We start from the raw sequence: 210,663 nt of genomic DNA, 5'->3' as shown, positions 1-210,663 counted from the left end.
TAAAAATTGCAACTGTGAGCTGTGAACACACTTCAGTTTTCTTCTAGCAATACATACAGCATTGTCTGGCTTTAATTATTCATACAGCGGCCCCTTTGTTCAAACTCTTAGGCCGTACTGTGTCTGTGCTGGTCCTCTGCTGGCTCCACCAGCTTTTTAAACTCCACGTTGACATGAACTTCGACCCCCAGGAGCAGGGCGACCTTCAGCAGGACAAGCTGCAGTTGGCGAATACCTGCAGACAGGAAACGGGAAGTGCTGACTGGATGGTTTGGCTGCTCTGATCAGACAGAAGCAGAATGCTGACTCACTGATGTGGTCGATGGAGCCGGCACAAAACCTTCCATAGAACTTTTTGGCTCCGAGGCCCCGCAGGTCGTGGATGGTGAAGGGCCATAAGTGGAGCACATTGTTCCTGGAGAAGGAGTCCCTCTTCTCCAGCAGCACCACTCGAGCTCCCATGAAGCTCAGCTCCACTGCTGTCCGCAGACCGCAAGGCCCTGCACCAATGATAACACACTGGCCAGCGAGAGAGGAGACAACAGACGATCAGACACATTCTTCCCTTCTTTTTTTTAACCTTAAAGTAAAGCCTATATCAACAGTTCAAGGTCATATTACTTTAAGACCAAAAACCAAAAACCAAAATCTGTGAATGCTGTTTTAATTTCTCTGCCATGAACAGTCAATCTATGAAGTGGTAAGGTGTTCCTAATAAAATGACTGAGTAACATGTCTTAGTATGTTTGAACCGAAGCTCCTGCTGTATTTTTTTAAACACGTACAGTCACATCGCTGCAGGCTCGCGCCCTCTGGTACTCCTCCTGCGCCCCCCTCCGGTCCAGCTTGGCCCACAGACCATTCGCCCTCCAGTAGTTAAGGCGGCGTTTAATCGGTCGGTACAGTGGCCTTTCGGCAGTGCTCGGGTCCAGCTGCAGATGTTCACAAAGCTGGCTGAAGGAGCGCAGCGCCGCCCTGCAGGTTGATGCTGATACAAACTCATCAAACAGCTCCTGAGCTTGGCATTCTGGGAAAGACTGGTCTTCCATGGTGACCTCTGAGGCTGCAGGGCACCATGGGAAGGATGTCACCTGCTGATGATGTCACCTGTGATCTCCAGCTCGCTCTCTGTCTGGTGAAAGGACAGGAAGTGGAATTACAGACTATGATGCCTAATTGAGGATAAAAGCTAAAAATTTGAGGCGCTGTTTGTGAGGTTTGTGTCTTCCTGTGGCTCACCCCCAATTACAAATACGTATACAGCCCGAGACAGTACAGAAAAGTACTTACTGATTCATGGTGATACTTAAAGTGCAGGTACCGGAAAACAAAGGAAAAACACTTGGATGCTTTAAAGGAAAGCAGAACTCTCACAATTTTTAAGTCCTGAGTACCTTTTCGTTATTTTAGAGGTACTTTGGAGTACTTCAGAGGTAGGTGGGAAAAGTTTCTCCCTCTCAGATTGTAGTTAATGCTACCATTAGTGTTTATATGGTGTTTTCCACAGATACGATTCACAAGAGTCAATGCTTCATAGAAAACAAATTTAAGATAACAGAACATTTAAAAAGTAGATAAAAAGACATCAGTAGTGGGTGCTTTTGGACTCTGTTTTATCAAGTAAGGAGTGAATGACAGCATTTCGAATTACCTGCAGATTTACTGAGTAAAGAAAACAGGAGCACATGAAAGCACCCTAAGCTCCTCTTTAGAAGCTACAAAGCTCAACTTAATGTCTCTCAGGTGGAAAAACAGGATTTAGTGAGGTGTGGGTATCGAAGTAGTGATAAGTATTGGGGTGACATTAGGAAAAACAAATATTGTTTATCATTTTGAAAATAAAGTCTAAATGTTGAGAAAAGTTGTTTCAAGAAAAACTGCTACAGCTGCTTCCCCTCTTAAACACGCCACGTGTAGATGAGTCACTGAAACCAACTGATCGGCCGTCCTGTGATACAACATCTATCCTGTATACTGCACGAGGCTGTGACCATCGATGATCTCACATCTGTTGGATTTTGTATAAAGCTGACCAACTCTTCAGCGTCGTCATGCTGATCGTGTCCCAGAGCTGAAAGACAAATCATTTTCTTCCTTTAACTAAAACTGATCCTGAAGTACGACCTCACTACCTCAGAGGCTACAGCAGCCGTGGCGCTTTGTCCTGAAACAGCTGTAATCTATACATTTTTCTGCTTTTTTTTCTTCCTAAGAATAGAATTATGTCTTTAATCTCAAAACTGTCACCAATATTTTTTTTCTTAATGTGGTCTTAATACTCCTTTATACTTCTTTGTGTGAGACGCGATTTAAACCATTGTACCTGAAACGCTCACAGAGTCGGCTCAATCTGATGGTCAGCTGTGTCGCGTGCAGAGCTGAGGTCCAGTCGTGCATCCAACACGTTCTGAGCAAAGCGGTTTGGTGGAGTGCTTCCTGACAGTTAACAGTTAATTAAAGTTACTGTAAACGGGACATCAGCAACAGTGCTCTGGAATAAAGGAATCTGCTTCCGCTGCCGGGTGCACTCTGTAGTTGTGACAACCTGGACTTAAGGTGACAGAGCAGCTGAAGGGAAGGTGTGACGACCTGGATGGAGTCCAGACCCCCTGCTGATAAACTCCTGCTACACCAAGGCTGCGTTCACAGACACTCAGGCGACTGCTGAAAATAACACAGCAGCTCTACAGACATGGCACTGGAAATTAAAACTAGAAAACCCTTTTCGTTCAGCTCTGTTTGAATTTCAGAATAAAACATCAATAAATAATCCATAAACCATTTCAGCACATTAATCAATAAATATCTTTTAAAAGTGTTCACTGCAAAGACATCAAACCATTCAAACAGCAAAATCTCAGATCACTGGAACTGATCAGATTATTGATCATCATCTCAGAGCGAGTAAAATGATAATGATGTCTCTGTGTTGTAGTCACATGACCAGCCGTCAGCCTGAGTATGTGTTTGAAACAAAGAGGCTCACAGAGCACAGCTGTCAGTACCAAGCACCAACACGCACGTTTGTCTGCCTCTGTAAGGACCCTCAGTGACACGATGCTTTCATAACCTATACCGTCATGACCTCTGACCCCTGAGGTGAGAATAAACAACCTCACAAAGACAGACAAACAGCAGCAGATCTGAGTGTGTTTCACTTTACTGGATTTAACACAGAGGAGAGTAATTGATTTATTAGTCTATTGATTATCTGTGCTTCAGACGGACAGCTGAGGGTGAGACCACAGTTTGATGTAGATATTTCAAACTGACCAAACAGACATCGAGCTGCTCGGTTTTCTTTCTCAAGATTCAGCATCACCTTGTTCTTTATTCAGCTGAGTGTAAAACACGGTTACAGCAAACTCTGAATCTTTCTGCAGCCTTTTTATTTGCAGCTCAACTCTACAGCACTCAGAAAAACTCAATCCCACCACACACACACCTGTGACTCAAAAAATAAAAGTCTGCTTTTACTTCCTGTCTGCAGACTGAATGGAAACAGACAGAAATGTACTCACATGTCAGAGCTGCCAGCCACCTGCTGCTCGCCTCCAACTGCTACTGCTCCCCAGCACACACTAATCCACTTTAATCACACAGACACACTCCTGTCAGTGTGGTCAAATGTCCTCACAGTGTCTGAAACGTATAAAGCTGGTCAAACAGGCGCACTGACACACACAGTGTGTAGCTGAGGTCAGGGGGCGTTGTTAGATTGGGGCAAGCCCCGCCCCCTGACTGTCAGCCAGAGAGCGGATCCTGATGGTAATCTGTGAGTTAACAAGCTTAATGGGAGCTGGGCAGCAGCCTCAGATCATCTTTGTTAGTGATGAAGTAGAGTTCATCACTGTGACATTCATCACATCGCAAGGATCAAGCATGATTGGTCATGTGACCTGACTTCATAGGTGTAAATAACACCATCACTAATAATTAGCTCCACAGGTACAGAGACAGGAGCTCATGTGGGAACCTATCAGCAATCACGTGATCACTCAGACAAGGACTGCAGTGCAGAAACTGTCTTGACATCATCAGGTCTGTGTGAAGAATCTTAAATAACCCTGTTTGTCACCAAGCAGCTCTCTGTGTGACATCCTACGTTAAAGGCCACGTGAACGTCACATATCAAACCATCTTTTACTCTTAGACTGCTTATCTGAGATTTGCAGCCAAACCTCCACCATCATCAGCTAAAAGGCTGTGTGGCTGTTGTGGTCCTGAGAGTGTCAGGTGGATGTGACTTCATAAGCCTATGCAAAGAGGACACTGGACTTGCTCTTACTCTGGGTTTTCTATTTATTCAGGTACAAAGACAACATCACACATCATTATCAACAGTGTGTTATGCAACTGCAACATTCAGGCCTCAGGGTTGGGGTGACTTACTTGTTTTTCTTAGTTAACAAAAGACTAATCTACATTCCTATAACACAATGCTGTCAAAGTCTTTCTTCAAAAGTTCAAACAGGTATGTGATCATACAGTGGCAGTATTATTTTTTTTTCTTATGGTAACTAAGAAATGAGAGCTTTTATTTCCAACTTTAAAAAAACAAAAATAATTAAAAAAACATTAATTTTTCTCATATAATGTTGTTATACAAAAACCACAGGTTTCATGTTATACTATCAATCATGGGGTTGAAAAATGTTCCTAGGCTGTAAACAGCATGCAGCTAGTAAGAACCAACATGAGCAACATGAGTGAGGATGAGAACAGTTGAAGGACCTGCCTCAATATGCGTACTTTTGCATACTTGCAGTCTCAATTACGCAAGTACTGTTCCAGTTCAAAGTACAGTGGTCCCTTGCTATAACGCGGTTCACCTTTCGCAGCTTTTTAAAAAATAAAAATAAAAAAATAATATAGCACAAGTGTTTGGCATCCTGATTGGATACAGAACACAATCCCCAAAGCAAATGTAAAAGTGTGCCACTATCCTGCTGGCACTTCCAGCATGCATCGTCAGTCGCTAGACCCACCCTGTGCAACCGTGAGGGTGCCCAGAAAACTCTATTTTAAATTGAACCAATCTTGAACGCAGTTCACATGACATTTTTTTCAGATTCCTAAGAATGCCATTCCATTCCTCCACTGTAAAGCTGAGATTTAAGTCCATTTCCCACGTTCTTTTGAGGGACAGTGTGTTAGGATCGGAAGCTAATAAAAGCATTTTGTAATAAGTTGATGCCTCTTGTCCACGCCCGAAGATTTTTTTGATTTCCTCCAGAAAGTCACAGCTTAAAGGGAACTTTGCGGATGAGCCAAATGTATTAACCATCAAATGTCTTAGTTGCAGGGATTTCCAAAATTCCTGCCAAGGTAAATCAAATTGTAACACACCCAAAGAAAGATTCTAGGTCTGACCAACTGTCTCAGTCGTGGGCAAAAAGATGACAGTCAATAAAATTCTAAAAGATAATTTATTGACAAAAAAATCAAGAGAAAAGATAAAACAGTCCAGTGTCCCATTTATGAATCAAATAAAAACACACAGTCCCAAGGCCAGAGCCAGCTATGCCACACGGCCAGTTGCACTCCACGTGTTGCCTTTAACAGGGTTAGAAGTTGTCCTTGGAGACCCACCACCCTGCAAGCATATAGCCAGTGGTCACTCCAGCCTCTGCAACTCTGCTGCCTTTAGGCTGTGGCATATAATAGGCCCTGGCCTGCACAGAGAGACAAAACGACACTTTCACTATAGAATTCATAGCACAAAACCCATCCATCCCAAACATATCTGATTTCATCACATTACATACCTGCACAGAGAGACAAAACGACACAGCAGTGTTTGTAGTGTGGGCTATAAGTAGACCAGTGTATCAGTGCAATCAAGTACACCTGCCTCTAATTAGTCCAACCCCATTCCAGCCATTGGCTCACCAAAAATGTGACACACAAACACACACACAACCACTCCCAACCCAGTGCAACTTCACACAATAATATGGAGCTGAATTAACACAGAGCACATTAGTCTACCATGTTACAAAATTCTTCTGCAAGTTTTTCAAATGATTTAAATATACTGTTTTTGTAAAGATCCCCCAGCACTGTGTCAGGTTTATATTATTGGATTGTCATTTATGCTTAGAAATATTTACTCATATATGCTTAGAGTTTTATAATCAATTGCATATTGATAGAGGTTTGATCCTTAGCAGTCTGTAAAGACTCTGTGTGCCTTCCAGAGTGTTCTGGCATACACACTCACATCCTGGGGTCACGAGAAGAGGTCGTATCTTTTCTTGCTGATATATGGTATAGCAAACAAATTTATATCTGTTTTAGTCTAAGTGCCTTTTGTTTAGATGAACTGCTGGACTTCCAGACAATTATTACTACTAATAGATAGTTTTTAACGTACATATAAAGCAAGATGTTCAGAAACCTGTAATAATGATTAGCAACTGAATGTTTAGCTTTACAGGTGATTCTTTCCCTTCCAAATGTGTTTTAATATTGTTGTCCTATATAACCCACCATCACATAGTGTCTCATTTTATGATCAGTTACAAGACGCAGTAAAAGAATTGAATTGTTGTAGAGAAACAATATTTTATGGCGACTTTAACATCAACTGGCTGGATAAAACTAACAACCAAAAATTAAAAATTATTATGTCAAAATTTCAATTTAAGCAAATAATTAAAGGACCCACAAGAGTCACCAAAAATAGTAGAACTCTAATTGATATGGTATTCACTAATAAAATAGATCGGATAACAAAAACATAACTTATTAACTGGTCTGTCTGATCATAATATGATTTTAACTGTTAGGAAATTGACTAAAAAACGATTGCAGTATTATAGTACAAACAGCCCTGACCATGTAAAGACATTTATTCCCAAGTCCGAAATTGTAAAGTTTGAACAGGAGCTTGCGAATCGCAACTGGGATCATCTTATAAAATCAGATGATTTGGAGTTGTGTTGCAATTCCATGACTAGCTCCTTGACTGAAGTAATATCTAAATATACCAAAAGTATCAAATTTAAACAAAGGAAGCAAAATCTACCATGGTTAAACAGTGAAATACATAAACTTATGAAAAGACGAGATTTGGCGTTAAAAACAGCCTTAACTACTAAAGGTAATACGGATTATATGATCTATAAAGGCCTAAGAAATAAAGTAGTCATGGAATTGCATAAAGCTAAGGCTTTATATTACACTCATATTATAGAAAAAGCTAAAGGTCATAATGTCTCCCCTTGGAAGCGTTTAAACGATTTAATTAACAGATCATCTAGCAGGAAGGAAATTGAGCAAGTCAATATAAATGGCACAATTATTATAGACAAGGGTTCCATGGCATATGAATTTAACAAATATTTTATACAATCTGTAGAAGAATTAATGCAAAATTTCAGCTCCCCAGTTGTAACTATTAAAAATAGCCCTATCGATTCATCAGACTCATTTTTTATTGAAGAGGTTAATGAAGCAGAGGTCACAGAGGTTATTAAGAAATTATCAGATTCTAGGGCAAAGGATATTTATGGCTTGGATACTTGTTTTATTAAAAAATATAGAGATTTCTTGACAAAACCATTAACACATCTTATAAATTTATCAATAAGAAATAGGACATTCCCAACTGACTGGAAAAGGGCTGTAGTTACTCCAGTCTTTAAAAGAGGCGAGCATGATTTGATATGTAATTATCGTCCAATTTCCATACTCCCTGTTCTTTCGAAGGTGCTTGAGAAGGTTGTGGCAGCACAGTTAATTGATTATTTAGAGACTAATAAACTGCTTCATCCAATGCAGTTTGGTTTTAGACCAAAATTTTCCACAGAAATGTCAAATTGCTATTTTGTTGAAAATATTAAGTGTAATCTGGATAATGGTAGTGTTGTGGGTGCAGTGTCTCTTGACCTAAAAAAGGCTTTTGACACTGTCAACCATGACATACTTTCTAAGTTGATAAAATTCGACTTTTCAAAGCAAGCAGTTGACTGGTTTGAGTCCTATCTCCACAAAAGAGAACAGTGTGTGAGGGTTGATAAAGAAAAGTCATCCATGTTGGAAAACAGAATTGGTATTCCCCAAGGATCTGTTCTTGGCCCATTGCTATTTAGTTTGTTTATAAATGATTTGCCTACCAGCTGCCCAAAAGCCAACTGCCAACTTTATGCAGATGATGCAGTTATACACGTACCAGCTAAGTCACCTGGTGAAGCAGCAGACACCTTAACGGTACATCTAAATGGTGTCCAAAAATGGCTGGAACAAAATCATCTTGTACTGAATTTTTAAAAAAACAGTTTCTATGTGTTTTTCGATTAGGAAACAAAATTCATCTGATGATTTTAAAATCAACCTAGGGAACGAAGAAATAAAGATTCACATCTTAAATTTGACAAGCATGTAAAGAAGATTTCTAAGACGGTCAAGGCTAATCTGAATTGTTTTAAGTTAATTTGGCACTATATACCTATTTCAGCAGCTCAGTTATTTATGCATTCTATGATATTTTCGCATTTTTCATATTGTATGACAGTTTGGACCCAAGCAGCACCATCTACAATTCAGCCTGTGGTATCCTTATATAATCAAACCTTAAAAATAATGGATAAAAAATCGGTTCGGTGGCATCATTGTCACATTTTACAGAAATATAACTTACTTAGTTTTAAGAGTTTTAATCATTGGTGTTATCTTAAATTAGTTTTTAAATGTATAAATAGGATGGCCCCAGAGTGTCTCAATAGATACATTCAGAGACAAGACAGTAATCGTGTTACTAGGAGTAAGGTGAACGGCAACTGCAAGATATTATATCACAGATCTACATTCGGTCAGTCAGCTTTTTCTATAAAGGCTTGCCATCTGTGGAACACACTTCCAACCGATATCAAACTGAGTACAGACATTAGAGCCTTTACATTGAAGGTTAAAGTGTGGTTAAAGGGAAACCAAAGTTGTAGTCATTTTATCTGATGATTTTAATTTTATTTTAAATTATTGTCTATCAATTGTAATTGTATTTATGATGTAATTTGGTTTTATGAAAATGTATGTTTTATTGTAATATGTATTTATTTAGATTGTAAGCCCAACAAGGGACAATTGTTGAAAATTAGCAGTAGCTATAAACCTATGTGCGGTACATCAGTCTCATGTCTTGCACTTGAACTATGTTTAACTGCACTGTCCCTTTTAAATAAATAAATAAATTCAAATTCAAACTTTGCCATCAAGAATTAATAATAAAAAAAATCCACATAAAACAAAACAATTGTACCCCGCCTCTCGCCCTATGACAGCTGGGATTGGCTCCAGCACCCCCCGCGACCCTGAAAAGGATAAGCGGTAGCGAATGGATGGGATGGAAAACAAAACAATACCTTAACCATGCCGGGGATCCCCAAGCAATAATTCCCCCCTTACCAAAGTCCGTGATCATACACTTAACTGCCACTGCCTTGAACCCCGCTCCCCCATACCCCGATAGTCCAGGCTAAACCCATAATTTAGTCTAGAGAGGAAAAAAACAAACAAAAAAAAAAAACAAACCCGCAATTGAATATACTGGATCTACAGTCTTATCTATAAAACATACATTCCAAACCAAACTTTGTTCTAGTTTAATGCTCATAATACAGTTTAACAAACAGAACATTGAGAATGGACACAGTACAATAGATCCACTAAGGGTATGAACTCACCGCTCCACCTTGTGTCCAATTCAGTTTAGAGAAGAGGTCCGAGTTAACCTCCAGAATTGTCCTTAATACGAAAATGAAGCGAGCACGTAATAATCATCATTTGTATCTCTCTCTAAACATAATCAAAACTCCATTAATAAGGTTTTATTAATGGAGTTTTGGAGCCACGAACTTTTCCAGTACTTCGGGGTCCAAGAAAAAACAAACAAACAAAGACAAACAAACAAGAAACAAAACAGGAGAATATTACTACCCAGAAAAATAAACAAAAGCGACAGATGAAGGGAAAAAAAACCCCAACAAAAAACGACAAAAACAAACAGGCAAACAAACCGGTTTTACACCATGGGGCGAATGAAAGTCATTGCTTTTTTATGGTCCTCGAAGCGACGGGATCCCAGACACCAGCGAGGGAGGATAAGAAGGACAGACGCAACAACATTGTCATCCCCTATGTAGCCGGTGTATCAGAAAAACTTAGGAGAGTTTTCTCCAAGCATGACATCCCGGTGCATTTCAGACCCAGCAACACGCTCAGACAAAAACTGGTTCACCCGAAAGACAAAACGTCAAAACACAGACTTAACAATGTGGTGTATGCTGTACAGTGCAGCGAGGAATGCCCAGACCTCTACATCGGAGAGACCAAACAGCCACTTCACAAGCGCATGGCACAACACAGAAGAGCCACCTCCACAGGACAAGACTCAGCAGTCCATCTGCATCTTAAGGATAAAGGACACTCTTTCGAGGATGCCAATGTTCACATTTTGGACAGAGAGGATAGGTGGTTTGAAAGAGGAGTGAAAGAAGCCATCTATGTCCACTGTGAGTGACCATCTTTGAACAGAGGCGGGGGTTTACGACACCAACTCTCTGCCATCTATAATCCAGTTTTGAGATCTCTTCCCAGACGCCTTAACGCCCACTCACATCCTGGGCCATCTGACCTCAGGAATTCGCATGATAAGGTGGGGCCAGGTTTCACAATGAATACACCCGAAACTCTGGCTGATTGGGACCCACACCCAGTTTCACACCTTGGCTCAGGCGATTAGAGGATTATCAGGGGGTCCTTTTGTCCCTCTGTGGGGGGATACTCCCACTAGGTTTATATCTGGGACTCTCCACCATTTGACCTTAGAACTGAAGAAGCTTCTCGGATGAGAGGTGAAACGTCTTCAAGTAACTTAAAGAAGTCCAGACGCTTTTCTTTGCAAGCTCCTTTGACTACGATGACCTGGATGACTGAGAACCTTCACAGACAGATCCCTGAGGAGCTTTCACAACAAGCACTGCTGGGTAAATCAAGGAGAAACCAATACGTTTGTTGTGCAGTAGCTTCTTGCACTCATTAAACTTATTCCGCTTCTCACTCAGCAACTTTGAGTAGTCCGGGAAGATCATTATACGGTGACCTTCGCATACGACGTCCCCCAGGCGACGGGCAGCCTCGGCTATTAGTTATTTTTAAAAAAGTACTGAGTCAAGAAGGCACGCCATCAAGGCACGTCTCCTCCCCCTCATCTTCATTCTGGCTCTTCTCTCCCGGATCAGTCTTCTCAGTTGCGCTGCTTCTTCTTCAGCCTTAAGGTACATAATGCCAGCAGCAACTGCGACAAGCACCCGATCCATTTTCCTTTTCTTATCTTTTTACTCAGCAGATGAACCACCGATACCACAAACTATTCCCGCAATTATTTCCTGCTGGTGGCTCTTTATATAGGCGCACATATTGCTATAGTACAGGTAAAGTAATTTATAAAATATTTTCATGTATTTTTTTCAATGAAAACACACACACAGTAACGTTTATATATAATTTTATTGTATCCAGCCCGGCCATGTTAGCCTGACCTGTGATGCACTCCCCTACAAAACATGAGAGCCAGGAGCCAGCCAGTAAGCACCCAACTGGCTAACGAGTATTAGCTTAGCATGCTAACCATAAGTACTAATTGTAAATAAAGTTACTATTAAGAGCTCCAAAAGAGCTCCACTATTAGAGCTGTAACTTTCAGGATACATGCTAGCAGTGCTTATAACAAAAACACATACGAACTATTACTACTGTGAGAACGTTTTCACTATTAAACATACAGAAACAACAATGCTGCTCACCTGCACCCGTCTCCATTTTGGGATCATTTTCCTTTGCTGTGGCGTGTACTGTGCAGCCACGAGGAACCTTAACAATGCAGTTGCGTTATTTGTCGACCAGGTGGCTCCAAGTTTAATATAGTTAGTTTAATATGGTAATCTTCATATGAATAATAATTGTGAATTTTCGAGAGTTATAGTAGTATTTGTCTTCATTCCCATTTACCTCAACCCAGCAAATTTACCATTAATATGGCTGTAGTCGCTTGAAGGGTCATGCTCACTTTGCGATCATCATCTTTTTTAAAATTTTTAATCTGAACAGCATTTATTTGGGCAACAAGCATGAACTGCCTACAGTTTACCACAAAAGATTTTTATTTATTTATTTTTATATCAATTAATTAATTTTCTCCAATCACAAATTTCCATAATGAGACATCGAAATCTGGCACATGCTCCAACTATTAACATGTTATAAAGCTTCTTTTTTGTTGACTCCGTTACAGCTGCACTTCAGAGGCTGCTCATATCACACCTGAGGTGAGCCTGTATCATTTGTCCTGAAGGTGGCGCCACAGGAAGATCATTTACACTGCACTCACAGGATGTTCTCATTAAATTCAGTTTTATATGATCAAAGTAAAACATGACATCTGTAGCATGAAGGAAAAACATCCACAGGTAGACTATCTCACACAAACACTTTGTTAAATAGTTGGAGTTTATTAATGAGCATACAGAATTACTGTTAGAGCCTACTGTTCTACTAAGATACTCCTGGATATGTTTATAAAATATACGGTAATTATTATTCTTTGCATACAAAGAGCCAGAAATAATGTTACATTGTTATACTGTTGAATCTTTTAAGCATAAAGTAACAGCTGATTCATGTGAAGTGCAGGAGGAGGTGAAAGATAATCCTACAAAAACCAGAGAAACAGGGCTCAGAACTGGCCTGACAACCTGAACAATGTAAGGTTTCCTTCACTGATGCTAACAAACATTCATTCCCTTTGAGCTGTTAATGAAGGCACAGCAACACCTGAGGTCAGTATCATATTTAAAGTCTTTACACATGTAACCAAAATGAAATAAAGACCAGCAGTTTGTTCGGAGACACCATCAGGAGTTTTGCTGAAAAAATCCAAACAAACAAACATGTCAGACCACGGCATTTAGACATAAGAAAAAAGAACAAAGCTCATACAAAATCACATTCTCACCAGCAGAGCTCGTCCTTTGGTTTCTATTGGCATCAGGAAGTTTCCTAGAGCGCAGAGCACACAGGCCACAGCGAACGGACAGAGAGCCAGAATCACCGACTGAGACATCAGCACCTGAAGTACACGCAGAGCAATGATAGACTGGACCAAAAACCTGAAAACTCTGATCATTAAGCAGGACAGCCAACGCACCTGAGCAATGAACGGAGCGATCATTCCTCCGATGCGACTGAACGACGTACAGAAACCCATCCCCAGAGAGCGCGCCACCGTGGGGTACACCTGAGAAACCAAAACACCTGTCACCTCAGACCCGGTCCTTAAAAAATGCACCGTTGAAGCCAGCAGACTGTGAACGTACCTCTGCTGTGTAGATGTAAACCACATTAAAGTTCATGGAGACCAGAGACCGCAGCAGAAACAGCAGCACCGTGAAGCCAAACCTGCACGACCAAAACAGACCAGATGACATCACAAACCTTGACCTGCTCTAATGAGATGACATCATACACCTGGACCCGGTCAGGGGGGTCCAGTCTGTGGGGCTCTTACATAGTGGAGCAAATGTTGAGTATCATAAAGAAAAAGGCTGCTAACAGCTGCAGCACGGTCAGAGTCATCTTGCGTCCAAACACGTTGAGCAGAGCGATGTTTGCTGGGACCACTGGGAGGATAGAAGAGAGGAGTCAGAGTAGACCTGATCCGGGAACAGCACAGCAGCAAACCTTCGCAGTACGTTTTAGGAATTATTCTGCAAGTGTGGCTGAAAAACTGATGAACTGAAAATTCTCTCAACGCATTTCGCTGACAATGACTCACATGCAACCTCTCCGAGGCAGCTGATAAGCAGAGTCTGGTAGTCACTGTAACCAAAGGGGATGCAGTAACACAGTCCGTCCTCATGGCGATGTTTGACCTGATGCTCTTTGTCAGCATCGATCACACACAACAGGTTCTTCTCCAACAGCTCCGAACTGCTCAGCACTGAGCCGTAGTATATAAACGATGCCACAAACCTGACAGTGAAACAAATGAAAGTTGGTCCTTAACAGGTCCAAGAAGGATTATACATACTGGGTATAACAACCACATTCAATGACTTCTACAAACCTCGGATGTCTCTATAGTTGGGGAAAAAAACTGCTGGGAGCATTTTAAGTTGTCTACGAAATGTTTCCAGAAATGCTTGAAACACTTCATAGACAACTTTTGTCTGTATAAACTTAGTACTTTAAATCTCCCTATTTGGCATCCAATCAGAAGACATAATACAGTATTCTCCTCTATGCCTATGATACCTTACTATGTTTTAATATAAAGCACGCATACTTTCTGATTTGGTTTCCTTAAAGAAGAAAACTGCTGGACAGTTTGAGTTTTTCATGACTATTCCTGTCTGTAAATGTAACCTGTGCAAACCTCCAGTTTGCTTTCACTGGATCTTTTGCTTTTATCTGATAATTTGCTCCTTTGATGCCCTTTTACTGTGACGGCTATGTAGCCTGCTTTTATTAAAACGCTAAAAAATAAAATACCATTACCATGAGTACCAGAGCAGTACAGATGTCCTCCTGAATGATGGGCTGAGCAGAATTCTCCAGCTGCCTCTTTCGCTCTGAAACATACAGGAACATTCACACCGAATATCCTATGACTGAATCCAGTGATACCCTCAGATTCAACTCAATTCAACAGTTTTATTTATACGGCGCCAAATCACAATGGCAATCCCCTCAAGTTGCTTTATATTATGAGCCACCATCAGGACATCCCTGTGAATTACACATACTGCCCTGTGTAGTATTTTTCCAGTAGACTGTTTTCACAAACTTTAAGATAAAACAATTTTGAAATACTTTTAATCATTTTGACAGCAAAATATTTTCAGGAGCTGAAAGATTCACTCAGCAAACGACTTTCAGGAAGATCAGTACACTTATTTCAAGTCTTACTCACTACACTTAACGCACCGTGACGGGCTCCACGAGTCGTCCTGGCGGAAGAGAAGCTCGGTTCATTTTAGCAATCCAGTGCAGCGTTTTCATGGCAGCCTCAGTCTTTCCTGCTGATACGTTGTAACGAGCCGACTCAGGAATAAACTGATTTGAATCAATACATACAGAAACAGCAGTCAGCCTGGGTTCACGAGCCTGAATACATCTACCAATCAGAAGCTCACATTAGCCTTGATGAGATTATTGTGGCAACTTAGTCTTCCCCAGCTTATGCTTTAAGTGGCACTTCATGTGATTTCTACTAGTTTAGTGACTCCGCTTCTCTTTTTTGTTCACCCCTCTCCTTTTGGCACTTTTAGTTTAACAACCAACAACCTAAAACCTGACAAACTACTTCAGAACCTCCAAATCATCCCTCACTTCTTTTAGTAACTGTGAATTATTACAGCAAGACTTAAACATCTTTGAAAACCTCTTTAGGAATCTTTCACTCTTCGTTTAATTTGCCACACTGAATGTTCATATGTGCATTCACTTCTAATCTAATGATCACAGCACTGCTGCACAGGTTAGGGTGGATAGGTGAGGGGCATATCTCACCTTAAAGAGGAAGATGAGGATGATACTCGGCGTGACAGAGATCCGTATCATCCACCTCCAGCCCAAAGTTGGAACCACCAGCATACCCAGAATGATGATAAGCATGGAGCCCAGCATCCAGAATATCTGACACACAAACAGGGAGCATGCTGGGAGATCTGAACTGATGACATCACACCATACAGGTAACTAAGCTGAGTTTGAGGATGCCTTTAAAAACCCCATGGGAGAAAAACAAACAAACAACGTGACGTGAGCTGAAGCTGTTACCCATGGAGCTGTGCTCTCTCCATGACGGGTATTAAGCATTAAAATGAGGCTGGCAACAGACCATTATCTGTGATTTATGATACATGTATGTGTTTTAGAGATGGACTCTGAGCTTTGCTGCTGTCGCCTTGTGATGTTTTGTATTTGCTGGACATCTAAGACTTTATCTTTCTCACATCTCTTTAAAAACAGAATATTATCTCCACAAGACTGTGATTAATAACTGTGTGTATACACTGACACGTGTTTCTTTGATTGTATTGCCTTAAAAAGATAATAGACCTACTCATGTTTTATGTTTTTATCTTTTATGCTGAGCATGTTGAGTTTTCCATGTAATAAAATCTGCGTCAAGCTGCTATTGCCCATGATTATTATGAAACACTGGATTTAACCCTGTGAGGTCCTCAGTAATGGGCACTAGAACCCTCTCAACTTCTGTGCTATCACAATATCTGATTTCCAAAACATGACCTTAGAGATGAGGATTAGAGCAGAGTAAGGAAGGAACTGCGAGCGAAATAACAGCTGGTGACAGGAAGTGGGTGAGCCCTCAGTAAAACTTTTATCAACTTCCAGGTAAGCAATAAAGGCAACGACCAACGGAGTCACAAATACTGTTGACTGATATACAGCGGTGGGTTACCCAGGCAACCTCAGCCTGTAATGTCTGATAGCGACCAACTGTCAGTGATAAAGTGATGCTGATGATCGCTTCCTGTGTGGACACTCATTAGGACCTCTGTGATGTTTCGCTCTGTGAGGTCTCCCAGATGGAGCAGTACTTTGTGGTCAACATGATTCTGACTTCCTCGTCTTTATTTTTGTGGAAACCAGTGAAACTCAAAGAAAGGATGAACTCACGGTGGCCAGAGGCAGCAGGGTGGCTCGATGCTTTGCTGGGATGAACTCGGTCTTCAGCACAAACCTGAACAGAGACGCTTTCAATTAGAGCAGCCACTGAAGCTTACCACCATCCAGCCAATCAGACTGCAGGATGTTCAGCGTAATGTTTGTGTGTGTGAGCTGACCCCTGCGACACTCCTGCGACGCCGCAGCCCACCATGGCACGCAGGAAGATGAACCAACCGTACGACGGTGCGAATGACGTGAGCAGCGAGAAGTACGCACTCCACACGAAGCCACCGAACACGACCTGGATCACACACACACACCAGCAGTCAACCAATCAGTGCACAGACTCCAGCGTGTCAGTTGTTGTCAGCGTGTCAGTTGTTTCTGACCTTCCAGCGTCCGTATCGGTCGGCGATGTATCCTCCCAACACTCCACAAACCATGAAGCCCAGAAAAACCATCTGAGGACACAGAGAGAAGTGTTGCAGCACTTTCATATAGTCATCACGTTAATGAGCTCACACGCCTCTGATCTCTGATGTAATGAAACAAGAAGCTGCTCTGCTGACTGTGAACGTGATCGATCAGTGAGACCTGTTCAGAGCTGCTGACCATATAAAGTCAAGCCATGCTAAAAAAAGCCCCACTGAGGTCAGGGTTACCCTCTGAGAGTTCAGAGGTTTCAGCCTAACTGGTTGACGCAAATTAATTGATTAATCAATAAATTATCAGCAGATCAGTCTGTGTGCTGTGACTCACAGTGGAGACGAGTGCCACCTGCCAGTCATCCAGACGCCACTCACATCGAATCTCCGGAGAAACCACAGCTAACAACATGATCTCCATCGCCTCCACGATCTGCGCACAAACACGAGCACAACACAGAGTGAGCACCCTGATTATTTTAAATACTCTGAGTATTTTGCTGCTGAGCATAAACATTACTCACGTTGGAGCTGCCCATGATGACAAACAGCAGAATGTGAAAACGCCCGAAGCCGATTTTCTCCACGGCATCCTCCACTGTAAACGTTTTATCTGCTGCAAGAATCAATCAATACATCAACTAACATCACCACCTTCCTCTTGCTCAGAATGGCTGTGACAGACACCTTTAATTTCATAATGAGGGAAATGAGGTGGTGAGAACTAGTTCTTCTGTGGTGGACTGATATGACCCTACAACAGTTGAGCTTTAACCTCCTTGCAGAGGACTTGAGTCCCAGCATGCTCCTGATCAGGACCGCCTGATCCTGGTTCTGTTGGAGGTTTCTTCCTGTTCAAAGGAAATTCTTTGAACAGGAATTCGAGTCTTTACCTTTCAGAATAAAGCATCGCACTTCTGCTGTTAAGTGCTTTAGGAATAAAACTGGACTGAAATAAAGTACAAAGAAGGTCTCTGTAGTGAAACTGACTGTTAAAACCTGCCCATGGCAGAAACCTACTGTGCTTCTCCTGATGTTTTTGCAGTTTTTGCAGACAGGTTCATTCACAATAACATCACAACCTTTTTAGGAAACGTTTCAAAGGGCCTCACAGGACCCTCCAATGTTTCCAAGGGCATCACATCATCTCCAGATGTTTGATTATCGATTATCAGACTCACCATTGTTGCTACTGTTGCTGTCCTGCTTGTCGTCGGCAGGTTTCTCCTGCAGTTCCACCTCCTGCAGATGGATGGAGCTCACCAGCTGAGTCTTCATAGAGTCACTCATCCTGAAATGAGACGTCTTCCTTTCAGCCGTCTGAGGTTCAACCGTCTGCAGATACATAAGCCAGAACATTTGTGAGCAGAGTTTCAGCTTCATGCAGCGCCGCTGATTTTAATCCGGTTATTAGTAAACTGAGTCTTCATTTCATCGTTTATATTAAAATCATATCTGTGGCAATGTTGCAGGCTTCTTCAAACACTCACTCACGCTTAATTCAGTTCAGTTCATTCAATTCAGTTTTATTTATACAGTGCAAAATCAAATACAGTGAAAGACAGGACAAAAAACATGCTGTGGAAGAGAGTCAGAGAGCTCTATTAACACATAGTGAGCGAGAAAGGTGACTGAAGAAGAAAAACTCAATGCATCATGGGAATCCACCAGCAGCCTACACCTATTGCAGTATAACTAAGGGAGGATTCAGGGTCACCTGATCCATCCCTAACTGTATGCTTTAGCAGAAAGGAAAGTTTGAAGCCTAATTTTGAAAGTAGAGATAGTGTCTGTCTCCTGAATCCAAACAGGAAGGTGGTTCCATAGAAGAGGGGCCTGAAAACTGAAGGCTCTGCCTCCCATTCTAGTTTTAAATACTCTAGGAACAACAAGTAAGCTTAATCCACAACTGTTTGGTTTTACCTTTCAGCGGGTCTACAGTCTACAGAGTAGAAAAACCGATGTTCATCCAATGACTTCAGGGTGGTGTTACAAACACCGCTGAGTCCTTCAAAAGTAAAAGTCCCAAAGTACTACTGATCACCTTTTCCATCAAACTGATCTATTGACTGATTAATCGCCTCCAGAAAAAGATGAGATTGAGCAGACTGATCAGTGAGCTGCTGCCAATCAGAGTTTCAAACGAGCAGTTGATTTATGGATTTGAATCCAGTTATTAGTAAACAAAAAGAATATATTATTGTCAGGCTTACTTTATTACATTCTCTGAAGCTTTTTTTTTAAAATCATTTTGCTCTCACAAACACAGATTGTGCTTTGTTCACAGGGGAGGTGTGTTAGTTTCTCTGTGAAGCTGAGGTGGAGGAAACTGAAGTAGGTGTTGTAACGAAGTGATTTCCAATGTTTCAATGTTTGTTTGTTTTTTTATGTGTAATGTCTTTACTTATATTGGTAAACAGACTGTAGAGAACATGATTTAGAGATGAATTATATATTAAGTTATGTTGTAAGTATGAACCTGTGTTATTGTACCTGCTTTATAACCAATCCAGTCCTTTTTGGCCACTTAAAATATCTTTATTGAACTACTTCGTTATATCTGCTGCCATCTTAACCAACTGTCTCTTGAAAAAACACACTTTTAATGTCAAAGAGACTTATTAGCTGGATAAAACAAGAGTGTTGTTGGTGGCTCAAGACAACCTGAGATCATTTGAGGGACATATTTGACATGTTTCATATATCATAGGCCAAAAAATCATTTACACCAATACAAGCAGTCTTTTTTTGGAAAATAACATGAAATTGCTGCAGATTTCAGGCAGACGATGAGTTTTTTGAACTACACGTAAGAAATCCTCAAACCTTAAAGAAACAAGCATACAAACTCTGGATGAGGAGATATTTTAACAGACATGTTAATCCTTCTTTAATGAACTGGACGGAATCGTTTTGAGCCCAGTCAAAGGTAAATGGTCCTGACGTGTTTACTTCACATGTGAAACAGGGAAGAGAAAATAAACGTTAAACCAGTAGAAATTTAAACGTAGTTTGGCTGAAAGATATTTCCGGTGATTCTCGGGAAGAACCGGCGCGATTAAAACTGAGTGCGGGATTTATTATGACTGCAGCCACTTCAGCTTCACCTCTCACACAGGAACCAACAGCGGAATCGAACCCTTAACGTTTTCTCTCAAATAAAACCAGCACTCACACAGATGTTGAGTTTCAACGCTGAGGCCGCCGGTGAGGTCTATTTTCATCCTGTAGCAGGTCACAGCCCGACAGGTAGGTCAACACCGTAGCTGTTCACCTGTCCAGGTGATTCAGGAAGTGCTGTCGTCACCAGAGAGCCAGCCCGGGGGGAGGGGTAGGGAGCTTTGTGTGCAGGGAGTGGTTCAGTTCCGCCCATCATCAGCTGAGTGAAGAAAAACAAAACAAGAGCCTCTCCACAACATTTAACGTCACAATGAGAGACAGGAAGTCAGCAAATGAAACAATACGGTCAAAAACAAGATCAATAATTTAATCTCTGAGCAGTTTGACCTAATAGATCTCAACCCATCACACATTCCTCTGGAATATTTTCACTTTATGAAAGTTAGAGCACAAATATTTAAACTTTAGTCCTGAAGCTCCCCCTGCTGGCACTGAGAGTAATTACAGACAGATCCCCGCAGTTCCTCTGAGGTCCAGCAGTGGCAGCAGTGAGTCAGTGCCCGTAAACTCCCATGTTAAAACTTTGCAGCAGAAATAAACATGCTTAAAACCTGATACACAATCTCATCGTGTCTTTATAGATAATTTCCTCCTTTATAACAACTCCAAGGGGGGAGGATGGTTCCTAAACTCACCTGTATAAATCAGGGGGCGTGGCCTCTTTGACTGGCAAGTGGATGATCACACAGGCTGGTGTAGTTGTTAGCTGTCTGCTAACTGGACCGCTGGGCTGTGTTTGTGCTGTTGGAGCCTTTTGGAGCATTTTTAATGGCGTCATGTGACTACTGTGAGGTTACTGTATTAACAGACCATCCAGGAAGGATGTGTGTGTGTGTGTGTGTGTGTGTGTGTGTGTGTGTGTGTGTGTGTGTGAGTGAGTGAGAGAAAGAGACGCTCCCGTACAGTCTGTGGATGCAGGCGATAGCTCGCTATCCCTGCTGACACCAGATTTAAAATGTAAATAATGTTAATGAGGATTTGTGTGCTTATGACTTTATTCTTAACAAATTGTTCCTAAACTTCAGATCTTTCTAGAAATGAGCTGTTTGTTTAGATTACAGTATTGCTATTAAACTTGGTGACTGTCCCATGAGTCAGTGTCATTGTGCCAGAAATGGGCCTCCATATGCAGAGCTGTGTGGTTTTGGAATGAGGCGTTGGCTGATTGGAGGGATCAGACAGATTAGATGCTGTGCAGCGCATCAGAGGAAAACTGAATCATCGAAGGATGAAGAAAAAGCCGTCAGCCTCTCTGAATCTGAACATGTCTCTTTAATGTTTTGAACACAGTCTGTCAGACTTGAAACACCACAGGGTGCAGCTCACACAGAGGCAGGGTAGAACAGATCCTATCAATGTGACCCGCACAGGTTAGCGGCACACTCATCTGGCCACTGTGGAACAGGTGAGGCTGCTGGCAGTGTTCCCAGCTCACTGACTCGACATTAAAAGAACTCCCCCAGGCTCTGTTTCCATGAAGCAGCATCACCAAGTTACCTGAACCACACCTGGGGCCTGCTCTCAACTGGTGTAAGTGTGTAAATCGGCAAGGCGGTGCGTGGAAACGGAGCCTGAAGAGGAACAACAGGAATGTGGTTCGACTCGGAGCAGCCGTACAGAAGTTCATTCATGACAAAACTACTGACAGAGGGGAGATCTGAAACCCTGGCGAAAGCAAAGCTCTCTGCAGGTCAAAGGTCAACACCTGAAAACAGTTTCAATTGCTGGTGCAGATACAGCTACTGATTTTGGCAGGGGAAAGCTTGTCCAAGCTCTTGTTTTAGCGGGCAGTTTGAGATAACAGGAAAAGCTGGAATAGCAGCTAAAACATAGAATCGGTTTAAAATTTTGAAACAAATAATTATCAGATCCTTTAAACTCTGTTCAAAAACAACAGAACAAAGTTGAAACTGAGAAGTTTTAAAAATGTGCCAATGCAGCAGCAGGTTTGTTTTAAAAGCTTCTGGAGGAGATCCACCGACAGCTGCAGTCTGCGCCAGATCTGTTTGTCAAATGATCTGTCTCAAAGATCTGTTTTCAAAGTTCTCCCCACTAAACCTAATGATCAGCTGACCACATGCTTCCTGTGCCGTGACTCCATCACCTCCACCTGCAGCTGCTGATCTGCTCTGCAGCAGTTTTTGCAGTTTTGTGGTGGCCCACCAGAGGGCTCCACTCACACCAAGGTCGGGAGGAGAGGTTCTGCTGGTTTTTGGCACAATGTGTTCAGTTGTTGTGTGGAGATGGTTAAAGTCGGAATGGAAAGTTACAGCTCCTGTGTCGTCTGTACAATACCTCCACAGTTTCATATTTTTTGTCCAGGACAGCAACTGGACCGGCTCGGCCTGCAGGGAGGGGAGCAACCGTGATCCCCGCAAACTTCAGCAGGTCTCAGAGTGCTGATCAGTAGTTTTGTCATGAAAAATCATCCTCTGAGCGTCTGCTCATCTGCTGGACTCTTACTGAGGATCACAGGTCTAGAAAACAGAGTCTCTGGAAAACAGAAACATTCAGGAGAAGTTTATGAAGAGTTTGCTGAGAAGTCAGACTTTTCTTTGCTATTCGGACACCTGCAGGATTATTTTCCATTTTTGGGGTGATCTGATCGTTTCAGACACCTTGAGTCGTTGAATTAGCACCATTTGATCCTGTAGGCATTGCTGAGTCCTACAGCGTGACTGACAGGTGCTAGGTCCAATCAGATCGTCTGTAGCAGGTAAAGAGTTCTGCGGTTGGTTTCTGGTTCATGACGAATGTGTTGTGTCTTTGAGTCTGTTCAGCAGAACAATCACAGATAAAATCTTTTCCGTATATAATAGGTTTCTATTCAACATCATATCCACTCCATCCATAAGCATCTTCATTCAGACTCAAAAATCTCCTAAAAAACAAAAACATGATGGTTCTCATGGTGTGTGACATGAATCACTCTTTGCTCACTCTTAACTGGATGTGGAACGATTCTTCACTTTTTTTTACATCTTTTGGCAGCATGCTAAACATTAACTGCAACACCACAAATAGCTAAAGCCTCAAACTTAGTTGAACATGCTGAAGAAGAGCAGAGAGCAGATGCAAACAAACCTTCACCATGAGTGACCGACCACCAACACACCACAGAGAGGACAGCCAATCAGCAAAGAGAGGAACCAGCCGCTCAGCTATGCAGCCAGGACATGAAACTAAAGGTTGAAACAATAGATGCAGAGACAATATCAGGAGGTCCACATGGGGAGACATTTCTCTGGATCTACAATCATGTCTGCAAAGCGGTCTTCTACAAACTTCCAGAAGGTTCTGCAGACTTCACTCACTTGACAAGGTGAATAATAAAAATATAAATATTCAATAGTATAAAAGGTCAGTAATGACAAACCTTATTTTTCTCCCCTGATGAAACGGTGTGAACCTTTCAGGGGAGTGTGAGGATTCAGCCACAGGCTGGAACAAAGAAAAGTTATTTATGCTCTTAATCGCCCGACAGAGCTGCAGGTTAAACATTAACACCTTTACCTGCAATGTCCTGGCATGAAGTCTGTAGTTCATGTCAGAACAATGAAGCTAACATAATGGGAAATTTCCTGGGCAGATCCCTCACCTAAACCACACAGTGAACTCAGAGTATCACTGAAGAGTACAGCTGAAATGAGCACTTCCTGACGTGTTCTACATGTGAGACAAAAGATCAGCCTGGAGTCCTGGAAATATAAACCTTATCACTATTTGCTTTTCCCTTCATCAGGATCATCAGGCAGCTCTGATGAGACATCTCTCAGTGAGTTTATGAAGCAGCTCTCCTCTGAGGAAGAACCACCTTGCGGCGGTGATGAACGACTAGTTCCCCTCTCTGACAAACACTTTTTACCCACTTGTCTACAGCGCTCTGCTCACAGACTGATGGATGCAACAAATCAGCGACAAAAAGCTTGATACCAAAGCAATGCATTAGCTGAATTTTTTTTCATTGCCACCGATACATGAACACGCGAGCGAGCGAGCGAGCGGCTACGCTAAGCAACGTTTCCACAGAGAAACAAATGTTAGCTCAAAATCTACAGCGAGCTTAAACACAAGAGGATTACAACCATAGAACAGTAGTTTGGTCTTTTTTTTGATCAAAATAAAGCATTTAAAGTATACTTTCATATATAAGCAATAAAAAATAAGTAACATCTCAATACTCCAGTAATAACTCTTACATTAATATTGTGCTCATTGGGATTCTATCTCTTTACATATATTTATTCATTCTTATAGATAGCTATAAATATTATTTTTCTTGTTTTGCATCCCCGTGCAGCAGGAACTGTGCGGCACCTCCAGCTGTCGACAGTGCAAAGACCTCATTGATATGGTTTATGAACAGACACCTGACCACCGTGGCTGATGGGAGTGTGGAAGGCAATTAGTGGTTAATGACAAGATGGTATGAGGCTGACAGTTAGCACCACAGAAGGTCCAGAGAATCAATCCACTTCAGAACTTTAGGAGGAATTGGTCCAGAGGGAAATATCCACTCAAAAGGTCAAGAATAACCATCTACTCCAATAGGATGAACCACCAGAAGGCCATTAAGGACAGCACTTCGCAGAGGTTCCAACGGATAGATTCCCTGGAGATCCATTCACTCTAGAACTCCAGGAACGATCACGAAGTTCTGAAAGACTAGACGGGAAGTTCTTCTCCAAAGGTTGGTTGCACTAACTTAAGAAGGTATTCATAATCTGATGTTCTAAGTCAGGCCTGAGAAGTATTGGTAGTTGCACCATTCAGCCTTAAGTCTTCTTGCAAATCTTGGCATGTTCTTCAAACCAGAAAATGAAATTGTTGAGAACTATACACTCTTTTAGCAGACTGATTTGAAACAAGATAAGCTACCTGACCTAGTACATTCATCAACACTGAGAAAACCCGAGCTCCCGGAGAAAACTTCACCAGCACAACAAAAACATACAACCACTGCATAGCAGGTCTGACCCAAGCTCAAAACCAGGACCCTCTGAGGCACGGAGCCACTGTGCATTTGTTTCTATGAGCAATAAATAAATTTTACAACAAGCAAGCTAGACAGACTGTTACAGATACAACGACGAGGAGTTGACTCTCTTGATCTGTTTGAACTGACTGGAGAGCCTTAAAGTTTGAGTTGGTTCATGACCGAGCATTTAGTGGTGCTGCACTTTATCACACTTGTGCTTCATGAGCATCAACAATTACATGACCATATCCTTGTTTTACCCAGGAGGTCTTCTGTCTATGCCCGGTCAATAAAATGACTTATTTAGGTCCTAATGCCATGCTTCTCATGTTCTATCACGTTAGACTGCTTGGCGATCAGTGTGTCCTTGAGATAACTAATGATGTTTCAATTTTCTTATTTGTAGTAATTTTTTTTAAAATTTACTTTCATCTAAATTAAAAAAGCTGTTTTTAGCTGCTCTCTTACCACAGGGGGTCACAACAGCTGTACGAGTTTGATGTGGTAGAGGTTTACAATGAAGGCCCTTCCTCAAGCAACTAGAATTAAACCAGTGACCTTTTATTTCCCAAGTAAATGTGTTAACCACTAAAACACCAAAAGTAAACAGTTAGCAAGAATGCTTGCTGTTACGCAACACCCATCTTTATGTGCATGTTCGAGTAAACGAGCTTGCTACCACCGGGCATAGTTAAGGCTGGCTGGTGCAGTCAACATAAAGTTCACTCTAGACTGGTCTCAAATACTGATCTTACAGTTAGAACTGGGTTTAATAAAAGCAGCTGCTCCAACTGTCCCCCAATATTAGGCTGGCCCAAACCCCTCAAAACCCTCAAGAACTCCAGGAGGCCAGAATGAACTCTCCAATGACTAAACTCCAGAAGACCAAGAGGCCAATCGGGTTGAAGACCATCAAGGACCATCTACTCCACAAGTTCAGGAATGAATTGCTGCTCCAGATGTCTAAAAAGTAACGACTGAATCAAGAGGTTCAGGAAGGATGATCATTAATGATGCTCTTTAGGAAGCACTTCAGTGGAAAATACAAGTCAAACTCATGTCTAATGAAACAGAGCTGAGAGTGACGGACAGACAGTTCAGGACCCTGTAAAGTACCGGAGGTCTCCAGGAGAGACGTCCAAGTTTTCATACATGGATTGTGGTCCAGACTTGTTTTGGGTTTACCGGCACAGACGTACACTAGCTCAACAGAGCCCAGAGTGTAAATTGGTTAGTTTCATGGTTTCCCTTAGACCTTTCAGGTTCTATGTGGTTTAAAACTTTCAAAACCAGCTGAGTCCTGATCCAAAGAGGTCCAAACCAGTTTACGGGTAGCTGGTCACTGCCGCCTGTTTCTGTGCGAGACGTCGCAGCTCCTCCCTGATGGCCTTTATAAGAGAGGCGGAGGTGTGGGCGGATGGTGATGCATCCTCAGGCGGATATTCTGGAGTAGGTGAGGTCAGGAGGAGAGGTGGAGCTGACGGGTCCCGCAATGAGGAGCTGGGCATCTGGAAAACAGAGGAAGAGGAGAACTCAGGAAAGGACATCACCTGTGAAAAGAAAGGAGAAAGGGTGAGACATTTCAGCTCCACCTGTGCACCACCAAGGTATTTTCTTTACTGATTTCACCACTCACGCTCTCTCTGCTGGCTCCTGGCCTGGAAAGGTCCTGGTCTGAATGCTGCTGATTCCAGCTAGAGCCAGTGGGGCCCGACATGCTGCGACCCACCCCAGGGTATGCACCAATCTGACTGGACAGACCCACCTGGGTCAGGTGATGGAGCTGTGCACCTGGAGGTCAGTGAAACCAGTCAGCAGATACAACATTAGTAAATCATCAGCCTGTGTGGAAACAAACTGAATACAGACAAAGTCATGTGAGGTTTGTTACCTTTGGCTTTATTGTCAGAGTCATGAGAAAAAAATGCCTCGTCCCACATTAACTAACCTAATCTACAGTCTCTGGGTATTCACACACAATATGATTCTTTTCAGAAATCTTGAGAGAATGATAATTCTTTCTTTCCTAAACTGTTAGAAATGCTGTATATTTGTTGTAGTGTATGGCATCACCAGAGGGCAGCCTCTACCGCACGACCAGTCAGCTGTATTATGCATTACCTCTGCACAGTTTGACTGTTTGAGACAAGTTCAGGATCTAAAACATGTCAGAAAGTGAAAATAAGAGGAGAATATTTTAGACTCAGATTTGATTCATTCATTTTACTTTAATCTGTATATTTCATGGCATAAAGTTACAGAACTGAATGTATTTATTGACTCACTGAGGCCATCCTCAGTGCTGTCACTGCCCAGCAGGGGGCCGGTCATGTTTATAGCTGCAGTGACTTCTATGAGCCCCCCATCAAGAAAAGTAGATACCTGCTGTCAGGTCATATAAACTGAAAGCACGGTGAGCTGTTATTTGTTGATGGCTGTGACTGTACCTGTGCTCCCTCCTACAGGTCGAGGTCTAGAGGAGGAGGGTGGGTCCTCATACTGCCCCCTGTTGGAGTAAATGGACTCCTGCAGCTGATCTCCAGTAGACACATACCCTCCTGAGCTCAGCCCCTGCCTGTAGAAACACACAGAGAATGAGCTCTGGTTCTGACCTAGTACTCAGACTGGACCAAGTCTTCTGTATTCTGAGACTAACCTCTGCAGGAGGCCCTGGACTGAGGTGGGGGACATCCCCAGCTCTGCATATCTCTGCAGGAAGAAGAGAAAGAAGAGAATTAAACCAGAGCACGAGTTCCTGACAGAAGTATCTGCTTCATCTGCAGGTCCACACACTCACTGCAGAGAAGGGGCTGTGAGGGGGAGCTGCTGGGTAAGAGCCCCACGGCTGGTTTGGGGGCCAGCTCTGAGGGGAGGGGCTGGGCAGGGCAGAGCTTACCCCGGCGCTGCCCTGCGAGGACGGCGACACCAGGGCGAAGGCGTCATCCAGAAGAGAGTGCATCTGCTGCCGGGCCTCTTCAATGGACGGCTGGGGGGGCATGTAGGGTGGCGGGGCCGGGGCAGGGTCAAAGACCTCGTCAGTGGGGGAGGGGCTGCCGTGGTCCGGGGGCAGGTCGGGGTCCGACTGTAGGAAATGAAGTAGAACATCAAGTCAGCGCTCTGCTGTCTTACAAAAAATGTCCACAGGGCTCAAAAAGACTTCCTGTGTCACTCAGAGTTCAGTAACAGTGTACAGCTCTGTCCATGTCATGCTGACGACACCATCAGTAACAGATCAGATCAGCCGTGTACCTCCAAACACTCAAACATTATGTGTGTCTGTGAATGCTTAGAACAGGCAACATATCCAGCTCACACCTACCTTGCTTATTTGATGGTTAAATTTTGTTTGCCTCACCATGTAGGCCACGTTGTTGAGTCCGGGGTATTTCCTGTAGGTGGCGCTCTGATCGGTGAGCAGCCGGTCTCTGTCTGTGTCAGGAAGACTTCCAGGTCCTGGCTGAGCCCGCCGACTCCTAGGAGAGCGCCTCCCTCTGGCAAAAAAACACAAGAGTTTACAGTCAGGCTGGAAACAGATGGGACAATAATGAGCTTAGCTTTGGTGCTAACAGGGATGCGGTTGGTATGTCTTAAATATGATTTCTCTAGAGTTTGAGGTCTCCTGCAGGGCCTCCTCCCAACTGGGCATGTCTGGAGGTCCTCAGGAGGCACTGATCAGACTGAGAAGGAGCACGGCTCGATTATGAGCTCCTCCTGTGTCAGGTTGAAACGGACATCTTCGAGCTAAGCTCTCTTTCTTAACCTAACAGCAGCAGTACGGTACAACTCCTGCATGGAGCACCAATCCACCAGTCCATCTCAAGCTCCACCTTCCCCTTTGTCCGTGAGCCCAAAGAGAAAAATCAGCTATTGTCCACACAGCCTCCAAGACCTACATCATTTGCAAAGAGCAGGGATAAAATGCTAAGATTCCCAAAATGCACACCTTCTTCACCCTGGCTACCCTTTGAGGTCATGTTCATGAATATTACCTACAGGATCAAAGACATGCACCAACCCTGAAGGACTGACAAGAGTATTGACTATGTGTCCTTCAGACCCTCTGAGGACATCAGTCCCATTCATCTGGATGTAGTGTTTTCAGTGAGAGAAACATTTCATCATCATCCACTTCTTCTGTCTTTGCTGCCTGCAGGTTCCCCCAACCTTATAAACTGTACAATCAATTAAATCAGTGCTGCAAGTTTTGGTCATTATGCAAATGTAATGCTACGTCCAGATGAACAGAATCAACTTTCTGGGATTTCCTTACCTGTGTGAGTGAGCATGCGTCAAGGAAGTCTGAGAACACGTTTGTCTTTGAGGGAACTGAGTCAGCTTTCGCTTTAGTCACACAGAAGCAGCTGTTCATGGAGAATGAAATATTCTTTTTTCACCTCAGGTAGGGTCTGACCTTTTCCTGGAGTCGGTGGGAGTTGGGGATGAGGCAGCATCGGCCTGCAGGATGCAGTCCATGTGGTCGTGGGCAGAGCTGTAGAGTCGCTGTGCCGCCTCACTCTGAACTGGACCATCTCCAAATGCGTCCATGATGTCATCCATGGAGGGAAACTCGCACTGGCCCCGCCTCTTAGCACGCTGTCGCAGTTTGTTCCGGTGATGCTCGATCTCTGACTTGTGCCGCAGCGCCACCTGCAGGAACAGAGACGGTTGACTACAGTTAATGATTATGACCTCATGGCAAGCTGTGACTGGATGTATTTTTGTTGTCAACTCACCTCTGTGTTGACCTTTTCAGTGAGGGAGGAGCTTGGCTGTGATGGGGCGTGTGGCTGGGGTGGGCTCGGACGTGGCTGCATGGCGATGAGCTGCACCTTGTTGGCCTGACGACGGGTGCCGTCAGACGACCCGCGGGACAGGCGGTCCACATGGTCAAAGATGGAGGACGAGGACAGCAGTTCGTCCGGGCCGCTGCCTGATGGAGCACCTGTGGAAGGAGAGGTCAGAGGACAGAAAAAAGTGAAAGGAGACTTAAAGACCAACAGAGAAGTGAAAGCTCAGACTCCCAGGATGCATTTCACCAGTGACCATCTACTGAAAGCTTGCAGAGCGAGTAGGTCAGTCCCATAGACTTCCATGTTAAAGCTTTACAGCAGAAATAAATGTGTTTATGTGTGCAGAGCTGCAGTAACTGCAGAAGGATAAAAAGTGACAAGCAACCAACAAGGAGATGAAGATGGCGATGATAAGGATAATGATGAAAAAGTGGGAGAAAAAAACTTTTTCCCAGAACAAGCAGCAGAAGAAACAAAGAGAGAATGAGGCAAATCCCTCAGACAGACCAAGACCCCCAGCACAGAGGTCAGAGGTCACATGCAGAGGACATCCAGGAGGCTGACAGAGTGGCAGCGATGCTTCAGCCACAACTGCGGTCAGATCTTCAGCATTACTCAGGGTTGTGTTTGTTACTGTCAGAGAAATTATTTTACCAGAAATAACCTTCAAACTATAGAGAAGTCTGAATATAAACATTTAGACAACAAGCATGTATATTCCAAGTGTACAAGAATAAGAAAAAAGAGAAGTTAATAAAGTAAGAGTGGAAAGTAAAATTCGCTCCATCATTTAGTGATGATCAGTATTCAGATTTAGCTTACTGCTGATGACTCGCCTCATAAACCAGGACCTGTTCTTCCCTTTATGAGTTAAGGTATTGTTGTCGCTGGTACTGTGATTACTGGAGACGGATCGATTTGACACAGTCACAGATTAATTATTATTATTGTTTATTCTGTGAATTTAAAGGTTGAGCTCTTGGAGACATAATTAGCTCTGTCTCTGCAGCATCGCAATGCTTCACGTGTTGATAGGAAATGTGGATTGGAGATCAGTGTGTGAGAAGGTGGTAATGTGTTGGCATGTTAACGTACCCATTTTGCTCCTCCCTTCAAGTAGGCAGTGCATTAAACAGAAAAGACAAAGTTTGAACAGAGCAGAGCCTCCATCCTTTGTTTACAGCCTATTCATTACAAATACTAAAGCTGATTATGGCACTGTGGCTCTCACCATTTTTGGGTGTCTTCCTGTGCTGTTTCCCCTCACTGGGTGTGGCCACAGGTCGGGTGCTTTCTTCTGCTGACTCCCTGCCGCTCGATTGGTCGCTTCCTAACGAGTCGCCGTCTGATGGGCTGAGCCTGACAATGGACACAACAGGTGAGTCATAAAAGTTTCACTGTCTAGTCCCTGCTGGATTAAGTAAAATTTTGAGATACTTCAGTAAAAATGTTCGATGTCGACGATTTCTCTGAATGAAAAATAATCGTGTCAGCGAGCCAGTGAAGTTTATATTCTATATTTTTTAACAAGTTTGTTTAATAAGTCACAACATATTTCTAACCTCCCCCTGCGGCGGCTCGGCCGCGACACCTTGGTGGATGATCCTTTGGATTTGGGGGTGTTGAGGTCTCCGCCATCGGAGGGCGTGGCTTCCTTTACTGGTGCAGGAAGTGGACCGGACTCCTGGATCACCATGATGTCATCCTTACTGTGCTGACCCAGGTGAAGCTTTGCAAAGTCGAAGCCTTTAACGCTGGGAGCCTGAAGCTGACAGAGGATATGGATCAGGGGTCAGTAAGGTAACAAAAACATCATGTTGGTGGCTAAAATCCTAAGATTGCAAACACAGAGGACAGAAAAACACCAGGTGTCATCGCCTGTTAATTTTAAAGTGCAAGTCCTTTTTGTTGACCTCTGACCTTTTGCCTCTGCTGGATGGTGTTAATGGCGTCCGGCTGGAACTCAAGCTTCTCGGAACCGCAGAGCTTCCAGTACAGGATGATGATGATGAAGACGGCCAGTACGACCGGGACAACAACACCGACAATCAGCCAGATGCTGCTGCTCTGAGTCTCAGCTGGAGGGACAGAGATCGTCTCCACAGCTGAAACAGAATGAAAAAGAAAAACTTTATCAATATGACACTTTCTGAACCAATCAGAAGCAGTTTGGACACACTCAGCATTGGACTCACGTTGGGCCAGCGGTCTCTGCACACGGTGTCCAAGGACAATGGCGGCCCTTTGAAGGTCCACACGGTTCAGAGTGGCGGCGGTCACCTCAGCAGGGACCCTCTCTCCACCGGGACCCTCCACAAAGTAAAAGACCTCCAGAGGGCGCTCTGCCCCTGACAGCCTGGAGACCCGCACCACCTGAGACACAACCGGTTCAGTGCACATTCACATTGTACAGGTACACACACCTCTCTCTGGTGGCATTACATCAGCCATCATTGCCTTGTGTGTGTACCTGTAGACTGTTGTTGCCCACTGCTGTGGCTCTCTTCCAGCGCCTCCTACTGGTTTCCTGCAGTCCCTCCTCCAACAGCAGAGCCAGACGTCTCTCCAGACGAGCCTTAAAGCTTCTCTCGGCCACCAGCTGCTCCTGAACTCCCAGCAGGACTGATACCACACAAAGGGGAGTTTGTCAGAGCGAAGCTAACACATACCATCATCCACACAGTACAAAAACATCATACCAAAATGTAAAAAAAGAGAGTGGGTTTCTTACCTGTACGGACCCAGGTGGAGCGCAGGTGGTGTGAAGTGTTGAGCTCAGGGTAGTGAAAGGCTGTTAACAGAAGTTTGATAAAAACGCTTTACATATTGTCGGTTTAATGTTTACTGTGACGCGTGATGGGTTTGTGTATCGTTTCGTACGTTCAGCGATCTGCAGCGCAGGAAATCCCACGTAGAAGCTGAACTCCACCAGGCTGAGCTTCCTCAGGTGTTCACTGACCTCTGACCCCGGCAGGTAGCCCCGGCCATCCCGCACCGCAAACGTGATGTCGACGGGAACCTTCTGCTCCACCGCTGGCCGGGCCACGCTTATGGTGATGTTCAGCAACTGTGTGAAGAAGTAAAAGAAATTAGAAAAGCGAACGGCTTTAAATAGTGACCACACACGAGGCAGACTCACCTGTACGGTGGCGTTCCCGCCCTCATGTAATCTCTTCCGTGTCTCTGCGTACGCCATGGTGAGCCCTCTCTCCACCCGTTCACTGAAGTTGCAGACTCGGATGTCAACATGAGTGGGAACAAACTGCAGCACAGAGTTGATCTGATACCTGAGGTCAGGTATGGTGTACAGTGGTGAAACTGTGGGAATGGGGCCGAAGCGTGGCGGCGGTCGGCGGAGGGCATTGATGACGGACATGGCAGTGAAGATCAGCGGTCCCGACACAACGCGAAAGGCAAAACTGGATGGAGTTCTTAGGAACTGAAAAGGAAACAACCAGGGGAGAGTGGAAAGTTATTAACAATTTTTAAGTTTAGCTTAATATCTAATAAGGATTCAGTAAATGAATAAATGAAAGAGAAGGCATTAAAAAAATAAAGAAAAGTATGCATCAGATGGCATATTTTCATGGATTAAATGGTTTTTATTGATTTTTGTGTAATTTAAAAGCTTGGACCTTCTCCTGCTGCCTCTAACAGTTTGTGGACTGATTTCTATGTGAAAGACTAAGATCTAAAGGATGTCAGGTTTATACTCCGAGTGTCTCGATGCCTCTGCTCCCAGTAAACAACAAGCTAACATTAGCTTAGAAACAGAGTTCACTATTACAAAGTTAATAAATGACTGGCTCCCAGCACAACGCAAACTCCACATAAGCATGAACCAGAACATCAGTGACACAGTAACACACAGAGATCAGTCTCTGGTCATTGGTTGGTTGCTTTGGACAAACTAATGAGGAAGAAAATCCAGTGAGAAAGACAAATATTAGCCGATCATTGTCTGTGTGTTTGACTAAATTCTGACCAGTACTGCAGATAGAGTAGTGATTCTTGTGACTGCAGCCGAATGAGCTAAAAACAAACACTTCAGAGCGAGAACGTTAGAGGGCGGGCTGGGATTAGCCTGTTTCATGTGAAGTCTGTGAAGCAGGAGCTTGACTGTGAGGGGAAACCACAGTCAGCATCAGCAGGACGGAATCATGCAGATCTGAGAAGCAGCGATTCTGTTTGTACCTGCAGCTCCACTGAGCGGTTGAAGTCTTTTTTCAGAAGATCTCGGACCTGACTGAAACCAGCAGACGAGCCTTTGGAGCTGACTGCAGGGCACACAAACATGGAAGACATCAGTGATTAGACAGAAAATGTGCAGCACCTGGAGGTATGGTCACATGACCTTCTAAGGCTCTTACCTACTCTGACCAGGTACATTTCTGGCTTGGTGACATTGCACAGGTATTGTCTGGTGGGTGGTGTCTGGGCCACTCTGGGTGTGGTGACTGGAGGGGCTCTGGTCAGGCTGATGGCTGTGATTTGGGTGGTGGTGATGATGGCGGTGGTTGTTGTCGTGGTAGCCTTAGTAGTGGTTGCGGCCTTGGTGGGAGGAGCCTTTGCTGGCATCTCAGTGACCACTGTGGGCCTCTCTGGCCTCTCAGGGCGGGTGGGGGGTCCCAGCGGCGGAGGGGGAGGCACCCAGCTGGTGGTGTTGGACGGGGGTCGGAAAGGGTGCCTGCTTGGGACCGAGACATAGTCTTTGTGTTTTGGAGCAAGAGCAGTAGGGGTGGAAGGGATCTTGGGGGTGGCTGATGGAGCAGGTGTCTTCTCCTCACCTGTGAGGATAGGTGTAAGGGTGAGGGGAGGTGTGGGCTGTCTTGGGGGATGCTTAGGCTCCAATCCTAGAGGAGCAATGGGGCTCGAGGATGGGGTAGAAGGAGGATGGTGGGTGTGTGTTGCTGTAGGTGTAAGGACAGGTTTGGAGTCGTTCTCATTTACCTTTTCCCTCTCCTTCTCCTTCTCCTTCTCCCTCTCCCTCTCCTTCTCCCTCTCCCGAGCCAACAGGTTTGTGTAGTACTCCAGACTGTTCATGTCGGGCAGCAGCAACTCCGTCGGCTCCAGTGGGATCATGTCCTCCAAGTCATAGTCCTCATCCCAGGTGGGGAAGACATCCGGATGGGCAGGCTGAGTGTGAAGGGGAATGTTGGGGGTTGAGGAGGAGGGGGAGAGGGGAAGTTTGGATGACAGTGAGAGGGTGGGGCGAGCAGGAAAGGAGGTGTCATAAGAGACCCAGTCCCCCCCATTGTCCCCATCATAGGGGTGGCTGGGCACTGGCGTGGCGAGGGCCATCTCGTCACCTTCAGGTACCATGAAGGACAGAGTCTCCAGGTAGTCCCCAGACCCCCAGGCCTCCTCCAGCGAGGGCCCCTGTTCCCAGGGGGGAGGAGGAGTGAGGGTGGGCTGGCTATGTGGGGGGAGTGGTGGAGGTAGACTGGGGGACAGGAGGTCTGGAGGTCTCAGGAGGAGGTGGATCCCCTGAGCACCAGAGTCTGGGTCCTCTGCTGAGCCTGCACCACCACCGTTACTGTGGTATCCAGAGTCTGAGGGGTGGCTGGGAGGTGAGGGTCTAGAAGAGGTGGAGGATGATGATGGTGATGACGGATGTGACGAAGAATCAGTCGTTCTGTTGAATTCCAGCACAACTGTGGGCCAGAAGGACAGAAGTCGTGAATTTAAAAGCTCAACATTATACCTAAAGAGTGAGCGTGTGCCATAACCAGATTGTTACCAAACACGAGGGAATAAACCTGAAGGACCCTGAAAGAAACTGATAAACATGAACAAATCTGAAGACCCTGAAGACCCGAATAAACCTGAGGACTGGTAAGAACCTAGGGACCCTGAATAAAGCTGAGGGACCTGAATAAACCTAAGTAAGAAAGTAAAAGCAGATCTATGGAGGACGTTTCTATTTTTGTGCAAATCTAACTGAACTTTGTGCTATATTAACATAAAGGTAAAATAGTATCTGTAGATGGGAACACAAACTTTAGTCTGTTTTTTATTCTAATTGCAGTCAGCTTTAATCTGAACAAAAAGAAGGAAAATAAAAAATATATCTCTGTTTTCTGGTGCCTGCATTGTAGTGGGTGACTTTGCTCTAAACAGGAAATGACTACAGTCACGGGTTAAAGTGGATTCAGCAGGTGGGGGAACACTAAAAAATCAGTTTTAGTGGCTCAGTGTGAGGAAAAAAAATCAAACTCACAATACTTTCTACTGAGAGCTCCAGTAGATTTTCTTAATGTACAAGCTGTGATCAGCTGACCTGCTGCTCTTTGCGGATTTACACACCTGAATTCAACCAGATGTGAGCAGATGTTTCATGAGTTGTTCTGGCTGATTTCCATACACTGACAGTACACTGTTTATGCTGTCTTTATATCGTTTATATCATTGTTTTCTACTTTAAATCCATCACAGTTCAGCAAACTAACCTGCTTATCCTGCACTAACTTGCAGAGGATTTTCATGCAGCCTTTAAATAACTCAGTTAAGTCTACCTCAGTTTGTTTAGCAGCATGATTCGCAATATGAAGAAACATAATTTCACATGTACAAACCCAATATCTGATGCAAAAACATGTAAGCTTTCTTTTCTCTCCCTGTGAAATACAGCAGCTCAAAGAAAGGGTTGTAAACCAAAACTAATGAGCCTGTTTTGAAAATGTAAGGAATAGAAAGTTCAGATACTTATTTAAAATGTAGGGAGTAAAAGTAAAAAGTCGTCAGAAAAAAAAAAGTGCAGATACCTAAAATCTGTAAGTAAGTACAGTAATGAAGTATTTGCACTTCATTTCTTTTGACCTCTGCCAGTGGCACACTCGTTGTAATGAACCGCTGATCTGTACCAGAAGTCATCCTTGCGGGGGTTGTCGGAACTGTATGCGCAGTCGCACTAAGGACAGATGTGCTCAGAGGCATGCCCCGTAACGTGTATGGAGCAGTCTGTCGCAGCAGGAATAAGTTGTACAAAGTCCATGTAAGTTACGATAATACTTTGATAAGTATGATAAGTGTGTTTCTAATGTAAGGTATGTTGCTGCGTTTGTATTGTGAGCTATCTGAAAACCTTTTTGTTCTGTACTTACGTTACTTACATCCATGTAATATTTTTTAGCTAGACATGTGTGTCATGCAAGCTAGCAGCACCCCATGAGAAACGGGCCGAAGTGTTTAAGTGTTTACCGGAGTTTTTCACCCTTGGCAAGCGGACTGAGGTATGTGATGAGAGGTGATCTGTTGTTATATTTTATTTAACCGAACTGTGTAACCCCTTGATGCTGTTTGAAGTAACCCCTTTTGTTTTATTTAATATGTGACTGCATATCTCAGAATTACTTGTTTGAACTTGCCTGAATTAACTTAAGCTCATTGTTGTTATTGCTCATTGTTATAGTTCAAAAGTACTGTACGGGTATCAATTTTTTCTTATTTTATAGTTTTCACGGTGCTCAATGTCCAGAGAATGAGCCGTGTGTGGTGAGGAAATAAATGGCTGCACCCGTTAGAGACTCTTCTGTCGTTCTTGATGCCAAGGGCTGCTACAGTGAAAACTCATCGCTGCCTTGCAGCCATCTACACTCATCTTATTCTTTCGTCGAACTGTGAGTAAAGGAGTGTATCGCATCATCCAGAGACTGCTGGATCAGTAAAGGACTCAAAATAAGGACATTATAAATACAATGTCATGCACATCTGCATCTTGTAAGCTGTGTGAGCAAATGATCTTCAACATGGCAGTCTAAAGTAATGCAAGAAAGAAAGACCTCTTCTGTATTTAACACAGTAGCATGTAAAGTTGTGATGCTGAATATCCCACATTTCTTGCATCAGAATGTCTAAGACTGAATCTGGGCTTTATGCTATTAGTTGTACTTCTGTAAAACCTTAAGTGGCAAATTGTCTGATTTGAGGGCATCATCAGTATTATTTGGGTTTTGTTGCCAGTCTGTGAGGTTAAAGGTGTAAATATCTAAGTTGAGTGTTAATAAGTTTGAAACCACCACTCAACCCATTTGAGTTCAGATATATACACTTAAAAGGGCAGGTGCAACAAGCCAAAACTAAAATTAATAATAATGTTGTCCCCTGTTGAAGAAATAGACAAATCTACAGAGGCACAACAGGCCAGGTCCAGCTCCAGAGAGCGAAGACTAACAGAAAAGGGGCAGGAGATGCATGAACAGGAAGCCAAGAAAAATGAAAGGTCATTTAGCAAGGCATATGAGTCCTGGAAGGAGTTAGCAAGAGGAGTTAGAACAAAACTGAAAGGTTTCTGCTCAAACGAAGACCTTGTTAGAACACAAACGGACATTAAGGCTAAAGAAGCATTAGTGCATGAACTGTATGAGCCTATCCGACGTAATCATACTTCTACTCCAGATGTTGTCAAGAGAATGGATGCGTGTGTTGCCCTAACAACAGAAATTTGTGATCTCATTAGTAAACGACTAGAAGATATAGATAAGACTTTTAATGACAGGCTCGAGAAGGAGAGTGTAAGGATGATATTAAGTAAGGAGGAGTATGGATCTGTTTTTGGGAAAACTGAAACAGAAACAGTTATTTCAGAGCATTCAAAGGGCTCAGATTCATACTCCAGAGCCACCTCTACGACTTCTAGCAAACGTGTGGATGCCGAAGCTGACCTTGCAGCTAAACTAGAACAGGCGAAGGCAATGCAACGAATACATGAACAGCAAGCCAAGTTGAGTAGCTTAGAGCATGAGTGGAAAATCAAGGAAGCACAAATGATTGCAGAAATGACAGCAAAGCTAGAGGAAGAGAGAACTAAACTGCAACAGCTACAGGCAGAAAATGAGGTAAAAGTAGCAGCAGCCAGAGTGAGAGCCTACAACAACTACGATGGATTGGAAAGCCTTAAGTATGAAGCAGATGACAAATCGCAACTTGACAGCCAAATCATTGAATCTCAGAATCCATTGAATCCACAGGCTGAATCATTTCGACCTCAGTGTGCACCACCTGAGATTTTGCAAAAGCAACAGGAGGTCAGCTTAACACAGGAGCTTGCAAGCTTGTTCGTCTCCAACCGTCTGCCTGCACCTGAACCCACAGTGTTCACGGGTAACCCTTTAAAGTTTATAGACTGGAAGATATCCTTCATGGCATTGATTGGCCACAAACCCCTCCCCGCAGGTGAAAAAATGTTGTACTTGAAAAGTTATCTTGCAGGTGAGGCACGGAAGGCGGTCGAAGGATTCTTCTATCGAAACTCAGAAGATGCATATCAGGGTGCCTGGGAGATTCTTCAGGAGAGGTATGGAAGTTCATTTGTCGTCCAAAAGGCTTTCAGGGATAAACTGATGAAATGGCCAAAAATAGCTCCCAATGACCCAGTAGCCCTCAGAGAGTTTTCAGATTTCCTTCAAAGTTGTGCCGAGGCCATCCCTCATGTTAAAGGGCTGGCAATTCTAAATGATTGTGAAGAAAATCATAAACTTCTCAAAAAACTGCCCGAATGGCTGGTACGCAGATGGGGTCGCGTTGTTGTGGATGAACTAGACAGATGTCAAGAGTATCCACCATTTGCTCATTTCACCAGATTTCTACAAAGGGAAGCTAGAATAGCCTGCAACCCCATTGCTTCTCCCTTCTTATTAACCACTAAAGTAACAGATGAAAGGCTTCCTAAGAGAACCAAGGCACTCAGCACCAATGCTCAAGCTAAGCACTCTGCAGGTAAACCAGGGACCTTAATTTCAAAGCCAAGGCCACCATGCTTCGTCTGCAACGATGAAACACACGGTGTCGCCAAGTGCCCAACCTTTGCCACAAGGCTTCCTGATGAAAAGAGAGCTTTCATTCGTGAAAACCGTCTTTGCTTTGGCTGTTTAAGAAAGGGTCACACTAATAAAGAATGCAAAAGAAGGCACACATGCACTATATGTTGTCGAAATCATCCAACTTGCTTGCACATAGAGAGAATTGAGGGAGCCAGTGAAATGTTAAACAGTGATTCACCATCTGCAGGAAATGAGACAAAGGAAGTCCGCAATGTCATGTCACACACATTGACAAGATACTCCTCAGCTACGTCTAGCATTGTTCCAGTTTTTGTGTCACTGGCGGAAGACCCCCACAGTGAGATTCTCACATATGCTCTGCTCGACACACAGAGCGATTCAACTTTCATCTTGGGAGATCTGGTCTCTGCACTAAATGTGAAGACTCAGCCAGTGCAATTAAAGCTCAGTACAATGACAGCAGTAGACACAGTCATAGCTAGTAAAGTGGCTTGTGGATTGCAAGTTCGTGGGCTCCATAGTGAGTCGCATGTTCAGCTACGCCAGGCATACACAAAGGATTTCATCCCAGTCGATAAGTCTCACATTCCTACAAAGGACACCGCACTTCAGTGGCCACATCTGAGGCAACTGGCAAACAAGCTGCAGCCACTTCAAGACTGTGAAGTGGGATTGCTGATTGGCTATGATTGCCCATCAGCACTGGCCCCTCTAGAAGTCATTGTAGGGTCAGAAAACCATCCATTTGCTCAAAGAACCGTGCTTGGCTGGAGCATCATAGGATCAGCAAATCCATATCTTGATAGAAAGGAACATCAAAGCTTTGCGCACAGAGTGGCAGTAAAGGAAATGCCATTGCCTCCGGTCAATGATGTGTTAAAGGTCCTAGAAATGGATTTCAGCGAAAGAAACTATCAAGATAAATATGTTTCTCAAGATGATGTTCATTTTGTAAAACTCCTCGGCAGCACAATCAGAAAAAGGAAGGATGGACACTATGAGATGCCACTTCCTTTCAAGGGCAGCTCTCCACCCATGCTGCCAAACAACAAGCGACTGGCTGAAGCTCGTTTGCAACACCTCAAGAGGAAGTTAAGGTCCAACAGGCAGTACCATGACCATTACACAGCATTCATGGAGGAAACCATCAGCAAAGGTGTTGCAGAACCAGCCCCCCCAGCACATGAGGGAGAGACAATTTGGTACATCCCACATCATGGGGTGTACCATCCTAGGAAACCAGATAAACTTAGGGTGGTCTTCGACTGTTCAGCCAAGTTTCTGGGCATCTCTCTGAATGACACCTTATTGACTGGCCCTGATCTGATAAACTCTCTAGTAGGAGTTCTCTGCCGCTTTAGGAGGGAAGCAGTAGCCATCACCTGCGACATTGAAAAAATGTTCCATCAGTTCTATGTTCCACCCAACATGCGGAACTACCTGAGGTTCCTATGGTGGAAGGGCGGTCAGCTGGAAACAGAACCCCAAGAGTATAGAATGGCAGTGCACCTTTTCGGTGCTGGTTCCTCTCCAGGGTGCGCCAATTTCGGCCTTAAATATCTTGCACAGCAATGCGAAGCCGATTATCCTTCGGCTGCTGCTTTCATTGAAAAGAACTTTTATGTTGATGATGGACTAACTAGCGTCCCATCAGTCACAGAAGCTACAGACCTGATTATCAATGCACAGCAGCTGTGTAAGACTGGAGGTTTACACTTGCACAAATTTAACTCGAACAAGGTGGAGGCGCTATGTGGTGTTGCGCCTTCAGAAAGGGCAGTAACCACTGGACCTCTCAACCTTAGCCTGGATTCAACAGCGGAGGGTCACGTACTTGGCATTCAGTGGTCAATAGAAAGTGACACCTTCAGCTTCAACATTGACAAAAGGGACCAACCCTCAACTCGTCGTGGTATCCTGTCTGCTGTCTCCTCCCTCTACGACCCTCTTGGTCTTGTAGCTCCCTTTATCCTGAGTGGTAAATGTATTCTCCAGGAGCTGTGTCGCATGGGCATAGGTTGGGATGATCAGCTTCCCGATAGCCTACATGCACGGTGGGAGCAATGGAAAAGGGATCTACACAGGCTAAAGGAAATAGCGATACCCAGATGCTACCATCCTCCAGACTTTGGCAACATAGTGAGGGTGGAACTGCATCACTTTTCAGACGCCAGTAACATAGGTTATGGTGCATGTTCCTACCTCAGATACAAGAATGGAAAGGATGAAGTACACTGTAGCCTTGTGTTAGCCAAAGCAAGAGTTGCACCAACAAAGCTCATGAGCATCCCAAGGCTGGAGCTTTCGGCTGCAGTAATCTCCGCAAGGCTAAGCGTCATGTTAAAAACAGAGCTCGGCATGCGGATTGACGAGGAATTCTTTTGGACTGATTCCCAAGTTGTATTGGCCTACATCAGCAATGAGGCACGGCGATTCCATGTGTTTGTCGCAAATCGTGTTCAGCTAATCCGAGAAACCACAGACCCTGCTCAGTGGCACTATGTGGATACGGCAGAAAACCCAGCTGACCACGCTTCGAGAGGTCTTTGTGCAGGGGACATTCTGTCAACGAACTGGTTATCGGGTCCTAAATTTCTATGGAAACCTGAGATACACCCAACACTACATTTTTCACCAGATTTGCTAGTCTGTGACCCTGAAGTTAAATCGGTGAAAACCTTTGCCACCCATGCCAATGAGCAAAATGACATTCTGAACCGTCTAAGCCGCTTTTCCAGCTGGACAACGCTCATTAGAGTAGTTGCAAGAATTAAGAGACTAGGCATGAAGGCAGATCGTGTCAGCAGCATTGTGACGGTAGAGGAAAGGAGAAAAGCTTGCGAGCTAGTAATCACTCTGGTTCAGCGACAAGCCTTTTTGCAAGACATAAAGACACTTGAGAAGGGCAACTCTCTTCCATGCTCTAGCCCCCTAAGCTGTCTTGATCCCATCTTAGATGAAGGACTACTTCGTGTCGGTGGAAGACTGACAAAGGCAACGCTCAGTCGAGAACTAAAACACCCGGTTATCCTTCCAAAGGAAAGTCACATTACAAGACTAATACTGTCTCATTACCATGCCACCATCTGTCATCAGGGTCGCAGTCAAACCCTAGCAGAACTCAGAGCAAATGGGTTTTGGGTGCTTGGGGGAAGCAAAGCAGTTGCCAAGTTAATACATAAATGTGTGCAATGTCGAAAACTTCGGCGCCCCACCGAGGAGCAACGCATGGCAGAGCTCCCGAAAGAAAGGACTGAAGCCTCCGCTCCTTTCTCGTACTCTGGTATGGATTGCTTTGGTCCATTTTCCATCAAGCGGGGCCGTAAGGAGTACAAAAGGTATGGGCTTATCTTTACATGCCTGTCTTCACGTGCTGTCCATATCGAGATGCTAGAAGACCTATCAACAGATGCATTCATCAATGCCCTTAGATGCTTCATCAGCCTCAGAGGAGCTGTTTGCCAACTCCGCTGTGACCAAGGCACAAACTTTGTAGGAGCCAGAAATGAGTTCAGAGAGGCTCTCAAGCAATGTGACATGCAGGCACTGGAGGCTTTCCTGGCAGACAAACAGTGTGAGTTTGTTTTCAATGCTCCCTCTGCAAGTCATGCTGGTGGCATCTGGGAACGCCAAATTAGGACCATTCGTAATGTGCTAAATGCCGCTACTGCTCAGTGTGCAGGAAGACTAGACGATGCCTCTCTTAGAACTTTGTTTTATGAGGCCATGGCTATTGTAAATAGCCGCCCCTTGACTGTGGGCAGTATCTGTGACCCAAAGGCACCTGAACCTCTTACTCCGAACCATCTTATACTGATGAAGTCCAAAGTTGCTCTACCACCACCTGGGAAATTTGTGAGAGAAGACTTGTATGCAGCGAAGAGGTGGCGTAGAGTACAATACTTAACTGAGCAGTTCTGGGGTAGGTGGAAAAGAGAATACCTTATGAATGTCTCCACAAGACAGAAGTGGCAAAAAACCCGCCGTAATCTAAAAGTGAATGATATTGTTATCATCAAGGAAGATATGTTACCAAGGTGTCAGTGGCAACTGGGGCGTATCGTTGAAACTATCGAAGGCGATGATGGTTTAGTCCGTCGGGTCAAGGTTCAAGTAGGAGTCCAAAGTCGGACCAAGAAACAGGACCGTGCTTTCAAGCCCCCCATTATCGAGCGGCCTATTCAAAAACTGGTGGTTCTTGTTGAAAGAGAATAATAACAACCATGTTATTATCTGAGAGGAACTGACATACTGACATAAACAATGTAACAGTCCAGGTGGCACCTGCTCTATGATGTTTGTACACCTGTATATTGGTTGAAGTGGTTTCATTTTGTTGTTGTTCAAATCATGTCTGATTAGCTAGTTTGTAAATCATAGCATGATTGGTGGGAGTGTAATGAACCGCTGATCTGTACCAGAAGTCATCCTTGCGGGGGTTGTCGGAACTGTATGCGCAGTCGCACTAAGGACAGATGTGCTCAGAGGCATGCCCCGTAACGTGTATGGAGCAGTCTGTCGCAGCAGGAATAAGTTGTACAAAGTCCATGTAAGTTACGATAATACTTTGATAAGTATGATAAGTGTGTTTCTAATGTAAGGTATGTTGCTGCGTTTGTATTGTGAGCTATCTGAAAACCTTTTTGTTCTGTACTTACGTTACTTACATCCATGTAATATTTTTTAGCTAGACATGTGTGTCATGCAAGCTAGCAGCACCCCATGAGAAACGGGCCGAAGTGTTTAAGTGTTTACCGGAGTTTTGCACCCTTGGCAAGCGGACTGAGGTATGTGATGAGAGGTGATCTGTTGTTATATTTTATTTAACCGAACTGTGTAACCCCTTGATGCTGTTTGAAGTAACCCCTTTTGTTTTATTTAATATGTGACTGCATATCTCAGAATTACTTGTTTGAACTTGCCTGAATTAACTTAAGCTCATTGTTGTTATTGCTCATTGTTATAGTTCAAAAGTACTGTACGGGTATCGATTTTTTCTTATTTTATAGTTTTCACGGTGCTCAATGTCCAGAGAATGAGCCGTGTGTGGTGAGGAAATAAATGGCTGCACCCGTTAGAGACTCTTCTGTCGTTCTTGATGCCAAGGGCTGCTACACTCGTTTTTACAAACATATTAGTATTTTTGATTTGAAACTGATCACAGCACAAAATAAAGAATAAACTCTGAAATGACAAAGCGTCACAAACACAGATCACCTTAATGAGACCGAGCTGGTTCAGCTTCTTTACAGCATTCATTCACACAGCAGAAACACACTCCTCTTTTTCCTCCCTTGCAGTCTCTTTAAAACCATTTGTCTTTATGACGTACGCACACACACACACACACACACACAGCCTTGACTGGGTCTCTTTCATCTGGTCTTGGCCTTGTTGCCGTGGTGACGCCGTGCTTTGCGGCAGCATCACATGCAGAACAGAGACGAGTCATTGGTATTCAGGAGACAACGCCCTCTCACACACAGACAGACAGACTGATAGATCGATAGATGCAGAAAATATTTATCATTTTTTAATTATAAAGAATCTCTTCAAATTGATGCACTAGGCTAACTGCTAACCTGCATTTATCTGAGCTCCTGTATTTACTGCTCTCAGCTCTGAGAAACATCTCCTGTTATTCCTGACTCTGAGGTGCCCTCAAAGAACAGCTGTGGCTGAGGTGTTTTATGGCAGCACATCTGCTTCTGTACTCCATCACATTTATTTTAAAGCATTGGGTCCTTCTGATTTGCAGTCTAAAATATAAATCTACTCAAATATGACACGATAGTATTATAGATAATCTCCTCAGCAGTAAACCTTATTCTTCTTTCACCTGCTTCCATTAGGGGGTGCCAAAGTGGATCATCTGCCTCCATCTGACAGCATCCTCCTCTCACACTGACAACTCAGCATGTCCTCCTTCACTACATCCATGAACCTCCTCTGAGGTGTTCCTTTTCTCCTCCTGCCTTGCAGCTCCATCTTCATCCTCTGCCCATGCTTAGACCATCTCAGGCTTCCCACTTCACTTTGTTTATTTACAGTTTTTTATTCACTAAGCGTTCATTATGTGCTTGCTGAGCTCTCACATCTGTTTTATTTCACATCTGCGTAGCTCTGACGTCTCATGGCACAGGTGCTCTATAGAAGAGCAGGTGGAGAATAAAAAAATTAGCCCAGGGAATTGAGCTACATTTCATTGTGGATGTATGACCATATGATGTTTGTGGTTTTTCTTTCAGTGCACTGAAACAAGTTTCTACGTCTTCATCAGGTTGGACAAACTCATCTTCAGTCTGAATTAAAACACAGCCATGGGTTGAAATCTGACATCCATAATGCAACATGTGATCCACAGAGGGCGCTATAATAAACACACACTCCCCGAATCTGTCATCTCTAACACAAGTCCTGAAATGTCGAGTGACGTTTCAGGACTAAAAGTGACATCACACCAACACAGTCACAACCAGCTGACCTCTGAGAGCTGTTTGTGATGAAGCAGCTTCCTGCTGCCTACATCTGATCAGCTGATGTCAGTGTAAACCTCCACAGTCTGACATCAGCAGGTCATGTGACTCTGTGTGTGCGTGAGTCAGTAATGTGGGAGGATGACAATATGGAGCTAAAATGAGACTCAGAAGAAGATTCCTGCACTGCAGTCCTTTTGAGGAAGTCCATGTTCATTTCCTGCTGTGTACAGATGGCTCAGAGGTCAGAGGTCAACATTAACAGCTAACAGCACCTAGCAAGTTTACCTGCAGCAGGTGAGCTTGAGGTCACCATGGAAACCAATGTGCCAGCCACCAGCAGGACCACACCTAGTGTTTGTCTGCAGGCCGAGGTTCTGCGTTCCATCCTGGTCCTGGTGCTGGAGCTGGGGCCTGGCGAGGTCACAGCGTCCATCGTCCTCAAAGGACCGGCGGTGCGGTCCCGCTACAAAGAGCCGAAGGCCCCTCAGGAGGACCTGAGTAGCATAGAACAGCAGTCAGAAAAAGTGTGTCCTGCAGGGTTCTCACCGAGCACAGGAGAACATTCTTCTGCTGGATGATGACATCATCAAACAGATCAGGAAAGATTCAGCTAAAACTCTTTTTTTACCTTCATCGTTAGTTACTTTAAAAATAAAGGCTGTAAAGTTGTGTGGAGTAGTGTGTGACCCTCTGATGGGAAGGTTCATAGTTGAAACAATTCATCAAAGTTTGAAATAACAAATCTAACTATCAGCCTGACGCATTAGCTTTTGTCTCCGAACTAAAGTCCCAGCAAGTTCTGATACCCTTCCATCCACCCTGACCTCCTCCCTGCTCCAACTCAGACTACAGCTGGCCTGCTGTGGATGTTTAGGTCTGATGCTGAAACCAGTGTTTATGGACTGACGCTGTCAGATAGGAGAGAGACCAATATTCTCGATGCACACCGTCTGTGAGAGCTTTGCTGCAAAGGTAACAGTGATGAAAGAAAAACACTAAAGTGCCTCATTACAGTCCAGCAAGAAGCTGAGAAGACTCTGAAGCAGTGAAAATGTAGGAACCCAGGGACAGGCGGTGCTGCAGAAGCATTCATTGTGAAGCAGATGTGCTGCTTTGAAAACAGACAAAGACTTGCAGCAAAGACTCAAAAGACTCCAAGTAGATGCACGTATGGCATAAACAAACTCCTACATCACCTCATTCTTGAGTTATTGCATTTACAAACTTGGGTGTCCTCGCTGCCCGCCTGCCCAGTGCCATGACGACATACCCCATCGGACGGTTCAGGGGTAAAATCCCCCAAAATCCTCTGCTTAAAGGATCTGAAGGTTTTTACGTGCTGTAGACCCTGCAGCAAACATTTTACTGTGACTGTGCCCTCTAGTGGTGGCAGTGCTTGGTGCAGGTGATGTCCTGATGTCTTATTTTGGAGAACAGCATGAAAACGTCTAAAGCCACCCCATAACAAACCCACGACCTAAAGACTGGGGAACATGCTCATTCATTTGGTTTTAGGGTGTTCTTGGTGCTGAAGGCTGCAGGGAGGAGGTCGGGTGGATGGACGGGACAACAAAGACACAGAATGATGTTAGTCTAATATTTCAAACTGTACTCGTAAAGAATTAGGTACCTTAAACTGGGGCTGTTCAGCCGGGATAAAACCCCTCTGAAACTGAAACACAGAGCGCTAAAAATGCTCTGATGTTGCTTCGAGAGCAGCTCAGGTCTGAATGAAGATCACAGCTGACATTTCTGACAGCATGCAGAGCGGGGTCAGGATCAGGGCTGCCACACCATCAGAAGGTCAGTTAGACATGTACCTGCTGCTGGACCCTCACACCTGAATCACCTGATTTCAGCAGCTTCACATCCTTCATTCTGGAAGGGTGGAGGACATAAACCCAGAACATCTAGGCTTAGGCTACAGTCTAACTCTGAACCTGAAACACTTTCTCTGTGAAGATGATGAAGACCTGCTTCAACCTGCGGGTGGAGCATCTGGACCACTGACTCATTACTTCAGTGTCCAGGTTTGTGATGAAGGCTAGCGGGGCTTTAATCTGCACATCTTTCTGATCGCGTCTCAACTTTAACATCAGCACTTCCCTGTGAGTCAGCTCATCGTAACCAGGCTGAGCTGAGGACAGCTCTCAGGTAATATTAATAAAGAGATTACACGCAGTGTCACGTGATCCCTGCTGCTCCTCACAGCCCCTCAGTACCGAGCAAAAAGGGAGCTCTGCTTTCTCTGCAGAGCACGATTACAAATGGGTCACTGTCCCAGACCCCGGAGCCTACGAGGGTGTGCGGCTGAAGCAGGAGGCTTCAGGCTCGCCTCCACCTGCGCCTCCACCTGCGGGGATTTTTCTGTTTGCGCAAAACATGAAAATGTCGGTTTGAAGGATTTCACGTGTTTGCATAAAGAACCATCAAAAATGATCAATCAGTCAATAAATCAACCATCGATCAATAAGTGAAACCACAAATACGTGACGGTGAATATTTAAAAGGCTTCCAGCTGTTTGTCTGACCGGCTTTCACAACTGTGCCTAATAAAGTGACAGGTTGGTATATTCTCTGTCAGTCCGGGTTTTTGTGCTCTGCTCGGCTCCGTTTCCAGAACACTCACTCCTCTGCCGGTCTGGCTCGGCTCGGCCTCCTCTCAGACTGACCCCATTATCGGACAGATGCTAACAGCCTCCACCCGCCCGCCGAGTCCGCGAGGTGGAGGCTGCATCCGCCCCGCATGTTCGTGTCCGGGGCTGATATGCCACCCCCCCCCCCCCCCTTCCCCCGGCACGCTCCGGTCCGGTCCGGCACGGCCCAGTTTACCGTGAGGACGACGCTGCCTCCGGTGCACGGCTGAAGGAGCCTCGCTTCTTATAGCGGCCGCGGACACACAGAGCCGCAGACCCGGGATCACATTCAGACTGCAAGCCGGGACGGGCCGGGCCGGGCCGAGCCGAGCCGAGCCGGGCTATTCTCACTGAGTCTCTGCCACGGCGGAGACCTACCTGCCATCCTGGAGATGCGGTTCGGGCGCGTCACGCCTCTCCAAGCCGCGCAGCGCGCTCCCTGCGTGGGGAAGAAGGAGGCGGAGAGTCCCCGCAGAATCACACCTCCTCCTCTTCTCCTCCTCGGAAACAGCAGCAATCAGCCTCCACCGCCCGGTGGTGTCGGTGCTGTCCGAACCCGTCACATTCACAGCGCGTCCGGTCCCGGTACCAGTCCAGCCGGCCCCTCCCAGCATCATCTGACCCGACCTGCAAGTCAAAGCGCTTCTTCTCACACACGGACCGTTATTTGAACCCGCACCGGCACAGGGCCAGGACAGCCGGATCTGACCATGAAAATAAAACAGCAGAGAACTGCTCAGCTTTTATTTTATGAAGCCAACAAAAACACACACACACACACACACACACACACACACACACACACACACTCTCTCTCTCGCACGCGCACACACACACACACACACACACACACACACACACTCTCTCTCTCTCTCTCTCTCGCACACACACAGACACACAAAAACGCACAGACTCTGCTCATGTTTTTATGCTTCATGCAGACCTGGGCCACGGGTACAGCGGTGCACTGGTTAGCAGGAAGGTTGTGGGTTTGAATCCCATGGTCAGTTGGGCTCTGCGTGTGTGTTTGGTAACAGCTGACTTAATTCAGGTGTGTGAATGTGAGTAATAAAGTGCTCTGATTGGTCAGTTAGACTGGAAAAGATTAAGATACCAACCAGTTTATATGAATGCTGCTGTTTCTGTTGAAACACCCTCAGTATCTTCACCTTAAAGACGAACTGAGCACTCCTACAGAGAACAGCTGATACTCGGAGTCGACAACAGTGCAGCCATAATAGAGGAAGCCGGCTCTGAACGGACCGACGTCACGGGCGTTCCTGTCTGTGCTGAAGTTTGAGTCTGCAGTAACTGCAGTAACGTTTCATATTTAGTTCAGTTAACGGTCGCGGCCGTTTCTTTGGGTCTGTGAGGGGTCGACCAGGATTCTGTGATCACATGACTCAATTTTCAAACTGTTGGTTTAAGGAAATTATGGATGAGGACACCAAATAAAAAGAAAGGTAGACTCAGAGTCTGTGACACCAGATCTTCCTGCAGCTGAGAGAGCCACAGAGCTCAAACTAAAGACATTAATAAAAGGCTCCAGTAAGAATCACTCCATTTTATTTACAGCACCAAATTAACAACAGTGACCTCAAGGCGCTTTATATTGCCTAAAGCCCATACAAAAATACAAATACAGGTAGAATAAATTTCCCCCACACAGGCACATACACACAGAGAAGCAGAAAATAATAGAAGTGGTTAACATGCTCAGTGAATGCATCAGTAATCATTTACAGACGTCCAGGAAGTGATGAAATCTTGAGCAGCAGCACCTGCTACTGTGATAAGGCACCCAGCCTGGTCCAGTCAACATAATCGGGTCACATTTGACTTCCTAACACCGGCACCTGCCTCTCCACCTCCTCCCGGGAGACGAAGCGAGGGCGACGGCGGACTTTCCTCTTGGTGTTGTGCTTGTGGTTCCTCTGGTACATGTCTGCAGAGAGAGAGAACATGCTTAGACACCATCAGGAAGCGGTAACAGAGGAACACACTGGGATCTGAAGCCTAAAGGCTGGGATGTGTCTATGTGCTGAATCAGGGCATGCCATTGTGTCTGGGACATTCCCAAAACTTCATTCTGGGATTCTGGAAGTTTCTGTTGGAATTGTCAACCCTGACTTTCCTGCCCTGACTGTGGCCCTCACTGTGGAACTGTGAGTCCCCACATGGAGGGATGCTGGACTTGTTCTGGGCCTAACTTGACCACTTCATTAACTCACAGTTACACCTGGGATGCAGGTGAGAGGAAGTAGTACCTTTGAAGCTGATGATGTACTCTCTGTAGCCTTTCACCACTCTGACTTCAGCTCTTCTGTCAGACAGGTACTTCTCCTCCAGAGTGCAGGATGTCTCCGATGTGGAGCGCAGCTTCTCATCCTGAAGGATGTATGAGACAGACATCAGACCTGGAGCTAAATAAACATTTTCTGTATTCCTCTACAGCTCGCTCCCACACAGTGATCCTAAAGGTGCTCCAACTCACCAACTCTCCATACTCCACCCAGTTCCCACGGTCCCCCTTGTAGTACCACAGCCATTTGGTGGTCAGTGTGTAGTAAAACGGCTTCTTCACGGAGGAAACTGTGGAGAGACGGCGAACAGGCTGTATCCCTCGAGTCATCGTGATGAAGTCGATGGTCTGAACACCAGCGCTGAAAAACATGGCAGCTGTGAGTGGCTGATGCATGAAAAACATCAACAACTTGCACTCATTGTGACCTCTGACCTCTCAGTCCTGGACGGGTCGCAGAAGTCTCGCTCGATGTCCTCCATGTTCTGCAGCTCCGTCCAGGTGCTGCCATCTAGAACCTCCCACTTATACGGCAGGTGGAAGTGCACCTGCAGGCACGAGTCTGCAGAGAGACCGAAAGACTGAGGCGAGGCCAATGAGCACGAACACGCCCACAGAAAACTCAGCGCAACCAGCAGGAAATCATAAAAATCACACAATCATACAATCAGAAAATAACAAAAATGATATTAATAATAAAATATTAATAATTAAAAATAAATCACACAATCAAACAGGACTGAACACATGAAAAATATAGGAAATCAAAACAATGAGCACAAAATAATACATTTTTTCCCCCACTGGCAGATTTGACAGAAAACGTTATCTAGGAAGACAAATTTGAATAAAATATAATTTATAAACTTCAACTCTTTTGAACATGATGTCATGTATATACATTAAATATTTGCACTGAAGAAGATTTAATATGAGAAAACTTGATATTTTAAACTGTATGTTTCCAGAGAAACCAATCAGATGCCAGCAAGGCACGAAAAATATTTTAGGTTTTAGTGAGAAAACAAATAAATCTTTATTTATAAAGAGCGAATCAGCTTCATGTTGGAGTCTGTACTTCTACCCTGTGCTGCCACCTACTGGATGCACACGACTAAGTGCACAGCAGGAGGCTGAAAGAGACTTCCTGTGTGCCGTTTCCTCTCAGCCAATCAGATCCTCGCATGAAGAAAGTAGGAGAACTCACCCTGAAACTTGCAGCTGTTCCTGAAGAAGTGCAGGCAGATCTCCAGAGGGTGAGACGGCTCAGGAACAATGTCTGAAACATAAAGAGCCGAAGTCAGGGTACAGAGCGCCTCCTTGTGTTCACGTCAGTAACATGTAATCAGGTAATAACACACACATAGACACTGAACGCCACGTATGAAATCTGAATCTTGTGTCATGTTTATGGATAACCTCCTCATATTTGTGTAGCATTATCAGATTATCACACTGAAACACCAGCTTCGTAACATTATTTATATTTTTGGTAATTATGACTTCAGTGAGGAGACATTGTTGTGTCTGTGAGGCAGTATTCGCTTGTATAAAAGGCTTTTTTTCTTCCATATTTATGGAATTATTTTCTCCTCTTTATGGAGCAGATTTCTAATACTGATCTGACTTTTCCTGATCAGCAGGTTTCCTCCTCTATCCTCACAGTGATTAGACTGTCAAGGTTCTCAGGATCAGCAGGTTCTGTTTCAGGCTTCAGTCTCACCCACGGAGGTGGTGGAGGTGGAGGCCGCTCTGAGCTGGTGGATGTTGCTGTAGATGGAAGGCAGGTTGTGGATGATGTCACAGCTCAGTCCTCTCTCCTCCAGCATGCGGCGGCCGTGCTCGTCAACGGCATGCAACCGTTTGCACTTTTTTCCAAAGATGCAGTCGCCCTGCACGAAGTGCTGGCACAGGTGCACTTTGGTGCAGTCGCCCCGGAAACTACAGCAGCCGTGAGGCCCCGAGCCTTTGTTATAGTGCACACACACCTGAGCGAGCGAGCGAGAGAGAGAGAGCAAGAGAGAGAGAGCGAGAGAGAGAGAAAACATACAGAGCCTTCATGATTGGGTTAGAGAGAGTGTGTGTGATTTTTTTTTAAGGATCCAGCTGTCAATCACATTTTTACTGAAAGTCCCTTAAAAGCAGTGTTTGTCACAAGCGTTTGTTTTGTGAACGTCACAAATATTGAAGTGATGAAGTAAATGCAGACTCGGCTAAACAGGATACATAAATGATTAGAGTAAGGGTTGTCAAAATTACAGCCCGTGAGATACATTCATATGCCAGTCACAGCTGGACTGGCCATCGGGCATTCCATTTGCCCGATGGGTGGATGGTGATTTCTTTGGCTTGTTTGTTTGTTTTATAACGGTATAAACAATGGAAGGTGGTGGATTGGCCAATTGGTCATGATCTACTCTGGGCTGGACCAATTACAATACATCCGTATTGCGGTGAAAAGGAACGTGATTTGTCCCGGACTTCAGCTAGAATGAAAAAAGAGACACAACGCTGGAGTTATACTGTGTCTTTACGCTGTCAGCTACCTCTTCTTCTCTCATTCTCTCCCCTTCCCTCTCATGTTGCTACTTCAACCATGAAACTGATCAATGATCAGCTGATTGGCTTTTTTGTCTCAAGTCTCATCTCTCTTTGGCCCACCTGTTTGGCCCACTTTGCGCCAGAAAGCGGAAACCACCGCATGTTGCGCTAAACAACAGCAGCACGTTTAAGCTTGATCAGCTGTTGTTAGAATTTATTTAATATTAATTTCTAGTATCAGCTGATGTTTGTTGGAGCCACAGCTGTAAAAACTGCTGGTCATGATATCGGTTTGGATACGTGGTGAAGATGAAACCAGGAGATGTCCTTACTGAATCATCAGAGCTGAACAGGTGATGGAGAAACAGGTTTACCTTTTAGGTGACAGGAATGATTTGAAGGGAAGTTATGAACTGTTTCTGAGAGACAAATAACACCAGGATCTTGTTCTACATAGCTGACAGCTGGTAACTGTGCAGGGGCGGGTCTAGCAAAGTTTTGCCAGGGGGCCAGGTAGGGCATTAACAGGGAAAGGGGGGCACAAAGAAATACTTTTTTTTCTTATTCTCATAAGAAATGATATCTAGAATCATGTATAGAAATCATACATAAGACAGCGTACATCACTGTCACAAGAGTGTTTGTTTTTTCATTCAAAGGCTTTATTGCTTTTCCTATAATAACTGGTGGGCAGGTCTCTAGTCAAAATGCCCAGGCCAATTTTTTGTTCCAGTCCAGCTCTGATGCCAGTTATTAATGGCCCGTCAGTACGCGGGAGTCGGGTCTTCAGCCCTGCTGAGAACCCATGCAGGCAGGGGCAGTGCAGTGGTACAGGCTGGTACACAAGCGTGTCGGGAAAAAGTGAAGAAAGAAGCGAAAATGTGAAACAAGCAGCTTCTGGCTGCCGTGAAACTGGAGACAGAAAAGCTGAGCGCAAAGTTTATAAACTCTTTCCCATCTTTTTATTGTCAGCTATTTTCGAAAAAACATTTCAAACTTGTCCTCGAACCTCATGTGTGCCCTCCCTATAGTAAATCCATAAACATTCAACCTTTATGAAAACACTGAATAAAAACAACTTCCGTGAAAGAGACTAAAGTTACAGTTCAGTGTTGAATATTACATAAAATAAATTTATATAACGTGTGTTTGAATGGCAGAGATGTGTGCATGTAGCGCAGAGCCATGGCTCAGTGTCTGAGTGGGTCTGAATGTGCGGGTGAGGTATTCTCATGTTTTTACAGGCACGAGCTACCAGAACTTTGATTTCTTTGAGTTTAAAGAGTCTTGCTGACAGATTTATTTTTTAATCACAGCAGCTATTTCTCCATTACATAGAAAAACAGTTAAATATGTGACTCCACTTTACACTGACAAAAGTTTCACTGGTCCAACCCACTTAAAAGGTCAAAGTTCGCTTTATGTGGCCCGCTGTGTAAAATGACCCCCCTGCATTAGTTTCTGGTTACCTGAGGATCCTCGGTCATGTCCAACTTTCGATTTTGATTTTTGATTTTTGTTTTTTTTTGTTTTTCTTTCAGTTTCAGTTTCTTCTTCTGTGGATGTTACGTGACTAAAGAAGCTCTGTGTCCTCATGTGAGGCAAACAAATGGTGAGCCTGTTGCCATGGTGATCTCATACATGCTGCGTCTCATCACTTTCTTATTCACATTTTTTTTTCTTTAGGAGCGTCCCACGAATCTGTGCACAGTTGCGTTTCTTGTGTAAAGGGCAGAGTCGTCTCATCTGCTAACACTGAGCACGTCTCCTGAGGAACAGCCTGTGACGTCAGCTGAGTGAGGTGTGGGCGTTACCTCGGGCAGCAGCGCCGGGTCGTTGAGCAGCAGCAGCAGGAAGAGCTCGTCCTCGTTCAGCTGCTGCAGCGAGCACTCTTTCAGTAGCCTGGAGTTATGATCAGACCGCAGGTCGTGGGACGATCGACATGGTTTCCTGTGAGGAGGTACATTTACCATCAGCTCCTCTCACCCCGCTGTCAATACCAGTCAATCAACCAATCAGTCCATCAGTCAATCAATCAGTCAGACAGATAGATAATGGATCAGTGGTGCATGCTGTAGCAGGTGAGTGTTTTCAGGACTGAAGCTGGTTTGTGATGATCGTCTGCAGAATCAGTTAGCATGGTGATGCAAACAGGTAGGAAGTGAAACTCCTTGAGTTCCACCTGAGATCTGTCACAGGTCAGAGTTCCTGTGCAGGGGCGGATCTAGAAGGGTGGCATGGGGTGGCAAGTGCCACCCTAAAATGATCCCTTGCCACCCCAAGTGCCACCCCAGTTTTGCATATGACAGTGTTGTTTATTAAAATAAGATAGCATTAACAGTTTGAGCGTAGTTACAGTCAACAGTGAATATAAATGCTAAAACTGAATATATTGCATAGTGTTCCCCCCTCCACCATTAACAAATGGTTCAGCCCATAGCAGGACCGGCTTTTTTCTTGTTTTCAGTAGCAAGCGATGGTTATGATTGTGCCAGAGCACATTTTGAACAACACCATGGGAATTTCGGATTTTACACAGGTGGTTGGATGTTACACTGTGGAAATGGAAGGAAGGTGAGTGTTATTAACCCTCCGTGGTTCACGGACACGCTGCACCTCCAAATCACATGACTGATGTAAGCTGACATAGCAACAAGCTGCAGCCACGCTGACTCTCTATTTCAGCCCACATTGAAAGTTTGGACTTCAAAGTTTTTACATTTTAATTACAGGCCAGTAAATCCAGACAGTGTTGGGACTAACGCGTTATTAAGTAACGCGTTATTAAGTAACGCGTTACAGTAACGACGTTATTATTGTGGTAACGAGCACGGTAACTAGTTATTATGCCAAAATCAGGAACGCGTTAGTCGTTACTGGGATTTAGATAGGGTCATTACTCGTTACTTCGTGTGGTGGCTATCGCGGAGCTTCCACAGATTCAGTAATATTAGCAAGTGGTGGAGGCCAGCCGGTCCAAGTGTGAACTGAACTTCAGGTAAGAAGTTATGACCTGCAGTCTATCTGGGTCAGATATAAACCAAGTTTAGGTGGAGTTTATTTTCGTTATTCTGACTTTTTCCGTACTGCGTACTAGCTAGCATGACAGAGTTTCTATACAGCTGGATGGGTGCTATGAAGTTAATGATGTTGAAATTTATTTTGTTCATAAGCTATTAGAGTTGCCAACCGTCCCGTCTGGTATTCAGAGAAAATATTACGCGTTTCTTATTGAGGTGAAAAGGAACAGTTTGTCCCGTAATTCAGCTACAATGAAAAAGACACAAAGCTGGAGTTATTCTGTGTCTTTGCTGCACAGCTGCCTCTTCTTCTCTCATTCTCTCCCCCTCCCTCTCCCGTTTTTACTTCAATCATGAAAACTGATCAATGATCAGCTGATCGGCTCTCTTGTTTATTTATCGCCCACTTTGCGCCAGAAAGAGGAAACCGGCCGATGTCGCATTAAACAACAGCAGCACGTTTAAGCTTGATCAGCTGTTGTTAGAATGTATTTAATATTAATTTCTAGTATCAGCTGATGTTTGCTGGAGCCACAGCTGTAAAAGCTGCTGGTCATGATGTCGGTTTGGATATGTGGTGAGATGGAAACATGAAGATGAAACCAGGAGATGTCCTTACTGAATCATCAGAGCTGAACAGGTGATGGAGAAACAGGTTTACCTTTTAGGTGACATGAATGAGTTGAAGGGAAGTTATGAACTGTTTCTGAGAGACAAATAACACCAGGATCCTTTTTTAGGTAGCTGACAGCTGGTAACTGTGCAGGGGCGGGTCTAGCAAAGTTTTGCCAGGGGGCCAGGTAGGGCATTAACAGGGAAAGGGGGGCACAAAGAAATACTTTTCTCATTTAAAATATCTAGCTTTTAAAAAAATATTATCTGAATTTTACAACAAACGATTGATAGATTGATACATATATACCATCAAGACAGTGAACATCACTGTCACAACAGCGTTTGTTTTCATTCAAAGGCTTTATGATTTTTCCTATAATGGCGGGCCGGTCTCTAGTCAAAATGACCGGGCCAATTTTTTGTCCTAGTCCAGCCCTGTATGCAGCTCATCTGCAGTCTGGTGTTACCTACATCTTCCTATTCAGAAGGCAGGATTTCAGAGTTCTGAGTACAATCGAAAGCACCACGACTGCAGTTTTTGTGTTGGATGTAAAAGGCGCACATGACGCTGTGACGTAGGCTAGAATCATGGCAGCAGTCAATGACGGTCCAGGCGTGGGATTTCTCTCGTGGAAATATGCACATTATCTTTTCCTTTCTATTGGTAGGTGGCACAGTGCAGTTGTGGCAAGTAAGCAAGCTAGAAGACTGGCAAAGTTATGGAAGCAACACATTAACAAGAGAATTCTGAGTAAAACCAAAGTTACTTTCCCTAGTAACTAGTTACTTTGAAAGTAACGAGTAACTTGAAGTAACTGAGTTACTTTTGATAGAAGAAACTAGTAATGTAACTAAGTTACTAATTTAAAGTAACTTACCCAACACTGAATCCAGAGTTATGATAATATATATAAGCCATGCTTTTTTCTAAATACTGTCATCACGTTTTTGTGTGTGTTTTAAGCGCGAAAACAGTAAAGAAAGAAATAAAGCCACATGTTTCCTATCGGTGGAAAAATAATAATAATAATAAGATGTGGGAGATTTGTGACGTTTAGTGTGGAGTGTATACTTAGTGTGTTGTGTTGTCTTGTGTAGTTCTGTTGTGTAGTCGTTGTTTTGTTTTGTGTGTCAGTGAGGGCACTAATGAATGTGACAAAGGTACATTTGCAACGTAAACACTGTCACTAAGTAGAAAACCAGCGGAGTGATACACCTCCTGTTGTCAGGCCTGCAGGTTTATCCCTGTGCTGTTCTCCTCTGTATTTTGGTGGACAAACTTTTTTTTTACTGGCACACATCATTTGTGGGGCATCTTATTGCGACACCTGATTGTTCTCTCATTTTAGTTTTAGTAATATTTTTAAATGGTTGTACAAAATGAAAAAAAAAAACGTCAGGTGTATTGGCTGCATTTTTATAATATAGTTTAATATAATTTTATAGATAAATCGTTGTTTATGTTTACAAAATGTACATTTTATGTTTGCATTTCAAGTTATAGAAATTTACTCAACATGTCTGTGTGTGTTTTTTTTACAGTAAAGAAATACTACTAGGATTTTAAGTTCTTTGTGTGATTTCAGATCAGTAATACTAATGCAGTATGTCAGTGAAAAAAAAAACAACTAAATTCAGTTGAGCTGAAAAGAATGATACCAAACAAGGCAAGGGGAAAAAAATAAAATGAAACAATTTGAGGGTGAAATACAAACGTAAACTCAAAAGGTCTGTGAAGGTTCTCAGTCATCCAGGTCATTGTAGTCAAAGGAGCTTGCAAAGCAAAGCGTCTGGACTTCTTTAAGTTACTTGAAGACGTTTCACCTCTCATCCGAGAAGCTTCTTCAGTTCTAAGGTCAAATGGTGGTAAACTCAAAAGGAGTCAAAAATGGCTGGTTGTATTTCAGACCTCAGTGGGTTGATCCAACAAAATAATTTCCAATTAATTTCCAATTTAATTTCCAATTAAATAATTTCCCCCAGGGATCAATAAAGTATTCTGATTCTGATTCTGATTCAAATCATGAAAAATTAGGTTTAAATGTTCATGACAGTGCAGATTTCTGACATTTTGCGTAATTTAAGCATGTAACAATGTGATTGTTTTCTAACAAAAAACAGTGTGAAATTTAAGTTAGACTTGTGTTTGTAAATGAACCGCCCCATGTTGTGTAGCTTTCTGGATTTTATACTTATTGGGCTACATATTTATTTATTATACAGGCTATACAGTACATAAGATCAAAACTCACATGTTTTATGTAACTAAAGTGTGTAATTATGTGGGCTACAGACAATAATTAAGTTATAGACTATATTTATATGAAAAACGTGTATACTTACTGCATTTGAATTATTTTAACCATATGTAACCACCTGCATATGTGTTTGAAAATAAAAAGGCTTTGATTTTGCCACCCCATTTGATTTCTTTGCCACCCTAAGAAAATTTCTCTAGATCCGCCCCTGTTCCTGTGGTCTAATTTCTCAGGAAAACAAAACTCATCTGAGTCTGGCAGCAGGTGTCAGCTTGTTTCCTGTCAGCTTTAGAGACAACACCCACCACCGACAATAACAACAATAACAACAACAACAACAACAAGAATAATGATGAAGATGGTAATAAGGATGATGTGTGGATGATAAAGATGATGAAGATAAGGATGTCTCTGTTGCAGCGGAAACTTTGTTTCTGTTTCATTTCCTTAACTTTCGTTCAGCCTCTGTGTGTGTGTGTGTGTGTGTGTGTGTGTGTGTGTGTGTGTGTGTGTGTGTGAGTGAGTGAGTGAGTGAGTGAGAGAGAGAGAGAGAGAGAGAGAGAGAGAGTGAGTGAGTGAGTGAGTGAGTGAGTGAGAGAGAGAGAGAGACACACACACACACACACACACCTGCCCTTGCCGAACTTGCAGGTTCCGTAGATGTAGAATCTGCAAAGGTGCAGTTGGTCACAGTCTGCGCACGGCTCCCCGAGCCGGTGGCTCACGCACACGCGCAGTAACGTCTGCGCCAGCACCGTGCAGTCCTCGGGGCGTAGCCAGCCATCCGTCTCCGGCCCGCGGACCAGCAGGAAGCGTGGATGCCCATAGACCAGCTCGCAGAGGAGCTCCTCGGAGACACGACAGAGTCGCCGCAGCTCCTCGTACAGCTGCGGGAGCCGCAGAGCTCCTCCGGCGGCGCACAGCAGCCTGGTGGCCTCAAAGATCACTCGGTCGCACCCGGACATGCTCTCTGCTCGGCGTCCAGACTCCGACTGAGGACGGGGGAGGCGGACCGACAAGCATGTGACAGCCGGGCTTCCGCTCTCAGTGACGTTTAATCGCGGAGCCTCATCAGTTTGTCACTGCCACAATAATAAATACAGGCGAGCACCATATAACACAACCGGAAATAAAGTAAAATACATGGCAGTCACATTAATAAACAAACTGCAAACCCAAGTGTCTGTCTCTCTCTCCGGAGCAGGTGAGTCCTGGTTCGAGCACAGCTCTGGTCCTTCATCACTGGACCATCACTTACATTTATGAGCGGCAGTAAACGCGTCACTCACAGTGTTTCACTGAAAGAGTTCATAAAGCTTTCATGCAGGATTTATTTCACCATGTCATCATCCAGTTGTCTGTGCAGCAGTGTACGGCGTGTTTGTGCAGACGTGTTTACACTGCTCGCTCCGTCAAAGGACCACCACGAGAGACGTCGTTACTTCAGTCTGAGCTCGTGGTTGTCGTGAACGTTTAGCTTTGTCTAGTTTGTGTGCAAGCGCCATGAACCATAAATTGAAACTCATCATAAAATGACTGTCACGGTCCATTTTACTGTGTTACCGGTGACAACACCTGATGCTCCACTCAGACCTCGGACTTGATGTCATGCTATCGTTTCTGAATGGTGGGATATTCAGAGGCTTTTTCAAACGGCCCCACGCCGTGATGTGGCTGCTGCAGCAACACACAAAAACAGCTGCGCGCTCTACTCACCTCCAGCGCCATCAGCGGGACTGCGCTCTCTTTGATTTTATGCCTGTGCCATCCAGTGACGCGTGCACACGCAAAGCCAGCTCCAGCTACAATTTCTGGTAGAAGCTCCTCCCACTGACGCTGACATCAGCAGTACCAGTCTTCTAATGAAAGTGGGTCCGAACTGAAATCCTCAATGGAAAAGGGACACCACAGACACTGGAGGACTCACCTGTCTCCCACCTGTTGTCACACTGAATGCTGCAGACTGACAGTGGGGGGAGGGGTCTCGTACAGGTGTGTGCAATCACACAGGTCAGGCTGATGAAGGTGAAGCTCAGCAGCGTGAAGCCTGTAAATCTTCTGAGGGTGAACGTGAGACAGACATGCTGCTGCTGGTCGTCTGTGTTCTGTCGGTCCACACAGGTGAGACAAGTCTCCCCCCCACCACACACACACACACACTGCTGGTTTGTGTTTGTGAAGCCTGATCAGTCACCTGCTAGTAGGACTGTTTTTGGATTCAGAGTTTACAACTATTACACCTGAGGGTGTCCTCGAGTGTCCTGAAGACACAGCGACTCCAAAACCGTTTTAAATGTTTTTTATGTTTGCTGTGCGTTACAGCTGTTAATGTTTTGTTTGCAGCTGGAGGTTCGACACAGATCCAGAATCAGCGGAACCCCACTGTAAATGGAACTGCGCAGGAAAGCTCGCTGTTCTCCGCACGCTTCGGCTTCACAGGTGATCCACGCGTTAACGAGTCCGAGGTTTTTAGGTTACACGTGGGAACCCGGTGATATGAAAGATGCTCAGTAAAATGAAAAATAAAAATAAAAAGGCCTCATGAAAAGAAAAAAAAAATATATATATAACAAGTTTCTTTTACAAATATTTTTATTTTGTTATCAAATATAGTTATGGGCTTATAATAGTATTAAAATGGAAATATTTTAGTTTTTGAAGAGGAAGAATCATACGCATATGATTTAAATATTTTTTAAAATGCTTTTTTAAAGATAATTTAGAAATGTTACTTTAAAGTATGTAAGTTTGTATTAAAACAGCAACAGTAAAATCCTGTGAAACCCTGCCAGATCTTCACTGTGACAAATAAAAATGTTTCATGTTTTTAAATTGGTGCTGAAAATATTTTAACTCTTTATATGTTGTACCATGCTGCCTGTGCTTTTATTTTGAAGTTTCTCCTTAAACCCATTGGCTTATTTATGTATTTATGGTCATTTTTTTGTAGCATTGGCGGCGGTTGAACAGTTTTTATCTGAAATAATTAGCTGAGCTCTCTTCTGACCTCTGCCCTTAGACCTCGCCGGGGTGCGCTCCTTCATGCTGGAGCAGGAGCTGGAAACCCGAATCATCGGGGGTCAGGAGGCCTGGGCTCACTCGTGGCCCTGGCAGGTTTCCCTGCAGCTCGCCTCCATGCCGGCCTGCGGGGGTGCTATTGTCAGCCCGCTGTGGGTCATCTCTGCTGCCCACTGCTTCATAAGGTCAGAGGTCACGTTTGTTTTGTCGCAGCCTCTGCAGTTGGCTTTTTTTTTTTTTGTAAATAGTTTAGAATAGTTTGAGATGTTCAGAGAGGGTTCCAGTGTTAGACCTGGTCAGATGGTAGCAGTAGTACATGTAATACATTTAGAGCGTTTTTGGCTCAGAACAACCTTCTCTGACACCAGGACAGATCCAGGATCAGGTTTATCACCTCTGTGTTCGACGTAGTAATCTGCAGCACAGGGGTGCCACAGGGCACGGTTCTCTCACCCTTCCTGTTCAGCCTGTATACTTCGGACTTCTGTTATAATTCAGACCATTGCCACCAACAGAAGTTCTCAGATGATACAGCCATCAACGGATGCATATCATACAGGAAGGATCAGGAATAGAGGAGGGTCATCACTGACTTTGTTGGCTGGTGTGAGACAAAGGAGATGGTCATAGACTTCAGGAGGAAGTAAACCCCTACAACACTGGTTAACATCCAAGGAGAAGACACTGAGATTGTGGACTTTTACAAGTACCTGGTTGTTCACCTCAGCAATAAACTGGCCTGGACTACAAATACAGATGTCCTGTATAAGCAGGGCTAGAGTCAACGCCACCTGCTGAGGAGACTGAGGTCCTTCGGAGTCTGCAGGACTCTGTTAAGGACATTCTATGACACTGTGGTAGCATCTGCCTTTTTCTATGCAGTGGCCTGCTGGGGGAGCGGATGCACGGACAGGAGCAGGACTGACAAACTGGTGTGGAGGTCTTATTCTGTGCTGGGATGTCCTCTGGAGCCAGTGGGCGAGAGGAGGATCTTAGTAAAGCTGACATTCATCATGAACAACCAACATCTCCCTCTACATGAGTCTGTGAGTGTGCTGAGCAGCTCCTTTAGTCAGAGACTGAAACACCATCGCTGCAGGAAGGAGCACTTTCGCAGATCATTCATCCCAACAGCAGTTTGACTCTATAACTCCTCAATCACAATGTCATGAGTCACTGGACATTGTGGACATCTACGGTCACACTTCATGCATAATGTACTTTTATATGTATGGACATGTGCAGGTGTATGTGTATGTATACATATGTATATTTAGTGTGTACATGTCTATACTCATAGATATCTATTACTTAGTAATAGATATGGTAGAGTAGTTAAATTTATGTCTTGCATATTTCCACAACCCTCTATCCATAATCACATACTGTGTGTGCTACCGTTATAGTGTATTATTTTACTTATTTTGTATTTATTGTATTTTATTTGTATTTTTTGTATTTTTCTTCTGATATCTGTACCTGAGCTGAGGAAATGCACAAATTTTCCTGCTGTGGGATCAATACAGTCTTATCTTATATCTTATCTTACTGAGTACACGTCAAACTAAGTCAGCTCAGTTTAACTTTATTTATATAGTACAATAGTAACAGTCACTCCGAGGTGTTTTATGTTGTAATGTAAAGACTGTACAATAATACATCAGTACTAAGTATTATGTCATGACTTGTGTTACAGGCATAATAAAGTATCCTTGTGGACAGTTCTTGCTGGAAAACATGACCTGGATAAAGCTGAGGAGCCTCAGGAGCAGGTCAGGCACTGAACTGTAAACTCTGTTTGTCATCAAAAACGTCAGCTGAAGGCTGATCAGTCGAGCAGCATTGCAGACAGCAGTGACTCTGTGTCCAGGGTTTCACTGATGACCCTCTGAAATGTCCGACGGACAGCTTAGAACAAAACTTAAAATGTGGGTCGTACCATCATGTGCTAACACACTGCACAAGGATTTTTGTCACTTTGCAAAAACAGCAGTAATGACCTAAGACATTGACTGCATAGCTTACGATGTTTTAAGGAGAAATAATAATATAATTGCTTTTCACTGTCATTTATTGTTGGGGTGCTGAGGAGCCTCGGTCTGTGGATATCTGGGTGGGATCGGAGTTAGGCTCCAGGCTGTGTTCTCTTGGTTCTTTGGTTCCTCAGAGGTAGCACAGACAATCGTCCTGATGTGAGATGAGAAAATGTTCCCATCTCTCTGCTTAGCTGGTGGGAGTCTCCATGATCTTCATCCATCACAGCTACAACACTGAGTCTAAAGAGAGCGACATTGCTCTGGTGAAGCTGGAGAAACCACTGGAGTTCAACCACTTCGTCAGACCCATCGACATCTGGATGACGCCGCTGCCTCTGCTTATGAAATGCACCATCACTGGCTGGGGCTCCACCCGAGAGAGTGAGGAAATGTTTGATGTACACAGGAAGCTGGGGTTTTTCAGGTGTGATCTGAGCCTTTGTGTTCTTTCTCAATCACCAGATGGCCCTCGAGTCAACAGACTGCAGGAAGTGAATGTGACCATCCTGCCCTCGGATACCTGCAACCAGTACTACCTAGGCAGGATCAGGCCCTCCATGTTTTGTGCTGGGAAGGATGAAGGGGGACTGGATGCCTGTCAGGTACAAGCTGAACATCTGTGCAGCCTGAAAACAAGGAATGTTCAACATGTGGACCAGGAAACCTCAGTCAGCATGCATCTGGAGAGTATTGAGGAACTCGTGTGGTGTCTGTGTTCCTGTTTGTGTGTCAGGGGGACTCTGGAGGTCCTCTGTCCTGCTTCACAGGCACCAGGTATGAGCTGGCAGGTTTGGTGAGTTGGGGGGTGGGTTGTGGTCGAGCCAAAAGACCTGGAGTGTACACCAGAGTGCAGCAGCATGTTCAGTGGATGTCTGACACCATGGGTGAGTTTCAGAGTCTACAACCTTTCTACACCTGCAGCAGGTGGAGTCTGTTCTGAAGGACTTCTTCCATTTCCAGGTGATCAGGCTCAAGTGTCTGAAGATGACCTCATATATGAAGGTAAGCTTTTTTTTTTTTTTTTTTTTTTTTAATCACACCATCTTTAAACTGCAACAGAAGATCCACCAGTCAGTGTATCAACATGTAGTTCATTTTGTCCCTTCCTGCATGTGGGGGTAACAGAGGAGTGCGGTAAGCAGCAGAGCTTCGGCTGTGATCAGACTCCCGGCCTCGCCGAAATCTCGCTGTCCGTGGACGGCGTGTTGTCCGTGGTGAATGTGACTGAGTCCTGCCCCTTCCTCTGGCCCTGGCAGGTCAGCCTACAGTTTAATGGTCGCCACTACTGCAGCGGCGCTCTGATCCACCCCCACTGGGTCATCACCGCCAAACACTGCGGCGTCAGGTAGTCCTGCTACCATTAATACTGGCTCCAGTACTGCAGTGTAATCTGTCACGTGTCAGCTCTGCTAATGTTCCTACTGACCACCTCCTGCAGGGCTAAAGAGGATGTGGCAGTTTTGGGGCTTCATGACATCAAGTTCCTGCCAGTTCAAACCATCCTGGTGGACAAAGTCTTTAACCCGCCGCAGAAAACGGGCTTCCCCCCAAAGTCTAACCTGGCACTGCTTCACCTGAGCGTTGCTGCCAGACTTGGTGAGCCTGAACCTTCAGGAGATTTGACTCTGAGAAGTCTTCACTGTGTCTGAGAAGTCTTCACTGTGCCCTGACTCTGTCTACAGGTTCTGAAGTGTCTCCAGTTTGTGTCCCTGATGAGGATGACGACCTGGATGACACCTGGTCTTGTATCACAGCTGGCTGGGGAGCAACTAAAGCGAAAGGTAACATCCTCATTCCTCCTGCATAGTGTACAGAGTCATGTGACAGGACTTCAGACCTCTGTATCCTGATCGTACTTTACACTGACCCTTCTTAATTTGGTAGAGGGTGTTGATCCAGACCGGCTGCATCACGCTGGGCTCACACTCGTCAACGCAACCTCCTGCAGGCAGAAATGGGGAGGCTTCGTCACTGACTCTCACATCTGTTCACATCCTGCAGGCTCCACATCCTGTATGGTAACTAAACCCGACATCGGTTTGGTGTTCCTTTCAAAGCACAGCTGTCAGGCACAACTTCATCTACTGCACACAGCAGTGGATACCATTAATGTTCAGTGTTGGTGGGAGCTGTTTTGACCACCTGTAAAGCTATTAATACAGGATGGATGGATGGATATCCATCCATGTAATTTATCAGTGAAACATCCTCTTCCCTTAAAGATGCATCACTGAACACAAGCTTTGTGAAGAAAGAGAAATGGCATCACTGAGGTGCTTTAGGTGATTTCAGGTTGTGGATTTTCCATTTTAAACATTTATCAGGGACGATAAACAATTTTTTAAAATCCTATAGCTATTTTGATGATCTGGACACTCCTCATTGTTAGGGACGGTGATCGACTCTAAACCACACGATCTCATGTCCAGTCTGTGGTGCCTCTCTGTAATCATAAGCTGTTCTTTAACTCTTTACAAAAGTTGCTTGGGTTTTACCTTAATCAGTGTTTCTTCCAGAAGGAAATGTTCCGAGTCTGAGGTTCATGAGCCTGTAGCTCCAGCTGGGTCCATAAGTACTTGAACAATAGCATAAATATAAGAACAATTTCTCAAATTTATAAAAATCCCCGTTGACTACTTGCTGCGTTTCCTCCTCGTGATGCTGTGCAGGTCTTTACTTCAGCACTTTCAGATGCTTTCTGGCTCTCTGCCTTCAGTTTGGTATTTAATGCCCAACTGAGGGTCTAGTTTGCTGCTTCATTATCAATAAATGTTCATCATTCATATTTTGTGTCTTGGCCGTGAAGGTTAGGCCTGCTGAGTATAAAAATGTCTGTACTTCATAAACAGTTACTGTAATATTTTGTTAAACCTCTTGATTTAGAGCTAAAAGTCTTCACTTCAATGTTGATTAACAAAAACATTGTCCAAATATTTATGGATCCAACTAGGCTGACGTGGAAGACCTTCAGCCCTCATCTGGTTATTGGTTGATGTGTGTGTGTTTGTGATGATAACCATCAGGAGAAACTGACTCTTTGTCTCTGCAGGGAGACGCTGGAGCACCACTCTTCTGTCAGAAATATGGCACCTACTTCCTATTTGGTGTTGTCACATGGGGCAGCTGGCACTGCGACTCAGAGAAGCCAGCCATCTTCACCAGAGTGTCAGATTATCAGTCGTGGATCAGAAAGATGATTTTCAAATTCTGACTGAAAATAAACTCTTTAATCAAGCTGACTTTTACTCTTCATCACACATTCAGTCCAGATGTTCCAGTTTTACATCTGGTTGGTTGGTCAGCCATGGTTCCAAGTTTTAAATTAGATTTTTGTTTTTATTATAAATCTCTTCAATCTGTCAGTATCGGTCTGTGGAAGCAGATCATTGATCCTTGCTATAAAAAGGATCAGAAACGTTTTCTTTGACACGTCTTTGTTTTTCTTAAAAACAGTCGCGTCTTTGAGTCTGAATCTGGATTTGATTTTTTTTTTTTAATGCTGATGCGTTGGACTCTGGAGCAGCTTCATAAACCGGTTACAGATGCTGCATCTGCATCATCCTCTTTTCATGCCAACCACAGGCACAGCAGGAAATGCCTTAAATAACACCCAAAGCAAAAGCTGCAACTTTGTAGAAAAGACTTGGCTCAAACTCACCAATAAGTCCATATTAAGTGTTTTAGGGTAATTATAGTAAATGCATGTCTATAAATCCATTATTTCCTGCTGCTTCTCCGGGTCCTTCCATAGTCCAAGCAGACTCCCAGACCTCTTTGTGCCAGCCGCCTCCTCCAGCTCTTCTGATGTGAGACTTATTGTAAAATCACCCCATTGACAGGCAAGATAACTACTGAGGTAAAGTAGAGATGAAAAGGGGAAGAAACAGAGGTAGAACAAACTCTGACTTTGAGACGGGCAACTTTGAGTCTTCACTTCATCTGAAGCTATAACTTTATATCATATTTGCTTGTTTTTTTGTTTTTTTTTTTTTAACTGTGTAATTCAAGCTTTTTTCAGAGCTTCTTTTATATGTGTGTAACCAACAACATGAATCAACAGACCAACTTCTGACAGGTTATAATGGTCAAATTAATCAGTTACATCTAAACGTAAAAATATCACATCCACCTCTGAGGATTTAAAGTGAAGATTACCTGCAGTTCTCCATCACTCCACAGGGTGAAGCTGCAACACACTGATAATCATAGAATTTACACTTGATCATAGAAGCAGAGTGTGCTGTTTATGTGACTGTAAAGCCAACTTAGCTTTATTTATAGAGCAACAAATCACAACAAGGGGCTTTATAATGTAAAGACAACAGCTATTCCAGTCCAGAGGGATGCAATAAAATATGCATTTACAAATTAATTTTTAATTGTATTTATTTAATACAGTAATTTATTATTTAACAATTTAGTTTAAAATTAAAACACTTAAAATGAATGATTAATCCATTAATAAATACTTCAAATCCATGTTGGATTTCAGAAAATATTATTAAACTCTCAATAAAAATCTCATTTCAAAAAACAATTTTTAAATCCCAAATTAGCAAACAGATTTTTTTTTAAATTCAATTTAAAAAGAGAAATAAAGATTTATTTAACATGGCAGTTCCACTCATTTTCAAATCCATTTCCCTTTCCTGTTAGCTCACAGACTAGCTATTATATTAAATGGATGGAAATGAAGTTTAGTTATTAATAAAATATATGTAATGAAAACCAAAGCTGAAGTTGATTCAGTTGAGTCTGAAACATGTGACGCTAGAGACCCCAGCAACCATAGTCAATCCAGGGGCCCCAGCAGGGAGCTGTGAGAAATTTCAAACTGCTGACTAAGGGTAAACGTAAATTCAGTAAAAAAAAATAGTTCACGTCAGCAGTAATGATTATGTTGTGTCACTGAAATCAATATTTCTAGAAATTTGGCCAAATTTATTAAAACCTCCCAAACGTGACTATCTAGAGTTGCCCCTTAGAGCCTACGTCTGCTCCCAGACCAACTAAAAGAAAACTAGAAACCAGCAAAAATATCATAACTGTATTTCCTTTTTTTATGTTTATATTCTCATGTTTTTATTGCACATCTAGTTCTTTTTGTGGTTATAGTTTTGTTCATATTCAATTCCTTTAGTTTCTGTTTATTGTGCCTCCCGTGTATTTCTGTGTCTTCATCTTCAGTCTCCATTATATTACTTACTGTTTTATTTTGGTAGGCTCCTTGTGTCTTGCATTTAGTTTTATTTCCTTTGTCTCTCTAATGATCCTCAATGATTTATAGCCTCAGACTTCGTTGCATCGTCCTCTTGTTTTTTTTTACCTGTGTTTGCCATCATGTACAGAATTATGTTGTCATGGACTTATTGGACTTCACCCTCAACCAGTTACTGTGACAGTTTCTCAGACTTTATCTGATTTAGTGCTCAGCTCAGATAAAATAATTATTGTGGGTGATTTTAACATCCATGTAGATTCTAAAAATGACAACCTCAGCATTACGCCTAATATAATATTAAACTAAAACAAGGCAAAATGTGAAAGAGCCCACCCACCACTTTAATCACACTCCAGTTCTGACATGTGGCATAAAAACGGAACATTTAAGTGTTTCCTGAAAACCTTCTATAATATTTAAATTTACAGTTATGGATTACACAGGAGTAGAGATAGATTCTCCTATACTGGCTTCTCTTCATTGGCTCCCTGTTACATCCACAATTTCAAATCCTTCTCCTCACAAGGTCTTGAATAATCGGGCCCCATCTTATCTTAATGACCTGATAGTACCGTAGCACCCAATTAGAGCACTTTGCTCTCAGTCTGCAGGTTTAATTGTAGTTCTTAGAGTATTTAAAAGTAGAATTGGAGGCAGAGCCTTCAACTTTCAGACCCCTCTTCTGTGGAAATAGCTTCCAGTTTGGATTTGGGAGACAGACACTATCTCTACTTTTAAGATTAGGCTTCAAACTTTCGTTTTTGCTAAAGCATATAGTTAGGGCTGGATCAGGTGACCCTCAATCCTCCCTTAGTTATGGTGCAATAGGTGTAAGCTGCCGGGGGATTCCCATGATGCAGTGTTTCTTCTTCACTCACTTCTCTGCATTTAATCATTAGTTATTGTTCATCTCTGGCTCTCTTCCACAGCTTGTCTTTGTCCTGTCTTCTTTCTCTTACCGGTGTCTCAGATGGCCGCCCCTCGCTGAGCCTGGATCTGCTGGACGTTTCTTCCTGTTAAATGGGAGTTGTCGCCGAAGTGCTTGCTCATGGGGGTTATGTGATTGTTGGGGTTCCTCTGTATTATATCAGTAATAAATACAACTGAAAAGTTCCTGTATTTACTTTTCATGTAAATCTCACAGTATGTCGCATGAAACTGACCATAGATCACTTTTATATAAATGTAATTGTTTTTCACTACATAAGTACACTATGATCAGCTCTCTGTTTATTGAGGTCATTTTTTTATTCACACAGATTAGTTTTGTAGCACTCACGTTTGTATGTTTTGAAAGCACAGCCTTCTGAATGTGTTTAATATTGTATTGTGTCGTTCTCAGATTTGTGACTGAGAAGCAGACTGTGATGGGTATGTGTCGGTTATTATCTGACACGTACCCATCTGAGTGGGTGAGTGAAAATATCAGTTTGTGCTGAAGAGCAGGTGGCAGCAGATACACCTGTCAAGCAAATGTAGGAGTGAAGTAAAAAGTACATTTCTTTGTGGTAAAAGAAGTTTGGTGCAGAAAAATTAACAGAAACCACCAAGCAGACACTGTGGTCACACCCACATGGGCCCCACAGTGTCCAGCTCACTTAAACTGGTATGTTTCTGTTATTTGAAAACTCTTCTGGTGTAGGTGCCATAGTCATGTGACTTATGAAATGCCCCTTGTAGATTAGTCAGATGGTGCCAACACCGCCCCTTTCACGTGCACATGCAGGGAAACTGGATTATAACCAGCTGCTCCTAGTCTGCCCGCTGTGTGTACGACCAACCGGGTAAAACATTACATTTCACATTAAGTGTGTATCGAGCTGTGGCCTGCAGGGGGCAACGGTCCGTCAGTGACCTCTGAATCCTGCAGTGTTCTGTTCAGTCCCACTATGAGTTCCTTCCTGGCTGTGTCAGTGAAGCCGGTTCACACCTGGTTGTTTTACCTGAACAGCAAACCCAGCCTAGTGTTTCTGGGACAATCACAGAAAAACTCAAGGAAATTAATCCATTCATCACAGATTCTCATATTTTACATTTCTGCCTATTGCACTTGTGTGTGTTTGTGCGTGTAGGTGACATCACTACATCAAAGTATCCACATTCAGTGTATTTAGTCATGAGGACGACTCTCTGACAGGCAGATGGAGGCCATGAAACGACAGCATTCCCATTCAGCTCGGCTTTATTTGCAGTTTTTCATTTATATCTGTTAATTTAAACATATCTGCAGTAAAATATTTTTTATACAGGAATCATTTCATAAATGAGAGACTGCAGAGAAAATGAAAAGCATTGTTGTGTTGTTTCCAACTCTGCTAGGCGAACTTTAAGTTTTGGGCGAAGCAGTCCTTCAGTTCACAGAGAGAAGCCTGAAACGGGACTCGTCTGCACCGGCAGTGTCGGAGACCCAGCTGGCCACAGAGGTCCCAGTCCACCGAGGGGTAAAGACATCAGCCAAGGTTCCACTTCCCTCTCAGCTGATCTGCAGCAGGTCGTAACTTCCTGCGTTCTCCACCTCGTGTTTGTCGTCCACCTGCAAACACAGTGTAATCACCTGACTGCTCATTAAAGCGAATAAAATCCTCCTCTCAGTCGTCAGAGTGAGAGCCTGAAAGGTTTGAATGAAACAGAGCGTGCTGTAAACCGAGAGCAGACTGCAGTCTGGTCGTTGGTCACAGCTTTCATTCTGAGCTGCACAAACGTCCGCCGATGACTCACCGTGACCGCCGACGCACTGGACTCGCCAGCCGCTGGCGCCGCTTCATACACCGGGTTACAGATGTTGCGGCTGCTGTTTGTGGGCGGAGCTTCTTCCTCCCCGTCATCCTCCTGTCAGAGCAACCACAGGAGTAACTCGAGTTACACGAGTGAAGATCGATAGTGAAGCGGCGTCACATAAAAATGTCATGATGAGGTGCGTCACACTGACAGCACTCCCCCTGGAACCTTAGCCTCAGTGCAAAGTTCCAGTCTGACCTTGAAGTAGTGGAACTGGAAGGGTTTGGTGCTGTTACGGTAGAAGCGGTATCCCACAAAGATGGCTCCGCCCACCAACGCGATCAGCAGCACCACGCCGATGCCCATCCCAGCTTTGTGCGCCACATGCATCTGCAGAGCCAATCAGAGAATTCAGGGGGTCAGATAAGGAGTGTGCATTCTGATTATGGAGGCAGGTCGGACTCACCTGTGGGTGAGGGGCCGGGGCCTTTAGGGGTCCCTGAATGACGTGGATGATCCCGTTGGCAGCCATAATGTCAGAGTCGCTGACGAAGTGGTCGTTGATGTAACGAAACGACTGAGAGAACGAAACCAGATTAGAACTTCATACAAACAACAGAAACAACACACAAACACACACTCAGAGACACACACACACTCAGACACATACGCACAGAGAGAGGACAGTTCTGTTTGCTCTCTCAGACACCTAAATGAGTTGGAAAGGCAGCGCTTTAGCAAAGGTAGCCCATAAACATGAGGGGGACACTCTGAGCACGTTTAGGTCAGATCACTGTGCTGCAGAAGACTTTTGGTCTCCTCTAATTCAGATTGACGCAGTGAGCAGGAGGAGAGAGGCGTGTTAGTGTAGCGGTGCATGACAGTTGCATGAGCTTGTTTCTGACCAGAGCCGACGGGTCAAGCTGGTCGGCGACTCCGAGGACGGTCAGACTGCCGACTCGAGTTCTGATCCGGCTGCCGTTCTTCAGCTGGCTCAGAGGGAAAGCCTGACCCTCCGACAGGTGGAACTCGATGTCACGCAGAGACAGAGTCTGGAGGAACGCACAGGTGAGCACACCGATGTAACTGTATGTGTGACAAAATTAAAGGGCCCTGGTGAATGGCTCACCTGGTTGCCGGGCAGGCCGCTGTTGTCAGGTACGAACAGAGTGGACTGGACAGTCAGGTTACTGAGACGCTGCACGAGCTGCTTCCCCGACTCGGAAGCCTGGGAGCAGTTCAGGATTTGCTGCAGAAGGAGGGATAGGATTTTACACGTGCAGGCAATGATCAGTGGCATCTGAGCGATCTGACGTCACTCACGGTGAGGAAGTTTGAGAAGCTCGGCGTGGATCTCAGGACCTGCAGCAGATTTCCAGTACAGCTGAAACCGTCCCCAGTGTAACCTCGTTTGCACTCGCACTTCACCTCTGAGACAAAGACACACGATCATCTGCACGTAACCATGGCACTGAGCACGCTTCAACTAACAAACCTAGTCTGTGCAGACTTCCAGCTACTGTGAAGGAACAAATGTGCCTTTTCCCTCACAGCCAAATTTTACTAAGTATTTACAAAAGTGCACCTCACCTGCTCATATCTTAATAAACACACTGTCTGCATTATAGAGATCTGACAAACAGATTTACTTTCACTCGTGTTCACATGAAGCCAGACGTGTCATCATCTTCCTCCCTCACCTTGCATCCTGTAACAGAAGGTGTCCCAGGTCTCGCTCAGGTTTTTGCGGGTGCCGTAGTCCACGATGCCCACGTGTCCGAAGCCACACTTTGGGTTGGAGTAGGTGGTGGGGTACGCCACCCGGGCCTGGTCCAACCAGCCAGCAGCACACATGTTCAGCCCTCCCTGCAGAGCCACACACAGCCGACATGTTTCAGCAGGAGTGCCAGGGGCTGACGTCAATTGTCCGGGAGCTACTGTGATGTGTTCACTGACCTGCTGAGCGTAGGCCAGTTGAGTGTACGTGGCCAGGCGGCCTCCCTCTGCAGCGCAGGCCTGCTCAGCCGCCGTGTAGTTCAGTTTGTACTGACCTTTCTTGGAACGATAGTGGAACACACCGAGCATCGAATCTGCACAACACATAAATATCAGAATGTACGAAAAATAGTGAGGGAGAAGTTCAGCATGTCAAGGTTATCAGTGAAGGGAACACTCAGCTCCACCTACAGGGAAGAAAAAGGAACACAGATTAATGAATTCATACATGTCTTCTTTTTCCATGAAGGTACAAAAAGTTATGATTCAAGTATAATTAGAGATATTCTGAGAGTTATTCAAATGAATCATCAATGAATGAAACAACAGTAAATTTCTTAAACACTCCATGTATGTTTTAGTAAATACCCGCTACTCTGTGCAGCAACACCCCCTGGTGTGTAGCTGCTGCTGACACAAATGAGGCTCAGAGAAATTTGAATTGAAAGATTTGACGATCAGCAGGAAAATATTAATCTTTGTAAACACATCACAACAGACACAAACTTTCTGCTCCACTTCAAAAAAAGTCAGGGTTCGAGCTCCGAGGGTTAAATCGGCTGCTGCAAGCAAACGTCACGACCTCGCTCACAATAACAATATGCATTCACCCTGCAAGAAACACTCCTGCTCAATACTTCATCGTCCAATGAGCTTCCACTTGAATGACGTTCACGTGTACCTTCAAAGTGGAGGTCGGTGCATTTGGCGTCGCGATGACACTGGCCGTTGTTTTGCAGACAGCGGCTGATAGGCAGCTGTTTGACCTCACAGGTCACTCCGTCTCCGATGTAGTTGTTCTTACACATGCACTTCCTCCTCCCCTGTGCACACGCATGCACACACACACACACACACACACACACACACAGAGTTTACAGGTAAGGAGGACCTGATGGTGTAACCTTAGAAAACAAGTCCCATGTCGTCCTTACCGGAGCTGTCATGGTGCATACAGCGTGTTCATGGCAGCCTCCATTGTCTCCTAATGCACAGGGGTCGATGGGCTGACAGGTGAACCCGTCTCCAGTGTGACCTTTGGGACAGGTGCAACTCACCTTACCTCCATTCTGTGAGCACTTGGCCCCCTTAGCACAGCCTCCATTCCAGATCTGACAGATGTCCACCACTGCAGGGAAAGATGTACACACTCAGCTACCGTCATTTAACCTCCAAGGACCTGGCATCCACATATGGGGACATCACATTTTGGGTTGTCTAGATCACAAAACTAAATTTTGCTCTTTCAAATGGCTTTTAAATGACCCATATTGCTCAAAGGAGCACAATTGTTGTTTCTCATTTTCTTTTTGTACTCTGGAAAAATTCTGCTATGTTCAGACATCAATTAAAGAGTTTTGCACATCATTACTCAACTGTGACTTTATAGTGTTCTATTGAACACTATAAATATAGCACAGAGAAATTAAAAATGCATGCCATGAAAGAGTTCGGGTTAAATGAGATTGAAAGAGGTTAAAAGAGAGATGGCACCTCATGCTGGTCCACTGTTACCTGTGCAAGTGAATCCGTCACCCTCATGAAAAGGCCGGCACTCACAGGTGTTGTTTGCCTTACAAACGGCTTTTGGAGAGCAGGCTGGAGAACACTGAAAGATCTCAGCTGGAGGAGACACAGAAACATGAGTGTGATTAAAGTGCACAAACATCTACTTTTCATACCTGAGTATTTTTATTCTCAGGTTTGGTCTGAACTGTGCTGAGAGCTGGCGAGTGTCTTTAGGACTGATCGGTTTTATCTAATTCAGTCTAAGCCAACGAAGGAAATGAACTCACTCTGCTGAACGTCACAGCGGTCTCCGGTCCATCCGGCCTCACAGAAACACAAACCCGTACCTTTCCACCCGTCGTCACATGACCCATGCTCTGAGCAGTTACAGGCTGAAAAACAAGCAAGTCAGGATAGTAAGAGTGTTACAATCTGACGCCGCAGAGAAAACCCCGTCTATTACTCACCTTTACAGGTGGGTCCATAGAATCCATCACTGCACAGCTCACAGGACGTGCCTCTGAAACTTGTGTCGCAGGTACAGGTACCGTTACCAAGGTGACCGTCATCACATTTCCCACGGTTATTGCAGGGAGATCTGAACCCCCCAGGACACCCTGCACAGAGAGCAGAGAAGGCAGTCCATCAGTAGCTGAATCAATCAAATCAATCAGTGCTCATTTATATGATGTCACTGAGATCATTTGCATTTTGAAATGCTCACTGAAGCACTGGTGACTAGGGATGCACCGATACCGGTATCTGGTATCGGCCTCGATACCACATTTTCTAAAGTACCAGTACTCGTTAAAAGTCCCCCGATACCGGAGACCGATACCATGGTCTGAGACTTGTCTATGTTTGAGCGGCATGTAAGGGGTTAATCACAGGCGCCGAGTGCCCGCCCCCAGGCCTCGGCTGCAGCTCGGAGCTGGGAGAAGGCGAGGCGAGACAAGTCAGCCGTGTGGAACTATTTCAAAGTGAACGAAGACGCGAAAACAAAGGCGGACTGCAAATTGTGCTCAGCGAAATTGTCCAGAGGAGGCTCAAAAGGTAGCGCATTTAACACAAGTAATTTAATCAAGCACCTAAAATCCCAACACGACAACGAGTACAAAGAGTTTACCCACGCTTATTTACCCACGCTTATTAGCACAGAGAAGCAAAGCTGATGCTATAGCAGTGGGACGGAAAATAGTTGGGCATTTTAAACATTCCGCCTTAACCTACTCCCGCCTCGAGGACATTCAGGGACAGCTCAACCAGCCAATAAAGAGACTGCAGCAGGACGTACAGACGCACTGGAACAGCACGTATTACATGCTCCAGTCCCTCATTGAGCAAAAGCGAGTGCTGGGGGTGTATGTGTCCGAGCACGAACTCCCTGACTATCTCACCGCTCACCAATGGGCTCTTATGGAGAAGACTGTTGCCATCCTCGCCCCCTTTGAGGAACTAACTAAAAAAGTGAGCAGCTACGACGCACTAGCCTCTGATGTCACCCCAGCTGTGACTGTGCTAGTGAGACTTCTAAACAGAGAAGCAGATGAGGACCACGGCGTCAAGACAATGAAAGCAACCTTACTGGCAGCTGTCAAGAAGCGCTTCAGTGACGTCGAGACCAACCCACCGTACTTCATCTCCACCATACTTGACCCAAGGTAAAGTCTGTGTGCTATAGGTATTCAATGAGTATAGCTACAGTACTAAATGTAAGATTATTTTACATCTGAAATATTATATATTTGTAACTAAAATACACAAATACAAATGTATGCAATATATATAATATGAAATACATTTCCCTTATTATTACCAGAAAGTCAAATGGCTGGCATTTGTCACAGTGGTTTAGGGGAAACTAAAATCAGTCCTATTTTTCCACATATTAATACATTTATGAATTTTGTGCAGGTATAAAGATCGCTTCTTCTCCAACAACACTGCTCCAGAGGCCAAGCTGCACCTGAAGCAGGAGCTGCAGATGATGTCCAGAGCTGAGGCAGAGTCTTGCAGAAGCTGCAGAACCTCCTGCTAAACTGTTCCTCAAGGCCCAGGCCAGCACTAGCAGCAGTCTGGACACTGTATTTGACGAAATCGCTAAGGAGCAGCCCCAGGCAGCACAGCCGCTGGCAGCAGGTGCTGCCATTGAGCTCGACACATACCTCGGAGAGGCCCCAAGCCCTCATGAAGACAGTCCTCTGAAGTACTGGGGTGTCAACAGAATCAGGTTCCCCACTTTGGCTAAAATAGCCCGTAAATACCTCTCAGCCCCATGTAGCAGTGTGGAAAGTGAAAGGCTTTTTAGCTCAGTGTCACACATTATAGATGAAAACAGAAACAGTCTGACTGCTGATAATGCAGAAAAGCTACTTTTCTTAAAAAAAACCCTGCCACTCACTTTTTCTCTCCATTAAGTGAGTCATCTTAGATTTGATGTTAATACCTACCTCAGTTGCACTGACTGCCACAGTTCTATGTTGGTGGATGTTGTTAGTTTATTCAAATATTGTGCACTAAATAGCAAAGATGTTTATTAATGCCCCTTGTGTTGTCCAAAGCGGCAGAGTTTACAATAAACTGAAAAAAATACTTGAGTTGCACTGTCACTGTTTAAATTTTTTTTTTCATAATTATTTATTCTGTAATATGTTGCATACAACATGCTTTTCATTTTAAATAAATGTTCTTAATTCCATTTTGTTAAATTATAGGACTAAAGCTGTTACCTGTAAATTTAAATCATGTTTTTATTAAGTACTCGGTATCGGCGAGTACTGAAATGCAAGTACTTGTACTCGTTTCCAAAAAAGTGGTATCGGTGCATCCCTACTGGTGACCTATCCAGGTGTACCCTACCTCTCACTGGGACAGACCCTCAAATCGTTATCAGTGATAACCTCAGCACCAACCCTAACTCTAACCGCAGCCAATCAGGATATTTATTCTTTGCTTTTAATTAACGATATAAAAAGCTGAATATTCTGTCACACAACAAAAACTGTTCAATTTCCCCTAAAAAAGTTTCACAAATTTAAGAAAGACTGAAGAAATGGTTTTAATATGAGGATGACGTTGTTATCTCACCCAGACAGTCTCGTCCGTAGTAACCACGACAACACTTTGGCTCCCACATGTTAAAGGTGCAGATGGGGCGACAGCCGGTGTTCTTAGCAAAGGAAAAGGTGGGCAGATCACACTTCTGAACCTCCTGAACACAAAAAATAGAGACGTTTCCTTCGAGGCTCAGCCTGACAGAGGCAGTGAGTTTGTTAAAGATGGGACTCAGACCTTACGAATGCCTCCCGCAGGACAGCGAGTGGCAGAAAAGCTGCATCCTCCACAGCTTGTCTACCACAGAAGAAGAAAAGAAAAGATCAAATGAACCATCAGCTCACCTGCAAAAATATTTTTATTTGTGCTGCTGTGGGAAATGTTTGACTGATTTTAGGACCATCTAGCTTTTTTTAAACCCACACTAGTGTGGAGTTGTGTCACACTAAATAATTTTTCAGACTGTTTCACCTCTACAGGAAAAATACCCAGAAACTAAAACATGAACACAGCAGGCCTCTAAGACTGTAGGTTAGGCCAGGCTCTCACCGTTACTTTCACTGTGTGAGTACACTCAAGCCTACGAGTTACAAACAACCCGTGCTCCAACACCATCAGCATTAACAGTTTACACAGTCAGAATCAGTATGTCTGGTTGTTCCAGGTAGCATTCAGATGCATCTCAGACAGTAAAGTGAGGATTCACCGGAAGGTCAAAGGTTCTTTGTTCATCACAGCGTCCTCCGAGGCTGGGAGGAGTTAGCAAGCAGTCGATCCCGTAGGCAATGCCCGCTTTAAAGATGAGGTGTCTCTGAACAATCCGACACTTCCTGTTGTTGATGAAGATTTCTCCCTGTTCAAAGGACAGTTGGTTATTTGGAGTCCATGTTTGTCTTTGCTGTAGATTTCTCTTACTGTAGTACTCACAATGTTGTCTGTCCCACCACAGGAGAAGGAGAGCGGCGAACCCTGCAAACTCCGAGCCGAGTCCAGGAAGATCAGTCCTTCAGCGTAAACCTGAGATTAAAGGCATTTTAAACTAAACCTGAGAAACCACCTGACCTGCTTCAGCGTTTTTACCTCCACAGCACCATGTTTGTTCTGCGATAACCTGCCTGAGGCACCCTCACATTTTATCCCAGTTATCAAATCTTTCAGAGCTGTTCTTCCAGCTGCCATGCTGTAAAGTGTCTAACGCTTCTCTAAAAGTACCCTCTAAAGAAGTTTTACCTTCTGGCTGTGCAGGATGTGGTATTTCAGGTACTCCATCAGCTGGGGTCGATTGTGTTGGTGGAACAGGAAGTCCTTCTGTTCCTGCGGCAGAGATGCCATGACACCGTCTGACGGCAGGAAGATTGTCACCGGCTGGTACATGATATCATTCACCAGGTCCATTACACCTGTGTCCTGAAAAACATGAGATTTCATGCGAATAAAACTGGCTAACAGGACACCAGCCCTTCTGCTAGTTCACTCCACAGTCCACTCCATCCATCTATGTGTGAGTATACTGGTGGCTTCCGGTCGAGTGAACGCTGGCGCGCTTGGCTGCCGCTGCTCACCGGTTATTATTATTACTATTACTATTATAATTTTTTTTCAGTTGCTGACGACAATTTGAATCTAAGGCGCAACCCTGTTTTGACTTGTTTTCGCAATATTTGCGGGCTTGCGCTGCAGCTGTCAGCTGGTTGTTTGGTCCCTCCGTTTGTGTTCAGTGCTCGGCCCTGATTAAGATGCGGATCCACAGGGTGTTGGTGTGGCTCGTGCTCACCTGGGATTTTTTATCCATCATTCATCACCCGGCGACAGCTCTTCTCCAGTACTCTGCTACGGATCTTTTGCGGCTCTGTTTTTGCCTGGCTGTCTCTCCACCTGTGGCTCTATACTTCTACCCGGACATCGCCTTCCAGCCCGCCGCAGGTATAACCACCGAGGGCTTCGGCGGAAGTTCAACATCAGTGACACTAACTCAATATTTTCCATCTGGTCAAAAACTCGTCGTCCTCCCTGCAAGACTGACCGGGCTGTTGACCACAGTGTGCTGGCCCACCTGGCTAAATCAACTAAGCCTACCGTCAGGCATGGTAACTCCAGCATCAAGTTTGGTCTATTAAACATCCGCTCTCTCACTGGTAAGGGACATCTCGTACATGATCTCCTCTGTGATCATAAGTTGGACTTTCTTTGTTTGACTGAAACATGGCAACAGCCCAATGACTTTGTTTCTCTCAATGACTCCACTCCATCTGAGTTTGTTTACACCTGTCAACCTCGCATCTCGGGGAGGGGTGGAGGTCTCGCAATAATTCACCGGAAGCGCTGGAAAGTACTCCCTGTCTCTGCCCCTCCCTCCCATTCATTTGAATACATTGCACTACAGCTCCCTGGATCTACCCCCACCATCATATGTACTGTTTATCGGCCACCTAAGCCAAACAAGGAGCATTGCTGGTGACTTCAATATTCATATGGACAATGATAAAATCCCTCTTTCCAGAGATTTTACCTCCTGCCTGGAAAGTTTTGGGCTTCTACAGTACATAAAATTTCCTACCCACTCTAAAGGTCATATCCTGGATTTGGTCTGTTGTTCTGGCATTACCCCCACCCATTGTAAAGCCACATTGTTTCCCCAGTCTGATCATATGTTTATTTCTTTTGATGCAAACATAACCGCTTCCAAAACCTGTATCTCTCGTAATATCACTTTTAGGAAAATTAGTAATATTAACCCAGCTGTTTTTTCATCTGCCGTCCATGACCTTCCATCTATCCACTGCTCCTCAACCCCTCTTGAACTCGTTTGTCATTATAATGTCAACCTTCATAACCTTCTTAACATATTTGCTCCCCTTAAACATCGAACTGTCTCATTTTCCCGTTCAGCTCCATGGTTTACCTCCGACCTGCGTCACCTTAAAGCTAAAGGATGCCAACTCGAACGTCTATTCAAGAAAACCAGACTTACTGTACATAAAGAAATGCACAATGATCATATTTTGATCTATAAGGACTGCATTGCCTCAGCCAAATCTGCTTACTACTCTGGTTTAATTAGTTCTAATGAAGGTAACTCCGGGTCCCTCTATTCATTGTTCAGTAAAATTACAAAACCTCCAGACACATTCCCCTCCCACATGTATTCTGTTGATTTTTGCAACTCTCTTATCTCTTTTTTCACTTGTAAAATCTCAGACATTCACGTCAACTTAACTCTTTAGGAGCTCCTGACTCTGAAGTAGACTTCCTGGTTCCCCCACTGTCTTCCTGTCAGTTATTTTCAAGCTTTACTCTTCCCTCCATAACTGATGTATCTAATCTCATTAAAAAATCTAAGTCATCCACCTGTCAACTTGACCCTCTCCCTACTGTGTTAGTTAAAGCCTGTCTTCCCTCGTTAGCACCTCTCATAACCAATATTATTCATTCCTCCCTGAACACTGGAATTGTTCCTGAAGCACTGAAAAAGGCTTCTGTTATCCCAATTCTCAAAAAGCCTGGTGCAGACCCCAATAACTTTGATAATCTTCACCCTATATCAAATCTCCCCTTTATTTCAAAAATTCTTGAAAAAGTTGTCGCCGCCCAGCTTCATTTACATCTCAATGACCATAATCTCTATGAACAATTTCAATCGGATTTCTGCCCCAATCCTAGCACAGAAACTGCTCTGTTAAGAATTACCAATGACCTTCTGATGGCAGCTGATTCTGGTCTCCTATCCATCCTCATCCTTCTTGATCTTAGTGCGGCGTTTGATACCATTTCTCACAATATTCTCCTGAACCGGTTAGCTTCCATTGGTATTAGTCATACCCCCCTTGCCTGGTTTACCTCCTATCTCTCAGACCGCACTCAGTTTATCCAATTTAAATCCCATTCTTCAACTCTCTATCCTGTTTCTGCTGGTGTGTCCCAGGGTTCAGTATTAGGGCCTCTTTTATTCATTATTTATATGCTCCCTCTTGGTTATATATTCCGAAAATATAATATAAATTTTCACTGTTATGCTGATGACACCCAGCTCTACCTTTCTTCTAAACCCAATTCATCTCTCCCACCTACCTCTCTCTCAGACAGTCTTATTGAGATTAGATCCTGGTTCTCCTCCAATTTTCTCAAACTAAACAGTAATAAAACTGAAGTTTTACTTGTTGGTACACCATCTATCTTAACCAAATCCCACAGCTTTTCCATTAACATTGAAAATTCTCCTACCCTTCCCTCCCCTCAGGTGAAGAGTTTGGGTGTCATACTTGATGATACTCTTTCATTCCGGTCTCACATTAATTACATAAGCCGGTCTGCTTACTTCCATTTACGTAATATTAACCGACTCTGTCCCTTCCTTACTCCCCATGCTGCTGCCATCCTTGTCCATAGTCTTATTACATCCCGTATTGATTACTGTAATTCCCTCCTATTTGGTCTCCCTAAAAGGTCCCTTCATAAACTCCAGCTCCTTCAAAATTCTGCAGCTCGGGTCATAACTTGCACTCCGTTAAGAGCTCATATTACCCCAGTTCTTCAGCAGCTTCACTGGTTGCCCATAGAAGCCAGGATAAATTTTTAAATCTTACTCCTTACATACAAGTGTATCCATAAATCTGCTCCTTCATATTTGTGTGACCTGCTCCATATCACCACTGTTTCCCGCCTTCTCAGATCATCATCTGCTATTCATCTTACTGTTCCGTCCTCACACCTTATTACTATGGGGAACAGAGCTTTCAGTCGCTCTGCTCCTCGGCTCTGGAACTCTCTTCCTCCTGCACTAAGAAATATTGACTCCCTCTCCGTATTTAAGACACAGCTCAAAACATCTGTTTAAACTGGCTTATTCACTTTAATGCTGATTTTATCTGTTGTCAAGCTCTGTTTTGTAATTTTAACTTATTTTGTGTATTTTATGACTATTGTTCCTTTTATTAATTTTGTTCTTTGTAAGGTGACCTTGGGTTTCTGAAAGGCGCCCTCAAATAAAATGCATCATTATTATTATTATTATTATTAGTAGTAGTAGTATTATTATTATTATATGTGTGTGAGTGTGTGAGGGAGTTTGCATGTGTGTCCTGATGTTGTAGTCTAGGTGTTCGTTTGTTATAAAACCCAGAGGAAGTGATGTCATTGTGCAGCTTGTCTAAATGTTGTGTTAATGCTGCTTGTTGTTGTGTAGTATCTCATTTTAACATGAGCTTTGCTGGTAGACGTTATAGTATTGTTGTGCTCCACATGTTTGAGCAATGATCGGACAAAGTGAACAACAGTGACACACTTCTTTTGCTCTGTTAACATTGATATATTGGTTTAAGCACTTTGGCTGTAATATATGTTATTGGTGCACCACTTCAGAATAACAGTCACCTTAAAGTGCAATATTACAATACAATATTAGAGTAAAAACACACACAACCAGCTAATTCTCTATAAGCAGCTCTTGTTGTCAGTGAGAAGGAAGAAGGGGAAGTTGTAGCGTGTTACCTGTAGCAGTTTGTAGAAGGTTCGATAACCATGACGTGCAGCCACATCGGTCAGGTTCAGCTGAGAGTCATCCTGCAGGAAACCATCAGAATGAAGGTGTGCATGAAACATTACATCCAGAAAGTCTACAGTCAGACAGCTGCTCACAGTTTCAATGAGCTAGAAAAAATGCTATTATACCAATAAATAGATTTTAGAATATATTTAGCATTTTACATGTTATTTAAACAGTAATTAAACAGGTCATGTTCATAAACATGAAATAATAGACAGCTGGTAAACATTATTAACTAACATGTCACTGTAACAGTAAAGCATTCAGTGATCATTTTATAATTCAGTAACAATGGTCATTGTTTTATATGATAATAAAGCTCTAACCAGTCCATCCATTCAGCATCAGCTTCCCTGATTCCTTATTCCAAAATGACCTGATGGATACTTACAGGGGCGAGCATAAAACTGTCTTTGTCCACATCTGGAGGATACAGAATCCTGTCAATTTCATGGATGATTCCATTCACACTGAGGTCATCGCTCTTTGTCACATTTGCCTGGTTGATGAAGACACTGCCCTGAAAAAAAAAAAGACAAACACAAAGTGTCCCAATAACAGAAATAAAACTGAAGAATGCTCGTTTATAATAAAGCATCGATTCGGCCTTTGTTTATTGGCAGGATTCATAAGTATAGACATAAATCTATTAAACCAGCTGAGGGCTGACCTGGGTGATGCTGGTGGTCAGCACGAGTCCAGACAGCGATGTCAGGTTTCGTGGTTGGCTCAGGTCAGCAGCCAGGAGAGTGTGACACATGACGATGTGGCTGCGCAGGACATTAGCGTACCGCTCTCTCTTCCGTCTCATCTAAAAGATAAAAATACAAACTTGTTAATTTCTGATTCATCCTGAGCTGACCAGACTCTGATGTAATTACAGTGTGTCTTCAAAGACACGCTGATGTTTGTCCAGCAGTAACCAAAGGTCTGACCTCGCGTGAAGTGTTTGTCCTGAAGGCCTCAGGGTCTGGAATGAAGACAGTGAATGGCCCTCGCCCATGCAGGGAAATCTCCATTATCTGAAAACAGAGTTCTGTTAATGCAATTCCACCAGCAGGGGGCGACAGAGGGGAGCACTACTCACCATCAGACCAAAGTAAAAGTCCGTGTGTCGATGTCTCTCCATTTCCTGTAACGAGACAACAGTTAGTGCAAAGCCCTGCAGCGCCGCTTTCATTGTATTTCAGCTGCTCACCCCCGCCACAGTGCCTTTGCAGGTCACACCGTCGCCGATGAAATTTTGCCTGCAGGTGCAGCTTTGAGTGCCTGGACCTGTCATGTTGCACCGGGCATTCCGATGACAGCCGCCATTGTTCTGGAACATCAGCATCAACACGTGAGAGGGTAACAGCTTGAATTGATGTGGTCTTTACAGCATAAAAGTAAGAAACCTTTGACAGAGACAGGAGCAGCATGAAAACCTAGAACTGTATGTGCAACGCTCAACCTCAGCTTCAGTGACCAGAAAAGGAAGCACATCAGCCTCAGACAGCTTTCAGGGTTGTTTTTGCTGTCTTGACAGGACAGCAGACAGGTGGCTGTATGCTGCTCTTCTGCAGCATACCTGGGTCACCAGCTCAGCCAGGTGAGCCTTACCAGAGCCAGAGCACTGACTGAAAACATGACTACCACAGTTCCTGTGCTAAAGGAGGCGAGGACATTATTATTGTCCTGGGAACACTGAATAGAGCAGCCTAACAAGCTTCCTCCTTCACAATAGGACTTATGGGTGTAACTCTTGCCTCGCAGTTGGTGTTTTCTTACAGGGAAAGTGCACCAAGATGAGTGCTGCTGTGATTTGGTGCTACTATGGGCTGTATGTGTGATTATTAGCTGAATGATGTAATCATCTGATTCTGAATCACTCATCTTTCCCACAGCTTGAAACCAGCCAGAGTGAAGACAAACTCACCTTTCGGCACAAGTCGATGATGTTGCAGTTCTTCCCGTCACCGGTGTAAAATTCCCTGCAGACACAGGAAGTCTGCCGAGGAAAACAAAGTCACATTTAGCACCACCGTCAGCAGAGAGCTGTGCTTAAAGTCAGACTGTAGAGGTTAGCTAGTTTTACTTTGTTCGGTCCAACGTGAATGCAGTCTGCATTGGCATGGCAACCCCCGTTTCCTTTCAGGCAGGGATTTATCTCTGGAGAAACACAAAACTCCACCTGGTTATCTCGGATTCACGATGAGTTCAAGCTTTTTATCGTGTGTCTGATAACTTGAGCTGCTGCCAAGGATCGATGCTGAGCCAGAGCTTTTAAATTCCTCACAGCACAACAATACCACAAACCACACAAATCAACAGAGCTACTTAATTTCAGTCATTTTGCTGGCTCTGAAGGCTTTTCTGATTGTCTGGAATCCTTTTTTGCTGTGATGCTGGAAGAACTAACATCTGGAATATTTTGCATTGGTATTTTTGCTTTAACTTCGCTGAACTGTCACAAAATGCTTTTTAAGTTTTGCATTACTGCAGACTTTGTCCACCATAGTCAGACCATTACACTACGAAGTATAGCACATCCTTCTAGTATTACTGGATTTATTGTCAATACTTTTGCTTTAACTTTCACGATTGTATTTTGCACTCTTTCATGTCCCCTGTAATCCTCAGTGTGATTTCCTCTTAGCTAATTTTCGCTTTTTTAAAAAAAAAATTTAATATAAACTGATCTGAACAAGTTAATGTTGACTCGGAATAATTAAATTTTCCTTCTTTAAAAATCGTTTTGACTCCTTGTACCAACTATAACTAAGCCAGAGCAGCTGTGAGCAGGTGTGAGCAGTTGTGGCAAGTGAGTTTACCGACACACACAAGTCCGTCGCCCGCGTAGCCGGCATTACAGACACAGTCTCTTCGGCCGGGTCGAGTCCTCTTACAGAGAGCGTACAGACTGCAGCCACCGTTATCCACCACGCACGGATCTATGGCTGCATGAGTCACAAAGTGTTCAGTAAACTTTGCGGTTCACAGGAATCCTCTTTAACAAGCTCAGACCAAAGCCGCAGGTAAGTGACCTGCAGAGCTCATAACATGTGTTACCTTGACAGAAAGTCCCGTTTCCTTTGAAGCCGGCAGCACAGATACACTGAGGGCCGGACGAGCCGGTCACACAGCTATAAAACCAGATTAAAGTTTTAACAGGAAGCATAAATCCTCCAGCGTCCTGCACGCAGAGTAACTGTTAAACTTGTGCAGACTTACTTTGCACTGCCGTGGCATCTCACCGAGCCGCACTGCTCGTCAGCTTTGGCTTCGATCTCTGCAACGACAAAAATGATCTCATAAATGAGATTTTGTTGTTCTAAATCACAGCGTTCACTTTTCTCTACATTCAGCCTTACTTTGGTCACAGTGGACTCCCCTCCAGTCCACGTCACATTCGCAGGTCCCATCGCCCTTCAGTCCCTCGTTACACTGTCCGTTCTTGCATTCGCACTCTGAGCAGACAACACGTGACGATGAAGGTGAGGATGAAGATGACAGATCATGTGCTGACTAATGAAACGTACTGAACCTTGGTCACAGTGGACTCCGTATTTGCCACTCTGGCAAGTTTCACAGGCGGTCCCGTTGAAGCCTTCGTTACACCGACACACTCCGGTCCCATTCGTCCCGTCCACACACACTCCATTACCGAAGCAGGGCCGACCCTTTGGACCGGGGCATGCCTCGCAGTGCTCCCCGAAAAACCCTGCACAGCACCTCCGCTCCTGAAAGCACAGAAGAGTTCTAGTGTGCCACACTGCCGAGGATGCTTACCCTGAAATGAGCAGGAGACGTACGATCTTCTTCTGGAGGCAGGTGGCTCTGCAGCCGACTCTCGGCAGCCACTCGCCCTCAAACGTGCGGGTGAACATGCACTTTCTCGTCCTCCTCACCGATTTCTGCACAGAGCAAAACACCAACTTCTTACTTTGACTTTAGCTTCTCACGGACCAGGCTGTGCATCTGAGCTGAGTATTAATTTCAGCATTTTCTACAACGCATGTTTCAAGAAAATATTTACACAGTATAACCAGTTATCCGTGTGAAGCGATAGAGCAGTGAAAATAAAACTCTTCATTTCAGTTCACCTAACTTACAAAATGTAGTGAAGTAGATTCTGGGGTAGGATTTTACATGATGTCCACAAACGTACCACTAACATCCACACCTTCCCAGTTGACAATTAGCAGGCTTATAAGAAACAGCTGCGTTTCACTACCAGAAGGAGGCATTTGGCAGTCTTGTCCATCCAAGGTGGCTGAGAGCATTAGGCAGTTACGCACTGCAGATCTCTCAAGGAAAGCCACTCAGTTTAGTATTGCCCTGTGGTAAGTGGGACTCTTGTGTTCATCATAACGTGGCATATAGTAGGGTGGACTTTGACAACTGTTTCCCTCTTTTGTTGCAGGTTTGCACTATACTGCTGCTGTCTTGTCATGCTGTTTTGTTTGTTATGTGATGCTTTTATAACGAACAGTACTTTGGGGTGTATTTGTTTTATGTAGATCTTTTATTAATGTGTGTAACGTTTTATGCTTTCTTTTATTGTTTTAGTGGAGGTGCGGCCGCTTGCTGAGGGGCTAGGCACGTGAGGTGGAATCCCCTTCCCGATGCATGCGAGTGTACACACCGGGCATAGGTAGATTGCACCATTTAGAGTTTAGTGTGAGTGACAGTGAGGTCTGCAGTGAAGTTACACGGGTGAGTAATTGGTGGCACCCTTGGACACTCCTCCCTGTAGGTTGCCTCCTCAAGTGGCCGGTCTCCACTATTTTGTTATTCTTTTATCATGCTGTGATTGTTTTAGGGTAGCATCGTGGTAGGGAGTCTGGTCATTTTAAACATCGTTTGTTAATAAAGTGTTTTAATTAACTATTTTGCCGTCTCAACCCTGCTACCTTCCTGATTTTATAGTTATGTTTTTAGTAGTTCCTCTTAATAAATGTTGATTTGTAAACTTCCTTTGTCTCACCCCTGCCGTTAATAACGAGTCTGTGGGCTTTGGTAGCCAGTGCAACACGTACATTGGCTAGAGAAATCTTTCCTGGGGTGTAACGCCCTCCCCCAGGTGGCGTTGTCAATATCTTAGTTACCGTCCCGGTTATTCCTCTATCGCGACACCACAAAAAGAAAAACATTTTTACGCTCCATTGAATAAACGCTGGTTTATTTTTGAAGATGTCAAATTCGATATGAAATACAACTAAATGATACCAGTTTTCCCACAGCTGTTAAAGAGCAATTTACTTTTCAGCACAATTATACTTAAAATACGTTTTTATTTTTTTTTTGTTATGTTACTTTAGTACTGTCACAGTAAACTGAAAGAAATTCAATCTGTAACTGGCACAAGAGCACATACAGTAAAGTGGTCAGTGATCACTGGGAGGTCATGAAATTTAGTGGAATACCATAAAGTCCTCTCTAGATCTTCTCCTACTTCTTGTTAGTCTTGTAAAGTCGGACAAACTGAACGTAATTCTTTTGACTTTGGGGAGAATTTTCCATCTTTCATAACTTACTTAAAATCGAATCATCTGCAAACAAACAGATTTTCTGTAGTAGCTGCATTTATCCGATTCTAGTTTGGTATAAAAGTTTGTTTAGAGAGCCTGGTGGTTAAAAAGTGTTCACGTCTAAGGTTTGAAAGATTAACGATGATCAGAAAAAGTCAGAAAACTTACATCTGGGATGGTGTCATTGGGGCAGATCTTGTTTTGGTGGAATAAGCAGTCGACACAGTTCCCCTTTGGAGCAGAAAGAAAACGTTGATATTCATCATGCGATTTCTCCATTCATTGAACTGAATTGGAGGCGCTGAAGTATCTGCAGGACTTAACTGGTGGCTGAGGACCTTACCATGACTTTTGTGTACGTGAGATCATCACAGCGATTTCTGTTGATCTGAAGAACAGCTGACAGACCGTGGATCACTCCTTTACCGCTCAGGATGTCAGAGGAGTTCATCTGAGCATCATTCACAAACAGCTGCATGAGAAAAACACAGGTCAGGTGGTTTGTATCGTGTTGTTTAGACTGTCATGCGATCAGATGCGACAGAATCAATATTTCATGACGAGACCTTTCCGTCTCGTGGGAAAATGCCGAGCTGGAAGGAAAACCCAAGCATCGTCTCTTTGTAACCTCCGAGCTGAAGGTCTGTTTTTAACAGACGCTGCGATGCCACCACGTGGTAACGAGTCGTCTTCACATCCTGTTCAGTGACAAAATAAAAGCACGACTAATTTGAAGGAAGTAAATAAATAAACCCAAGGACAGGGTCAAAGTCTTTAATTACAGAGTTTAGTTCTATATTTACCATCTGCTTTAAATGTCGAATGAAATAACAGAACTGAGTGTTGCCCATTTAATCCATTTTAAAATATGTAAAAATTTCAACAATGTCAGCAGTGAGTAAAAAGACTAATCAGGTCAAATACAAACTTTTTGATTCAGCTTCAAATGAAAACGCAGACAAACTGAAGCCTAAATTGTATACCAGGGCAGTGGCTGCCATTTTCTTCAGGTACTCAGTGACGGCGGCGTCTGTCGGAGCAAAGACGGTGAATTCGTCAGCCTGTTCAATATCATTGGTCAGGTTATAATCCTAAACAAAAAGCCAGAGAAAGCACAACATGTAAGGAAACATTGAACATTTAAGCATGGTGTGAGCGTGTTTGAGAGGTCGTACGATGAGATACGATCTGAAGAGTGAGAACTCCGGCCTGAGAGCGAGCGTGGCCAGCAGACCTTCACTCAGTGTTCTGTCGGGAACCAAAACCTTTAAAAAAAAAAAAGGCTGAAATCGGTAACGGGTACAAAATACTTGCTGGGTGTTGTTTTTGTAGTATTTCTTTTTACCTTATCGATGAAATGGATCAGTCCGTTTGTAGCAGCAACGTTTGAAGTGCCGATGAGAGCTCCACCAACAGAAGTGATCTGCACAAACACAACCACTTTATTTTATTTTTTAAGTAAAATTAGAGAAAAGCACCAAGTTTACAGCCATATACTGAAAGTGGACGAAAGTCCACATTTTTATTCTGGGACTCCACTCAAGTATGCTCACATGATTCAGTCCAAACATTATTTTGTACTGGCCGTCTGCTCAGCTAATCAGTTCATCCTTTGCTTGAAACAACAAGCTATAGCTTATGTTCCTTTGAGATAGCCTATTTCATTCTGATTGGCCAGCTTCTGGAGGCATACTGAAGGGCAGCAGTGCTTTTTTTAGAGCAATATTTTGGCTCACAGAGATTATACATTTATGTGCCTGATACCAGATAATAAGGATATTTTAACAACCTGTAACTTTATAAGCATTTGACACAACATCAGAAAGATGAGAGCCAGCCAAAAGGCAGTTAGATCAGCCCGAGGACGTGCAGCGATGGCCGTGTGGAGTTTATGTGAAACACCTGAGCTGCACGGGCTCAATGAAAGATCAAAATTCTCTCTGATGTGTGCAGAAATCCTCACACAGAAAGCGTTACCTCGTCGTTTGTAGAAACACGAAGTGTTGTTCCCAGAAGAGACGTCACAGACGACATGTTCCAGAGGCTAGATAAGGGGTAGTCACCGGCGATCATGTGATTTCTGTCAGAAGGGGACAGATCACAGCACAGCTGTTACATATATTCATATAAAAGCCCCAAAACAAAATGATGTCACTTTAAATCCTGCGGAGCTGTAACCTGATGAGACTCGGCAGGTTTCCCCTCAACGTCCAGAAGTTTTTGTCTTCTGAGGACATTTTGCTGATGGCTGCTGAGGATGGAACCAGGAGGGTGAGGTTCTGATCCGACAGAGACGGAGACAGATCCGAATCCTAACAGAGCGTATGAACACAAACACAATCTTTGCTCAGGTTGGTATTAAAAATAGCTGCTGATACATGAAAGACCACAGGGGAAGTCAGACTTGTAAACTGCATGGTTATTAAAAAATGAAGCACGGTGGCACGAACCGATAACCCCCACAGTGTGAGCCTAACATTGCTAACAGTATTCATAAATGTATAATTTTTCTGTACCCATATTTATGTGCTCTAATTGGGTTTTCATGTGGTATGAATGAATATCAGTGAATATGATACACTGTGTTTACAGTGTCATAATTACGGTGCCTAGTCTGCATGTGAAGCATGTGCTAAACGTGTGAGTTAGTTTGTGATATACTGCACGTTTCATTTATTGTATAATAATCAAAGTGATGACAATCTGCACATAATGCATCTGTAAAACGTGACATACTCACAGTCATCCATGTGAAGAAGTCTGAGGCCTCAGGCAGGATGCTGAGCTCCTGAAATCACCAGGAAACAAAGTCAGCTGGAAGCAAAGACACGATCCTGCCGACTGAACCTGGCCATCACTCACCTGTTCAACTGTTCCGTAACACACGTGTCCATTTCCAACATATCCTTCATCGCAGACACACGTCCACTGAGAGGACAGCAGGAGACAGCTGGCCTGCACACACAAACAGTTAAACAGGGACACGGTCACCGAGGGCCTAGCTTCGGTCATTTTTATCAGTACAAGACAGACATCATGCACAAGACGTCTTTTACTTTGAAAAAATTAAAGGAATTCAATGAAGCTCTGCAGAGCCTCTGATTGGCTCTGAGGAACGATGATTGGTTGGTTTAGTTACTAGGAGTGAATCTACAGACCAGTTTGACCAGGTAGGGTCAAATTGAAGATATAGTTAAAGGAGTAAAATCTGGCTTTGACACCCTGATCACAGCGCTGCAGACAAATGACATCAAAGCAAAAGACCTGTTTTATGTTGCTGTTGGTGTGACCCATGATTTTAGCAGAAAAGATGCTTTCAGTGGATTTGCTTGGTTTTTGCTACTCACAAAGTAGTGACAGCCTCCGTCTGCAGTCACACACTGGTTCACAGGTTCACAGTCCTGCCCGCTGCCCTGGTAACCGGCCTTACAGGTGCAGTCACTCTGAACAGGAGCAGATAACAACAGGACATTACTGCTGCGGAGACAGCTTCACTCTTTAGTGCTGGTGGACCAGATCACAAATCACTTCTGATGATACTGCCTAAAGGCGGCATGTATAATGTAAACAGAATTGATCTTAGCACAGAGCCCTGTGGAACTTCATAATTAATCTTAGTGTGTGAAGAGGACTCTCCATTTACATGAACATCAGAGAGATATGATACAAACCACTGCAGCACAGTACCTGTAACACCTACAGCATGCTCTAGTCGCTCTAATAGAATATTATGATCAACAGTATTGAACACTCCACTGAGGTCTAGCAGGACAAAATTCCAGTCTGAAGTGGGCACCCCACTTTTTTCTGAGGAACCATGAACCATGGGCTCAGAATTAGAGGTGCCAGATCTTTACAGAAGGCCAATAAAGCTGACAGAACCACATCATCTGCAAAAGGAAGCAGCAAGATCCTGAGACTAACAAACTGCCACGTGGCAAACATTAACTGAATAAATAGTTCCATTTATTGAAACTGCAAAATTGGGTGCTTTTGACTGGGGGGTTCCCAAAAACAATGATGTGACATCATTAAGAACAAACTGACCGACAACGTGTTAAAAAACTGAGATAAAAGAAATATTCCCTCCGAGGTCCGCACGGCCCCAGTTTAAATAGGCCAGTGTAAGTTTGAATAATCAACCACATTTCAGGATTCACATTTTCTGGCCCTCTCATGTTTTAATAATACTGCACTCCTTACTGCCACCCTAAGGACGGACTGAAGTGGTGCATTCCCAGGGTAAGAGCACATTAATGAGATAAACCATCCGTCAGTGACATCTCCACCATTCACGTCTCAGCTGATATCAGTGTCCTTACCTGTCCGGGTCCCACATAGACACAGGTGGCGTTGGGGTGGCAGCCGCCTCTGTCAGGACTGTTGCAGTTGTTGATTGGTTGACACTCATCCCCATCCTCCCTCCATCCAGTCAGACACTGACAGACGTGAGTCCCAGGGCCTGTCTTTATACATTTAGCCTGCAAGGGGCAGAATGCAGCACGGGCAGCAGTGAGGAAACACTGCGTTTTTTACAGTTACACTATAAAAACTGGAGACTTACGTTCAGGCTGCAGCCACCTCGGTGGGGTGGAGCACACGGGTCAGACGCCACACAGGTGATGCCATCACCTTGGAAACCAGTTTTACAAATACACCTAAAATAAGACACAGTACAGAATAATGTGTGGTACAACGAGATAACTGTTCACTACAGACGTCTGACTCAGGGTTAAAGTTCAGACTCCATCCAGGTAAACTCACTTGACTGTTCCCTGGCTGAAGTCACAGTCAGCATGTGCGTGGCAAAACTGAGCCTGAGCGCCGCAGGCGGCCGTCTGTCGATCACACAAAGGACCGGTGTAACCCTGCTGACACGAGTCCACTTTACACCGACCGTCTGAATCCGGACGGTTATCACACTGCCCGTGGATACAGGGGCAGGCTGAGGATAGACAAGTACATCATCTTTACATCATGTCTGCCTGTGTGACGTCACAAAGTATGAGTTAGACTTACTTCTGTCACAGTTTGGTCCATATTTGTTGGAGGAGGAGCAGTACTGACAGCGTGAGCCGCTGAAGTTCGGTTCACAGCTGCATGTTCCATTTCTTGAAACCCCCTCCGAACACTGAAAAACACAAAACACACTTTAGGTTCCTCCTCCATAAACCAAACATCTCGCTTTCCCTGCAAACACTGAAACATTTCAGTTTCCTTCCGTCACCGCTGGACTGCAAACAGGAAAAAGTCTGTTCAAAGAACAGAAAGCACTAAAGCTTCTTCCAAATAAAGTAATTAAGGAATTATGGGAATGTCTGACCTGCCCGTGTCCGGAGCAGGGCGTCTGGTATCCACCTGGACACGGTCTGCAGTCTGGACCGTAGAAACCTTTACAGCACGCTGGAATCTGAACGGATATACACGAGGTTATTCTGACGGCCTCTACAAAGTTACATCTTCTAGGCTTCAGTGTCTTTCTGTTCCAACATGAAGTAAACTGCCCGGTTTTACTAAAGTGTGTACCGTGACCGTTGAGTTGCAGTGTGCAGAGCAGCCTTTCACTGGGACTTTAACGGATGGGTTGCCCTTGGTGAAAATATAAGAACATCCAAATGTGGAAGAGCCCTGGATAAAGACAGCATAATCATATTTTAAAGCAGCTCAAAGTAAGAAAGGGAAGTGAATAAATATCCAGATGCTTCACAGTGAGTTCAGTCTTACTGTAAAAACTCCAGAAGAGCATTGGGTCATTATTAGCTTTGAACACGCGACACATTCACCCTGAAAAACACATGAGTTGATCAAATATCTCAAACACACTCAAAGGGCTTCAGTGTTTTAGGGCTCAAAGATGAAGGGGCAGAAATCTCTCAGTGTCCTCGTGTTTCTGTTCCTGGGATAAAGTCACCTCACTGATCAAATACATTTACTCATCCAATGGAGGCAGACTCCAACAGTGTAGCATGGTGTGATGATCCAACTATGAGAGCTCCATGAGCTCAGTGCCTTTTGTTTTCACACTGAGCCTCATACGCTGCACATATACATTTAGGGTCAATCGATCATGTTATTAGACGTTAAACTCACCATGATGATTTTAGTCTCTGTGATGTCACATCTACTGGGCAACACAGGTTCGATGGAGGGCGGAGTCAAAACTCCATCCATCACATAAAGACGTCCATTTTTTGCCTCCACAGCCGCCTCCAACACGGCTGCACCATTAACCAAGATCTGGCCCTGAAACAGTGAAACGACGACCGGACAGAAATCCTGAGCTCATGTTGAAAGTGTGGAAAACAGTCTTATTAAAATGCGGATAATAGGAGTGAATTCAACTTTTCTTTAGATGATGAAGGTTTGACACAGAAACCAGGAGCTGATGTTCAGTCAGCTTTAAGTCACACAGCTGTATTCCTTACAGGATCCATGGTGAATATTTACTGATTACACTCATTTCTCCTGAAAATGATTACAGAAATAAAAATGCTGCACTTTTAGGGATTTTTGTTATCTGGATTGTATTTTAAACTCTATTTATAATATTAATAAACTCTATTAATGTCAACATTTCAAATGTTCAAGTTAAAAGTGAAATAAATTTCAGCAATATTAAAAAAGATCTGCAAGCTTATTAAAGAGACTAAATCTGCATGAACAGCACCAACACACACACACACACACAGAAAGGATATTGGAACAATAATGTCAGTATTATTGCATACTTAGAACCAAACACTTTCCACCCTCCTTTGTTATTTTATAAGATTCATGATATTATTTAAGTATTCAACAGTGACTGTGACAGAGATTTGGGGTGATGTTGGGGATTGTGGAAATCCACACTTACATTTTCCATCACGGTGATTGTCAGAACCTGATTGGCCATTGTCACGTATCTTGGGGTTGACACAGCATTGTAGATCTCCAGCTGCATAACAGGGGGATAAAAAAAAACTGTCAGAGGGAACAAACGTGAATTATTAACGAGTCAGCGGACTGTCGCTCTCACCGAGGTGGCCGGGATAATGTGGTTCCTGAGAAACTCCAGCAGTTTGCTGTGACCCTGAGGATTCAGAACCAATCGTCTGGTGAATTATTCATGGAGGAAATGATCACTCACTGACAGACTACAAATTTGTCCGTTTTTGTGTCCATCCTTACGTCAGGGCTCATGAGATACTTCAGGTGTTCTTCTATCATTGCATCAAATGCTGCAGTGGTGGGTGCAAGCACAGTGATTGGTCCCGGCTGGTCCAGCAAAGATGCCAGAGGAGTTTTCTGCAGTGAGCACAAATTGTCCAATTTGATCAATTTACAATTCAGAAACTTAAGAACCAGGTCCTCATTCACCTGAATGTGTTACTAAGATAAATGCTCATGCACCGTGTTTGAGGTGGGATTCAGGCGACTCTCGGTCCTGACTCTGCTAATATTTACACATTTCTTCCTGCAACATGAACATCAGGGACGTCTAATCCTGCAGGACCACAAATCAGTGCAATATTTCCTATTTAATCTGTGTTCAGAACCTAAAACTGATCATAGAAATATCACACTCCAAACATCTTCTGTGTCAGTGTTGACACAAAGCCCTGATCCAGTGTAATAATGTAATGATCCCATCCTCTGGTGGGCAGGAATGTGACTGGGACATTGGGACATGTAATCAAATGTCTTCCAGCGTTCAGCTTGTTATTGACTCAATACAGGAAGTTACAGGATGTGATTAACTTCTAAACTGAGAATAAAAAAGTTGGCGTCTGCATGTATTCATGGCCTGATGTTCCTGGTATTGAAGAAAAGAAGTCTATACCTGTAATAAACTGGTGAAAGTCTGAAACTTGCCGTAGTCAGAAACGATCTTCATCAGGTTCTCCTGTGGAACAACAAAGTGTTCATGTAATGAGATGAATGGAGACATAATGAACAGGTTTATCTTTGCTGAGCACATTTACACCCAAACTAAAATCTTTCAGTCTTGCCACCTCAGTGTTGCTTTCTACGATGGGAGGCACGCTTTCCATCAGCCTATTGATGATATGGATGATCCCATTAGATGCAACAACATTAGACTGGATGATTACACCTTTCTTCCTGCCGCCATGGATACGGATTTTGGTTTGAGCGTCCTGGAATGAAACCAGAGGAAGATCTGACAATACAAAATTCTATCAAAGCCATTGGAGGCTTACCACTTTAACATTTGGAAGTGTGAAGACCGTAACAGTTTCACATGTTGCAGGTGAGCATCAAAAGTCTCTGAAGTACTTAAGACTGGACTTGGTGTCCACTGTGTGCATCACTTATTTGATTATAAATCTTAATTCATTCTTACAATAAACAGATGCAAGCCAAGTCTGTGAATGCTCTATTTATTGTCATCTTTATTGTGTTTCCAAGGGTTTAAAAACAGGATTCAGTCAAGTTATTTATTTAATTGCTTAGGGAAAGGGTCTGAGTTTGGGTCTCGGTCAGGTTCTAGTTCGGGTTCTGGGTTAGCATCTTGCTTTGGGTTGGTTTGTTTCTTATGTGAAAAAACAAGTCATCACTCACTTTCCTCAAATTGTTTCAAATCTTTTTTATATTTCCTAATTTTTTTGCTTCGTGCCCTGACATGTTTACACTTCATGTTTTATCAATCTGCTGGTGATGAAGCCTCTCACCCCCTCTGATGTGTCCGTCTCTGCTGATTTTCCCGTCAGTGTGTAGAAGACATCAGTTTTCTTCAGTGTGTCAAACTGCATCATCCCAGCGACCAGATGCATCTTACACAGGTATGTAGCTTTTGACCTGTCCGCTATCAGAGTCCTCACCTAGTAAGAGGAGTAAAGGCAGATGTTTGAATCCTGACTGAACCCGTTTTGATTGAATTGTGTTTTTTCCTCTGGAGCTCAAAGAACGATGAGCTCCCAAAACAAAGCCAGGTTGTGAAAGAAACATAAAAGTGGCTCTAAAGTTAAAAGGAAGCTAAAACTAGCTGCTGATAAAAGTGGATCAGTTTATTTGAAGGGATTCGTACCGGCGTTCCCTTGAAGCCTTTATTTATCGGGATGAAAACGGTGAACGGACCCAAATTCTGCAGCGGCCACGACAAAGATCCTGCAAAACACACACAAACACAATCATTAACATTAGTTCTTTTCATGTGAGACGACTTCATTGACCATCTGTAAAATGTCTCACTACACAGATCGCATCTGAATACCTCCAAAAAACAAGGTGTGCATCAGCTGAGGACTTGTCATTGCCAATAAAGCGGAGCAGTAATTGAGCATCGCTCCTATGTTTTACCATGGGATACGTCGGTTATGTCGTGTGTTCTGGAGAATAAACAGCAGGATCGAACAGGAAGGCTACTTTAGGGGCGACCGTGCAGAACCCAGATTAAACATTTTAAAACTCACTTATAAAAAAAAGTCCTGGATGTGGTAAATAAAAGTGCTTAAAGGAGAAACTTGAAATAATTTTTCTGTATCAGTTTAATTTTTATGAATGCTATTTTATTTACTGAGTTTTATTTAATGTATCTATCACTGGGCAGGTCACACCAGAACACCGTAGGCCAGAGGGAAAAGCTTACATGTGTCCCTGCACAGAGAGCTAAAGCTGAGGAAGTGAAAGTTTTCTGCTTTTTATGGACCAAATCACCTCAAACTGAATCCACATACCAAACAGAGTGATGGCATTGCTCAGCTGACCCGTCCACTGGCCTCCTGGTTCTGTGTTCAGGTCATTCAGACGCTCCATGATGTTCCCAATGCAGACTTTACCATTACCAATGTAGCCCTGGAGACAGGCGCACCTGAGGGACAGAGCAGCAAGTGACGGCTCAGTTCTGCAGCTCTGCTACTTGCTGCCTGCAGATTCAGGTATTGGTCCATGCAGACATTCAGTAAAGTAAAGTGACTGACTCAACTTGTCCAGGTCCCACGGTGCTGCAGTTGGCATTCCGGTGGCAGGAATCAGGTGTGCAGGAGTTCTTTAGGCTGCAGCCACTGCCCGACAGAGTGTCAAACCCAGAGAGGCACTCACAGTGGGACTGAACAGAGCACAGAGCACAGCACAGCGGATTCAGAGGTCACTGACAAGGTCATCTGACAGCAAGCCGCTGCCCCCTGCGGGCCACAGCTCGTTACACACATGATGTGAAAGGTCAGCCAAAATGTTTTACCCTGCCCGGTCCATCGTACACACAGCGGGCAGACTCAGCGGAGCAGCCGCCACGATCGGTCTGACACGGGTCAATGGCCATGCAGACCCGCCCGTCCCCGCTGTAGCCCTCATTGCAGGTACACAGGTGCTGGTTTGGTCCAGTGTGGACACAGGAGGCCTGAGCGTGACACACCCGCTGCAGACACGGATTTATGGCTGAGAAAGACAAAGTGACAAAGTGAGAAAGACAAAGCTGGAGCACACAGAGACTCAAAGACTGTGACGTTTACACTGACCACAGGCGGGAGAGAGAACTAGAGGTGTGAGAGAGAGACAGAGAGAAAGAGAGAGAGAAAGCGAGAACTTGGGGTGAGAGAGAGAGAGAGAGCACCAAGGGGGTACATATAAGCTCACATAAACACTTGGCTCCTGCTCTCTGGTAGCCGGGTAGACACTGGCACACTAACTGCCCCGTCAGAGCTTCTTCAATACAGCGAGAGTTCTGCTGACAGCTGAGAGCTGCACACTCTGGTAATTCTGAAACACAATACAGGTGTTAGCACAGGTGACAGGGTGCAGGCAAATGCAGAAACTGTATAGGTAACAGGAAACAGGAAAAGATAAGCTGACATGTTACCAAATCAGGAGAACGACCAGACAACACAGCAGGACACCTGCTGCAAGTGGAGTTACCTGTGACTGTAAAGGTACCAGCAGGAGGACTGACCTTGGTCACAGTTGGGACCCGTGTATCCAGAGAAACAGGTGCATCGGCCGTCGCCCACTATTCCAGAAGCACAGAGGCCGTGGACACAGGAGCAGACTGCAAACAGTGTAAACAGAATTACGGTGGGTCAGAGGTTCCTGAGAACTCAGTGCATCTGTCACAGCTGGAGATGACGTTACCTGAGCTGCAGGTGGGGCTGTACCGTCCAGGTGCACAGTCCTCACAGGCAGTTCCTGCAAAGCCCTCCTGGACACACACACAATTAAAAACAATGATAAACAGGATGTGACATCATGGGTAAACTTTGAGAGAGCCATGCCTCTGGCCTGTAGAGAGACAGATTTGTAATGCAAACAGTTTGCTGCTGGGTCCTGTTACAGGAACCTGTATACCGGTGTATTTTTCAAAGGTGGAGGGGTTCTGCTTTTACGGTCATTAATTATTTAAACCTTTCAGCCAACCACCGATGCAACACACACATTTATGGGGTTTGATTATTCACAGGGTTCTTGGGTTCCTGTAACAGTCTGAGATCTAAGGTTCTAAAGGGCTCTAGAATCTAGAAACTCTGAGGTCATTTACTGTTGGTTCTGTGGACAGTGAGTGTTGTTCAAGGTTCTAATATTATGCCTTCTTTATGACAATAAACCCAGATATATGATTACGTCCTAAATATACATTTATATGGACACAAACACACGTGAAGACTGCAGATTACAGTGATTGTGTCAGTCTGCTTTCACGTTATTGTGGTTTGTTTTATTTTTTGGTTTGTCTGTGTTCCAATCAGCTTTGCTTTCTCACTCTCACTCCAATTTACCTGCATATCAGCTGATTTCTGTCACCAGGTGTGTGACGTGATGTGAGAGCAGGTGTGTGAGGTGACCCTGTCTTTCATTGTTCTTGTAACAGCGAAAATAAAGATCTATTCTATGAGAGCAGGTGTGTGATGTACAGTTAGAGCAGGTGTGTAAGGTGAGAACAGGTGTGTGAGGTCACCTGGCAGCTGCAGGTCCCATTCCCTCCCAGTCCAGCGGAGCAGACGCCTCTGCCGCTGCAGGGTCTGGCGGCCTGGTCAGGACACTCTGAAAGAGAACGGGCACATGGTGTGAACAGGAAGCTGACGCTGCATGATTGTGGAGCGCTGCTGTTGTGTTTTCTATGAGGAAACAGACCCCCCCCACCCCCCCCACACACACACACACTTCCCGACATCCTTCATGTCATCACATCACCATCATCTGTTTCCCTTCCCCTCTTCCGCTCACAGAACAAATAACCACCACAGCATCACAGGATAGCATCGCAGGAAGCACGGATACCAGGATAGTTCATTCCTGGGTGTTTTTTTTCCTCTTTGAAAGTTATGAAGAAATCCTTCTTATATTTTTAAGTATTTGAACATGTGCCTGTATTATTTTATCATTACTTTGATGCTGAGTCAGTTCATGGCAGCGTCACTTAGGACCAGAAGGTCGGAGCCGGACCGGAGAAATGATCAACAGTTCATAATGAAAATAACTTCTGTTTGATACCAAACATTTGAAAGTGAACATAGTTTTAAAAAAAAACTATGAAGATGATTTAATGAAGTATTTTTTATGATATTACTCATACTGTTACATGAGTATCAGGACTTTTACTTTTAAAGGTACTTTTACGTAACAAAGACTTCCTCCACTTGTTGGAGGATTGCTTTGGGGTTTTCTGTGAAAACTTTGCAAGAGTTTCAGTGATTTTTTTTTTCTTTTTTGTGTTTCTAGTGGCAGAGTCTTCAGTTAAGGTGGAGCTGGGGGTGGATGGAGGACAGGCAAAGTCCTAGAAGACCCCAGGTTCAGGTGTGTCAGCTCTCAGGAGCAGAAAAAACTGAGCATTATTTTTCTGCTTTGAACAGATAAAGCAGGCATGAGACGCATGGAGGGGGGGGGGGGTGTCCACTGAGTAAGCAGATTCCAGTCCTGCTGACAGCGTCTGACCAGAGGAAATGGGGAGGAAGTTTCTGGTTCCTGCAGGACGATCTGGTTCCTGCAGAACTGAAAATGTGACACGAGTCACCTGGAAGCCAGAGCTCAGACCCCCGAGAAGTCTTGTAGTGAATGTCTGGACAGACCGAGTGTGCTGCTGCTAGCATGCTATGACCAATGACTGAATACAAAAATTATCACAGTCACAAATTTACACTTTAAACTTCTTTAAATTTAAACATATTGAATTAAATGTAGCACATGGACCAAAGCGCCCGTCCACCCTCACATCACCCTTACAGAAGCTGCTCGGCTGTGAAGTCTCTGTGCTGATGTTAACGCTGGAGGAGGTTTGAAGCTCAGCAGCTCCTGAGTCAGCAGGACTTTTACACTGCCAACTTTTACGCACTCGATGGCACCGCTCTGTAACTTCACATGCTCTTTTACTTCTTGTCTGAGCTGCTGAGGCGCCTGAAAGCTGACGGTGGAATCTAAGAGGGAAGAAAGTTCGCAGCCTGCCTCACAGCAGCATCCACACCTGCTCTCTCTCACATGTTTGTAAAGGCAGACTGCGTTGCGGTGCTGGACTTTACACACCTGTGGTAACAGGATCATTTTTCCATTCTTTAATACAATACTCCCGACTACAAATGTTAGGCCGGTTATTTTGCAGCCTTTTAATATTATATGTGGTAAACGGACTGATTCTTGTACAGCACCTTTCTACTATGAGCGCTCAAATCACTTTATACAGCATGCTTCTCACACATTCATACAGCCTCTTTTGAATATAACATAATGATTAAATAAAAGCTTTTTGGCTTTTTGAGGACGAGCTGGTGTGTCGGTACTGACCGATGCAGTCGGGGCCCCAGTAACCTGGACAGCAGCTCTTTATTTCCACCTCCTTGTAGCACTCGAAGGAGCAGCCACTGAGGGGCAGCTTCATGCTGGGAGTGTTGATGTAGTACCTGCAGAACAGACAGACAGACTGGAGGTAAAGTGGCTGCTGATGTTGGGATCCAGGACAGCAAGGCTCTCTCCTCTTAGAGGTGGAGGTGGGTGAGGGAGGGGAGGGGTCCTTATATAGCCTGATTGAGACGGAGAGGCTGCTCTGTGGCTCAGTGTGATACGCAGAAGGACTGTTTTGAACCCTGACTCGACAGCAGAACTGTTAACTGTAAATTCAATAGAAAATTATTAAAGAGGTGATGTGGAGATCTTTTAAAGTTTCTTGTGTGAGTTGTGATGTTTGATGTGAAATTGTGGAGATATTTGAATTTGTGCAAAGAAGCTAATCACAGTTTATTGTTTCAACCATCAGTTGAACCACAATGAGGACTTTGAGTGGACCTGTGCCATGTGGTGCTCACTTGCAGTCCTGGGCGTTGGATCTGGGCGTGGGTTTGAATCCTGATGGGCACGGGATCAGCTGGCTGATGGTGCAGGAGTGGCACATCGTGCGAGTGTGGAGCACTGTCGAGTTGGAGCAAAAGTTCTGAAAAAAAAAGAAAAGAAAAGTGTCTTTCATCAATGTCTACATTGTGTGAGTGAAACTGCCCATATGGAAAAGATATATATAAATCTTATAAAGTTTGTATCTGTCTTGTGTGAAACTTGTATGAAAAGCATATAAGAGTGAAAACAGATATAAGATCCCTTGAAAAATTATATAATGAAACTTGTATGTTTTGGATACTTACTAAAACAATATATGAAAGTAATGAGAAAGTGGCCACTTTCATGAGTAAATCATGTAAGCCTTATATGATTTACTCATGAAAGTGGCCACTTTCATGAGTAATCACATATAAGTTTTTACTAATTCTTTTCCATATGGGTGTGCTGGCAGTGTGTGGCTGCAGCTCTTAGCAGGACGATTTCCAACCAATCAGGAGCTCAGTGCTCCACACACTGTCAGTGTGCAGGTAAACTAGAAGGTAGCAGTGTGGAAAAGTTCAACTCATCACTTTGTAAAACTATTAAACCTCCTCCTCTGGACCTGAAAACCAAAGACTGCTGCTGGTGGCTCGACTGGAACAGGAAGTAAGTGCAATAACAGTAATAGCAGCTGTGGTTATCTGCTCCATCAGCTCCACCCAGGAAACGGTCAAAGGAGGCAAACAGGACACGGAGTTCCTGGGCCGATGATGACTTCCTGTTACAGCCTGCAGGTTCAGATGGGAATCAGCTGCTGACAGATAAACTGGCTCTTTTTTGCCTTTGCTCGGTGACAGTTGCTTGTCAGCGGGCTCTGGCTGTTGAGATAACCTCTGATGTGATTCCCGCTCAGTTTCCAGTATCAGCTTATCTAAACACGCGGCTTCCACTAATCGATCCGCTCTGTGTCGTCTCTATAAGTCGCCAACTTCACTGAAGTTCAACAGTCATTGCATTGCTGCACAGCTATTCCTGTGTGGGTGGAGCTTTAGTCTTTGGCATGTGCGGCTTCTTCCTGCAGTCTCTGCTGTGTTTCTTTGTTTGCAGCTCTGCAGACCTGAGCAGGCTGCTGCAGGTACCTCATACTCCAGCTGTTGGCTGCACCAGCACAGATCAGACAGAAGATCTGTTTATACAGAGCACATAATACTACACAGTACTGCCTGTAACCATGGCAACATTCTGCTTGAGTACCCCACACTAGTTATTTCTCACATTGTTTATGTGAATGTAAAGCTTCTTGAATGAGGGTTGGGGCTATTCCCACTGCGTCCACACTCTCAGGTGACCCCCCCTCCCCAGAAAGTGAACATCAGAGCAAATGATGTGAGCAGTGCTTCAGTCTGCAGCTCATAATATTTCAGTCAGAGAACACATCGCTATGTAAGACATCAGAAAACCAGAAGTTATCACAGATGAAGCTTCAAACAGGACAGCACAACTAAAATAAACATAGCTCTTTCTGAGCTGATGTGAGGAAGAGCTCTCAGATTCATCTACTCAAAGTTTCACAGAGACGCTGACGCACGACAACCAGCGTCCAAACTTTTACATCCTGAAGCTCATGTAGATTTTTACATCTGAACCGCCGAGTTCAGTTTTAGAGTTTGAAGCTGAACGAACTCCATGAATAAAAACAGGCGGACGAGCTTACCTGTGCAGCAGCTGACATCTTCAGCTCACTCATCATCATCATCAGAGAGACACACAGCAGCCGGACGCTCTGCAGGACCTCCATCTCTTCTGCCCTCCAACTTATCCCCACCAACTCTTTTCAGCTCCTGCGCCTCTGAGCCGCCTCCTCCTCCTTTATCATCCCTCATGTGTTTCCTGAAAAACCAAACTCAAAGGAAACTGCCGAGTCTGAGGTACACACTGACCCATACATGCACACACACACACACACACACACACACACACACACACAAAATCAACACACTCTGTGTGTCTGTGTTTCAGACCTTAAAAACAGAGACACACACACACATACACAGAGACACACAGATACACTCCCACATAGACACACACATATACAGAAACACACTCACACACAAACACACCGGCGCACACACACACACACACAGTTCAGTTGGTCTCAGGTTGCCATAATCTTCAGTCCTGCGTTGACCTCACACCGATGGCAGTGCCGTGGTCGACGTGCTCGCTATAAAGTTTCTGTGTGTATGAATGTGTGAATGTGAACACGCAGGAATGCAGATGTTTGATTTCTGAGGAGAAGCTGAGGGCAGCAGATGATCACACACAGGAGCCTGGGTGTGACCCTGTGGGCCCCTGGATCTGTGCCTGGCATACCCTGTTCAGTGATGTGCAGTAAGAATGGCAGGAAATCCTGGAGTGTAAATAAGAACATGTTTTCACTTTTCCCCCAAATCTTTCTGCCTCATCATCACACACTGCTGATAACACACACTCCTGTCTTTGTGAGGACCCTCTCTGACTCAGCAACATGCAACGAGACCGCGGCCTCAACCCAAACCTGAACCCTGCAACTATGCCTGAAGGTTTGAAGGCCTGAATATAAGAATAATGAATAAGTACAAAGTTTAAATAGTTTATCTGAGGTACACACGATCAGTCCTTGCTGTGCTACTCGAACATGTTCGACCATGTTGGATTCAGTCAGAACTGAAATTGGTCGGGAGAAAGTTCACTGAGCTCAGAGATCAGCTGAGCAGGACGATCATTTTTTTGATGTTACAGATGTTACACCCCTCATTTACACCCCTAATTTACACTCTGGGAATGCACAGATCCTAAAACTCAGGGCACTGTGGTGTCTGTCTGTTGCAGAGTCCAGCCTTACTGCATCCAGGTGCTGATGATCAATGCACTGATTAACTGATCGTCATCGTCGGTCTGAGCTCCTCTACCAAAGGACACGTTTTAGCAGTTTGAAGGTGTGGTCCATTCAGGCGTTTATGTTACAGTAAATTATTTACAGGGTTAGACTGATCAAAAAAATAAAAAACTAAATTCCAAGAGCTACATCTCAGACTCTACAGGCTTCAGTTAGCAGGTTAAAGGTTAGAGTTCATGACAGCATGGTTAGAAAAAGGCAGAACAGGAATGGCTGTTCAGAGGGGCTGGAGGAGAAAGCCTCTTCTCAGTAAGAGGACATAACAGCAGGGATCGGGTTTGTAAAGCTGCATCTGAACAAAGACTTCAGGAACAACATCCTTTGACAGATGAGACCAAATGTAGATGTTTGTCCATCATGCACAGCAAACAGCTTGGATCAAGTGTCAGCACGGTGGAGAAGGGATGATGATCTAAGTGCACCTTGAACTTCTTTTGTGGTTCTTCAGTGGGAGGCCATCTGTCCCACAGATAAAGTTGGGACCAACCTGGGTCATCAACAGGACAAAGATCCAAGCACAGCAGCAAATTTGCAACTGAACGGCTGAAACAGAAAAGAATCGAGCTGCTGCAGAGCTCAGAGAGCTGTGCACAGTTCAGATCAGTTTGAATGCTTCTCAAATTGTTTCTACGGTCTGATGTTTCATCAGCTGTTCTTTTGTTCCTGCTGTTTAAACTGTCAAATGAAAGAAGTGATGGATGCGTCCATCACCGACTGACAGACAGGATACTTTCTCCTAACTTTATTTAAACACATCCATGTGAACAAAGCTGTGCAGGTTTAATATGTGTTATATGTTTTGTTATATTTACATCTTCCTGATGTCTTTGATTTAAGAGTGACTCACTCTGACATCAACACAGTCAGATTTTAACATCAGACAGCTGTGAAGTGTTTTTAGTCATTCTTTTATTAAAAAATCAAAAAGAAGACTCTTCTCGGGTGAGGTGGAGGCAGAATAGGCAGGGCCTTCTGTGATCAGATGTAATGAAGTACTTTTACTCTACATCATCAGCTGCCTGTACAGCTATACTGCTGTACTTCCAGCTGGAATGTAGTATTTCCTGTTTCTGGATTATTCACAAGGTTTCCTTCTTTCAGGATGCCTTTTTGGGAATGTTTCTGGAATATCCTGTGAGGAGTTTTATGGTTTGTTAAAGACAAACTGAACCAAATCTCCTCTAACATTTTCTCTACCAGGCATTTTATTTTTTATTAGTCAAAGTATAATAAACCGTATTTGTGTGGAACCTTTAAACAGACTCACAGCTTTTTGTTCTGTTGTTTTCATGTTTTTGTTAATAAAGTTTGCCAACAGAAACTGAACAAAGAACTCTTCACGTCCACATTTACGGGGTCATTTCACCTTCTGATGTCAGTTTGATTCTTTTTGGACAGATATTACAAAAATATGATTCCATACCAAATAATCAACTTTTAAAAATTATTTACACATAAATATCTTTATTTTAAAATATGAAATCAGTCTGTGGGCTGCAGAACTGGTGAGACTGATCAGGAGTCCATCTGGTGTGCTTCAGTCATTCAGATCTTCAGATTGAGTGTGCAGCAGCACTGATCCTCCTCCTGGTGGCACTCTGAATGCTTCAGAAACATCACGTTGGAGAAGTCTGTCCAGTCTGAAACATTTAAACGTTCAGGCAGTAAAATCCTGTCCTGGGTCTGCTGGGTCACAGGTGAACATGAAACAGCTCACACAGGAGGCATGCAGGAGGCTGTCACGTGGCTCACCTGGATCTTTCCACATGGAGCAGCAGCTCCGCTCTGAGCTCCTCGCCACATCGACAGGTAAACTTAAGGCTTCACCTTCACTGCTCGGCCCTCAGGCAGCTGCTCACCCTTTTCTTCTGTGACTCTTCTGCAGGTTTACTCTAATGGTGATGTTATCAAGAGAGAAGGTGAAGCTGTGCCATGTGCTGCTGTAAATGAACCAAGTACTGCTGACCTCATTTACGCCTGATCAGATTGGTCCAAGGAGGATCTGTCTTCACCTGAGAGGTTCAGTCCTTCCTATGTTTACACTCTTTCAGATCCAGATGTCCAATTTGTCTCTTTCCACAAATCCTTCTTTTATTCCAGGTGTTCTTCTGTTACCAGGTATCATGCTGAGGTGAATGAAGGTGAGCTACGTGTTCCACGTGTTTCTGTTTCCAGGTGTGTTACTTACAGGTGTGCATGTCGTTCATGCTCTCGCAGCGCCTGCAGTGGACGTAGCAGCACCACACAAACTTGCACTCGCAGCGCTGGACGTGTCTGACCACGTGTGTGTTGTATCCTCTGCCGCAGCACAGCAGGTTGCAGCCGTCCGGCCCCGTGGACGTCCGGTTGCACCGGCGCCCTCTGGTGCCCGCGATGCCCCGCCGCCTGTCCTCCAGACAGTAGTTTGGAGACTTGTTGAGGAAGATGAACTGGTGTTTGTCCACATGGAGACGCCGCTGGTCCTTCCACTTCATCTTCCTCTTGGATCGCTCCGTCACCTGCATGCTGTGCTCGTATCTGTCCTTCAGATACGTCCCGACCCGCTCAAACGGCGCCATCGTCCTCCAGCATGTCTTCACCGCGCAGGAGCCAGAAACACCGTGACAACGACAGTCTGTGGACATCGTCCTGTTGATCGCCTGCAGGACGCAAACAGGAAGTTAATCACACCTTGGACCTTTAGACTTTCAGCTTTAGTTTGAGTCGCCGACGTTCACCTGTCGCCCGGCCTCGCTGTTGTGCTGGTTCATGGTGCTCAGCGTGTAGCTGCTGTGGCTCGTCGACATGTTCTTCACGGTGTGGTCCAGGAACTTGCGGCTGAACCACGTCCCGTACTGGATGTGATCTGAGCAGCCGCCCCAGTGCCAGCCCTCTGCTGATGAGCCGCCGCCCCGCAGCCGAGCATCGCAGCCGCACTCCGTCATGTTGCCCTGGCTGCAGGAGCGCGTGACGGCATGGACGAGCCCTGCTGCCATCACCGCATAGATGAACGCTGTCTCTTTGGTTCCTGCAGTGACAGAATGGGCAGACATGACACTTATTTCAGGAGGTTTCATGAGGTATACTTTCATCGTCTCAGATGCTTCTTCGCTCATTGGTTCTTCACCTGATTCAGAGTATCCCTCAGAAATGAAGGCAGAACCACTCTGTACTGGTCACACTCCAGCTGTTTTTATCTTTCAGTCCAAAACTAAAAGCAGTCAGTGTTAGCAGACAGGCGAAGTCCTGTCAGTTAAAATTCACTGGCTATCTAATAATTTAATATATAATTAATAGATTTTATATTTAAAAGTGTATTAAAATAAAATATTTAAAGTCTGTGTAAATGTTTTAATATTTATGCTTTTTTAATTTCATATCATCACTTCACATACATTTTCATCATCAGAAGAAAATGGGTGGATATATGGATGGAGGGTTTTTCAGACTGAGGTGCAGTCTCTGTGAGTTTCACAGTCTGTAGTCTCTGTAAAGTCTCATATTCAGACGTGCTGTCTGAAGTATTCTGGTCACATTGAGGAAGTGAAGAAATCATTTATCGCTAAGACTGGTATTGGTACTAAAGGGAGCGCTGCCCTCTACAGGCAGAGACAGGAACTGCAGAAAAAGATTTAAACGATTTCTGAAACCTGAATTTTCTGCTTTGAAGTCTGAAAATTAAACTGAAGGAGAAAATTTCTCTCTGTGATGAATTAAATTTACAAGTCATTGAATGAAATGAGGTCATGTGACTACATTATGGGTTTCTGTGCACTCTGACCATCACAGATATACATAAGTTTGTTAACTAGTGTTTTTCCTCAGACTGTAAAAGCTGATTTTACTCTCAGGGACCTCTGACCTCTCACATTGTGACCCTTGATGGTGTTACTGAATGCCTTGTTGTTGTAAAAATTCTTACTCTATTTACCCTTTTCCTCACTCTGCCTCACCTAACCAGACTTATCTTGTTTCCTCTTTTACTTTCTCTCGACTGATTGGCTCTGGAGTTTGTCCCCTAATTAAACTCACCTGGCGCACATTATACAAAAATCGAATCTATTCTCAGAGAAGCTGAGCTAACACACGCCTGAGTGGAAAAAAATGCATGATTTCAGTCAGATTCATTTCAGCCAATCAGAAGCAAGCTAAAACGGCCACTGTACATGTTCATTAGGATTCTGTGGCTGCTTTTGGAGAGCTTTGGAACAAATAAAGTTTCAGTGAGCAGTGGTGGTCAAGTTACTTAAAAACAGTAATTAGTTACTTCTCCAAATCACTTTATTTCTCCAAATCCCTTTACTTTAGTGATTACTTATTTTCAAAAGTAATTAGTTACTTTATTACTTAGTTACTTTTTAAAAACATGATAAACAACCTGAATATGTAATAAAGCAATAGACCTTTCAGCCTAATTCTATTTTTTTCTGCATAATCCATCATATAATATTGAAAATTCTCTTTTTAAAACTTGTTTTATTAGTTTTAATCTTTTAACTTTATGCACATTTCATCAAGCAAAAACTAAATTATATTCAACTGTCTCTGACTGGAAGAATTTCTTTTTACATTTAAACCAGATTTGAAAACCAGATTTAAACCAATCTGCATATTCCAACATATAAAATAAAATATTTTTTGTGTTTACAATCACTCTTTCAAATAAATGCAAGTTAAACACAGCAAAAAATGAATAAAATCAAAGATTCAGCATCACTTAGCCCTGTCGCTCTTAAATCTTATTTTCACCAGTTTCGCAGGAGTGGGGCTGTCGCAGGTTTGCCCAGTGCTGCAGCGGTCATGTCAGTGGGGAGGATCTGGGGATTTCTCTGTGAATTTCACATTCCTGTGGCAGCGTGCTAGGTGCTTGCTATGATTTGAAGTTTAATTTTTTGCTGTAGAAAGAAGTTTTTTTCACACACAGAGTGTACAGCAGACACTTCTTACAGAATCAAACTCAAAGTAACGTAAGTACTTCCAAGCTTTAAACACCGCACGGTCGCACTCTCTCCCGCACTGTTGATCTGCACACGTCTGCTGCTGCCACGGACGTCGCATGCTAGTACGTCACTGTCATAAGACACTGACAAACAAAATCAGGGTTTAGTAACCCAGTAATACAGCCAGTGGCGGTCCTAGCCTGTTTGGCGCCCCGGGCGAACACTGACACATGACACATCTGCTTACCTGGATCTTTTGCTCGTTTCTCCTCCTCTTCTTCTCTATTTTTTCTAAACTGAGCACCTGATGACTTTGAACTTTTCTTGTCCATCTTACGTTGGTTTTAATTTTGCACTCCAGTATGAACACAAATCCCCCAACTCGAGGATCGCCACAACATAACCTAATAGACCTACACCTTAGTTCACAGATTCACTTTGTCTAGGGTTTATTTCTGGGATTTCGCACAACCCAGGATTCAAATCATGAATACATAATGGGCTTGGATTTACATCATTATGAATGAAATGTGCTCTATTTGGAAGCAGCCGGCCCCCCTCCCCTTTCGATGGCTTGTGTGTGAGACTTTAAATCATCAAACTGTAAATTATAAATTTTAAATTGTTATTGATCCCTTTAGCCTTGGTCCTAAAGTGTATATTTATTTTCTTACTCTTCTTATATTTATTGTTTGTTTACTTGCACTGCTGTAACTGGAGCCTCGTCGTCTCGTCTCTCTATATACTGGACTGTATGTAGCGGTGATGACAATAAAGTTTACTTTGACTTCAGCAGCGAGCAGGCGCACCTAGGAAAAACATCGGTGCAAATTATAAGTCTGTATCATAATGTCTGGCATTTTCGTGTTTGCTGTTTTGTTTTTATTTTGTTTTATTTTGCGAGTTGGTTATTAGATGCCGCTCCAGCCAGTCAGAGAATCCCCGCCGCCCCGCCCTCTCCTCCCTGTGCCGCAAGCAGCAGGCGCACCTCGCAAACGGAGGGCGCCCTTACTCCCAGCAAATGGGCAAGAGAAAACCGATCGGTGCCTATGCCATTCCCAATATGCGCTGGCTGATGTCGGGGCAACATGAGTACGAGCAATTTTTTATTTTTATTTTTTTTGCCGATGCCCCTGATGCCGCCCCCCACCACGATGCCGCCCGTGTCGCCCGTATCAAAAACCGCTACTGAATACAGCGTTCTTACGGGAAAGTAACACTAATCTAATTGCATTTTTACAATAGTAATCCTTTACTATAATCATTACTTGAAAAAAGTAATCGGAACGCGCGTAACTGCCCATCTCTGTCGATGAGTGAAGCCTGTATTTGCTCCATGACGGTCCTGCTTCACCTGAGCAGTCACGCGTCCAGGTGAATCAGAGGGAGGATGTTACTCACCGCTCGTGAGCTCGTGCCCGAACACGGGCACCTCCTGATTGGTGGAACAGTTCCAGCGCTCGTGCCTGAACTGTCTCTGACACTCGGCCACCCCGAGGCGCGCGCCCTCCCGGACTCCCGGCAGCAGGATGGACTTCCTGCTGCACAGCTCGCGCTGCCGGGGGCTCAGAGACAGGTTGGAACACCCCAGCTTCTCCACCACCCCCGGTGACGTCACACCGAGCCACCTGTCGACAGAAATCAGCAAAACTTTATTTAAAATAAGGAAAAGTTCAGACAGCACACCTCTGATTTATTCATTTATTACCTGTCCATCCTGCACAGGTCTGAAGTGAAGCACTAACTCTGACGTCACGTTGTGCAGCGTTCCTGGCTGCGGGGTTGCTTATCATACAGCGTAACATCTAAATGAACGCTTGTATGTACCTGAGATGTACCTGAGATGTTCCGTTATTCGGGCCGAAATCGATAAGAAACTTCGAGAGTGTGCTTATATGAGTGTGCTTGCTGTATTTATACTAAAATAAAACACATATTAGAGAAAGTGGTCGCTGTGTATGTGTGCCCCCCATCTGATTTCCGAGCCCAACCCCCCCGGCTCGGCGCTCATCTGCGCCTTTTATCAGGCTCTTGGCGCAGAGCAGGTCTCTTGCGCGTGTGCGCTGCTGCTGCGGATTAGAAACGGTCTGTGCACGCGCAAAATTCGGATTCTTGGACTTTACCGTGGAAAATCCGCGCGTTTCAGCCAAAAACGAGATCCAAACCTCATCAGCTGAGTGTGTGAGGGTCACAGAGAGGTCACACCGAGTCTGCGAGCATTTCTGTGAGCGCGAGAAGCTTTTAATGAGCACGAAAGAAGAGGCGCTCATTAACACCGTTAATGCTCCTGTAGGCTGAGCCGGTGAATTCGCTGTTTTCCAGGCGGACTCTGCACTCAAGTTCTCCGCTGCCCTGCAGCTCACAGCCAGCTGGCTCCGTGTGCTCCTCCGGGAGCTTCATCTCCATAAACGTCTTCACGCATGACTCTGACGGCTCCGTGCCAGCGCGCGCTTTGACACGAGACAGCTGAAGAAAACTTTTGGGCTTTTATTTAGCGTGTGTGTGTGTGTGTGTGTGTGTGTGTGTGTGTTTGAAACCTAGTGTGCGTGTGTGTGTGTGTGTGTGTTTGTCATTGGAGCTGTGTGTGTGTGTGTGTGTGTGTGTGTGTGTATTTTGTAACATACTTACATCCAGCTGCCCCTGCAGCACAGCGGGCACACGCACACCAGCAGCAGACTCAGAGCGTTCATGTGTCGGACTCCGCAGCTCCGCGCCTCCATCCCTGCTCAGCTCCGCATGCTGACAGCGACCCGGCCCGGAGCAGGCTCCTGAATCCCGCTGAAGGAGTCCTTTCTCTACTGTGCTCTCCTCGATCTGCAGGAGAGGAGAAGCACCCTGGACCAGTCCGAGTCCCGGACGGTTCTCATTGGACCAACTCAGGACTCAGCAGCTGACGTCAGAGCTGGGCTATAACTGGCTGGATGGGTGAGAGGCTTCATGATAAAAAACTTCGTGCTGACATCTGATCCCCGAAAAGCAAATAAACGACGGAACACAGTAGAAAAAAAATCTAAAAGTGTCTGATTTTTGAATGAGGTTTGGTGAAAACATTTTAGTTATATAAAAATAAAACTTTAAAAGATTAAAACTGAAACGATTTTGTGAACTTAGAAAGCAAACCAAAATGCAAAAACGATACGGAGGAAATATGCTTTTAATATCTGAGATCAGATTTTATTACAACTGATGAGAAAACGCGTTTGCTGAGAGTCACTGCTTTTAGAAAGTTCAGAGTTTCTATTGTAGTGCCTGTACTTAATAAAGATTAAAACTAACTAATAACACCGAAACTATTAAAAACGAAACATTTTTGAAATAATGAAAACTAAAGGAGTAAATTCTCCCTGGAAACTAAACTGAACTAAAACGAAAAAGTCAAAATGAAATAAAAATAAACAATATTTAGGAAACAATAACTCTGTTGTTGGATTTTTTGAAGAATGCTTGTCAAAAAAACGTAAAGAAAACTTGTCAATATGACCAAAAAATGTAATAAATAAAAAACAATTTATTTCCTAATTCTGGAGCTTTCAGCCTCCTCTGTGGACCTCCAAAAGTTATTCAACAACCTAAAATCTGTCCTGATGAAGCTAGAGATGATAATAATAATAATAATAATAATAATAATAATAATAATAATAATAGACAGACTGGCGACCTGTCCAGGGTATACCCCGCCTCTCGCCCTATGACAGCTGGGATAGGCTCCAGCGCTCCCCGCGACCCTGAAAAGGATAAGCGGAAGCGAATGGATGGATGGATAATAATAATAATAATAAAGAGAAAAAGATGAGTTTTGTCCACTGGTGTTTTATTAAATGTTATAAAGCCATAAGTGAGACGGTGTTTAAAAGACTGAGTGATTGTGGTTGTGAATGTGTTCACAGTTCAGGATTAAAAACTTTTTTGTTTGACTTTTTGTTTTTTTTATGAAGAGCAGAATGAGCACAGTCATAAAAAATATTAATTTCTTCTGTTTTCAGCTTATAAAAAGACACATTATACATCTGTAGAAAAATATAGAAATATAAGCAGAGTCATAAAAGACGCTTCTGTCACGTGATGAAGAGCTTTCATCGAGTCTTTGGAGTTAAAACTGGTCTGACATACAGAATCGATCAATCAGTGAGGCCTGAGGCTAAGTCTGAATCAGGAAGCAGCTGCTTGAATCCACGCTAACTCATATCACTGTCAAACACACGGGCCAGCGAGAAGCAGCTGGTGCAGTCAGCAGAATTACGGCAGAGGATTTTTCTGGTTCTGAAATGGAAAATCCCAGCAGAAGGTCAGAGATTAACAGTCCTGCTGCTGAGACTGAAATGCTGAAAGCTTTAAACATCTGCGAGCAGCAGGAACCAGCTGAGCGATATCTCGAGTAACCTCTGCTTATTAGAAGCCAGCAGCTGAGTCTGAGACGTCTCGTCGGATTGGTGCTCCTGAGCTGCACAGTGAGGCTTCTGTTCATTCTGAATAATCCACCTCCACCATTGAGTCCCCCACCCCTCTCTGAAGTCCACGTCCTGGAGGGGGACAGGTGACTCTCCCGCAGGATTCACCTGGCCCCTCCTAGGTGTTCAGTTTTGGGTAATGGGACACAGGCGGCTCAGAAGGATCTCAGAGTATACTTGGTTCACTGGTCCTCTAACACGATAGGTTGTAGGTTGAGACCCCGCCTCCTGCTCCGTGTCTGGCAGGGTTGATTGGCTGCCGAGTGTATGTACAGTTCTCTCTGTTCTGGTCGTGTTCGCGGTGGACGTTCTGTCACTGGAAAGTTTTGTGGACCAAAACTTCTCCACCTGAGAAAACAGAGCAGAACATCAGCTGTGAGGCCTGCAGCCCTGACCATTGGAAGCACTTCGTTTGCTGATAAATAAAGTTGTGTTACCTCGTGAAAGTGACAGGCACAGCGTCCCTGCAGGAACTCTTTGTATCGACCCATCGTGATGCTGAACGTGTCAATCACTTCGTACCCATGATGCTTGGCGGTGGTGATGATGTCGTCGTTCTCCATGTACAGGTCCTGTATCTCTGTCTGAAATATTGATCAAAGAAAGCAGCTTTAATTCCCATAGAGGGGTATGAATGACAGCAGGAACAGTAACCTACCAGACTGAGAGACCTGATCCCGTCCACAGGCAGATGGAAGCCCATCCCTAAAGACTTCACCACCACCAGGATGTTACTGAGAGATTCACTGAGGAGGGACAGAAGTAACCTCACGTTACCATAGAAACCAGAGTCCTCAATAACATTGCTAATCCCGAACGCTAAACCCCGGGTTAGTGTCTTTACTGAAAGGGTTTCTCATGTTACAGGAAATGCAGGACTGGAGTACAGGTGAACCTCAGGGATCAGCGTTAGGTCCTCTGTTCTTTAGATCAGTGTAAGCCCATATGGAGATAACACTATGGTTTATACTGTATGTAGGTGGTGTTACACTGTGTCTCCTCACCTGTCCAGCACTTCACTGACTGTCCTCAGGTGATTGGTGTTGAGCCACTGGACTCCTCCCACCACCAGAACTGTTTGGTTAGAGTTCACCAGAGGCTGAGACCTTAACAGACAAGAACAAGAAAAGTCACCGGTTAAATATCTCACGGCTTCATGTAACATGCCTCAAAAGTGGATTGTTAGGACCTCACCTGTTGAGCAGCTGCTGCAGAGCCTGCCTGAACGTGGGTCGCTGCTTCTTCTCCAGCCAGAACTGAGGATAGTACGAGTAGCTGACCAGAGTCCGTCCTCTGTTCAGGTTCCTGTAGACCAGCGTGTCGTGAGCTTTGCCCCAGTCCTCCAGGGTGGAGTTCACCCTCTCCATCAGGAAGTACATCATCCCACGATTTGTTGAGTCCCCGATAAACAACAGCTGAGGAGCAATGAGAGAGCTGGTGATGTACCTCCATCAGGACGACTGCCACAAACTGAGACATCTGAGATGGACTGGTTCAAATCAGCTGATCAGGTGACCTTACCTTTCTGTCCTTCATACAGTCCTGCAGCAGTGGGTGGTCCACTATTGGGTGATAACAACCATCTGCTTGCCAGGAAACTTCCCTCCAGTCGCACGTCCTGTTGTCAGAACAGCTGAGGCATGGAACAACCCAGCGTCCTGTCAGGCAGGTGAGACACACAGGTGAGGTGGCGAGAACAAAAAGTCACTTGACTTAAATTTGATGTATTATCTTAAAGAAGCAGTCCACCGGCAGGACCTCAGACCTGACACGTGTCCTGAGCTGCAGGCATTATGTTGACTCTGGGATTCGCTGTGAGGCTGAAGACCGCAGGAGCGATCCGGCTGGACCAGCAGACCGCAGTCCTGAACAACAGACATCAAACTGTGACAAATTTGCAATCAGCACTTCCAGGAAGTTCTGAACCTCCTGTGTGCGATTTCTGACTGCAGTACTCTGCAAATACTACGAACTGTAAATATAAAATGGCAAATGGACTGGTTCTTTTTTATACTTTATTTTATTGTTTTATATTGTTATTTGTTGTATTTTTATTCTTTTTAATTTTGTGAAAATTAAGCACTTTATGATTTTTATTTCACAGAATTTTATCTGTGAAAAGCGCTATATAGATACATGTTATTAACTTCTTATATAGCATTTTTCTTCTGTATCTGAGCACTCAAAGCACTTTACACAAATTGCCTTATTCACAAGCACTTTTTTCGATGCCCTTTCGTGTAAGTACTTTCTATCTAACATTCATACGCATTCAAACTCCGATGGATGCATCGAAGAGCACACAGACTAGAGCAGATGGGGATCAAACCACCTACTGATAAGTAGGTGATCTGCTCTACCACCTGAGCTACAGCCACCCCAAATAACACACTTTACCACCCAGAACAGTAATAGTGGAGGAATTGAGATGTTCTGGACACAGATGAAGAGGAAACAAAGGAACCCTCAGAGGAAGCGTCAGTCTGAAGTTTCCTTTAAAACCTGAAACTGAACCGAGTTTTTACTATTTTGTTTAATAAACACTTTACAGCTGGTTACATTGGTAAATTGAATAGATTCTGTTTTCTACTCATAGAAAATTACACATGAAAAACTTAAACACATGACTGCACCATCTTTAGTTTTAATCACTGGGTTTGATTCCCTGCAGGGTCAGAGGTCGCATCCATCCCAGTGAGCTTTGGCCTCTGAAAGTAAATCTGCTGTTTGAGATCTGAAGCTTCTCGCTGTCAAACACCACGTCTTCTTCTTCATGTGCTCGCTGCTTCCTCCCTCAGAGCTTCTCTTTCATCCTCCTCTGTGGATCCGTCCCCGTCCTCCTCTGCTCAGAGGTCAGGAGTCAAGCAAAGCTATCCACGCTCACCTCAGAGTCCCCGTGGGAGCCTCCAGGTCTGGCGCAGACTTCACAGCCACCGCCATCACAAACGCTGGCTCTTCTTCTTCTGCTGCTGTTGCAGGTTTCGTCGTGGCGGCGTCACATTCCTCACGTCAGCGGCACAGCTCGCAACAAAGTGCGACAAGAAAACTTAACAGGGATTTTCTTGTTCGTACCTGTGCTCAGTGTACACGCTGCTCCGAGATCAGCTCCAAACACACCGCCTCCAGCAGCAGCGGACCGTTTGAGGCCTCGCCGCCGCCACGTCGCCCCCAACTCTGACTTCATCAAGGCCGCGGCCACGCGCTCCTCTTCCTCACTCGGACTCAGAACAGCAACAAGAACTACAGCTTTTAAAACTGAGAGAGATGTGAGCCTTTCCTTCTGATCAGAATTTAATTTCTGCTTCAAACTCCATTACAGTGCGACGAGAGAGCACAAACGTCACTTTAACCATGGCGACAGCTTTTGTGTAAAAGCAGCTACTGAAGCCTGATGATGTCAGATATGACGTGCAGTAAAAAATGATTTGCTTTGTCAGAATCATTTTTATAACTTCAGAGGCAGGGCTTTTTGCCTGGATGATAAAAGAAAACTGTATTTTATTTTTTTAAACTATCAACTGGGAGTTTAAATATGCAAATATAATAAATCATTTTCAAATCTCGTGTCCACAGGATAGTTAATATGACAAAGGTCAGAATCGTAATCAGACATTTTCATGTTCAGTGAAAACAGACGGGTGGTGCTGAGTTGATGAAGCTGATATTTGTGCAGCCACACAGAGCTGATAGAGTGCCACAGCAAACGCCAGATCACAGGTCTGAAACACTCGTCAAACATTAAAAACTAAATGAATTTGTAAATGAATGTGTTTAATGTGTCAGAGTGCCGTAATTTCCTGCTGATAATGAATGTGACGTGCTGTTTCATGCTTAAACCTTATTATTATTCCTGAACAGGTTAATTTTTTGGATATTTCATCAGTTTGTAAACAATATTTTCCTTCATTTTGGAAATCAGTGCAGTTTTTATTTTCAGTAAATAAATATTTGATTTTTTAATGATCACACTATAGTTCGTTTCACATACACTAGATGTTTATGATGTACATTATTTACTTTTAAATAATTTCTAATAAAACAAGAACAGAAACAGGGGAGACCAGGTATGGTTATAACATGGGAAGAGTTGCAGTGCCAGGAGTTGCACCAATTAGGGATGAGACATCAGGGTTCAGCCACTTCTATCCCTGATTTTAAACGGGGGTTGTCACAGGCATATGCAGATATTACTGATAAAACAAGAACAGGAAAATAATTTTTTCACACAGCTGAAGATTAAATATGATATGACTTAGAGTACATTAGTACTTAGTGAAGCACTTGCTAGTTTCAAACCACTATGCTAATACAATTAGCTAAACAATGACCGACAGGGGTGGGGTGGATTGTAACATGGAAACCTGGACCGAGAGGTGTACCTGCTGATATTTGACTGACTCGCTCTTCTTTGAGAAGAGCGAGTCAGTCAAATATCAAGTCATTGAATGAAAAATAGCAACCGGTCAGAACCGGTTTTCGATACCCATCCCTACTCTTCAGTCAGATCAGTGATGAAGGAACACAATGAGCTGATACTGCAAATCACTGCAAACGCTGATACAACAGCGGCCCAACAATCTTCCCCGTACTGGTTACAGGAGCAGCAATAAAGTTTTCTGTTAGGCACAGGAGAACCAGCCAAGCAGCAGACCCGTGTCATGGACTGACTCCACGTCAGGCAAAATGACAAGAGAATACAGAGAATACTAGCATAGCTGCCTCAGCAACAGAAAAGCTTTTTGTGTCAAGGTACATTAAGTGCTATTCTTTCTTTGTTTCAGGTTCAAAAGACAGACGAGGAAGGAGAAGCAAAAATGCAAGAAAGAATATGTCAGTGAGGAATGAAGGCAAAGAGAAGCAAAAGAAGAAAAACCTGCCACAGAAGTGTCGAACTCTAACGCTGCTGAGACAACTTGTTATAACATGGCACCAATCTGCACTTCAGGACAACCAACATCCATTTATCATAACTGTGAAAGGGATTAAGAATGTACACACACACTGGCACTGATTTTTATACACATAATAAAAAAGCTTTCAGACCTAAATGCTTTTCACACGGTAACTGTTCCTTAAGCATTCATACTGTCACGAAAGTTTGTTCTAGTACGGTACACTAATTTACACACAGCGGTGTGTTTGAGTCGTAGTTCAACACCATGTTCTCTGTTTTTGCTTCTTTTATTTAACAGCTAACGCTGGTAGTGTTGTAACAAAGGAATGCCGCGTATTAACCATGTGAGAATGTGTGTGTGTGAGTGTGAATAAATAAAAGAGAAAAAGACAAACTGCTGAACATGAAAAGAGGATTCTGAGTTTTTTCTCCGCCTGCAGGAATGAGGTGTGGGTGGGGGTGGGCTGTTTGTGTGGTGTCAGCTGGAATCCATCATAGAGGAGCAGAAACACTCCGATAATCCTCCCATGTGATTGCAGAACTGATCTCAGGTCTGAGAATCTTGGTAAATCCGGATCAGCGCTCATTAGATCATCTGAGCCGCCGCCGCCTCCTGTGGGAAACTCAGACCTCCAAACGGAGCAGTGGGTGGAGATGGGAGAGGAGGAGGTCTGACCAAACCTGCCTGCTGACGGGGTTCATAACCGGAGAAGTGGAGGTGTGGAGGCATTCACACAAGATGCTTGGACTGAACCATTAGTGCACATGGAGGGGGGAGGCTCATGCAGGCCTGTAACCCAGAGCTGGAGCAGAGGTGGACATGAGTGGGTGGAGACAGCTGGACTCAGACCAGCGCTTCAAAAGCCTCATCAGCTCTGAGGCGGGTGGAGGGCGGAGGGCAATAGCAGAACACAGCATTGAGGAAGATCACGACAACGAGCAGTGGAAGATGCAGACTTTAAATACACAAGGCAAATGAGGGAACAGAGCACAGCTAAACATAGTCTAACTAATAAGACAGGGAAGCCAAACACAACATCCTGCACACAGGCCAGGAGACTATCAAAGTAAAAACCAAGGTAAGAGCGAGGGACAGAGAGAGAGAGCGAGGGATGGAGAGACAGAGTGAGGGGAGGAGAGAAAGACAAACAGAAATTACCAGACATGTTTGGCTACACAGTGAAATAACAGGGAAACAGACAACTTTACATGGAGACAAGACTGAGTTCAAAGAAGGACACTGGGACAGGAAACTAGACACAAGAGGACGGGGAATGAAAAAAGAAAACCTCCGATAACAAGCTGAGATCTGGGGATACAAACAGATATCAAAAGTATAGCCAAAACAAGGACCTTCACCTCAGAATATTATATAAACCAAAATCAAAAATCCAAAAGAGAAAAAAATCCAGGTACAAAACCCAGGATCATGACAGGTGAGGACGGAGGGCAAGCGCGGAGCTGGGTGCAGCTCAGGGCTTGGGAGTGGCTTTGTGGTCGTTCTCTGAGCTCAGCTTCATCTGAAAGTTGATAAATAAGCTACTTCTCTGCGTTTCCACGAAAACAAACAGGCCTAATGGGATCACGCTGCAGACAGGAGGTCAAAGGTCAGAGAGTCGCAGCCAAAACATTTTGTTCTGTTTAGGTTACGAATGAAAAGCTGCTTCACGCTAGCGCTCCACAACCCACACAGTCCAGAGAGGGAGGAGGCGGAGCCTCCAGAGCATGATGTTTCTGATACTGATCCATCAGCTCTGGCTCACCCGCCTGCAGAGACAGGCCGGAGGTCTGAGACGTGCTGGTGTGCACAGGTGTTCTCAGAGAGATTCACAGGTGAGATGTCCTCACAGAGCTCCTGCATCACAAACACATACAACAACGAACCCCCACCCTGCTGTCTCTGAGCCGGCCACCGTTCGTCTGTCTTTAGCTGACCAATCAGGACATGAAGGTCTTTGTCCTCTCAGCACACTGTGAGAACATCTGCAACAATGAAACATCTGGATGACACATCTGGACAGAGCTACTGCTCTCACAGAGAAGCTGAAGGAGTGGGTGGGTGGGGGGACCAGCTAGAAGTGATTTATTCAGACTCACAATGAGCTTCAAACAACAACTACAATCCTCACAATCAGCACACGTCTCTGGACTCTGATTGGCAGCAGCTTAGGATCCAGGGTCACATGTCTTCAGGTGAGCACAGACACAAAGATTAAGCTCAGCAGCTCCATCAGATAACCAATGAAGACATGACTGTAACATGATACACTCACACACACACATACGCAGGAGTGTTTATAGTGAGTCTTTGTCTTCACTCAGTTTAACCTGCAGAAACTCCCGAGGCCTCAAAACTCTTATTGTAATAATAATAAAAATTATTATTAATTTTGTTATTTTTATTGTTGTTGTTTTTATGTTTTTACTTTGATGCAGTGTTATCTTTAGTTCTCGTCAGCTGACTCGATGTTTTACTTTTAAATGTGAGTACAGGTTTGATTCCAGTGTGACTCTGCTCCCACCTGCTGGAGCTGCAGATTGTCTGCAGAGAGAAGCAGCCAACGCCCACTCCTGAGCACTCCACAGAGTCATCACACTTCAGTATTTCTCCCGTTATGTCTTCCTGTCTGAGTTTAGTTATTAGTCTTTGAGTGTGTGATGCATAAAAAACACATGCTAAACACAAGCTCACATTCATGCACATATCAGCAAACATCTACACTGACTCTGACTCTGACTACTGATCCTGGATAAGTTACTGGTGAAATGATGAGCGTGCTGGTTGAGCATCAATGAGCGCTGTGTTCTCAGGGGCCAACCAGGCCCGCTGAACTCCGCCCTCTTTAGCTCTAATTGAGGCTCACAGGTGGATCACAGGTGGATGAGAGGGGGGCAGCTGGAGGGCAGATGAAAACATGAACCTGAGAGGGATCGGGGCTACGTGGGGCCCCACACAGCTTTAACCTGCATCAGGTAAGATCACCTGTTCAGGACCTGAAACTGATCCAGATTAAAGCAGATTACCGTCTTCTTCCTGAACAGACTGAAAGCTGGGAGCTGTTTGCTCACTGGAGATTTAACTGTGACAGAAAAGACTTACAGGTTACCTACAGGTTACATCATTTGAACGTTAGAGACAGAAAACCTGAATCCTATACACCCTGAGCCGAACACCAGCAGCTCCTCACACACTTCGCTTCATTCTGCAGATGTTCTTGTGCAGTCCTGAGAAATATCCATCTGAGGTCACAGAGGAGAAGCTGATGGAAATGAGTGCAGATGTTGGAGAAGCATCAGCTTTGTGAATGCTTGCTCACGCTTCGCCGCAGGCGTCGAGCTGTTAGCGCCGCAAAGGGATGTGAGAGGAATTTAAAGGCAGAAACAAACGGAGCCAACATTTCATTCTTCTCAGAGTGTCGAGGTCACGTCGAGATGGTTTACTGAGAGCTGGAGCAAAGCCCGGAGCAGACATTTGAAAACACCAGAGCTTTTTTATCAGGCTGATCAGATTCAATCAGATTTACTGAAGCAGTAAAGTGTGAAAGAAACAGATGTCAAGACAGACAGAGTTTTCTGTGCCAGGCCTGCTCTGCTGTGTTGCTCTCTGACAATCATAGTTACAATAAATGACCAGCAGATCCTGCCAAACTCATCTCTTCACCTTATCTGTGCCCTGACTTACTCTAAAAACCAGATAAAAGATAACAAAAAGAGCCAAAAAACAACCCAACAGAGCTCAGGCAAACACTCACCTGTCCTACCTGTGCAAACACTGGAAACTCAAAAAGGGCTCAAACATCCAGGCAACAACTCACTTTGTCTAACTGGAGTAAGCAGAAGGTTTGAAATCAGACGTAACACACAAAATACACCTGTTCCAACCTTGTTTTACAAAATCCCGGACAAACCCCCAAATCATATAATTCTTATAATGGAGGGGTGAAGCATCAAGGAAGGCAGAATGAAATAGAATAATTAAGGAGACAGCAGTGAATTCTGTATGCCTGTGAAACTGATGTAATAATCAACACAAAATAATAAACAACAAACACATGTGCCCCTATCCTCAGCATTTTGAGTTTTAATATATTTTGATGTTTGGGGTTTATGTTTAAGTTCATTAGGTTATATAAGTTCATTTTTATTATGCCTAGGTTGCTGTTATAGTTCATTGTTTATTAGATTACCCTAGTGTCTTCACCCGGTGTGTTTACGTTTCCCTCGCCCTTTGTGTGTTTCATGTCTGTGTGTCCAAGCTCGTGTTGTGTCTGTGTCTCATTATGTTTCCTGTTTTATTTTGAAGAGGTCTGGTGTCCCATGTTCATTGTGTTTAGTTTCACTTCCCCTGTGTTGTCATTAGGGATGGGTATCGTTTAGGTTTTATATGATACCGGTGCCAAACCGGTACTTTTGAAACGGTGCCGGTGCTTAAACGGGCTGCTGTTGCCATCATCATCCGTCATCATTTCTGCTACACTGGCAGGGCTAGGGGCCAGGACTCTACTCTTCGGGTTCTTGGGGGATGTTGCTAACTCCGGGTCCGATAACAACCACCACACCCGCAGTAGATGTGCTCGGTGTGAGGTCTTGCAGCAAGCTATCAAATATAGTGCATTTCTCGGCTTTTAAAAAAACGCTATGTCTTCTCAACACCATCTATTCTGACCATGGTAGTTCGGGAGGAGTAGCAATTTTAGCTCTTGATGCACACAAAGCCTTTGATCAGGTTGAGTGGTTTTATATGTTCGAGTCATTACGGAAGTTTGGGTTTGGTGAAATATTTATATCTTGGGTAAAATTAGTATACGCAAATCCAATCTGTTCAGTTCTCACAAATGGAGAGAGGTCGGCGCCATTTCCTTTGCAGCGCTCTGTTCAGCAAGGCTGCCCCCTGTCCCCTGCTCTATTTGCTCTGGCATTAGAGCCCCTTGCGATTAAGATAAGAGCACATCCAATCCACAAAGAGGGAGAGAGAGGAACAGAGAGGGAGATGGAGAATGAGGACAGAACAGAGATGGAACAAGAGCAGGTGAGACACACATGTTAGTCAAATGGTTGTTTACCAAAAGTATCACCGTATCATAGGTCCTCATGTATCTTGTACCTAGTGTTTCTTTTTAGGTTTGCTATTTTTCAAATTCTACATTTATTAAGTTATGCAGGCTTGTTTGCACAACAAGGCTAAATAATTATATAAACTTTTCTCAATCTAAATAGTGGACTTTGGTAGAATTCAAAAAACAAGTGTAGTACAGGTCTATGATGATTTTTAGTGCTACTGTCATCTAGTTCTGATTCTGGTTCTGTCTTGGTTAAGTCCTCAGTAGTCCTGATTTTGAACTGTTGTAGTCCTGTTTTAATTCCGGATCAGTTCTTGGTCTGGTTGAATTGGGGTTTAGTCCTCGTGTCTTGATACAGCCCCGACTTTGTTCTGCCTTGCTGCTTAATTAAAAAACTAGTTTAAGGTGTCCTGCACATGTGATATATATTTTTCCCTATATGAAGTCATTCTTTTTTGAACAAAACTCAAAACAGAGCCTATTAATCTTTCAGTCATTTCTAACCCCCCCCAAAAAAAAAAAAAAATCCCACATGCATACTACCCTTTAGGGCTAAGCCCCGGGTGTTTCAAATGTCTGGCTCCGCCTCTGTTTTACCTCTCCAGACATCTTTGTTTGCAACGTTATGGGTTGTACGAACACTGTGCGCTATGTTTGTTAAGCTGCAGCCGTTCAACCGGGCTTATATGGTTGATGAAGAGAAGGTATATTAAAGAACACACTGTGGAATTCCCAACGCCAGCGCGAGTGTGTATTCTTTTGGCTACCCTGCTAAGTGTTTTGCCGCCTCCTCTCAACCACTAAACGCAACCCGACGTTACAAAATGGCGCCCGAACATCTTCTCTTGGACCTCAGTATGCAGTATCTTCGAGCAGCTGATGATTGATACACTAAAAGGTACATCGCGGCAAAGTAGATCTAGTAGTAGCCTGCCATACTTCGCGGAAACAGACCAGGCTGGCCTCGACGCGGACGTCCGATTCGCCGGATCGCGGAGGTGTGTTTCCACGGCAACGAGTGAAGCCGCCGCAGCGCTGTTTTCGGGATGTATTATCGTTATCTGCTGAGCGCCTTTACTGCGACATTTTTGGATTAACGTGGATTCACGCTACTTGGACGCGAGACGGATGCCGCTTCTTCATAGTTTCTGAACTGCATGTATGCGAAGTGAAGCGCACCGGATTTTTTCTTCCTCACCAGCTGAGCTCACGCTGCAGACTTTGCTTCGTTCGTACGGTCTCTGCAAGTGGGAACTTTATCACGGGACACAGCTCTATGTCGTGTCAGGACTGGACAAGTTTGGAGTCCTCTGGAAAATCGCCGAACTGATGTTGTGAGTGTATATTTTAAAAAAAAACAAACAAACCAAAAAAAAAAAAAAAACACTGTCTATATTTCAAACTGATTTGCTATTGATTCTCACTGGCTTAACTGTTCTTATTGAGATGCTGTTTTAAGTGCATCTGACTTGAAAAGGTGTTACTCATACACAGTTACTCGTAAGTTTGGCTCTATTTTACACCTAAATGCTTTTGATCCGGGGTGTTTACTCCTTCTACCTCCACGTTTCAAAGTCAGATAAAACATTTGTAGCTAAACTTAAGAATTCACATGTTTTGTATATTTTTGTGTGACCAGAACTGAAGTTGATTTCAGCACAACTGCTACCTTATATAGATTTGGGTTTTTGATAAGTGTGTATTATGGCTACTCAGCCTGACTTGACTGATATGTGTGATGATATAGACTTTATGTTACACCCCAACCGACTTACTGCCAGACATAGTACTGCTGACCTTGGGCATAAAGTGCAAAGTCTGCAAGCAGAGGTTGATATGCTTCAGCAGTGCCTTCATGACTCTTTGGACCTCCAGAGGAATATTTTGGAGCAGTGGACTCAACAAAAAAGACCAGTCCCAAAAGTACCAGCTGCCCAGATTACTCACCCTTTTCCTCAGGCCTCCTCTACTCCATATGTGCCAGGCCTACCAACCAGGGAAACGGAGCAATCTATCTCAGCACCTGGCCCCACGCAGCCCGCCAGGGCCTTGTCCCAATCCCAGTCAGATTCGCTGGAGCTAATTAATACAACCAGAGTCCTTGCTGCGGCATTGCACCAAGCTAAATTGGAGCCCAATGTGTTCGCTAATGATGGCAGTCTTCACCCAGAAGAATGGCTACAGTCTGTTAATGCTTACAAAACCTCCTTAGACCTAACAGACGCCCAAATCCTCAGAGAGCTGCCACACTTCCTAGCTAAGGAACCAAGAAAGTGGTTTAATGTGCTCATTCCTCATGTATCTACATGGGCTAAGTTTTGTGAACTTTTCAGAACTGTCTTCTTGCCTGCTGACAACCAGGAGCAGATTTTGAGAGGCATCCTGGACCGTTTCCAGCACCCCGAAGAGCCTCTGCCAACGTTTGTTGCCCATGTGCTCAGTGAATTTAGGAGACTGAGGAACCCACCATCTGAACAGGAGCAATTTGAGCTCATCTGTAAACACGCAGTGGAGAAGTACAGAGTAGCACTGTATGGAACGCCTGTAAAGTCAGTAATTGATCTAGTGCTGCGTGCCCACGAGCTGCATTCTGTTCTTGGCACCAGCCTTTCACAGCCTTCCCGAGCTCAGCCGAAAAACAGAGCTGAGGGAGGACCCCGCTGTTTCAAATATGCCATGCCTGGTGTTACATCTCGTACGTGCCCTAACTGTTCCACTGATTTTCAGGGAGCTCGACACTCTCCCAGGATGGCTCCGGAGCTTCCTCAAACGCTGTCTCCTGACCAACATCCAGTAACTCAGCCTGCGGATCCAGATGAAACTGGCGTTGTCAGGGAGACGAGAGCAGCTGGCAGGAGGCCGGGAAACTTCAGGGGGGGGAGAGTGTTTCACAGGGGCAACCCTCCCCCCAGCCAATAACTCAGCCCTCATCGCCTTTGTCAGATCAAAGTGTGCCACCAGTGCTCAATCACGTTGAAGATGGAACTTCGCAAGCATCGTGGAACACCCCTCTCAGAGTTAAAGTGAACTTTAATGGGGCAGCTTTGGATGCCACACTAGATACAGGGGCATCTCTTTCAGCAGTAAATGCAGACCTGTTGTCTGAGAAAAACCGAAATCAGTCATTAAAGAATCCGTGGGATTCTCCTCCCATAAGACTGGCCAATGGCACTAACTGCAGTCCATTGGGAATAACCTGTTAACCATTGGATTTATGGGCAAGCGAGTCTATCAGCGGTTTGTGATAGTGCAGGACCTGTCATCCCCCTTTGTTCTTGGGATGGACTTTATGACTCGCACTTCACTAACAATACATGTCCCAACAAGAACTGTAATTATGGATGATAACCCCCCATGTCTTGATGAACTCTGTGAAAATGGCTTTGTGGAAGCTGATCTTGAGTGTGGAACTATGACCCTGCAGAACACCCCGCAGCTCTCCCTCCATGATAAGGCTGGAGAAGCTAACTTGGATTCTGAGGAGAGGGAAGAACTGTTGGAGTTGTTAAATAGTTTTGGTGACCTGTTTGATGGCCACCTTGGTCGCACTTCTCTGGCAGAACATGTCATTGTAACTGGGGATGCAAAGCCTGTTAACTTGCCACCATACCGCACCTCACCAGCTAAAAAGCAAATCATAGAAGAGCAAGTGGAAAAAATGCTACAGGATAACATCATCGAACCTGCATCAGGACCATGGGCAGCCCCCGTGGTCATTGTGAACAAACCCCCCCGCGAACCACGGTTCTGTGTTGACTTCCGTGGTCTGAATCAGCTGACCGTGAAGGATTCTTACCCACTCCCGCGAGTGGATGAATCGCTGGACTTTCTGTCGAGAGGGAAGTTTCTCACAACACTAGACCTTGCTAGAGGTTACTGGCAGGTCCCCATTGCTGAAGAAGCTAAACCAAAGACTGCTTTTATCACGCACTGTGGCCTGTTTCAGTTCAGAGTCCTTCCTTTCGGCCTGTGTAACGCCCCTGCGACTTTTCAGCGGCTTATGAACAATGTTCTAGCTGGCCTGATTTATAAGTCCTGCGCGGTGTATCTAGATGACATTGTTGTCGCATCACCGACCTTTGAGCAACACCTGCTTGACTTAAAAGAGGTCCTTGGTAGGCTTCAGTCCGCTGGCCTCTCTTTAAAGCTGAGCAAATGCCAATTCTGCCTTTCAGAACTCACCTTCCTCGGTTATCGGGTTACGCCGGCTGGCATTCATCCTGACCCTGACAAGGTGAGAGCTGTGACTGACTTCAAAGTGCCGACCACAACAAAGCAGGTGCGTCAGTTCCTTGGCCCGCCATGCAGAGCCACTCTTCGCCCTCACTAAAAAGGACGTGCAGTTTCACTGGGATGACAAGTGCCAGGCAGCTGTGGACTTTCTGAAACATTCTATAACCTCAGCACCAGTCCTCAGGTTCCCAGATTTTTCGCGTCCATTCTTCATTCACACTGATGCATGCGATGCTGGTCTTGGAGCAGCATTAATGCAGAAAGATGAGGATGGCAAAGACGTTGCTGTAGCATTTGCTAGCCGTGCTATGCACAAATCGGAAAAGCCCTACTCAACTCCAGAGAAGGAGTGTCTGGCCGTGATCTGGGCCTTGGAACATTTCCGACCCTATGTCGAAGGCTTGCACGTAACCATTTACACTGACCACAGCAGCCTCAAGTGGTTGATGTCTCGACCAAATCCCTCTGGCAGGCTTGCTCGGTGGTCTCTTCGCCTTCAAGACTTTGACTTCAGCATTATCCACAAACCTGGAGAACGTAATAAGGTGCCCGATGCCCTTTCACGTAATCCTCTACCAGATGTGGATGCCCCCATTGATCTTCTCCCTCCCTATGCCGTGATTGGGAGCATGGCCCTTCGTGCTCTGCCTTCTGTAATTGTTTCAGACCGCCCGCATGTTCGTCAACTGCAGCTTGAGGACCCAGTCACAGGCTCATTGCTCAATCAGCTGGAAAGTGACCAACAAACTGGGGAGGATAATCAAGATCTGGAAAAGTACGTTGTCCATGATGGTCTCCTCTATTTCCTCGACCCAAAAACGAAATGTGGTCTCCACCCACTCAAGCAGCTTAAACTGTTTGCTCCTACTACACTCCGTGGTTATCTGCTCAAGTATTACCACGATCATCCTACAGCCGGACATCTGGGCATTGCAAAAACGCTGGCACGCTTGCGTCTCAGATTCTTCTGGCCACACATGAACTCTGACGTGAAAAAGTATGTGGTCTCATGTTGTTCATGTCAAACCACTAAGCCAAGTCAAAGAAAAACAGCAGGCCTTATGGTCCCTATCCAGCCACAAAGACCATGGGAGTACGCAGGGGTGGACTTTGTTGGCCCACTGCCCCGCACACAAAGAGGGAATGCTTATATCCTTATTTTTGTGGACTATTTCTCAAAATGGGTCGAGGTGAGTGCTGTGAGAGAAGCCACTGCTCAAGTTGCTGCGAACAAGTTCATTACTGACATTTTTGCCCGACATGGTTCTCCCTCCCACCTTATTTCTGATAGGGGAACGCCTTTCGTCAGTGAACTCTTTGAGCATGTTTTGTTGACTCTTGGGACTGAACACAGACTAACGACTGCATACCATCCTCAAACGAATGCAACTGAGCGTGTAAATCGCACTTTGAAAACGGCCATTCGAGCCTATGTTGGGGATAAACACACCTCTTGGGACAAATATCTTCCCCAGATCTGTTTTGCACTGCGCACTGAGCCTCACGAGAGCACAGGCCTGAGCCCGTCCATGATGCTGTATGGGCGAGAGTTGGACACGCCCTTGGACCTTGTCACTCAACCCTCCTGGGAGGGACTGAGCGACCCTGAAACGTCCCACTCAGATAACCTGAGAGCTTCACTTCGGGATGCTCATGAACATGCTCGCTTGGTGCTCGGAGAGAGTCATAAAAGGCAAAAGCACTACTATGATCTGAGACGTCGCACAGTCTCTTATGAAGTTGGGGACCTCGTCAGAGTAAAGTCGCACCCAAAATCTGATGCATCATCCAACTTTTCTGCTAAGTTGGCCCCCCTTTACACGGGTCCCTACCGCATCTCCAAGAGGATGTCTGATGTGAATTACTCTCTCACCACAGTGGACACTGGGGAGAGAGTGGGAGTTTTTCATGTTGCAAACCTGCAACCATTCTACACCTGGGCCTCAGCTTTATCTGGCAAGCGTGCAAAGCTAAAGGCTACAGCAGCTTTGGATCTCAGTGTCCCGGACAGCAGCTTGCCTCCTGCTCTTTCAGTCCCAGGCCGCATTGACTGTGACGCTGTTGACACAACCCCCGCGGTCTTTAGCAACGCCCCTGCTGAGACTGACTTTGACTGTGCTGACACTGTCCCGCTTTTCGTGGACCAGAACTCTTTCCAAGAGACTGCTGACATTGCTCTGGAGACAGAGGTTAACAGTTCACCTCCTGCTGACGATGGGTGTGCTGTTAGAGGTTCTTATAACCTCAGACCAAGACAAGTTCCTAGAGTCACCGCTGACTGGTCAGTCAATAGGTGGACCAACCCTTTTCATACTGACAGATTCAACCTAAAGTGACCTTGTTTGCTTTTTGATGTGTTTCATGTGGTCTACTGTTGTCACAGGACCGTTGTTTGAGTTTTCTATGATGCATGTTGGCAATGTTTTCATGTTGTGGTAATATGTTCATGCTTACTGTTACAGTTTTTGGGGAAAAGGAAGAAACGCAATGTAACAAAAAGAGGGAATTTCGTTCTGTAATTGTCCTGGCTGTCCTGAGTTTATTTTCTTTCTTTAACAGTTATTCAACTGGACATTAACCATGTGGGACACTGTCATGTATGCCAGTTTGTCGATTTTGAACTGTACATTTCCCTGTTTTGGTTTTAACGTCTTATCCTGCTGACCATGTATGGAGGCTGGTTAAGTTTGAACTGTACCTTTGCTGTGTTCGGCTGGGGACAGCCTTTGTTTAACCCGGGGGGAATATGTAACAGCCACTATGGTGTGGTGTCCCTTTAAGACACCCAAGTCGAGGGTTGATGGTGTCATCAGTTTGTGCCACTGCTCTCTCTCTCTCTCTGTGATTGTGTGGACATGTGCTTGCACGCTAGTGCATGAGGAGGGGCGGATTTTATGTTTTACCTCTCCAGACATCTTTGTTTGCAACGTTATGGGTTGTACGAACACTGTGCGCTATGTTTGTTAAGCTGCAGCCGTTCAACCGGGCTTATATGGTTGATGAAGAGAAGGTATATTAAAGAACACACTGTGGAATTCCCAACGCCAGCGCGAATGTGTATTCTTTTGGCTACCCTGCTAAGTGTTTTGCCGCCTCCTCTCAACCACTAAACGCAACCCGACGTTACACACCTCCTCACTCCACACAGTCTGCTTCAGCCAGACTGTGGCAAAACGTTGCTGTAATTGGACCAGAATTTGTGCATTTTGCTGTAAATGATGAACATCCTGTTAACAAAGCTCTCTGAAATTTCTTGATTGGTTGTTTCCATTTCCATTTCAACGGCATCGAAGAGCTTGCTGCTGTGTTTCTCACCATTTAGCTTTCAGGGATTATTCAATCAAACTATCACAGAGTGGGAAGCCAGGTGGGAATTAGGCCTTATTGTTATCGTCTGGATTTTTCAGGGTAACGTAACATTTCGGGGCTCTTCCGGGATTCTGAAACAGGAAGTCTGAAAACAGCTTTGTGTCCACTGTTAGCTTCATCTTTGGTGACTAACGTGATGAGAGCACCTTCAGCAGACCTGATCAGACTGATGATATAACCAATGTTCCCTCTAATTTTTCACGTGTCTGAGCGAACACACAAACTCCCTGAGCGGTCCCTTGGACCACTGTGAGCAACAGCAGGCGTGTGCACTGTGGTCACGCCAGCATCGAATCCATCCAAGTTACATGGTTTATTAAAATAATCAAATTACAGCATTTACATTTATGTTGGACTACTTTTAATTAACTGCTTTAGCCCACTTACAATGAAAGTTTAAAAAAAAATCTTGTTCATGACCTGTGTAGTATGTTAACACTATTGGAAGTAAAAATAACTTGAACTCCAATTTTGAAAACACAACTTTCTTCTTTTCTTTTTTTTTATAAAGCTCTGACTTGTATTATGAGTCTGTGGTCTGGGAGAGAGTCCTGTAACTCTCTGTCTGCAAAATACAGTATATAAAGACCAATGTTGGGCAATTAATTATATAGTTACTTCTTCAAAAAAGTAACTGAGTTTTGCAAACAACAAAGTTTTTTGCAGCTGTTTACCTAAAAATGCTGCCAAGGCGTTTTTTAAACAAACATTTCAAACTATTTACAGAACAATCAGGTGTTCTGCATCAAATCTGATGCCACACAAATTATTTGTGCCACTCCAAAAGATAATTTCTGTCCACTATGAGATAAAGGAGAACAACAGCCTCCCTGCTACCGGTCATGAGGTATGTTCCTCATGACCGGCCTCTGCTGAGATTCGTGTGGAGAGATATGGAAAGAGATCGGAGCCCGGACATTTATGAGTGGTGTGTCCTGCCCTTTGGAACCACATGCAGCCCCTGTTGTGCCAAATATGCCCTTCAGCGCCATGTGCAGGATCATAAAGATGGCAATGAACAAGCACGACCACTTGTCGATAACATCAGAGAGTTGCTATCTACTGGTGGTTTCGAAATCCGACAGTGGGCCAGTAACTACCCAGAGGCCGTTGCTCATCTCCCCACTGAAGCGAAGTCCCCTACCTGCGAGCTGTGGTTGACTGAACACCAACCAGATCCCCAAAAACCAACCTTAGGCTTGGCATGGCACTGCTCCACAGACCAGATCACCGACAGATGTCGGCCAGTGGTTCCTCAGGAGTCAACCATGAGAAACATCTACATCTTCGCCTCTCAATACGACCCACTGGGTTTCATCATCCCCTTCACGACCCGGGCAAAGGTTATTGTTCAACGTCTGTGGCAGAACGACAGGAACTGGGACGATCCCATCGAGGGCGAGTTACTCCAGCGGTGGCAAGAGTGGGTGAGTGAGCTACAGTATCTACCAGAAATCTGTCTGTCTAGATGCTACACAGCCCCAGCAACCCAAGAGGGAACTTTCCAGCTGCATGTATTCTGTGATGCATCAGAGAGTGCTTACGGAGCACTCTGTGATGCATCAGAGAGTGCTTACGGAGCAGTGGCATATTTGAGATTTAAATCGGCAGAACATGAGGTCCACACTGCCTTTATCATGGCCAGATCACGTGTAGCCCCCCGCAAGAAACTGTCAATTCCCCGTTTAGAGCTGTGTGCCGTACTGGCTGGCGCACAACTGTCTAGACTCCTCCTCAATGAGCTTACTCTGCCCATCAGTGAGACTACTTTATGGACCGATTCTACCACTGTGTTGAACTGGATCCATTCCGAGTCTTGCCACTATAAAGTGTTTGTAGGTACTCGTATTGCCGAAATACAGGAGCTGACTGAGGCCGCCAGCTGGAGGTATGTCCCCTCGGCTTTGAACCCAGCAGATGACATCACCTGGGGAAAACCATTATGTGAGCTGTCAAAACCTAGCCAGTGGATGGATGGGCCCCCCTTCCTGAGACAAGCATCCGAGCAGTGGCCAGCACGACCTACTGTGAGTACAGACACTGAAGATAATACTGAGTTAAAGAAATCAGCTTTCTGTGCCTATGTCACTACAGATTTGGCACCGTCTGATCCTGCATACAACACCTGGGCTGATTTGGTGCAGGCCACCTACCTGTCTTCTCACGGGGCGGCTGTCCTCCCTATGTCAGCAGCACAACGACTAGAGACAGAAGTTCAAATTCCCAAACAGGCACAACAAAACAGCTTCCCTGTTGAAGTACACACACTTAAATCTGGGAAAGAGGTGCACAAAGACAGCAGACTGATTAACCTTTCTCCAGAATATGACAGTCAGCTTGGCCTCATACGAGTAGGTGGACGTCTCCGGCGAGCAGAGCAGATGGACACTGACACTCTGCATCCTATCGTGTTGTCACCAGACCACCCTACTACTCAGCTCATCATCAAAGACTATGATACACGTCTCCTGCATCCTGGCCCAGAATGTGTCTTTGCCGAAATGAGACGCATGTATTGGATTTTAAGAGACAGACAGGCTATAAGGAAGCATCAGCATCGCTGTTTGGACTGTAAGAAGTGGAGAGCCAAGCCTGTTTCACCGAAGATGTCTGATCTCCCTGCTACCCGCTTGCAATTAAATCAGCCGCCATTCTGGTCCACAGGAATTGACTGTTTTGGCCCTTTCACTATAAAGATAGGCAGGAGACAGGAGAAACGGTGGGGCACTATATTTAAACGCCTTACGACCCGCTGCATTCACCTCGACCTTCTCACTGGTATGGACACTGACTCCTTTCTCATGGCTCTGCGCAGATTTATTGCTCGAAGAGGAAAACCCTTTGACATACTGAGTGATCAGGGCACCAATTGCAGAGGAGGGGACAGAGAGCTGCAGGAGGCATTCAAAGTGATGGAGCCACGACTACAGGAGAAGCTCAGTGAACAGGGCATCACTTTCCACTTCAACCCTCCGCATGCTCCACATTTTGGGGGAGCCTGGGAACGGGAGATCCGTTCAGTCAAATCTGCACTTCAAGTTGCTCTCAAAGGTCAAGCGGTGCCAGAGGATTTGTTGCTTACTGTTCTTATTGAAGTAGAGGGCATACTTAATTCCAAGCCACTGGGATACGTTTCCTCGGATATTGCAGATGTTGATCCGATCACGCCAAATATGTTGCTCATGGGGCGGCGTGATGCTTCCCTTCCCCAGGCAGTTTATGGAACCAGAGAAAAACTTGGAAGGCGAAAATGGCGTCACAGCCAAGTCATAGCGGACCAGTTCTGGACTCAGTTCATTCAGCGCTACCTGCCTGGACTGCAGCCTCGCCAGAAGTGGAACCAGACTACTCCACCTTTGAAAGTGGGACAGACGGTCATGGTGGTGGACTATCAGCTCCCACGGGCTTCCTGGCCCGTAGGACAGGTAACACAGGTGTTTCCCAGCCCGGATGGACAGGTGCGAGTAGCTGAAGTCGCCATTGGGGAACATAAATACCAACGGCCTGTGTCAAAACTTATCACTTTACCTGAACTGTCAGCTGAATGTCCTTAGTTATATTCACATGGGTTTTTTAATGTTTACTAATGTGCTATACACCAGCGGTCCCCAACCCCCGGGCCCGTGAGTCGTTTGGTACCGGGCCGCGAGAGTTGAGGCTCAGGTGTGAAATGTATAGTTTTCAGGGTTTTTATCGGTTTTCAGCATTATTTTGTTATCGTTTTGATCGTTAACTCGGTTTTCCTGGGTCTTTTCAAGTGTGTTATGAATAAATCTTCTTTTTTTCGGTACCGGTACTAGTTTTATTTTGTTGTATTTATCCGCGATACCTTAAAGGCCGGTCCGTGAAAATATTGTCGGGCATAAACCGGTCCGTGGCGCAAAAAAGGTTGGGGACCGCTGCTATACACATTAGGGGGCGGCTGTATAAAACCCCTGTGATTTGTGTATATAGACTGTTCCACGGACCCCCTCTAACCACTGCTAAGATGGTACATTCCTCCCATCCTTTGTTTGTGTTTGCGCTGGTTCACCGTGATAGCGCTGGTGGAGCTGGGCTGTTGTACTGAACATGTGTCGTGCGTGTGCGTGAATGATAAGTAAGTGCCTTGTATTTGTTTGTTCTATGGTTGTAACTTATCATATACTTGCCTATGTACATTGTGTGATGCTTTTATAGAGTTTTCCAGCGGTTTGTGTAGCCACGAGACACGCTGATTTGACCAAAATGGCGCCACCCTTGGGAACTGAGCTGCCCAAAGTAAAGATGGAGTCTATCCCTGTGCAGCAGCCCATTTGTGTCCACCAGGGGGTGGGGTTTAGTCATTTTCGAATTAGATTTTCTGTTCAACCCTTTCTGTATTATTTAGACCAGTTTGGTTGACTTTAATTGTTTGCTAATTGTAATTTCTGTTATTTTACAGAACCACACATACATATACTCACACGAATTCACTTCTGGAGATGTTTTGGATTAAAGGAACCCAAATTATCATTGCTGTGGACCCTCTCTTTCATCATATAAGTCACCTGTGTCTTCTGACCGAGGATAGGAAAATCCTGCTGTAATTTGCCAGTTTATTAAGCACACAAATGTCCAGTTCAGCCTGATACCTGCAGGTCTCTCAGGCATCTCCGAAAACGTTTAGAGCACTTATGCAAATATGTGATGTCTTGATAAATCGAGCAGATATTTGAAGTTTACACAGCACCATTCTCGCATGAAAATATCTTCAAAGTTTATTTTGTGACCCAGAAAGAGTAATATTTCAAACTCCGCCACTCTGTGTTCCTCCGCCACTACCTCGTTTGAGTTTTGGGCAAAATGGATTCTGGCATACTGCAATTCGCCATTTCGAGCTAATTGGAGACCAAAACAGCCAATCAGATTTTTTTGAATCCAAGTCTGTGATTGGCTGGTTTTGTGGCACAAATATAACGGTGTACAGAAAGAGTTGAGCGTGCACGGGCAGAAATGTTGAGAGCGCAAGCAACACATTGCTGACACATTGCGAACGAGCGCAAATGCAAAACCTGAGCGAGAGGGGCTGCTATTGTGTGTGTGTATGGATAATAGCAAACACTGAAATACATTTTTTGCACGCAGCAATGAAGTTTCTTCACTCAAATTTAGCTTTTCTTTACGGTGGCCGTGAGAGGCCAAACGGACTGCAACTTCAGAAAACACTTGCAAAAAGAAAAACACCTGCAAAAAGAAAAATGCTGCAAAAAGAAAAACACCTGCAAAAAGAAAAACACTTGCAAAAAGAAAAACGCTGCAAAAAGAAAAATGCTGCAAAAAGAAAAATGCTGCAAAAGCACACACAACACAACGGAAATGTTTCTGGGGACACAATAAGCGGACGGACCAGTTGCACGAACCAAAACATGCTAACAAGTGCACTGGGACTGGGAGACACTTCAAAGAAGTGGAAGCGGAGCGGCCAAAGAGTAAACTTTCAAAAGTAAGTACTGAATATTATGTCACTTATTTATGTGCAAATGTTTAATAATGAAGAACATTAAAACACTGCTGTTGGCCACATGCCGGCAAAGTTATGTGACATTAGCGATGTTTGTACTTTGAGCGTTAACTTTGTTTTAAAGCCTCTACTTTATATGCCGTTCAATAGTCGACCTTAATCCTACAGAGAATGTGATGATTCTATGGATAATTAAAGTCAGTCATATATCCACAAACACAACAAGCTGAAAGTCAGTGATGCTGCTCGGTTTGCAGTCCTGAATATCACAGCACAAGCAGGATTCACTGCACTGTTAATGTTAGCTATGTTATATTGCTGCCTCTGTTCGGTGGTGTCGAGCCGAACGGACTTTAACGTGTGTTTGAACGAGCTGACGGTTCACTCGTTAAGCTGAAAGAAAGATGCTTTAATCACAGGAGTCACACATGTGTCCACTGTACCATCTGGGAACTCTTCTTGTTTAGCACTCGTAATAACACAAACACTAAATCCTCCTGTTTTGTAGCGGTGTATACACCTGAGACTGTCACCTGTCTGTCCTGCACTCTCTCTCTTTGTCTTTCTCTCTGATTGTGTAATAAAAGTATGAACATGTATTTATAAGTTACACTTGTGTTTGAATCCTGCAGCTTATCACACATTTGATTTCCATGTGTGACAACTGCAAGTGTCCAGAGTGAGGACAGACTGAGGGACCCACTGCTGCACATCATCTGTGAGGCTTTGCACCCCTGATGATCCACCAGGACAAACTCAGCAGTGTGTGAGGAAGAGGAGGAGGAAGAGCCAGCAGCAGCTGACAGATGGAGAGAATAGACAGACTGTTCCCTGTTTGTGAAGGACTGCTAGGAAAGTTTAAAATAACTAATTGTCTGTCCTGAATCAGTCTTATTAGGTAATTTTCAAATAATATTATCATTCCAGTGTTTTCAGTGTGGGAGAAAGTACTCAGGGCCTTCAAGTTAGACACTATGAAAGGCAGAAACAAGTTTAATATTCAGAAACCTAAAGTATGTATCAGCAGCAGAATGGACCTAAAAATAAATGTTTGTTTCAGTTCTATGAAGCTTTGAGTATTTTGGATTAGTAGTACTGCTGTGTTTGTTGCATCATATTGCTGTAATTGTTTATATGCTTTATATATTCTGAGGTAAGTTGATCTATAGTGTTACATCATATTCTATAAGGATGTTATGTGTTTGTGTACTTTCTGCCCAGTTTGACCCATTTAGCAGAAGTCAGTCTGTTTAAGGCTCTGATATCTATTCTGTATGACTTAAAGCAGTTATGACATGGTCTGATTTTCTCACCCAATAAAGGAATATTTAATATATCAGTCTACTCTTCATTCTATCAGAAACAGTTTTCACAGCTCGTACATTTTCTTTTTACACATATATGTAAGCATTGAGCCAAATTTAGTAATGCCAACATATTAAAAGAACAATATTTGTCTCTTATATATAATACATCTATAGATACACTGTCACAGATACTTGTCTTTAAGTGAAGATTTAAGGTGATATAAATAAATGCAACTTGAATCTTTACTGAAGCTCAGTGTTTGGCACAGAGTTCATGTTCACTGCTGTAATAACTAATAATGATTAATATAATATTGGCCATATTATATTTACATTACCAAAGTGAGATGACTTATGATCTTAAATGACTGTTCAGTACAGAAATGAAGCCCAAAAATCATGTTTTACAATCCTGTGGTCTCATCCTCAGATACTTATCAAATCACACAAAGCTCATGTAGAAACAGATGTACAAAATATGTTCTCCTTCATTTCTGTCAAACAAAGCTGCATGAAACGTTTCCAGCTGTCAGTATCATGGTTGCTAGGCAACCTGGGCAGCGTGAGACCGTCCCATTTCACAAGCCTACAAGCCTCGCACTTCCGGCCTCAGCGGTCTTTGAGTACCGTTAAGGCTGCGTACTTTAAGGCTGCAGACCCTGAATTGGGATACAGCCATACATACATGTTTTGGTTCGTGCAACTGGTCCGTCCGCTTATGGTCTCCCCAGAAACATTTCCGTTGTGTTGTGTGTGCTTTTGCAGCGTTTTTCTTTTTGCAGCATTTTTCTTTTTGCAAGTGTTTTTCTTTTTGCAGGTGTTTTTCTTTTTGCAAGTGTTTTTCTTTTTGCAGGTGTTTTTCTTTTTGCAGCATTTTTCTTTTTGCAAGTGTTTTTCTTTTTGCAGCATTTTTCTTTTTGCAAGTGTTTTTCTTTTTGCAGGTGTTTTTCTTTTTGCAGCGTTTTTCTTTTTGCAGCATTTTTCTTTTTGCAAGTGTTTTTCTTTTTGCAAGTGTTTTTCTTTTTGCAGCGTTTTTCTTTTTGCAGCATTTTTCTTTTTGCAGCATTTTTCTTTTTGCAGCATTTTTCTTTTTGCAAGTGTTTTTCTTTTTGCAGGTGTTTTTCTTTTTGCAGCATTTTTCTTTTTGCAAGTGTTTTCTGAAGTTGCAGTCCGTTTGGCCTCTCAGGGCCACCGTATTTCTTCGCTGAAAAATACATTTCTCTTCAAAATGCAACACTTGCAACTGCAGTTTTTTTTTACATGCACTCAATTTTTTTTTACGTGCGCTCAATTTTTTTTTACGTGCGCTCAGAATAGTGGCACAAAAATAACGCCATACAAAACCGCCGTCACTCCTAAAACTTCCTCCCGTTTCTTAACAACTAAATGCCATGTTTTGATTGGTCGACATGGTACATTTGTCGACCAATGGGAAAGGGTGGGGGGTGTTTTGGTTTCATTTTTGCTCACAGGCGGAGAGTGCTTTCGAGGTTTTCCTTATAAAATGCCGTTTTTACCGTTTATTCCCCCAGTAAATATAAACAACGGTAGTATTCAGGAAGAAAAACAAACACTGCATATTTTTTATCACAACTCTGGTTTTACGTGGCCTATCAACACAATTTAAAAACTGGTATAAAGTCCACACTTTTTCCGTCAATTGTTACGTCTGTCCTGCTCACATCTCCAATGGTTGTACACGTTGTCATTAACGTGGCTTCACTCCACATCAGCAACGCCGCTTTGCTAGCTAAAACACCGGTGTCGGCACATAAGGACGCTGTCATAGCCTGTCAACGACATTGATTAGCTGCGTATATACGTGAATGTGAATCACGTGATTGGCTGGACTATGGGATAAGGGAATGGTTCTAATCCCACACGGGAGCAGCCAGTCACTTACTGACTAACACTGCAAAACAGAATTGTTAACGTATTTACATTAATTTCAATTCATGTTAGAATTTCTTTTTTGTGCGCAACGCAGATTTTTTCTGCGCAGAGACCGTGCCAGCAGTGCGCAATTGCGCACGCGCGCAGTTTAGAGGGAACATTGGATATAACTGATGCCTTCAACCTCATCGAAACAGCAAAATACAAACTTAAAGGAGACTTTGTGTTTGAAGAAATGAAAGTCACACACCCTGCAGTCCACCAGCTAACAGAAAAGCTCCTACCTGCACAAAGCTGCACATCACGTGATATCCAAACATGGGCAGGCTGGGCCGACTCTCCCTGTAAACGTGGACAGTGTAGATGGACATGATAACAGGCTCCAGGTGGCTGCCGTCCATCACCAGGATGCTGATCTTGCTGTTGCCGAGGCCAACCGGGTAGTTCGCCATCCTGAAGGAAGAAACTTCTTGTTAATCCTGCTGTTGTAAAAGTGGCTGCAAGGAGGTGCTCTGAGGTTATCCTCTGTGAAAAGGAGCAAATGGAGCTACAAAGCCAGATTCACATTTTATTTGAGTTTCATAAATCCAGCATGGATCACAAATCTAAACTGAAATAAAACAACTCTTGTGTCCCTTCCTTTTTCCTTATAAAAGCCCAGCATAATGCTAATGCATGACAGGGAGTCCTCCCTTGATGGCACCTGTTTCCAAACCATGACTCCAGCAGATGTTAGCAGCATAGTTAAAGCCCAGAAGAGAAGTAGTAGTAGCTGGTTGCTGTCAGTAGGCTGCTGCTTGCTTCATGCCCCAAATCAAAATGGCGAATGCTATAAAGCAGTTCATGCTCTGATTTTACTTCAATAGAAACGTGTTAAAGGAATCTAATAAAGGAAGTACATCTGTTGTCTCGGCTCCTGCTTAAACATGCTGTCCAATCAAATGTCACATTTCGAGGTTCCTTTCATTCAGGACTATCTCGACTGCACCTTCTCTGCTATAACCTGTTGGTTTTTACAGTCCTGGTCTCACCTGGGTCCTCGGTGTTCATCCAGGTGGATCCTGCAGGCCGAGCTGACAGGCTCCGGCCGGATCCGAACTGTCATGGTGTCAAAGGTCACCTCTGCGTGGTACTCCTTCACCAGGGGATGGAACGGGGGGTTCAGAATGAGGGGGGGGTCTGTGTAGATCTGTCGAAGGTGGGGGTCCACACAGAGACCTGAAACAGAAGAATCAGCATGACGTTCGAGCTCGAGGTTCTACTTCACTTCACCCATGATACCCACCACTAATGAACAGAGCTTTCACAGTAGAGTACTGAGCAAGTCCCGCCTAGGAAGCCCCTGAACCTGTTTGGGGGTAAAACCATCTCCTGTTTCCTCAGGTAGAAACCAAGCATCATCCTCTAAGGCTGAAGCTGGAACTCCGTTAAAGAAAAAAACTTTGCGGATGCTGTGATCACACTTTGGCTGCATGGATCAGAAAACCTCTGCAAACTGCATCCACTAACCACAGCTTCACTTCCACTTGCACGTTAAAGCAGATAACCGTCAGTGAGCTGATGCTTTTCCATCTGCGAACAAATGCCATTTGTCCTACCGCCACCAGGAGGCACAAGTGAGTCTGTCCATATCTACATTAGTGGGACAGATATGAGCAGTACCAGGACCAGCGATGAGCACATTCTTCCTGTGCTTCTCTCACAGGTGTAGGTGTGAATGGCTGTCTGTGTTAGCCCTGTGACAGACCACGTACCTCTACGGGTGTAATTGCCTGTCGCCTTGTGACACCTAGAACAGGTTGTATAGATTGAGCAGCATCATGTGACCACATGTGTTTCCAGATGTCAGGACAGGTCTAAAATCCACATCTCACCTTCGTCCTGTGAGGAAGACAGAGCTGGCTGCTGACTGGGCGGTTCGTCTGTCCTGTGGGAACATCAGACATAACCCTTCAGTGAACGTCTAAGTTCACACACAATGGATCATCTCACACCTGTGAGCCCCTCACACCTGTGAGCCTCTTACCTGCAGCTCCTGTTTGTTTTCAGCTTGTAGAAACCTTCGATCTGGGTCAGGAGGTCAGAGAGGCCACGAGGCAAGGATGAGGAGGAGGAAACACTGGGATAGAGCTGTGGGGACAAACAAGGCAGACACACACAGTTAACACTGCTGAAGAAGAAGATGATGAAGGAGGCGGGGCTTAACTAACCGGCTGAAATGCTGATGAGGTCTTCATCAGCAACTGAAAGTGCAGCAGAAGAAGAAACTCTTCTTCAGACAAACAGACGCCAAGTGTCCCTGTACAGCCACCGTACTGACACACACACACACACACACACACACACACACAGAGTCAGGTGGGTGACATTTAATTTTTTTATTTATTAATAAAAACAAACAGAATCTTATTTTTTTTTTTATGAATCAAATTAATGTCTGTAGGATGTCCATCAGTTTTAATTCATTTTAAACTCAGTGTTTCTAATGCTTTTATTTATTTCATTTTATTTGTTTTGGTTAATTATTCAAAAAATACGCTTTTTATTAGTTTATTAAAATATTTATTCTTTTTCTACACATTTTATTGAGAATTTATTGATTATTTATTGTTATCTTTTGCATTAAGTATTCATTAATTATTACTTATTCATTAATTTTTTTCCTGACATGGAAAACTCCTACTCCTTTAATGACAACACGCTCCTCACCTGGCTCCCCTCCCTCTCCGAGGACAGGTGTGTGTGTGAGGACAGGTGTGAGAGTGGCGGCAGCAGGAAGTCCAGCGTGTCCTCCAGGATCAGGTCTTTGGTGATCTGTTGGTCGAAGGCATCGTTGCTCAGAGCTGAAACGTTTAACTGTGTGTCCACCTGAAAAGGAGAGGCAGACCAATCATAGAGCAGCTGAGGTCAAGGCGCCCTCTGCTGGTTATTCACCTGAACACCTCAGGCTGGTTGTATGTTTGAGGTCCAGTAAAGTGTGGTTATTCTCAGGTCCAGTCAGAGACGGAAGCTCTGCTGGGTCATCATGTAACTCAAGGGTGGGCAACTCCAGGCCTCGAGGGCTGGTGTCCTGCAGGTTTTAGATATCACCCTTGATCAACACACCTGAATCAAATGATTAGTTCATTACCAGGCCTCTGGAGAACTTCAAGACATGTTGAGGAGGTCATTTAGCCATTTAAATCAGCTGTGTTGGATCAAGGACACATCTAAAACCTGCAGGACACCGGCCCTCATGGCCTGGAGTTGCCCACCCCGATGTAACTCAACCTCCAGGTGTCTCAGCAGCTTGAAGCTTCTTCTCTTCTTCATGAGTTTGAGACCTTTCACCCAGAGGAGGCAGAACTTCTCTGAAGACCAGCTGGAAGGCTGAGCTGAACTTGAAAAGTTAATGGTCAGACTCTTACCTGGACTACCACAGGTGTGACAGAGCCGCTGAAGAACAAAGTAAAGGTGAGCAGCTGGAAGCACAACACACACCTGAAACACACAGTAGTGACAATATGAGCCACCACTGGGCGCAGACTGCACACACTCAGTAGACATGACAGATCCAGTCTGAGGCATTTTCAAGTTTTCAGCTGAAACCAAAACAGACACCCAGACACTGCACCATCCTTTCTACCCACCTTTCTTTCTTACTCGCTCCCTACTTTTCTACCTTCATTTCTTTCTACCTTCCTACTTTTAGCTGCAGTTTGAAGCAACTGCAGACAGACAGGTGTGTACTGAATCTGGATTGTGAAACAGGAAGTAAAGTTAAGAGTTTCAGCTCAGAATTCACCTGCTTAAGGTTCGCTGCTTCTTATTGGTCGACGCTGCAGCCGCCTGCAGCACTTTACTTATCACCTGCTTCACCTGCCTCAAAGCCTGATGGGAGGCTGCTGGATCAAGGTGCTGCAGCAGGAAGTCCCTGAGCTGACAGGAAGAGGAGGAGCTAAAGGCTAACAGCAGTGGTCAATGATAATTTATCGTCCCCAATGGGAAACTGATTTGCAAGTGAAAGAGGATGTGCTAGCAGTGAAGTGTTAGCAAGTCCTACACAGGAACATGTTTTACCTTCACAGGTCGGCCCCTCGGATGCTGAATGGTCATTACCACGCTGATGTCATGCAGGAAAGAAGTCAGCGGGGTCACTGAGGTTACCAGGACATAAACATTCACCATGGCAACCAGAGCAGGAGGCGGGGCTTGGCTGTCAGGGAAACTTTAGAGAAACAAGAAACGTTACCTCACAGAACTCAGACAACTTCCTGTCAGCTGGTCACATACAAACCTGTCCAGAGGAATCTGCACCTTCTGATTGGTCGATCCACAGGCATGAGGGTTCATGGGTAAACTAGACTCTGAGAGAAACGGCAAGAGGTTAGCTGAGACCTTCAGATTAAAGCTCAGTTCCAGGTAGTGCTCTTATTTGGCAGTAATGTCTAATGTTGGATGAGCACAGATCATGCGACTTAGGCCACAATCAGCTGATCTATCACATTTAATCAAGATCAATAAGCTGATTTGATTTACCTGCTGCAGACTTACCTGTCAGCTGGAAGTGTGTATAGAAGTGACACAGACTTCCACCTACGTTTGAAAATGCCTCTATCAGCCCAGGCAGCAGGTTCACCTGAGCACACACACAGTTTAGCTGTTATGTCATCAAACATGCCGTCAGTTGACACAGACAGGACAGGAGGGGCTCACCGTCTGATGACGCTGCAGGTGAGAGAAGGAGATCCTCCTCAGACAGCTCTGCTCTGACGTGCTGAGGCACAGCAGGAGGCTCCACCCACCAATGCCTGTAACCATGGAGACACACAGAAGCCTCACCTGTAGTTCAGTGGAGTTTTATTCACAAAGCGACAAATCACGTCAGTCAGGTAGACTCAAATCAACGGCAGCCTGTGAGGGACATCGTCTTCTTCACACTTTCAGAGAGAATAAAAGAGCCACCTGCACGAGTCCCAGCTCGCCCCAAACTCTGCACCTTTAACTGTGAAAGACCACAGAATCCAAAACCACCGGAGGCCTTTTCTACTTGTTTTACACAAAGAAAACGGGAACATGTGGAAGCGATTGTTGACAGGAAACGCTCTGCGGTGGGCTTTTGGCTGGAGCTGTTTGGTTTCAGCAGAAAGAGAACGAAGCAGGATGTTCAACACAGACAACTTTACTTCAACAGTGAGACCATGCTCATGCTGTGAACCAATAATACACAGATTTAAACCTGATGTCCATCCATCCCTCCATCCCTTCCTCCATCTGTCCTTCTGTCTATCCATCCATTTGTCCATCCATCTGTCTGTCCATCCATCCATCCCCCTACAGTGAAGACGAGTTGAGCTTCTGCTTAGTCTCTTTCTGTGTTGTTTTATGACCAAACATGAGCTAAAGGGACTTCCCGTTCCAGCTTCCTGTCGTCCTCGGTCTGTAGAAAGCTTCACTTCATGCTCTCAGGTTTCTCTCAGCTTCTCCTTAAACCTCAAGCTTTACTGTCTCACTGCTCCTCAAACATAGGGGGACACAGACAACACAATAATGTACCTGCCACTGATCACATAAGCCAGTCAGTGAAGTCTTTATTACTCTGATCTACAGGTTCAGGTAGAGGCTAGGTTATTATGTAATTAATAAATAATAATACATGACTAAAGCCAACATGTTCTTACAGAGATGGTGTAAACAAGACCTCTGGTGATACTGATATAATGTTTCTTAACACTGACCTTACAACAAACATATAGTGTAATGAAAGGAAACATGGTGATGAATCTTTGATGAAGGGTGTTAAGAAAATATCTGATAGAATCATCCAATCAGAGGTTCAGATCTCTTTGCCTCCACAGGATTCAGTTGATGTGGTAATGAACATGTGAATAAATCTGCATTATTGTTGTTACCCTCACATCTCCCTGAATTGTTCATGATGTTCAGTGCTGTTGATAAATCATCTCTGAATTTGACATCAGCAGCTGGATGACCCTCTGGTCTGTTTTTTTGAGGCGAAGTGGGCGGGGTTAAACCCAGAGTGACAGGAAGCATGGAAGCCCCTCTGTGGTAACACGCCATTTTTCGGTCTTGTGCGTGCTCATGTTTCTCTGCCGTGGCATGCACTACTGAAGTGATTTTCCACAAACACTCGCTGAGGTCCATCTGCTTTCACAGGAAGTCTCCACCCTCCTCCACCCACAGGAAACCCTGACCTCTGCTCGCTCATGTCGCTGTTTAAAGCTCCAGCAGGGCGGGGCCGTCTGAGCGCGCATACACTGTTTACATGCTTGATATACAGAGACTGTGTGTGTGTGTCTCTGTGTGTGTGTGTGTGCGTGCGCGCACGTGCGTGCATTTGTCTTTCTGACAGGTTGAAATGTTTAAAGAACGGTTCATTCAGGATCAGATTCAGAGTGTTTATATTCCCAGCAGCACCTGAAGCCAGCACAGCACCCCCTCAGATGTATATTTACCCTGCGTGCTCCTCAGGAAGCTGCTGGTCTCGGCGTATCTGGACAGGTGGACCTCGTAGTCCATCTGCTGCAGGACTCTCTGGTACAGCTGGACCTCGGTGTCTGAGGTCGGGTGTCGCCCCGTCAGAACCACGGCCCGGCGCCGGTGGGGGGTCCTCTGAGACGAGAGCTGCAACTGAGGGAGCGGCAGGAGTTCGTGTGAATCAGAATGCGAATCAGAATACTTTATTAATCCCTAAGGAAATTATGTGGGTTACAGTTGCTCCAAGACAGTAATAGACTAAACTCTTTAAATAATACAATATGTTACAGAGTTTACAAAAGTACAAATTGGTGTGGAGAACATTTCTGTGATAGCTTTAAGAGAGTTTGACACAGCTGAATGACACCCGGCATGGTAGAGCTCCAGTTCATGGAGCACTCAGAGATGAACATTTAAACCATGAAGCTGTGTTAGCCCTCAGACTAAGGTCAGCTTGCCGCCCTGATGATGGCTGTCTGCACACAGCCTGTCAGGTGTTTCTTCTCACCAAAGAAGAAGAAATGCAGTCAGCTCAGGCCTGCAGCTCTGAGGCTGGGATGCTGTTTTCCTGTCGGGTCAGTGGCTGTGATGTCAGCCTCACACTGCTTCCTGTTATGCTTAATCTAACACCTTCAGCTTTCTGTCAGCTGACACAACGAGGCAGCAACGCTCCGCTGTCTGGACTCCAGACAGATCGATCACAGACAGTTCTTTATCAACTGGGATTTTTACAGAGAAAATTCCAGATTAATTCAGCAGGAGGAGCAATATCTGACCATCAAGCCCACATTCCAGACTGATGGACTGAGTCACATGACCCAAAACACCCTCATCACACCCCCTCCCCGGTTTTAATGTCTCACTCAGTTTAACATGATCTGTGATCCCAGCGTGTTCACTGCTACAGGATTAGAAATGAGAGAAAAGATTTTACACATAAATACATTTGAATTATGTCATTATAGCAAATATTAAACCAAACAACAAACACACATTTTTAATTAACCTGTCCGAACGGCCAATCAGAGTCCAGCTGATGGATCAGACTGTTTCAATTACGTTAACCCGTTCAGGACCCACTGACCATCACCCCTGGACTGGACTGTATTTTCTGGTTAGTCAGAGTCTTTTCAAATCTCTGAGAGCTCATGAGGTAACATGGTGTGCTTGTCATGGTCCTCTGCTCCTGTCAGACTGGATTAAAATAGATGTTGAGAATCTGCTCCCAGCAGTAAATCCTCACGTCTGACTGGAAGATGTGGGGAGGAACCAGAGAAGTGAACAGCTGATGGCCAACAGCTGAGAGTCAGCTGACACGAGAACAACATCGACCTCTGACCCTGAAGAATGGTCAAAGAAAAGCCCAGAAACTTCCCGAAAGACCTTAAAAGGTTTCATAACACATGAAGACACCAGGGACGGCCTCTCAAACATCAGACACACCAAAGAACCCTGAAGACACAAAGACAGAGCCTAGAATTTCCTAGAGGTGAATAATCAGGCCCTGCATCACCCAGACACCAGTACATACCACAAAATACCTGTAGCATTCAGAAAAACCTGAAAGACTCAGAAAAGACCCAGAACCCTCCTGAGAGACTGAGAAAGACCCCAAAATACTCTGAAAGAGCAGGAACCCTGCAAGAATACTCAGAAGTACCCTGAAGTCTGTGGAGACCATTGTGTTCAGGGTGACCTGCACGGTGAGCCCTCCTCTGCTGTCGCTTTAATTCTGCGGAGGTCGAACGACACACACAGCAGAAATACAACATTCAAACCTTTATTTAAAGGATTTTTTTTATGTCTTACACGCTAATAAAGACCGTTCAGATGTATTGATGAAGTTTGTTTGTCTTCATGCATAAAGACTCAATAATAAATTCCTTCTCAGCTGTTCACGTCCTGTGGGTCGGCAAAATGCTTTATCGATAAAGTTTTACTGAGCCACAGCATTACGAAGATGTTACAGCTCTTCTTGAGTGGTGTAAATCTAAACTCATTATCAAGTTTTCAGATGAAGATGGAATGAAAGCTCATTAAAGCCTCAGCGTTACTCCAACTCTGACCTCTGAGCTCTGAACACGACACTCAGTAAAAGGTGAAGGATGAGCAGACAGGAGTTTACAGCCCTCATAAAACAAACCAAACACTGTGAGTGTGTGCGTGTGTGTGTATGCATGCGAGTGTGTGTGTATGTTTACACTCTTGTTATCTGTCAGAAACTGGATCCTCGTGGCAGAAATATTTCTATCGGGACACCAAGCACCAGGACACACTTAAAATACCCAGAACACATGCCAACTGGATTGGCTGGCTCTGATTGGTCCATGCAGCTGTCAGTCACCCCGTGGTAAAATAAAACCCTCGTGCTCACAGTCGTTCATCCGTCTGTGTCTAAAAATATAGCAACAATGAGACAGAAGGAGCCTTGGCCCAGCAGGAATCCTCCTCCAGTGGATGCATTCAGAAGTCCATTCAGAAATCAAAACGTTTTAAGAAGAGTTCACTCCACTCTGCTGTCTCAGGGTCATTCACATGTATTTGAAGTGTTTTAGTTAAAACAGAGCTTTGGGGTCATTTTGGGTTCAATAATAAAGTTTATGTGGAACCAATGAGACAGTACAGTAATAAAGCGCCGGAGAGAGCTAAACATGAAACACATTTGAGGAAGTTTTAAAGCAATATGATTTTCACTAAACTCTGACACATGATAAAGTGGAGTACAGTTTGACAGAGTTTAACTGGAGTGAAAAATATAGTGTTTTAAGGTCATCTAAGACTCTGGAAATAATAAAAACAGCCTGACGTTTGGTGATGGGATAGTGGGGCGGAGCCCTCAGGTGCCTGACCCTCACTGACTCAGTGCAGCTGCTCCTTAAATGTTTGCTTTTGTTTTAATTGAGTTTGGTGGGCAGCTTTACTAAACTGATGCTGGTGGGGGTCACTGTGGGCCACTCAAAATGACGTCATGGTGTGACGCAGGTATGCTCACCTGTGCGTGTCTCTGCAGAGCCTCCAGAGTGCACACAAACCTGCGGGTCAACATCTGGAGCGAGGGTACCTTGTAGCACACATCTGACCGCACCGGCTCGTCCCCCACCATCAGGTACACACAGACTGCGAGCAGGAGCGCGAGCAGCAGCAGGGGCGGGCCGGAGCGCCGGCGGAGCAGCGGGACGCACCGCATCACCGGAGCGCGAGCTTCACCGTACCTCCGTCACCTCCATCACCTCCGTCAGCTCAATCTGAGCCCACTTAGGTCAGCACAGAGCATGCGCAGTTTGAATCCTTCATTAGAAAATAAAGTCCTGCTTTTACATGTCCCGAAGACACGGGTGCGCGCGCAAGAGAGGCCGTGACTGCCGTGCTGCTGAGCCGTGCGCGGACCTGAGATCAGACGGAGGAGCCACGAACTCCGCAAACTCCGAGCTCACTCCTTTAAATAGACACTGTATGACTCCTCGAAGTCAAATCTGCGCCGTCCTCCCCTCATTATCTTCTCCTACTCCGTCTAAACTGCTTTACCTCCTGTGCTGGAGCCACGCATCAGGCTGGAGCTGCTGTGGAGTAGCGGGACACCATCTGGTTTGAGTTAAAGCCAGCAGCAGGAGGAGGAGGCTCCGTGGTCAGGTTTCAGGTCCTGGGTCCGTCCTCTCCTCCAACTTTTCTGCACACAAACAGGAGGAAGCTGCTTTTCCTCCTCTCTGCCAGGAGTCTGCAGGAGGTCAGCTCCTCCTCGTCCAGATATTTCAGGCGCGCGCACTCCACGTGCGTGTGATATATATATATATATATATATATATATATATATATATATATATATATACACACACACACACACACACACATATATATATATATATATATATATATATGTATATATATATATATATATATATACACACAGTCTTCCAGCGCGCAGGCACGCGCGCAGGCACACACACACATATATATATATATATATGTGTGTGTGTGCCTGCGCGCGCGCGAACATGTGTGACTATGTGAGTTAAAAAGCTCTCACTGTTTCTGCTGACCAACAACTTTCAAACTGCATCTTTCTACTCTAAAATCTGGAAGACTGGCTGGCCCAGAACTACAGCTGGCTAAACGTTCCTATTCCAACGGGACCCCCACACCCACCCCCAGAGCTATTAAAGGGAAATTATCCACAGAAATGTAAACATATTTATCTGCTATTTTGACCCGGGAGTCTCCTGGCTGACCTCTGCCGGACGGTAGAGGAACTGCAGCTACATCAACAAATAAAAACAAATTAAAGCAATGATGTGAACTGGCTCTGTGGTCTTCAGCAGAGGTGGGTAGTAATGAGTTACATTTACTCCGTTACATTTACCTGAGTAAGTTTTTGAGAAAAATGTACTTTTATTAATCCTTTATTTATCCAGGTAAAAAAATCTCATTGAGATTAAAAATCTCATTTCCAAGAGAGACCTGGCATCATGGCAACAAAAGTCACATACCACATAGGTATATAACATTTAAAACAAATACAATATCCCATACAAACATGTGTAAAATATACAATAACAGATCAAATTAAGAGTACATTAAAAACAATCACACTGAGTAAAAGAGCTGTTCTCTCGTTCCTTTAAGACAGACTTAAACTCTCCCAAGGTAACCACTTTTAAAGTACCTTTTTTGCACAATACTTTTTACTTTTACTTGAGTACATTTGTGAAGAAGAAACGGTACTTTTACTCCGCTACATTTGCAAAATTCGACTCGTTACTTTTTAAAAAATAATGCCACCCAGGCAAAAGAAAAATAGAAAAGTATATTGTTCTAACAATATACCTTTCACGTTTGAACAATATAATATCACGTTATTACAATATACATAATTATCACGTTCGTACAATATAAATATTATATAGGCTACATCGCAGCTCCAGTCACGGCTTCCATCACTGTCTTTTAGTGATGTGTCGGTCACGAATGAAATGGCTCTTAGAGCCGGATCTTTGACGTGAACGACGCGAGCCGGCTCCTTATCGCGAGCAATGGGGTTTTTTTTCTTTCTCTCACCCTCTCTCTCACACTTTTTTTTTAATTATTTGAATATATATGAGTGCTTGTGTATAAATACACAAACAATACACATATGCTTTCAATTGTGTAATTTAAGTGATCTAGGTAGCTCTGTTTTGGAAGTTCAGTTAATGCTAGAAATGTGTTTTGGAGTTTGTACGTGCTTTGTCTCTAGGGGCCACCGCATATATTTATATATAAACATATATAAATAAAACCACTTTTTTTTACATTAGTAATTCCTTTTGTGCATAATTTTATATTATTGTTAATAATAAATTAATTAAAGCAACAAAACAACCTGAAGAGCCGGTTCGGAGCTAAAAGAGCCGGTTCTCTAAAAAGAGCCGGAAATCCCATCACTACTGTCTTTCTCCTCTTTTCCCAGAGTAACAGCCAAACAGGAGGATCCATTGGCTAGCACTACTTAGCCTTGCACGCATTCTTATTTTAAACTTAATCTGGAATTCATTGCAAACTGTTTGTGCGGGATATGAATGACAAGATTTTGTTTTTCTACAAGAGTTAGTAAAAACATCTCCAGTGTGATCAAATCTTCTTGCCAAACATCTGCAGCTTGGCAGTGTATACAGCACTATAATGACCAGACCTAATTCTTTTGAAAACCATACATCTTTCCACAGGTCTCAACTTCATCAGACATCACCTAGACACAGAGCTGGATGAGGCCGGCACAAACAGCGGCCTAACCGACTAAGATGATGGATCCATGGGGTCAGGAAAGCCAGAAGCAGGGGAGCTGGAGAGGTACCTTTCATGTCCATTCACTGGAGGTGTGGATCTATTACATGGCGCTCCTCACATCAAGAAGCTGTCAATCAAAATCAGTACAGCTCTTCCTGCATCTGGAGCTTGTGAAGGACTTCTTAGTCATGCAGGACTCCTGTTCACTGCTGAACGGTCACAGCTTCACAGAAAGAACCTTGAGAGCAAACTGCTGCTGAAGCTTAACCATCACTTCACTGAGTCAAGAAATGGCACATTTTTGCTAAATATGCAGAAATAAATGCACACCCATACAATTTATGGTAAACTGAGCTCCCTTGTATGAACATATGTTGAAGATGCCTCGTTCTAATGTTTTCTCTGAGGCTGCTGTGCCATTTTGAGCAAAAATGAAAATAAAGTTCACAGCATATCTTGTCACTGGAAATTGTTTGCACTGTTTATATATTTATATTATTTACTGTAGGCATTGGTGAAAAAAGCTTTATGTTGTGAAAAACTGAAATCTGGAAATTAGAATTGTTGTGCCTTATTTTGTTGATCTTTTTACATATATTCCTGTTGAAAATACTACAATCTGTTTATTTATTTTAGTTTGTCTGATAGCATTTATTTAAAAAAATAAATCAGACATTTCAAACAGTTACTCACCATTTGAGTAATCTTTTCACAAAGTACTTTTTTACTCTTGAGTAACTTTTTTGAAGACTACTTTTCACTTTTACTTGAGTAATAATATTTTAAAGTAATGCTACTCTTACTTGAGTACAATTTTTGGATACTTGACCCACCTCTGGTCTTCAGGCTTAGAAACTTGCGGATAATCTTTGTACACTGACTTCAGAGACACACAGATTTAATGAATAAACGGCACTACGTGGCAGCCTGAAGTTCTCACCCACCAGATGTTTACAGTTGTGACAGCCGCTCATAGCAAAAATGGAGGAAAACTGTTTCCATCAACGCTTCCTGTTGATGCCATTAGGTCAAATAACAACAACGCACCAGCTGATTTACCAAAACATCGCTTTATTGGACTCTTCATTTTAACATTTGTCACACACACGCAAACCAATACGGCACAAACCAACACACACACACACACACACACACTCAAAACAACACAACACAAACCAACACACACACACACACACAAAATACATTCTGGCTTACTATGGAGGTCAAATGAGACTCATCTAATTTGGCTCCAACAGGCATCCATAGTTGTAGTCCAACAACCCATCCTGTTTGTAGTTTTAAATGAGTGAGAGGGGAGCATGGCCTCATGGGAAATAATTTCAGCTCTGGGAAAAATCTGCATATAATGGAAGGAGACAAAAAGACCTGGTTTACAAACTTGGCTATTCCAAGTATAATCCCAGATTAACCAAATATAAAACCTGGGTTGTATCTGTGCTCTGATAGAAAGACTCATTAATTATTCTGACCAGTTTAAAATGTCAAGATTAACTTCACTGAGTCTGAATAACAAAGACTAGTTTTGGCAGAGACTGTGGTTGTTTTTAGGCCTAGACTGAACCCAGGTTTTATTTCTCTCAGAGCTGACATCACTTCCTCCACGCGGCTTTAAATCCTCAGTGTCTGATGATCAGCAGTTTGCTGTTGGTGACCTCTGACCTCAGCCGCTTCTAATGAAGGTTACAAGGAGATGTGTCTATTTGTGGCGGCTGCCCCTCCTCTTCATGGCCGCTGTGCACTGAGGGCAGTACCACTTCCCCTTCGGCGCCTCCGTCAGGCCAACACAGCCGTAGTGGAACCACTCGATCGGACACTGAGGACATACACAGACACGGTCAGCACATACACACAGACACCCGTTTCCATGGGAAACGGGTCAGAACCTGAAGGTAAAAGACTCACGTCTGTGTTGTCACAGCCGACCATCTCTCCATAAGAAACCTGAAACACAGAAGAGGAGTCACCATCATTCTATGAGGCCTCGTCAGTGATTGGTCCATCAGCGAACCTGATGTGTGCGTGTATGTGTGTGTACCTGGTTACAGATGCAGTATCGGGGCTCGTTGGGGTCGTAGGTCCAGTCCACCTGACTGTTGGCCTCGGCTTCGGGCAGCACCGATGCCTGCTGGGAGAGCTCCTGAGCGAGCGCCGATGACGAAGAACAGGACGACAGTGAGGAGGAGGAGGACGACGAAGACGACTGATGGTTGGAAGACTTAATGCTGCTCCTGTAAAACAGAAGAAGAGTGAGTGTTTATCCATGCTGAGCGCTGGAGGCAAGCAGCCAAGATGGTGGTCTTACTTGGACTTGCGTCCTCGAGAGTCGGAGGTGGTGCTGGGGGTGAGGGTCTGGGTGAGGGTGGAGGCGAGGGCGGAGGAGGAGTATCCGGCAGTGCTGTCCCGGGACAAAGCGAAGTCTCTGCCCAGCTGGAAGTCGTTGTTTTTGATGGCCTCATAGCTCGCTTTGAGGCTGGACGTCCGCCGGCCCTCCTTCATCTGCTCACATGGATACATCAGCAGTAAAACGTTTGGGTCATGCATGCATGCAATACTCTGTATGATACTGTATGTGACAAATAATAAAGCTTGTTTGTTTTGTTTGTTTGTCAGTAACACAGACAAGCACATCCCGTAGCCAGATGTCAGATTTTCTACCATCCTTCAGTCCTTGAACTAACCAAATGTGATTCAAGATGTCTGATTTAAAAATTCTTTGACCTGCTCATCTCAGACTGACAGTTACTTGAAACTTCAGGTTTGAGTTATACCGGAAACCCAACTAACACAGCAAAGCAGCAGAGCTGAGGCACTGATGATGATGAACAGGATGTCTGCAGATTACTTCAGAGGTGATGGAGATGGATCAGCTGCTCATGCTGTGAATGTGTTCTCTGTGGAACAAATGTTTCTGGAAGCTGTCGCTTTTTTCAAAGAACCTTTAAAACATTTTAACTGATCCAAAACGACAAGTTTGGCCTGCAGGTGTAAACACCTGAGAAACTCCACCCCTTCTCTAACTGGATGTTCTCTCACCTGAGCTGTGGCCTGCACCGCCTGGGCGGCAGCCATGGTGATGGCACCGGCTCCAGCTCCAGCTCCGGGCCCTGAGGACAGCGAGCTCAGGTTGTAGGCCATAGGCTGGGAGGAGTTGACGCTGTACGCATTGTTGGTGGACGAGGACGTGCTGTTGGTACGGCAGCCTGCCGAGGACACACAGGTGAGGCAGGCAACACATGGCAGGCGGTCAGAGTGCTCTGGTGAGGGTCGTGGCTCTTACCTGGCGTGTTCTCTTTGGAGGCGTCTGACGTGAGCGTGGACAGCAGAGCTTCAGACTTGAACTTCTTCTCTGGGACGTGTTCTGTGGTGTGGTGGCTTGGAGCGCTATATTTTCTCTCTGAGAGCACACAAACATGCAGTTAGCTGACACTTCCTGTTTCAAACTGAAAACAACACAATACCATCACCATGTCCCGCCCCAAATTCATTAGAGGTTCACACTGCTTCAATCTGACACCATGTTTATATTTGCTGCTGTTACCATGGTGAACCGTGGTGTGGCCAAGAGTGGGTGATTTCAGTCGGTTAAATCAGTGTGGACGACTCAGAGAGGCTCACTGTGCTTATGTCACAGCTCCCACGTCAACTCAAATGATCCCGAATGACCTCAGCAGGTAAGGTCTAACGAGAACAAGTATCGTGACGCTAAACTTTTAAAAGTTGCTAACAACAGCACGAGGACGAAGCCAGAGAATGAGGTTAGTGTGGTCTAAGAGCCGGGTTATCACTGCAGTTCAGGTTGATGCGTGATGTGTGACATCAGCAACTGGGAACACCCCCCCCCCACCTTGTTTACGTCAGCATGACCGCTGCATGTTTCTGTATTCTAACATTTTAACAACTGTTAATCAACCTCAAAAAAATATTTTTATTTCTCATTCTCAGATGAACGACTACACGCTTTCAGGGATTCATGTGCATGGATTAGGTGGTCAATCAGTATGGATCAGGAAAGATGCAGGCGCTGATCCAGACAGCAGACAACAAACAGATCTGGTGTTGCCGTGTACTCACTCTCTGTGGCAGCATGTGAGTGAACGTGGTGGTTGTTGACAGGCTGAGACGGGCTGTCCATCTCCAACGATCCTGAGCACAGATATGTGACAGGAAGTCAGGCACATGTTACGGGAAGTCTAACATTCCCCTGCCGAATACAACCAAAGAGTTACTCACGTCTCTCAAGGATCTCAGTGATGCCAGCGTTGTCAGCCTCCAGCTCCATCTTGAACTTGGCCAGTTCCTGGTCCAGTTTACGCAGGTGTCGGTCCACCTGAGACACAGAGGATCAATGAGGTCAACAACGAAAACCAATTTTAAACCAATCAAGCAGCTTTTCTGTGACACATGAAGAATCTTTAAGTGTTGGGCTGATGGATGTCTGGATGTGTTAATAATCTCACAGATGCCCCCAAAAGTTGATTCTTTTCATCTGGACGTAGCATTTTCAATGGGAGAAATGTTTCGTCACTCATTCAAGTGACTTCTTCAGTCTCAGCTCACTGCAGGTTTCCCCAATCTCATAAACAGTACATTTGCATTATGACTGAAACTAACACCACTGAAGGAACAATGGGCTGGAAGGTCAGTTCCTTGGCCATTAATATGCAAATTCTCATAACCCTTGATCAGCATTGACTGATCAAATCTCACAGATGAGTGATCAATCTAACCAATCAGTGATTTATAAGTGAAGGGTCTGAGTTTAGCTGGTATCTTTCAGTGATAGTGACCATGCTCTCAGACTGCAGGACAAGTAACTCCTTGTGCTTTTTTAGTGGCTCTTCAAGGTTCTTTCTGCCATCTAGTGGTGGCTGTGTGGAATAACTGAGGGTTCCTCTGAGATTTCTACATGTTAAAGCCGTTAAAGCCTAAATGTGCACCTTTACCATTCTGTGATCACCTGAGTGACACCTGAAGGAAACCTTTACTCACCAGGTCATAGATCTGATTGGCCAGCTGGACTTTCTCATCTGCATCTTCCAGAGCTTTGTAGTAATCCTAAGAACACACGCAGGTTTAACCCAAGAACCCAAGACACACACACACAGAAACAAGAAGAATCCGCCACCTCTGACCTTTTTAATGACCTCCATCTGCTCCTCTCTCCACTCTGGTTTGTTCTTCTTGGCGTTGACGAAGAACTCGATGACCTTCTGCTCCAGCTGATCCGTGGCATCTGAAGGAACAAACAGGAAAGGACGTGAGAAAACGTAGCACTCAGCATTTTACCATCACGTGTGTAAAGTCTGACTGCGGCCCTCCCTCAGGTGATTTCTTTTTGAGTGTTTCCTGCCAGCTGAAACCTGCAGCAGTGAGTGTGCCATGTGTGGATAATATTTGTTAGATTTTGTTGATTAGTGATTGGATACGCTCTGCAGTATAAATGTGCAGTATAAATAAAGTTTGATTAAAACTTTATTTCCCCAGCTCTCACTCAGTGAGTGCTCCTGTTATGTCACAGATCTGTGCCTCTGAACCAATGTGACTAAAGCTGAAGTGGTTTCATCATCTATTTGCAGCAACAAAAACATAGTATTCCAGAAACATGCTTTGCTAATTCCAATCAGCGCATCCAACATTACCTGCCCGAAACCGGAAGTGGCGTAATCTTCGCAGAAAATGTAGTTTTTTCCTATAGAATACGCTGGAGGTTTTTAAAATTCATTTTTAAGTTTATGGCTTTCTGTACAGTTTCTGGGATGCTTAGAACTCAAATTACACTGCTGGAAATAGTTCATGCTGTTTTTTGCAAATTTGCATTACAATATTTATTTTCATTTTTCCTACAGTATATAAAAATTTGTGTATGTCAAAAATAAAACTATGAATACACTCAACATAGATTTCCTGTGGTTGGAACCTATTTTGTGCAACTTTTTTGCATTTACAGTTTTGAGGGATATACCCCTGAAATTTCTCTAACTAGAAATATGTGTAAAAAACAAACAAACAAAAAAACAATGTTACTTTTTTTTGGTAGTTTATTGCACTTTTTTGCAATTCATGTAGTTACTGAAGCAACTTGAAATACTCCCAAAAAATGTCACTACACCATCTAAAAATATATAGATAAGCTCTGGCGGACTTGGTTCTATGGTAGGTCTTAAAGGGTTAATATCCTGAGGTTTAAACAGATAGCAGCAATACTGGCCCTGTATTTATTTGGTATCAGATCAATACTTAAATCTGCAGTATCACACAGCACTAGCGCCCAGCACAGGCTCATTCAGAGTATCCCTAACACTGATTTATTATTACACCTTTCAGAGTCGCGTTTATACCATTGTTACAACATTGTTCTTTTTCTGGCTGCATACACAAGCGTTTAGAAAGTGGTTTAATTTATCTAACTCTAAGTCCAATTAAATTTGTGTCAGTGATTGAAACAAAATATTTTAGAGGAAATGATTACTATTTTAATAATCCTTCATTTTAAATTTCAGTTCAAAATTATTTCGTTTGTTCAGCAACTTCATAATTTATCAAAACATATTTTACTAAAACCTTTTTTTTTTTAATTTAAACTTAAAAAAATACAGATATTTACAGAAATCCTATTAAATAATCTCAGTTTAGACCAAAGAAAACTGCTTATTTTTTATTTATAAAGTGCTAAAATGGTGATTAGGTCCTCCTGTGAGCGTCTAACAGCGATAATCATTTTAAAGTTGCTTTATTAGCAACTTGACTTTTAATGTGCATGAATGTGAACTTTCGGATCGGCAGTAATAAAGGGGAGGGGGCCCTGTGGGTGGATGTGACCCTGCAGGTGGTTGCTGCGCTGCAGTATCGTGCTGGTATCTACTGGGTTTCAGCCCGTTAGCCGCCTCTGCTAACATGTGCTAATTAAGTAAGCGCCATCGGGCGGTCATCGGCGCCGGGACGCGGCTCTGTTGCTTGGACAGTCCCAGCAGGGCTGCCGCTATGTGTGCATGCCGCAGCGCGCGTGTCCCCGGTGTGTGGCGCCGTTGGCGGCGGGGCTGTACGTACTCTGAACCTGCAGGTCCATCTCCCTCATTTCCGTAAACCTGTCGCGGAGATCCATGGGTAGCTGCTCGATCACTGCCAGGAGAAGAAAAGGCGGTTACCTGCTAGCACGGCTAGGCTAACTGCCGGAGCCGACCTGGCCGGAAAATAACACCTATTTAACGCGCAGCAGAGCCCTGTGACACCGCTGCCGCTTCGGTGCAGTCCCATACTCACTCTCCAGGTAGTCCTCCAGGTACAACATCGTGTTTAATTTAAGGTGTCAGTCGTTTTCGCCGACAATTCTCTGCTTTCAATATGGCGCCGCCTGCCAACGTCTGCTCAGAAAAAAATACCCAGAAAAAAGGAGGTCACGGATGCTGACGCAAACGTCTGCCCGCGCTCTGATTGGTTCACATACAGGCAGGCGTTGACAGGACAGATGCATCATGGGAATTGTATTTATATTTACACTTCTTTACGTCTTTTATGCGCTATAGTAATCCTTTATTTATTTATTTAAAAATAAAAAGTAAGAGGGGTGTTTTTCTCAAGCCTTGTAAAATATTTAATTTCGACTGCACATTTACACAAAGCTTTTGGACATTTTTTTTATCTGAAAAATTGCATTAATGACCAGCTGAAAATTATATTTACTTTTCTACAAGAATATGTGGACAGAAACAACTAAAGAGATAGCAAGAATATATCCATCTCACCATTTCTGTTCAGATATGTTTGCTAATGTATTAAATATTAGATTTGTGCGTTGTGGTACTAATTTAACACATTTAAAGTATGTGGACAAACAATATAAGCTGTGTAGTAACTTCTGTCCACATACGCTTGTGTTTTCACATATGTTCAGCTGTTAATTAAACATATCCCACTTCATGTGACTATAGTTATTCACGAACCGAGCAGTTATTCTATTTTAATGATCATATATTAATTACAAGTTCTTATCAGTGATTTTAATAACTGTAAAATGAGTGCACGTGTTAGTCTATATACTTTGGGGTATATATATTGTTTTAGATTAGTGTTAGAAGAACCATCCATTTACCATTTAGATAGCCAGTCACATGCGTTCACATTATTTTGATTACAAGTGTGAGCAGAAAAACAAACAAGCAGCCTAAATGGCCAAAATTATGTAGACACAAACGACATGTCTTACTGTATTTCCGTGGAAGTTTATGTCCACATTCTTTTGTCATACATTTTTCTTTCTACGAGTTTATGTTCAGTGTCCGGCAGTCCCGTGTGTAACATAATAATATATGTGCAAATAGTCAGAAAGTATGTGGAAAATAATTACAAGGTAGCCTAGAGTAAGTTTCCACATAATTTAGGGACAAAAAGTGCTACTGCAAAGAGTTTATGACCAGAACTATGTGGACAAACACTCCAAGCGCTGTGTGTGTGTTTCCTGCAGCTTCATCCTCTCAATCACGGCCTGCTGACCCCACGGTTGTGCGGCTGGAGGCGGACACATTCCTCTGTCCTCCCCCCGGACGCTGTGAGAGAAGAGGCGGAGCTGCTGCTGCTTTAATTAGTGAAGAAGGAGCAGCAGGAGGAGCAGAGGAGCAGAGGAGCGGACGGTTCGGATTGTTACGCAGCAGACTGACGGAGCTGTGTGTGCGTGTGTGTATTCGTGTATCCGGTGACAGTCTGGAGGTGTGCGGACAGCGGTGACCGGTTCGGAGCGTGCGCAGTGAGGACCACCTGCTGCTGGTCACCGAGCGGGCCAGGGCGCGCGGGGACGGAATGCGGGTTTCACGCACGGAGCACGCGCAGTTCCTGAGCGCTCCGTGCTGTGTGCGTGCAGCGAGCATGTTGCCATGGTTCCCCGGGCTCAGATGAGCGGCACTCGGAGGAGCTCCGGTCGGGATGGCTCGCGAGGACGCGGTGAGGTGTCTGCGCTGCCTGCTGTACGCGCTCAACCTGCTGTTCTGGGTGAGAGGAGCGGGCACGCGCACGACTACAAGAGTGTAATTGCCCTTTAATGATCAGCGTGTTTGAGTCATTATACTAAAGCAGTCAAACAATGCAGTATTTTACTGTAGTAACTGTAGGTGCTGTGTCTAGTGATAGTTCTTTGTATGAAGTACTGTGTTTAGTGGTAGTTCTGTGTACAGAATATTGTGTTTAGTGGTAGTTCTGTGTACAGAATATTGTGTTTAGTGGTAGTTCTGTGTACAGGGACAGGCGGCGCTGGGGTGAAGCAGGCCGGGTGTTCCTCGCTGCCTGCTTCACATTCTCAGATGTTATTATAGGCAGCAGAAACATATCCATGTGTTTATTTCTGTGTGTCCAGCTGATGTCAGCATGTGTGCTGGGAGTGGCAGCGTGGATCCGTGACTCTCTCAACACCGTCCTCACCCTGACGGCCCACACCAGGTGAGTCTGGCCTGGCTTGCAGCTAAGGTATCAGAGCCAACCAGGTGACAGCACCTGAAAGTTTTAATCATCTTTATCTGACACACCTTGTCTCTGATAGATGATCCAGATGTGAACTAAACAGCTGCTTTGTGAAGCTCAGCGCATGGAGGCTAATTCGCGTGTGTGTGTGTGTATATGCAGGTTGGAGGAAGCTGCCGTCCTCACGTACTCTCCAGCTGTTCACCCCGTCATTGTTGCCGTGTGCTGCTTTCTCATCATCGTGGCAATGGTGGGGTACTGCGGCACGCTCAGGTGTGACCTGCTGCTGCTCTCCTGGGTACGGATGCTCACATCACACACTTCAGACAGGATTTTTACTTTAACCAAAGGCGACATTTATCTCAGATTTTATAATCAGAAGCAGGAAGTCCATGTCCTGGATTCAGCTGACATTTAACAGGAAACAGTCTCTGAGTGCTCTGACACATTTGGAAAAGCACAGATGAAGTCTCTGTTTTGAGTCAGCCAGCAGAGGAAACATTTTTAGCTGCTCTGACTGTTGGTCAGTGTGTTACCTGTATGTTAGCATGACTGTTGGTCAGTGTGTGTTGGCGTGACTGTTGATCAGTGTGTTAGCTGTGACAGGTCTACACTGAGACTGATATCATGACACAAGCACCTGCGGCTCCCACCTTCCTGTGGTGGGGTTAAGGTTCAGTGGCATTTTGCGTACACAGTGAAGTGGGAACATCAGAAACCCGGAGCTGATGTCTCTGAACCTGAAGCCCTATGAGCACTGAGGCAGACTCACCTGAGCTTCATCATAATGACACACTCCTCAGATAGACTGATCTCTTATCAACTGGTTCTGCTGCAGCCTATCAGAGCATCATCTGCTCACCAGCTGCTAAACAAGGTGAAGAGGTCAGCCTCCACCTCCACACGCTCCACCCGCCTCACACACCTCCATATGGGAGGATTGAGCTCAGTCCAGAGTCCACCACTGTCAGCAGGTGTGCAGGTGTATGATGTCACACACACAGCCTACTCTGGACTCTCAGGTAGAGCCCACAGAGGTCACACTGTCCACCTAACTGTGTGTTTGAGCGACACCACCTGTTTTCTGTGCTCTGATTAGGCGGGGCCAGGTGTTGGGTGCCCCATTGTTCCCATCAGGTGATAAGATTGTCTCCGAAAGATGAGCTGCTGAGAGGAGCTTCAGTCTGCTACAGGGACTGCCCCAAGGCATGATGGGAACCCGCTCAGCCAGTTCCAACACACACACACACCTCAGTTAGCTGTGAGATTACATAACAGTAGAAGTCCCTCATGTTTGTGAGTGAGTAGGTTATTCAGGTGGACAAGGAGATAAAACCAGCTTCAGACATCACACATTACTGTGCTGCTCAGAGTTAAGAGCTGCAGACACCTCGGGGCTGTCACTGAGGGAGAGGACGAGGTCAGCTTCATGCCTTTTTGACAGAAAGGTTTTAGGTTGATTATCAGACTAAACTCGTCTCCGCCTGTGTTTCAGTACTTCGGCAGTCTGTTGGTGATCTTCTGTGTGGAGCTGGCCAGTGCTGTGTGGACCTACGAGGAGGTGAGAACATTGAAGCTTTGAATCCCTGAACATGTCATGTAGTCAGACATGAATGTGTTTAACCAAACAACCATCAGAGCAGGTAAAATTATAATCGTGTTTCATAACTGAGCCTCTGTTCATGTGAAATTCTGCAGCTTTTTCTCACTGACTGATTGTGATGGTAACGAGTTTGTCAGTACGGAGTTACGGTGGTGTCGCACACATGCAAGTGTTTCTGTCCTAAACGGATCATTTCTCGCCTCATGCACCGGCTGGACTCTAGGCTTGTCTCTAATAATAATCAGGAATCTCAGACTTGTCCGGCTCCTCTTTCAGCGCTGCCGCGACACGCCCGTCACCTCACACCCACCTGCAAAGTACTCGAATACATCTACTCCAGTACTGCAGGGTACATTACCTGCAGTAGTTCGTAGTTTCAGTGAGTGTCAGACTCACGCTAACGACAAAAAAAAAAATATTGGAGGCTTGCTCCTCTGGGAGAGCTCAGAGAGCCTCGAGTAGCGCTTTCTGGCTCATTTCTTACAGCCTGAGCTTTTCCTGCTGATTTCTCAAAGTTCTCAAAGTTTCAGGTGATCTCCAAACATTTTCAAATGAGCCAATCAGATTTTAGGGGTGACAGAATATGTTCTTTTGTTTGTTGTTTATAAAGTTACATTTTGAGTGCTGTCTTTGAAGCACAGTAGTTTGAGCCTGGCTTTGAACTCTGACCTCAGGCTCAGTTTATCTCTGCATCAGCTGCCTGCAGGGGGTTGTGGGTATCGTAGTAGTGAAGGTTTTTCTTTTTTCTTTATCAGTCGAGCAGACACTCACACATGGACCTCAGGTTGGTCCCTGTTTGGGGGGTTGCAGTAAAAACCTGAAGTCCTGAGTGTGTGAGGCCTCGGGCTCACTGTAGTGTGTTTTGGGTTTGTTGTGTGGAAAGTGGCTGGAATTTTTGCAGTACAGAGGAGGAGGAAGGTAAAATCAAAACGAAACAAAAGCCAAAACAGTGCAGAAGAACTGGACAAAGGACACGAGTAGACTGAGATGATAAATACCGGAGGTAATGAGGCCAGCAGAAGGAACAGCTGGCAGTAATCACAGGACGAGGCAGGGGAAGTAAATACAAAGCACAGCTGACAACAGACTACCAAAGATAAAATGAGTAAACAGGCGACAGACTCGCACATACAAAAGTGAAATAGCTCAGACAGCAGGGTACACATAGGAATAAACTACACAACAACCAGTGTTGGGAAGGTTACATGTAAAATGTATTCCAGTACAAATTACAGAATATAGGCCCAAAATGTAGCTTGTAACATATTTTGTTAAGTTACTCAATGTAACGTATTCTGAATACCTTAGATTACTTGATATATTGTCATGCTTTTTACAACTACATGAATGTACTGTTGCTGTGTGATTTATTACTATTACTGAAGGCTACTCGCCACTGAGCTAACATTCTTAGCTGGCGTTAGCTGAGGTTCGTTCATAGACTGCAGACTGTTAGACTTGATGGATAGCATTAGCAACCTGGTAGCTGCAAATAATCATGTGCAGTTCTGAAAGCAATACCAACTAGATTTTTAAATCTTAGTATAAAATGAGTAACAGTAGGGTGGAGATTAGATAAGGCTGCACTTTTTGCAGGGATCTCGTGTAGAAAACTATTTCTGTATGACTATGTTTTCTTTCTGTCTGCTTTCAGAACTGCACATGATTATTAGCATCTAGCAAGTTGTAATGCAGCCTTCAGTAAATTAATAAATCACACAGCAATAGTGCATCGAAGATACTGAAGTGGCACATAACCCAGGTAGCTACCGCATCTAAAACAAGGTAGTTGCAGTAGGCTAAGGTTAGTTTTTAAAAAATAACTTACTTCCGGATGTTTCTTTAGGTTGGAGGTGGAGTCTTTTGACACTGAGAGTAGCTTGGTTGCTGGCAAATAGAGTTTGCATTGCACGGTCAGATTTCGCCCATCCCTTTCTTCTTTAAATGTGAAGTGGTGTCGGAATTTCAAAGTAAGAAATGCATTCTGCCCATGCACTGCTGGCTCTGTTCTGCTTGCTCTGGGTCCATTGTGTAAGTGACACCACCAACATTAACAGGACGCTTACATTAGAGCCTCTTAGAGCCTCCTTTCTGGCAATGTGTTTAATTACCAAAATTAGAGAGTGGATAAAGAGGGGATAGCCTAACATATGAAACAACGTAACTGTATTCTAATCATTACCTATATAAACGGTAACTGTAATGGAATACAGTTACTCATATTTTGTATTTTAAATATGTAACACCAGTACAGGCATTCCGATACACCCCAACACTGACAACAACCAAACTCTAGCTTGCTCAGCTCAGCGGTGAACCACACTGATCCAACTGACAACCAACAGAACATTAAATACTGTTTCAAAGACCACCACAAAGCCTGGGTCCAAACCCAGAATGACCAGCTGACGTATGTTCATATGTTATGAAAGGAGCGTGATGGAGAATACACCGCAGCTCTGTTTCCTTCATCATGACCCTCAGAAACCTGAACTTCAGTTTCCTGTTTTTGACCAATCAGGAGCCACGGCTGTGTGACTCATGTTTCTCCATCGGGAACAAGCTGTAATGTTTCCAGCAGTGAGCTACACCCGTTTAAGATCTTATTTTTACTTTTGTTTCACTGTAATTGACATGGTGTGTGTGCATGCGTTTGTGTTTGCATGTGTGTGCGTGTGTGTGTGTGTGCGTAGCCCTCAGTGCAGCGCTCTGACATGATCAGCCTGAAGTCTCGAATGCCAAACTACGGTCTGCAGCGTTACCAGTGGCTCACACACACCTGGAACAGCTTTCAGACTGAGGTAACACACACACGTACACACACACACACACACACACACACACGGAGTGGTCATGTGACCTGTGTACTGACAGATGTTTCTTCACCTGGCCTCAGTTTAAATGTTGCGGCGTCATCTACTTCACTGATTGGCTGGAGATGACTGAGATGGAGTGGCCACCTGACTCCTGCTGCTCCAATCAGTATCCAGGCTGCGCTCGCCATGCCCACTACCACGACCTTAGCGACCTCCACCAAGAGGTGAGCCACAGCGGCTTCTCACTGGACAGAAACATCAGAGGACACGCCCTCTGATGACCCAGCTGCTCTTAAATCCTCCTCCTCTTACATGTGTGTTGTGTGTTTGTTTTAGGGCTGTGGTCCAAAGATCTACACCTTCATCCGTGGGACGAAGCAGTTGCAGGTGTTGCGTTTCCTGGGCGTGTCCATCGGTGTGGCTCAGATCATCGCCATGGCGCTCACTCTCACACTCCTCTGGGCGCTTTATTATGGACGGAAGTCTCCAGAGCCGGACATGCCCACACTGCCGCCACTGGATGACCCCGACCCTGACACAGCAGCACAGGCAGCCTCAGCGGACGCTTTAAAGTCGGGCTGCAGCCGCTCAAATAAAGGCTGCACCAACATGGCTGCCACCACACCGAAACAGCAGTTTGAGATGGAGCGGCTTCACGCTGCCGCCTAAAAAGCTTCGTCCGGCTTGTCCAACACCAGACAACCTTTACTCAGTGAGAACACGAGCACCGGCAGCTTCAGAGCAAAGCCACACCCCCCGATGACCTCCTGACATCACTGCAGCTCCGATCATCACAGAACAAAATGCGTGTCAGCGCGTGCCTGTAGCTGATAGAGAGGACGCATCATCAGTTTTATGTTAAAATTTAAGTCCTGAAGTTAAACTCTGGACTTCCTGTTTAAATAAGGCAGGTCATGTGCTTTTTCTACAGGAAAACAGGAAAATAATCTTTTATTTTTACAGTCTTGCTCTATCACATCCTCTAAACCGCACCACTGGATTATTGTTGATATCAGATGTACATGTGTGCAGCCTCTCAGCTTCCTGTTGGTCAGAGTGAAAGCGTTCCCACTCTGACAGTCTGACAGCTGATCTGATGATGATGGTGATGGGTGTAGCTGCTGCTCTGTTCGTGCTTCTCTCTGTGAACTGTGAGTCATCTGAAGAACAGACTGTAAACTGAGGATGGACTGAATGGTGGCTTACTGCAGGTCTGGAGGAGACAAGTGAGACAGGTGAGGAAGAGAGGAAGCTGTTCCTGTCAGACATCGTGAACTCTAAAGGAGCTGATTTTGTTCTTTGGGATGATGAAGTCAGAGAACATGTTAGAGAACAGACTTCCTCCTGTTTGGACTCCTCGCCTCTAATGAGACCAAACATATGGACACAGCCGGCTGGAGACGGACTCCAGATGTTTTCCTGACAGCTGTGTCAGGAGCCACTGGAACATTAGATGACTTTTGAATTGGATTATTTATGGAGCTCTCTGAGAGACTGTACACCCACAGGAAGTGTGAGAGTCTGTGCATGGTGTTGGATATTTATTGTTTGTTATTACAGCGTTTTCACTGGAATAAAACGAAATATTAAAGCTGTTTGAGACGGACGGCTTTTCCTCTGCACTTTAATGGCTCCTTACTGTAACAGCTGGGACTAAAGTGACCTCCCTGCTTTGTTCTGATACTCATGTGAGGGCATCTGTGGACGACCCAACTCTCACAAACTGTTTGCTGTGATGATATTTCCGATTATTGAGATGGGGCGATGTGGGAGGAGCTTCTGGATTTGGAGTGAAACCTGTGACATTCCTGCAGCTGCTGGGAGAAAGCGGAGACGGTAACACGGATACAGGGCGTCAGCTGCTTGCAGTGAAAAGCTCTCCAAATCCAGCGAGCATGAAATCCTACCTCTACTACCACTGTACGCTTTATAAATAGGTCGCTGAGTCTCGGCGCTCCGGCCTCAACTCTCCAGCGCTGTTTCATTCAGGCTGCCAGCGTCTGTGAGGGCAGACCGGCTCACTTTACTCGCCATGCCTATTTTTATATCACACGGCTTATCGTACACTCATCTGATCATTGTGTAGTTTCACAGCATTTCACGTATTGCACAGTCCTCTGACACCGCTCTCAGATCAAAACCACGTCAAACTCGTGTTTCCTTGTGTTTGATGAGTCGTGTGATTCAGTGTGCGACAAACTGAACTTCATCTTTGTCTGAGCTTTTTACTCACAAACCTACGCACCTGAACCCAAGCCTGTCCCTTCAAACAGAGACAAGCCCGGCTCATAAATCATTCTGTCTGTCCTGTGGCCCTGAGAAATAATCTGTGGGTTATATTCAGTGTGTTTCACAACCTGCTGTGAGGCTGTGGATAGGCTAGCATTTGTGTCAGTGTGGTCACATGACCAAGTGTGAAAGGCACATCTGGAGAGCTGTTCCTTTCACACTTGGTCATGTGACCACACTGACATGATGGCCATGACCGTGGAGCTCTTCATATCTGGAGCTTGAGTCAGCGCATTTATGGACATATGACAGCAGAAGCATCCCGACCCCATGCAGGGGTCACCCTGAGGGGCAGGCAGTACTGTCAGCAGTGCAGTGTGAAGACTCAGAAATGCGTCAGGTCCTGTTTTAAACCGTACACGTGCACACACGCATCACTCAGTGTTTGTATAAAAGAACACGCTCACAGAGACGTCCGTCATCTTTTATCATTTTCTGTGTTTACTCCTCAGTGAAGAGCTCTTCTAGGTGTTCAGGCCAAAAGAGTCTCCCAGCATCCTGAGTACCTTTTTAAAGGTTCCAGGGGCACCACGGGATGGATAGCAATATCTGCTCTTATTTTAGATTCTATGTTTAGTTTAATATGGGGCCATGTGCCACCTGTGCGTAAGAGAGTTTTGTGATTTTCAATATTACTGAATAAACAACTGGTTGGTCTGAACCTCAGGAAGCCTCCAGCTGCTGCTGGCCATCACAGTAACGACTGACTGTGAGTTCCAGGGGAACAGGATCTGCTGTGGTGGAGCAGCTGATGCTCATAGAGGAGCAGTTGTTCCAGTGGTGGCTGGTTTGCAGCTGAAGACAGTCTGAAGCTGGTATAAAAGTGATGTGGTGCTGAATCCAACCATCACCTGCTCTGTACCTGTCCATCGCACACCCACCTGTTTAACCTGCACTCATCTGCCTTGTATAGTCATGGTTACTTTGAATAACACTAAATTATGTTTAATTTTTTTTAAGATGTTCCATATTAAGAATGGAACTCTGGCAGCACATCATTTATTATTCAAATATAATTCAGGTGTGGCGCAGTAACTCAGCTCAGCTTCAGATGTAGAACAGCAGCAGTGGAAACACTGGGACTCAGAGGCCCTGAAGTCTAACACAGTGTGAGGAATTTGTTTTTTATGCTGTTTAAGTTCTGCGTGGTAGGATCGGATAGTTACACTTCCAGCACTGATGTTACTGATATGGCAGAAACAGGATGTCACAGAAATGACCTTTCCCAGCTGTCCATGTTTGGGAGTCGTTCCCAGACCTCCCACAGCTGGACATATTCTGGATTCCTGCTCTCTGACTCTGCATGGGAGTACAGTGTCACATGATCTCTGGAGCCATAAGTTTACATACAGTCTGTATGCAGCGCTCACACTGTTAGTGTTCGTGCTTCATTTATGTATTTATTCAACCACACTTCCAAACAGCTGGGATGCTGTCTGTTTGTATTTCTGTCTAAATCATAAATACAAACAGAATGTGGTTTTCAAACCTCAGGAACTCATTTTAATCACAACACAGAAACATCACATGTTTAAACTGAGAAAAGGAACCATTTTAATTAAAATATTAGCTTGTGTAGAATCTCATGGCAGTGAAGTAGGACGGGTCTATGTTTCCTCTCTAACATCAGTCTGTGATGGTTTGTCAGCTGAGGAGAGCACCTGTTCTGGTCTGATGGAGCCTTTCCAGATGTGCCAGCTGCCAGCCTCATAGGCACTGATGATGGAGCCATGATGGTGCACACATGAACCTGCATGTGTGGAAGGCACGGTGAACTGAGTTGCACAAGGAGATTTCTCCAGATGATCTGAATCTTGTGATGTTGTCATGTAGTGTTGTTGAGGATGTTCACAGTGAGAAACATTATTCTGAAAATGTTCCATAGATTTTTTCGTACATGTGTGAACCTCTGCCTCCAAAATGCCCTTTAGACCGAGTCATGTTACAGACCTGCTGCCAACTAACCTGGTTAGTTACGCAATGCTCCTCCAGCATTTTTTAGTATCCACCTTTTTCAGTTTAAACATTTATTTAATGTTTAAATATGTTTTCTATGTTCTGGAGTGAATACAATTTGAGTTTGAGATTTGCAAATAATTTTACGGTTTCTTTAGGTTCAGTTCGAAGCATCAACTCTAATTTGCACAGATAATAAGTTCATGTATGTGATGCTGATGGTTTCTGCAGACAGAAGCTGAGTGACTGATGATGTGCATGAGAGAACATAAAAGCTTTGCTCAGTAGAAGATGTGTTGTATGAATCTGATAATATTTATTCTTCAGAGATCTTCTGCAGGCTTCAGGCTGCAGACAGAAACATGATTCAGCTGCTTCTCTGTAACTTTCCAACATGGTGTTTCTCTCTGACCCCCAGCGGGGTAAACAAAGGTCTCCAGCACAACCAGAAAACTCATTTGTTGATGCTGGGAGGAAGTAAAGCCTGGACAGCTTCCTGCTCTCTGTGTCTTCCTCTCTTTTCTCCTGTGGGTTGTGCACAAACTCAGATTTCTAAATTAGGACAAACTGCTGTCACCACACTGATGTGTGAGTGACCTTCTGCAGCAGCCGGCCCTCTTACTTCAGAAGCGCCCTGCTTCCTCTCAGAGATACTCTGGATTTCTCTCTGGACACTCACAGCTGTAAACACACCCACATCCACAGCTGCTCTCTGTAAACACCTCTGCAAATATGCAATGAACACCTTCACCACACGGTGGCAGCATCTTACCAGAAAGGTTCAGTGTAATGACTAGCGTTACATTCTGGTCTGTAGATCTGAAATGACTGCAGACTTCTAAAGTTTCTGTGTTAGTTTTTAAAGCTGCAGTCTGAGCGCTTTCAGCTGCTAAAATTAATCAGGTATGTATTCCAGGAACAGCATGTATGTACAGATGTTCATCTAACACTAATATAACAATAATGTTAGCGTGCCTCAGGGCAGGCTGGAGGCTTCCAGAGTCACAGCACAGTCGTGTGGTTAAGTGTGGGATTACATGAGTGCTGCCCATGCCTATTAACATACATACCATGGTACCATGTCGCCATATCTGAGAGAGCAGAGAGCCAGAGGTCAGCCTGGCTGTGATATATGTGCTGATATAACATGGAGAAAAAAGAGCAGACAGAACAGTCTGCGATTCGTGTTCTTTAGTGAATCGTCCACACAGAGCTACAAAGTTTGTGTGTTTCACTATCAAACATGTTACTTTATACCACACACACTAATTTTGGAGCATTTCTCATGTGGACCCACTTTATAAACTAGTTTGAATCCTTTGGTTCTGACTCTGGGTGGCGTGGTGGTGCAGCAGCAAGCACTGTCCCTTCACAGTAAGAAGGTCCTGGTTTGAATCCAACGGTTGGTTGGTTTTTGTCTCAAGTCTCTGTTGGTTCTCTCCAGCAAGCATTTATCATTTCTAGGCTGGACTACTGTAATTTGTTTTTATCAGGATGTAACTACAGGGGTCCAACAAAGAATGGCCACGCATCATACTGATGTCTTCGGAAATTTATTTCTCTCTCTCTCACACTCTTATTGTCTTCAGACACCGTGAAAACTGAAGAAACACAAAGTTTACAACATAAATGTTTTGAGCTTATCAGTCTCTCATATCAGTGTCCATAAACAGTCTTGTGCAAGCAGAAAGCAGAACAGAAAAAATGCACAATAATGGATATCACAAAAATGTCCTCTCATTACCAGTGTAGAACACGTATGCAACATTATACAAACAATATACATGAAACCATACCGTGTGCGCCTCTTGGACCACATGCAGAATAACATTAATGTTGAGGCTGTAGATGCATCTGTAGCCATGTATCCATGCTAGCTCCACAATGCCATGGTTGTGCTCTCAACCAAACTCTGGTCATGTGACAATTACAAACTTTACCTCATACAAACTTTACATATTTAACGAACCCATATTTTGTAATCACATATTTTAGACATGTTTTTTAATTAATGTTACACTTTTATCATCTTATCTTATAAATAAATGAACTAAATTAAGCATGAATCTATCACAGAAACATGAAATAACCAACTTTATTTTAACTGTCTCAGGGACAGTTACACAGGATGTCCAAGTTAATCCAAAATACTGCAGCAAGAGTACTGACAGGTACTAGAAAGAGAGAGCATTCCTGTACAGAGGAACTGTGATTAGTTAAACAACCAAGCAAAGACTAAAAACAAACAACAGGTGAGCTCATCACCTCCAGGTGTGTGAAACTGAAGGGAGGGAGCCAAGGACAAGTCCTGCATGTGAAATACAAGGCCAGGTTAATTCACACATACAAAACTCATTCACATGAGTGATAAGAATATCCAGGATGATTGTATTGGAGGCTGAGCTGTAGTCCACAAAGAGCATTCGGACGTAGCTCTGTCGCTGTTCCAGGTGGCTCAGCACAGCGTGGACGGCTATGGGGATGGCATCGAGGTTTGGGGGCAGGTAGTTCTTGATGTGCTGAAGGACTAGTCTTTCGAAGCATTTCATGATTACCGGCGTGAGGGCCACAGGGCAGTAATCGTTCAGGCTAGTGATGGGAGACTTGTTTGGCACTGGGATGACTGTGGTTGATTTTAGACAGGGTGGGATGGGTGCCTGATCTCGTGAGAGGTTGAAGATTCTGGTGAAGATGAGGGTGAGCTGGTGGGCACATGTTCTTAGCACCTTGCCAGGTACTCCGTCTGGACTGGCAGCCTTTCTGGGGTTCACTGCTAGGAACACGCGTCTGATATCGTGTTCTTTTAGTGAGTGGAGCGATGCAGGAACCGGGTCAGGATGAGGATGAGGACGGGAGCAGGGTTGGAGCAGATGAGGGCTGCTGTTGTGGTATTTGAAAGCGGGTGAACAAGAAATTTATTTCCTCTGCCAGCTGCACACTCACGTTTTCTGTTTTCACAGCGCATGAAGAAATGAAGAAATACCGCTTCAGATGAGAGCCACATAAAAACCACTAACAATGAATATATGAATGTATGAATATAACATAACCAGGAACTTTTTACACATTTTGTCACCTTACAACCACAAACTAAAATGTTTTTAATTGAGATTTTCTGTGATAGACCAACACAAAGTAGAACATATTTGTGAAGTGGTATGAAAGTGATACACGGTTTTCAAAATTTTAGGCAAATAAAAAACTAAAAAGTGTGGCGTGCATTTGTTTTCAGCCCCCCTGCGTCAATACTTTTTAGAGCCACCTTTCGCTGTAATTACAGCTGCAAGTCTTCTGGGGTGTGTCTCTACCAGCTTTGCACATCTAGAGACTGAAATTTCTGCTCATTCACACCTACTGTATGAGGAGTAACAGCCATTGACACATTTGCTTTATGAGTAGGGAATTTCAGAAGTTTTATTTACCTAATAAAGCTCTGAACATCCACCAGGCTGCCAGTGAACCACCCACGGTTAGGGTGAAGTTGCTAAAGAAGGACTTCCAAAAACTGAAAGATATTTCCTATCTTACCACTTGTCTCTAGTGCCTAGCTGTAACCACCTCTTGTATAGGACCTTTTTCTTTCCCTTTTCCTGTATTCACCACCCCGAGTAACATGCTGGTCTGCCAAGTGACACCACTGAGTCATATGAATCATCTGTGTAAATCTCATGTGCTTGCTAGAGATTGATACTAAAATGAAACGATGAAAGGAGTCACTCATGTTGAGGAAACTAAATATAATTCTAATAATTATAGTAAAATTATAGAAAATAGTTTTATTGGCTAAAGAAATGTAATCAAATGGCCAGTGAAAGTGAAAATGTGTGTAATGTGTGATAAACTGTTATCTACAGCAGTCTTGTTATTGGTAATAGCCACGGGGAGGCCACGAGCAAGTATACTCCTAGACACTGCTAAGCCCAGATAAACTGTGTTAAAAAAATACATTAAGAAACAGATTATATCAGATTTATATTTCAAATATGACAAAAATGCTGATTTTACAGCAGCAAAATTATTGTATCTCTGCGGTTTAAACATTTAATAAGCTTAAGCTGCCTTGTACAGAGTGGATAGTCAAATAAATTGAATCATCATAAATACATAAATACATTATTTTATATTTATTACTTTATTACTTTTTTATTCTTATTACTTTATTATTATAACACTCGGAATAAATAATAAGGGAAGGACACTGGATCAGCACCATGATGCAAAAGTGCGACCATAGTTTATACAGTATCTGGAGAAGGTATTAACATGTACGTGCCCGTGCCCGCGCACACGCGTGTTTTAGGGCTAAGGTCCAAAGATCTACAGCTTCATCCGTGGGACGAAGCAGCTGCAAGTGTTGCGTTTCCTGGGTGTGCGCATCGGCGTGGCTCAGATCATTGCCATGGTGCTCACTCTCACACTCCTCTGTGTTTGTTTGTTACAGATTTAGATTTTTTTTGTTACATTCTTACCCTACAATGACAACCCCTTTCTGTTACCCTACTAATATCCTGGTTTCAGTTTATTTCCCGCAGTTTATTTTAAATCTGTTGCCTTATGGTTCCAAGTGCTGTCACCGCATTTTATTATTATCTCATAACACTTCAACTGACATCTTTCCTATGGACTTTCTAATGTCTGCAGGAGCAGGAGCAGCAGCAACCCCTCGACAGCAATTTTTGTGGATTTTATATGACATATATACCTGTATACACTGGACATACACTCACATATATACTATGTAATCATCAACACGTTCTCACTCCCTAAGCGTAATATTTTAAGCTAGGTGACAAATCGACAACATTTACGCCCCGGGAGTGAGAACGGGCTGTAATCATATATACTCATATATGCACATTTATACTTGAGTGTTTTATATATTGGAATCACATGTTAAGCATTTAACATACATGTTCAAATCACAAGACCCATATATTTAGGTCAAATATTATCTACAGGGTGGGCCATCTATATGGATACACCGTAATAACATGGGAATGGTTGGTGATATTAAAGTCCTGTTTGTGGCACATTAGTATATGTGAGGGGGCAAACTCCTCAAGATGGGTGGTGACCATGGTGGCCATTTAGAAGTCGGCCATCTTGGATACAACTTTTGTTTTTTCAATAGGAAGAGGGCCATGAGACACATCAAACTTATTGGTAATGTCACAAGAAAAACAATGGTGTGCTTGGTTTCAACGTAACTTTATTCTTTCATGAGTTATTTACAAGTTTCTCTTTGTTCACAGCCATTGACATGTCAAAGAGGTTAACACGTGAGGAGCGGATCGAAATTGTGTTGATATCTGGTAAACGCAGTAACCGGGTCATTGCAGCAGATTTCAATGCAAGACACCCTACGAGGCCATCCATCTCCCATGCTACAGTTAGCAAACTGCTTGCTAAGTTTCGTGAAACTGGTTCAGTGTTGGATTTGCCAAAATGTGGACGCAAGAAAACTGTCACTAATGAAGAAACATCAGTGGCTGTCCTGGCTTCATTCAGCAAGAGCCCACAGCGTAGCACTCGCCGCATGTCACTGAGAGTGACATTAGTCGAACATCCCTTTGGCGGATATTAGCTACTCACAAATGGCACCCTTACAAACTCCAGCTACTGCAGCATCTCAACGAGGATGACCCAGATCGGCGCACAGAATTTGCAGAATGGGCAAAACAAAAATTGGAACAGGACCCTCAGTTCACGCAGAAGATTTTGTTCAGTGGTGAGGCAAACTTTTATGTGAATGGTGAAGTTAACAAACAAAACCACCGCTATTGGTCTGACACTAACCCACATTGGATGGATCCCTCCAAGACTGTTGGACCAACAAAAGTGAAGGTTTGGTGTGGTATATGGGGTACAACGATAGTGGGTCCATTCTTCATCAATGGATATTTGAAATTGCTACATGATGATGTGTTTCCCTCTTTATGCACTGAAGCTGGCACGTTCCCTGAGTTTTTCCAGCAAGATGGTGCACCACCACATTATGGGTGCCAGGTCCGAGCATTCCTAGATGAACAGTTTCCTGGAGAGTGGATTGGTCGTCGTGGGCCAGTTGAATGGCCCCCAAGGTCTCCCGATCTGACCCCCTTAGACTTTTATCTTTGGGGTCATCTGAAGGCAATTGTCTATGGTGTGAAGATACGAGATGTGCAGCACCTGAAACTACGGATACTGGATGCCTGTGCTGGCATTTCTCCTGCGATGTTGCTATCAGTGTGTGAAGCGTGGGAGAAGAGGGTTGCATTGACAGTCCAACACAATGGGCAGCACATTGAACACATTTTATAAGTGGTCAGAAACTTGTAAATAACTCATGAAAGAATAAAGTTACGTTGAAACCAAGCACACCATTGTTTTTCTTGTGACATTACCAATAAGTTTGATGTGTCACATGGCCCTCTTCCTATTGAAAAAACAAAAGTTGTATCCAAGATGGCCGACTTCTAAATGGCCACCATGGTCACCACCCATCTTGAGGAGTTTGCCCCCTCACATATACTAATGTGCCACAAACAGGACTTTAATATCACCAACCATTCCCATTTTATTACGGTGTATCCATATAAATGGCCCACCCTGTACAATGCTCCCTCGAAGCTGCGCGCATGCGCAATTGTGCACTGCTGGGACGGTCTCTGTGCACAGAAAATCTGCGTTGCGCACAGAAAAAAAATCTAACCTGAATTGAAATTCAAATTAATACTTTAACAATTCTGATTTGCAGTGTTAGTCAGTAAGTGACTGGCTGCTCCCGTATGGGATTAGAACGATGCCACCTTATCCGATAGTCCAGCCAGTAATGCGATTCACATTCATATATACGCAGCTAATCAACGTCGCTGACAGGCTATGACAGCGTCCTTATGTGCCGACACCGGTGCTTTAGCTAGCAAAGCGGCGTGGCTGATGTGGACTGAAGCCACGTTAATGACAACGTGTACAACCATTGGAGATGTGAGCAGGACAGACGGAACAATTGGCGGAAAAAGTGTGGACTTTATACCAGTTTTTAAATTGTGTTGATAGGCCACGTAAAACCAGAGTTATGATAAAAATATATGCAATGTTTGGTTTTCTTCCTGAGTACTATCGTTGTTTATATTTACTGCGGGAAGAAACGGTAAAAACTGCGTTTTATACGGAAAACCAGAGGTGTGGACTTGAGTCACATGACTTGGACTCGAGTCAGACTCGAGTCATTAATTTTATGACTTTAGACTTGACTTGAAAAAAATGTTCTAAGACTTGTGACTTGACTTGGACTTTTACACCAATGACCTGGGACTTGAATTGGACTTGAACCGGTTTACTTGAAAAGACTTGATATTTCACTCCAAATATAAAATTTAACATGCATATTATATAGAGATTGAAAATGTGACGTCATTCAGGGGTAAAACTGCAAAGGATTCTGGGAACTCGTGGCAAGAGGTACTAGCGCACGCAGGCTTTCAATTGAAATCAGTCACACAGCGATAAAAAGAAACACAAAAATGGCAAGAAGCTGTTGTATTATTAACTGCAATAGCCGGTCGCATGACAGCCACGGGAAGCCGACGGGTAAAGAGATCAGTTGTTATCGGATTACGTCGTTGAAGAGAAATTGTTCAAGCCATGTTTCTGAAGTAACAAAGAGCCGACGGATGGCCTGGATTGCAGCCATTCAAAGACCAAATATAACGTCCCAGAACACTCCAGCTCACATGTTAGTCTGCTCCAAGCATTCCCACAAAGGTCAGTCTTCTGTTGTAGTTAATACGTCATTTTTCATAACATAATTGGTGATATAGGTTACAAGCAAGTCTGGCGCTGAACAGAAATTGTCGCGCTATGCTCCTTTGTTTATTGTGCATAAATAGTGAATTGTCCTGACACAATATTGCGTTTTCGCTTCTGTTATTACCATGGTACATTGACAAAAACATATACTTTTATTCACAGGATAAAACAGTTTTTTTGTATCACTAATTGCCCAGTACGATTACAGCATACAATATTATTGTCACTGCTACATTTCTGTAATGCGAACCAGAAATTATTTCCACTACTAATTAATTACCGTTGAGCTCAAAGGTCCTATTAATAAACTGTTAACGAATGTGTATTTATGAAGACGATTTGTGAGACTGGTAAACTGATGATACGTACGATGGTCTTTCGTTCTACACGGTGCGTTTCAAGGTCCTGTACCCATCCGTCGGTAAACTGTACCTGGGCTTGTTGCAGTGACCTGAAGTTACTAAACTTCATGAGTGTATGCACTCACTCCAAGAACCGTATGATTATAAATATGCATATAAATATGCTACGATGAGATAGCTGACTTCATCTAACTAGCAAATGTTGTCCAGGCTACGTTGGTGATGCAGTTTTTTTTAATGTGTATGATATTTTTGTCATGCAATTTTAAAGCCGGTCCTACAAGCGCATCCAAGAATAACATGCAGCTTATCTCAGAACTGTCCGTGAAAATCATTCTTGGAGCTAAGTTTAATTGAGCTGCATTTTAAAGAGGTGCAATTTCACAATTTGTGTATATTTTCTAAGTTCACTATTTTGTCATGTGTTGAGAAAAACACAGATTTAAAAATTACATGGTCTAATATTTACATTTAGCATATAACTGCAACATTCTTTTTTCGTTTTTTTTTTAAAGACTCGAAAGGACTTAAAATTCAAAATTTCAGACTTGTGACTTTACTCGGACTTTTACACCAGTGACTTGAGACTCGACTCTGACTTGCCTGACATTACTTGAGACTTGACTTGTGACTTGAGGATAAAGACTTGAGACTTACTTGAGACTTGCAAAACAATGACTTGGTCCCACCTCTGAGGAAAACGCTGGAAAGCACTCTCCACCTGTGAGGAAAAACAAAACCAAAAACCCCACCCTTTCCTATTGGTGGAAAAATGTACCATGTCGACCAATCAAAAAATGATTTGGCAACATGGCATTTAGTTGTTTAGGAAGGGGGGAAGTTTTAGGAGTGACAGCGGTGTTTTGAGATGTGAGAGATTTGCGACTTTTAGCGCAAATCTTGTGTAGTTAGTGTGTAGTGTAGTCAATAGTTTTGTTGTGTGTGTCAGAACAATGAGGCAACTACTGAATGTTACAGGATGTTACAGGAGTGATACATCTCCTGTTGTCAGACCTGCAGGTATCAGGCTGTTGTTCTCCTTCATCTCATAGTGGACAGAAATTATTTTTTGGAGTGGCACAAATAATTTCAAATTTGATGCAGAACAGCTGATTGTTCTGTAAATAGTTTGAAACGTTTATTTAAAAAAAAAAATGCCTTAGAAATGCATTTTTAGGTAAACAGCTGCAAAAAACTTTGTTTGCATAACTCAGTTACTTTTTTGAAGAAGTAACTATATTGGTCATTATATACTGTATTTTGCAGACAGAGAGTTACAGGACTCTCTCCCAGACCACAGACTCATACTCATAATACAAGTCAGAGCTTTATGAAAAAAAAAAAAAGAAAGTTGTGTTTTCAAAATTGGAGTTCAAGTTATTTTTACTTCCAATAGTGTTAACATACTACACAGGTCATGAACAAGATTTCTTTTACATTTTCATTGTAAGTGGGCTAAAGCAGTTAATTAAAAGTAGTGTAACATAAATGTAAATGCTGTAATTTGATTATTTTAATAAACCATGTAAATTGGATGGATTCCATGCTGGCGTGACCACAGTGCACACGTCTGCTGTTGCTCACAGTGCTGCAAGGGTCCGCTCAGGGAGTTTGTGTGTTTGCTCAGACACATGAAAAATTAGAGGGAACATTGCTTGTGTATAATATAAAAGAAGATGATTTTATTCATCAGTAAGATACATAACAAATATTTTCTTTCAATATTAGCAGCCAAGATAGAGACAGTGTTTGTTATTGCCATTATTGTGTCAACACTACTCTGATTCGTATAATCCAATTACTACTAGGCCAACATCAGTTATCCTAATCAAAAATACATTCACTGTATTAAAACTGTCATATTAACGTTACTAATGTTTTGTTTGTTTGTTTGTTTTTATCTATGTGCAACATGATTTTTAGTCTTATTTCTATCACAATATGTAGGAAGTTGGGTAAAATTCTCAAAGGTCATAAAAGGTAAGAAAAAAGGGAAACACCAAAAACAAAAATTATAGAAATAAAACGTTAATCTGTAGAAGGATAAATCATGGAACATTTTTCATTTTAGGACATCAAATAAAAATGCTTTAAAAAATAATTCAACTATTAAATAATAATTAAAAGTGTGATTTTTGGCTAAGTTACACATTACCTTAGATTCTGAGAAATTTCCCCTGATAGATTTTCTTGGTATTATTTACCTTCCGTACATCAGAAACCTTTTACATATTTCAGTACAAATAAGACCCAAACTCAAACTAAATATTTTAAAAACTTCATCAGCTGATTAATATTAATAATGATTAATATTGCCAAATACAAGAGCACATCAACATGTTTGATTATTAAATGTAAATGTTACTTACCAGGTCAAATCTGTTACTTTAATTCCAAATATTTTAAATTAAAGTAATAGTTAAAGCTTTTTCATAGGCCAATAATAACAAATAATGACTTTTATTAATTTTTTATTTGTATCTCACATAAATAAATAAATAATAAATATTTAAATTCTATTGTTGGCAGTAATTGGATACCATTTTAATTCATGAAACACCAGTTTGAAGCATCTTCACCTGATTACATGAACGAGTGTCTGAAATATTTTCTTACTACCATTTTTACTGTCTGTTATGATTATTCCTTCTCCTCTCTCATATTAGCACCATCGTTGGTTTCCCATAGCAACTGGCCTGTTGGTCTTCTCAGCACAGTGGTTGTCATGGTGATATGCTGCGCAAGCAACCCCCATCAGCATTGGACCAATAACCACAGATGGACGACATCATTTCCTTTTATAGAGCCAACATGTTGAAGGCCTGGGAGACAGAGATAGCGGGCTGACAGTGAGGACGGTCGATGGGAAACACCGAGGCTGCAGGACGCTGTAAACAACAACAAACAGCAAACACTGAACCAGCCCTGCCCTGTGTGAGCTCAGGCCCCCATCCCACCAGAAGGGGGGATTCATTGGCCAATTTGGGTGAACTGACCGATTAAAAGGGTCCAGAAGGAGGGGGTTAGGGTGTTAATGAATGAATGGGAAAGGAAAAGTTTGTCTTCATGATGCCTGATCATCTCTCAACATAAGGATCAGTGAATATTATTGGTTTATATTAGCTATTTGGCAATCTATCTCTACCAGCAACTGTAACAGCCAATATATGAAAATGACAAAAGCAAAGAAGAGGTCAGAGCAACACCTTCCAGTCATGTTATGGCAGTTAATGTTGCATTGTTTGTCCACCAGAGGGAACTCTGCAACTTACCTGTTGGCAGCATTTTTGGAACAAACAGGCAGAATGTGAACAAATTAAAAAAAATGAGTGCTTACTTTTTAAATATCTGTCTTAAAAAATAGGTCAAGCTCTAGTTACTCATTTAAAATGTTTTAGTGATCTTTAAAAATGTCTCACTTTCAGGCACTAAAGATGAATCTGTGAGACATGGATAACGATGGGGGTTTGGATTCAAATAAAAGTGTTGTAACTTCTTGGGACAGACATGAAAAATACTGAAATACATCAGCTTGTATCCATGAACATGAACTAATAAATGATACTTATATGATGTTTTTGTAGTGCAACCCAGTTGCAAACTCTGGAGCTGTGATGGACAGGTTGTTAGCCAGCGTCCTCGCTCATCCACACTGCTTTAAACCCCTACAAAACAAAAAATGTGGCTTTATTAGGACGAGAGTGAAAGACCTACACCCAAGGTGGCCGAGGGACGTCGTACTTTGGATTATTTTATTTATATCATTTTAATCATAAAATTGTTTTTGTTAATGTTTATATTTTTGTCTCTCTTCCTTGAAGCCTGGGTCCTCTAACAGCACTCTTCTGGACAGAGATCTCCAGTGTAGTTCATGGGATCTGAGATTATACAGTCCATATCAAAAGTTGTAGACCATTTGAAAAATGGCAAAAAGAAATCATATTTTGCATGGTTGGATCTTAACAAGGTTCCAAGTAGAGCTTCAACATGCAACAAATAAGAGGAAGACAAGACATATTTATTTGAGCATGCAATTTATTGAAAACAACGCTTAAACTGAAATAGGCTGTTTTACAGCTGATCAAAAGTTTAGGACCACATGCCTTTAAAAGGCCAAATCTGTGCAAAAATGTGGATTCATTGTCATTTTCTGTCAGGTGCTCACACTGTCATGACCTTCTGATGGCAAAGGCAAAAAAACTTCCCTTTTTGAACGTGGTCGGGTTGTTGAACTGCATAAGCAGGGTCTCTTGCAGCACACCATCACTGCTGAGGTTGGACGCAGTAAGACAGTCATTTGGAATTTCTTAAATGATCCTGCGGGTTATGGAACAAAAACATCAAGTGGAAAACCCCCCAAAATTTTTCAAGCACTGAGCCGGAGGAGCCAATTGGTGACAAGACACTGGACAATCCTCGATCCAAATTAAGGCCATTACTGGTGCCGACTGCAGCCCCATAACCATCACACATCAGGGATCTGAGACTGAAGAGCTTCAAAAACAAAATACGTCTTCAAAGGCCTCGTCTCCTTGAACACCACAGAACTGACCGTTTGGACTTTCCAAGAGAGCACCAAACATGGGACATTGAAAGATGGAAGGAGTTTTATTCTTTGATGTGAAAAAATTTAACCTCGATAGTCCTGATGGTTTCCACCGTTACTGGCATGACAAGCAGATCCCACCTGAGATGTTTTCTACACTCCACTGTGGAGGGGGCACCATAATGGTCTGGGGTGCTTTTTTCTTCAGTGGAATAATGGAGCTTCAGGAGGTGTAGGGGTTTTTCAACAGGACAGTACAGTACATAATGCCCACAGGACTTCTTCCAGGAGAATAACATCACTCTTTTGGACCATCCAGCATGTTCCCCTGACCTAAACCCATTTGAGAACCTTTGGAGACGGATGGCAAGGGAAGTTTACAAAAATGGATAACAGTTCCAGACAGTACAGACACTTTGTACGGCCGTCTTCACCACTTGGAGAAATGTCCCCACTCAACTCCTACAAATTCTTGCATTAAGCATGCCGCAACAAACTTTTGAAGTGAGGGTTAGGGGGGGGGTTAGGGTTAGGGTTTTTTTGTTTTAGTCTTAAACTTTTGATCTGCTGTTAAAAAAAAGCCTATTTCAGTTCAAACGTTGTTTTTAATAAATTGCATGCTCAAAAAAATGTTTTGTCTCACTCCCGTTTCTTCTTGTTGCATGTTGAAGCTCTACTTGGAACCAGTCTGCACTTCTGTTAAATTCATGTATTTTTTAAATTTATTATCAATTCAGTTTTTTTTATATATAATTGGCATAAACAGTCTTCTGTACAGCAGTCTTCAGCTGAGGGGGCTCATCATTCCCTCATGTAGCCTCGGTCCGCCCCTGCTGACAGAGAAGAAAACATCCACCCTCCTCTTCCTCAGCTGCAGCTTCATCCTCCAGCTGCCGTGATGTCTGCTGGCTGCTCGGACCTCCTCCTCCTGTGAATCAGACACCATCATGAAGCGTCTCTCCATCCTCTGAGCGCGTATCTGCCTCACCTGCGGACTCCGGGACACTTGATCACCTGCAGGTTTTGTCGGGCTCGTCCATCCTTCATCATCCTCCTCTTCATCAGCAGACATGTTGTTTAGGCAGGATCCGTGACGCCGCGCTGACTGCTGATGGATGGAAGGAGCCGGAGGAGCGGCTAGAATGACGCTCGGCACGTAAGATGGAGGCTTTTGTTTCCTTATCTTGGTTTTTAATCCGTAATTATTCAGAACATGGCCTGAGCCTGAGCTCGTTATTCAGAGGACATGACGTGCTGCACGCGGCGGACAGCTGCAGCAGGTGTGCCTGCTCGGTGTTTTTCCATGAGCGGTCAGGCTGGACTCTCAGCTGCTCAGCTCATCAAACTGTGCTGGTGTGAGCGGTGAGCAGGTAGACATGATGAGCTTCAGGCCGGAATCAGTCACAGCGGGGTTTACAGCACCATCATCAGCCTCCTCTGAGACACATTCGTATTTTAATGGAGGAGGTAATCATTTCAGTTAGAGAGCCTTCATCGAACTGTCCACAAACATTTGGCCATGTACAGCAGATCGGCATCTGCACAGATCTGTTTTAATCAGGACTTTGATGTGAAAACCCCCCCCAAACAAAACAAAAACAAACAAAACACAGCTGCTCATTTATTTCCATGCATCGATTAATCGATCACTTCTTTTTTGACTCTAATGTTCAGGGCAAACAGACACCTAACCGGCTGATTATCAGTTATTGGATAAAAACGTAACTGATTTTTAAAAAAATTACATTATGTATGAAAAGCAAATAAAGTAAATTAAATCTGGAGTTTTGTAATTCTCTAATAAACTCATGTAAATCAACATATCAGATTTTAGTTGCTGAACAGTTTGAACAAAAACTGAGAAAGTTTCTGGCAGTGTGAGAGCATGATGATGAACATTTGTAATTTTATGACATTATAACAATAATTAATTAGTCATTCAGTAAAAAGTGCTTTGTGTTCATTATTAATTATTAGTATCCTGGTTATGGATGAAGTAAACTGTTCGCTTTGAGTCCTTTGTGTTTATATCAGAGTGGAATTAATCCAGATCAATAATTTAAATGTACATTTAAATTTACACTTAAGCTGTTTTCAAATGTCTGCATGTGTTGTTTATAATATGAAAGATTTACAGCAGGGTTAAATTACAGCTGGAGACTTATTTAAGTAATTATTAAAGGTAACCTTATTCTGTTCATTTCCAGCTTCATACTCTTATTCCTGGACTCTTCTAGAGTAGCTTTGCATGATTGAGAGTTAAAAATAATCTCTTTAGGAATATTTAGTGTGTGATGGTTAATAAGGAAAAGCACAGGTCTGCATTAATTATCAGTTACACCTTATACTAAATCATTTGGGGCGTGAAATGTCAGAAAGCTAAACACGCCACAAACCTAAATAATTCAGAGTGATTTATGTTTACTCTCTTTTGGTGACGCTTTAGTTTAAACTGCGTTGTCCTGCTTCCCTTGTTTACCTACCCACCATCAGTCAAGATGGATGTGGTTGCTAAGGTTAAATCCAGAAGAGTAAACACAACGGCAGCCATAAACAGAATCTCCTCTGAGAGCTTCTTCACATCCTTAAAGAGCGACCTCAGAGGAGAGCCGGCTCTCTATGGAGGATTAATCAAATCAGCTGCAGCACTGACTGGAAATTAAGTCCTGAGGTGGAGATGAGGACGGTGATGATGAATAGTTCCATGTGGTGGAGTTTGTCTTGTACCTGAGTGGAAAACATGCAGCTGTGTTTCCATAAAACAGTCCTGAGCACTGCTGCCTCTGACATTTCCTGGATTTTAAGAAAACATAAACAGCTTCCTCACTTTTTTAATATCTGGAGATTCTACATTTCCCCAGACGTGACTTCTGAAGTGGAACTACGGCTTCATTAACGCTCCTGTCCATGATTTCAAGTCCCAAGCAGAATTCCTACTGAGCAAAGATCACCCTCTGTAAATGTTTTAATTAGAACTCAGAGATGAGCATGGCTGTGACATGAACAAACCATAATCACATACTGTGTATGCTACCGTTGTATATAGTGTATTATCTTACGTATCTTTTTATTTGTTTATATTTTATTTGTATTTTTTGTATTTTCCTTCTGACCTAAGTTGAGGTAACGCAAAAATTTCCTCGTTGTGGGATCAATAGTCTTATCTTATCTTATCTTATCTTATCTTATCTTATCTTATTTAAACTCACCAGTATGACTCTCAGCTAACTTACTTACTGCTAACTATCTGATATCCAAACAACAAACCAAACTTTCAAACTTCCTACCAACTTACCAACCAACCATATCCCTCACTCTTTATCTCAGTGCCAATCTACAAACAAGCTTCTGGAGCTGTGTATCAATGACGCTAATTCTGACTAACCCTGCAATCTATTTAAGCTCCCTGTGCAACATCAACAAACTCTTATTAATGACTTCTTTTGCCTTTAACTGAACTACAGTCAGAGTTTGAATGCAATGAAACTGCTAGTGTAGCTAAATTAAAGCTAGCTGGCTATCCACCCCTGCATCCTGGTAGTGCTCCAGAAAACAGTAATAAACATTTCATTGGTGAAGTCATTTGGTACTGAGATTGTATTTTACTAGCAATAATATTACAAGGTTATTTTGTCACATTAGTTGATGATGCTAAGTTAGCAACCCAACTGTGGCATTTGGGTAGTACGGCTGACCTTATCTATTCAGGACACATTGATAGCTAGTAATCTATCAACATTAGCATGCAAGTTAGCATTAACTAATATTAGGCACAGTCGATTTTGATTTTCAAATCTAAACGAAGAATGACTAGCCTGTCAGTAATTTTCACCTGATGTTGGCTACAACATTGAGACAGGTGGGCCTCATGAGATAAAGCAGTTTCTATCTTTTGTTAGCACACCTGCCAACCTACCACTCAGCCAACTATTAATCAATCAATTTTCCTAACCAAACACGTGACTTGCCAATCTAATAACCTATGGTGCTTTCACAAACCAGCTATTCTACCCAATGACCTCATCTACCTACCAGAATACCAATCTACGTACCTGTCAACTAACTTGACTATCTGTTCACACACCAACGACCCATTCTCCTAACTACCTACCTTTGTATCTATCAAAAAATTTGCCATTAACCTACGTATCTCGCCAATAAAACAAATCTCATTACTTCTTGATCCTCACACCTTTCTGAAAGATGACCAGCAGTAGTCTATCTAACCACCAAACAACCAACAAACCTTTTTATTTTGCATGTCTGAACTATTTATTGTTGAGTAATAACTTGGTGTAGGGATTGTGAGGAGCTGTCGACTGTATCTGGTAATCAGGAGTATTGTTGGGATAAATAAACAGTTTATGTTGAAAAATATTTCCCAAACATTAATTTGGTTGTGGTTTTTCTAATGCCAAATGTCTCTGTCTCCACAGCTGCTCTCTGACCCAGCAGTACAGCAATGGTGTATGCCCAGACATCAAACACAGTCGGTGTCAATCCCTCCATCTACTTGCCATCGTTCATGTATCAGATGTCATTTAACTACTCCAAGAGAGAAAACTCAACTGTCCTGGCAACCTTACCCACAACTCCCCTCTGCAGCCTTGAGGGCACGTCCACCGGCCAGTTGAATACTACCTCTGTCCCTGATGAGCTGACTTCAGGTGAGGTTGCCGTCCTAGGCTTGGTATTTGGGGTTCTATGGCTGGTCTCCATCTTGGGAAATGCCCTCGTATGCCTGGTCATCCACCGAAGCCGACGGACTCAGTCCACAACCAACTACTTTGTGGTGTCTATGGCCTGCGCGGACCTGCTCATGAGCCTCGGTTGTGCCCCATTCGTCCTCTTGCAGGTTGCCTCTGGACGTTGGCCAATGAGCACAGCAGCTTGCAAGGCTGTGCGCTATCTACAGCACCTTTGTCCAGGTGTGCAGGTCTACGTCCTGCTTTCGATCTCAATAGACCGCTTCTACACAATCGTCTATCCCCTCAGCTTCAAAGTGTCCAGAGAAAAGGCAAAGAAGATGATTCTGGCTTCGTGGTTATTTGATGCAGCCTTCGTCTCCCCCTGCCTCTTCTTCTATGGATCTACATCTACAGACAGTCATTGTGACTTTTTCCTTCCTGAGAGCTGGGGCAGCATAGTCTACGCAGCAGTTCACCTTCTCATTGGTTTTCTGGTCCCTGCTGGATTGATCATATCATTCTACCAGAGGGTGGTCAGGTACATCTGGAGGATCAGTGCTGATGGCCACACTGTGCGGCGGACAATGAACATTGTCCCGCGGACTAAAGTCAAGACCATCAAAATGTTCCTTATGCTTAATTCTGTTTTCTTCCTCACCTGGACACCCTTCTATCTTTCCCAACTGTGGCATCCGAGGGAGTCTGATGGGCCCAGCAGGCAGGGACTGCTTTTCTTCACAGCCATCACCTGGATCTCCTTCAGCTCCACAGCATCCAAACCCACCCTGTATTCTGTCTACAATGCAAACTTCAGACGTGGCATGCGGGAGACATTCTGCATGTCATCCATGAAATGCTACCGCAGTAATGCCTACACCATCACCGCAAGCTCCCGCATGGCCAAAAAGAATTATGTTGGGGTGGTGGACATCCCAGTACAAGCTACGATGGTGACTAAAGACTCGGTCTACGATACATTTGACCGAGAAGCTAAAGAAAAGAAGGTAGCTTGGCCCACTAATGCGAACCCTCCAAATACCTTTGTGTGAATGAGCTTGGACAGCTTTAAAACTGAACTCACAAACATAAACTTGTCTAACATAGCAGTGCCAGTGGTGGCAGGTGAATTAGCTGGAGGCTAACATGCTAGCACTGTATTTAAGTAAAACGTTTACCGAATGTGTTCAGATTGTATAAAGGGCTTTTTGTGATGTGAGAAACCCTATAGCAGCCATATTGGTGATTTTTTTATACTTCAGATTTCAATCAGAATTTGTTTTCGTGCTGTGTTTTGATGGATCATTCTCCATGGATAAATTCCATTTTGTGTTTTGATGTCAACTTGTTAGCTAGCTAACTTTCTGTGTGGTCATTGATCATAAAAGTCTTGTAACTGCATCTGGTTTGCTACAGTAATGTACGTGGTAGATGCTAATGTTAGTAAAGGCTAAAATGTTAACAATGACATTATCTGCTTTGTCACAATGACTGAGTAACGGTGAGCTGGTTAGATACCAAAGCCCGGGATCCAAGCTTGTTCGAATAAACTGGGCTGAATCATTGGAATACAATCAGGATCAATTATGACTTTAACAACCATGACAGCAAGACCCATTCAGGTTCAAACTTAGCTGAGTGGTCATAGCTAAACATGACAACATGCAGACACTGTTTGATTCGGTTCAGTTTCAGAATGGTGCTTAGTTCTTAAACAGCATCAAGGCAGAACTCGTTTGGTGTGGATCGGTAGCTTAAATCTTAAAGTGCGATTGCAGAGGGACTTAAGTCCTGTAATTTCTGATTGAGATGAGTTCCTCAACATCATCCTCAGCACTGCTGTGTGGAAACGCTCGACAAGAATAGAACCTGAACATTTGTCCTCCTTCCAGTGTGCTGAAATATCCAGACTTGAGATCAAATGGATGTTTGTAGCTGTGATCAGTTCTCATGAAGTTTGATCAGTGTGATTAAAGATGATTTGTTATATGAAGGAAATTTATGAGTTTTTGTGGGAATATCCAGGAAAATGTTCCAGAAGACAAAAGACAGAGAAACAGAAGCAAGCTTTTAGAGAGTGAAATTTAATGAAGTCAGTAAAGTCATTGCTGCACAATCACCTCTTTCTGTTTTTAAGGCATTGGTAAATCTGAGACTTGTGCACGTTAATGTGTGGATATCTGAAGTCTGCATATACATTACAGATCGGGGTGAGCTGCAACATTGCTGCAAAGTTATGAGCATTAGTTGGTCCTAACATTAGGTCAGTGCACCACATAATCCACTGCGTCATCGTGTATTTGACTAAAGCTCAAAAACACTGAGAAACTCTAGGATTTGGTTGGATCTCTTTCAGCAGCAGTGACCTGCAGTGATCTACAGGTGTCGCTCACCTGTGTTACAGCAGCAGCTTGATAGAGGTGCTCTTGTTTGCTTATGGTCAGATAATCAAGTCCATTGATTAACTGATATGGATGCAGTAACAACGCACTGAGGTTTTCACACAGTGCCTCTGCAGACTGCTCAGTGTGTAATAAATGATGACACGATGGGAAACATCACATGCTTCTCTTAGTCTCAGGTTATGTTTACCGGATTCTGTGACTTGCTGAGCCTCACCTGAGTTTTTATTGTGTGGACCTTGTTTTTCATGGAAGGTAAATGTGTGTACCAACTTGCACTTTAAATGTTCCACAGTCCCTGCAGAATGAACACGGTGGCTCCGTCTATGCAGTTGCTGCACTAACATCAGTGCAATCAGATCCCATAGTCTTGAGACTGTGTTTCATCCAAAGTCCCTCTCTTCCTTCCTGCAGACAGTCACAGCACTTCCTGCGAGTCTGCATTAATCTGCACATTGTTTACGGGACACTCATTACCTGGTGTAAGTACAAATGTTTGTGATCCATGCATGAATCTAACTATCCCGTCCTCAGATTCATGCATGAACAGAAGATACTCTGAGCTTCACTGAGGATCAAACAGTTTATTTATTTGCTCTTAGACATTTTAAAATCACATTTTCTACAATCTTAAAACAAAGTGCTTCAGCTATGTTTACAAAGGTGCACAAAAAAAAAAAAGAGCTTACAAGCTGTTCAGAAACAAGATTTCAGATTTTAGTGCGTGAAAAGAAGCCGCAGGCGCCGACCTGCTCGCTGCTGGTTTAGTCAGTCCTTCAGCTCACAAACGTTATCAGGATCAAACCAGAGGAAAGCCCGGCTTGACCCGATGACCAGACAACAACAACAACAACAACACACACAAGTGTCACTATAAGAGTTTAGAAACAGGAGTAAGTCATGTGACCTGCAAACCACCACAGAAAGACATTGATCCTCAGTTCAGAGCATGTATTTGTGTTCTCAAGTTTAACATCTTTATTCACTGGAATGGTGATTAAGCTTCAGCTCCACAAACAACTTTCTGCTGCTTCTGTGTGAAGATGTCGGATCTGACCTGCAGCCAGGAGCTTTTGTCCCCCCCTGCTGGCTGTGAGGGTTACTACATGCACTGTACGAGGAGGTGAACCTCCGTGCTGAGAACAGAGGGAGGTTTATTCTCTGGAGGTTTAAAGGTCTCATGAGTCCTGTGTGAGTGATGAAATGCAGGAGAAGAGCAGGAGAAGGAGGAGGAAAAGCGTCTAACTCTGCCCATTGCTGCTACTGATGTTGTTGTTCTTGCTGTTCTTGGACGTCTTGTTGCCACCGCTTGGAGGCATTTTCTGCTCGTCTCCGGTGAGCAGAGCTTTAATCTCTGATGGAATCTTGCCCTGATCCATGGCCGAACACCACTGCTTGTACTGCAGGAGGACGACAGGAGACAAGTGAACAGCAAGTTAACAGTCTATATACGATGAATATATATGACGAGCATCTGACCTGACCTTCATTGTGTTCTCATAACCACTGGAAACTAAAAGCACAGCTGAAGTTAAACTCCTGACTCATCGCCCAGAGAGCTGCAGTTGTACCTGTCCAGGTGACTGCGGTCGTGTTTTTACTCTCAACAGAAACTGGGTGAAGTAATGTTAATTGTGACATTTGTGTGCGCCCCATTTTCAAACTTTATTTAAATACCAGGATACCAGGGGCGCAGAGAGACTTGTGTGTTTAAACTGGGAGTGTGTCTGACCTCTGTGGTCGGTGTTATGAAGCTTCTCTTTGGCACAGAGCTCAATCATGTGTTTGAAATCTGAGTTCATGTCTAACTGGTGTCTCACCATCTCAAGCTCCTCCCGCAGGGCACAGATGGCTCTCTCCTTACTGGAAACCAACTCCTCCAGGTACTGGTACCTTAGCTTCTTCCGGGCTCGGCACTCGCGGGCGCTCTGCCGGCTTCGCTCCAGTTTGGCCTTCAGGTCGATTTTGGCAGGTTTACGGCCGCGTTTTCCCGGCTTCTTCACTTTGCCCGCCATCTGATGACAAGCAGACACGAGCGATAAATTAGACACAGGACAGAGACACCACCAGCAGACACCACCAGGTCTGTTAATGTGCTTTGAGCAGAGAGGTGATACCTGTTATTTCTGACTGGATTGGTTGAGCCAGCTCACACACAGAACGCCTGGATGTGCTAAAGTTCATTTACAGTGAAAGCTCTCAAATTAGCTTCCAGATTAGACCTGAATGAGCAGAGTTGGCAAAAGTACACACATTCTCTACAATACTACTGTTAAAAAAAATACTCCAGTAAAAGTTGAATTTTTATTCAAGTAAAAGTAAAAAAAAGTACCGGCTCTGAAATGTACTCAGAGAAAGAAATAGTAGCTCCTCAAAGAACATTTCCATCACCTATTTTTATGCAGCATTGACTGAACCTTGTGTTATATTAATGTCATGACATAACAATATTAGTCGATATGAATACAAACTTTATTTCAGTCTAAATTTTATTTCCAATAATTGTACTCAGCTTGAATCGGTTAAGTAGAACATGAGCAGGAAGGAAAATAAAAACTCTGTTTTCTGGTGCCTGCATTGTAGAGGGTGACTTTACTTTTAAACAGCAAAATGAATGCAGTCAGGGGCTAAAGTGGATTCAGCAGGTGGGTGAACACTAAAATCAGTTTTAATTGCTCAGTGTTGGGGAAAAAAATCATAACTCACTATAATTTCTACTGAGAGCTCCAGTAGATTTTTCTTAGTGTACAGGTTGTGATCAGCTGACCTGCTGCTCTTTGTGGATTTACACACCTGAATTCAACCAGATGTGAGCAGATGTTTCATGAGTTGTCCTGGCTGATTTCCATACACTCACAGTACACTGTTTATGCTGTCTTTATATTCAACACTATAAAGTTGGTATGAAGGTGGAATTCAGTGAATGAGTCTCAGCATCATAAGCTAAAATTCAAATGAATCTCTGCTACACTTCATGTAAAGTAAATCTGACCATGGAACCACAGCCACTGTGCACCAGTCACATACTGTTCTTTACTTTAAATCCCTCACAGTACAGCAAACTAACCTGTTTATCCTGCACTAACCTGCAGATGATTTTCATGCAGGCCTTAAATAACACAGTTAAGTCTACCTCAGTTTGTTTAGCATGTTTCACAATATGAAAAAACACAGTTGCACATGTAGAGACCCAATATCTGATTGGATAACATACTTGATGAGGACTTACGAGTAAGCTTTAAATGAGCCGTCCTTTTAAATCTAAGCTCTCTTTTCTGTTTCCTGTCCTCTTTCTTATCTTTCTCCATCTCTGAGTGTAGTTAGCCCTCTTTCTTTTCTCTCCCTGTGAAATACAGAAGCTGGACCTTTAGCCAGCAACTGTGTGACAAACTGCACACAAACAGTTCGTGTGTTTGCTGATGCTTGTTAAAGTGCTGCATTTCAAATTACCTAACACAAAATGTTACTCCCTTTATCCTCGCTCCTCTTCAGTAGCTAGCTAGATGCTGAAGTACCGTGAACACAACCTATGGACACCTGCAGTCGTTCTAGTGTTGTGTTAAAAAATAAAAATTTAAAAACGTAATAAATGAATAAATAAATCAAAACTCCGGCCCACTGTAACCCCTGACTACATCTCTTTTTATGCCACATTGCCTGGTGATTAATAAACGAACGGGATTTCCTTTTATGTGTTTCTGTTTAGGCTCAGATCGGTTTTAAGTTTGGAGGCTCGCAGTGACTGAAATAATGACTCCCCTCAAATCATTTAAAGGAAAAGTAACGAGCCTGTCTGAAACAGTGACGAGTAGAAAGTTAAGATATTTGTTTAAACATGCAGGGAGTAAAAGTTAAAAAGTAGTCAGGAAAAAAAAAACCTACTCAAGTAAACTACAGATACAGTAACAAAGTATTTCGTTACTGTATCATCCAACAAGTACGACTGACTTCTACTCACCAATCAGAACACTGGAAAACAGCGTCAGCAGTCCTGAAGTCCCTCAGACCTCGGTGTGAGGACAGCAGGAAGGTTTTTTTAATAATATCTGACAGCTGATGAATATCAGCATTAAATAAATAAACTTCTTGTGAGCTGCAGACAGTTTACAGCAGGTTTGTTGTTCTATAAATAATAATTTCTTATCCTTCCTGAAATAAACATGTTTACGGCACGGGGAGCTAACGTAGCCTCGGTTAGCACACAGGATACACAGCTGTAATCTAGCCCATTAAAGTAATTCCTTCTTTAACCTCCTAAGACCCGAACTCTTCCACTGCATGCATTTTTAATTTCTCTTTGATATTTGGGTATATTGGGGCCCGATGAATGTAAAAACAATTTTTGTTGTTAAGAAAAATGAGAGCCATATATGAGCATAGTCGTTTAAAATTTTGATACACCAGTAGCAGTATAATGTCCTTGTAAGTGGATATCAGGCCCTTGTAGAGCAAAATTCAGTATTTTGGTCTAAATAACCCAAAATGTGATGTCCACATATGTGGACGGCAGGTCCTAGGAGGTTAACAACACTATCGACACTGACAAAGGTGAAGTGACCAGACGTTGACTAGTTAAAGCTACTAATTAGTACCCCGCAGTTTCCTTTAGCCGTTAGCAGTCCTTAGCTAGCTCACCTTGTTGTCTTCCATGTTGCTAACGCGCAGGCTGCCGTTAGGTCCGCTCAGAGATCACACTGTGTTCCCGGAAGTCTGGACGGAACGAACCGGCTCGGTATCATCAGCGAGGGCTCCAGAAGCAGCTCACCAATCAGTCTGATCACCGATCAGTCTGACAGCTCCCTGCTTTGTTTACATCTGCTGACGTCTACGCGTTTACGTCACTTTTTTTTTTTTTTTTTTTTTTTTTTTACAAACAAAACTTTATTAAATAAAATAATGGAACAAAGACAGCTACCACTAAACCGGAAATAGTGAGATGGTAAAATAAATAAATAACGTCAAACCCGAGTAAATAGTCAGATAAAAACTAATTATATTCTTAACAAGTATATTAAAATATATCTGACACACTCAAACGTTTAATGTTCAGAAGCCAAATATTAACAATTCGAAAATCTGTAAGTTAGCAGTAACAAATTATATTTATATGTAATAAATAAGCTCCAGCTTTAGTTTAATATATTGAATGTATTTATACCATTTTATATGTTTAATGTGCATAAACAGTATATCCACTTAAACCCTAGTGTAATCAAAGAAGTTACCACGCCTCGTGATATCGCCTTTAAAAAGCTTGTTCATTTTACTCTAGTGAAGAAATGAATTGTTGTGATATCGTCTTCATGATTTGCAGTAGAGCACAGAGCAGGTCTTGAAAAGTGCGTTCTCTGACTACACGATAAAACTCTGGGTTTCCCAAAATGAGGGAACAATAAAACTTCTGCTTTTCTCCGACCTGTTCCCTTTTCCTTTCCCAACCCTCCTCTGACCAGAAATTCTCACTTTTCACAATGACGGTCTGAATTTGGACGCTCAGTTAAAGTTTCAGTCTGAGATAACGCCATGTGAATGAGTGAAATTGTTTTTTAGAATCTCATAATTTGGATCTTAAAAGTAAAACGCTTTACTGTCTCTCTGATGAGTTTTGCCTCTAAAATTTAAAAAGTCTCCTCAGTAAATTAAATATCAATCTTTAGAATCTGTGGCTGAAAGTTCACAGTTAAGAGGTGAAAGTTCACACTATTTACACAAATGCTTTAAGAAGTTGATACATACAGATATATTTTTCAACCTTTGATGTTTTAAATAAAGTTTTTCACCTGCATTCTGCCGTCATCTGGTGTAAAGAAAACAGAATAATATGAAGAAGGTTTGTAAGGGTCGCTGTTGTCACAGAGAACAGACGGTCAGTGTGTGCAGGACAGAAACTGATGAAGAGTCTGAGCTCATCTTTACTGCTCAGTCTTCAGTATACACCAATTCACTGTTGGATATGAATGCACATATCTTTTATTATTTTACTTAAAGTCTTTAAAGAGCCATAACTTATAACCATAACCACCTCTCCTCTTCCACAATCATTTCATCATCGCATTCAGAGGGTTAGAATTCATTCATTCATTCAATTATTTATATTAAGAAAACACATCCTGCTGTCCCTGAGAGTGGATTCTATGATGACATCTCCTCACAGGCCAAAGGGTCAAATGTATGTTAATCTACCCATGACCTGCTGACTAATCCTGTTACATCAGCTGCTGGAAATTTAGAGGAAATGAAGATGATGTTGTGGAAGAAGGTTATACAAATATCAGAGCTTCTGTTCTGAGTTTACTTCCTCAGCAAGCTTTAGTGGGATTAGCACAAAGAGACATGGAGAGCAATCATGGTGGATCCTGCTGAGACTGTTCAGGTGAAGTATGAAGTCATCAGGCTACTGTTACACACACTTTATTCATTCCTCTGATGTCACTGACAGTAGATGTTATTTTAAAGATCATGCCCAGTTCTGTCATGATACGTGTGAACACGTGTGAAGAGAGCCAGAGATTAATAACTTAACAATAACTAATGATTAAATGCAGAGAGGTGTATAAGCACATAGTGAGTGAAGAAGAAACACTCAGTGCATCATAGTGTAGCACCCAACCCATGTAGCTAGTATTCAAATTAGATCAAAGGGGTGTTGTAGCACTGAGTAGGGCCGTGGGTTCTTTAATTTAGTGGCTTGCCCTACTAACCTGTAATGCTGATGTACCAGATAACACTTCAGAAAGTGCAAACTGTCAGTAATGCCTGGGGTTGCTGTCGGTGAGGCAGCTCTCTATGCTCCTCCTGTAGGCCTCCTTGCCCTGTTTGATGCCCCTGCTACGTTGGCTCATGCAGTGCTGTACAGGGAACTATCCCTGTTCTGATTAGAGCCTGTACTCCACTTGTCAACCAAGGTTTTCCGTTAGGAACAACCCAGATGGTTTTAGTCACTGGCACAGTCTCTACGAAGCACTTAATGTAGAAAAGGACTGACTGATGATAAGCCAATATTGGAGAATTCTGCTCTCCCTTTCTAGTCCCTGTCAGTACTCTTGCTGCGGCATTTTGTATTAACTGAAGGCTTTTCATCAAACTTTTAGGACATCCTGATAATAACGAATTACAGTAGTTCATCCTAGAAGTAATAAATGCATGAACTAGTTTTTTCAGCGTCACTCTGACACAGGATATTTCTAATTTTAGAGATATTTCAGAAATGGAAGACACAAAACAAGACACAAGAAGACACAGGCTTACATATTTGTTTAATTAGTGCATTAAAGGACATATCCTGGTCAAAAATGATTCCAAGATTCAAATGTCCAGCTGGGATAACCACATTTACTCAGAGCCTTCTTGATATGTTCTTCTGCTTCCCTGGGCCCTGTGTCTGTGGGGATGTTGTTCACTCTGTGTTGTAGTGTCCTAATGACACCCAGTTTGTGCTCCAGTGGATAATGAGAGTCAAACCTTAAATACTGATCTGATTTACGGTATACATCAACTTTTAAATGTCCCCCATTATTGATGGAAATCTCACAGTCTAAGAAGGCTAACCTGCTACTTTTCATATTCTCCCCAGTGAATTTGATGTCTTGGTCCATTGAGTTAATGTGACCACTGAATTGTGGTATGTCCTGAGATTTAATTTTCACCCAGGTTTCAGCCACATACCTGAACTAATGACTTGGGGGTGTTCCAGGGTAGCATAACAGAGCCATCTTATCCACTTCTTCCATGCACAAGTTGGCCACAATGGGTGAAACTGAGGAACCTCAGTTAGCACTGGAACCCTAGGTAGTACTGACCCTTGTATGTGAAATAGGTGGAATGAAGACAGTTCCAAAAGCAAACACACTTGGTCTATGCTGAAGAGTGGTCCTGTTGCTGAGGTTGGGGTCATCCTGTAATCTCTTACGAACTACCTTCAATGCTTCCGTGACTGGGATGCAAGTGAAGAGAGATGTAACATCGTACAAGACCATGGTTTCATCTGCCTCCATAATGACGTCTCTCACCTTCTCAACAAAATCTAAGGTGTTCTGGATGCGGTGCTCAGAGCTGCCTACCAACAGGTTGAGCATCAAAGCCAGAAACTTTGAGATGTTATAGGTGACCGAGTTGATCATACAGACAAGTGATCTTAAAGGTACACCCTATTTATGTATCTTTGGTACACCATACAGAATTGGTGTTGCTTCCCCTAGAAATAGCTTGTGGTATGCGGTCCGGTCAGTAGCGTTATCTTGTTCTACCTGCTCCAGAAAATCTATCACCCTCTTCCTGTAATCACTTCCTGGGTCTCGTTTCTGGGCTCATGAGTATTTTTGTCACTGAACAAATTTTCTCATGATAGTCTATATGGTTTAGCAAAACTGTGCACCTACCCTTGTCTGGCAGAAGGATGATAATGTTGTCATTACTAACTGATGTAAGTGCCTTCCTCCTTCATGCTGATGTTGGATGCTGGGGGCTTTGCATTGCTGAGACATGCAGAAACTTTTGTCCGCAGCTGCTCTGCTTCTACATCTGCAATGTTGTTGTTTCAAATTTCTATTTCTCTTTCTGTGGCTGTGATCAGTTCAACTAGTGGGATTTGCTTCGAGAAGCTGGTCAGGGACTTCGTTTGCCCTTCACTACCAGACTCACTGGACCCTCTACAATTTGCATACCGCCACAACAGGTCCACTGATGACGCCATAGCCCTGACACTACACACTGCCCTGTCACACCTGGAGAAGAGAGACACGTATGTGAGAATGCTGTTTGTAGATTACAGCTCAGCATTCAACACCATCGTTCCCTCGAAGCTGGACAGGAAACTGCAGGATCTAGGACTGAGCAGCTTCCTCTACACCTGGATCCTTAGCTTCCTGTCTGACAGACGCCAAGTGGTCAGACTGGGCAGCAATCACCTCATCCTAATGAACACTGGTGCTCCACAGGGGTGTGTACTGAGCCCTCTCCTGTACTCACTCTACACCTACGACTGCACGGCCACTAGCAACTCCAACGTCATTGTGAAGTTTGCGGACGACACTACAGTGGTGGGTCTTATCACCAACGGTGATGAGACGGCCTACAGGGAGGAGGTCAGCGCCCTGACCCACTGGTGTCAAGACAACCATCTCACCCTCAATGTCGCAAAGACAAAGGAGCTGATAGTGGACTTCCAGAGGTGCAGAGAAGTACACACCCCCATCACCATCAACGGCGCTGCTGTGGAGAGAGTGAGCAGCTTCCGGTTCCTTGGTGTACATCTGGCTGAGGATCTTACGTGGTCAGGACACATAAACAAAACAGTGAAGAAGGCGCAGCAGCGCCTCTTCTTTCTCAGGAGACTGAAAAGATTTGGCATGCATCCTCAGGACCTTCTATCATTGTGCCATTGAGAGCATCCTCATTGGATGCATCACCACCTGGTATGGCAACAGCACCGCTTACATCCGCAAAGCTCTCCAGAGAGTAGTGCAATGTTCTGAACGGATAATTGGAGGTGAGCTTCCCTCCCTCCAGGACATCTACAGGAAGCGGTGCCTGAGGAAAGCGGGGAGGATCATCAAGGACTCCAGTCACCCCAGCCATAAACTGTTCAGACTACTTCCATCAGGAAGGAGGTTCTGCAGTATCCGGTCCCGTACCAGCAGACTGAGAGACAGCTTTTCCCACCAGGCCATCAGACTGCTGAACACTTCATAGACACCTCACCTTCACTACTGGAACTTCAACATTATGCACTCCACACTGTATATAAATGCCACTGTTTTGCACATGTCCAACTACCAACCTCTGTATATTTTATATATTTTATTTTATTGTTTACTCTATTTAATTTGTAAAATATGTATACACACACACACACGTAGAAAAACATATTTAGTATACACATCCAGTAATGCATACACTCTTATATTGTACATATATTTATTACTCTCAGATTTAGCCATTCTTATATTTTTCTTGTTTTATGTTATTGTATTGTTGCACAACTCTGTTGCTTGTGAAGCTCGCACACAAGAATTTCATTCGCATGTACTGTACCAGTGTACCTGCACTTGTGACGTGACAATAAAAGTGATTTGATTTGATTTGATTTGTCTCTGCATCACAGATACCACCATGACTGTCACATTTACCTGCCGTTCCTCCTCAGGTGTGGCTGTTATCTTGACTGTACCTGTACTACATTAGAGCTACGATCAAACCTCTTCATGCAGTGTGATTCTAACTGGTTGCTATGGTTATACCTCTGACCTCTGTACCTCCTGCGGTACCATTAGAGAAAGTGATGTAGTGAAACACTGTGTCAGAATAAAAGACATAACACTGATATTATTTTTCAGGCTTACCGTTTAGAGCAGCTGCGAGGCAGAACATGTGAGCCCATCATTACTCTCTGTGCTCGTTGATCAGATCCTAATCTCTGGTCTGCCTCAGCAATCAGCTTCTCTCTGAATCGAACCGAGCTGCCGATCTTCTCACAGCTTGTTCACGCGTGTTTTAGCGTTCATTACTTTAGATTTATGGTCTGCATCATAACTACAACGTAGCCACAAACTCCCCTAATTCCACACTCTAACCTAACCTGCACCTCTAAAAAAGTACCTGTACGTCAGGTTGATGCAGCTGCTGTGATTGGTCTGTTGAACACCGTTGATTCTTCCTGTGCATTTCCAGCTACTTTTTCAGCAGCCAGAAATTCTTTTAATTATTTATATTTTAAACCTGCTGGCGTGAGATGAACCAAAGATGAAAGTCTTTACTGTGAGAAGAAACAAGTGTGCTCAGAGCATCTGAAAGCAGCCATGAGATGACAACCGTCTGTCTGATGCCTTCATCAGTGAGAGTTAGCCATGCGTCCTAATTGCTCCAGTATGAGAGAGCTTTCAGTTTTCTTCTGCTTGTGTCGGTTCCATTGTCATCTCTGTGCTCGCCATCCCAAGACAACTAGCTGATTCAGAAACATTACACAATCAGCAAGGTTACACAAACACAAAAAAATATCCCATCCACCACATTCTGACATTTTACCAGCATGCTGGCAGTATTTTCAGTGCTCCATGTACACAGGTTCCAGATTAATGCTTTCACTGTTTTTCCAACACTTTGAGTGCAGCAGAGCACATGAAAGTCTCAAGCCTGAAAAACACTATCAGGCTCCGTTAGATCAGGTTTACACTGCATTCGTCGCGAGAGCAGGACTTTTATTCTGTGAGTAGCACCTGTGTGATTGATCAAAGTCTGAATAAACTGTTTCTGTGACGGAGAGGAGCAAAACTGCGTCCGTGTTTGATCTGTGTTCCTCACAAAGTGCATTCTGGGTAAACTTTCAGGCTCATATGAGTGAGTATAGGTGTCTGCGGAGAACAGGTGAGAACAGATGGAAGGTCTTCTTTCATCTGAAACCAGGATCATCTTCTGCTGTGACATACACTTTGCAGTATATTGTACAGTGAACTTGTCTGTCTATTTCACAGTATAATTTGCAGTCTATACAGTATATTTCGCAGTATATACAGTATATTTCGCAATATATTGTACAGTATATCTTGCAATATATTTGGCAGCATAATTTACAGTATAACTTGCAGTATATTTCGCAATATAATTTGCAGTATATACACTATATTTTGCAGGACACAGCACTCTCGGGGTTTTCCAGAGGCAGTATTTTGCGCGTGCGCACTGCATCGCTGCCTGCGCCTTTAAGAGCCCGCTGCGCCGAGCCGAGCAGCTCTGACGATGACGCCATGCTGTTATTTTTATCGCGGTGACCTCATCGTTCTATGGCAGCACCGGGACTTCACCGAGTCCCTCCGCCGCTTCTGCTCTCCTCTGCGACCCGTCCTCTCCGGTACACCAGGTGGACTCCCCCGGTTTGTCCAGCCGGGTCGGAGGAGCTGCTGTCCGGACTCTGACGTCGAGTTTTCAGACGGTGAGTTCACCAAAATTTCTGGTTAAAGAGTGACCGAGCGGCGGCTGAAGTTCCGTTACCGGGCCTAAAGTTAAAGTTCGCTCCGTGTGTCAGCCCGGGCTAACCCCGCGTCTGAGGGGAACTTAGCGGGAAAACGTCGCTGTTCGTCGGTTTCTTTTTAGGTGAGCCGGAGTGGCGGTCAGACGGTCCTGAACGCGGAGACACACCGATAAAATGTGAGAGAGCAGCGGGCTGAAAGAGTTATAAAACGGCCAACGTAACATCCGAAATGTCGCCCACACCGCCCGAAGCTCCCAGAACCAGCGAGGAGCCTCCAACAGCAGCCAGGCCTCCCTTAAATCAAACTCACACTACAACAGCACAGGTTAGCTCGTATTAGACCGTCTGTGACCGCGCTAAAATATACCGAAACTGCCTTAAAATAAAGACAGAACAATATTTGTGGGTAGTAATGTCCTTTTAAATAATAGTAAATTTACTTATTTATTTAAATTACCCTTAAACTCTGCTGACACCACTCATATTAGCTCATATTACAGTTCCAGTGCCTGTAAGTTCCCTTAAATATGCCAGGACTTCCTTAAAATGAAAACTAGCGTTATGTATGTGTATTAACATCCTTATAAATAATAACTAACCCAGTCTATGCAGGCAGATATCCATTTATTACCGCAGAAACTCTTTTTATCTGCTCATCTCAATTTCATTTTGACCAGTCTTCCTTAAACATGGTGAAACTTCCTCAAAGGTAAAGTATGAGCATTAATCTCCTCGTGATTCACTCAGATAACCCTGAACACCACCGATGACAGAGCTGTAAACATTAAGCTCTCCTTAAATCTGCCCAAACCTCCTAAAATAAAAGATAAAGCCTATTTGTTTATATTAATGTCTGATAAATGAAGCACCCTTCAGACTCTCAGATAACCTTTAAACTGCTGAGCATGCTTTTAACAGCACACACTAGACTTCCCTTACTAAATGTCCTTAAAGTTAAAGGGACATTTATTTTAAATATAAATAATATATGTAATGGAAATGTTCCATTATTTTTTTAAGTGAAATAAACCTCCAAATGTAAATAAGTTATTACAAAGTTAACAGGTGACCATTAGGTGTGTGAATCAGGTAAGCTGAGTAAATGAAGCTCACACTTCTCTGAGTGATCTGACCTCAGAGTCACGTTTCAGACTTCAGAAGAAGGTTTGACATTTAAATTTGAGAACCGTCTCTGTTGCATCATCTCTGCACACTGTCAGTACAAACGCAGGCAGCAAATAAGCATGATCAACATACTGAAGGATAATATGAGCATCAGAGGGTCCACACAGCATGTACAATAATAAAACTTTGGATTGAAATACTGCAGGGTTAGATCAACCTAGCCGGCTGCTGTAGGTGTGTGCTGTACAGCTATACCGGTCTAGACAGTCCCCTGAGAGTCTGTGTTCTTACAGATATCCAGACTGTGACGGAACAGAGTTAATGAAATAAAACAATTGTGGTTCATCTCAGTGGTAATAACAGTCTAAAGGAACTGAAAACTGATGGTTTAAGCTGCCAATAATCAATCTGTCAGTAATCAATACTCACCTGTGTGGGTGGACCTTTATCAGCCTAACCTGTGTTAGATTAATTCATAAGCACTGTCAGGTAAATGAAACCCAGCTAACTCACTTATTATCTGTGTGTTTCCTTCAGGAGAGGAAAACCTCGCCGTTTTCAGTGGTTTGTTTTTAAACGTTTGCACCGATGCTGAGAGGTGTCAGTTTCGAGCCGGTGGGTCACATGACCAGAGCAGTGAATTATTTTTATTTATGTGTTTAAGTTTAGTGAGTGTGCTCAGTGAGGAAATTTAAGTGTCATGCAGGTCAGTAGGATGGTGGTGAAGCCTGATCAGTGTCCTTGAGGGAACCGGAAGTGATGTCAGGGTGACGGCCAGCTGTTGACAGCGTTTCCACCAATTACAATTAAACGCTCAATCATGGCGTTGTTTATAGCCATCACAGCACTGGTTTACTTCCTCTTCAGCACAATGAGCTGATCATGTGTTGGGGCTGAACCACAAGTTCCTCTCTGTAGCGGCTTTGGAAGCCTCATTTTAAATTTTTTTATTATAATTAATAGTTAAAAAAATCTGCTGCAGCATGCCCCACCCACCTTTTTACCAGCTTCTTATTTTGAATGCTTGCCTCTGGGTGATTGGTCGACACTCCAACGTCATTTTCAGAGTGTTGGCTCAGGTGAGCACAGGGGAGTCTAACCTGTCTGTGTGTGATGTCAGCACAGGGCTAAAGTCCTGTAATTGGCTGCTTTTAACCTCAGGTCATTCACCTTTGACCGGTCTCCACTGTCAGCTCAAGCTCTGAGCGCACCTGTCACATGTAGAGGCGCAGAGGAGCAGGAAGTGGCAGCGCTCTTTATCTGATGGTGTTTGAAGATGAGGGCTCTCTGTGTCTCAGAGGCCCGACTTCACCGCTCTGTTACACCTGATAACAGCCTCTACCTGGACTCTTACCTGTGGTGTAGAGCTAAGGACGAGGTCGGCGCTCGCCCTCAGACTAAAATCATCATGACTCAGAGCTCGAGCCTCCGGAGAAAACCAAACTCTGACAGGAGGTCAGTACTCAGTGAGCGCCCACCACTCAGATTATTTTTGTTTTTCTGCTTTAGTGACAGTGACATCGGCTTGTCACACAAATAACACTCCAGGGCTATTTTTAGGTTTTTGAGTCAGAAGGACGACCAAGCAGCCTGTTTGTCTCTCTGAATCTAAATGCAGTAGTGATGTTATACAAGGCGCCTGGTCACCTCACTTCCTGTCACAGATCTCCTGCCGCAGGGGTTCATGTTTAACATGAAAGTTTTATAGGTGGGTTCCAATTAAGATTAATGGTCATGGCTACGGTGGGTCACGTGACCCCGGCATGTCGCCTGAGCTCAGTGTGTGATGTTGCAGGAGGCTGGCAGGTGATTTGGGTCGAGGCGTTTCTGCAGACCAGTGCCCGTGATGCCATCTGTTCCTGCGGCTCGTAGCCGGTAATTTGACCGATCGGGTGTCAGAGTAAGAATGTCCTGGCTTGGAAAAACATCAGCGGGATCCGAATTATTGGACTGAAGTGGAACTTGATGTTGGAGACACAGCCAGAAGCTCCAGCTGCTGTTTAAAGGCTTCAGAAAACACAATCGTCCTCTTTCTTCCTGGTTCATGGCTCCAGGCTGGTCTCCTCTTGATTTTACATTCCTCCTTGCAGGCGCTAATTCAGTTCCTCCACATAAACCATCCGTTCTGTCAGGGGGGAATGTAGGTCAGTGCTCTTTGGAGGGATGGCTGTAGTTTACACAATCGTTTTAATGTGGACGTGATGCTAACACACCTGAAGGTTGATGTTGGAGCTGCAGTCTTGTGTGTCCAGCTCACTGTGGACATGTTTACTCTTTAAACACCATCACAGCTCTGCAACCACTGTCCACACTCCTTCAATCATTGGTTTCATTTAACCATCACAGGTACCACTTTCATCAGTCTCATCTCCACCTCATCCTCTTTCTCCTCAAGCTTCTCCTGAGTGAAGTCTAACACATGAAAACAAAGATAAACGTGCTCATATATTCTCGTCGTTGTCAGCAGCTCAGACATGTGACCCTCACGTCTCCCCACAGCTGATAGCGAGCCAGCTAAACAGCAGCAGCTGGTTATAAGCTAACATTGTGCAGCTGATGTCAGGCTCGAGTGTCTAAAGCAAGGGTCTCAAACTTAAATGACCTGAAGCTCACTTTAGTGTTTTCAAGTAGTACTAAAAAACAAACAAACAAACAAACAGGAAAACACCCACAAATATTTCCAAAAATGTAGTGTCTTTTGTTTGTTTTTTAGATTTCAAATATTGTATAAAAAGACAAAACTGCAAACGTGAACACAATTGTTTTCCCCCTCACTCTTAACTAACTGAAGCCTTACAATGAACTACCAAATAAATAAATTGTTACTCTCTTTCTGGCCAAACACATGGCAGCACATCTCCTATAATTTTGTTCGTATTTAACGAAATAAGACAGACATTAGTTTTTACACTTTACACATTAGTTTTTGACTGCTGGTGTTTTCTTTACAAATAACTCTCACTAACACAGCCAATCCTTAAACATGTTTGTACTCTCTGCTCATATTGCCTTCATATTAAAATGTTTTTTTGCTTTTTAAAGAACTTATTTTAACATTAAATTCAACAACACGTGGGCTGCAAGGGGACCCAGGGCTGCGAGTTTGACACCCCTGGTCTAAAGTCACACTTTCCCTCTGATAAAGTGTCTTAATTACATCTCACATAAATTTATTCATCAACAGTCCAGAAAAGTTCGAGCCACTCCAGAGATGCTGGTGAGTCTGTGGAGCTACAGCGTTGCCTCCGTGTCGTTAACATGTTGTAAATGTGGTGCCGCCGACAGAAGGAAATAAAATGTGGGGACTTTTTCTGGGTCTCCTGGCTGTATACGGGTCAGTCCTGCTTACAGTTACCTGTGAAGGTGATTTGGGATTCCTGCTCTCCGCTGTGTTATCTGCAGCTGTAGAGACCTGGGACCACTCCATCTATCCCAGGTGGATGGTTTCACTTTCCTTTGGCTGGGTCCGCGAGTTTAACGGTTGACCACTTGTGCGCTGAACCTCGGTGACATCACTAAAATGAAACAGCAGGACCCTTTACAGATGTGCCAAGCAACTAAGTCCCACTCTGAGGAGGAGGTGTAACAAGTTTGGGGATTTTTCGGCTCTAACTTTTACAGCATGAGGGAGTGTCCTGGCGCAGAGCTGTGAGTCATCCTGAGACCAGCTTCTGTCATACCTGCACAGCTGGATCAAGTCAAGTCAAGTGGCTTTATTGTCACTTCAACCATGTGCAATGGTACAGTACACAGTAAAGCGAGACAGCGTTCCTCCAAGACCATGGTGCTACATATAACATATAACAGACAATCAACACAGGACTACATAAAGTGCAAGTGTGCAAAAATTGCAAAAAAAACAAAACAAAGACAGTGCAACACCAGACAGAACAGAACGATACAGACACAAGACAGTGCAATTGAAAGGTGCAACAATGACAGTGGGTTGTGCAAAAAACTGAACATTGTGCAAAAAGTAATTTGATGTATGAAGGTGTGTGTGCGTGTGTGAGATTGTGCAGATAAGTGCTTCAACATCTGAGCTCAAAGAAGCAGCTCAATCATTCGTCACACTTTTACGAGCTCGAGCACAGAAACCAGTGCATCGCTGATTTCTTACACAGCTCAGTATGAGGGTGTTATTTGATAATTATTTTCAGCTGGAAGGTGAGATCACCTGCATGTAGTGTACCTCCTCCCAACAAACAACTGATTTAAATCTTTATTATTGACTGTAAGGCCCACTCCAAAACGCACGTCTGTTTTTCACGGTTTTCAGGAAAGCAATGAGAACAGCGCCGTAACTCTCCAGCTCCTTCCTCTGCTCATGTTTCAGGTTCTC

At 43.9% G+C, this 210,663-nt stretch overlaps 13 protein-coding genes and 1 long non-coding RNA gene across 34 annotated transcripts in view; 4 read left to right on the top strand and 10 right to left on the bottom strand.

The window, feature by feature from the left end:
• Window positions 1–3,675, bottom strand: part of mical3b (microtubule associated monooxygenase, calponin and LIM domain containing 3b) — a 22,868-nt gene extending 19,193 nt beyond the window's left edge. For 4 of the 7 annotated variants that reach the window (XM_084910530.1, XM_084910532.1, XM_084910533.1 and 1 more), the window contains exons 1-4: window positions 3,522–3,675; window positions 786–1,132; window positions 312–519; window positions 119–235 (exon numbers count right to left, since the gene is read on the bottom strand). In XM_084910530.1, coding sequence (XP_084766656.1) covers window positions 119–235; window positions 312–519; window positions 786–1,049 — 589 coding nt within the window. In that variant the 5' untranslated portion in view covers window positions 1,050–1,132; window positions 3,522–3,675. The remainder of the gene's footprint in view (window positions 1–118; window positions 236–311; window positions 520–785; window positions 1,133–3,521) is intronic. The other 3 variants (XM_084910535.1, XM_084910536.1, XM_084910531.1) reach the window with 2 other exon arrangements.
• Window positions 3,676–11,497: 7,822 nt separating this feature from the next.
• Window positions 11,498–21,458, bottom strand: svopl (SVOP-like). 2 transcript variants are annotated; one of them, XM_084909685.1, is made up of 16 exons: window positions 20,296–21,458; window positions 18,302–18,455; window positions 17,645–17,736; window positions 17,455–17,553; window positions 17,085–17,156; window positions 16,872–16,996; window positions 16,705–16,768; window positions 15,571–15,696; window positions 14,986–15,114; window positions 14,557–14,630; window positions 13,835–14,031; window positions 13,568–13,679; window positions 13,377–13,458; window positions 13,208–13,297; window positions 13,016–13,129; window positions 11,498–12,926 (listed from the first exon to the last, which is right to left on the bottom strand). In XM_084909685.1, exons 2-16 carry the CDS (start codon window positions 18,408–18,410, stop codon window positions 12,915–12,917), a joined length of 1,497 nt encoding a protein of 498 aa, XP_084765811.1. In that variant the 5' UTR covers window positions 18,411–18,455; window positions 20,296–21,458; the 3' UTR covers window positions 11,498–12,914. The 2 variants fall into 2 exon arrangements, with proteins under 2 accessions (XP_084765811.1, XP_084765812.1); XM_084909686.1 differs by having other exon boundaries at window positions 17,645–17,733.
• Window positions 21,459–21,553: 95 nt separating this feature from the next.
• On the bottom strand, window positions 21,554–49,718 carry LOC146369641 (UPF0606 protein KIAA1549). Of its 8 annotated transcripts, XR_014797321.1 has the most exons (23): window positions 49,344–49,718; window positions 46,615–46,823; window positions 34,439–35,722; window positions 34,263–34,345; window positions 33,208–33,507; window positions 32,949–33,135; window positions 32,800–32,859; window positions 32,539–32,690; window positions 32,264–32,441; window positions 31,989–32,173; window positions 31,631–31,836; window positions 31,300–31,427; window positions 31,164–31,178; window positions 30,012–30,220; window positions 29,690–29,925; window positions 28,598–28,769; window positions 28,175–28,360; window positions 27,935–27,987; window positions 27,726–27,853; window positions 27,564–27,629; window positions 27,400–27,436; window positions 26,915–27,069; window positions 26,713–26,828 (listed from the first exon to the last, which is right to left on the bottom strand). XR_014797321.1 is itself a non-coding variant. In XM_084909678.1 (21 exons), exons 2-21 carry the CDS (start codon window positions 46,760–46,762, stop codon window positions 26,604–26,606), a joined length of 4,389 nt encoding a protein of 1,462 aa, XP_084765804.1. In that variant the 5' UTR covers window positions 46,763–46,823; window positions 49,344–49,717; the 3' UTR covers window positions 21,554–26,603. The 8 variants fall into 8 exon arrangements, 7 of the variants coding, with proteins under 7 accessions (XP_084765804.1, XP_084765807.1, XP_084765806.1 ...); XM_084909678.1 differs by lacking the exons at window positions 27,400–27,436; window positions 27,564–27,629 and having other exon boundaries at window positions 21,554–26,828; window positions 28,076–28,360; window positions 49,344–49,717; XM_084909681.1 differs by lacking the exons at window positions 27,400–27,436; window positions 27,564–27,629 and having other exon boundaries at window positions 21,554–26,828; window positions 49,344–49,716.
• A 796-nt stretch (window positions 49,719–50,514) lies between these two features.
• Window positions 50,515–60,666, bottom strand: parp12b (poly (ADP-ribose) polymerase family, member 12b). The gene is made up of 8 exons (XM_084909413.1): window positions 60,332–60,666; window positions 55,623–55,758; window positions 52,991–53,255; window positions 52,475–52,546; window positions 51,703–51,829; window positions 51,460–51,628; window positions 51,233–51,353; window positions 50,515–50,910 (listed from the first exon to the last, which is right to left on the bottom strand). Exons 1-8 carry the CDS (start codon window positions 60,664–60,666, stop codon window positions 50,795–50,797), a joined length of 1,341 nt encoding a protein of 446 aa, XP_084765539.1. The 3' UTR covers window positions 50,515–50,794.
• A 1,049-nt stretch (window positions 60,667–61,715) lies between these two features.
• Window positions 61,716–67,989, top strand: ovch1 (ovochymase 1). Of its 2 annotated transcripts, XM_084909411.1 has the most exons (13): window positions 61,716–61,822; window positions 62,045–62,140; window positions 62,721–62,904; window positions 64,416–64,491; window positions 64,947–65,136; window positions 65,218–65,357; window positions 65,489–65,639; window positions 65,716–65,757; window positions 65,881–66,100; window positions 66,194–66,351; window positions 66,438–66,536; window positions 66,640–66,773; window positions 67,805–67,989. In XM_084909411.1, exons 1-13 carry the CDS (start codon window positions 61,783–61,785, stop codon window positions 67,964–67,966), a joined length of 1,692 nt encoding a protein of 563 aa, XP_084765537.1. In that variant the 5' UTR covers window positions 61,716–61,782; the 3' UTR covers window positions 67,967–67,989. The 2 variants fall into 2 exon arrangements, with proteins under 2 accessions (XP_084765537.1, XP_084765538.1); XM_084909412.1 differs by lacking the exons at window positions 61,716–61,822; window positions 62,045–62,140; window positions 62,721–62,904 and adding an exon at window positions 62,937–63,765.
• A 4,151-nt stretch (window positions 67,990–72,140) lies between these two features.
• Window positions 72,141–106,389, bottom strand: stab2 (stabilin 2). Of its 2 annotated transcripts, XM_084909409.1 has the most exons (69): window positions 106,248–106,389; window positions 104,527–104,651; window positions 104,009–104,124; window positions 102,189–102,274; window positions 101,369–101,435; window positions 101,190–101,285; window positions 100,877–100,999; window positions 100,482–100,678; window positions 100,222–100,349; window positions 99,979–100,112; window positions 99,330–99,409; window positions 98,974–99,123; window positions 98,296–98,439; window positions 98,124–98,186; window positions 97,472–97,588; window positions 97,320–97,373; window positions 97,158–97,238; window positions 96,395–96,547; window positions 96,029–96,088; window positions 95,831–95,932; window positions 95,628–95,714; window positions 95,324–95,435; window positions 95,069–95,249; window positions 94,869–94,962; window positions 94,627–94,785; window positions 93,652–93,747; window positions 93,167–93,259; window positions 93,045–93,092; window positions 92,483–92,616; window positions 92,282–92,384; window positions 91,650–91,727; window positions 91,480–91,569; window positions 91,288–91,395; window positions 90,871–91,002; window positions 90,648–90,776; window positions 90,473–90,535; window positions 88,586–88,687; window positions 88,318–88,513; window positions 88,145–88,240; window positions 88,005–88,062; window positions 87,843–87,916; window positions 87,605–87,730; window positions 86,869–86,942; window positions 86,710–86,781; window positions 85,993–86,112; window positions 85,882–85,926; window positions 85,730–85,816; window positions 85,465–85,605; window positions 85,186–85,314; window positions 84,740–84,811; window positions 80,483–80,659; window positions 80,180–80,269; window positions 79,959–80,105; window positions 79,490–79,549; window positions 79,286–79,409; window positions 76,666–76,815; window positions 76,486–76,590; window positions 76,205–76,312; window positions 75,625–75,818; window positions 75,372–75,513; window positions 74,651–74,784; window positions 74,395–74,560; window positions 74,018–74,124; window positions 73,824–73,943; window positions 73,600–73,746; window positions 73,161–73,271; window positions 72,953–73,084; window positions 72,695–72,805; window positions 72,141–72,509 (listed from the first exon to the last, which is right to left on the bottom strand). In XM_084909409.1, the coding sequence occupies exons 1-69, from the start codon at window positions 106,329–106,331 to the stop codon at window positions 72,450–72,452; spliced, it is 7,644 nt and encodes a 2,547-aa protein (XP_084765535.1). In that variant the 5' UTR covers window positions 106,332–106,389; the 3' UTR covers window positions 72,141–72,449. The 2 variants fall into 2 exon arrangements, with proteins under 2 accessions (XP_084765535.1, XP_084765536.1); XM_084909410.1 differs by lacking the exons at window positions 100,877–100,999; window positions 101,190–101,285; window positions 101,369–101,435; ... (2 more) ...; window positions 104,527–104,651; window positions 106,248–106,389 and having other exon boundaries at window positions 100,227–100,349; window positions 100,482–100,597.
• Window positions 106,390–108,414: 2,025 nt separating this feature from the next.
• On the bottom strand, window positions 108,415–115,228 carry wnt16 (wingless-type MMTV integration site family, member 16). The gene is made up of 4 exons (XM_084911018.1): window positions 115,019–115,228; window positions 113,792–114,018; window positions 110,189–110,478; window positions 108,415–110,110 (listed from the first exon to the last, which is right to left on the bottom strand). The coding sequence occupies exons 1-4, from the start codon at window positions 115,108–115,110 to the stop codon at window positions 109,652–109,654; spliced, it is 1,068 nt and encodes a 355-aa protein (XP_084767144.1). The 5' UTR covers window positions 115,111–115,228; the 3' UTR covers window positions 108,415–109,651.
• Window positions 115,229–116,169: 941 nt separating this feature from the next.
• On the bottom strand, window positions 116,170–153,289 carry cped1 (cadherin-like and PC-esterase domain containing 1). Of its 2 annotated transcripts, XM_084909925.1 has the most exons (21): window positions 152,546–153,288; window positions 149,532–149,706; window positions 147,772–147,866; window positions 147,610–147,694; window positions 147,353–147,422; window positions 147,136–147,283; window positions 146,861–146,994; window positions 146,484–146,556; window positions 145,786–145,944; window positions 145,287–145,391; window positions 145,103–145,206; window positions 144,951–145,003; window positions 144,108–144,294; window positions 143,361–143,529; window positions 118,604–118,703; window positions 118,360–118,496; window positions 118,033–118,253; window positions 117,843–117,944; window positions 117,497–117,584; window positions 117,276–117,422; window positions 116,170–117,186 (listed from the first exon to the last, which is right to left on the bottom strand). In XM_084909925.1, exons 1-21 carry the CDS (start codon window positions 152,738–152,740, stop codon window positions 116,965–116,967), a joined length of 2,769 nt encoding a protein of 922 aa, XP_084766051.1. In that variant the 5' UTR covers window positions 152,741–153,288; the 3' UTR covers window positions 116,170–116,964. The 2 variants fall into 2 exon arrangements, with proteins under 2 accessions (XP_084766051.1, XP_084766052.1); XM_084909926.1 differs by lacking the exon at window positions 145,287–145,391 and having other exon boundaries at window positions 152,546–153,289.
• On the top strand, window positions 127,022–129,712 carry LOC146369636 (uncharacterized). The gene has a single exon (XM_084909927.1). It carries the CDS (start codon window positions 128,497–128,499, stop codon window positions 129,709–129,711), a length of 1,215 nt encoding a protein of 404 aa, XP_084766053.1. The 5' UTR covers window positions 127,022–128,496; the 3' UTR covers window position 129,712.
• Window positions 153,290–156,501: 3,212 nt separating the features above from the next.
• ing3 (inhibitor of growth family, member 3) lies at window positions 156,502–162,726 on the bottom strand. The gene is made up of 12 exons (XM_084910137.1): window positions 162,595–162,726; window positions 162,382–162,453; window positions 160,467–160,567; window positions 160,324–160,389; window positions 159,565–159,661; window positions 159,406–159,477; window positions 158,612–158,728; window positions 158,368–158,534; window positions 157,637–157,830; window positions 157,370–157,562; window positions 157,237–157,275; window positions 156,502–157,147 (listed from the first exon to the last, which is right to left on the bottom strand). The coding sequence occupies exons 1-12, from the start codon at window positions 162,620–162,622 to the stop codon at window positions 157,031–157,033; spliced, it is 1,263 nt and encodes a 420-aa protein (XP_084766263.1). The 5' UTR covers window positions 162,623–162,726; the 3' UTR covers window positions 156,502–157,030.
• Window positions 162,727–162,812: 86 nt separating this feature from the next.
• Window positions 162,813–170,806, top strand: tspan12 (tetraspanin 12). Of its 2 annotated transcripts, none has more exons than XM_084910139.1 (7): window positions 162,813–164,351; window positions 164,678–164,760; window positions 164,944–165,079; window positions 166,277–166,342; window positions 169,078–169,185; window positions 169,281–169,424; window positions 169,537–170,806. In XM_084910139.1, the coding sequence occupies exons 1-7, from the start codon at window positions 164,202–164,204 to the stop codon at window positions 169,867–169,869; spliced, it is 1,020 nt and encodes a 339-aa protein (XP_084766265.1). In that variant the 5' UTR covers window positions 162,813–164,201; the 3' UTR covers window positions 169,870–170,806. The 2 variants fall into 2 exon arrangements, with proteins under 2 accessions (XP_084766265.1, XP_084766266.1); XM_084910140.1 differs by having other exon boundaries at window positions 162,880–164,316.
• Window positions 170,807–185,615: 14,809 nt separating this feature from the next.
• Window positions 185,616–187,247, bottom strand: LOC146369632 (uncharacterized). Its single transcript, XR_014797364.1, has 2 exons — window positions 187,159–187,247; window positions 185,616–187,072 (listed from the first exon to the last, which is right to left on the bottom strand). It is a non-coding gene; the product is annotated as an uncharacterized LOC146369632 (long non-coding RNA).
• On the top strand, window positions 187,206–193,937 carry gpr19 (G protein-coupled receptor 19). 3 transcript variants are annotated; one of them, XM_084910237.1, is made up of 2 exons: window positions 187,206–187,296; window positions 190,581–193,937. In XM_084910237.1, the coding sequence occupies exon 2, from the start codon at window positions 190,607–190,609 to the stop codon at window positions 191,879–191,881; it is 1,275 nt and encodes a 424-aa protein (XP_084766363.1). In that variant the 5' UTR covers window positions 187,206–187,296; window positions 190,581–190,606; the 3' UTR covers window positions 191,882–193,937. The 3 variants fall into 3 exon arrangements, with proteins under 3 accessions (XP_084766363.1, XP_084766361.1, XP_084766362.1); XM_084910235.1 differs by having other exon boundaries at window positions 187,209–187,300; XM_084910236.1 differs by lacking the exon at window positions 187,206–187,296 and adding an exon at window positions 187,521–187,611.
• On the bottom strand, window positions 193,801–198,077 carry crebl2 (cAMP responsive element binding protein-like 2). Its single transcript, XM_084910238.1, has 3 exons — window positions 197,867–198,077; window positions 195,052–195,246; window positions 193,801–194,631 (listed from the first exon to the last, which is right to left on the bottom strand). The coding sequence occupies exons 1-3, from the start codon at window positions 197,879–197,881 to the stop codon at window positions 194,473–194,475; spliced, it is 369 nt and encodes a 122-aa protein (XP_084766364.1). The 5' UTR covers window positions 197,882–198,077; the 3' UTR covers window positions 193,801–194,472.
• Window positions 198,078–210,663: the final 12,586 nt, after the last annotated feature.

The sequence above is a fragment of the Perissodus microlepis genome, chromosome 17 (genome assembly GCF_051167445.1).
Source record: "Perissodus microlepis isolate ML-2025 ecotype Zambia chromosome 17, ASM5116744v1, whole genome shotgun sequence".
NCBI classification, from domain to species: domain Eukaryota; kingdom Metazoa; phylum Chordata; class Actinopteri; order Cichliformes; family Cichlidae; genus Perissodus; species Perissodus microlepis.
The sequence above is the reverse complement of the archived record's forward strand: the minus strand, read 5'-3'. Positions and strand labels throughout refer to the sequence as shown.

Excerpts from the sequence above, each read along its gene's own strand:
- svopl (XM_084909685.1), bottom strand. The coding sequence starts at position 18,410 with ATGAGTGACTCTATGAAGACTCAGCTGGTGAGCTCCATCCATCTGCAG. Across the intron at positions 17,737-18,301 it reads CAGCAACAGTAGCAACAATG|CAGATAAAACGTTTACAGTG; the intron begins GTGAGTCTGATA and ends TGATTCTTGCAG. Across the intron at positions 14,032-14,556 it reads GTACTGCTCTGGTACTCATG|GTTTGTGGCATCGTTTATAT; the intron begins GTAATGGTATTT and ends TTTCACTGTCAG.
- LOC146369641 (XM_084909678.1), bottom strand. The coding sequence starts at position 46,762 with ATGGACGCTGTGACCTCGCCAGGCCCCAGCTCCAGCACCAGGACCAGG. Across the intron at positions 33,508-34,262 it reads ACCGCTCAGTGGAGCTGCAG|TTCCTAAGAACTCCATCCAG; the intron begins GTACAAACAGAA and ends TTTCCTTTTCAG. Across the intron at positions 28,361-28,597 it reads TTAACCATCAAATAAGCAAG|TCGGACCCCGACCTGCCCCC; the intron begins GTAGGTGTGAGC and ends CATTTCCTACAG.
- parp12b (XM_084909413.1), bottom strand. The coding sequence starts at position 60,666 with ATGTCCGGGTGCGACCGAGTGATCTTTGAGGCCACCAGGCTGCTGTGC. Across the intron at positions 53,256-55,622 it reads ACCCGGCGCTGCTGCCCGAG|GTGTGTGTGCACTATAACAA; the intron begins GTAACGCCCACA and ends TCGCTCGCTCAG. Across the intron at positions 51,354-51,459 it reads GGGTGGAGTATGGAGAGTTG|GATGAGAAGCTGCGCTCCAC; the intron begins GTGAGTTGGAGC and ends TACATCCTTCAG.
- ovch1 (XM_084909411.1), top strand. The coding sequence starts at position 61,783 with ATGCTGCTGCTGGTCGTCTGTGTTCTGTCGGTCCACACAG. Across the intron at positions 64,492-64,946 it reads CTGAGGAGCCTCAGGAGCAG|CTGGTGGGAGTCTCCATGAT; the intron begins GTCAGGCACTGA and ends CTCTCTGCTTAG. Across the intron at positions 66,352-66,437 it reads GAGCGTTGCTGCCAGACTTG|GTTCTGAAGTGTCTCCAGTT; the intron begins GTGAGCCTGAAC and ends CTCTGTCTACAG.
- stab2 (XM_084909409.1), bottom strand. The coding sequence starts at position 106,331 with ATGGAGGTCCTGCAGAGCGTCCGGCTGCTGTGTGTCTCTCTGATGATG. Across the intron at positions 97,374-97,471 it reads AGTATCTCATGAGCCCTGAC|GGTCACAGCAAACTGCTGGA; the intron begins GTAAGGATGGAC and ends CTGAATCCTCAG. Across the intron at positions 92,617-93,044 it reads ACTTCTTCACATGGATGACT|GATTCGGATCTGTCTCCGTC; the intron begins GTGAGTATGTCA and ends ACGCTCTGTTAG.
- wnt16 (XM_084911018.1), bottom strand. The coding sequence starts at position 115,110 with ATGGAGGCGCGGAGCTGCGGAGTCCGACACATGAACGCTCTGAGTCTG. Across the intron at positions 114,019-115,018 it reads TGCTGCAGGGGCAGCTGGAT|GTGGCTCGGTGTGACGTCAC; the intron begins GTAAGTATGTTA and ends TTCTGTCGACAG. Across the intron at positions 110,111-110,188 it reads ACAGCGAGGCCGGGCGACAG|GCGATCAACAGGACGATGTC; the intron begins GTGAACGTCGGC and ends TGCGTCCTGCAG.
- LOC146369636 (XM_084909927.1), top strand. The coding sequence starts at position 128,497 with ATGGCTACTCAGCCTGACTTGACTGATATGTGTGATGATATAGACTTT.
- cped1 (XM_084909925.1), bottom strand. The coding sequence starts at position 152,740 with ATGCGGTGCGTCCCGCTGCTCCGCCGGCGCTCCGGCCCGCCCCTGCTG. Across the intron at positions 146,557-146,860 it reads AAGCAGCGAACCTTAAGCAG|GTGTGTGTTGTGCTTCCAGC; the intron begins GTGAATTCTGAG and ends TGTGTGTTTCAG. Across the intron at positions 118,704-143,360 it reads TGATGTGCAGCTTTGTGCAG|GACTGCGGTCTGCTGGTCCA; the intron begins GTAGGAGCTTTT and ends TCTGTTGTTCAG.
- ing3 (XM_084910137.1), bottom strand. The coding sequence starts at position 162,622 with ATGTTGTACCTGGAGGACTACCTGGAGA. Across the intron at positions 160,390-160,466 it reads AGATGGAGGTCATTAAAAAG|GATTACTACAAAGCTCTGGA; the intron begins GTCAGAGGTGGC and ends GTGTGTTCTTAG. Across the intron at positions 158,535-158,611 it reads CTCCAAAGAGAACACGCCAG|GCTGCCGTACCAACAGCACG; the intron begins GTAAGAGCCACG and ends TGTCCTCGGCAG.
- tspan12 (XM_084910139.1), top strand. The coding sequence starts at position 164,202 with ATGGTTCCCCGGGCTCAGATGAGCGGCACTCGGAGGAGCTCCGGTCGG. Across the intron at positions 165,080-166,276 it reads ACCTGCTGCTGCTCTCCTGG|TACTTCGGCAGTCTGTTGGT; the intron begins GTACGGATGCTC and ends CCTGTGTTTCAG. Across the intron at positions 169,425-169,536 it reads TTAGCGACCTCCACCAAGAG|GGCTGTGGTCCAAAGATCTA; the intron begins GTGAGCCACAGC and ends TGTTTGTTTTAG.
- gpr19 (XM_084910237.1), top strand. The coding sequence starts at position 190,607 with ATGGTGTATGCCCAGACATCAAACACAGTCGGTGTCAATCCCTCCATC.
- crebl2 (XM_084910238.1), bottom strand. Across the intron at positions 194,632-195,051 it reads TGCGGGAGGAGCTTGAGATG|TACAAGCAGTGGTGTTCGGC; the intron begins GTGAGACACCAG and ends GTCCTCCTGCAG.